General features: G+C 46.4%; 7 protein-coding genes across 13 annotated transcripts; 3 read left to right on the forward strand and 4 right to left on the reverse strand.

Moving 5' to 3' along the window:
- The first annotated feature begins 532 nt into the window (after positions 1 to 532).
- On the forward strand, positions 533 to 1632 carry SMIM22 (small integral membrane protein 22). The gene is made up of 3 exons (XM_054589143.1): positions 533 to 723; positions 812 to 897; positions 1597 to 1632. Exons 1-3 carry the CDS (start codon positions 603 to 605, stop codon positions 1630 to 1632), a joined length of 243 nt encoding a protein of 80 aa, XP_054445118.1. The 5' UTR covers positions 533 to 602.
- Positions 1442 to 7510, reverse strand: ROGDI (rogdi atypical leucine zipper). Its single transcript, XM_054589542.1, has 11 exons — positions 7400 to 7510; positions 7251 to 7322; positions 6401 to 6483; positions 6185 to 6239; positions 5409 to 5489; positions 4473 to 4568; positions 3143 to 3241; positions 2702 to 2815; positions 2555 to 2604; positions 2340 to 2466; positions 1442 to 2012 (listed from the first exon to the last, which is right to left on the reverse strand). Exons 1-11 carry the CDS (start codon positions 7442 to 7444, stop codon positions 1971 to 1973), a joined length of 864 nt encoding a protein of 287 aa, XP_054445517.1. The 5' UTR covers positions 7445 to 7510; the 3' UTR covers positions 1442 to 1970.
- Positions 7511 to 8034: 524 nt separating this feature from the next.
- Positions 8035 to 45939, reverse strand: GLYR1 (glyoxylate reductase 1 homolog). Of its 2 annotated transcripts, none has more exons than XM_054589543.1 (16): positions 45841 to 45939; positions 44776 to 44812; positions 43825 to 43904; positions 35245 to 35383; positions 34440 to 34682; positions 28953 to 29039; positions 27471 to 27527; positions 26670 to 26720; positions 26504 to 26577; positions 23626 to 23725; positions 16798 to 16908; positions 16018 to 16119; positions 15122 to 15284; positions 14651 to 14830; positions 14206 to 14330; positions 8035 to 10115 (listed from the first exon to the last, which is right to left on the reverse strand). In XM_054589543.1, exons 1-16 carry the CDS (start codon positions 45876 to 45878, stop codon positions 10041 to 10043), a joined length of 1662 nt encoding a protein of 553 aa, XP_054445518.1. In that variant the 5' UTR covers positions 45879 to 45939; the 3' UTR covers positions 8035 to 10040. The 2 variants fall into 2 exon arrangements, with proteins under 2 accessions (XP_054445518.1, XP_054445519.1); XM_054589544.1 differs by having other exon boundaries at positions 16798 to 16890; positions 45841 to 45897.
- Positions 45940 to 46098: 159 nt separating this feature from the next.
- UBN1 (ubinuclein 1) lies at positions 46099 to 109170 on the forward strand. 5 transcript variants are annotated; one of them, XM_054589549.1, is made up of 19 exons: positions 46099 to 46807; positions 47908 to 48010; positions 51068 to 51364; positions 54435 to 54521; positions 55343 to 55438; positions 55772 to 55906; positions 56595 to 56698; positions 57420 to 57858; positions 64211 to 64281; positions 65601 to 65730; positions 65947 to 66065; positions 66202 to 66336; positions 66508 to 66654; positions 100975 to 101025; positions 101121 to 101163; positions 102328 to 103548; positions 104605 to 104848; positions 105128 to 105217; positions 107199 to 109170. In XM_054589549.1, exons 3-19 carry the CDS (start codon positions 51116 to 51118, stop codon positions 107246 to 107248), a joined length of 3411 nt encoding a protein of 1136 aa, XP_054445524.1. In that variant the 5' UTR covers positions 46099 to 46807; positions 47908 to 48010; positions 51068 to 51115; the 3' UTR covers positions 107249 to 109170. The 5 variants fall into 5 exon arrangements, with proteins under 5 accessions (XP_054445524.1, XP_054445523.1, XP_054445526.1 ...); XM_054589548.1 differs by having other exon boundaries at positions 51156 to 51364; XM_054589551.1 differs by lacking the exon at positions 105128 to 105217.
- Positions 109171 to 109542: 372 nt separating this feature from the next.
- Positions 109543 to 155228, reverse strand: PPL (periplakin). Of its 2 annotated transcripts, none has more exons than XM_054589547.1 (22): positions 155013 to 155228; positions 133594 to 133693; positions 128578 to 128732; positions 127756 to 127876; positions 127055 to 127180; positions 126926 to 126967; positions 125391 to 125552; positions 125178 to 125285; positions 124129 to 124224; positions 122325 to 122447; positions 122032 to 122178; positions 121305 to 121456; positions 120299 to 120396; positions 119934 to 120091; positions 118846 to 119024; positions 118622 to 118760; positions 118144 to 118337; positions 116487 to 116637; positions 115680 to 115763; positions 114916 to 115032; positions 114321 to 114413; positions 109543 to 113056 (listed from the first exon to the last, which is right to left on the reverse strand). In XM_054589547.1, the coding sequence occupies exons 1-22, from the start codon at positions 155072 to 155074 to the stop codon at positions 110396 to 110398; spliced, it is 5268 nt and encodes a 1755-aa protein (XP_054445522.1). In that variant the 5' UTR covers positions 155075 to 155228; the 3' UTR covers positions 109543 to 110395. The 2 variants fall into 2 exon arrangements, with proteins under 2 accessions (XP_054445522.1, XP_054445521.1); XM_054589546.1 differs by having other exon boundaries at positions 109543 to 113059.
- Positions 155229 to 173170: 17942 nt separating this feature from the next.
- SEC14L5 (SEC14 like lipid binding 5) lies at positions 173171 to 218688 on the forward strand. The gene is made up of 16 exons (XM_054589553.1): positions 173171 to 173352; positions 174058 to 174172; positions 188042 to 188191; positions 188548 to 188679; positions 191207 to 191335; positions 191937 to 192129; positions 197406 to 197518; positions 199294 to 199483; positions 202279 to 202367; positions 202461 to 202531; positions 204018 to 204189; positions 207175 to 207309; positions 208272 to 208406; positions 208776 to 209003; positions 210030 to 210190; positions 217787 to 218688. The coding sequence occupies exons 2-16, from the start codon at positions 174110 to 174112 to the stop codon at positions 217893 to 217895; spliced, it is 2070 nt and encodes a 689-aa protein (XP_054445528.1). The 5' UTR covers positions 173171 to 173352; positions 174058 to 174109; the 3' UTR covers positions 217896 to 218688.
- A 6888-nt stretch (positions 218689 to 225576) lies between these two features.
- On the reverse strand, positions 225577 to 234108 carry NAGPA (N-acetylglucosamine-1-phosphodiester alpha-N-acetylglucosaminidase). Its single transcript, XM_054589224.1, has 11 exons — positions 234016 to 234108; positions 233461 to 233916; positions 232415 to 232554; positions 231423 to 231531; positions 230256 to 230384; positions 229566 to 229771; positions 229415 to 229462; positions 228246 to 228374; positions 227911 to 228042; positions 227761 to 227824; positions 225577 to 226305 (listed from the first exon to the last, which is right to left on the reverse strand). The coding sequence occupies exons 1-11, from the start codon at positions 234087 to 234089 to the stop codon at positions 226095 to 226097; spliced, it is 1698 nt and encodes a 565-aa protein (XP_054445199.1). The 5' UTR covers positions 234090 to 234108; the 3' UTR covers positions 225577 to 226094.
- Positions 234109 to 243382: the final 9274 nt, after the last annotated feature.

Consider the following 243382-nt stretch of genomic DNA (forward strand, 5'->3'; position numbering starts at 1 on the left):
TCCCTGTCTTTTCTTCATTCACAAAGTAAATAGCTGCCTAGTGCCCACTGCCTCAGTCTGCTTGTATGGTCTACTGAGAAAAAGGGAAAAAGCCCTGGAATGAGGAGGCTGGCAGACCTGTGGCCTCCTCCTGAGTCCTGCTGTATCAGCTGCTGTTGGGAGGCAGGAAGCACACCTGCTGGGACACAGGCCCCACCCTCCGGAGCTCTGGCAGCCCCTGGCGGGACCTGGGAGACTGGGGCTGGTTGCCAAGACCTCAGGTGTAGTGGATCCGGAAGCAGGAAGCAGCCTGTCTTCCAGGAGTTAGGACCTGCCTGGCTGGGGAGCTCAAGGCAAGTTGGGTCTAGGTATGGGACTGCTGGGGGGCGGAGTGGGGGAGTGGGAGGGGAAGGCGCTGCCCAGGCCAGGTTCAGAACCAAGAGAAGGGCTGAGAAAGAAGAGTTGAAGAATCTGGGGCAGGAATGGGGCCTAGAGGGATGGTGTGAAAGGGGCAGAGGCTGGACTGTGGGATGCCTGTATGTGCCCATCCCCATGGAGCCCATGGCTCTAAGGGGTCCCTCTGGGGGGCCGTGGCAGGTAGCACCCAGGACCCTCCAGCTGAGATGGACAACCTGGAGGTGCTGGAGTCCACAGCCGAGGAAGTGCTGGGGAAACTGAAGAGCCACAAACTGTTCCAGTCCATGTGGGACACGGCTGCCTTTGTTATCTTCCTCACCTTCCTGGGTAAGTGTGGTCTCTGCCTCCAGCTCATCAGCCTCACATGCCAGGCCCCAGGCAGAGGGCCATGTTTGGACACCTGTCCCCCCCCCAGGCACTGTGTTGCTCCTGCTGCTGCTTGCTCTCCTCCACTGCTGCTGCTGCCACTCCTCCAGATCCCAGAAGGTGCGAGCCAAGCAGGTGAGAGTCACGGGCCCCCAGCAGGCCAGAAATTGCACTGAGGTGAAGGAGGGATTTTAGACAGGCTGCTGGGCCTCCTCTAGATGGGGGCTGGCAGGGAACTGAAGCCCACCAAGCCCCCTCTGTGCCTCTCTTGTAGGAAAAGTCCATGGGAGTGAATAACTTGGCACTGGAACCTTAATGAGGCGAATCCTCCGGCCCCTCTGCTCATGTCCTGCTGGGCAACAGTAACAAGGTCTTGTTTGCCCAGAGCTTGAATCTGAAGTGTGTTCTGTTCCAACCTTCCATCAAGGGGCGGGCATTGCGGGCACCCACTGCTCCGTCTGGTGCCTACACGGTCCCTCAGCAACTACCGATGGGGAAGGAAGCCGGGCTCAAACCCCTAGGAAAAAGCCCTTGTCACTATTCCACTCAGCCCCTCAGCGGCCAAAAGGACCCTCTTAAAGGTGGTGTGAATAGGCCAGGGACTCAGTTATGGCTCCTGACAATCAGTGACCCCCGAATGTGGTCCCCCCTCAGACAAGACAGAGAAGTCCAGGCAAACTTGGATAATCTTTATTTCTTGGAGGCCTTGGTGGGGTTGCTGAATGAACAGTCAAGGGCACCCCAGCTCATGATAGGTGGCCTCTGCCTGCTTTTCCCCTCCTTATTCCTTCCCAACTCACAGCTTGGGGTCACCTCCTAACCCTCACCTTCCAGCAGGAGGGGGAGTACGGCTGCCCCTCACCGTCCTAGAGGCAGCTCACCAGGAAGGCAGCGAAACAGGAAGGAGAGCCCTGGGCTGGGCTCCACCTTGAGTCCAAAGGGCAGGGCATGGAATGTGGGCCACCTCTTGATCCCACCCTCCTGACCCACCCCCATCCAAAACAGAAGGCAAGTCAGCCTCCCTTCATCCCAGAGGTTCCAGTGTTCACTCCCACCTGTGCAAGTGTGATGGGCAGAACAGGCTGGGAGGGAAGTAAACTGCCCATAGCGCTCCCTCTGGCCCTCAATCCAAGGGGTGTGTGTAGTGGAAATGGGGACACTCTGGGTAGTAGCCACTTCTCAGGGGGACCAGCTCTTCGGTGCTCTGCTTAGAAAGGCCTGTAGCTCCAGTAGCTGGAGAACACGGAGATCTAGGAAGGGAGCAAGGTTGGGGGGACATGGTGAGTGGTGGTGCTGGGGGGCCTGCCCCTTGTTGCACCCTGTGACTCAAGTGAGATTTCAAGGTTACGCAAGGGCAATGTGTCAGGGAGAGGGTACTGTTGCCCAGCAGTGCCATGGCCCACCTGCCTGGTGTGTGCAGAGGGCACCAAAGACCTTAAGATTTGGAGGTCCTTTGGAGGTGAGACAAGAGGCCTTGGAATGCCCCCAAAATGAAAGAGCTTTGTACCCTGTTGCCTGGCTGGTCTCATCTGTCTGAGACTGGCCCAGCCCAGACCTTACCACTCCCATGTCCCCACCTTATCCTTGAGCTGCTGGCAGAGCTGCAGGGAGACAGTGAAGAAAACAAGGGCATCATTGAGCCACGGGATGACAGACTCCACTTTGTGCACGTGGCTCACTTCTAGACGCTGGGAGCCCCACTCACTGCAGGGAGAGGGGAAGAGTCCCTGAGCCCCCCAGCCTCTGAAGTGCAGAGGGTGCTCCAGGGCACCCCTCCCAACAGTGTACTTACAACATAGCCCCAGGGCTGTGGAGCACAGAGCCTCCAGCTGGGCGGAAGTTCTAGGCAGAAGTGTACCAGACCTGGTCAGGCCCTTGGGGCTACAGGGCATGGGCTGGTGGAGGTGAAGGGGTTGGAGGTTGGCAGGGTCCTGCTCACCTTGGTGGAATTGGGCTGCAGGGTGTGCAGCTGGTACACGGTGAGACAGAGCTTGTTAAGGTTGATGTAGACATTGACCAGCAAGTCGGAGGGCAGGGCAGGGGCAAACATACGCTGGAGGGGCAGGCAGGCAGGTGGGATGAGGGCAGGGCAGGCAGAGGTCCCCCCTAGAACCACCTGGGGGACCTCTGCCCTCATCTTACGCACTGGGGCATCCAGATTCTTCCCAGGTGCCCTGGGTAACTTCCTGCTCTGCCAGGCTTAGGAACTGCTGACTCAGACCAGGGGTGATATTATTTGTATTATTTGGGGGGAACACAGGATGAAAGCTGAGGACCCGGTCCCAGAAAACTGCACAGACACGCAACTCCTACTGATGACCATTTGGGGTACCCGTGTCCCTCTTCTAGGGGACCCACCCTCCTGGACAGAGGAACTGACCGTGAGGCCGCTGGCAGCGATCTCAGGCAGCGTCAGGGTGGCTGGGGTGGTGAGCCGGTTGCGAGCTCTGGTCAGCTGCAGCATCACGGCGTCCATCAGCTAGGGGGAAAGGGCTGGTCACAGCTGCTGCGAGGGCAGTGGGCCTGCTCTTGATCCCGTCCCGATCCCAGCATCAAGGAGCAACAAAGTTAGGGGTAGCTCTCAGCGTCTGCCCTGGTGGTCCTGGTCTCAGAGCTGGAACCCCCCATCCTCTGAAAGCAGGGGGCTTGTTAAAAATGCAGGTAATCGGGTTCCAGCTGGGGGAGGAGGGTAGGATGTCTATTGTGAACCACCCATACAGGAGCTTCTATTGCATGGGGTTCTAGGGGCAGGTCCAATGGGAAAAGAAATTCCAGGAGTTAAGTCCCAGGGGCATGAGGGCTTTGGTGATTGGGGGTGCAGGCAATGAAAGAGCTTAGAAGGGGCCCTAATCTCATTAGGGTAAAAGGGCAAGGGAGGGCTTCCTGGAGGAAGCAGTGAGACGCTAAGTTGATGCCTTAAGTCAGGTATCAACCCCATTTCCACAGGTGAAAAAACTGAGACTCTCAAGTGGTAAGGTCACACAGCTAGTGAACACTAGAAATATCTAGAACTTATCCCTTTCCTTTATCATGGAGCAAAGCCCTGGCTTGGACTCCTTAAGAGTCCCAGCTTCCACTGCTTCCAGCTGTTGCTGTGGGCTCCAGGATGACCTAGGCAAAACCGCTGGGTGGAGGCATAGAGGCTGCAGCTTATACCCCCCAGGGCAGTCACAGTTCTGGGAGGGACCTCAGTCCATCTAGTTCCAAGTTTCATATGAAGGATCAGAGGTCCAGAGAGGGGAGGTGAATCACCTGAGGACACACAGAAAGTCGGGGCATCCAGACTCGGTTCTTTCCTCCATGCTTTGTGAACTGACTGTTTCCCCACCTCTTGCTATTGCTAGTACTACTGCTAGCAGCTACTATTTACTGAGAACTTACTAGGGGCCGCTTTACCTGTGTTACCTCAGTTAATGGTCACTACATCTTGTCCCCCTTTTACAGGGGAGGATACTGTGGCACAGACTGGCTAAGTGACTTGAGGTTGAACAGCTTATAGTGGAGGCCCTGGAATAAGAACCCAGGTCTGATTCTGGAAGTTGGGCTGCGAGCCATTTGACTGTGGCTGGGCAGACATGTGTACACTGAGAGGTGAGGAATCAACTGTCAGCTGTACCTGAGGATGTGTGCGCAGAGTACTCCAGGGACCCAGTCAGAGGTCAGGGCTCGGTGTGGGGAACCTGGCTTCCCTGTCCCTGCAGGCAGCTCACCTTAAGGACCTCTGCTCCTGTTCTGAACTGGTAGCTCTCATCCCGGTTGCTGAGGAGGTAAATGGCTTGACTCACGTGGTTCCTGGCATCCTGGATCTGAAAACAGTGCCCACTCTTTGGTCAGTGGGCTGGGCCCCGGCGGGCAGATGTGCCAGATTCACAGCAGCCACGGTTAGGCAGCTCTAGCCCACAGGCCTGCACTCTGAAGGTTGGTCATCCTTGGAGGGGCGGGTGGGTTCTGCTTGCCTGACATCTTCCCCATAGCTGTGGGCTTCCTGACCTGGCTGGATGCTGGGCACAAGGCACAGACTAAGGAAAGCTTGGTTCCTGGCCTTCCGTAGCTCACCTTCTAAAGGAGGACAGATGGTAACAGAGTAAAAGTGCAAGATAACAGGCTGCATGCCTCGCACAAGGAAACAAACAGGATGATGGAGGAGGATCAGGGAGCCTCTTTAGATGGGGATCAGAGAAGGCCCCAGGGAAGTGACTCTTGAGTTGACATACATCACTCTTGTGATGAGAAAAGCTGGCAGAGGGAGGGACAAGAATGAGCAAAGGCCTGGAGGAGAAGACTGTTGGTGGCCAGTTGTGGGGGGAGCAAAAGCTGGGGCCCTGTCACTTCGGAGTTGATAGGGAGCTTGGAGTTTGCCCTCAAGAGCCATGGGAAGCCCCCTGGAGGCATAGGAAGGGAGTGACTTATTCAGGGGGAAATTCCTGTGGCTTTGGCTGGGGACTGGGGAGTACAGACAGTTTCACTTACCACAAGGCTAGTCTCTGGATCCCCAGGCCCCACCCACCTCAGCTTCGCTGCTAGGAAACACCGTACCAGGCTTGCTGTGGCAGCAAATCCTCAGTGTCCAGTCCCTTCGCACCACTGTGCAGGCCTGCCCCTGCCTGCCCTTGTGACCTGAGCCCTGGTCAGGAAAGGGCCTGTACCTGCTGCAACTTCCACTGCTTGTCCTCCCGGAAGGCAAAATGCAGCAACTGGTTGTTCCGTGGCATCTTTAGGTTAACGTCCTGATGGGTGAAAGTGGGATAAGCTGGGCAGAGAGATGCCCTTCAGCTTTTGGCCACTCTGAGCCTTTAAGCCAGGGGCTGAAACAGTGGTGGTTTAGGCCCCAGATACTGCTAGGAGGTAGGGGGAAGTATTCCAAACACCATGGCCATTTGGGAGTGAACCGGAAGGTCAGGAAACAGCAACTCAGGCCCAAGAGGAACCACAAAGAAATGAAAGGGAAAAGAGACTGAGAAAGGGGAAGGTGGCCTCAGCTGGGACGAGGTGTGTGACTGGGCAGACAAGAGAATGCACAGTCCTGCACAGGCCAATGGACTGAACACCTTCCCGTGAAGGAGAGGGACCTTCCCCCATGCCTTGGCACCTGGCACAGGGCTGGGTGCAGATGGAGCTCAGATGTTGGCTGGTTCCACTGTGATCTGGGGCCAGCCTAATCCTGCCAATGCCCATGCTTCACTGGGCCCAGACTCGGAGCTGGACCATTTACAAGGCATCCCCTTCCTGCACTTCTTACTGAAACCACACACCAATCTCATGAGAAGGCTGGGGGTTATTGTTATTTTACAAACGAGGAGACTGAAGCCCAGAATAGTCCAGAATCCTGCCCATCTGGTGGCAGAGCTAAGCAGGAGGCACCCACGCTCTTCCTCACTGGCTTCTCCAACAACATGGAAAGGGGAGAGGGGCCAGGACTCACCGCCTGGCTCAGCGCGTCCCCTTGCAGAGTCAGCACGCCTTTCACCTGGTCTGTGCTACAACACACAGGGGTCAGAGCAGAGCCCGAAGCTAATCCCGCCTACCACCCACCCATCCCAGCGGGCTGCTTTGGCTGTCTGTCACAGGATGTTCCAACCCAGGCACCCCACCCTCCTAAGGAGCCCATCCCAGGGGTTTCTGCCCAGCCAGGGCTTACCCATAGCTGCCCAGAATGAAGTTCTCTTGCTTGACAGGCCCCTCCGTGCCTGAGCCTGGCAGAGTGAAGCGGAGAGAGGCCTCCTAGGGGGCAGAAGGAAGTGAGGAAAAGTTCACTTTATCCAGCCCAGTGCTCCTTCCAGAAGCCCCACTCCCAGGTCGCCTAAAAGAGGAACACCTTACTCAAGCCTCCAGGGCACCTTTCCGCTACTCTGGCTCCTCCCCCATGGCCTGAGTTTCGGGTTCCACTGGAGGCATTACCTGCTCCTTCCCTATTTCCTGAGCACCTACAGTGTCCAACATGGGGATATAGAACAGGAATACTCTCCCAGGTCGGTTAAGGTGCTCGGGTGTGAGGAACGGGGTCAGGGAACCACAGCAGGCATGACAACCCAGAATTCTGGTTATACCAGGCAACGCTTGGACATTTGTGAACTGCCTGGCTTATCTTCACGACAGCACTGTGAGGCAGACAGTGTTACATCCTTTTTGCAAAGACGAAAGGGAGTCTCAGAGAAATTAAGTGCTTGGCTAATGTCACAATGCTGGGGTCTTTGATCTCAGATTAAATGTCACTGCCTCAAAGAAGGCCTACGCCGTCCGGACCCCGGGGCTCATCCCAGGTCCATGGCGCGCTCACACCTGTTTGAGGAATCGGGTAAGTGCCTTTTGGCGTCCCCGACTAGGCTCCAAGTCCACTGACGACAGAACCCCGTTTGAACACCGCGCGTCGAGACACACAACAGGAGCTAGGGAAGCTGGCACGGCCGGCCCGGGGAAGGAGCCGCGTCAGGGGAGGCTAGGGACGGTGGGAGCGCGCAAAGGTCCGTGGCCGCCCCTCGAGGCGTTACCTTTAGGATGTCCTGCAGCTGCCTCAGCACAGCGTGCACCTCGTCATGGAGCAGCCAGCGGAATTCCTCCTCCTGCCGGGACAGGCCGCTGTCAGCCGCCCGGAATCATCGTCCCAACCCTGCCCCGCCCAACCACCCTTGCGCCTCACCAGCACGGCACGCTCCACCGCTGTCGCTGCCATCGCGGCCGCCATTGCCGCCACTCGCCACCCAGCTACCCTACGGTCTCAGGTCAGCGGTCCGTGCCTGCCGCTAGGTCAGTACTCAGCCCCTGGGCCCACCCACACTGCCTATTGGCTAAGAGGGAATGAGTCCCGCCCCTTAAGAACCTTCTCGCTCCACTGATTGGCCAAGTGGATGCTCGCACTGCCCCTCAGCTGGAACCAGATTGGCTGCAGTAAGAACTCGTTCGCACCGGCTCGACCGGCACGCTGCCGGCCCACGCTGCGGGCGTCACGTCACTGCTGGTCTTCGACTAGAGCACCGCGGCCCTCGACCCGCCTCTTCCGGGTTCTGGTAGGGCACCCTTACCCACTTGTGCTCCATTGGCTGGGGGAATGGCTTGCTTTTGCCGCGCTCGGCGATTGGCCGAGAGGGTAACCTGCTCCGGCTGGGCCTAGAAGAGGCAGCTGCCCCGCCGAGTTAACCTCCGCCCTCCTCTTCCCTCCACTGCTGGGAGGTTGGTGTTTGGGCGCAGGCCACCGCCAACGTTGTCAGTCACAGCTGTGTTACCAAGAAACGTTTTATTCTGCTTGCAGTAGCCTTTTGTTAATTGCACAAATTTTTTTTTTTTTTTTGCCATTTAAACATCATCACACAATTCTATTCTGAAAGACATGTTCATTAAAAACAAAGCAAAAATAAAAATTCACAACCTTAATTACCAGATTTGTTGTTTAAAGGGGGAAAAAATAGGTGGCAGAGGGCCTTTCTTACAAGCTTTTTCACAAGTGTCACATTTTCTCTTTAAAAGGGAAGGATTTCAAAACAAACGTGAGATAGCTTAAACAGAAATATTAATAAAAAGGAACTTTACAGAATTGTCAACAATATTAAGACAACACTGACTAACCAGTTTCATTACAGCATCTTCCCCCAATCCCACCCCCGAGTATCCAGCTAGGACTATAACAGGCTTTGTGTTCAGACAGAATTCAAAATCCCAGTGAAATCAACTGTGCCCAAAACCCACAGGCATCTTCCCTGCCCTCCCCCCGTATCCTCTGAGATCCCATAACCTGGGTTCTGATCAGTGGAAAAGGGCCAAAGTTGTGAGGGGAAGGGACCCACACCAGTGTGGCCACCTCATTTTATTTATATAATTATATATTCACTATAAATGCTGACATTCTGGCAAAGTGTGACTTTGAAAAGAACCCATGCAGAGGCAGACAACATTGACATCCTTTAGGTGACTTCTCCTTGTTCTTTTGCCGCATTCCAAGCCCCTCTGGTCCCCTATCCAAGGAGAAATACTAGGTCCTCAAGGATGCCTTGGATCCACCTCTGAGGGTCAGTTAGTTCAGGTTCAGTCAGGCCCAGTTCTCCTTTTCCCTCCTGACAGACCCAAGGGCCCTGGAAGCACCGAAGACCAAGCTGCTGGCTGAAGTGAAGATATTCATTCCGTTTCAAGAGCTTAGCCTGAGAAATGGTCATCACTGGTCAGGCTGGGTCTGGGCCAAAGGACAGAAAGACAGACAGGAAGAAATACTGTCCACGGGAGGAAAATGGGAAAGGGAGACTAGAGAGGTGGGCATGCAGAGAACTTTTACAGGGGCTGGAGAAGGTGGGACCACTGTGAGGGTACCTGGGTCAGAGTGGCTCTTCAGAACCAGGTGAAGAGTCTGTGGCATCATAGACACAGGAAGGAGCCCTTCTTTCCCTTCCCTCTTCACTGGTGGCTCTCAAGAACCCCCCGCCTTCCCCACCCAAAGGGCTGGGATGTAAATCTAAATACTACAACAGCCTGTTGAGGAGGAGTGAGCTCTCCCTACACCAAAGCAAGGAAGTCTGATCCCAGCCCAGGACTCCACAGTGATGGCAACTTCTAGGACGAGTGCTGAAGAGCAGTGAGGGAGGGCAGGCTTCTATGAGCCTACCTACAGGCTGACTGCTGCTCTCCTTGGAAAGCCAGAGCCCTGTCTTTGCTTGACTTTGCCAATCTCTTTTCAGTTCACAAAGGCATTTCTGGAGAGTTGGTTGCACGTTGGTAACTTAAACATGACAATCCTCATCAGCTGGTCACCTGAGGTTGGAGGGCCCACAGGATCCTCCATTTAGTCTTGTGCTGGTTCATCTTGGCCCAGGGCCTCTCTCCGTAAGGGATGCATCCATTGGGGAATGTGGACACAACCACGCCTCTTCGCTGAGGGAAGCAGTGGGAAGGCTTCCAGTTCTCATTGCTGATTCTAGTTCCTTGACTGGAAGGGGTTTGAGATAAGACAAGCTTGAAAGAAGGGGGGGAAAAAAGCCAGGCAGCAGTTTCTGGGCGGCTTCTATCCTGGAATAAGAGCCAGTGTGGGGTATGTGTGTGTGTGTACACAGAGCCACCTGGTTTGGGGTTCAGAGCCCAGCTCAAGAGCTCTGCCACAGGCCAATCAATCCTGCTGACACCTCTCCCCTTCTCAAGACCTTCAGGGGAAGAGTAATGCTGTGTGCTGTGCTGATGGCAGGTCTCAAAGTCTGTATAAAAGGAGATGGAGACAGGTGGACTGGTCCAGAGTGAAGTGCCAGGACCTCAACCCCATGTGATGAAGAAGGGGTCAGAGGGAAGATTAGGGGAGTGGGGGCTTAGTGTATGTAGGCCCGGTACACGGCAGACATATCGTTGTCAGACTGGTCCAGTGCCTTGGCTCTTTTGTACACCTGAAAAAAAAATTAGATTAAATTAGGGCTCAGTCTCTGACCACACAGCTGGTTTAAAGACCTGGATCTGCTTTCTGGAGGTGGTTCTAGATGTGGTTAGATGGACAGGTTCTGGAATCTAGGCTGTCTGGGTATGACTCCTGGTTCCTTCACTGACTTGGACAAAGTGCCTCAGCCACTGCTTTTTAATATCTTGGAGAAGGTGACAGGGTTATGGTGAGGGTTAAATGGAATGAGGGATGTATAATGTTCAGAGTGTCACCACAGAGGCAGAGTTCAGTGTTGTTAGTATTATAACTATGTGCCTTCTTGCTGAAGGCCCTCCAAGGACTTCCCATGTTATTCCCTGGACTACTGTCCTTGCCCTTTCCTCTGCATAGGATGGCAAAGGATTTCCTCAGCATGGCTGGCTTCTTCCCAGAGTCTTTTCTGACCACCTCACCTAAAGCAGCGGCTGCAGCACTTTACCTTGGTCACCCCTTTGTCTACTAACCGTGTTCTACTTTATCCATTTTTCTGACCATCTGAAATTCTTACTTGTTTAAATACTTAGGTGCTTATTTTGTGCCTCCTTCCATTAAAATGTACACCATCCTGTCCCCAGAGCCTACTATAGTGCTTGGCAATTAACAGCTGCCCTGGAGATACTAGATGACTATCTAGATGTATGAAAAGAATTAAAAAGCCATTGCTCAACAAGGGTAGTATGGCATCCATTCACGTGGAAGAAATGCAGCCAGACACAAGGTTCCTCCCCGACATGGCTGGCTCCATTTTTAAAAAAATTTCTATTTATTGATTTTAGAGAAAGAGGAAGGGGGAGAGAAGGAGAAAGGGTAGGGGGGGGCGGTGGGCAAGCAATGATTTATTGTTCCACTTATATATGCATTTATTGGTTGCTTCTGGTATGTGTCCTGAACAGGGATCAAATCTGCAACTTTAGCATATTGAAACAACCTACTAACCAACTGAGCTACCTGGTCAGGGCTGCATTTTTTCCTTCTTTTTTTTCCTCCTTAGAAAAACAAAGAACAAAAAAAACATAGTCCAATTGGAGCCACCATAATTGAGTGTTCATTACAGCTCAGGTGAGGATGCAAGTCAGAACGAAGGCTAAAAAAAGACTTTTGCAGATAAAACCATTACCACCAGCAGACCTGCATTACAAGAAATGCTAAAAGTCAAGTTCTTCCAGCTGAAAGAAATTAGCACCAGAGAGAAATTTAATTCTTCAGAAAGGAATGGAGAGCACTTGAAATCGTAATGTACAAAAATTATAAAACTGTTCTTCCTCTTAATTTCTTTAAAATACATATAACTACTTAAAGTAAAACATTTCAACATTGTCTGATGGGTTTAAAACAAAGGCAGATATAACACAGGACATCTGTAACCTAAAGCAGGGGTTCTCAACCTGGGGGGATTTACCTTCCAGGGGATGCTGGTGATGTTTGGATATATTTCCTATGTGGGTGTTGCTGGCAGCTAGTGGGTAGAGGACAGGGATGCTGTTAACATCCCGAAATGCACAAGATAGTTCCTACAACAAAATGGTAATAGTACCCACCCAGATTGAGAAACCCTGCCTTAAAGGATGAGGAACAGAGAGGTAGATGGATCTATGTTTTTAATAAATATTAACTCTAAGTAGGTCATGAAGTTAAATGCGTATTGCAATCCTTAGAGCAAAAACAGAAGAAAAGTAATACATTCTTAAAAAGCCGACAGAGCCCTGGCTGGTGTGGCTCACTTGGTTGGAGCATTGTCCAGTAAATTGAAAGGGTCATGGGTTCGATTCCTGGTCAAGGCATGGAGAAGGTCAAACTGATAAATGTTTCTCTCACATCAATTTTTCTCTCCCTCTTTCTCTCTGTCCCTTCCCCTCTCTCTAAAAATCAATAAGCATGATCTCAGATGAGAATTAAAAAAGTCAATAGATATCTAAAATAGAATTCTAAAAAAAAAAAAAAAAACTGAACACAAAAGAAGGCATGAAAGGGGGAACAGACAAAAGCCAAAAGAGAGAAAAAGCAATAAAATAATAAACCAGTAGCTCTGAATCTAACCACACAACAGACTTCAAGATAGACTAAATGTTAATGGACTAGTTAACCTTAAGACCCAATGAGCAGAGCGCCTAAAGTTACACTATCCAAATAAATGGCCAGAGAATGCAACACTCCACTGAGAAATTAACCAAAATGTCTGTTTCCAAGCTAATGAATGATAGTGGGGGCAAGTTGGAAATCACCTTAGAGAGAAATGTTGCCAAGACAAGCCACACATAGAACAGTTCAGAAGCAACTACAGTTAAAGACAAACTCATCAAGAGATCAATCTATTGCCAAGAGAGAACCCAAAGGTGAAACAGGAGAAACCTGACACTGTACAGCAGCCTGAAAGAGTAAAGTAGTCGGAGATATTCATGCAATGAAGGAACAGAAGAGATAGAACTGAGGGACAGATGATTATAAACTATGAAAAGTTAGGTCTGAAAAGTGTGATATTTTGTTTTTGTTTTTTTAACTTTTCCTTTGCAGGAATAAGCCACATGAACCATGTAAGTATTTAACTTGAATGGAAATGTGTATCAGCTTATAGCACTTGAATCTATAGCTTCTAAAATAAGTGAATCTATGTGTTTCATAAAATGCTTTTTATTGTAACTCTATGGTAAAGACAAATACTGCTCAGCTTTTAATTTTTTAATTCATTGAATTTTTAAAAATTTTAATTAATTTATTTTTAGAGAGGGAAAGGGAGGAGGAGGAAGAGGGAGAGAAACATCATTCTGTGGCTGCCTCCCGTGTGCCCCCCACTGGGGACCTGGCCTGCAACCCAGGCATGAGCCCTAGACTGGGAATGGAACTGGTGACCTTTTGGTTTGCAGGCTGGCACTCAATCCATTGAGCCACACCAGCCAGGGTTTTGTTTTTGTTTTTGTTTTTAAAGATTACATTTCTATCAGGTTGAGATAAGAAAGCTGAACTTCTAAAAAACTTTTCAAAAAGTGCAGGTGTAGATGCTTAATAAGTGTCATTCAAAAAAAATGTTAATGATGGCCTTGGCGAGGAAGCTCAGTTGGTTAGAGTGTCATCCTGATATGCCAAGGTTGTGGGTCTTATCCCTGGTCAGGACACATACAAGAATCAGCCAGTGAACGCATAAATAAGTGGAACAACAAATTGACGTTTCTCTCCCCACTCCCACTTCCTCTCTCTCAAAAATCGATAAATAAAAATTTAAAAAAGTTAATGAACTCCAATTAATAGGCAGATCTTGTCAGAATGGATAAAAATTCAAGACCCAATTATAGCCTGTGTACAAAAGATACAATTTAAAGAAGCAGGCTGAAAGTAAATGGATAGAAAAGGATACACCATGAAAACAGTAAGCATGAGAAGGCCATAGTAGTGACATTAAAACCAGACAACAGATTTCAAGACTAAGATTAAGATATGTTTCATAATAATAATGAAAGGGCAAATTCATCAGGAAAACATAATAAGAGTATCAAAGGCATTAAGCAAAATCGATAGAATTAAAGAAACAGACAATTTTGCAATCATAGTTGGAGATTTTAATATCCCTTTCTCAGCAACCTGAAGAACCTAGAGAAAGGTCAGTAAAGATAATATGAAAAACACTACCATTCCCCTTAACCTAACTGATGGCTGCAGAACAAAGCATCCAACAACTGTAGACAACACAGTCTTCTTACGTGTACATGGCACACCCTGCAAGACAGACCATCTGCTGGGCCACAAAAAAAAGTCCAAATAAATTTAAAGAGTTAAAAATCATAAAGAACATATTCTTTGACTACAAAAGAGATCATCAGAAATCAGTAACCATTAGGACATCTAGGAAAACCCTAAATATTCGATAAACTTTTAAGTAATCTACAAGTAAAAGAAGAAATCACAAGCATGGCTCAGAAGGAGGTGCCAGCTTTTAATGCTCCTGTTAGAAAAGACAGGTCTAAAATCAATGACCTCAAGATTCGACCCTGAGAGGTTAGACTAGAGAGCAAAGAACAGCCAAAATAAGTAGAATAAAGGAAAAATAGAAGAAAAATAAAGAGAAGTACCTCATTGGCTGCAGCTGCCATAGGAGTTGGGTGGTTGACGGCATCGCCCAGCGCAATGGCTAAGCGAAGATCCTTCTGAATGTATTTCAGGTAGAAATCAGGCTTAAAGTTTCCTTGCAGAATATCTGAGGAGAGAAAGCCACTTATCATAAGAATCAGAAGGGCCTACGTAAGAAACCATCTGCAGTAACATCAGGGCTCAACAACTAGCATTTCTGCCCCCTTCAGATACCCAAGAAACAAGTTCCCAGCCTGTACCCTCAAATCCCATCCACTGTGTGCCTAGACCCTTTCTACCTGAGGGCATGGACTGACTTGAGGGAGCTCGTCTTTCACACCCAAGGGGTGAGCACCTGAAGAAGAGACTGTTCTGACAGCTGCCTGATGCAGTTCCTCAGCTCTAATCAAAAATGTAATGCAAGAAGAGAGGCCAAAGGCAACTTACTTTGGCACTTCTGGTCCAGAAAGATGCTGGCCAACTGTCCTTGATTGAGGATGTCCAACAGTGTCTGCTGGGACTGGCCTGTCACTTGGGCGAGGGTCAGCCCCTCAGCAATGGTGGCCATGAAACTCCCCTGAACCATGTTCACAATCAGCATCATCTTGGCTGCGTTGCCAACCTCACCTAGCCAGGGCGGAGAATCATGGTCACTTCCCAAGAATCCTGCAGGCAGGGATTTTCTGCCCACCCTCATCCCTGCTCGGACCCACCTCTACACCCAGGGAAGGCCCCATTCACCTGCCCCCGACAGAACTGGCTCTGACCCTTCTGGCTCTTCCTCCTTCCAGGCACTGACTGTGCAAGTCAAAGGAAACCTTCCCACGGGGGCCCCAGGCAGAGAGGCCGTGCGGGATTGACGTTGTCATCAGTGCAGTCTAGAGGGGATGTGGCCCGACAGGTGGGCAGATATGTTACCTAGAAAGAAGGAGGTCTTCCCCATTGCCTGGAAGCAGCTGCTGCAGTCCTCATATAAGCCCCTGTCTCCGGCTGCTAAGATCACCAACATCCCATCATTAGACAGCTGCTGGTTCCCTGAGACTGGGGCTTCCAGAAAGCGGCCCCCCCTGGACACAATCACCTGGAAAGGAAAGTCACAGCTTCTGGAGGCCTTGCCTATCCAAGGGGTCTTGGGCAGGGAACAAGGAGTGTCCTCAGGTGGGAGTACTTGGCCTTCCACACTGAGGCCCCAAAGCTGACATCTGCACCAAAGTGCTGGACCAATGGAAGGGCCAGCAGACTGTCCTCTAACAGATGCCTGACTCACATGCAGTAAGCAGAGAGGCAGGGCTCTTCTCATATGCTCTCAATTACTCTGAATTTCTTGTAAAGACCAAAGATTATAATCAAGCATGGCTGTGCCAACTGCCTGGCCAACCACACCTTCTATGGACACCACCCTTCCCTGACTTAAGCCACTCTCAGAACACACATGGGTCAGAAGTCACCACTATTTCACTTGGGCCCAGCAGCTCAGGCAGGAGGAATACTCTACTAGTGTCAACTACAGATAGATGTTTAAACCAAAAAGGCAATGCTGGCAGCCTGGATTGCTTCCCACTGTGAGGCTGGCAGCTATAGGACCTGATACCCATCCCACCTAGGCAGCACCTTTCCTCTCATGGCCACTTGTACTAGCTGCAGCTTTGAAGGTAGAGAGTGAAGATAGGCTAGTCCCAAGACTACTGGCCTCTCCTCTTCTCTCTGGCAGTAGCCCTAGAGTAACCACGTTACCCACACTTGGGCATGGTCAATCTGGGTCCTGGGCTCCAACCAAAAGGATGCTGAAGTGCCAGCCCGAACAAGGCCGCTACCTGGGCCAGCTCGGTGACTGTGTCAGCATCCACTGTTGACATGTCCACGTAGCACTTCCCGGGGCGGATCCCTTGCAGCACACCACTGGGGCCCAGCACCAGCTGTGGGGACACAAGGGAGAAGCAATAGCCCAGGCCCCCAGCCAGATACTCAGAAGTCTCTTAGACCTAAAGTCAGAATCCAGTTGCTTTTTTGGCTCATTTCCTGATTAGGAGCTAACAAATATTAAGGCTGAAATGGGAAAAGCAAATAAGTAAGCAAGGTTTAAAAAAAAGAATTTCTATTATGTTCCCATTTATTTTTTAAAAAAGAATGTTTCTTTTTATTAAAAATTTCCCATTTAAAAGATGGAACCTTAATGCTTAAGTTTTGGGGCTTCTTTGGATTTACTTGGATTAGACTAGTCACCAGTTTAACAAGATGACGACTGCACTTGAACTTTTAAAATATACAAATATAGTGATAGCTAAACACAGGAACTTGGCACATGGACCAAAAGCACACAGCCCCAAAGCTTTCAGCTCAACAAGAATACACCACAGACGATTTCAGCACAGATCTCAGGGATTCTAGTCATTTTCATTCTTTGTTCTGAATTAAAGGAAGTCTGTATTCAATTTATGCAAACACCCTTCACAATGGGAGACGGCCCCCAGATGGGAAATTCAACCCCCCACATGCAGACGACACTCACTCCGTGTGCAGGGGAGAAGGGGAGGAGGCCAGCCAGCTTTCCTGGCCACAATCTGAGACGCTGAGGGGAGGGAGGGGATCCTTACATCCTTGGCCGCCTTTGGATCCGACACACAGGCAAAGGTGATGTCACAAGTTGAAACAACTTCAGCGGGGGTTCTTCCTAGGCGGGCCCCCTCCTGGATGAACAAATCACACTGCAAAAGTCACAGATCCTAACGTGAGCTGCAGGCAGTACACAACAAACACGACAACCAGGCCAGAGACACAGCCCAGTCCTTTTGGCTGGCCTCCCAAGGCAGGAGACTGAAGCTGAGGCTGGGAGTCCGGGACACCAGAGCTGGTGGTCTGACTTCTTGAGTGAAGTAGTTGGGGCCTCTTAAGGACAGGCTTGTGTTTTTGCATACCTGGTGCCTAGAGTGATGTACCACGTTACAGTAAACATAAAACAAGTGTCTGATGAAGGATTCCTGTTTGAAGTCAGGATGTGAACAGTACCTGTTTACAGCCCTGTGTGGCTGTCTCGGCTGTGGCAAAACCACGCAGTGCCCTGAGTTTTCAGCATTGTGCTAGGGAGGCAGGGCTGGGGTTGGGAGGCTGCCATCCATTACTGAGATGTTTCTGGGGATCTAAAAACACTAAATTTTCTTTTCTGAGAATTAAGATCACCCAGAACATCTCATGAGAAAACACATCATTAATACTTTAGCACATTTCCTTTTTCCAAAGGCATTTAAAAAGTAATTAGAATAATCTGAACCTATTTTGTATCCAACTTTTAATATTTTCTAAGACATTTATCCATATTGTAGTCTCTTATAATCATCACTTACAATGGATGGCTGCAAAATATTCCATTAAGAAACATACCTGGATTTACTCAATGGCGCCTCTGCAGTTTGATATCTGGACTGCTTTTAATTATAAGTGACCCTAAGAAATTATATTTATGTATAATATTTCCCTTCTGTGTTTTGAATTTAGGACTCTAAGAATAAAACAGGCTCCAAATATTTTTCAAGCTCGTAATAAATGTAGACAAATGGCTTTCTAACGGGGCTGAGTAAATATACAAGAATCACCAGCAAGGTTTCAAATCACTAGCACTGAGTACATCATTAAAAAAACAAACAAACAAACAAGCATCCATAACTACTTTAAAATTTTATCCTACTCGTAATCAGCTAAAAATAGCAACATTTTGTGATATATTTTAATTACTTCCAATTATTAAACGTTTAAAAATAACTTTGATTTTTAATTGTGTCTTCTTCTGTGAGCTTGAGTTATCAAACTATGTATTTCACGAAATCAACATATTACTCTAATTCTGTCATATTTGCTATAAGCACTTTTAATTGGTATACTTTAAATTTTATGTTTTTGTTGTGGGGAGTATTACTGAAAACTTCACCTTTTGTATGGTGCCAAGTGTGTACTGGAAATATTGGGGGGAATACTTTGTAAAGTATACGATTATCTAACCACTATGCTGTATACTTGAAACTAATACAAAGTAATATTAAATGTAAACTGTAATGAAAAAAAGAAAAAAAACCCTATTCATCTTTTTCTTTAGTGATTTTGAGTGTGTGTATACGATTATCTAACCACTATGCTGTATACTTGAAACTAATACAAAGTAATATTAAATGTAAACTGTAATGAAAAAAAGGAAAAAAACCCTATTCATCTTTTTCTTTAGTGATTTTGAGTGTGTGTAGGCTTAGAAAGATCTATGTTAATATTTAATTTTATTCTGTTCTGGTTTTTCCTTTGGAAAAAATTCAGTAATATATCTAGAATATATTTTATTATACAGTAGGAAGAGAGATTAGTATTTCCTCAAATTTCTAACCAGTTGTTCTATACTTCTTTAATATCTCTCCTGGCATGTGACTCGGTTAAACAATGCCTCTTTCTTCACTTCTTGTTACCCCATGTTCTAGTTTTCATCTTGGGCTTTCTCTCAGCTCTAGACATCCTCTGCAGCTTCTCCACTTTGACCTGTTACCCTTTTAGTATTTTCAGTGTCTGGGGAATCACACCTGTAGCCACTTCTGCAACCTAGGCCTTGTACTTGGAGTTTCCCCTAATCCCTGATGGAATATGCACTTCTCACACTATCTGTCCCTGCCTGCTCTAAGTTATTTGACTCAAACATCAAAAATGTAATCGACTACCTTCCTCAGCAAAAGGCTCTCTTGTCCACTAAGTTTCAAGTCAAAGCTTAAAAATGCAATCTTGCTCTGGCTGGTGTGGCTCAGTGGATTGAGCGCCAGCCAGCCTGTGAGCTGAAAGGCTGTCAGTTTGATTCTCAGACAGGGCACGTGTGAGGGTTGCATGTCAGGTCCTCAGTTGGGGGGGTGTGAGAGGCAACTGATTGATGTCTCTATCGCACATTGATGTTTCACACTGATGTTTCTCTACCTCTCTTCCTTCCTTCCTCCCCCCTCTCTAAAGAGTAAATAAATAAAATCTTAAAAACAAAACAAAACACAATCTTTTCTCATTCACAGCTACCTGGGTAGTGCAAGTTTCCCCTATGATTCTAAAACATAAGGACTAATTCTCTTTCTGTTTCTTGGTGTTCTAGGACACACAGTAAACTGGAAGCTTCTGGGTTTTTAACATGGCAACTCACAGTCCTTCATTTTGGCCTTGAGACAAGGAGAATGTGAGATTGGTATTTCCTCAAATTTCTAACCAGTTGTCCTGAACAGAATTTACTGACCAACCCTTCTATCTCATTGATTTATAGCAAGCAACCTCTGTTAGAGGAAGTCCTAGGTTTTCTGGCTACCTGGTGGGTCTGTGTGTTTACTATGGCACAACAGCATTTTGTCCTTTTAGTATGTGGCTTTATGTTATGTTTTTACCTCTGCCTGGGAGAGACCTGCTCATTACTCTCCTTTTTCTGAAAATTTAAAAATGTTTCCCATTTTTCTAGAAGAAACACAGAATCACTCTTTATTAAGATTCTTTTATAAAATTTCCATGGAGATTGTCGTAAGAATTAAATGGCTTTTTAAAGGCAACATTTACTAAATAATTTGTGCCAGGTACTGTGCTGAGTACCTTACATCATCTCAATTAAGCTTCACGTCCCCATGAAGCAGGGGCTTTTGCTGTCATCATTTTATAGGCCTACAGAAATAAACTATCTTGCTGAAGAGGGCAAAGAGCAAAGTGTGACTTAGATTAGGTCTGCCCTATTCCAAACTCAAGTTCTACCACCTTTGTTCTACAGCCTTCCTATAAATTAATCTGGAAAGAATGGCCTTGTTTACAATATTTAGGCTGTGTAATCAAGAAAACAGAAAGGCTATTTCTGGCCAAGATGTAGGCGTAGATAGTTACACTTTTCCTCCTCGCACAACTGAAAAAGGGGCAACAAATTTAAAAACAAAAAATGAGAAACGCCAGAAAATCAAATTGTATGGAAGTCTGACAACCAAGGAATTAAAGAAGAAACTTTTATCCAGACTGCCAGGAGGAGTGGAGACAGGCAGCTGGGGCAGAGGGGACATGTGGCAAGGCAGTGGTTGGAGGGATGGGTAGGTGAATGGTGGCTGGCGGCCACAGATCTGCATGCAGATAAACTGGGAGGAACAAGAGGGGAGTGAGACAGACAGCACAACCCAGGGTTCCAGTGGGGTAAAGAGAAGCATCAAAATCCCTGGCTGTAAAAACCTCTGTGGGTTGCGACAGCAGGAGAAACTCCCAGACTCACAGGAGTGTTCATTGGAGAGACCCACAGGGTCCTAGAACGTACATAAGCCCACCCCACATGGAAATAAGCACCTGAAAGGGCACAATCTGCTTGTGGGAAGTGAGGGAAGTGATGGAAAGTGGGGTGAGAGCCAAGCAAGTGAGCAAGCAAGCAGCACTGTTCCCTCTTGGACCCTACGCCTCCCAAAACAGCGCCACAACACAGCAATGTGAGCTGCCCTACCCTGGCAAATATCTAGGGCTCTGCCCCTTACAATGTAACAGGAGAGCCAAGACAAAAAAAAAAAAAAAAAAAAAAAAAAGGCCCAAATGAAAAAACAGATCAATACTCTAAAAAAAGAACTAAGTGATGAAGAGATGGCCAACCTATCAGATGCACAGTTCAAACACTGGTAATCTGGATGCTCACAGAAATGGTTGAGTATGGTCGCAAAATAGTGAAAAAAGTGAAGGCTATGCAAAGTGAAATAAAGAAAAATATACAGGGAACCAACAGTGAAGGGAAGGAAATCAGGACTGAAATTCAACAATTTGGAACAGGAGGAAAAAATAAACATTCAATCAGAAGAGAATGAAGGAGCAAGAATTCAAAAAAATGAGGAGAGGCTTAGGGACCACCAGGACACCTTTGATGTTCCAACATCCAAATCATGGAGGTGCCAGAAGGAGAAGAGGAAGAGCAAGTAATTGAAAACTTATTTGAAAAAATAATGGAGGAGAGCTTCCCCCATCTGGTGAAGGAAAAAGACCTCCAGGAGATCCAAGAAGCTCAGAGAGTCCCAAAGAAGTTGGACCCAAGGAAGCACATACCAAGGCACATCATAATTAAGTCACCTAAGATTAAAGATAAGGAGAAGAGAATCTTAAAAGCAGCAAGAGGAAAGGAGACAGTTACCTACAAAGGAGTGCCCATTTAAAACTACCAACTTATTTCTCAAAAGAAACCTTGCAGACAAGAAGTTTTCAAAGTCACGGAAAGCAAGGACCTACATCCAAGATTCCTCTATCCAGCAAAGCTCTCATTTAGAATGGAACGGCAGATAAAGTGCTTCCCAGATAAGGTCAAGTTAAAGGAATTTATCACTAAGGCCTTATACGAAAGGTTAAAGGAACTTATCTAAGAAAAGATCAAAAACTATGAACAATAAAATGACAACAAATTCACAACTATCAACAACTGAATCTAAAAACAAAAACAAAAACAAAGCAAACAACTAGAACAGGAACAGAATTACAGAAATGGAGATCAGAGAGGAAGGTTATCAATGGGGAGGGGGAACAGGGGGAATCAGGGAAAAGGTATGGGGAATAAAAGGCATAAATGGTAGGTACAAAATAGGCAGGGGGAGGTTGAGAATAGCATAGGAAATGGAGAAGCCAAAGAACTTACATGTACGAACCATGAACATGAATGTGGGAGGGAATGGGGGTGGGACGGGGGTGCAAGGCAGAGGGGAATAAAGGGGAGAAAAAAAATAGGACAACCGTAACAGTATAATCAGTAAAATAAACTTAAAAAAAAGACAATAAAAAAAAAAGAGAGAGAGAAAAAAACCCCAAACAAACAGAAAGACCAGGGGCACTTTTATCAAAGGAGAATGAACTTATAAGCAAACACTCTGTTTTTCTAGTTTTCCTGACATTCTACCATTGTGCACCTCTAGATTTCCTGGGTATTCTAGCCTTGAATCATAAACTAGCCTGCTGATGGGACCTCTGTTACAGCAAAGTGAATTTTTTACTTTGTCTAGAACATTTTTGTTCATTCAAATCCATCAGCTCCACCACCTCCTTCAGCAATCGTACCTCAATTCAGCCTTCACCTCTGTTCATAAGGGGACATGCACCCAATCATTTCACAAATACATGTTCAGTTACACTTTGTTCCTCAATAAGCCAGTCCTTTCTCAACCTTTTCTTTGTTCCTGGCAGTGTTGATTTTCTAGTACTCAGACCACAGTTCTTCACCTTTTCTTGGATGACAATTTGATGGGACCCAGGACCTCTATTATAAAAGGTGCACATTCACAGCTTTGGAATTCTAAGTCATGGCATGCATAGACCGCTCGAAGATTTGGGCTGCCACCTTAGGTTAAGAACTTCTAAAACTATTCTGTCTAATACAGTAGCCACAAGCCAGAGGGGACTGTTTGAATTTAAATGAAAAAAAAAAATTAAAAATTCAATTCTTCCGTTGTACTAGCCTTGTTTCAAGCGTTCCATAGCCACATGTGGCTGGTAGCTACCGCACTGTACAACGCAGATACAGAACATCATCACTGCAGAATGCTGGACTGCACAGCTCTGTTAACACAATCTAAACAACTGAAAACAATACAGCCACTGAAAAGAAAGCAGATCTATCTATACGCATTCATTATCAGTGAATTCATAATACACACGCACTCTTATTTCCATGGGCTTGGAAGAGAGGATGTAAAAACCTAACCTGAGTTAGCTCATGTAATGGCAGGGAGAGAGGAATTTTCACTTAGTTTTAAATCTCTCTTTTTTTTAAATAATCATCATCTGAGGATATTTTTTTTTCAATAGATTTCGGAGGGAGGAAGAGAGCGAGGGAGGGAGAAAGAGACATATACAGTGAGAGAGAAACATCAATTTGTTGCCTCCTGTACATACCAACGGGGGTCAAACCTGCAACCCAGGTGTGTCCTGACCTGAACTGAACCCACAGCCTCTTGGTGTACGGCAGTGGCCCTCAACCCTTTTGGCATCAGGGACTGGTTTCATGGAAGACAATTTTTCCATGACCAGGGGTGGGGAGAATGGTTTTGGGATGATTCAAGCACAGTACATTCAAGCTCACCTCCTGCTGTGTGTGGCCTGGTTCCTAACAGGCCTTGGACTGGTACTGGTCCATGACCGTGGCTGGGGGGTTGGGGACCCCTAGTATATGGGATGACACACAAATCAACTGAGCCTGTCCAGGGCTACTACACGTGGGTATTTTTAAACGTTTAGTTTTTATACTAATACTCTACGCTTTTTTTTTATCTGCATCTACATCTCCACCTGCCTGAATAAGAGCTTGGCTTCTCCTACCCTATCATGTACAGAATGCTGAGTGAAGCATCAGGAAGACATTCCCATCCTCAGTTACCCAAACTCCATGCGTCAAGGAGTCCCACCCTGCTTGATAAGCACCACTCATTAATGCTTACTTTCTCAGCAGTCCGGTTCCAGACAGTCACTGTGTGACCCATTTTTAGCAAGTTGGAGACAATGCCACTTCCCATGAGGCCGAGGCCCAAAAATCCTATCCTGAAAAAGAGAGAAAATGGTAAGTTTGGGGTAGAGTGGAAAGGACAAGGTAAGGAGGTGTTCTGACCGCTGCAGACTCTGCTTCCTTGAAAACCTGGAGTGGAACTTCAGACCACCAGAAACACTGTTCAGCAGTGTCCTAACACCACAAGCACAGAGCCAGACGTGGTGTATGCAGATTGCGTCTTTTCTTATTTTGCCATTGTTTAAAAGTGTCCCTAAATTTAAACGGGCATTTCTAAACCCTTGACTGCCACGGAAAGAAATATGACACATATGGTTTAGGGCAAGAGTTCCAAATCATTTCCTTGCTGCTTTGGGAGAGGGTCTGAGCTTACAATTTCGTGATGAGAAAGATACCTGTTTTTAGCTTTGCAAGAGTTTCAAGTGGTAGGCCTTCAGATGCCACTTAAAAAACACATCATGATCCCTGAGTAACTGAAATATCTGTAAGAGCCAGCCACCTTCCTCAATGGCAGAAGTCAGGGTCCCAGTCTTCCCCTCTCTCTCTAGACTCCAACTATACCACCTTTGCATTCTTCTTGTTAGCAGACACAAGCCTTGTCCCTCTTCTTCAAAGCTTCACCTAAGCTTTGGAGCCAACCTTTCCCAGTGCGTGAGTTCTTTCCATGCTTGCCTTCTCCTGCACCTTTCCCCATTACTGCTGTCTGTTGGCCTATCCCTTTCCTGTTCCCTCCCTCGCCCTTCTGACTGCAGGCCCATTGTGATCCTTCTTACGCTCTGTTTACCCTCATTTCCTCCAGCCTACTCTGTCCTGCAACCCTGAGAATTTGGGGACTATTAGCTACTACTGCTTTTACAGATGATTATACCTTGCTCAAATATCTTTTTTTGGTTCCTATACTTCTTTAATATCTCTCCTGGTATGCGAGTTGGCTAAACAATGCCTCTTTCTTCACTGTTATTACACCATGTTCTAGTTTTCACCTTGGGCTTTCTCTCAGCTCTAGACATCCTCTGCAACTTTTCCACTTTGACCTGCATTACCCTTTCAGTATTTTCAGTGTCTGGGGAATCACATTTGGTAGCCACTTCTGCAAACTAGCTCTTGTACCTAAGAGTTTCCCCTAATCTCTGATGGAATATGCACTTCTCACACTATCTGTCCCCGCTTGCTCTAAGTTATTTGAATCAAATGTCAAAAATGTAATCGACCAACTTCCTTACCAAATGGCACCCTGTCCACTAAGTTTCAAGCCAAAGCTTAAAAACAATCTTTTGTCATTCACAGCTATCTGGTAGTTTTCCCTGTGATTCTAAAACATGAAGATTAACTCTCTTTCTGTTTCTTGGTGTCCTAGGACATGCAGCAGACCTGAAGCTTCTGGATTTTTAATATGGCAACTGATAGTCCTTCATGGGGGCCTTGAGATGAGATGGAGAATGTGGACTAAGTGGACTGAGAACAATACAGCTGGTTAGCTTTGCAGTTGGCATCACACTCAGGTTAAGAAAGTATTTCACTACTGGGGCATGATGGGCCTTGGGTGAAAGCACTGAACTCTGTCCTTAACTAGTCGTAGTTTTTTTAAACAAATTAAAATCAACATAATCTTCATCAAATGAATGGGTGACACTCATCTCAACACCCCCCTTTTAATCCTCACCACAGGGTATGTTTATTGATTTTAGAGAGAGAGGGATGGAGGGAGAAAGGGAGAGAGACATCAATGTAAGAAACATCACTCTGTTGCCTCCTATATGTGCCCAACTAGGGATCGAACCCACAACCTAGGTATGTGCCGTGACCAGGGATTGAACCTGCAACTTTCTGATGCATGGAAAAACATTCCAATCAATTGAGTTATCTGGCTAGGACCCATGTCCTTTTTTATTAGCATATAACATGCCTCTATCTCCTCCACTCTACAAAGCAAAGTTCACCTCAAATGACTGGTAGCATCAGTTATTTTGATAATACAAAAAAATTAAAAATGAAGTAAAAGATGCCTTGGTTTTAGCCTGAGAAAGCTGCTTTTGGAAGACACAGATAGGAAATTCAGACTTAGCTATCTTGCTCAGAAGAATGCTCCTTCTTAGCAAAGAACCTTTTTCATCATCATGACTCTGGAAACACAACTGGCCAACAGAGAAAGGGCAAAGGTGAGTGTGGGTGCAAGCTAAGGTTTGGGGATCTCAGACAAGGCTCTCCCACCTGCCTGAGCAGAACACAGAGCAACAGGCAGGTATATGAGAAGGACCGAGAGGTGACAGCAGGGAAAGCTAGGGAGGGCAGGAAGATAAGCTTTATTCTAAATGTCTTTATCTAATGTACCCCCCCAGTCAAATTCAGGGTTTTCATCACAATTCTACTAAGCTTGGGATTCTCAAAGTGTAGTCTCCTAACAGCAACAGCATACCTGCGAACTTGTCCAAAATACCAATTTTTGGACTCGACCTCAGACCTACTGAGAAAACCCCTGGGGTGGGCCTAATAATCAATGCTTTATCAGCAGCCTTCCAGGTGATTCTGAGGCACAGGAAAAGCCTGAGACACAGAATCAAGTGTTCCCTGCTTGCAGACCAACTGGTGACCTAGGAAGTCAACTTCACCATACATTTATGGACAACTTTTGTTTCCTGCAAGTCGATTTGCTCCTAGGCAAATCATTATCAGTAAGGATTACAACTCTCTTCCTTTCTTTACATTCAGTTCAAGCAATGGCTGTGGTAAAACCCTTAAAGAGCCCCCTTGGAGCCACCCCCAACCCCCTAGAAGGACCAGAGCCACAGGAAGCCTTTCGTTAAAGGTCCTACTTTTTGTCTGTGGGTGTGATGCTGCCATTCACGGCTGTGCTGTCTGCTGCCTGGATGGAGGTGGATCCAGTCTCCTAGGGAAAGGAAGCACAAATCATCAGGTCAATCTGCCCATGGCAAGGCCCCAGGGGATGATGAAAAATGAGGAGGTGTGGAGCCCACATACCTCTTCACATATTTTCAACTTCTTTGTGATTGCTTGGTAACAGACAGCTGGCTAATAAAGAGGGAGAAAAAAATCCAGTTATTAAACTGAACACTTAACAAGTCTTCATTTTAATTTGCCTAAAAAGTTAAGCCTAACACTGGATGTTACAATAAAATCTTACTTGGTGTTCAGTTTTACTGAACATTCCAGATGACACAGGCAGTTAACACACATTACCTCATTCAATTCTCCATGCAACTCTGTAAGGTCCTTTGGTTGACGACGACATTAAGAATCAGAGGTGTTAAGTTGTGCACCCAGAATTACAGAGCAGCTAGCTGGTCAGTGTAACTGGGCATGGAACCCAGCTCTGACCAACTCAGCAGATCTTATCAAGGCTCAGCCTAACCCATGGCCTTGTAGGACTTGTAGTCACTTCGGGAAATTTCCCTCCACACTTAGAGGGCTACGGAGGGTGTCCACCCAGTAGCATGGGCTACCCCACAGGTGGCTGACAGCTCACAAGGTCTGGTTTCTGCCCTAGATTCTGAAGGCAACCATAAACATCTCAAGCACACAGCTCATGAGTTTTAAAATCTTTTTTTTTTTTTTGGGGGGGGGGGGGGGGGGGTGTATTTTTAATCTTAACGACACCTGATTGAGAAGTGTGCCCCCATGCAACTTTTTAACTAGCTGCTCTGGGCAGTGATACAGGCAGAGTCTAACTTTTCAGACTAGTACGGTAAGGGTCTAATGGAGCAACACTTTCCTTTATGCTAGCCCCTGACCAAGGATCAAGAGCTTCAAAGAACAACTCACCTTCTCAGTTTGGCTGAGCAGGAAGTGATGGAAATGGGGGTCTGCATCTTTAACAGGCTGAAACAAGGAAAGTATTAAATAAAACAAGTCATCTTCCACTAAAGGTCACTTCCTTCTGTCTGGTAATTACTCTTCTTTGGATGAAACACCCCTGGTAGCTGGTCTTAATTTTATAATTTCCGGGAAACTCTTTTCCCGTTGTTGGTCTAAGCCTTTTGTAAACGACTTCTGTCCCAGCTAAAGGAAAACTTGCTTCAAGTATATGTATTTCTGCCAGCTTGGTATACAAATTATTGCAGTAACAGTATGGGAAAATATTTAAAAGGCATACTAGTAATTTTATTTTTCATTTATTAATTTGGGGGGAGACAGGCACACACATTAATTTGTTGTTCTACTTGTTTCTGTATTCTTTGGTTGATTCTCATATGTGTCCTGACCGGGGATTGAACCTGTAACTCTGGCATATCAGGACAGTACTCTAACCAACTGAGCTACCAGGCCAGGGGAGGCATATTACTATTTTTACAGCCCAGCATTCACTAGCCATGTTGGGTAACAGTTGACAAAGGCAAAACAATTTTGGGGACTTTAAATTTTAGGGTTTTTGCCTAGTTGTGTCTGGAACCAGACCCTTGAGTATTTTGTCCCACTGAGGATTGATGTTAATAGAAGTAAGGTGGCAGCAATTCCAGGACTTTCAAGGGCTTTTCACAATTAGGCCCAGTAACATGAAAAGGGTGCATCTACACCAAGGATGGAATACCATATGGCTACTAAATATCAAAGTTGTATATATAGACAGTGAAAGGGTGTTTATGAAGCATTAAATGAAAAAAATCTGCAGATGACCCCACAACCCCCGTCTCAACAACACAAACTACACATAGGTGTGCATATATGTGTGTTTGTGTGTGTATATATACATAAAATTAGTAAATGATGGCTTAGTGGGTATAACAAAGGGGCTGGAATGAGTTACATCTAACTTAACAATGAGCACGCCTGAGAGTGGAGACTTGCAGTCTTTACCTCATACTTCTTTGTACTGTGTGGCAATTTAAAAAAAAACCCTCGGTATGTGGGGGAGAGGTCAGAAAGAAAAGAAAAAGAAAAACCCTCATCCAGGCTTCTGTGGCTCAGTGGACTGAGCACCAGTTTGCGAACTGAAAGATTGCCAGTTCAATTCCCTGTCAGGGCACATGCCTGCAGTGCAGGCCAGGTCCCCAGTTGGGGGTGTGTGAGAGGCAACCCATCGATGTATCTTTCACACATCGAGTATCTTTCACACATCGATGTATCTCTCTGTCTCTTCCTCCCTGACTTCCCCTCTAGCTAAACATAAATAAATAAAATCTTAAAACAAACCAACCCCCAAAACCCTCACACACGAGAAGGAGAAAAAGGAAAAGTACAGTGCAGTCAGGCCAGGAACCCAGCTCGGAGGCCAGCCTTGTACTGGTCCGTGGGAACACTCCTTACCTCACTCACAGTCGGTTGCCATTTAAATGCAGCCATGGGTCCGGCCATCATCCCTTTCACAGTACTAGACTCAGGAATGGTGAGATCCTACAGAGGGAAAGGCATTATTGTCAAGACACTGTGGGGACCTCAGAAGCATATGTCTTACTGCTCCAAATTGGGTAGCACCTCGTCACTGCTCTGCTTCCTTTAGTCACATTCCATCCAAACTAAACCCCTAGCCAGCTCCATAGTCTCAGTGTCAGTCAAGCTTAAATCTCCAGCTATGGTTCTGATGACTGTCCATTGGGAGAAACAGGGCAAGTTTCATCAACAGAGAGTGGCCCTTTTTTCTGTTCTTGAAGTAATAAAATGTGTTCTTGTGTTTAATAAAGGAAAGCGCAACTATGGTCTTCAGTTTTGTTAGCAGGTCACAGAGAAAAATTCCTTATGGCGAATAACAAACATGAAGGAAACAGTAGTGGCTTCAGAAAGAATCCGCCAGGTCTCAAGAAAAGCTAAGAAAGCCACATGGTACCCATGGGGAAATCCGCCCAATATTTTCCAGATACTAAGTGACAAAGCCAGAGTTAGAACTCAGGGTGGTCTGGAGCCAACAGCCCTGTTCTCTCCCCAGATTGATGCAAGAAGGAGGCCAGCGCAATGAGGCTGGCTGCCCTTTTTCAAGGGTCTGATCCACTGTCCTGGGCAAAGAAGCACTGTTCCAGCTTTACGACTGGTCTGCTCGCGTCCCCTCCACCAATGACTTTACCTCCTACTCCCTTTCTCCATCTGCTATCTTCCAGCCACAGTGGACATCCCGACACTTCTACTTGGATATCCAATGGAATTCTCGACATACCCAACTGAATTCTGGATTTCCCTGCCCAAACAGCTCCTTCCACAGGCTCCCAACCTCAGAAAACAGCAACTCCATTCTACCAGGCCAAGGTCCTTGGAGTCCTTGATTCTACCCTGTTCTCTCCTCTAATCCATTGGCTTTACACATAGCAATGTGGGACCCGTTTTTCTGAGCACCCCCACCACTAACACCCAAGGCTCAGGCCACCATTGCCTGTTACTTGGACCAAAGCAAAAGGAATCTCTCTGCTTCTGCTCTGGACCCCTATCCCTTCAGTTGAGTATGTACACAGCAGCCAGAGTGAAACATGCCACTTCTCTGCCTAAAACTGGCTTCCTGTCTCACAGAGTCAAGCTAGAAGCTTTGTTATTGTGGCCCATGGGGTCCTAAATGTGCTGCAACCCCTACTCCAGGCTAATCTCCAACCTCATGTCCTGTTCTTTCTCTCCCTCACTATTCTCTGGCTCACCAGCACTCCCTTGGCCCTGCGTCCCCATTCCCCTGAAACACCAAACATGCAACTGCCTCAGTGTCTTTGCACTGCTGGGAACGCTCTTCTGACAGTTATCTATTTGGTTCATGTGCTTGTTTTAGGTCTCCATTGAAATCCCATTTTATCACAGTGCTTTCCCTGAGCTCTTCGTATCATCCCCCACTGGAATGTGATGCTAATGATGACCATAATGACAGCCAAAGCTTTTACAGGGCTTTAGCATGTGCCAGATATTAGCGCTCTGTTTTATATGTATATTCTCACATAATTGTCACAACCTCATGAAACAACTATTATCATCTTCATTTTACCGTGGAGGAAACTGAGACACAGAGAGCTTAAGTAACCTTGCCTAAGGTCACAGAGCTAATAATGTGTGGTAGATAAAATTTAAATCCAAGGAATTTGGCTTCAGGGTCTATGTTATTATAAGTAAGTTCTATGAATGTAAGAACATTGCCAATTTTGTTTACTTTATATCCCACACTGGGAACCATTCCTGGCACACAGTTGGTGTTCAATATTTATTAAAAAAATGGATATGACAAGGGTTTTGTCTATCTTTCATGTTGCTTTATCTCTAGACATCTGGGCTGTGGGAGAGATGCTCAATAAATATTTATTGAATACACAGGGTTGGGGATAAGAGGCCTAATGCAGTACTGCCAAAAAGAATTTTCTGCCATGATGAACATGCTCCATATCTGCACCAATACTATAGCCACTAGTCACAGGTCCACCGACGAGCACCAGGTATGTGGCTAGGGGACTGAGGAACTGCATTTTAAACTGTACTGAATTTAAATGTAAACAGTCACCTGTGACTAGGGGCAGCACAGCTTTAATGACTTGCCTCAGACCAAAATGACAGAACGAGTAAGGCAGAGAACACAGCTCTCCATTTAGCACTAACCAAAGGCCTTGACTCCCAAATCAGTGCTCTCTGTATTAGTCTGGATTTTAGGACAGCCACAGGACAGGCAGTCCTATTCTGCCTGGGTGCTTTGTGCCTAGAGTTGTAGTTCTCAGCTCAGGGCTTGGACGAATGTGTAGACACAAACCCAGCCTCTGTCTTCCTGCATGTAGTTGACACCTCTACCATCAAGGTCAGTCTTTTTTGTTAATCCTCATAGGACAGGAGAACACTAATCATCAGGGCTTTGCCCATTTATCAGCCGAGGCTACTGTTCTCTGTTGCAGAGAGGTGCTTCACAGCCAAGTGACAATTACTATGGCAACAAACATACTCTTTTTAGACCACAGGATATATCAAATCTTAAGATATAACATTCCAAACCCAAGCACAGATTACCTACATCCCTGAAGGTGCTTAATTAAGATCAACAGTCTGAACTGAAACTGTTGTCTCCCCAGCACTACTAGCCAGGCTCTTTCCTCTCCTGACAAACCCTTCATTAGAGGCCAGGTCAAGCATAGAGACCTTGTAGAAGGAAACCCCCTAAAGGTCAACAGCCAGTAGAGCTCCTGGATGGAGACCTGGCTCTGAGGACAGCAGTAGGAATGTTCCAACGCCCCCAATTAATAATTCAGATCAAAGGGTAAACTGCTTTGTACTGGGGGCTTGTGAGGAGTGCCTCACAGTGAGCTTGGCAGCAGCCTCTGGGGTTGCCCCAAAACACTGCCTTGACTGCACAATAGGCTACTACTGAAAAAATAAAACCACCCCACAAAGGTATGACATTCATCACATACTTAATACAATGTACTGCAGGAACTGTCCTAGGTGCTTTGCTTGTGTTACTCATTTACCCATATTTTGCCATGTATAATGAATATTTTTTTTGCCCACATTTTTGAGGGAAAAATAAGGATGTGCATTATACATGGGTATGATAATCCCATATATTTTGGTGTACATTATACACAGCAAAATCCAGTAATTCTCAAAACCAACCTAATAGGTAGGTATCTTTGTTATCTCCAATGATCAGACGAGGAAAAGAAGGCAACGGTAAGGTAATTGGTCAAAGTCACAAAGCTGTAGCAAGTCAGGGATTCAAACTCAAGGCCCTCCTGCTAACCTCTCCTTTGTACTTCCCTTTATCCGAAAAGAAGTAATTTCTCTAGGGCCAGCAGAGGAGTTGGTGAGATTCATTGCTTAAGACACCAGACAATATGAATTTGTAGAACTGTATAAAAACCTGATGGTCCAGATTCCTTTGGATCCCTGGAAATAAATTCAACTAGATCAAATGAGATCACACCTCCTGAAAAGTTTTCCACAGCCTGTAGTTCAGTTTTCTAAACCAGCTGTCTTTGGTTCCTGGTCACCTGAGGCTGTCCCCACCACTACAGTCACTCTCATCTCAGGTCATTTGACAGCATGAAGGGCCTTCTCTAACAGAGGCCACACAGTGGCAGCCCACAGGCTGAATCTAGCCTGAAGATGTTCCTTTGGAATAAGTGTCTCAAAATTTGAGTTAGCTCCTGACATTTAAAATTGGAACATTTCCCATAAAAATCTGTATTTCCAGCATCTCTTGAGCAAAACCAGACAGTCTGGCAAAAGTTAGCATGGACAGGGCATGATTTCCCCAGGCCACCAGCCACTGCCAACCTAATGCTCTCAGCACGGAAGCAGGGCAGGGTTGTGGAACCTCCAGCTTGAGCCATTTCTTCTTACATCAGTTGGCTCCACTCACTTCCACTACCTGTCTGGTCTTGCTGGTGTCTGAATTTGCAAATCTCGATTTGATGTCTAGCATTTCATCACGGCCTCATCACCCAACTGCTTCTGCCAGCCATCTGGCTTCTTACCCCTTGATCCTGCTCTCACAATTTCCTGTGTTAGACAGACTACCCACTACATCTCAAATTCTCTTCCCTTGGCATATAAGACTTCACAAAAATCTTTACAAGAAGGAGAGGGGTATGTTATTTCCGCTTTATTTCATTTCACTACACTCCTTCTCACCTTGAACTACAGACACTCTAAATGCAAAGCTGACTCTTGCCTTTCACTCTTCTCCCTCCTTTATTTCCCAAACACAAAACCCATCTAGTCTCATGGATCCAACATTCTTCCTACATATTCACTTCCTACACTTACTTTTCTGTTCTGGATTCCAAGCCTCCCTGGTAGTCTAGGCATCACCCCAAATGTATCACATTCAAAAGAGAACTGGTCTTCTTGCTCCAAGACCCAGCTCCTCCCCCGACTCCTGTTTTTTGTTTTTGTTTTTTTATTTTACTTATTGATTTTAGAGAGAAACAGAAAGGAAGAGAGAGACAGACATCAAGTTTGTTGTTCCTCCCATTCATTGGCTGATTTCTGCATGCACCCTGACTCGGGATCAAACCCACAACTGTGGTGTATGGGGACAGAGCTGTAGCCTACTTAAGTGCCTGGGCAGGAACTGACTCCTCTGTTTTTAAGCAAGTCACCACCATTTCCCTAGATACAAACTTGAATCATCTCTCCCTTTTCCCATTCATCCCCAACATAACCAGTTGCTGAGAAATCTCATAAACTCTTCCTCTGAAGTGCCTCTCAGTTCCTTTCAGTATTTGCTACCATCCCCTTAGGATAGCTCCTTATGAACACACACCTGGATTTAGCCTTCTAATTAGCTTTGAGCCTTTCTTCTATGCCCTCCTTGACTACTAACACACAGCTTGGAGCATCAATGACCCTTCCACACCCAGCTCAAACAACTTCATGGCACCCTACTGACTTCATGACAACACAACACTGCTTAAGTAGACCTCAACACTCTCCACAATCCAATGACAACCTACTTTTCTCTCTCTGCTCTCCTTCCTGTCCTCTCGCTGTACTGAGAATGTCCACAATGACACAAAGCCCCACATGAGCCATGCCTTCCACCTCTGGAATGCCTTTCCTTCTTTCTTGCTAAGCCATTTGCAGTGCCAGCCCCTGCATGCTGCTCAGGGGGACCATTCTCTTGACTCGAACATTTAGTTGAATGTATGATCCTTTGCTGTCTTGTGTTCTTACTTCACTCCTGTGCATCCGGGCTGTGTCCTTCCCCTGGTCTGCAGGATTCTTTGGGGCAGCACTTAGCACAGGACTCTACGTTCACTCAGTGCACTGAAGCAATACTGTAGAGCTCAACTCTGCCGCATACAAAAGGAAGTCACTAATCCCAGAAGCTGCAGAGATAAAACAAACCTTCTCATCCTTTGGGGGCCGACCCCGCTTCCGGGGACTCTGCTCTTGGGCTCTTTTCAGAGGGGACTTGGAACCTCTCTCTGAAGAGCCTGAAGACACCCTCTTCTTTCCTTCTCCCATGTTCTTCTTCACCTTCCCTTCAGACAGGCTAAGCTTGCGCTTCTCATCACCTGAGTTTGGCCTACTTCTCTCCTCACTGGAATTACGCCGATTCTTGTCATCAGCAGAATTGTGGGATGACGTCTGAAAGTTTAATAATAATAATGATAACCACCACAATAGCCGCTGCCATCGCCACCACCATTTACATGAGCTATGCTCTATGGTGAGCACTTTACATGCATTATCTGCACAACTACCCTATAAAGCAGGCTCTGCTGCCACCCCAACTTCTATTTGGGGAAGCAGATTAAAACAAAAATAACAATAAAAAAAGTCAAGTCACTTGCCCACAGTCCCAAAGCTAAGGCGTGGGATTTACACCCAGGCAGTGGATATATCCTAGAGGCTGCGCTCCTAATCTCTGACCTATAAAAGGAGAAATGACCTATGCTGTACTCAGATACTTCTCCTGGGTCCAAGTGACTTTTCTAAGAGTAGGAATCTATTCCAGAAAGGTCAGCTGCAACACAGAGTTTCAAGCTGATTACCAAAACACTGATACCTCAGAAATGAAGTGGCACTCTCTCTACTGGCATTTTGTAAGAATAGAGTTTTGAGTTTGGGTTATATTTAATCTATTAGTTACTACACAAAAATAACTGGTCTGGCATTGGCATAAAGCAAGAATCATGGAGTCTCTCACCTGGTCTTTCCCTTTGGCTCTCCTGAGGAACTCTTCCACAGCATCGACAGCTTGCTGGAATCGTTTTCCCTTGTTAATCTTTATCATTTCCTCCTTATGCGCATGATATGGCTTTAGCTGTTCCACTTTGATCCAGGCACTAGCAGAAAACACAAAGAAAGGGTATGATCCACACTGACTCTGCCAGAAAGTATCAAAGATCTCACCCTGGCAAAATGCAATGCAAATATCCATTTGTTGTAATTGGACTTTGAAACAAGCCTGCCTTTTTTAAAAAACATGCTACCACTCCAAACCCTTGAGCCTAAAAGTGTGTTTTTTTTGGACCAAAAAAGCCAAGCAGAACAACAAGCAAAAATCAGAATATCCTCCAAATGAAATCACTGTGTCACAGGTTATTTCCACTCCTATTCACCAGCCTCCCACGCTGAACCACACACACCATGCTACTTGCTCAGGACAGGGAAAACCTGGAGGTGCTCTCCCATTCTCACCACACAGTATAGGCGCTCTGCACATGGATCCCAGGGCACCTGGAGGCATTGCCGCCCAGCAACAACCTAAACCATATTGATGACTTGTCAATCAACTCAGAATCAGGGATACTATGAGGGCTAAAGAACTGCAACAACTAAAACCTTCTGCTCTTACAGATATTTGCAGCTGTAGAGCCTATATTAGTTCATAAATGATTGTATCCATGGCTACTAGAACACATAAAACATGTGACACATGGCTTGGAACAAGGGCTGCAGTCACAAGGGAGGTCTTTAAAAACAAGATTCTGCTTGTGACTAAAGGTAGAAAAACATACTCTTCTGATATTTAATTTTTAATTCCTACCGTCAGTACATAACACATGAAAGTGAAAAACCCCCTCAATTTTCGCCTCTGCAATATCTGACTGATCATACTTATCTGAACAAATCTGTGCCAGCTGACTTTTTGTGGTTTCCCTAAATGATATTCAGTTTCCCAGTATAAAGGAGAGAATTTTATAGGCTTAGCAAGGTAACGATTTATAGGTCTTATCTTGTAACACTCACAGGTTTCATAGTATAACCTTCTGAAAAAGTGGGTCAGGTTAAGGATATAGGAACTGGGCTATCACTAACCTGGGCTTTCTGTTCGAGAAAGCTAGAGAATATCCAATGATAATAGTAAAAGTGCTAACATCTGTACATAAAAATAGTGCTACCAACCCACCAACAGACATCTGTGCTTTAAGTGAGTGTTGTGACAAACACAACAGCCTGGGGGCCATCGCCTGCAAACGTGAGAACAAACCGGGACTAAGAATGTTATCCATGGGTAAACAAAACTTGCAACATGGACGACAAATGGGGACTCAGACGCTGTTCTCACTGCATTCAGCTTCCACTGGATGGTGGAGGCAGGTACGTTTTTCATGACCAATTCATTTTAAAGTTTGAAATTTGACACTAGAGAGCCAATGGGTCCAATCTATACGGAGGCACACTGGAATTAAATTTCAACCTCACATTGTCTGGCAAGTACACCATTGAACTGACCCTCTTGCCTTTCCTTGCATATATAGTGTTTCTAGGGACAGACCATCAGAGCAATCAGATACAAAGCCAGACACACCCTGAAAAGCAAGTTAAGCTGTCATCCTAACTGGTGGCTCAAATATGACACAAGTATCAGCATAAGCTTAAAGAGCCATGGTCCTCAAGACAGGCCTCTTCCTTTTCTGAACTTCAGTCAGAAGCTGAAACCTGCACAAGTTCCAGTATGAGATCAATGGCAAGGCTACCCTTGAGATGGGACAACACACTATAAGAATCCAAACTCCTACTCTACCTCATCCCCCCAATTAGTGGAAGGATATCTGGGCAGGAAGCACCAATAAACCCATGCCAGTTTTCACTGAAGCATTTTATTGATTTCTGCCAGGCAAACAGTCCAGTCAAAATTCCATTTAACTCGAAGACTGGCATTTTAGATACTAAAATGAAACTTTCCTCTACGATAATCTTTGAAAAGTGAAAATGGTTTGCTAAATAACTTTAAAACAATAGTATGACTTCAGAAGGATACATGTAAGAAATGTTAATCTACTTAAGAACTCAATCTGTTTTTGGAGAAGACTTCTGTCACATCAGAAAAACAATAAATAGCTCTGGCCAGGTAGCTCAGTTAGTTAAGAGCGTTCTCCTGATAAGCCAAGGTTGCAAGTTCAATCCCTGGTCAGGGCACACACAAGAATCAACCAATGAATGCATAAAAAAGTAGAACAAAGAAGAGATGTTTCTCTCTCTCTCTCCTGTCCTCTATCCCTTTAAAATAAAAACAAAAAAACTAATAAATAAAAAAACCAATAAATAAAAAGCCAGTAATTACCCCAGGATAATTACTTCTTGAAAGCAAACCAAACTGAAATCCCTATGGCTGTCTGAATTTTTTTCTCTAATAGCTATAGTATTGCAAAGCCCTCTCTGTTTCCTTAAAGATGGTATGCTTTTTAGCAGGAGCTTCAATAATGCACCACTCTCCTATTCATTGAGGCTCATCAGGCAGGCCTGGCATGCAACTGGTGCTCAATAAATAATTACAGGGTAAATGATGCCTTCTAGGCACATTCAGGATGACTCTGGGTTAAATGTTGTAAGGCTTTAGTGGCTTTTAGTGGTTGTTGCTGTTTGTATATTTTTTTTAGTGACTGCTGTTTCTTTTCTTGATATAGTTGTAACTTGTGATTTCCCTCACGTCATTCTCCCAATGACTAGAGAGAGGTGGACGTTTTCCGCCCAACTTGCTGTAGGCTGGGCGTCAGAAAAATCAAGCTTAGTCAAGTGGTGTCTGAAGTAGTCCCTTTGCTTTTATGTACAAGAAAGTTAATTACATATTGTTTGTAGAAGTAAACGCCTGAAACCAAAGTAACTAACAATCAGTGAGGTCATCACAAAGAATGAAATGGAAGGTCCCTTAAGATATTCAGCTACGGGGGAAAAAAAAAGCAAGATGCAGAGCAGTGTATATAGTGTGTTACCACTTGTGTAAAAATGAGGAAAAAGGAACAGGTAACTTTTTGATTATACACATAATATTTCTAGAGGGCTACGCCCTAAGAAATACTGGATGGAAGTGGGCAGGGAACTGGGTGGCTGAGGGACAGAGATGAATGGAACTCTTTCATAGTTTATAGCTTGAGTTTTCCATGGGGAACTATAAACATGTATTATCTTTAAAAAACATCAAATCAACAATAAAGATGTCTGCTGTAGAACAAGGACTATTCTGACTGCCCAGAGGGTTTTCCCCATTACTTCCTTGTTTATAAGGTTTGCTCAGGTGGGTAGCTACTGTGTGCCTGCAGGTTTATCTGCACCTGTATAGCATGGTCAAGAGCAGCTAATTTACCCTGGTATTCTGATACACTTCCTACAAAGTCTTTTCATTTGTGAATATACACCTTCCACTTAGCCAACCTCAGATTACCCACTTCACTCAAAAAGAATTTAAAAACCTCACATTTTCAAAAACGTCCATAATTCTGACCTGCTTTCCCCTTAAATTAAAATCATACTATGCTGCTATCATATTAAAGACAGCATTCTATGAATAATCTCAAACACCCTTGCTTATGTGTCTCAGACTTCACACAAACACAATGATCTGCGTGGGAGAGAGAATGAACACATGCAAGCATAGTCCAAATGTGAGGACAAGAACAGGGTCAGAAATTGGGTTCACTTCTCCATGTGGAATTGGTGAGTAGTACTTAGTAATAATTTCTAAGGTCCCCCACCCCAAACCACTGAAAAAGGCAAGTATTACTGAGGTGTTAGAGGTCCAAGTCTAAGCCACTCAGAAATCAAGACACCCAAAAACCAAAACCACCAAGAAACCACAAAGAAAATAATTTAGGATTCCTTGGTTAATTGCAAGCAATGATTACCATACAGATGTCAACAAAGACTTGCAGATTAAGATATAGATTTTGTTCCCAAAACTCGAAAACATTCCCAAATGCTGGATGAGGCTTTCAAGCTGCTGTCTACACCAACGCAGCCAGCTGCTTCTTTTTGTGCCAATTTCTGTAATTCTGGTGCATGACATCCACTCCTGGAGTCCACTGCCTCCATCACCAAAGGAGTCACCTGCAGGATGGCTGGTGCTGCTGGTGCTGGGAGAGGAGAATCTACTCAGTGCTATGATAGCTACTGTCTGTCCCTGGCAGAAGCACACTGCTGGTTCAGTCTGAAAGTCCAGAGCAGTGGTCCTCACTATCCACTTGGCTCAATTCTCCAACTATTACATGGCGTCAGATGTGGGGAAAGTGGGTCAATCCATTGCCAGGTGAAAAGAAAAAGGGATGCTCAGATGGTTCCAATCTGTTATGCTACGAGCCACAGATTTTTCTAGAAGTTACTTTAGTACTCATTCAGACACCTCACACCCAGCCTGTCCCACCTACAGTCTGTCTTGATGTAAAATTCAGACACCTCACACCCAGCCTGTCCCGCCTACTATCTGTCTTGATGTAAAAGTACCTCAGGCTGACATCTTATGACTTAAAATCGACAAATCTCCTGCTTCTCAGTTTCTATGTCTATCACTGTTTGCCTGAAGTATTCTCTGAACTGGTTTGTTTCTGGTGGTATTTACTTTTTTATTTTCAATCCTCACCTGAGGATATGTTTACTGTTTTAGAGACAGGGAAGGAGAGTGGGGGAAGAGAGAGATTGATGGGTTGCCTCCCGCACATGCCCTGACTGGGGACTGAACCTGCAACCTTTTTTGGTGTGTGGGATGATGCACCAACCAACTGAGCCACCTGGCCAGGCCAGCCAGGCCTGTTCCTGGTGGTTTTGAGCATCTATAAATTAAATGAACTGCCTCTATTCTGTCACCTGCAGTCATTGACCAAATTTTAAACTCTGAGCTCAGGTTTCTAAAAGAATGAAATAATTTTTTTAAAGGTTTTATTGTTTTCAGAGAAAGGGGAAGGGAGGGAGAAAGAGAGGGAGAGAAACATGGATGTGTGAGAGATACACCAACCTGTTGCCTTTTGCACGCCCCCAACCAGGGACCTGATCTGCAACCCAGGCATGTGCCCTGACTGGGAATTGAACTGGCAACCTTTTGGTTTGCAGGTCAGCACTCAATCCACTGAGCCACACCAGCCAGGGCAAAATCATTTATCTTAAGGAGCTACTCCTTTTACTCTTCAATAAAGTTCCCTGCTAATATAAAAACCCTATCTGTACATAATTTCTCTATTAAGTAGCATGTCAATTTTGAAAGTGAACACCTGTGACTGAATCTTACGTTCTTTAGGAGCTCAGGAAGAGCCCCACTGGGTCAGACCCTGTTCACTAAGGTCAGAGCCTAATTACCAGACAAGCCCCTACTCTAGGATGTGCCAAGGGCATGTGAAGTATTAAAGATGGACCCTGACTGGTGTGGCTCAGTGGACTGAATGCTGGCCTGCAAATCGAAGGTCTCTGGTTCAATTTCCAGGCAGGGCATGTGCCTGGGTTTGCCCTGGGTTGCAGGCTAGGTCCCCAGTTGGGGGCATGTGAGAGGCAACTGATTGATGTCTCTCTCACACTTCAATGTTTCCCTCCTTCTCCTTCTCTCTCCCCTCCTCCCTCTCTAAAAATAAATAAATATAACTCTTAAAAAAAAGTATTAAAGCTGAGGTAGAGTCCAGCTGCTTCTTTAGCCACTTACGGCTTTGCCCTTCACAAAGTAGTTCTCATCCCTGAAAAGTCCACTTGAATTCTGTCTAAACTACCTCTTAAATGTTTCTATTGTAATCATTATATATGTCCTAAACATAGTCACACAACATTTATTCTACTCACGGTGCTACTTGTCGAAACGTCTGGGAGTTTATGAACAAGTCAGTGTTTACCTCCGTAAGGCCATTTATTATTTCATCAATTTGGATTATACTTTTTTCAGCCTTTGCTTTTTCTCTTTCATTACTCCTACTCTTTCACCTGCCTTTGTCCCCTTTCCAGATCTTGACTAGCTCCTCTACCAGATTCTTCTGGGAGCATGGAATGGATTGTACACAGTACTGTTGGAAATGCACAGTATAGTTTTTACATAAAGGGGGAAGGATGTAAAAATAAGAAAAAGTGAAAAAAGGTGAAACAATGTATTGTATTTGTGTTTAAAGACTTTTTGATCAAAAGAGAAGACATGCTGACATCCTTAGGAATCTCCAACTTTCAGGTGCCTTTCTTTTCAAACACACATTCTCTCTCACGGGCAGAGTCTGTGTCTCACATTTTCCCTACTGAAAGCCAACTGCTTCTTACCGGTTTTTTCTCTGCCAACAGATCTATACCCTAACTTAATGTTTGTTAAACATCTGCTGTATACCAAACCACACTATAAATTAGTGATGCTACTTCTTAATAATTATAAGGTTGGAGTATTATTCTCACATGTTTATAAGGATGCACAGTCCTAGAAAGGTGCAAGAGCTTGCCCAAATCAGAGTAGGTAAAACTGGAACAGTATATGAATGCATGTTAGGCTGGTAACAAATCCAGAGCTCTTTCCCCAAAGTAATTCACTGCCACCCAACAATCTGGAGATTTCACCCATATATAATATAAAAACACTAAATAAAATCCGCCTTAACACTGATCACTAAGAACCCTCCTCCCTTCGGAGAAATTATGTAGATCCTTACCCTTTGTTTCCTTTCACTCAGTCAACTGCTTAGCCACAAAAAGATTACATGTTAGTCCTGCAGTGACTTAATTTTTAAATAGCTTTTTATGTGCAACTTTATCAAGAAGTTTAAAAGGCTTAAAAATATTAAATCCGTTTCCCTGTATCCACTTGCTATGAAACTCCTCAAAAAACTTTAGTAAGAAATCACATTACGCCCACCACTGAAACCATTTAGGTTGCTTTTGTGTTAAGTACTTCTTTTTCATTGGCTTCACCTGATTGCCTGGTTGAGCATGGAAATTCATTCAACTCCAATTTTCTGTGTCCTATATGTAGTATTTCTTATACACAGAGAATATACTTTATTTTTCTAACCTTTCAGACCTCAAAAAAAATTATAAAGACACAATAACTTTCAAGCCTGCTATCATCTGATTAAGTTCCCACTTTCTATGAGTTCCCATTTTTCTTTCATACTGGAATTAGCTAAACAAAGAAGAACACAAGTTAGGCCAACCATATTGCCTCTTGTTATTCCTAAGCAAAAGTTCTTTGCCATAGGCAGGGAGCCTCTCTCTGCTCGTACATCCAACTCAAAGCCAAGATGTTTATAGTATCCCCACTCCTTGCAATACCCTTACTGTTCCTGCCTATACAAATTCTATCCAACCCCAGAATCTGATTCAAATTCTATCTTTTATATCAGCCCCTGACCTGGCTATTCTCCACTGATTTCTATATAGTAATTACCTGTATTACTCATTCTGCACTTAATCTCATCTCAAATGTTTCTGTCTGTGTCACCTGAGTTCCTGGGAGATGGGCACTGCAACATTCGCTTTCCTGGCAAGTTCCCTTCCGTGTCAAGCAATGTGGAGTATAGTTGTACAATAAGTACTTGTTTTATGCATCAGGACAATTTTTCTGATGAATCCATGGCATACCAGAACATTCCCTTTTTCAGAGTGTCTCTGGCTCTCACAGTTTCAGGATAATGACTGACCCCTTTGAAATATCACCATCAAAAGGCTGTTAAGTTTGTTTGTAACAGAGGACTCGGGCTGGGTATATTGGTGTATCTGTATGATGCCAGGAAAACTCTAAACCAGGATGAGTAAGCACTGTGACAAATAAACTCCCGAGTGAATGAGGAACACTGTTTATAAGAGATTTTCCTGCATAATATCATTTATTACTTTCTAGAAATGTGTATTTTAATCATTAGTATTAAATTATCAGAAAAGTCACATTTTCCTAACCCAAAATTATATTTTCCTGTAAGAATCATAAACAGAAATACAACTACTTAAAGAAATAAAACCATCTAGCTAGACCTAGATAATCAACTTGATGTAATGATGAGAAAGCTAAACAAATCACTCAAGCAAGTACACATTCTTCCCCTCACTGTGATCACTTATATGGCCTATCAAAGAATCTCAAATTAATGGCTCTCACTTCAACTCTAAGGTCTGGTTAAAGTGCTTTACTGTTAGATATTTAGAGCGAGTCGTTTAGTCTACAAAAGAAAGCAGATTAAAAAATTATTTTCATTAAGATAAATAATAGTTTAATTTTCACTGTATACCTCATGCATGAGCCACAGTGATAAACAGCCATTAAATATCAACCAAATGTGGCCAGTCTACGGAACTGGATGAAGATATGTGAGGAACTATCTCAATGTGATTACTATATTTAGAAGGTGGTGAGCCCTGGTTCTCACCTGAATGACATTGTTATTAGCCCAGGACAATTTCTGTAAGAATAGCACCTTTTGCTTAGGTATGAGGCCAGAATGATTTACCGTCCTTATAGTCTAAGACTGAACTAGGGTTCCTAGGATATTCTCAAAGCAGCTCAGACTCAGGGCAACGCCTAACCAAAGGGAAAGCTAAAGTCTTGATGAGCACTACTCACTGATCCTCTGTTCCAAAAAACTTCACGAAGAAGCATTTCTTTCCACGCGGTTTTTTCAAATCCTTGGGTGGATTAACAATCTGGGGAATAAAAGGGAAAAAAAGATTTTTTCTACAACTTGAAGTTGGTAAGAGAAAAATGAAGGAATGTCTTAAAGATGCAGGGCCTAGACTTGGCACATCTCTACAGAATTTCCCTATATCTAACATGTAGCACAGTGTTCAACAGACACAATTTTACTGAAATGGCTGTTTTAAAAGAAATTAAAGCTAAGACCAACATCATTCTCCCCCAAAGTAACCCTGTTATCACTGGAGAAATGCAAAGGACACTTTTAAAAATACTTTAATGCAGGAAAAGTTCAGACGTGTTATAATGGCATCGAAAGACAACTGAGGCACTGAAAATGCCATACTGCAAAGAGACAGTGTATATCTTGGGCTCCTAGCAAGATATAAAAACAGAACATTTGGAAAGCTATGATGGATCGTCTCATGCAAAATTTGAAATGCCAACTTCTGCAAAGACTCACTAGAGCGGCACATATGGTAACATGGAAAGAAGATTTAAACTGAGTTGGGACAAAAATACTTTGACTTTTCACTAACCTACATTTAGATTTCGCTCTTCCTGGAGAATTTATTTTCTTCTCCTTTTGTTAGACTTAAGTATGAAGCTAAATTTAAGTTAGAACTGATTTCCAAGCATAAAAGACTCCACCAAAACCATCTCTGAATCAAGAAATAAGCAATTACTGCAGATTAAATGACCTGGTGTATATTACATTGCCTTTTCTAAACAAACTGATAACTAGGGAAAAAATTCTGAGCATTATTTACATAGGCATAGTTTAATTCAATGCTGGAAACTGAAGGTAATGCATCTTACATTCTTCACTTCTTCAAACCCAACTCCAGGTGTCTTCCTTCAGTTTAGTAGCAAGACACTCACCTTTCCTGGCCAAGGAGGATACCGGCCGAGTTTCCCCCTAGAAAAAACACAGAGAGTCAGCATATGCCCTGGAAAAGCCTGCCCACCACCTTCAAACCACTCAATATGCAATTTCCCCCCCTCTAATCTCCACTTGCACCCTCAAGTGCCAGAACAAAAGCCGGCCAAAAATTCTTAATCTGGCTTCCATGGATGGACTCAACAAGCCCAAAGCCCTCATAAATGGAATGCAAAATTGTATACGTAGGTACAGGAGGTATGTGCATTCTTCTGGTAACAAGGGATCCAAAACAACCACCAAGAGTCCCTTGTCCAGAGCCTCTCCCCGTGATGGGGACGGGGAACAGTTTGCTCAGTGAATACAGACTCCCCTTATACAGTCTGTTTTAATTCACCGCAAGACCAGCCAGCTTTGCCAAATACTAATGGAAGCCTTCCTCTGGGTCAAGAAACAAGCTACGTAGCTCGAGGGAGGCGGCGACCGTCAATCTTGGTGCAGGCGGTTGTCTGGGACACAGAAGCAGACTACGAGAGGTACCCAAGAAGACACTGGTCATTGCCAAGCCTAAAGGAGAAGTGTCCTCTCCATTTCTTCACGGAGCAGCGCCTTCAGTCCGGTTTCGATAGCCCCGGCAGAGGCGCCCGCACAGGTCGGTTTCATCGCAACGCGCGGGTTTTAACGGGCTTGTCCGAGCGAGATGGCCCCGCGGGCTTCACGGCTCTCCCGCTTTCCCGGGAACCCCAGCGAGACCCAGAGGGAACGGCGTCCGCGGCCGACGCCGGGGACGCCCTTCACAATAGCCGCCGGAGCCTGGCCTGGAGCTTAGCTCTCTCCCGGGCGGCCTCGCGCATCAGAGCGGGGCCCATCACAGCCACCCTCGGACTCAGTCCCTCCAAGCAAGGCTGCCCCTTCCGCCCGGCGTAGTTTCCAGCGTCGGCACATCATCTCGCCTTCTCAGCAGCCTGGAGCGCACAGAAAAGCAGCTCCTGGGCTGGCCGCGAACTCCGCGCCCAGGGGAGGAGTTCCCCGGCGTACCTCGCTTGGCCCTAGCCGCCTAAACTCACCACACCAAATCGCCGAGCCGCAGACTCACAGCCGCCATCTTACCACCCAACCACCACCGACGCACAGGCCGCCGGGAACCTTAGGTCGCCCTGGCGCCGCCCATTGGAGTGCACCCTGCCACGTGATGGGGACTGGCTGTCATCCGCCTAGCCACTGCTCTGACGTTACCGCGCCCGCCGGGAGTTATTGGCTGGGCGAGAGGCACGTGACCAGGGCGCCCGGGTCTCCGCGCGCCGGAGCCCCGAGATTCCGGGCTCCTTCCCCCTCCCTCTGGCTCGTGACAACGAAGCACCCGCGGTCTGAGGCGGCGGCAGCGGCTGCGGCGGCGACAACGACGACGACGACTGAGTTGCCAATCGAGCGCGCAAGAGAGCTGGCCCTGCGGCCCGCCCTGTCTCCGGACCCTGGCCTCTAGTCCCTTTTACCTCGGCGTTTCCGTTACATCCGTTAGTCCCTCGCGGGCCCGGGGCTGGTCGCGTCCCCACGCCGCCAGCTGCCCTGACGGACCTCGGCGAGGCCTGGAAGCCAGCCGCCACCCGCGCCGGGGGTCCCTTGCCCGGTCGGCTCTACGCGGCCACGCCTGGGTGGCGGCCCGGTTCTGCGGAGCGCGCTTTCTAACGGCTGCGTTCGGGGAGCGGCTCGGAACCCGAGCCCTTGGCTGCGCTGCAAGTTCTCCCCGGGAGTCAGTGCACCCCGCCCCGAGGTCCCGACTTGTTAGACCGACTTGGAGCCGGCGTCTCTTCACTTCCTCCTGGGCCGGCAGGCGGCACGGCTGGCGAGGCTCCCCCGGGCGCTCGGGGACCCGGCCATGGGCCGCGGCTCAGGCCGGCCGCCCGCCGGGAGGCATGGCTCGGGGGCCGGCCGCTAGCAGCGCCGCAACCCGGGCTCCCGGGCCGGCATGAGGACGGTCGCGGGGGGACGAATGCGGCCCGTGGGGCCGTAGCCTGCTTTGCGTCGGGGACAAAGGTGCGTGTCTTTGTTGGGACTGGGCTCTCCCGTAGGCAGAGTTCTAGTTTGACACTTTTGGAGAAGTTAGGAGCAGGTTGTTGTGACAGCAGCAAGGCAGGTGCTAGGCGTAGTTTCAGTACGTAAAAACTTAAACCGTTGAATGAGGAACTATGAACAGTGCAGTACAGCGACAGCCCAAACGTCAAATTCCAGATAGAAAATTAAAATTTTCAAAAGGTACCATTCCCAGTTGCAGACTCCAAAGATTCTAAGTCAAGTGTTGACTTAACTTAGAATCGGACTTTTCTTGGGTCGCTGTCTGCTTGTAGAGGTGGCGGGCCCACGCACATCTCCTGTAAGCGATTTTTTTTTTTTTTTTTAATACGGAGACTTCGGTGTAAGAGTGGTTTTTCATTGTAATTCAGTTTCCCTAAAGTACTGTCAGTTATAGGAACTGCCATTTACTTTTTGTTTTAAAGACAGAACGATAATTTAAAGCATATTTATAATTCCATGAAATAATTTCATAAAATTCAACATACGTTTCTAATTTTAAAACTCTTAATTTTGGAGGAATTGAAGGAGATATTAATGACTTGATAAAAATTATGAATTTTAAGTTAACATCGCACGGAGCCTAGAGGCATTCCCATTAGAGTCAGGAACATGGCAAACAATATATTGTTTAATATTATCTTGGATATTCTAGCCAATGCAATAAGATATGAAACAAAAATAAACATAATTTTTCAGAAAGAAGGCAAAATTCTCATTTCTGTGTATGACCAGATAGCCTATTTTGGAAAAAAGAGGAAAGCCATTAAAATAAATGAGTTCAGTAAAGAGACTAATTACAAAATCAGCCAGAAAAAATTGTTTTTCTATATTTCACCAATAACCAGTTTGAGAACAGAATTATGAGGATGTATAGCAAAAAAAAAAATACGTCATTCTTGGGAATAACCTGAGATGACAAAAGGAGGCTTGGATAATATCAATTGAAGGTTTTTAAGATGGATTTTTTTGTAGAGTACACAGAATTTTGTGTTTTTACTTAGAATAAGGTTTAACTCAGTAGAGGTGAGTACAAGCATACCTTGTTTTATTGCCCTTCACAGATGTTGCGTTTTTTACAAATTGAAGGCAAGACCCTCCACCAGCAAAAAGATTATGGCTCGCTGTACTGTGGTAGTCTGGAACTGAACCCTCAATATCTCCGAGGTATGCTTGTATAAGTAGCTTTTCTTAAGACTATACATTTTACCTATAAATCTTATTTTATTACAAATTTTAAAGTCTATAAAAAACAAAATACTTCAGCTGCAAAGCTTCAATTAAGACACCAGTTTAACAGATTAGATTTACCTAACCAATGAGCTCTTTTTACAAAGTTAAATTTCCTTAAGTATTTTAAATTGCATTTAAAGTTTTAATGCTTCTTTTCTCAAATACTTCAAACTTCTAAAACTGTGAAAACTTATAAACCTAATAGTAAAATCTTTCCAAGGATTTAAGTCTTGTAAGTCAAATATATGAATGTAAGGTTCTTTTAAATAAACATACACTTTCATACTTACTATATTTTCTTAAGGATTTCAGATTAACGTCTGACTCTCAAATATTTCAAATGACTTAGTAACAAGCAAAACCATGACTATAAAAATGCAAATTCTAAATGTTAACATGCTGTAGGTTTGATTTATTTTATTCTAATCTCCTATCTCTAACTTCTCAGGCCTGCAAAGTCAGGTAAGTAAGAAAATCGGTTTTACCATCCTCTCAGGCCTGCAAAATCACTTAAGTAACTAAGAGAAGCAGTTTTACCGTCTAGGTAGACTAAAGTTACAATGTCTAAAATTTGGGTCAGGATAAGGTTACATTTTTTAAATTAGTTGCCACTTGTGGGATGACCTTCCTGCATCCCATCAGTTAACTTGCAGATTCCCTTATAGTGAGACTTTGCCTGCTCGTATCAGTGGGGAACTTTTAAGCTTCAACCTTCAACTTAAATTTATTTCCACAACTCAGTGCATCACAAATGTCCTGTGGGCCTTGAAAGTATTTTTTAGAGGAATTTCTTTTAACATCTTAGTGCACTATGGTCTTCTGTACCACCAGCCTGTTCTGTTGCTAATGACTTTGTTGCCTAATTGGAATTATATTAACTCTCTATTTTTAGATATTTTATTTTCTTGTCTGATTTCATAGATCACAATTTTATGGGCATAGTAGAAATAATGAATATTGCATGTACTATTTAAGTATCCATATATATGGATATAATATATATAAATCTTCCTGAATTAATTCATATTTATGATTCATTTACAATCAAAATGCAGTGAGCTTTTTGGGGGGAACTTATCAAAATGATTTTAATATTGGTCTTAAATAATAAACAGTCGGGAATAGGCCAGGTATTACTCTAAAAGAATAATAAAGATGAACTTTAAATTCAAGATGTAGAAATGTACCGTAGAATTTCTCAAAACAGTGTGGTACTTGTTAAGGAGTCTTTGGTTACTAGATCAAAGTAACAGGATGGATTTCAGAAATAGTCCTTAAGATATCTAAGACGTTATATATGCCAGATCACCAGGGAAAAGAAGGATTATTTAGTGATTGATGCTGGGAGGAAACCAAGGTAGAGCCTCGAGTTTCACCTTATAGCATGGTAAATTCACCTTGGGTTAAAGCGTTCAGTGTGAAAATTACGTCTGTGAAAGACTGGATAAAGTCTTATATAAGAATTGCTGGTTGGAGAAGGACATCCTAGGCACAAAAGAAATGGAAGAATCCATAAGGGAAAAGAGCCTAGCTTTAACTGCATAAAAAGTTTACATTTCTTGCCCTGGCTGATGGCTCAGTTAGTTGGAGTGTTGTCCCGTACAACAAATGGTTGCCGGTTTGATCCCTGGTTGGGGGTGTGTGAAGGAGGCCACCGTTGTGTTTCTCTCTCTAGAATCAATGAATATATAATATACTCTAGCAAGGAAAAAAAAATGTTTAAATTTCTTTCATTGTACCTCACTCTAAGCAACGTTAAACAGTTAATGATGATGAAGGACAAGTGCAAGAGTTAAGACAGACACTATATAATACATATTATATATCTATAACATATCAACAACTCTTACAGGTTAACAAAAAGCTTTAATTTTTTCAATCATTCCCTCAATGCTGGACATTCAGATTTAGGTTGCTTTCATTATTTTTCTTATACAAACAAAGCTGCAATGACTGTCCATGTGGATGTCGTAAGAAGTTCACACTCAAATGTGAGTTTTAAAAAGCAGGACACAAATTATACATGAAGCACAAAATATATGTGTGAGTGTGTGTGGTGAATTTGTGTATTTATATTATGTAAATCCTTGGAATCTGGGGCTTCACAACGTACTCTGACCATTTTCAAGCAACTTTGAAGGTCTTTGACGTGTGATAATTTGGCAATTTCCCAAGGTCCAAGTTTGGGTGGTGAGAGGCTGGTGTCTTAGGAAGTGAGCCTAGCCACACCACTGTGGAGACACTGATTTCATACTTATTCCAGGGAAGGCATTACTCTGAGCTGATGAAAACTTTGTCATTGTGAAGAATGAAGAATGGCTCTAGCCCTGGCTGGTGTGACTCAGTGAGTTGAACTCCAGCCTGTGACCGGAAAGGTCGCCAGTTTGATTCCCGTTCAGGGCACATGCCTGCATTGTGGGCCAGTTCTGTGATTGGGGGGTGTGTGAAAGGCAGCCAGTCGTTTTTCTCTCTTCCTCCCTCCCTCCCTTTCTCTCTAAAAGTGAAAATAAAATAAAAAATCTTAAACAAAAACAACAAATTAGGAAAAAAAGAGAATGGCTCTAAATGAAAGTAAAATTGCTGGTGATGAAAATAAAGATGTCTTACAGAAGACATTATTTTTAGCCAGAAAAAAAAAGTTGGATAAATTAAGTAAAAAATAATATTCTCTAGGGTTCTGTGCAATTATGAGGATTCTTTAAGACTTTTTTAGCATGAGTTCCCTGATGTCAAGGATCTAGTGAATATGCATAGAAAAAAGACTGGAAGGAATTAGGCTAAACAGGTGATCTCTGAAGGATAAGAGTTGAGTGCTTTTCATATATGAGAAAAATTTTATATTTAAGATGAATAATATTTAAACAAAAAAGCAATAAACAGTAATTAAGATAATTTGAACAGTAGGTTCTTCTTGAAAATGAAGTTCTTTTAAACTTAAGTCTGTATAACTGAACAGGAAAAACCTTGGTTTGACCTGGCCCTTCTTTTCAGTGTTAACAGAAGCCATGCAGTGACATCCGCTAAGACTTTTTGGTAGCCATGTCGGAGCCCCACAGGGTCCAGTTCACCTCTCTCCCAGGTTCTCTGAATCCTGTGTTTTTGAAGAAGTCCCGGAAAGAGGAGGTTGGGGGAGCAGAGCAGCATCAGGACTCTGAGCCGGCTGCAGCAGCTGTGCGGATTACACTCACCCTCTTCGAGCCAGATCATAAACGTTGCCCAGAATTCTTCTACCCAGAGCTTGTGAAGAACATACGAGGGAAGGTGAAAGGCCTTCAACCTGGAGACAAGGTATCTCCCCAGTGGCCCCAGGCTCAGTCTGCAGATCTAATGTTCAGGGCACCATGTGCAAATGGGACTTCCAGAAGGTGAAAGCAAGACCAGGAAGGCTTTGGCTGCCCCAGGATCATAGCACCCATCCCAAAGCAAGCACTGGTTTGCTGGTTTTGCCCCTGAACATGAAGGTATAGAATTCTTTCTAGAATTAGTCTCCTGATTTATGCTAGAGAAAAACGTAAGGCACATCCAAAGCTAATTTGAATTATGGCTAATTAATGTAAATAAAAGACAAAAATTTTTTTCATGCAAAGGCTGTAAATATCACATGTACGTAAATGTGAGAATCCTTGGCTGTTCCAGTGCTGGATTTCATGTTGGACATTTTTCTTTTCCAATGGATTCTCTGCCTCATGCAGGGACAGATGAAAAAAAGACACATGCTATCATCTCCTCTCAACACAGTAATATAATTTACCTGTAGGGATAGAAACCTATTTTTCTAAGTTTTCTCTTGTACTTATTTTGGGTTGAGGGACAGACTTGGGTTGTAGCCTCTGGGGCTTTTGAGAATCAATTTGATTTCTTGAATATTTTTTTAAATGATCTATTTATTTTTCTGGCAGATTTGTTTTTCCTTTTCACTATAGAACTTTTCAAACTTTTTAGTATGGAACTTCTCAAAACACAGAGTAGAGAGAATAGTATAATAAGCCCCATGTGCCTGTCACCCAATTTCAAATATTACCAAAGTTTTGGCCATTCATTAACATTATAAAAAATTTTATAAACTTTTTAGTTGAATTATGCACTAAAGAAAAGTGCACGTATGATAACTGTATAACTTATTGGATTTCCACAGACAACATACCCATGTAACCTGCACCTTAGATCACAAAATATGACATTTTCCAGGACACCAGAAACCCTCCTCCTGCCTTCCCAAAATACTACCCTTCCCTCAAGGGTAACAACTGCCCTGATTTCCAACAGTTTAGATCAGTTTTGCCTGTTTTTGTATTTGATATAGATAGAATTATACTGTATGAGAAGGAACTAGGTGGATAGTATTTGTAAGTACTACTGTATGCCTGTGCACTATGTGAGGCTCTGAGGGTAGGTGGGTTAGTTGGGTCCCACACTGAAGCATTTTGTTCTTTAAAGTAGATCTTAGGCAATTGGAGATTATGTTAGTGCCTGGCTCACAGGGTGTCAGATCATTTTGGTGCGGTTTCCACCACAGTGCCTTAGTGGCCAGTGCTGCTTCAGTCTAATCATGGTTGTGCTCTTTGGGGTGCCTTTGGTCAGAAGGATTATCCAGTTTTATTTGCTCAGGTAGAAATATGTTTCCCTGATTAAGTTCTGATTGGCTGAATGGAAGCCAATTGAGTCTGTGCCAAGGGTCAATCTCTTGTATGAAGGCCAGTGGGCAGATGAAAAATAGTAATTTGAAATTCATTCACAACCCCTTTTTCAAAGTAGGAATAGTGTCCTCTTCTTTGAGAGGAAGAGGAAGTAGCATGGATTAATTAAGGTATTATGGGCTCAAACCCAGATCAGTAGGTGACCTGAAATTAGAACTCCTGTGCTCCAGTTTCATCTTTTTTGGGGGGTTCTAGATGTTCTTCATTGCAGAAAAATGCATGGAGCATACATGGAGAACACTGGATTCAGTTTCAGGGGATTCAGTCCTTGCATTCAGATTGAGAAGTCCTGAATCATTGTGTCTACTCTATAGTGCTCAGAGCACAGTGTAATCTGACATTCATGTATTCATTCATTTAGCGTATATTTCTTACCATGTGAAGACACTGTACTAGATTCTGAGGAAAACATAAAGGGGGGAAAGCTGCTCTCCCAGCCTCAGAGGAACTTGCAATCTTACAGGTGTTTAGGAGAATTATACCAACACAGATAACAGGGGTCACAGTGTGGTACTTGTTTAAATCTGGTACAAATACAGGCCCTGGAGGGCTTGGACAGAGGACAGCATCCTGGATGCTGTGTTTGGACAGAGTTGGACCTTCATATGTTCAAATAATAGTTGTTGGATGACTGTTGTTTGCAAGGCATTAAGGAGTACACAATAAATCCAACACTGACCCAAATAGGTGAGATTTCTTAAAATTATTTGAACCTCTTAAATTATATGTGATCATTGTAGAAAAATTAGAAGATACCAATAAGCACATGTTTTAGAGACTACCCAGTTGTGGTACATTCATTGTATGTGTATACTGTAATATTTCATTCTACATATATACCTACATAAATATTTCATTCTACATAAATTTTTTAACATTCTTTATGGGTGAGTGGGATTTCAGTAGGCAGAGATAAGAGGTGGGACCTAATCTTTAGTGTTTTTGGCCTACTCTGAAGTCTTTAGGTATTTAGTATGGGAGTTTTTTATTATTAAAATTAAGGTTCTTTGCCAAAGAAGCTAAAGGTTTAACTATGGAAAATTGATGAGAAAACTGCATGAAAATATTTGGAGTATTCAGATTGGGAGGAAAGAGATTACTGATCCTTCAAGATAGGTGTCCAAGGAAAGGGACTGCCATGAACTTGGGTTTGATTTTCCTTAGAAGTGAGAGAAAAGCAAATTCATACCATTCTTCTGACCAATAAGGCAGACTAACTCTTAATAAGTTGTTCTACATTCAATGGGTTCTTAACCTTTTTGAGCCACTAACTGCTTTGGAGGTGAACCCCTTAAGATTATGTTTTAAGTACATAAAAAAATTTTTAGGGTGACAAAAGAAACCAGCTATATTGAAACTCATGTCTATACGGGGCCCTGACTAAAGGTCCTTTGCTGTATTTGGACCTCTACAGGATCTACTGCTTTGGTGGGCAGTTACAGGCATTTAATTAAGTTTTGTTGAATTACATGAACGGAAAATTTTCTTAAACAATTAGGGTAAGCATTGATGGGAGGGTGGCATGTTTTCTACCTTGTCTTTTCTGAAAAACAGCTGTTTTTATTATGTAGTTTGTAGGTGTTGAGTAGTCAGAGGATGTACTGTGAATATGTAGTGGGGATTTTTTATAACTCTTGTTTTGTGGAATGGTTTCTTTACAGAAGAAAGATCTCTCGGATCCTTTTAATGATGAAGAAAAGGAAAAGCATAAAATGGAGGCCCTTGCCCGGAAATTTGAAGAAAAATATGTAAGATTTCTCTTTGGGCAACAAACCAACCTCATTGGGTGGGAGAGGTTTCTAGACATTTCCACTTTTATCTAGTGGAGTATCATCTAATCAACACTGATGTGTAAACAAGTTTAGGACTTGGAGAGAACAGAATGCAGTTATTAAATAAATGCATGAAGATACAGAAAATGCATGCCTCAGGACTAGCGTATGCAGCTAAATGGACAAATGACCAAGAAGGGCCTTTTACCCCTAGAATTTAATACTAGAATAAATGTTTTGTAAAAGACATATGAAGCTATTTAGTTCCTCCTTCTGCCTTAGGCCATTTTATGCAGATATAAATCTGTGGTATTTTAGATTTTTTTTTAAAGATTTCATTTATTTTTAGAGATAGAGGAAGGGAGGGAAAAAGAGAAGGAGAGAAACATCGATGTGTGAGATAAACATCGATCAGTTGCTTCTTGCACGTGTCCCAACTGGGGACTGGGCTTGCAAACCCAGGCATGTGCCCAGACCAGGAATCTAACCAGTGGCCTTTTGCTTTGCCAAAAGCAAACCTAATGGGCCACACTGGTCAGGACCTATCCTATTTAAAAGGTCTTTAGGGAAAAAAGTTTTTTGGGGCAGCGGTGTGAATGTGACTCTTCTAGTACCTTACAACCTTTAGTCACTAGCTGATGAAATTCAAGGCAATAATTAATTCTGTGTATTAAAAAAAGGCAAGTGACCGTGGACTTAAAAATTTGTTAGGAGGGTAGATCTCATGTTATATGTTCTTAGCACAATTACCAAAAAAAAAAAAAAAAAAAAAGCATGTGATCTATTTAAAATTTTAGGGTGGAAAGAAACGTAGAAAAGACCGAATACAGGACTTGATTGATATGGGGTATGGTTATGATGAATCCGATTCCTTCATCGATAATTCTGAGGCGGTAAGTACTTAATGAAAATGCCACATAGGAACTACCACATCCTTGCTTCTACTGGTAATGGCCCAGGTGCTGGGGGATGGCTCAGAGTGGGCCTGCGCTTACCATTAGGAAGGAGCTGTGTCGATGAGAGAGGAAGCGACACTCTCGATCTGGGCCTTGGCTCTTTACTGAAAAGGATACCAGCTCAGTCCAAAACACCTAGTAGAGACATTCATGATTGACCAGAAGCATGTGTGGGCATGTGGTCTGGAATGTGACAGGGAAACATCTGCTCTGCATCTTTGGACTATAGTACCAGCACTTGGAGCTGACTATTTGTTTTTCCCCTTTCAGTATGATGAGCTTGTTCCTGCTTCTTTGACTACAAAGTATGGAGGATTTTATATTAACTCTGGAACCCTGCAGTTTAGACAAGCATCAGAATCTGAGGATGACTTTATTAAAGAAAAGAAGAAAAAATCTCCAAAGGTTAGAACATTGCTCACTTATGGATTTCAGAAGTGCTTTTTTTAAATAAGCCTTGTGAGATCAGTGGGTGACTTGCCAGAATATGGGCTGTTTAAAGATGGCTTAGGGGATTGGCGGAAAGACGTGAGCTGTGTCGAGGTTAACAGTTACCTCTCACACCTGTTCTGTACAAGGTGCCATGAGTCCCAACAGGCTTGGCAGGGATTTCTTTTTTTTGAGGTTGTTTCAGGGTGGGGATGAGCGTAGTGAACGGTGTGAAGTGAAGGGAGTTTGCACCAGTATTGCTGTATCTTTTCTGTAGACACGTAGAGGTCTTCAGTTCCCAGGACAATCACCCCAAGGAAAACAAGTTAGCCTTAAGATAAGTTTATTTTGAAATCTATTACTGCCTGGATGTTTAAAATGAGAGATAGTGCCCACATGCAGCTCATTTGACTAGAAAGATTTCTGGCTGCACAATGGCTGCTGTGTCTCAGCCCTGGGTGCTTCCAGGAGACATTGTCAGTGGCAATGCTGTATTGACCTGCCACAGGTCTGTGGTCCAGGGACTCATCTGAAAGCTTTTGTTCATGAAGGAAATAGGACAGCTCTCAGGATGTGCCCTGAGCGGAGCAAGGCCAGTGCTGTGTCATGCACTTGCTCCCTGAGTGAGGGAGCTGTGTAACTGTGCCTTGTCTTTAATTCTCAGAAGCGGAAGTTGAAGGAAGGTGGTGAGAAGATAAAGAAGAAGAAAAAAGATGACACTTATGACAAGGAGAAGAAATCGAAAAAGTCCAAGTTTTCCAAAGCCGGGTGAGAGGCAGCAGCTTCTTTGCTAGGATAAAATCTGAACTGTTAGGGCAGGACACCTAGGAGCTGACTTGCCCTCCTTCTCTCAGCTTCAAAGGAGATAGCAGGGCCTGGTCTTCTGTTCCCTCTCACACCTCCCGCAGTGCCATTGTGGGCATAGTCAGTGCTCTCGCATCTCTGTTATTAGACATGCAGAGTTCTCTGTGTCCCACCACTAGTGTTGGTGGCTATTTCTGTCACTATATGATTACTGCTGTTTCTTGTTCTCTTGGGCACCCTTCCTCTGCCCCAGTTCTCCTTCTGTCTCTGCTATTTCCCTTTGTCTTCTCTGGTCCTGCTTTCTTTTGCCTCACTCAGTCTCACCCCAGCTGCCCTTCAAGTTGCTGCTGCTCTCTGCTGTTCCTGCTTTCTCCCTTTGAATACTTTTCTTGCTCAACCCTTTTTTGCAACCTTTTATTTCAGCCTGGCAGTGGTTTTTAAAAACCCATCGGATATGTAGCAAGGACTTTTTGACACAGTTTTGCTAACCTGTATTAAATCTCAAGCTTTGGTCCCAGCAAGAAGGAGCTCCATGTGCCAAGAGGAGGGAGGAGGAATAACAGGGTGGACTTGTGACTGAGGTTCCTGGAGACCATTTCGCTGGGAGCAAGGGTGAAGTCCCTCTGTGAATTTCCCTTTTGAGGTATACTGCAGCCTTAGTAACCGATTTCCCCCTTACTTGCAGCTTCACAGCCCTCAATGCCAGTAAGGAGAAGAAAAAAAAGAAATATTCTGGGGCTTTGAGCGTTAAAGAGATGCTAAAGAAATTTCAGAAGGAGAAAGAGGCTCAGAGAAAGAGGGACGAAGAGCATAAACCTGTAGCAGTCTCATCAGCAGAAGCTCAGGGCCTACGGGAATTGGAGGGCACCTCTGACCCCTTGCTATCTCTTTTTGGCTCCACTTCTGACAATGACTTGCTCCAGGCAGCCACTGCCATGGACTCGCTGACTGATTTGGACTTGGAGCATCTGCTCAGTGAGTCTCCAGAAGGAAGCCCCTTCCGTGATATGGATGATGAAAGCAATTCCCTTGGGGTGGGACTGGACCAGGAATTCAGGCAGCCCTCTTCCCTCCCTGAAGGCCTGCCTGCGCCCCTGGAGAAGCGCGTTAAGGAGCTGGCTCAGGTATGGTGACACAGAGTGGCCAGGCTTTCCTGGAAGCGGTTTGGGCAGATTGACACTGGTTCTACATCACCTGGAGCTCACTGCCCAGTTCAATCCTTAGTGATTTGGTAGTTTCAGTGTGAGCTCTTCCAGGCTCTCTTCTCATCCCAAGTGAGGAAACAGTGTAAGTTCTGCTTGTCAAATGTCATTTTTAGGCCTTTTGTGGTTCTTTCACTCTTAGGAAATTTACTTTCTTCCAGGGAGATTTTCTATTTTCTACCTGTGCATTCCTTTCCCACAGAGTACCTTTCCTTTTGTATGATAGACTAACACTAATGTTGGCAGTAGGCACCTGAGGCAGAGATCCATCTTTTCAGTAGTCTCTTGAAGATTTTGAACATAACCTTAGAACATAAAAGTTTGCGGACATGTTGCACATAGAGTATATGCTTAGTTGCCACTGGGTTTTAGCCGCTCCCTAGACTTGCATGTCATCAGTGTTAGGTATTGATTACAGGAATGCCTAAATGGTGATAAAGAGGAGCAGAACCTTAAATGCTGTCCAATTCCCTATTAAAAACAGCAACTGTCAGAATCAGGCAGCCATTGTGGTTTTTCCCTGACAACTGGGAACTGATACCTAGAGTACTAAGTAGTGTCAATTTAGTGACTTATTTCTACCTAAAAACTAAGCATGGGTTGTTAGTCTTTGTGGCATTTACCCTTTAATTAAAATAACCTTTTACCTTGGGCATAATGGCTTGTCACGCAGCTCTGGTGGCATTTCTGCTCTATAGCTGTAAGTTTTTTTTTTTTTCTTTTTAAAATTTTACATAGCTGTAAGTTTTAACCCAGTGATTCTCATAATGTTCTAGAATCACTGTATGTACACTATCCATTGTGTTTTAGGGCAGGGTAAATGTTACCTCTGCTACAAATTATTTTTTCACTTAAATATTTGAATACAACATATGAAATAAATCACACAACTTATTCAGATCTCTAGTTTATACTCATTAGCTCGTTTGAGGTGTTGGACATAAGTATTCTGAATGTAATGATTTAAATGAATTGTACCACATCAGAAATTCAGAGTATATCTTAATAGAATGTTAAGTTGCAAAGTAGTTGAATCTGAACTCGGCATGTTTGAGCATACCATTGTATATTTGCTCTCAGAATTTATGTTAAAGAACCATTATTCCTTGTTCTTTTCAATCCTCTGGTTTGTGATCAAATTGTTTGGTAGCATCTGAAAGTCTTGTTAAGTAAGCTGAGTATGTGGCAGTAGCTAGACATTTTTAGAGAAAAGTCAAAGCAATTCTTGGATGTGTCCCTACTCCAGCTATAGGTTGTGTTCTAGTTTAATAACTTACGCTATTTCCCTTTCTTGGGAAAGATGGACAAATTAAGTGGAAACAAAGTGGCATAACATGAAAGAGCATTGGGCTGTGATTCAAGAAAGCCTCACTTTCTGGATGCCCTGGGTGGACACTGAGCAAAATGTCCTTCCTCAGTGATTGCCAAGTCTTAGTTATTTTTTGGGCACGATGGAGACAGGGTTCAGGATTCCATAGATAAGGTAAGCTTGGGTCCTGGAGGGGTCGTGGTGACCAAGAGAGACTGATCTACTGGCTTGAAAATATAATGTTGAAATGTGAAATTGATACTTTAGTCATCCTCTGATCCTTCTATAACAGCATTAAGAAACTTTGGGAAATGAGATGGAAAGTGGGAATTACCCATCATCCTGACAATCTGAAAACTTTTTAATTTACATATTTTTTCTAGCCTCTGTGTATATGTTTTTATGCAGTTGTAATTATAGTTGTGAATGACTGTTTCCTGCTTTCTTCACTTAATAAATATTATAAACTCTCATCACATTTAATGGTTGCATGAAAAAGAAGGCTTATTTTCAAAAGTTACTTAATGCCACTCCTAAGGATTCCCAGGTTCTTTGTTCCCACCAGGGCCCTGCACTTAGGGCACTTGGAGTCTCCTGCATGTGTGCATGAGTGCTCCAGACTCAGACCCTCCTCAGAATCTGCTGAGAAAAATATTCTTCCCAGGGAAAAAAATGCCTATGCACACAAAAATTGCATATAATTTCAAAAGCCATACATGGGTATTTGGATCTTTAATAAGGAGCCCTGTCCTAGATCTTGAACTGGATATTGCATTTTTTGAGCTTAAATTAAACTTCATGTATATAACTATATAACATTAGCAGTGTTATGTATTTCTCAGTTTTCACTCCCTTTATTTTTTTCCTCTTACTGCCGTTACTTTTACAATAATTTGTTTAGATTTTAAATCTTGGCCCTAGATCATACATGTACTGGTTTCTACTGTTACCTAAAAAACTACCCCAAAACTTAGTGGCTTCAAACAGTGGTTCGTTTCTCCTGACTCTCTGGGTTGGCTGGGTGGTTTCTCTTGTCCTGCCTGGGTGCTCTTTTGTGCCTGCATTCAGCTGGCAAGATGGCTGGGGGCTGGGATGGTGGGCCCTCTCTCTCCTCTCCTCTTTCATCTTGGTCTTTTTTCAGTGCATGGCAGTCTCAGGGCAACATTTCAAGAAGGTTATAGTGGAAGTCATAAGGCCCTTAAGATCTAGTCTTAGAAGTTGTATGTACCACATCACTTTTGCCACCCTATATTAGTAAAGTGAATCACAAGTGCACACCAGATTGGAGGGTTGGGGAACTAGAGACCACCTCTCTCTGCAGGAATGCATGTTCCGGGAGGGGCGGAATCGGTTGTCCTGTTTGCAGTGTACCATGGAACATAAGCAGATTCTTATTGAATGTGTTCCCTTAGGGAAAATATTTTTTGTGGAAAGGAAGAATTAGATTTATCTTCCAGCTAGAGGTGATACTTAAAACTTTAAAAAAATATACTTGAAAACTGAAGTGTGTTAAGGAGGTCCTTCAAGAGGGTGAACTTGGTGGATGCCTAAGCAATGTTTACTCTTTCTTCTCACACCAGCCCATCTTTTATTTCTTACTCCCTTGTACTGTACATTTTAATGGGCCCCAGGGACTCCAGTGATTTGATTCAATGGTCTTAACCATTCTTTTCTTAATATGCGTTGATTTTGTGTTTTGTTTTGATTTTTGAAAAGCTAAGGAGTGTCACCCACCTTAGATTACTGTCTTTAGTTTGGCAGATACTCAGCCTGGTCCATACAGATGACCCAGGTCTGTTTTGGTCCTCTTCAGCCAAGCATAAAATGGTAACAATACTAAGAATAGAAAAGAAACAGAGACCCCACGTTACCCACCCTGCTGCTCTACCTGCTCACTGTTTACTATCCTGCTGAGTTAGATGCCCACAGTTCAAATCCAGGGAGACATGGATCCGAGGAGAATGAGGTTGGAAAAAACTAACCTGTTTGATCTTACTTAAAAAAGAAAATCATGCCAGATTTAATTCTGTTCAGCAAAAACAGGTACAGTATATAAGGTTCTGAACTAGATGCTGAAAGATTATAAGTGCCTTTTCTTACAATAAGTAAAACAGCTCATTAAAAGGTTGTTGGAACTATTGAGGATCAGCATGATCTGGCTTGTATAATTTTACTTCCTAGTTAATCTCAGATTGATCAGTTTATTCAGTTCTGATGACGAGGGTGACTCTTCTTAAGGTTGAGGGACCTAACATATTTCTGGAAGACTCTCAGATGTATATCCAGTTGCTCTTTTAATTAGATTTGTTTAAAAATGCAGCACTTGACTAACTTATCTTCAGTATAAAACCAGACCCTCAGAGATACTCTCTACAAACCAAAAGACATCAGGGAAAAAACTCTTTTTAAAAATTATTTAGCCAGTAAGCTTCTGAAGTATTGGAGAAATGGCTGATACCTAAAAATGAAATTTGATTGGAAACTTGACAAACAATGGGACATTTAAAATACATGTTGAAGTAATTACATTGAATTACTATGAAGTTGTTTCTGGATCTTATAGCTAGCAGTATATAAGCTTAAGCAAAAGAATGGCTCAATTTTGTTTTCTCTCAAACTAAAATCATACCTCTAGTACATTAGAAGTGCCAAATTAGAATTCCAGATCCTCTGAAAGTATAAGAAATTGGCAGATGAGTGGGTTAAAAATCATGCCCTTTTCTTCTCCCATTTTCATCCATCCATTTGACTCCTTTCATCTTAGGCTTCTGTGCTATCCTCTAGCCAAGGGATCTTGCAGAAGCTTCGGGTTATGTTTGGTTGTTCGATACTAAACTTTTCTTCTTCTAGTTTGCATTCTTTCAGTGATATCTGTTCATTTGTTCATTTATCCATCCACTCAGCTGGCATTTACTAAGCATCTAATATGTGATAGGCAGCTGTGGGAAATATATTGAATAAGATTCTCTTCTTGTTGTCCATGAGTTTGTTATATACATGGACCAGTAGACATATAAACAACTGACTGTTGGACAAAACAGAATGAAATAAGCCCTGTGATGTTTTGATGGCCAAGTAGATGGTCAGGTGGATACCTAGACTTAAGGAGATGTAGGAGAAACTCTGTGGGGCACATTGCACTCAGGCTGGAAGCACAGGCTTGGCCAGCCTCAAGGGAGAGATGGCTTGTTAGTAAGCCAGGGCGCAGAGCTGAGGATTGGCAAGTTGTTGGATGGTCGGGCCACCCTGGTTTGTGGTAGGAGTATGGCTGGGGCCAGATCCTGGAGAATCCTCAATGCTACATGAAGGAGTTTGGATTTGATTCTAGACTTGGAAAGAGCTGCCGAAGAGTTTTAAAGAACAGAATGGAAGGATTTAAGAATAGAGTGCTGTTATTAGAAGTAGAGAATATAAGACGAAGAGCAGAAACTAGTGGGTTTGGTTTTGGCAAGTTTGCATACCCAGAGGGTCATTTATTCATAGAAGTAATTGGAAATTCTGGTATAGAGCTTAGAAAAAAGGGTTAAGGATTACAGGTTTAGATTTGAGAGACCTACATGCATTTCTGTTGTTTTGAAGCTGTGAAGGGGGGGAAGGCATCATTGGGAGAAGTAGGTTCTAGATAGAACCTTGGGAGTCCATCTGTAATCAAAAAGCTAGTGGAGGAGACAGACGGAGTAGTCAAAGGTAGGAGGAGGACCCAGTGAGGAAGGCAGGTGGGGTGAAATGAAAGTGGAGGATGGTTATTAGTGCCTGCTGTTTCAGAGGGCTGGATCAGGATTGATCATTTTATTTTATTTTTTAAAAGATTTTTATTTATTTTTAGAGAGATGGGAAGGGAGGGAGAAAGAAAAGGAGAGAAACACTGATCGGTTGCCTCTCATACATGCCCTGACCAGGACTGAATCCACAACCCAGGCATGTGCCTTGACCAGGAATCAACCCTGTGGCCTTTCGCTTTGCAGGGTGATGCCCAACCAGCTGAGCCACACCAATCGGCAGGATTGGTCATTTCATTTTAGACAGTCACCTTATCCAATTTGCCATTGTTGTTATACTGTATATCAAGCCTAAAGTTTTACTTGCCTTTGAAAGCCTTCACCAGCAACTCTTGGGTTTAGATCAGTGACTCTCGATCCTCTCTGTTCCTCAGAGTAGCCAGAGTTCACTGTAAAGAGTACTGATGTTTGGGCCTTTCTTAATACAGTTTCATGGCTCTCCTTCCCAGAGATTCTGATGTGATTGGACCAGAGTGAGGAAAGCTGACAGGTGATTCCAGTGTGCAGCCAAGTATGACAACCAGTGGCAGAGTCTGCTTTCTTCACTTGTGCTTTTAGGACCGTGGCTGCTTGCTATGGTTGCTTCAGGGGTCTTCAAGAGTGCCATCCAGATGTTAACTGTGTTCTTACAGGAAGCAAAACACTATATAGTAATCTGCTATATCTGTGTTAATAGCTAGTACGGTATGTTAGTAATTCCAATTACGAATTTTCAAAGAGTTATAATGTCTTTAAATGCTAAAGTAGCACATTATTATTATTTTGGAAGATAAAAGCTTTCACATAGTATAAGTTTGTTAAAAATTCTTGATTGTTTTTTACTGTAGATGTACAGAAATCCCAGCTTGCAGTTTAGATGATAGAGTGCTAGGCACAAGAGTTAGCTAGCTGGACAAATCAAATGCATAATGATCACTTTGACTCTGTGATTTTTTTATGTGACTGTTTTTAAGTCCTGGACAGAAATGCTTCAGCAGCATTTGAAAAGATCTGGATATACCATTTCTAGAGCATATAGCGATCACAGGCATACTTAATTTAACCTTAGGGCTCAGTAAGGAAGGGCATGGTGAGGATTTGATCGATACGTGTTCTGTAGGGACTGACTGCTTTTGTGCCTGTGGGTGAGTGTGAGGGCCCTGTGGGGAAAGTACACTAATGGATGTTACTGTCTGCTGTGAACCAGGCTGCCAGAGCTGCTGAGGGAGAGAGCAGACAGAAGTTCTTCACCCAGGATATTAATGGCATCCTCTTAGAGTGAGTATCTTTTGTTTCTTTACTGTTACCATGCCTGGGTTGAGCAGGCCAGGGGAAATGGGAATATGCTTGAACTGCATGAAGGTGACCATCCATGAGATTTTTTAAAAATTGTTTTCCATTTTATTGTTCTTTATAAAGTGAGGGAAGGCGCACCAAATACATGTCTCTAGGAAATGATAGACCTTACTAAATCTTAGCAGGCATTATTAGAAAACTGTTATATATGTTACGTATAACCTAGTCATGGCCTGTTGGAAGTGGATTTTGGGGCAAATATGAAATGAGACAAGAGAGAAGGTGCTGCTTGCCTGTCTGTGGTAAAAGTAAGAGATGATTTGATACAGCCAGGGGACTGCTCTGCTGTGTCTGCTCCTCAGCATACCTGGTCATTCTCTTGTTGCTCTCACTTCTCCCCAGGTCAGTGTGCATCATCCTGTAACAGTTCTCCCAAATGGCCAAAACTGAGATGCCATACTGTATGAATTGAATTAAAAAGCAAAAAACAAAACAAAACAAAACCCAGCCTTCCTGCCCCATACACATATAAATCCAAACCAGATTCTTTGTATGTGGCTCTCCAACTCACCAGCTTCTCTCCTGGTTGCATTTTGCATTATGTAGCAGAGGAAACTTTCTGCTCAACGGCTAAAGATTTTTCACATGTAAGAACAATGGTCAGAACTTGGGAATATTCTAGCAAAGGACCTCGCCTCACCAGGATGGGGATTGGCCATTCGGGTCAGGAAGCTTGGGCTGTAGAGAGCACCCACGAATCAGCACAGATGAGAATTTTACATCCACAGTGCCTGCTAGATTATGCCAGACATGGAGAGCTCAAGTGATCAACTATTTGAAATAGTGTTCTGCTTATCTAAATGGGGACACTGGAGGAATGAGGATTTCCCTGACTTCCTAATCAGGGATAGAAGAGTAAGGGTTGCTGGGAAGTATTAGCCCCCAAGTAACTCAATTACTTTCCAGTTTGAAAGCTTTTATATCTTCTTTATTTATGAAACTCATTACTTCAGAGCATTTATGAAATCCATTACTTCAGAGCTTGTTCTGTTGGACTCTGATGACCTTTGACCTGACCTTGTCTTTGACCCACTTTACCTAGCCAAGTTCATCAGGTTTGGGAATTTTTGTTTGGTGACTGTTGGAGATCTGTTGCACTGGCTACTCGATTATATTGTGTGACTGACAAGATAAGGTTTGACCTTCTCTGGGCTCCTAGCTTTCCTGTCCGTGGTAGGGTGACCTAGTAATGCGAGAAGATTCTATGAGTGCGGCCCATTGATAACTGTTCTGTTCTTCAGCATAGAGGTGCAAACTCGGGAGCTGAGTAGCCAGGTTCGTTCTGGGGTATATGCCTACCTTGCTTCATTCCTGCCCTGCAGCAAGGACACCCTTGTCAAACGTGCTCGAAAACTTCACCTCTATGAACAGGTGGGTGACTCTGGAGTGGAGCCTGTTGGCTTTGGGGCCCAGAGGAGGGATGACTGAGTCTTCACAGATGCTACATGTGCTGCTGCACTGCCTCTGTGCAATTATTCCTGTAGCGTGTCCTCACTACAGGAGGTATAAGAAAGTATATCTCACTACTAGAGCTATAAGAAGAGATGTATAAAAAAACAGACTTATGATATAACCTGCTTTCTGCAGGGAGGGCGTCTGAAGGAGCCTCTCCAGAAGCTTAAGGAAGCCATTGGCAGGGCAATGCCAGAGCAGATGGCCAAGTACCAGGATGAATGCCAGGCACACACGCAAGCCAAGGTTGCTAAGTAAGTATGTTCCATTGCTCTCCTCAGCATTCCCACCTCCTTATCTTAGAAGTCCCTGGAGCAGGGACAAGGGGGAGGCAGTGCAGGAGAAAACAGTTCCCCTGTAGTGACCTGTTTAATTCTGTTCACCTGGTAGGATGCTGGAAGAGGAGAAAGACAAGGAGCAGAGAGAACGAGAACGGATTTGTTCTGATGAGGAAGAAGATGAAGAAAAAGGGGGCAGGAGAATAATGGGACCCCGGAAGAAATTTCAGTGGAATGATGAAATCAGGTGTGCCCAAACTGGGTCCGGGTTTGTGGGGCCAGTGTCTGAGCATGTTCCCGTATTTCTAAAGAAGGTTAGAATCATTTACTTTAATCAGGGCTGGTGAAAGCACATGATTAAAACCTTGAAGATACATTTGGGGTAGTTTAAAGTTTCTGACTTCTGCCTACTCCTCAGGGAGCTGCTCTGCCACGTGGTGAAGATAAAACTGGAGAGCTATGATCTGGAGAGGAACAACAAGGCCCATTCCTGGGAGGACTACGTGAAGGTGTTTCTGGATGCTGAGGTCAGACCTCTCTGGCCCAAAGGCTGGATGCAGGCCAGGTGAGGGCCCATGAACAGCCATTATGCTCAACGTGATGATGAGGTAGAACGTTATTGTAATAAATACTTGAGTACTTTGGTGCCAGGCCAACAGGGTCCCTTCCCTCCCTCCGAGAATCACTGTTTGGTTGGCTCAACTCTAATTTCACATGAGGAGTTGGGGACCATACTACTCTCTGTGAAGGGATCGTTTTGGTCCTCCCCAGAAGAAGGAAGTTGTCTGTGGGATTTGTCTTTGTTGTTCTTGGTACCATTTCAATTTAGAGTTGGCTGCATGCTCTTCCTATCTCAATCTGCCCTTTCCTGTGTTGAGATAATGGCTCCTACCAGAAGCTGAGAGATGGAAATATCTTAAAGTTCCAAACAGAAGTCTCATTTGCAAGTAGCAGGGCTGACTGCTTATTGGAGTTAAGTGCCAGACTTTTCTCATAGGCTGCTTTGTGTTATGTAGCTTCCCATGAATGGGCTGCATTTGTAATATCCAAAGTTAGCTGGAGCTAGTGTTCTTTTTTAAAAAAAGATTTTATTTTATTTTTAGAGAGAGGAGAAGGAAGAGAGAAAGAGAGGGAGAAAAACATCGATCAGTTGCCTTTAGCATGCCCCCCTCTGGGGACCTGACCCGCTACCCAGACATGTTTCTTCACTGGGAATCAATCCAGTGACTTTTTGCTTCACATGCTGGCACTTGGTCCACTGAGCCACACCGACTGGGGCTTGTGTTCTTTTTTTTAAAAAGTTTTATTGGGATAAAATATACTTAACAATAAAATTTATGATCGTAACCATTTTTAAGTGTGCAGTTGAGTGGTAGTATATACATTCACATTATTGGTAACCATCACCACCATCCATTTTCATAAATCTTTTCATCTTGTAAAACTGAAACTTTGTACCCATTAACTGATAAATTCATGTTTCCCTCTCCCTCTAGACACTTGGCAACCACCATTCTACGTTGTCTCTGTAAATTTGACTACTCTCAATACCTCATATATATACTTTATATATATATTATATAAAGAGTCATATAGTATTTGTCTTTTTGTGACCAGCTTACTTCTCTTAGCTAATTATCAAGATTCATCCACATTGTAGCATATTACCAAATTTCTTTCCTTTTTAAGGCTGAAAAACATTCTGTTGTATGTATATATTGCATTTTGCTTATCCATTCATTTGTCAATGCAAACTTATGTTGCTTCTACATTGTAGCTGTTGTGAATAATGCTTCCAATGAACGTGGATGTACAAATATCTCAAGACCCTGCTTTCAATTATCTTGGGTTTATATGTACCCAGAAGGGAAATTGTTAGATCATATGGTAATTCTATGCTTAATTTTTTGAGGAATTTTCCACAGTAGCTGTTATTTTACACTTTTCATCAACAGTCCACAGGGTTCTCCAGTTTCTCCACATCCTTGCCAATACTTGCTTATGTTTTTTTGTTGTTGTTTTTCTTTTTAAAGGTTTTATTTATTTTTAGCCAGAGGGGAAGGGAGGGAGAAAGGGAGAGAAACATCAGTGTGTGGTTGCCTCTCATGCACCCCCTACTGGGGACCTGGTCTGCAACCCAGGCACGTGCCCTGACTGGGAATCGAACCAGCGACCCTTTGGTTCACAGGCTGGCACTCATTCCACTGAGCCACACGAGTCAGGGCTGTTGTTTTCTAAAAATTGATTTTATTTTTATTTTAAAATTTATTTTAGAGGGAACGAGAGAGAGAGAGAGACTGATTTGTTGTTCCACTTGCTTTATGCATTTATTGGTTGTTTCTTGCATGCGTTCTGACTGGGGATCAAACCCACACTGTAGTGTATGGGGAGAACACTCTAACCAACAGAACTATCTGGCCAGAGCTTTATGGTTTTTTGACTGTAGCCATCCTAATGGGTTTGAGGGGGTATCTCATTGTAGTTTTGATTTGCATTTCCCTAATGATTAGGGATGTTGAGCATCTTATTAAATATTTGGCCTTTTGTGTCTTCTTTGGAGAAATGTCTGTTCAAGACGTTTGCACATTTTTAAATTGGTTTGCTTGTTTTTTAAATTATATATTTTATTGTTTATGCCATTACAGTTGTCCAAATTTTCCCTCTTTGACCCCCCATCCAGCCCCCCCCTTCAGGCAGTCCCTCCACCATTGTCCATGTCCATGGGTCCTGCATAGATGTTCTTTGGCTACTCTATTCCCTATGCTGTACTTTATATCCCCGTGACTATTCTCTACTACCAATTTGTACTTCTTAATCCCTTCACCTTTTTCACTGACCCCCCCAAAACTCCCTCTCATCTGGTAACCATTAAAACATTCTCTGTATCTAATTTTCTTTCTGTTCTGCTTATTATGTTTTTTTAGATTGAATTACTGATACATTATTTATTGCCATTTTATTGCTCATATTTTTTACTTTTTCTTCTTCTTAACGAAGACCCTTTAACATTTCATATAATACTGGTTAGGTGATAATGAACTCCTTTAGTTTTTTCTTGTCTGGGAAGCTCTTTATCTGTCCTTTGACAATCTTGGTTGTAGGTCCTTTCTTTTCAACACTTCGAATATTCCTTGCCAACCCTTTCTAGCCTGCAAACCTTCTTTTGAGAAATAAGCTGACAGTCTTATGGGGGCTCCCTTGTATATAACTAACTTCTTTTCTCTTGCTGCTTTTCAGATTCTCTCTTTGTGTTTGACCTTTGACATTTTAATATGATGTGTCTTGTAGTGAGTCTCTCTGAGTCCATCTTGTTTGGGACTCTCTGTGCTTCCTGGACTCTATTTCCTCCACCAAGTTAGGGAATTTTTTAAAATTATTTTTTTCAAATAGGTTTCCAAATTCTTGCTTTCTCCTCCTTCTGGTACCCCTATGATACAAATGTTGGTATGCTTGAACTTGTCCCAGAAAGCTCCTTACACTATCCTCATTTTTTTGGATTCTTTTTTCTTGTTCTGATTGGTGGTTTTTTGCTTTCTTCTGTTCCAGATCACTGATTTGGTTCTTGGCTTCATGCACTGTACTGTTGATTCCCTGTAAATTGTTTTTTTATTTCAATTAGTGTATCCTTTATTTCTCACTATATTTTTTTTATGCTGTTGAGGTCCTCACTAAGTTCCTTGAGCATCCCTATAACCAGTGTTTTGAACTCTGCATTTGATAGATTGCTTTTTTCCATTTTGTTTAGTTTTTTTTCTGGAGTTTTGTTCTGTTTCATTTGGACTATGTCTCTTTGTGTCCTGATTTTGGCAGCCTCCTTGTATTTGTTTTTATGTATAAGGTAGAGCTAGTACATCTCCTAGGCTTGATGGAGTGGGCTTAATGTAGTAGGTGTCCGGTAGAGTCCAGTGGCACAGCCTCCCCTATTATCCAAGCTGGGTACTCAGGGTGTGCCCACTGCATGCTCTGTGTACACTCACCTCTTATAGTTGAGCCTTGATTGCTGTTGGCTTGGCACATCCAAGGTCAGCCATTGCCTGTGTTCTTTCTGGGGTCACACAGTATTAGCTACCTTAGCAGATGACTGCTACTTGAGCTAGGCTTGGAGGTGACCAGGAGAGGACAAGCTGTGAACCAAGGCTGGCTGCTGCTAGCGCACGGCTTAGGGCAGCTTAGCAAGAGATACAGAGCTCACTGAGGCCAGACACTGCTTGTTTGAGAGAATTTAGGAAAATCTGAAGCATGGGCCAAGACAAGCCATTCATATGAAAAAGCCACTGGAAACAGCTTGGGTGGGCCTGAAAGTTGAATGAAGCCAGGCCTAAGGGAATCACCAGAGTGTGGCAAACTGTGAGCCAGGTTGATGGAGTCTCAGATATGGCACCTGCCTGCTCTGTGAGGGGAGGGCTCAGAAAAGAACAATGGGTTCTGCCAGAACTTCTGTCTGGGAGGAAGCTGCTGCCCATCTCTCATCCTGATGCCAGACAATTCAGTTCCTCCCCATGTATCTCTAATGCCTTTCAATCTGCTTTTCCAGCCCTGGAGCTCAGAGGGGGTGAGTCTGAGTAAGTCTGTGAATGGGCCCTTTAAGAGGAACTGCCTGGGATTTCAGCAGTTTCTCTCATTCACAGCCTTAATTCCTGCTGACTTTTACAGCAGGGAGTTTTGGGGACTTATCTTTCTGCATTGGAACCCTGGGCTGAGCAGCCTAGTGTGGAGCCTGGATCCCGCACTGCTGAGATATCCCTCCCAATTTTTATCTGCCACATGTGGGTGTGGGACCAACCCTTTCCACATCTCCACCCTTCCTACCAGTATCAATGTGGTTTCTTCTTTAATTCTGTAGTTGTAGGACTTTAATTCAGCTCAGTTTCTGAGGGTTCTGAATGACGGTAGTTCTATAGATCAGTTGTAATTTTAATGTGGTTGTGCGAGGAGTGAGCCATGTTTGCCTGTACTGCCATCTAGACTGGAAGTTCAGTTTGCTTTTTGTTGTTGAATTTTGGGAGTTCTCTATATATTCTGGCTATTAATCCCTTATCATATAAATAATTTACAAATATTTTCATCCATTCTGTGGGTTGTATTTTTACTCTATGGATAGTGTCTTTTGATGCAGGATGCAGATTTTTAGGTATTTGTATACTCCTAATTTGTCAGCATTTTGTCTTGTTGGCTGTGCCTTTGGAGTCATATCCAAGAAATAATTGCCACAGCTAGTGTCATGAAGCTTTTGTCCTGTTTTCTTCAAATAGTTTTAGTGTTTTAGGTCTTTCATTAAGGTCTTTACCTGTTTTGAATTAATTTTTGTGTATTTTTTATACAGGTAAGGGGCCAACTTCTTTTTTTTCTCCTGTTTTGTCCATGGATATCCAGCACCATTTGTTGAAAAGACTGTTATTCCCCTATGAATGGCCTTGGTTCTCTTATCAAATATCATTTGACCATATACATAATAGTTTATTTCTGGGCTCTCTATTCTATTCCATTGGTCTATATCAAATGATTTTCAACCTGTTTCAGCTCATGGCACACATAAACTAATTACTAAAATTCTGTGGCACACCCAAAAATACAATTTTTGGGAATCTGACAAAATTTGCAAAACTAGGTATTATTTTGATTCATTCAGACCAGATGGCTATTGCTGTGTTAGGTGTTGTCATTTTTTTAATTTGACAATCTAAGGGAAAAGTTGTCAGTGCCCCTGATTAAATAGTCAGGTATTGCATGTTTTAAAAATTCTCATGACACACAAGTTGAAAATCGCTTGTCTCTATGTCTGTCTTTACCCAATACCACACTATTTTGATTATTATAGCTTTGTAATGGTTTTGAACCAGAAGTGTGAGTCTTCCAGCTTTGTTCTTATTTTTAAGATTGTTTTAGATATTCAAGGTCTCCTGATATTCCACATGAATGTTAAAATGGGTTTCCTATTTTTGCAAAAAAATTGTCTTTGGAATTTTGATAGGGATTGCATTGAATCTGTAGAATACTTAGGGTAATACTGACATTTTCATAATATTAGGTATTTTAGTCTGTGAATGTGGCTTATGTTTCCATTTTTTTATGTTGTCTTTAATTTCTTTCAGCCATGTTTTATGGTTTTCATTGTGGAAGTCTTTCATGTCCTTGATTAATTTAATTTCTAGGGTTTTTAAAAAAATTATTGTGAATAGAATTTTTCATGTGTAGAAATGCAGCTAATTTTTGTGTGTTGACTTTGTACCCTGTTATTTAGCTGAATTCATTTATTAGTCTACAGTACTGTTTTTGGAATCTTTAGAGTTTTCTACATAATAGACCATATCATCTGCAAGCAGAGATCATTTTACTTCTTACTTTCCAATTTGAATGCTTCCCTTCCCTTTCCTTCCCTCCCCTGCCCTCCCCTCCCCTTCCTTTCCCCCGGTTCCCCCTCTCTCTTTCCTTCCCTTCCCCTCCCCTTCCCTTCTTTTCTTCTCTTTTCTTCCTTTTCCCCTCCCTTTCCTTTCCTTCTTTTCTTCTCTTTTCTTTCTTTTCCCCTCCCTCCCTTCCTCCTCCCTTTCTTCCTTTCGTTTCTTTCTTTTCTTTCTTTCTTCTTTTTCTCCTAATTGCTCTGGCTAGAACTTCAGTACTATGTTGAATAGAAGAGCTGACAGCAGGCATTCTTGCCTTGTTTCTGATCTTAGAAGAAACTGTTTCAGTATTTCACCATTGAGTATGATGTTCACTGTGTTTTTTTTACATACGGTTTTTATTATGTGGAGGTAGTTTCCTTCTATTCCTAGTTTGTTGAGTGTTCTTATCATGAGAGGGTGTTGAATTTTGTATTTTTTTTGCATCAGTTATGATGATCATGTGGGTTTCCCCCCCCCTCCATTCTGTTGATGTGTTTTACATTGATCGATTTTTGTACATTGAACCATACTTGCATTCCAGGAATAAATCTCACTTGTCATGCTATATAATACTTTTAATATGCGATTGAATTCTGTTTGCTAGGATTTTTGCATCACTGTTCTTTAGGGATATTGGTCTGTACTATTCTTGTAGTGTAGTTGTATGGCTTTGGAATCAGGGTTATACTGGCCACATAGAATGAGTTTGGAAGTGGTTCCTCCTCTTCGGTTTTTCTTTTTTTCTTTTATTTTGAAAAGTTTGAAAAGGACTGATATTCGTTTGTTTTTTTTTTTTAAGATTTTATTTATTTTCATAGAGAGGGGAAGGGAGGAAAAGAGGGAGAGAAACATCACTGTGTGGTTGCCTCTTGCGCGCCCCCTACTTGGAGACCTGGCCCACAACCCAGGCATGTGCCCTAACTGGGAATGGAGCCGGTGACACTTTGGTTTGCAGGTGGGTGCTCAATCCACTGAGCCACACCATCCAGGGCTTGATATTTGTTCTTTAAATATTTGGTAGAATTCACCAATGAAACCATTAGGTCCAGGGCTTTGTTGTTGGGAGATTTTAAACTTTAATTTTTATTTTTTAAATAGTTTTTAAAATTAACAATTGATGCATAATATTTTTAGTTTCAGGTGTACAACGTAGTAAATACACATTTATATACCTTATAAAGTGATCACCCTAGTAAGTATAGTACCCATCTAACACTATACATAGTTATTACAATATTATTGGCCATGCTTTCTATGCTGTATTTTATACCCCCATAACTATACTGTAACAACCAATTTGTACTTCTTCATCCCTTTAATTTTTTCCCTCATCCCTCAACCACTTTCCCTTCTGGCAACTGTCAAAGTGTTCTATATATCAGTGAGTCTGTTTCTTTTCTGTGGTTTGTTTTGTTTTTTAGAGTCTACATATAGGTGAAATCATCTGGCACTCATCTTTGACTAATTTCAATCAGCACAATACTGTCTGGGTCCATCATGTTGGGAGATTTTTGATTATTGATTCAATCTTTTTATTAGTTATAGGTCTGTTCAAATTTTCTTTTTCATCATAATTTAGTCTTGGTATACTTTTTGTTTCTAGGAATTTGTCCATTTCATTTAGATTATCTAATCTCTTGGCATACAGTTGTTGAGTACTTTAATATGTTACAATCCATTTTATTTTTGTAGAATTGGTAGTAATGCCCCCAATTTCTTTTTATTTTTTTAAATTTGTTTCATTTTTAATATCCCCACTTTAACTTCTGATTTTGGCAACTCGAGTCTTTTTTTCTTTTCTTTCCCCCCTTGACTTGAGCAGACTTTATGTTGCAGGCAAGTAGATGACATAGCGGTAATCATTTAACTGAGCTATCAGTGGTAAGGAGACTCTTGTCCAGAAGAAGGCTCAGGCAACTGGAATTTCAAGAGGTCGTCGTTTGTTTTTTTTTAATGACTGGGTAATAATCCATTGTACCTATGTGCCACATCTTCTTATCCATTTATCTATGGATGGACATTTGGGTTGCTTCCACATCTTGCCAATTGTAAATAATGCTGCGATGAATATAGGGGAGCATATCTCTTTTTGAATTAGTGTTTGGCTGTCTTTGGGAAAATACCCAGAAGTGAAAATGCCAGGTCATATGGTAGTTCTGTTTTTAATTTTTTGAGGAATCTTCATACTGTTTTCTATTGTGGCTGCTCCAATTTAGAATCCTACCAGTGGGCACTGGCCAGGTAGCTCAGTTGGTGAGAGCATCAATCTGGTATGCTAAAGTTGCAGGTTCAGTCTCAAGTTAGGGCACATACAAGAAGCCACCAATGAATGCATAAGTAAGCAGAACAACAGAAATTGATCTCTCTCTCTCTCCCCGTCTCTCTCTAAAAAGAAACAAAACTAATAAAGAAATTTAAAAAAAAAAACCCAAAACAACACTCCCACCAAATATATGAGAAGGGTTCTCTTTTCTCCACCTCCTTGCCAACACTTGTTTATGGATTCATTGATGATAGCCATTCGGACAGGTGTGAGGTAATATCTCATTGTGGTTTCAGTTTTCATTTCCCTGATGGTTAGTGACATTGAGTATCTTTTTATATGTCTACTTGCTATCTGTATGTCCTCTTCGGAGAAATGTTTCTTTGTGTGCTCTGCCAATTTTTTAATTTGATTGTTTTTCTGGTGTTAAGTTATATGAGTTCTTTATCAATTTTGGATACCAACCCCTCATCAGATGTGTCATTTGTGAATATTTTCTCTTATTCAGTAGGTTGTCTCTTGTTTTGTTGATGGTTTCCTTTCTGTGTAAAAACTGTTTAATTTGATGCAGTCCCATTTGTTTATTTTTGTTTTGTCCCCCTTGCTGGAGGAGACATGTCAAAAAAATATTACTAAGCAATGTCAAAGAGTTTACTGCTTATGTTTTCTTGTAGAAGTTTTATGGTTTGAAGTCTTACATTTAAGTCTTTAATCTGCTTTGAGTTTATTCTTGCGTATTGTATAAGAAAGTGGTCTAGTTTTGTTTTTTTAAAATATATATATCTGTCTGGTTTTCCAAGTACAATTTATTGAAGAGACTGTCTTTACCTCGTTGCCTCCGTTATCAGAGACTAACTAATTAATCTTATAAACATGGGTTTATTTCTAGGCTGTCTAGTCTGTTCCATTAACTGCGTATCTGTTTTTATGCCAGTTCAATGCTGTTTTTTTAAAAAAAGATTTTATTTATTGGGTTGGCAAAAAAAGTTCATTTCGTTTTTTTCATACAGTGACTATAGTAGGGCTTAGTTGTCCTTAACTTCATTAGAAACAGTTTTGTTAGATTGTATTGTGACAGCTATATCTCAGCGTACATTTAAAAAAAGCTTAAAAAAATTGGTGAATTTTTGTGTAGCCATTTTCATATTGAAGGTGGAAGAAAAATAGGCAACATTTTTGGTATATTATACTTCATTATTTCAAGAAAGGTAAAAACGCAACTGAAGCACAAAAAAAAATTAGTGCAGTGTATGGAGAAGGTGCTGTGACTGATGAAACGTGTCAGAAGTGGTTTGTGAAGTTTCTTGGTACAAATGACATTTTTGCCAAAAAAATTCTTTGCTGTGGGGCTGTCTCATGCACTGGAAGGTATTTAGGAGCACCTCTGGCCTCTACCCATCAGAAGCCAATAGCAGGAAATAGCCAACATACTCAAAATAGCTAAATCAATACAGTTATTGGTGAAAATGAAAAATGTGTCTTTTGTTTTACAGAAAAATCTAAATGGACTTTTTGGCTAACCCATTATTTATTTTTAGAGAGGAGGAACAGAGGGAGAAAGAGGAGAGAAACATTGATGTGGGAGAGAAACACTGATTTGTTGCCTGTCCTCTGCACCTCAATCTGGGCCCAAACCCACATCCCAGGCATGTTCCCTGACCAGGAATGAAACTGATGACCTTTTGCTTTGCAGGACTATGCCTAACCAACCAAGCCACACCAGTCAGGGCAGCCAGTTATGATAGACTTATATGTAGTTTGATATCAGGTTTGATACTTCTGACTTCATTTGTTTTTCTCAAGATTGTTGTGACTATTAGGCTCTCTTGTGGTTCCATATATATTTTATGATTATTCTAGTTCTGTGAAAAATGCCATTGGTATTTTGGTAGGGATTGCATTGAATTTGTAGATTGCTTTGTATAGTATGGGCATTTAACAATGTTAATTCTTCCTACCCGTGAGCATGGTATATCCTCAACTTGCTTGTATCTTCTTTAGTTTCTTTCTTCAATGTCTGTAGCTTTCCAAGTCTTTCACCACCTCAGTTAAAATTATTCCTGGCATTTTTATTCCATCTTGCTATTGTAAATGCGATTTTAAAAAAACTTCTCTTTATGATAATTTATGAGTATATAAAATACAACTGACTTCTGAATATTAATTTTATATCCTGCCACTTAACTGAATTCATTTATTAGTTCTAACAGTTTTTTGGTGGAATCTTTGGGATTCTTTCTGTACAACATCATGTGATCTACAAATAATTGCGCTTTTATGTCTTTTTAATTTGGATGCCTTTTATTTCTTGTCTGATTTCTGTGGCTAGGACTTCCAGTACTGTAATCAAAAAGTAGTGAAAGTGGACATCTCTCTCTTGTTTCTGATCTTAAAGACAAAGCTTTCAGCTTTTCACATTGAGTATTATGTTGGCTGTGGGTTTGCCACATACAGGCCTTATTTTTTTTTAAAAAAATTAATTAATTAATTATTTTTATTGTTAAGTACATTTGTCTCCATTTTCCTGCCACCACTTTCCCCTACCCCACCCACCACCACCTCCCACCCTCAATCCTTCCCCACTTTGGCCTCGTCCACAGGTCCTTTATACATTTTCCATGGCTTGACCCGTCCCCTTCTTTTCCCTGTTACTCCCCTCCTCAATCCCCTCTCGTTACTGTTGGCTTGTTTTTTCTTTCACTGTTGCTGGTTATATTTTTCTTGCTTGTTTGTTTTGTTCACTAAGTTCCACTTATAGGTGAGATCATATGGTATTTGTTTTTCACTGCCTGGCTTATTTTGCCTAGCATAAAGCTCTCCAGTTCCATTCATGCTGTCGCAAAGGATAGGAGTTCCTTCTTTCTTTCTGCTGCATAGTATTCCATTGTGTAAATGTACCATAGTTTTTTGATCTACTCATTTATTAATGGGCACCTAGGTTGCTTCCAACACTTGGCTATTGTAAATTGTGTTGCTATGAACATTGGGGTACATAGGTTCTTTTAAATTGGTGTTTTGGGATTCTTAGGGTATAACCCCAGCAGTGGAATCGCTGGGTCAAAGGGCAGTTCCATTTTAGCTTTTTGAGGAAATTCCAAACTCTCTTCCGCAGTGTCTGCACCAGTCTGCATTCCTACCAAGAGTGTACTAGGGTTCCCTTTTCTCCACAACCTTGCCAACACTTGTTTGTTGATTTGTTTATGATGGCCATTATGAACAGTGTGAAGGGGTATCTCATTGTGGCTTTAATTCGCATTTCTCTGATGGCTAATGATGCTGAGCATCGTTTCATATGTCTCTGGACCCTGTGTACGTCCTCCTTGAAGAAATGTCTGTTCAGGTCCTTTGCCCATTTTTTAACTGGATTGTTTGTCTTCCTGGAGTGGAGTTGTGTGAGTTCTTTATATATTCTGGAGATCAAACCCTTGTCTGAGGTATCATTGGTAAAAATATATCCCCATATGGTTGGTTCCCTTTTCATTTTGCTGATGTTTTCTTTAGCTGTGCAGAAGCTTATTATTTTGATGAAGTTCCCTCTTGTTTCTTCTTTCCCTTATGTCCCTTGCTCAAGGGGACATATTGATGAATATATTGCTGCGTGGAATATATGAGAGTTTCCTGCCTATGCTCTCCTCTAGGACTTTTATGGTGTCACAACTTATACTTAAGTCTTTTATTCATCTTGAGTTTATTTTTGTGTATGGTGTAAGTTGGTGGTCAAATTTCATTTTTTTGCATGAGGCTGTCCAGATTTCCCAACACCATTTGTTGAAGAGGCTGTTTTTACTCCCTTTTATGCTTCTGCCCCCTTTGTCGGATATTAATTGACCACAGAGACATGGGTTTATTTCTGGGCTCTATTCTGTTCCATTGATCTATGTGTCTGTTCTTATGCCAGTGCCATACTGTTTTGATTACATTGGCCTTGCAGTATAGTTTGAGGCCAGGTATTGTGATCCCTCCTACTTTGTTCTTCTTTCTCAAAATTGCTGCAGCTATTTGGGGTCATTTATGGTTCCACATACATTTTTGAAATGTTTGTTCTATATCTGTGAAATACGTCATTGGTATTTTAATAGGGGTTGTATTGAATCTCTAAAATGCTTTGGGTAGTAAGGACATTTTGATGATGTTAAGTTTTCCAATCTGTGAACACGGTATATGCTTCCATTTATTTGTGTCTTCCTTAATTTCTTTCTTCACTGTTGTGTAGTTTTCTGTGTACAGGTCTTTTACCTCCTTGGTTAAGTTTATTCCTAGGTACTTTATTTTTCTTGTTGCTATAGCAAATGGGATTTTTTTTTCTGATTTCTGATTCTGATATTTCGTTGTTGTACAAAAATGCCTTTGATTTCTGAATATTAACTTTGTATCCCACTGTTTTACCAAATTCACTTGTTAGGTCGAGTAGTTTTTTGGTGGAGTCTATGAGGTTTTCTATCTACACTATTATGCCATCTGCAAACAATGACAGTTTTATTTCCCCCTTTCCAATTCGGATGCCTTCTATTTCTTTTTCTTGTCTGATTGTTGTGGCTAGGACTTCCAATACTATGTTGAATAAAAGTGGTGAAAGAAGACAACCTTGTCTTGTTCCTGATCTTAGTGGAAAAGCTTTCAGTTTTTGCCTGTTGAGTATGATGTTGACTGTAGGTTTTTCATATATGGCCTTTCTTATTTTGAGGTGTGCCCCCTTTACTCCTACTTTGCTGAGTGTTTTTATCATAAATGGATGCTGTGCCTTATCAAATGCTTTTACTGCATCTGTTGATATGATCATGTGATTTTTGTCTTCCTTTTTGTTTATGTGGTGTATTATGTTTATTGATTTGTGAATATTGAACCACCTTTGCATCCCTGGGATGAATCACACTTGATCATGGTAGATGATCTTTTTAATGTATTGCTGGATGTGGTTTGCCAGTATTTTGTTGAGGATTTTAGTGTCTATGTTCATCAGCGATATTGGCCTGTAGTTTTCTTTCTTGGTTGTATCTTTATCTGGTTTTGGGATTAGGATGATGCTGGCCTCATAAAAAGAGTTCGGAAATCTTCCCTCTTCTTGGACTTTTTAGGAATAGTCTGAGAAGGACTGGATTTAGCTCTTCTTAAATGTTTTATAAAATTCTCCTGTGAAACTGTCTGGTCCAGAGCTTTTGTGTGCTGGGAGTTTTTTGATTACTGCTCCAATTTCACCAGCTGTTATTCGGTCTGTTCAGGCTTTCTGCTGCTTCTTCCTTCCATGCTGGAAGGTTATATTTTTCTAGAAATTTTTCCATTTCACCCATATTTTCAAATTTCTTGGCATATAATTGTTCACAGTAATTTCTTACAATCCTTTGTATTTCTGTGGTATCAGTTGTTATTTCTCCTCTTTCATTTCTGACATTATTTATTTGGGTCCTCTCTGTTTCTTGATGAGTCTGCTTAAAGGCTTCTCGATTTTGTTTATCTTTTCAAAGAACCAGCTCCTGGATTTATTGATCCTTTGAATTGTTCTTTTAGTTTCTATGTCATTCAGTTCTGCTCTGATCTTGATTATTTCCTTCCTTTTACTCATTCTGGGCTTTGTTGTTGTTTCTCCAGTTCCTGAAGAAGTAAGGTTAGATTGTTTATTTGAAATGTTTCAATCTTTTTACAGTAGGCCTGTATTGCTCTGAACTTCGCTCTCAGGACTGCCTTTGCTGTGTCCCATACATTTTGGACTGTTGTGTGTTCATTTCCATTTATTTCCAGAATGTTTTTGATTACTTCTTTGATCTCATTATTGAGCCATTCATTGTTTAATAGCATGCTATTCAATCTCCATGAGTTTGAATATTTTTGAGTTTTTTCCTTGAGGTTGGTTTTCAGTTTCAAGCCCTTGTGGTCCGAGAAAATGCTTGTTATGATTTCAGTTTTCTTGAATTTGTTGAGGCTTGTTTTGTGTCCTATCATGTGGTCTATCTTTGGAACTGTTCCATGTGCCTTTGCAAAGAATGTGTTATTTTCTTCTTTGGGATGAAGAAAATCTATATATATCAGTTAAGTCCATTTGATCTAATGCATCATTCAGTTCCACAATATCCTTGTTGATGTTTTGTTTGGAAGCTCTATCCATTGTTGACAATGGGGTGTTAAAATCCCCTTCTATCAGTGTGTTGCTGTCTATATCTTTCTTGAAGTTCTCCAAGATTTTTCTTATATATTTGGGTGCTCCTATGTTGGGTGCTTGTAGGTTTACAAACTCTCTTCCGCAGTGTCTGCACCAGTCTGCATTCCTACCAAGAGTGTACTAGGGTTCCCTTTTCTCCACAACCTTGCCAACACTTGTTTGTTGATTTGTTTATGATGGCCATTATGAACAGTGTGAAGGGGTATCTCATTGTGGCTTTAATTCGCATTTCTCTGGTGGCTGATGATGCTGAGCATCGTTTCATATGTCTCTGGACCCTGTGTACGTCCTCCTTGAAGAAATGTCTGTTCAGGTCCTTTGCCCATTTTTTAACTTGATGTATTTTTTCTTTTAAGTATTATGAAGTGTCCTTCTGGATCTCTTTTTATGGCCTTTGTTTTGAAATCTATTTTGTCTGATACAAGTACTGCTACACCAGCCTTTTTTTTTTTCCTGTCCATTTGCTTGGAATTTTTTTTTCCATCTGTTTACTTTCAGTCTGTGTAAGTCGTTTGTTCTGAGGTGGGTCTAATCTAATGACTTAATACACACAAACTTGATGGATCAAAAATGAACGTTAAAAAGCTCTGTAGTAAAGAAAATATTGCAAATCATGGAGAAGACCACAGTGGATTTTGTCTCAGTAGCATCTAGTATTTGCCGATGCTTTTTCTTTCTGGGTCTACCTCTTGGGATGTCAGATGTTGACCTGTCCAACTTTAGGCAGTCTGTTCGAGTCTTCCAGGAGTCTACTGTCTGTGGCTGTCTCATTCGATTGTTAATCTAGTCACTCTGCACTCAGCAGTCAGGCTTAGGCACCACAGGGTCGGGGGGAGTCTCTCCTGGGGGTGTGGCTATTATTTCCTCTAAACTGCTCCTGTTGCTCAGGGAAGTGGTCTGCCTGGGCAAGATGGCTGCTGCATGGGGGATGAGTCAGCACTGAGATCCTGCCGGCTACTCTCTCAGTTCCCTCCCCAAAGCCTCCTTCCCCAGTCTCTCCTCAGGCTTGTCCAGCCCACTCTGCCCCCACCTTTGCTGGAGCCCAGGGTAAGTGGCTGGAAATAAAAAGTTATGTATTGATCCTTTAAACGGCTCTTTGTATCTCCAGCTGCATGCCTCTGGCAAAGAGCAACCCTGCTGCTTTTTGCAACTGGTTGTTATCTATGTACTTTTTGGGCTCTGGTGCTGTAGGCTGGGGATCCATGCTTATGGTTTAGATTCTACTTTTCTCATGGGGATCCAATTGGCTCTTTAAATATCCCTTTGGCTCTGCTTCCTGTGGGCACCCAGCTAGCCCTCTCGAGTCTCCACCGCACTCTTTACCAGTCAGGTTATGCTAACTCTGATTCTTCTGTCTGTCTGAGGTTATCAGGCTTCTCTCTCACTATTGTTCAGTTGTTGGTTATAGGTTTAATTTAGTTGGAATTCTAGATTGGCCCTGGGAGGAGTTTGGTATGACTTCCATTCACTCCTCTGTCATTTTGTCAAGGATAATCTATTTTCTTCTTCTTGCCCTCAAGGATTGGGTCATTTCCTTCCTTATGGCCCCTAGTGGGCTTCCTACTGCTGACTCTCTGGCCACCAAGTATTGTTGGAGCCGCTGGAGCTGGCTGAGTTTCTGTTCCAGGTCAGCCTGTGTCTCCCTGTGCTTGGTCTGTAGTTGATAGAGTCTCTCCCTGAAGCATCCAGCTCTGTTGCCAGGCCCTCTCTCTCCTGCAGGAACTGGCTTTGAAGGCTCAGGATCTAATTTTTTTTTATTGTATTTTTTACCAATACCATTTATCCCCCTTATACCCTATTCCACTTCCACCTACCCCCGTCTCCCCTGAAGTGACCACACTTGTCAATGTCCATGAGTCCTTTTTCATATTTTATTGATCCCTCCACCCCAGAGCTGTCAGCCTGCTCTCTATCTATGAGTCTATCTCTATTTTGCTTGTTAGTTCAATTTGTTCATTAGATTCCACATATAAGTAAAATAATCTGGTATCTGTCTTTCTCTGACTGGCTTATTTCACTTAGCATAATGTTCTCCAAGTCCATCCATTCTGTCACAAAGGGTAAAATTTTCTTCTTTTTCACAGCTGAGTAGTATTCCACGTGTAAATGTCCCATAGTTGTTTTATCCACTCATCTACAGATGGACACTTAGGCTGCTTCTCGATCTTGGTGGTTGTTAATAACTCTGCAGTGAACATAGGGGTGCTTAAGGTCTTTGAAGTAATTGTATTGAATATATAGATTGCTTTGGGTAGAATGGAAATTTTAATGATGTTCATTCTTTCTATCCATGAGTACAGTATATGCTTCCACTTTTTTGTATTTTCTTTCTTCAGTGTCTTATAATTTTCCAAGTACAGATCTTTTACATCCCTGCTTAGATTTGTCCCTGTGTATTTTATTCTTTTTGAAGCAATTGTGAATTGGAGTAGTGTTTTCTTAATTTCCCTTTCTGATAGTTCATTTTTACCATATAAAAGTGGAACTGATTTCTGGATCTTAATTTTGTATCCTGCTACTTTCCTAAATTTATTTATTAGTTCTAATAGTTTCTTGGTGAAATCTACGGTTCTCTATGTAGAGTATCATGTCATCTGCAAATAATGAGTTTTACTTCTTCCTTTCCAACTTGGATGTCTCTTATTTCTTCTTCTTGTCTGATTGCTGTGACTAGGACTAGTACTATGTTTAAAAAGTGTGGTGAAAGCAGACATCTCTGTCTTGTTCCTGATCTTAAGGGGAATGCTTGTAGGTTTTGCCTGTTGAATATGATGCTGGCAGTGGGTTTGTCATATAAGGCCTTTATTATTTTGAGGTATGTTCCCTCTATTCCCACTTTGCTGAGAGTTTTTATAAATGGGCACTATATTTTATGAAATGCTTTTTCTGCATCTATTGATACGCTCTTGTGGTTTTTATCCTTCGTCCTGTTTATGTGGTGTATCACATTTAATGATTTGCACACATTGTACCAACCTTGCATCCCCAGAATAAATCCCACTTGATCACGTTGTATGAATTTTATGATGTATTGCTGTATTCAGTTTGCTAATATTTTGTTGAGGATTTTAGCATCTACATTCATCAGGGATGTTGGCCTATAATTTTCTTTTTCTGAAATGTTTATCTGGTTTTGGAATTAGGATAATGCTGGTTTTATAAAATGAGTTCCAGAGTCTTTCCTTCTCTTGAATTTTTTGTAATAGTTTGTGAAGGAAAGGTGTTAGATATTCTCAGGATGTTTGGTAAAATTCTCTCTGTGAAAAGTCCAGAGCTTTTGTGTGTTGGGAGTTTTATGATAACTGCTTCAATTTCATGAGGTGTAATCTGTCTATTCATATTCTCTGACTCTTCTTGATTTAGTTTTGGAAGATTGTACATTTCTAGGAATTTATCCATTTTGTCCAGGTTGTCCGGTTTGTTGACAGACAGTTGTTCATAATATTTTCTTACATCTTTTGTATTTCTTTGGTGTCAGTTATTGCTCCTCTTTCATTTCTGATTTTATTTATTTGGATTCTCTCTCTTTTTCTCGATGAGTCTGGTTAAAGGTTTCTCAATCTTTTCTACGTTTACAAAGAACCAACTCTTGAATTCATTCATCTTTTGTATAATTATTTTAGATTCTATTTCATGTATTTCTGCTCTGATGTTTACTATTTCCTTTCCTTCTATTCACTTTGGGCTCTGTTTATTTTTCTATTTCCAGTTCCTTTATGTGTAAAGTTAGATGATTTATTTGAGCTTTATTTTTTTTGTTTCTTGAGATAGGCCTGTAATGCTGTGAATTTCCCTTTTAGGATTTCTTTCCCCTGTGTGCCAGATTATGGGTTCTTGTGTTCTCATTTTGATTTGTTACAAAGTATCCTTTTAAAGAAAAGATTTTATTTATTTGTTTTTAGAGAGGGAAGGGAGAGAGAGAGGGCAAATAATATCAATATGTAGTTGTCTCTCACACGCCCTCCTACTGGGGACCTGGCCTGCAACCCAGGCATGTGCCCTGACTAGGAATCAAACCAGCAACCCTTTGGTTCACAGGGAGGCACTCAATCCACTGAGCCACATCAGTCAGGGATGTTACAAAGCATCTTTTGATTTCTTCCTTGATCTCACTGTTGACCCACTCATTGTTTAATAACATTATTTAGCTTCCATGTTTTTGTGTATTTTTTAGTTTTCCTGTTGTAATTGAATTTTAATTTCATAATATTATGGTCAGAGAAGGCACTTGATATGTGTGATGTGATTTCTTAAATGTATTGAGACTTGCTTTGTGTCCTAACATGTCTATCCTAGAAAACGTTCTGTGTGCACTTGAACATATATTCTGCTGCTTTGGGTTGAAGTGCCCCGAAGATACCAATTAAATCCATTTGATCTAGTGTGCCATTCAAGTCCTCTGTCTCCTTGTTGATTTTCTTTCTGGAAAATCTGTCCATCGAAGTCGATGGGGTGTTAAAATTCCCCACTTTGATTGTATTTCTGTTGATCTCTCCCTTTATATCCATCAAGATTTGCTTTACATACTTAGTTGCTCCTGTGTTTGATGCATAAATGTTTACTAGGGTTATACCTTCTTGTTGGATTGTTCCCTCTATCATTATGTAGTTAGTGTCCTTCTTTGTCTCTTACTGTAGCCTTGGTTTTAAAGTTTATTTTATTGGGTATAAGTATTGCTACCTCAGCTTTATTTCACCTTTCCATTTGCATGAAATACCTTTTTCCATCCCTTTAATTTTAGTCTGTGTGTATCTTTTGTTCTGAGGTGGGTCTTGGAGACAGCATATATTTGGGTCTTGTTTTCTTATCCATTCCTCTACCCTGTGTCCTTTTATTGGAGCATTTAATCCATTTATATTTAAAGTGGTTAATGACAGATACATATGCATTGCCATTTATTTTTTAACGTATTTTGCTCTGTATAATGTGCTCCTTTATATAATGCGCACCCAGATTTTTGTGCACATTATACACAGGATTATTATACCATTATGCCTATGGTATGTAATCATTATACCGATGTACAACGTGCATTCTTATTTTCCCCTCAAAAATTTGGGCAAAAAAAGTGTACATTATACATGGCAAAATATAGTATTTCCCTTTGTTTTTTATTCTTTCACTTTTTCTTTTTAAAGCAAGCCTTTTATAACATTTCTTGCAGTACTGTTGAAGGAGTACTTGCAGAGTCCTTTAGATTTTTCTTGTCTGGGAGGCAATTTTAAATGATGGCCTTGCTGGATAAAGTAGACTTGGTTGTAGGTCCTTGGTTTTCATCACCTTGCATATTTCATGCCAATCCCTTTAGGCCTGAAATGTTCCTGCTGAGAAATCAGATAGGCAGTCTAATTGGGAGCTCCTTGTTTGTACAAAATTAACTGCTTTTCTCTTATGGCTTTTAAGATTCTCTCCTTGTCTTTAAGCTTTGCCATTTTAATTATACTGTGTCCTGGTGTGGGTGTCTTTGGGTCCATATTGTTTAGGATTGTGTGCTTCCTTGACTTCTGTGTCTTTTTCCTTCACCAAGTTAGGGGAAAAGGTTCATAATTTCCTCAAATAGGTTCTCAATCCCTTGCTCATTCTTTTCTCTTGGTGGTATCCTCATGATGTGAATGTTGTTATACTTCATGTTGTCCCAAAGAATTCTTAAACTCTCCTCAGTTTTTAAAATTCTTTTTTCTTTTTGTTGCTCTGCTTGGGTGTTCTTTTCTACCTTGTCTTCCGAATTCCTAATTTGATATTCTGCTTCATGTAACCTACTGTTTATTCCTTCCAGTGTATTATTTATTTCAGATACTGCATCCTTTATTTCTGACTGGCCCTTTTTTATAGTTTCTCTGTCTTTTTTCATGCTGTTGAGCATCCTTATAAACATTACTCTGAACTCTGTATCTGGTAAATTGCTTGCCTCTATTTCATTTTGTTCTTCTTTTAGAGAATTCTCTTGTTCTTTCATCTGGGACCTGTTTCTTTGTCTTCCCATTTTTGCTGCCTCTTTGTGTTTGTTTCTGTGTATTAGGTAGATCTGCAAAGAGTGGTGCAGTCTTATGTCGCATGCTCCCTGTGACTGGCCCTGGGCAACCTATATGGAGCTATCAGTGATTCACAGCCTGAGGCTCCCTCAACTCTCCAGGATGCTTGCAGAAAGAACCAAACTGCACAGCTATGCCAGCTTTTACTAGTACTGGGCCTGGGGGAGGGTCAGCTAAAGTCTGAAAGCTCTGAGAGATCTGCCTTTGCCTGCACACTTTCTGTTAGGCTTAATTAGTGAATGTCTTCCAGCTGTACTCCTCAGCAGCCTGGCTTAGCTTCACAGGATGGGGCTCTTGCTCCCCCTTAGGCTGAAGCCAGAAAGAGGAGAGTGCTTTGCCAGAGAAAGGTGGCTTCTGCAGTATGGGGAATGACTGAGTACAGGGATCCTGGCAGCTAACCCTTCAGTGCTCTTCCCAGAGCTCCCAACCCTAGACTGTACTCATGTGGCTCCAGTCTGTTTTGTCCTTTCTCTGCTGGAGCCCCGGGTAAGTGACTACAAACAAAACTTTGTGTGGTTTGCCTTTTAAGAGTGTATCTGCATCTCTAGCCATCTTTCCCTGGCAGACAGAAACCCCACTACTTTTCACAGCCACATATTATTTGGATTCCTTTCCTGGGTCTGGTATTCTAGGATGGGGAGTCCAGCATGAGTTTTAGACCCCACACTTCTCAGGGGGTACCTGTCTGGCCACTGAAATATCCCTTTGGAACTTCAGCTGCTGCCAGTGAGAGCCCAGCCAGCCCTCTTGCACCTCTGCACTTGCTGCCAATTTCTTTCGTGTGGTGATGTGGTTTTTGCCCTAAGTCCTTGGTTATAAAACTTTACTCCAGCTACTCTTCATTTGGTTATTCAGGATGATTTTTCTATAATTTAAGTGTAATTCTAGTTAGGTCCTGGGACTCCTCCCAGGTTACTGTAGCTTCCATCTACTCTACTCCCATTTTGGATCCTCCACATACAGTCTTTATTCTGTTGTGGTATGTTCCTTTAATTCCCCCCCCACCCCCCACCCCTTGCTGAGAATTGTTAATTGTGTTGGGTTAGCCAAAAAGCCTCTTTAGTTTTTGTTTTTTTTAAATCAAAGACACATTTTTCATTTTTACCAATAACTTTATTGATTTGGATCTATTGAGTATGTCGGCTACCTCCAACATGGTATAATGTTGATTGTTCTCAATTAATGTCTTGATTTGATTGCTATCAACTTCAGCTGGTCTACCAGTGCATGGAGCATTGTCTAGTGGGAAATTTCCAGCACAAAACTTTGCAAAACACTTTTAACATGTTTGATCTCTCACAGCACCTTCTCCATACACTGTACAAATCGTTTCTTGTGTTTCAGTTGTGTTTTTACCTTTCTTGAAATAATAAAGCATAATATGCTGAAAATGTTGCTTATTTTATTCCATCTTCAATATTAAAATGGCTGTACAAAAAATCACCAATTTTAATGTTTTTTTAAAATGTACACTGAGATGACAGTGTCACAATACACTCTAACAAAATTGTTTCAAATGAAGTTAAAGACAACTAAGTGCTACTAGAGCCATCTTACAGAAAGAACCAAAAGAACTTTTTGGCCAACCCAGTATTTCCTTCCTTCTACTCACTTTGGACTTTATTTGCTCTTTTTATAGTTCTTTTAGATGTAAAAGTAGATTGTTTATTTGAGTTTTTTTCTTTTTCTTGAGTTTGGCCTGTATTTGTATGAATTTCCCTCATAGAGCTGTTTTGACTGTGTCCTATTGATTTTGGATCATTGTGTTTTTATTTTCATTTTTCTCACGGTATCTTTTGGTATCTTCCTTAATCTCATCATTAACCCATTCATTGTTCAGTAGCATGTTATTTAGCTTCTATGTGTTGTATGTTCTTTAGTTTTCTTATAATTGATTTCTAGTTTATACCATTGTGATCAGAGAAGATGCTTAATTTGATTTCAGTGTTTTTAAACTTACTGAGATTTGTTTTGTAGCCTAATGTGCTTTATCCTGGGAAATGTTTCAATGTGTGCTTGAAAAGAATTTTATATTCTGCTGCTTTTGAGTGAAATAGTCTAAATATATCAAGTCCATCTTTTCTAATGTGTCATTTAAGGCCTCTTTTCCTTTCAGATTTTCTATCTGGATAGCTTATCCATTGATGTCAATGGAGTGTTAAAGTCCCCTACTGTTACTGTATTATTGGTGATCTCTACCTTATGTCTGATAATATTTCCTTTGCTCTTATGTTGGGTGGATAGATGTTTACCAGAGTTATATCCTCTTGTTGGATTGATCTCTTTATCTTTATGAAATGCCCTCTTTGTCTCTTGTGACTGTCTTAAAGTCTATTTTGCCTGATACAAGTATTGCTATGCCAGCTTTTACTTTGTTTCTGTTTACATGAAATATACTTTTCTATCTCAACTTTCAGCCTATATGTGTCTTTGATCTCAATTGGGTCTCTTATAGGCAGCATGTATGTTCAGGCCTTGTGTTTTTAATCCATTCAGCCACTCTGTGTCTTTTTATTGGAGCACTTAGTCCATTTACATTTAAGTAATTATTAATAGATGTAATTTGCCATTTTATTGATTGTATTATAGTTGTTTTTGTAGTTCTTTCTTTCTTGTTCTCTGCTCTCTTCTGGTATATGTTGATAAATTTCTATAGCATTATATTTGGTTTCTTTTATCTATATTTCTTGTAAGTCTCATATTTTTGTTTTGTGGTTACCATGTAGGTGATGGTCACTTAAGTTGGAACACATTTTAAAATCACTGCAATTTGTACTCACCCATTCCATGTTTGTTTTTCTCATTTTTAAATTTCTTTTATGTGTATTCCTTAATTTATTATTGTAATTTTACATGCTTTTTTTTGCCTTTTAAAATTTATACTAACTGTATTGTTAGATGAGCAACTGCTTTTACTATTTGTGTTTGTCAATGAGCATTTAATCCCTCTATTTCTTATACATATTTTTAAGTATATTTTATTGATTGTGCTATGACAGTTGTCCCATTTTTTTTCTCTCCTTTATTCCCTTGTGCCCCCGCCTCCCACCAGCATTTCCCCCACCCCCCACGGCTTAGTTCATGTCCATGGGTCATACACATAAGTTTTCTGGCTTCTCCATTTCCTATACTGTTCTTAACCTCCCCCTGTCTATTTTGTACGTACCATTTATGCTTCTTATTCTCTGTACCTTTTCCCTCATTCTCCTCCCTCCCCCTCCCCACTGATAACCCTCCATGTGATCTCCATTTGTGTGATTCTGTTGTGTTCTAGTTGTTTGCTTAGTTTTTGTTTTTGTTCTTAGATTCAGCTGTTTATAGTCATGAGTTTGTTGTCAGTTTACTGTTCATAGTTTTTGATCTTTTTCTTAGATAAGTCCCTTTAACATTTCATATAATAAGGCCTTGGTGATGATGAACTCCTTTAACTTGACCTTATCTGGGAAGCACTGTATCTGCCCTTCCATTCTAAATGGGAGCTTTGCTGGGTAGAGGAATCTTGGGTGAAGGTCCTTGCTTTCCATGACTTTGAAAACTTCTTGCCTGCAAGGTTTCTTTTGAGAAATCAGCTGATAGTCTTATGGGCACTCCTTCGTAGGTAACTGTCTCCTTTCCTCTTGCTGCTTTTAAGATTCTCTCCTCATCTTTAATCTTGGGTAATGTAATTATGATGTGCCTTGGTGTGTGCTTCCTTGAGTCCAGCTTGTTTGGGACTCTCTGAGCTTCCTGGATCTCCTGGAAGTCTATTTCCTTGGCCAGATTGGGGAAGTTCTTCATTATTTTTTCAAATAAGTTTTCAATTTCTTGCTCTTCCTCTTCTGGCACCCCTATGATTTGGATGTTGGAACATTTAAAGTTGTCCTGGAGGTTCCTAAGCCTCCTCATTTTTCTGAATAGTTTTTTCTTTATTCTATTCTGGCTGAATGTTTCTCTCTTTCTTCTGCTCCAAATCATTGATTTGAGTCCTGGTTTCCTTCCCTTCACTCTTGGCTCCCTGTATATTTTTCTTTATTTCATTCTGCATAGTCTTCACTTTTTCCTCCATTTTGCAACTATACTCACCCATTTCTGTGAGCATGCTGATTACCAGTGTTTTGAACTGTGCATCTGATAGGTTGTCTCTCTGTTCATCGCTTAGTTCTATTCGTGGAGTTTTGATCTGTTCTTTTATTTGGGCCATATTTCTTTGTGTTGGGGCTTCTGTTATGTTGTAAGGGGCGGAGACTTAGGAATTCACCAGGCTGGGCAACCCTGATTACACTCTGTCTGTGGGGGAGGGGTCAGAGAGGGAACAATGCTGTTTGCTCAGCTCTTGGTTGGCTTTCAGTCACTTTCCCTCTATCCATGAGCAAATCAGACCCTTCTGGTGCTGATTCCTGGGTGAGTGGACTTGTGTACATTCTAGGAGCCTGTGGATCCCCCCAGTGACTCTTCTGCAATGCCCACAGGTTTTTACAGCCAGAGGTTTTGAGGCTTTCTTTTCCCCCTCTGGAACCCTGGGTTGTGCTGTCTATCTCGCTCCCCTGTTTTTCCTCCTGGTTTATCCATATGCAAGTGAGGGACCTACAGCCCCCATCTCGCCTGCCCAGTCCTCCAGCCATCGCCTCGCCGCACCTCCTCTCCACTCCAACTGCCTGTCTCCATCCCTTCTACCGGTCTGGATGAATGTTTCTTCATTAGCTCTTTGGTTGTCAGACTTCCATACAGTTCCTTTTTCTGGCAGTTCTGATTATTTTTTGTTTTTAAATTTGTCCTTTGGTTGTGTGAGGAGTCAAAATGTATCTTTCTTATACATATTTTTTATTTTTTTTCTACTTAAATCCCTGGAATATTTCTTGTAATACTAGTTTAGTGGTGCTGAACTCCTTCGGCTTTTTCTTGTTTGGGAAATTCTATATGTCTTACTTGATTGTAAGCGATAGCCTTTTGAGGTAGAGTAATCTTGGCTGTAGGTCTTTGTCTATAATCACTTTGAACATTTTGTGCCATTGCCCTCTGGCCTGCAACGTGTCTGTTGAGAAATCAGCCAACAGTCTGATGAGAGCTCCCTTGAATACGACAACTGCTTTGCTCTTGCTACTTTTAGGATTCTCTCGTTTACTTAACATTTGGTGTTTTAATTATGATGTGGTTTGCATGGCACTCTCAGTTCATCTTGTTTGGGATTCTCTATGCTTCCTGAACTTATGTGTGTATTTTCTTTGCCAGGTTAGGTAAATTTTCAGTCATTGTTTTTTCAAATAGGTTTTCAATTCCTTGCTCACTCTCTTCTTCTGATACCCCTGTGATATGAATATTGGTACATTTGATATTATCCCAGAAGTCTTTTAAGCTATTCTCATTTATTTGATTGTTTTTTCTTTTTGCTGTTCTATTTGGGTGTTTTCTGCTACCTTCCAAATCACTGATTTGATTCTCTGCTTTATCTAATCTGCTGTTTAGTCTCTCTGGTGTACTTTTCATTTTAGTTGTTGTATTCTTTATTTCTGACTGGTTCTTTTTCCTTCCCTTGTGATTTGTATTCCTTTCTTTTTTTTTTTTTTTTTTTACAATTTTATGTATTTTTTTTTTTTTTTTTAGAGATGGGAAGGGAACAAGAAAGAGAAGGAAGCATCAGTGTGTGATTTCCTCTTGAGCACCCTTACTGGGGACCTGGCCCACAACCCAGGCATGTGCTTGGACTGGGGATTGAACCAGCGACCCTCTGGTTTGGAGGCTGGCACTCAGTCCACTGAGCCACACCAGCAAGGGTTGTATTTCTTTATTGAAGTTCTCACTGAGTTTATTTAATCTTTCCCTAAGTTAATTGTGTATCTTTATAACCAGTGTTTTGAACTCTGAATCTGGTAGATTGCTTGTCTCAAATTTGTTAATTCTTTTTTTCTTTTTTAATTTTTTAAAATTAATTTATTTTTCCAAATACATTTGTCTCTGCCTTCCTCCCACCACTATCCCCTGCCCTCCTTACCCCCCTCAGTCCTTCCCCACTTTAGCTTTGTCCATGAGTCTTTGCTATATGTTCTTTGACTTGCCCCTTCCTCAAATTTATTAATTCTTTTACTGGAGTTCTGTTCTTTTCGTTTGGGACATGTTTCTTTGTTTCCTCATTTTGTCTCTTCGTATTAGGTAGATCTACTATGACATCCTGACTTGTTAGGTTGGCTTTATGATGAAGCTGTCTTACTGGTGATGAAGAAGGTGAAGAGTCACAATCTTCCATATCACCTAGTTTCTTGCTCCAGAAATGTTTCTTGTGGGTTATGTGCACTCTCCTATTGTAGTTGAGTTGAATGCTGTTGGCTCTTTCGTGGGTGGAGTTAACCCTTCAGGCTGGGCAACTATAAGCGTAAACCTTGATCACCATGTATGAGATGCCGTGTAGGGACTGCCCCTCAAAACAGAGTTGTTCCCAGCAGGGTCTGGTGCCTTCCAGAATGCCTCTTTGGGTGTGTTGCTTGAGTGGCTAGTTGGGTCGAGCTCTGGTATGATCTGAAGCCCACCACTGGCTGTGTTGGTCTGGGTCCACTTGGATGGGGTTCACTTACAGGTTGATGTTAGATGTTGTTTGTAACTGACCTTGAGCTACCTGTCTGGTGTTACCACACTGTTCATTGATGGTGGCTGTGTCTACTGGACCTGGGTGTGCATGGGAGGGGACAATCTGTGTGTAAGGTATAGTTTCCTCCAGTTTAGAGCTGACAGCAGATCGGTCTCTGTGTGGCTGCTTCTGTAAATCCTTGGTTATAATATTTCTGTTCAGTTAGCCTTTAGTCGGTTACTCAGGTTGATTGCTCTATAAGTTAGCTGTAAATTTGGTTTGGGGCTTGGAGGATGTGAGTGTAACTTCCACCTACTCTGCAGCAATCTTGGAATGTAGCCTCTTTTTTTTTTTCCTTTTTAATGTAAGCATTTTTAGCAATTAATTTACCCCTTAGCACTACTTATGCTATGTCCCGTAAGTTTGTTTTTATTTTGATTCTTTTTTAACTGTTTTTTAATTTCCCTTGTGATTTCTTCTTTGATCCATTGATTGTTTAAAAATATAGTGTTTATAATTTCCACAACTTGGTTAGTTTATCCAATTTTCCTTTTATTACTCATTTCTAACTTCATCCCATTGTGGTCAGAAAAGATACTTTGTGTATTACCTATCTCATTAAGTCTATTGAGACGTAATTTGTGGCCTAACATGTAGTCTATCCTGGAAAATGTCCCATGTGCACTTGAGAAGAATGTATATTCTGTTGTTGGATGGAATGTTCTATATATTACCTGACAATGAGGAAGTATACTGTGTTAACTTCTCTATTTCTTTATCTCCTGTCTGGTGGTTCTATCCATTTTTGTGAGAGAGTATTAAAGTCTCCAACTATTTTTGTAGAGCTGTTTGTCCCTTCAATTTAGTCAGATTTTTGCTTCATATATTTTGATGGTCTGTCTGTTGCAGGAATGTTTATAATTCTTATATCTTCTTGCTATCAAACCTTTTATGAATATAATTTTTCTCTTGTAATCTTTCTTGATTTAAAGTCTTTCATCTGATATCAGTATAGCCACCCCTTCTCTCTTTTGGTTACTATTTGCAGGAAATATACTTTTCCATCCTTTCACTTTCAGTCTGTTTTGTTATTGTATCTCAGATGAGTCTCTTATAGATAGCATATGGTTTGATTATGTGGTTTTTTCCATTCTGCCAATCTGTGTCTTTTGATTGAAGAGTTGACTTCATTTACATTTAAGGTATTACTGATAAGGAAGGACTTACTTCAGTAAGTTCAATAACATAAGAAAATCGTGCTCCCTTACAGCTCAGTCCATACCCCTTTTAGTTGTTGATGTCACAGAATTACATTTTTATACATTGTGTGCCCAAAATCATAAACTAATAATTTTTGAAACTATGTTAGTGTTTTAAATTATGCAGAAAACAAGGTTTATAGTTACAAACCAAAGTTACAGTACTAGTAGCTTTTATATGAATTGCTTTTTTTCCCATGAAGTGTGTTAATCTTAAATTTTGTAGAAAACAAAAAAGTGTAGTTACAAACCATTGTTAGAATAATTGTAATATTTTTAGCTTATATATTTACCTTTATTTCTCCATATGATTTGAATTACTGTCTGATGTCTTTTCATTTCACCTTACAGGACTCTCTTGAGCATTTCTTGCTGGGCAGGAGTTTTAGTTATGAATTCCTTTAGCTTTTGTCTGTCTAGGAATATCTCCTTTACTTTCAAAGGACAGTTTTGCCAGATACAGGATTGTCAGTTGACAATATTTTTTTTAGTACTTTCAATATATCAGCTCACTGTCCTCTGGCCTTCAAAGTTTCTGGTGAGAAATCTGGTAATTTTATTTTTAAAAAAATATTTATTTACTTTCAGAGAAAGAGGAAAGGAAGGAGAAAGAGAGGGAGAGAAACACTGATGTGAAAGAGAAACATTGGTTGGTTACCTCTCACGTGTGCCCTGTCCAGGCGTCAAACCTGCAATCCAGGCTTGTGTCCTGACTAGGAATTGCAGGATGCTCCCCAACCATTTAAGCCACACTGGTCAGGGTTGCTGATAATTTTATTGAAGAGCCATTGTATGTGACAATTTGCTTCTCTGTTGATGGTTTCAAGATTCTCTCTTTGTTTCTGATTTTAGAAGTTTGATTATAATGTCTTGGCATGCATCTCTTTGATTTCATCTTTCCTGAAGTTCTTTGAGCTTTTTGGATTTTCTTCAATTGCAGTTGACATATAGTATTACAGTAATTTCAAGTGTACAACAGTGTTTAGACATTTATAACTTATGAAGTGATCACCTGTATAAATCTAGTACTTATATGACAGCATATAAATAGTTATTACATTACTGACTATATTATGCTATACTTTACATCCCCAGGACTATTTTGTTAACCAGCAATTTTTATCTCTTAATTTCTTACTCTTTTTAACCCATCTGCACAATCCCCCTCCCATCTGGTAACCATCAAAATTCTCTGTATCGGTGAGCTTCTGTTTTGTTTGTTCACTTATTTTTTTTTACTCCACACATAAGTGAAATCATATAGTATTTGCCTTTTTCTGCCTGACTCATTAGCACAATACCCTGTTTGTCCGTCCATGTTGTTGCAGAAGGCAAGATTTCATTATTTTTTATAGCTGAGTATTTGTCCATTGAATATGTGTATTGCTACTTTTTTATTCATATTTTGATGGACACTCGGGTTGCTTTCATATATTGGCTGTTGTAAATAATGCTGCAGTGAACATATGGATATATGTGTCTTTTCAATTTAGTGTTTTGGGTTTCTTTGGATAAATACCCAGAAGTAGAATTGCGGTGTCCTCCTTTTTCTCTTGTTATAGCCTTTGCTTGAAAGTCTGTTTTTTCTTGTATGCTACTCCTCCTTTTTTGTTGCCATTTTCATGAAATATCTTTTTCCATCCCTTTTCGTTCAGTCTGTGAGTCTTTTGATCTGAAGTGAGTCTCCAGTAGGCAGCATATGTAAGGGTCTTGTTTTCTTCTTCATTCAGTCATCATATGTCTTTTGATGGGAGCATTTAGTCTATTTACATTAAAAGTAATTGTTGATAGATATGTAGTTATTGTAATTTTCACATTTTTTATTTTTTTTCCCCTTTTTCATCTTAAAGGAGTCCCTTTACCACTTCTTACAATACTGGCTTAGTAGTGATAAACTGCTTTAGCTTTTTCTTGTCTGGGAAGTTCTTTATCTGTCCTTCAATTCTAAATGATAGTCTTGCTGGGTAGAGTAATCTTGGTTGTAGGTCTTTGTTTTTCATCACTTTGAATAGTTCATGCCAGTCCCTTCTGGCTACAAAGTTTCTGTTGAGGAATCTGCTGACGGTCTTAGGGTAGGTCCCTTGTAGGCAGCTAACTGCTTTTGTGTTGCTGTTTTTAAGATTCTCTCTTTGTCTTTAACCTTTAGCATTTTAATAAAAGATGAAAGTTTATATGATCTGAAGAGAAACCAGAGTATAACTTTTAGCATTTTAATTACAATATATCTTGGTGTGGACCTCTTTGGGTTCATCTTGTTTGGGATGCTATGCTTTCTGGGCTTGTATGTCTATTTCTTTTGCTAGGTTATGGAAGTTTTCAGTCATTATTTCTTCAAATAGGTTTTCAATCCCTTGCTCCCTTTCTTCCACTTCTGCCACCCTTATGATGTGAATGTTGGTATGCTTGATGTTGTCCCAGTGGCTCTTTAAACTGTCCTTATTTCTTGTGATTTTTTTTCTTTTTGTTGTTCTATTTGGGTGTTTTTTGCTACCTTATCTTCCAAAGCACTGATTTGATCATCTCCTTCATCTAATCTATGTTGGTTCCTGCTAATGTATTTCTCATTTCAGTTATTGTATTCTTCCTTTCTGACTGGCTCTGTTTTTCTGTTTCTGTCGCCACTTTTATGTTTTTATCTCTTTGTTGAAGTTCTCACTGAGATCAGTGAGCATCCTCATGCCAGTGTTTTGAACTCTAGTAAAATGCTTGTCTCCATTTTGTTCAGTTCTTTTTTTCTGGAGTTTTGTTCTATTCTTTTATTTGAGACTTCTTTTTATGTCTCCTCATTTTGGCTGCCTTATTGTGTTTGTTTCTATGTATTGGGTAGAGTTGTAACATCTCCCAGTCTTGGTAGAGTGCCCTTATATAGTAGGTATCTTGTGGGGCCCAGTGGTACAGTCTCCCAGTCACCTGAGTCAGGTGTTTCAGGTGTGTCCCTTGTGAGGGTTGTGTGTTCCTCCTGTTGTAGTTGAGCCTTGATTGCTGTTGGCACATCAGTGAGAGGGACCGACCCTCAGGCAGTTTGGTTTTAAGTACTGGCTATGAGTATAGTGGAGGAGCTATTATACAAGGAGTGACCCTGTGGAGTAGGGTTTGCTTTAGTATAGCCCTGGTGCCTAATGGGACTACCCTTTGAGTGTGTTGTTAGTGGGAGTGGTTGGGTGACGCTCTGGTGTGGTCTGAAATTGGCACCAGATGTGTTGGTTTTGGGCCTCTTGGGAGGTGCAGGCCAAGGTCAGTCACTGCTTGTGCCCAGCTAGAGGCTGTCTGGTATGAGCTACAAAGTGGTCTCTACAGATAGTGTCCGCTATGCTAACTTTGGATGTGTCTGAGAGGCAAAGCTGAGAACTGAGGTTGGCTGTGGTAGTGTATGGCTTGGGGCTGCTTAACAAGAGGTGGGCACACAGAAACCAGATACTGCTGCTTTTGGGTTTGTGAACCTTTGAGAGGTTTTAGGAAAAGTCCACAGCATGAATCAAGACAGGCCATTTGTATGGAAAATGAAGCGGTGGGTTCATAATTTGGGTGGGCTAGTTCTAACTTGAATCACTAGGGTGGGAAGAACAGTGTTAGCTAAATTGATAGAGACTCAGATATGGTGCCCTCCTGCCTGAGAAGGGCTCAGCAAAGGTACAATTCCTTCTGCTAACACTTCTGAGAGAAAGCTGCCCCTCTAGGCCTTGCCCTGAGGCCAGACAATTCTTTACCTCTCCATATGTCCCAGGCATCTTTCAAGCTGCTGCCCCAGCCCTGGACTCTTGAGTGAGTGAAACCATTGGTGAGTAAGTCTGTGTCTGTTCTTTAGAGGAACACCTGGGACTCCATCTGCCCTCTGTCTGGCTTAGCTCCAAATCTGCTGGTTTTCACAGCCAGAAGTTTGGGGGCTTCCATCCAAGCATTGGAACTCTGTGCTGGGGAGCTTAGTACAGGGCTGGACTCCTTGCTTTTTAGGAGAGACTACTGTAGCAAAGATATCCCTCCATATTTTTTTTTTAACTTGATTTTAAAATCATGTTTATTCTGTTACAGTTGTCCCAGTTTTTCCCCCTTTGCCCTCCTCCACCCATCCCACCCCGCCCCCCGCTCCCACAGTCCATTCCCACTCTGCTGTCCATGTCCACGGGTCATTCATACATGTTCTTTGTTTAGTTCCTTCTCCTTCTTTCCACCAGTGTCCTCCTTCCCCATCTCTTCTGGTCACTTTCAGTCTGCTCCATGTTTCCTTGCCTGTGGTATATTTTGTTCATTTATTTTGTTGAATAGATTCCACTTATAGGTGATATCATATGGTGTTTGTCTTTCACTGGCCTATTTCACTCAGCATAATATTCTTCAGTTCCATCAATGTTATCGAAAAAGGCAGGAGGAGTTCCTTCTTTCTTTTTTAAATGCAAATTGATTTTATTTATTTATTTATTTTAAATGTCAAGATTCATTATAAAATATTTTAAAAATTAAATCCATTATAAAGTCTCGGCAGTCATGACACCTGCACAGAAATAATCAAGTAGCTCAATGAAATAAAATGAACATTCTAGAAACAAACATATATCTAACAATGTATTATATTATTAAATTTATATTTCAAATCAATGGATAAAATGTGACCCTTTGGTTCGCAGCCTGGCGTTCAGTCCACTGAGCCACACTTTTCATTCTTCCATCTACAAGTTCACTGTGTCTTTTTTCTGCCTGCTCAGTTATGCCTTTGAAACCCTCTTGTGAATTTTTCATTGCAGTTTATTGTAGTTTTCAGCTCCAGAATTTCTTTTTGGTTTTTTTTTATGTTTTCTATCTCTTCACTGATATTTTCATTTTATTCACACAACATTTTCTTGATTTTCTCCACATCTTCCTTTAGTTCTTGGAGCTCCTTTAAGACAGACATTTTGAAGTCTTTGTCTAATTTAGCTGCCATTTGGTCTTTCTCAGGGACAGTTTCTGTTAATTTTATTTATTTTTCTTTGGGCTCTACTTTTCCGTTTCTTTGTGTTCCTGGTGATTATTTTTTTTTGTGGAACACTAGACAGTTAAATCTAATAATGTGGTAACTCTGGAAATTAAATCTCCCTCTCCCCAGGGATTTCTTCTGTTGTTATTTTGTTTTATTTTTTTATTGTTGGCTGTCATGTGCTGAGGATCTGCCTGAGGCTTAAATTTAATGTTTTCATAGGTCTTTTCTGAGACGTTCCTTGGACATGCATAGTCACTTCCTAATTTTACCATGTATGCAGTTGTTTTGAACGTCCTAGTCTTTAATGTTTGGCTTCCAAAAGAAGAATATTGAAAAATGTGGTAGTTAATGAAAGGGCACTAGCCCTTAAAATATCCTAGGAGTCACTTTAACCAGAGGGGCAGGGGTTTGCAGCAATGGCAGGAAGAGAAACAACAATGACTGCCCTCTGGGATGAGAAGAAGCAATCAATAATTAGAGCACAGGTTCCAGATTTTTGTTCTTTTGCCCACTCTATTCCCACAAGCTGTGTGAAAGCCACTTCTGGAAATTGGTGCACAGCTGACTACTATGGGGTTAGGGGATGGGTAACTGCTGATATGCTACGAGCTGAAATTGCCTGAAATTAACCCACAATTTACCCATCCAAGTATTCCCCTGGAAGTTGCAAGCTGAACAGTCTGTAGAGTTCCAAAATAGTTACATCAGAGAGATTTTGCCAAAACAGTTGTTGTCCTGATGGGGGGAGGATTAATTCTGGTACGTCCTGCTCTGCCATCTTCCCAGAATCCTCCGCTGGAGCCAGTATTCTTGACTGGGCTTGATTCTTCTGTAGGTTGGACAAATCATGGATCCTTTTTTGTTTCATTATTCCATCTGTAAATGGAATTGATCTTCTCTCCTTACAGCTTGGACTCTTAAAGGTATGAAGGAAAGGGCATAAAGATAATTTTTTTGTTTCTCTGGAAAGAGACATGCTGTGGGTCAGTACACATTTTACCCCTGGAAGGAACAAGAATTGGCAATAAGGAAAGCACTCTTGCCTTTCATGATTTTTCATAGAGAAAAGTCACTATGGGAAGTTTGGGTGCAGAGCCATAGTTTTTTTGGTAAATCCTAGACTCTTGGCGTTCAGGCAGCCAGCACCACCACTTTTGATCCTCTCACCAGCAATGAAGTCAGTAGTGCTCTGACATTTAATGAGTAATAGGTACTGAGTACCAGGGATGGTAGGAAGCTCTAGAAGCAGAGTCCCTGCTTTCACAGAGTTTATGCAAACTGTCCAGTGTTCTGTGTTTGTTTCAGGACTCTGTTTAAGGAGAGCAGACGAGGCCATGGGCACCTGACATCAATCCTGTGAGTGTTTCTTTGTTTTTATTTCTCAAGACTACTGTCATTTTTATCTCCTTGGTGGATCTCCTCTAAACCTGTACTATGTTCATTTTGTACAGGGCCAAGAAGAAAGTAATAGGTCCTTCCAAAATCAAGGTGAAGGTGAGTCATCTTGCTCAGATCATGTGCCATTTGTTCTCCTCTTTCTCCAGCCATGCTCATGAAACCTCTTGAATGACCATGGCAGCTCATTGAGCTTTGCTGGTCTGGGTGAGAGCTCTTCAGGATGGCACTCTTGAGGTTGTACCAAGAGGCAGGCCAGGCCCACCAGAGGGGCCTTGGGTTGCTGGTAGGGCAGAGACCTGAGCCAGGCCACTTATTACCTTCCATCTTCAGTTCTAGGAAGCAGTACCCACTGGGCCTGTTTCCAAGGCCATTGTGGGATTAAAAGAGGTCTTCTCTCCAGGCTTCTGAGGAATGAAAAGCCCCAGCTTATGTTAGGGTATTATACTGTGATGACCTTTTTATGGAAGAACACACTCCTAGCATAGTTCAGGTTAGCCTGTAACTATAGAAGAAAGGACAGATGGCTTTGTTGAGTTTACCTAGCAGAAATGAAAGAAAGTACATGGTTAAAGAGTAGAGACTGAAAATGATCGTAGGTATTTCAGAAACCACTCGATGTAGTAGAAATTGCTGTTTTACTAAATTTTTATCAATTCATGAGGGTTTGTAATGCCTTTAACCATACGAGAAGAGCCTGGGAGAATAAGCTGTGCAAATTGTTTATTCCTAAGTATCTGTTGAGCTTCTACAATGTCTCAGACATACTGCATTTAGCACTTGGGTGTAGGAGTGATGAGATAGATCCCATTCCTGCTCCCATGAAATGACTTTTCTTTTGAACCCCTTGACAAGACAGGTGGTGGGAAAAACCAAGGAGGAAAAGGAAACTAATTCAAGGCAGCTTTCCTGTTGTGCATCATTTTCTGATTACAGCTAAGGAACATTCTGAGAAGTGTGAGTGCCACTAGGGACAGTGTCTCTGCTCAAGTCTTGCATTTTTTCAGAAACAGAAAAAAGAAGAGTTTCCCTGTGGGTGTGTGTACTTAGCAATGGAACATGCTTGCGTAAGCCCAGCCCCAGCCAGCTGGACATGTTTAAGTCCACATAGGTCTGTCACCTACTCTCTTTCCCCTTGTTTGTAATTGTATAAGAGGGCCTAATTTGGGACCTTGCGGTGTTCTCCTGCTTGCATTCTCACAACAGGGCCAGTGTTGACAACTTTGGTCATTTCTAAACATCAGCATTTCTGCTTTCCTTTAGGAATCATCTATTAAGCCTGATAAAAAGGTTTCCATCCCATCAGGCCAGATTGGCGGTCCCCTGGCTTTGCCTTTAGAACACCCGGGAGGAGGCCTGAGCACTGGAGCCGCAAACAGGGAGCTGTCATCCCAGGCACTGGGCAGCCTTGCAAATCCTGCTTCTGTCAGCCTGGAGGACTCATTGGATGGAGACTTGATCCATAATTCAGCCTCCTCATTGGAGGCTGTGTCCAAGGAACTGACTGTGCTGAACAGCAGAGCAAGTGGGAGCTCCGAGTTCACATTGCCTGCACCCTTGAAAGCGCCTGCAGAGAAAGTTGCAGGTGTTTTATGTACAGAAGAAAAAAGGAACTTCCCGAAGGCCAGCCCTTCAGCCCCACCATCCTCTAGCTCTCTGCAGTCACCCCTCAATTTTCTGGCTGAACAGGCTTTGGCACTGGGGCAGTCCTCTCAGGAGAAAAAACCAGAGAGTTCTGGCTACAAAGAGCTTTCCTGTCAGGCTTCCCTGAGCAAGGGCCTGCCAGAAGGGCACCAGTCCAAAGCAAAACATCATGGTTTGCCACGGACGTCTCATGCACCCCAGGCAACAGCTCCCCTGCCTGGCCCCCAAGTAAAAGTCTTTCATGCAGGCACTCAACAGCAAAAGAGTTTCACCCCTCCATCTCCGTTTGTCAATAAGCTCCAGGGCCCAAAGCCTTCCTCCCCACAGTGTCATCGTTCCCTCCTTCAGCTTGTGAAGACGGCAGCCAAGGGCCAGAGCTTCCATTCCTCCACACCAGCCTCTTCAGGAGGCACGCCAGCCTCTAGCAGCAGTTCTCATAAGGCCCCAACCTTGTCCTCTGCTGCCCTGAGCCATCCAGCAAAACAGCACTCAGCCAGCTCTTCAGGGCCATCTTACAAGAATAGCCCCTTTGCCGGCTCTATCTCTAAACACGGGATTTCTTCTGGCAGCTCTCCCTCTGGAGGAACACCAATCCCGAGCTCCACTTCTGGGAATCTGCTCCCCAGTGCACAGCCTCCGTCCACAGGACAGACTGCCAGCCGGCCTGTCCCAGGCTCTGCAGTGAAAAAAACGCCTGTTTCCCAGAAGCTGACCCTGGTGGCCCCTCCTGGTGGTCCAAATGGAGATTCTAGTGGTGGGACCCAGGGAGTGGCCAAGTTACTGACCTCCTCCCTAAAGCCCAGTCCAGTTAGCAGCGTGACATCTTCTACCTCCTTGCCAGTGAGTGTCTTTGTACAGCAGCTACCCTTATAGATCTTGTAGACAAGGCCGCCTGCCTTGCCCTGGTCAGGCAGTGAGAACTGATAGTGAAGGTCTGGTAGGAACAGTAAGCCCAGAAATAGGAGCAGGACTGGGCTTCTTGTTTTCTGTTCTTACCTTTCCTTTTGGCAAGAATCCCAAGAGAGCCTGAAACTTCTTAGGAGGATGACTGGAGAGAGGACTGGTCAGCACTGTGTTTGCAGGGAGGCTGTGAATCTGGAGGGTATGGAAACAGCCACAGAACTTTCCTTTCATAGCCTCCTACCTATCCATCTCTCGAAACAAGTCAGTAAAAACAAGACTACGTATCAGATCATTAATTATGTGGAGATGTTCATGCCATAGGAGGATGAGTACCTTCTGAAAGTTATTCCCTTGAGTGGATTTTGAAGGACTCTGCAGTTCAGACAAAGGTGGTCTAATGGAGTCCAGTGGTTAGTGAGTGTTTCCTATGGGGATTACAGAACTTTGGATGTAGGTTGGGGAAATGGGAGAGGGTATTTTTTTCATTTTTCAATATATAAAACGACTATGTGGTTGCAAAGATAAAATTATAGAAAGGTATGTTCAGTGAGGTTTCCCCTGCTTCTGTCCTGTTCCTATCACCCAGCAAGGGTTTTTCTCTGTTTCTTTCTAAAAAATACATACATACATTACATACATAGATTAATACATACAAAGGTGTGTGTGTATGTTTTATGTGTATAAATATACGTATACACATATTTCTATGTATCTGCATTTGTGGATTTCTATATATGATGCTCTTCCCTTTCTTTGTTGCATAAAGGAAGCATATTTAATATTCTACTTTTTAAAGTGAACACTGTCCTGGAAGACATACCAGGCCAGTTTAGAGACTTATCTTTCTTATTTGGGGCTGCAGACTAGGGTGCCTGTGGATTGGGCAGCCCAATATCTGTGTGCATGTCTGCACCCTGTGCATTAATAGGTTTGTTTTGGGAGCAGGCCATGGACAGGCTGGAGTTCTGACCCTTTTGTGTGTTTACTTCCCAGAAAGGAACGAGTGGGGCTGTGCTGCTGACCAGCTCATCGCCCTTAAATCTGCTGTCCTCATCCTACAAGACAGGCAGCCCAAAGCTGCCCGCGGCCGTGAACTCGAACTCCCTGGGGATCATTTCCCCATTTCCTCTCCGTGTGCTGTCCTTTAGCGCCGACTCCTCTGCCAAAGCAGGGGTCTCCAAGGATGCCATCGTCACAGGCCCTGCCCCTGGAACATTTCATCATGGCCTCAGCCACAGTAAGTGCTTGTCCCCTTCTCCTCGTGCTGGAGGCACAGAAGGTGCCCCAGGACTTCTGCTGTGATCAGTGAGTTCTGTTGTCGTGTACCAGGTTTCTGTGTGTGTCTGGTGTGTGGCAATGGGCTACATTCTTGGGGACTGTGCTGAGCCCCTCTTTGGGGGCTTTTACCCAGGGCTGGCTAGTAGGCCGTCTGGGGCTCTGAACCGCCAAGGCTGCTTTTCTGTTCTGTCTTCAATGTGTGTGTTTTGTTCTTTTCTCCCCTCCTGTTTTCTCTCAGGTCTCCTGGCTGGTTTGCACTCCAGCCCGCCCCATGCAGCACCTCTCCCACACGCTGCCGTGTCCACCCACGTCCCACAGAGTCTGCCAGGTAATTGCCAGGTCATCGGAGTGCTATGCGCACTGTGCGCCATTCCCCTCTCTACCCTGTAGATGCCTTGTCTGCTGCCAAAGATTCCAGTGTCTTCACCTCATTGTCACTGTGTTGTCTTGGTTTGTCCTTTGAGGCTCTGGCTATGTGAGTACTCAGAATGACACAGGCTTCCACTTTGTGATTTCCCCTGGTCCCCTGTCACTGGGTCAGCCTTATCCCATGCTATCACAGAGGAAGTCATGGTGACCTGTGTGTGAGGCGGAGGAATCCCCAGCCCGTGGCTACTTGGGGTGCTACAGGCCTTTAAATTCAAGCTGCTATACCTTCCAGTTGGTATCAGTTAACAGAAGGCTTTGTGAACTTTAGATGAAAAGGGGATGTCTAAGTAGTAGTGAAGTCACAATGGCAGGGTTTTCAGGAGGACCTGTACCTCTGATGTATCCAAGGGAAGAGCACTGTCAATTCAGATATAAAAGAGAGTTGGGGGAACAACAGGAGTTGGGGCAGTGTTCCCTTTTTTTCTTCCTGCTTTTCCCCTCTGAGAGCAGTGGCTCTCAGAAAGGGACCCTCTACACGCCCTAGGTTTATAGCTGTGAGAAGCTGGCACCTTTGTCATCAGCGACTGGCCTCACCTTGTCCTGGGACCTGATTCTTAAACATAGCTAATGGAATGCTGGTATAGAGCCTCAGGACTCTTGGCTTTGGACTATTGCTCTTACTACTCTAGACCTGCTCCAGAAATGACTAGGGGCCACATTGGTCAGGGAGAGCCACTCTTCAGGAAGCTGAGCCTGGAGCCACCCTGGCAGGCTGGTACCTGGAGGAAGTAAGATGGGGAACCCTCCAGCTGGGCATGCCCGAGACCTGCTGTACTGAGAACACTGGCTCTGACATTGCTCTGGTTTGTCCCTTCCAGATTTGCTGTGGGTTCCTGGCCCCCATGTCCCTAGGCAGATGCATTTGTAGTGAATGCTAGAGGCCATCTGAGTGCAAGAGTGGTTTGTAAATCTCCAATATGGAATTGCTGCTTTTCAGAGAATAACTGAGGGCAAAGCCTGTATCAGTAGTTGCTCCATTTCCCCCTGGAGAAACAGTAAAATGTAGTGGACTCACTCCAGAAACTGGTGGCTGCTGCTGTAGCTGAGATTATAATATAGGGGTTGCAGAGCTTCCTGGGTGAGAGCTTGTGGTTTTTCAAAAAGAGATTGCACTGTCTCTGCTCGCTTTCAGGTATGTTACCCTTTCAAACAGAAACAATAATTAAAGAGCCATTGGAAAGATGACTGTTGAGTCTGTGGTATTTTCAACAAAAAATGAAAAAATGATTTCTTTACCATTTCTTTCCTGTTTTTCCTCCAGATATTAAGAGGCTATCAGAAAAGCATATATGCTAAAATATGCTGAGTAGGTTCTTTAGACATTCTCTCCTTTAGACATTCTCCAGGCTGTAGGATTCCATTGAGTAGTTGTAAATAAGAAGCTCTCTGGGCATTTTAATTGTGTGACTTGTTTCTGCTTTGCTTGCTTTCTTACGTGGACTCACAATGCTAGTGCTTTTGAACTTTTCTTTATAGAAACGGAGGGGCTTTTCATGGTGAGAATGCTGATGGCTCCTTGAGTTCAGTGTGACTTTCAAATCTCATCATGGAACCCGTTTGCCACAGGATGGTAGCTGTAGCCAAGTTCTTGGCTATCTAGTCGTAGGCCCACATTGCATAGCAGAGGTGCCATCTGTGAGCACAGCACTCAGCAGCTGCCTTCATGGTGCACCGAGGGTCAGGTATGCTGCAGGCTGCTTGGTACAAATAACAACATACTCAAATCACCTTTGTCAAGTGTTTTTGGCTCGTTTGAACCTCAGAATACTCAATATACAGATGCTTTTGCTGTTTAAGGTGATCTCTTTGAGTTTTGGTTACTGCTGCCTTAAGGGAATTGGAGATTGAAAGATTTGTTGTTTTTGCTTATTCTTTTCCAGATGCTTCTCAGCTTCATGGGAAAGGGCCCAGTGTTCCACGGAAATTGTGACCTCTTCAGAGGAAAGGCTGGAAGCTGAACTAGTAGGTCTCTGAAATTGGATAATCAATATGCTTTTTCTGCCGATTGATTTTCTTCTGGAGAAGGCGTGAGTGCTAAGTGGAACGTCTCTTGGCACTTGTGACGTGCCTTCAGTTAGGGGAGCATCCTCGTGCTTCTCCAGAGGTACTGACTGGCCTGGTGATCTGGGCCTCGTGGCTTTGTTGTGGACAATCGTTGGAGGGGCGGCTCTAGGTTGGGGAGTGTACTGGGTCATGTTTGGAGCTCTGGTGGCAGGACTGAGCAGTTGGCACACCTGTGTTGTAAATCTGCCCAATCCACTGGCATTTGGTCAGAGTACCTCATGGCGCCCTACTTACTCGTCAGGGGCTCCTTTTGGGCACACTAGGATCCCTGGGTAGTGACGGTGTCCTTCCCATCCTCAGGCTGTGTGTTCAGTGAACAAAAACCCAAGATAATGCCACAGCTGAGAGATTTACCTTGTCTCTTTGAAAATTACTCAGAATACCTAGTGTGTGCTCATCGTGGGGGCCAGTTTATCCTCTAAACATGACAATGAAGCTCTTTTAGAGAAAAGACCTTTATAGATTCAACAATTGTGATAGGATTTTTAAAGACACTTATTTTTAGCTCAGTTTTCATCATTACCATTAAATGCATTGGATAGAATGGGGACTGTTCTTCGCACGTCATATTTTCGCATGTCATATGGAAGACATAATTCCAGTGCCTTTATGGTGGAGCAGAATTAGACACATGTACATTTGGCCCTCTGAGTGGATCTCAGATGAAGACCTTTTAAAAAGATGTCTGTACTTAGGACATAGCTAGTTTTATTTGAGGTTTTTATTGTTGCTCATCATAATCTGCGCCATCCTGACTTAAAGGTCACCTGGGACTCAAAATCCTAGGTCCCAATTCAGCCAGGGCCCCTGTTTTGTTTTTTCCAGAGTTCATACAGGTGGACCACAGAGCCCAAGGCATCCTTTATCTCTTTGAGGTTGAGGATATGAGGGGTTCCAAGTTACAGACATTCCAGTTTATTTTACTTAAAAATCATTCTCAGGCAGAGCTGCAGCTATGGGCCTTTGTGAAGCATCTGCCATGTAAACAGGCCTTGAAGTCCTAGGGCTCTCCAGGCAGTGGCACTGTGCCTGACTTAAGGGTGATGCACCACTGGACCTGGAGAGTATGTCAGAGACAGAGTAAGGCAACCCTGGAGCTCCCAAGTCATTCCGCTGTTCCCGTTGAACCACTGGCTGCTTCACGAGGAGTTTTAGGGTATTTGCCAGTCCTGTGAAGTGTGTGCCATAAGGCAAGTCTGAACTGACTGCTCCAGCTCAGTGATTTCAAATATCTTGAGAGTAAAGAGCCTCCTCAGAATGCATAGCTACATGGAGACACGGGCAGCTCTTTTAGTTCCTGATGCCCAGGGTCCAGTGCCCAGTGCTTCATGCTGAAGTTAGCCTGGTGTCTGGGGAGCAAGGCCTCTGCTCTGACTTACTACATAAGAACCAACATATGTTTCTCATGGGGCTACATGGGTTCCTTATCCTTAATTATATATACGTTTTGCAACGTGGATTTCCAGTTTGTTTACAGGATAGTCTTAGGAAGTAGCAAAAGAGCCAAAGAAGAGATTTGTATTGCTGAGCTCAGAGCAGTGCAGAGACCGCCCATGAGCTCCTTTTCTGCCCGAGACACCCGGTTCCCCCTTGCAGTGCCCCTTCTTCCCCACATACCATTGAGTGTGCAGCTGGAGCAGAATACCCTCATTTGTAGGAATCTAGTGATGCCTCTTGCCTCAGGGAAATGTTTCTTTGATGGGGAGATTTCTTTTTCTTGTTTATGCTTTATTTGTGGTAATGAAAGAGTGAATGACTTAGCCACGGCAAGGCAGATCTACAGGCAGAGCGGGCTCCGGGCCTGGGGGCTGCGGTGCTGCAGGGCTTTCCTTGGTGCAGCCGTTTCTTAGGTGTGAAAGGGGCTGTGGCTTTGGTGCAGCCACTGGGTTGGTGTTAGGGGGTGGTGTGGAAATTGTTAATCTTGTATAAAGCAACTTAATAAATTGTTTCAAGGTTTCCAATACTTTGTTTCTCATTCTTTTCTTTTTACCCTATTTGCTAACAGTTCTCTCTCCCATAGAAACTGGTAAGTGATTAGAACTGGTAAATACCCACATGGGATATCCATTTTGGCTGAAAGGCAAGAGGGAGTAGTGGCAATAAACCACACCTACAAAAGAGGAAGAAACACACTTAGCATGAAATTAGAGTCAAGCCACCGGGTGTTTATTTTTGCACTATAAGTGGAGTTCCCTATTACTTTCCATATTCTTAGGTAATACGGGAGATGCAGAGAACCCGAAATTCGTTTGGTAAAAAATCAACTACGCAGCACACCTTAAGTACCAGTTAAGAGAATAAGCAAGATTTGTAAGGCACTGAAGCTAAGGCTAACAGCAACACAGTCCACTATGAAAGCACTTTAAATTTCAGAACCAGAAAACAGTCTCTAATGGTGCGTTTTCCTGGGACAATCTGGCTAACAGAGGGCCAGACACTGTGCTGATTTCTTTGCGTCTTTTCTGGCACAGATCCCAGATCTGTCTCACCATTAGAAGTCTGATGGAAAGTAGGCTCTCAGCCAGACTCTTGGAGGGGCGTGAGTGCGGGTCAGCAGCCCCAGGGGGCCCAGTCCTTTGATGAATGTAAGGGTGTGTGGAAAGGAGGCCTTTCTGCCCTAGAGTTTCCCCATATGGTGTGTGAAGGCCAGTGCTGCATGAAGTGGCTCGTCTGCCTCGGTTCTCTTGTGCTTTAGTACTGTTCCAATTGCTTCCAGGTGCTACACAAAGAGTCTGTTGATGGGAGTGTGTAGGAAGAGGGAGAAAAAGGGGCTTCATGATTTTGAATCATTAAGAGGACGAAGCCGGCCTCTCATCTGGGTTGAGTGATGGTGCAGCCGGTGCCCATTCCATTTGTATGTGAACTGCACGCTTAGTAGCTTGGCAGAGAAGGCACGTTCAGCCCCTCATGGACTAGGAGCCTGCGCAGGGCCAGGGAGAAGACACTAGGGGTAGGTTATAGGGTAGGAGAGAGCCAGTGTCAGCTTTCAAGAAGACTGAGGGCAAGGCTGTGCCTACTTCTGTCCAGACACCAGGACAGCCAGCTCCTGGATGGACATATCCTTGTTGACATAGCGGTCATACTGAGCAGGGGTCAGCCTTCCATGCTGTAGGGCCTCTTCAATGGAGAACTTCTTGCCAGACTTCCTATCATGGATCACGGAGGACTCCCCATTGGGGCCCTTGACTGATATTTCCTCCCAGTCGCACTCCTGACTTCTGAGTTTCACAAACATGTTCCAGTCTATGAGGCCAGCCCGATGGGCTTCCTCTGGGGACAGCTCCCGGCCTGTGTCAGGGTCGATGACCACAATGGAGCGCCGCAGATGGTTCTCCCTCTGCTCCCTCTTGACGGCCACAGAGCCCAGGCGCTTCTGCAGTTCATCAATCTCAAGATCTTTGTCTTTGGAGAGTCTCTTGAGGTCTTCCAGTTCTCTCTCCAAGGACCACAGTTTGGAGTCGAGGTTTGTCCCAGAGTCCACTGTGGTCATGTTTCTTAGGTCTCGTGTTTCCACTGCTGCCATTTCAATTTCCGATTGTAACCTTCGGGTCTCCAGCTCCAGGTTTTGCCGCTCCAGCTGTAGTTTGTGGTTTTCTTCCCTAAGAAAGTCCAGCTCCTTGGATGACTTGGAGTTGTGGAACTCCAACTCTGACAGCTTGGCTTCCAGCCGGCTCACCTCTGCATCCAGTTCCCTCTTACCTCGGCTCTCTTCCTCCAAACTGCTCTTAAGCTTCTGAATTTCTTGTTCAGTGTCACCTTTCTCCACCTGGATGCTTTCAGAGAAGACCACCTTTTCCTTGACCTCCATCTTCTCCAGGTTGATGAGCTGCTTCTTCAGGGTCTCAAGCTCACTCTCTAGGACCTGCCGCCTGTGCCTTTCCTCCTCCAGCTGGAGTTTAAGCAGGGAGTGTTCCCGGGCCTGCTGGGGGTCCTGCTGCAGCACCACTTTCTGCTTGAGGGTCACCTTCTCTCGGGCTTCCCCCTCTTCCTTCTCCAGGTCAGCCAGCCTCTGCTTCAGCCGCTGCACCTCCAGCTCTGCCTCCCTGCGCGCCTGCCGCTCACGCTCCAGCTCCTCCAGCTGGCGCTCCAGCTCGGCCCGCCTGCGCTGTAGCCGCCGCAGCTCCCCGCGAAGGTGGTCAATCTGTCGGAGCTCCACGTCAATGCTCTCAGTGAAGGCGTCAACCTCAGCTCGCAAGCCTGGTTCTTCCTCATACCTGACTACCTCCTGTTGGACTACCTTTTCTTTTACCTGGGAAAGCTCCTCCTCCTTCTGTTTGATTTTCTCCTCCTGAGAAGCCCTCTCCCTTTCCAGATCCACTTGCTTTTTCTGTTCCTCTGATAGTCTGGCCCTCAAAGATTCTACTTCCTCTTTGGTTTGGGGGTCTTCCTGGAACTGGAGGATCTCCTGGACTACCTCCTTGGTCTGTACCTGGGGTTTAGTGTCTTTCAGGGACTGAATTTCTTGCTTGAGCTGGTAGATCTCTAAATCACACCTTTCAATGAGTCTGGTCTTGTCCACAATCTCCTCCCGGAGCCTCTGGAGCTCTTTCTCCATCTCAGGGTCAGTCTTATACTTAATGACTTCTTTTGTCACTTCTTTGACTTCAACCTGGGGACCCCGCCTCCTCAGTGCCTCCAGCTCACCCTGGTAGCTCTTCAGCTGTTCCTCGGCACCCCGGTACTTGCGCTCCTGCTCAACAAGCTCCAGGCGGAGGTTGGCCACTTCACTCTCTGCCTTGGGGTCTGGCCGGACGATCTCCCGCACCTTCTCCTGTACCACCACCTTGGCGTTTTCCTCTTCCAGAGCCCAAATCTTTCGGAGCAGTTCACTCTTCTCCCTCTGGTGGGTGCGAGCCTTGGCAGCCTCATCTTCATACTGGCGTTTTAGGTCACCGGCCTCCCTCTCAGCTGCCATGTCCTTTTCCACCTTGAGCACCTCCTTGACTGTGACCTTCCCCTCAGCCATGGCCCTCTCCTTCTCCAGTCTCTTCAGCTTGTCCTGCAGGAAGCTCAGCTCCTCCTCCTGCTTCTCCCTGCGCTTGCTCTCCCTCTTCTGGTCCTCCTGCAGCTGCCGATATTCAGCCTCCAGCTGGGGGTCGTTCTGCAGTTTCACCACCTCCTTCTCAGTCACCTTCTCCTGTGCCCGGTTCTTCTCCTCAGCCAGGGCTGCAATGCGCTGTTGCAGGAGGACCGCCTCCGCTTCCCGGGTGCCCTTCTGCCGCCTCAACTCCTCCAACTCCTCCCTCAGCCTCAGAACCTCATCGGCCTGGGATCTGTCTGGCTCGATGCGCAGGACCTCCTTGACTATGTACTCCTGCCCCCCATTCCTGGTCTCCTGCTCCAAGGCACGTAGCCGCAGCTGCAGTGCCTCTAGCTCCTCCTGAAGCAGCTGGTTTTTGTGCTGCTCCTCCATCAGTGTCTGCTGCATCTGCTGGAAGCTCTCCTCAAGTGCAGGGTCCGGAACCTTCTTTAGCACTTCTTTCTTCACCACTGCTTCCTGGGGGTTCTTATTCCGCAGAATCTGGATTTCTTCCTGGGCACTCTTGACCTCATTCTCCAGCTGCTGCCTCCGCTCAGTCTCCTCGTCCAGTTCCTTCTTTATCTTCCACGTCTCTTCTGCTCTAGAGCCCAGCTTGTTCCCTTGCTGGGTCTCATGCATCACTCCTATCTCTGGCTGCTGGGAAGGAGAAGACAGTGCATGGTTAAAGCCAGATTCTCCTCACAGACTGTTGCCACCTGGTCACTTGTGAACAGGTCAGACTGGTTGTCCTGTAATCTGCAAGGGACCCAAAATGCTGGGTTTGCAGGAGTTCTAGAGTTACTTTTAAAAATGGTAAAACATCCCTGGCTGGTGTGGCTTGGTGGATTGAGTGCTGGCATGTGAACAAAAGGGTCGCTGGTTTGATTCCCAGTCAGGGCACATGCCTGGGTGCTGGCCAGGTCCCCAGTAGCAGGTATGTGAGGGGCAACCACACATTGATGTTTCCCTTTTCTCTCTCCCTTCCCCTCTCTAAAAATAAATAAATAAAACCTTAAAAAAAATAAACTTAATAAAAAATGAAAATGGACTACAGCCCTGGCCAGGTGGCTCACTTGGTTGGAGCACTGTCCTGTACACCAAAGGGTCATGGATTTGATCCCTGGTCAGGGCACATACCTAGGTTGCAGGTTTGATTCCTGACTGGGGCGCATTGATGTGTTTCTCACATCAGTGATTCCCCCCGCCCCCCCACACACATTTTCTCTCTGAAATCAATAAACATATCCTCAGGTGAGGATTTAAAAAAAAAAAAGTAAAACAATTCAGGGTGTTTTTTTGTTTTTTGTTTTTTTTTACAGGCATCTGGTAATATATTTTAAAACCATATAAGAGTGTGAAGCGAAATCATAGTCTTCCACCTCTGGTCCTGTACTATTGCTAGAAGGGTATCTGTCATCTTACACGAAGTATATTTTTAGTCTGTGCCATGTTTATTTTTCTTTGCAAGTGGTAGGTCCCCTTTTCTGCACCCTGCTTGTTGCACTTAATGTATATACATATACAGAGACAGCATTCCACAGCAGTATAGAGAGCTCTACTTCACTGTTTAATACCTATATATGGACAGATCATCATTAAATTAGCCATTGCTAATGAATATTGAGTTGCTTCCAGTTTCTTGTTATTACGGTTCTGTCATAAATGTTACGGACTTTTAAAAATGTTACCTTTTACTGGATACTCAGCAAATGTCTGTCAGATGGAATACCTCAGTTATACTCAAGTCAGCAGAGTCATTGGCTTGGGCCAGTATTTGCACTCGTGCTGCCGAGCCATGTTTGCAAGGGGGACATTCCCACTAGCTTACAGGCTGTTTTCTTTGAGGCTTAGTGAGTCTTGTTTCTCACGTGTTGGGACAGTTTTGAGTAGGATGTTGTGTTACACTAAGATTCATTACCTGTTTCAGCAGATTCAGAGCAAACTCCAGGTTCTGCAGCCTCTGTCTGTTGATGGCACTAACTTCAGTGAACTTGGCGGCAAGAGCCGCTTCCTACAGGAGAGCATACAGCAAACAGGAGTCAACAGGCTAAGCGAGAAAGAGCCAGGAGACGTTTTGAAAAGCCTGGCATTTGGGGATAGAGGAGCTTCTTGCCCCGTCCTACCTGGCATTCTACAACAGTCTTATTCAGTAGAGAGAAAAATGGATTTAGTCGGAGGTCTAAATTCTCAGTGGCTTAGAGCAGATCTGTTTGAGCATTAATGTTGTGTAGAGGAAATAACCTCAGCCTCCTATGTACCTACTGGGTGCTGGGAGCAAAGTGGGAACCTCTCTAATCCACGGCTCTGACCCAAATACCTCCAACAGGCTGTCTTTCTAGGTATAGCAATGCCACTGCCCCAGAACAAGTTCATTCTTCTCTTACCAAACCTGTGTGCACCCAGGACAGCTCTCGGCCCAGTTTCCCTATTGCATGTACATCATCTCCGAGGTGTGCATGCCGTGCTCCCTGGAAGGCTGGGCAACTCCGAGAATGCCTAGCCACAGAGCTCACCTCTTCCCTTACTTTGGCAGCTGGGGACTGGAGCCTGGCTCTCTTGCTCACGTGGCTGCTCCTTCCATTCTCCAAGTCAAGAAGGGACCTCAGTTTCTCTGCTTCTAACTCATAGTCCTGGTGGAGAGACATGGCAGAGGGTAGACACGGTCAGTTGGGATTGGAATGTTCTCACAGTCCTTCAGCTGACTGCAGGGGTCTTCCACTCAGCTGCACCCTGCACTGACTGTCTGGAGTTTTTTAGAATCCTCAATACATAACAGTACATCCCTGAACAACATGTGAGACACGAAAAAGTATGCCCACAGTTCCCCTCCACCCCAGAGAGCTTCCTTTGGGCCTTCTCTGAATGCCTAGAGAGTGATGCTTTCTTCATTTAACTCACGTTACCACCTCCTAAATCATCTGGCTTATCAGTTTGATGACTTTATAATCCAGCAAGTGGATGGATGATGATTTACCTAGCCATTCCTCTGCTACTGAACACTTAGGTTATTTCTCGTTTGTCTAGTTTGCCGTTCTAAATAATGCTGTTAAAATGATTTTGTTTATGCTATACTGTTATTCTTCTGTATTTTTTTCCTTTAGGATAAATTCTCCCCAGTTTACTGCTTCAAACAGAAGAAACCCCTTTTCTGGCACTTGCTGCTTAGTACCATGTTATTTTCGCGTAGGGCTGTGCCAGTTTGCAGGGCTGCCAGGCCCAGTGCTTCTCTTCCCAGAGGCCCTGATGTTTTACATTCTGGGTGGATTTCACTTCTCACCTTGACAGCTTGCTGGTACTGCTGGGAATGAGTGCAGACTTTCTGTACTTCCTGTTCCCTTCTTGCTATTTCATCTAGCAGGTTCTGTAAAACAACAGAGACTTTAAAAATCAAAAGTAAATAAAAAAGAACACCTTGACCCGGGGTGGGGGGGGGCCTTTATAAATTTACTGGATTCCTTAAATCTGAAACTGTTCCTCCATAGTACAAAGTACAGTGAATGGTTTCCTTGTATGCATGTGTTTGTTACAAAGGTAGTTCTAAAGCCCTGTGAAGAAGGGCCAAGAAGATAATTATCTTTGCCTGGAAAAGAGTGTTTACTGCATGCTTCAACATGTCAGTCACTGTTTTAATATCTAACTTAGATTATTTCATTTAATCTTCCAACAATCCTGTGAGGTAAGCACCATCATTATGCAGTGTATGAGTGAGGAAACTGAGATACAGTGAGGTTCAATGACTTGCCCAAGAGATACGGGATTTTGGAAATGGGATTCTTCCCCATGCGGGAACCTCTTGTATTTCTGTAGCCATTTGCTCATTCAGCCAGCCTGCACTGAGTGTCACTTGGCCAGGACCCCTGCTGGGCATTGTGGAGGGAAAGGTTAGCATGGCTGTTCTTTTTCTCAGAGAGTTAGGTGCTAGGAACCAGGCAGGGCCAAGGTGCCATGAGATCATAGCTCTGCCAGGGCAAGTGGCAGCCACTGCCTGGCTCCCCTCCACCAAAGGGCTGGCTGACTCTGATCACTCCCTGCCCGCCGCCCCCGCCGATGACTATGCCTATGAATGCAGAAGCAGTTGTCTTACTTTCTGATTCCTTAGCTTGGTCTCCATCTGGCTGAGGCTGTCTGTTTCCTGTGGCTCGTAGCTCGGGATGTTGGTCAAGAACTGGAGCATGTGGTTGTAGCCACTGCAGTAGTCATCATAAGCAGCCCTGGCACTCCGCAGGCTCTGGGCCCTACAGAGCACAGCTGGTCAGGCCTCTGTCACTGCTAGCAGAAGCCTCACTAAAAGCTTCCCCTGTCCCTTTTTAAAGCAGTCACCTGTGTTCTTTTTGTGTATGTTCAAAGTCTGTGGGGTGAGGGGTTGGGCGGTGGGGTGAGGACCAAATGTAGTTTAACTGGAAATAATCTAAACATTCACTAGAAAGGGAGGGAATAGGTAAGCAAACTATGGAACATTAAGTTCCCACATCTCTCTGAGGAACAGGCAGATAGGTGCATGTGTAGTGAGGTGCAGGGATACTTTGTAGTACAAGACCTAAATAACACACAGGTTAGGAAATCTTTTTTTTTTTTTAATGTTTTTTAATCCTCACCAGTGGATGTTTATTGATTTGAGAGAGAGAAACATTGATCAGTTGCCTCCCTTATGCGCCCTCACTGGGAATCAAACCCACAACCTTTTGGTGTGCGGGATGATGCCCCAACTAACTGAGCCACCTGGCCAGGGCTAGGAAAATTTGGAACTCACCAGAAGTAAAAACATATCAAAATGTGTGGGACACAGTGCTGAAAGAAATATGTGGAATTAAATGTTTATGTTAGAAAAGAATGCTTCCAAATCAACAATCTAAGCTTCCACCTTAAGATATAAAAGGAGCAAATTAAATCCAATGTAAGCAGCAATAAGGAAATAATAAGCAGATATCAATGCAACAGGAAACAAGAAACTAAGAGAAAGATCATCAAAACCGTAACTAGGTTCTTTGAAATGGTCAGTACATTGATAAACCTCAGAATGAATGATCAGGGAAAAAAACCAGAATATACAAAAACAAAAAATAAGATTTAACATCAGGAACGAGAGGATATTGCCTCAGAACCTGCCAGCAGTAAAAGGATAAGACAACATTAGGAAAAACTTTATGCCAATAAATGCAACAACGTGACAAGACGGACAAATTCCTTGAAAGGCACAGACTACTGAAGTTGACTCCAAGAATGAGATGAACCAAACAGTACCTATTTAAAGAGACTGAATTTATAGTTTAAGTCCTTCACACACATACAAAATAAACTGCAGGCCTACAGAGCCACACTGGTGAGTTCTCCCAAGCATTTAAGGTAGTAATATCCATTCTATACAAACTCTTTCAGAAGACAGAAGAGGAGAAGGGAAAACTTACTGATTCATGAGGCTGGCAAAATATATGACAGGAAAAATAGCAAGATACAGTGTACGTGATATGTTGTCTTCTGTGTGTTATCCGCCTACCCCAGCTTGTACAGAAAAGGTTGTACACCTTTTTGGAAGGATTCTAAGAAACTGGTAAAGGTGCTTATCTTGAGGGAAGGGGCTGGTCATCATAGTCACTTTGAGCGTTTTCCTTTGTATATGTATTGCTTTTTTTCAAAAAGCAGAAATTATTTAGAAAACAGCCTTTGGTGGTGTCAGTGAAGATCCCACTCTTGTGGCCTCAAGGCAGACTAGCTCAGCCAAGGCCACTCTTGGCCCCACTCACCTTAGCTCAGCCTGCTGGCGGAGGTTGTCGAAGCGCTGGCCCAACTTGTGCACCTCGGCCTCCTGGCGCTCCAGGTCAGGGCAGTGCTCCTGGAAGCGGCTGGCCAGGGAGCTGGAGCACTGCTTGGCTGCCTGCAGGTTCTGCTCCACCTCCCTGAGAAGGGACTTCTGGGCCTGGAGCTCAGAGGCAATGGCCTGCAGGGTAGAAAGGCCAACGGTGAGTGCTGTGGTCAGAGCTCCCGCGGGCAGCTGCCAAGACAGCACTGCCCCAGGCGCTTTAAGGTGCCTGCTTTGGTGGGGGTAAGCCTGGGCCTAGGAAGGGACTAGGGCCTTGCCTCTGAGTTTCTCCTCAAATCTGGTAGCCATTTCTGCAATGTTCCATTTTGTTACAGTGAACACAACCAGGAAAACTAACCTACAAACTCAGTGGTTGGCAGCATGTACCCTGTGATCCCAAAGCCCAGGGTCCCCATACTCACCGCCAGCTCTTGCCTCTTGCTGTCCAGGGCGCGGCCACTCTCAGGCACTGTGTCATCCTGGGTCAGCCGGTTCTCATATGTGGCTAGCACCTCCCAGCCCTGCTGCAGACTCTTCTCCAAGCGGTTGGCAATGTTGACCCTGAGGATACAGGTCAGGAGTGAGGGGGGTGCCTGCCTGGTTCCTTGACCCCGTGAGACCTCCCTGCCGCCCACCTACAACCCACTTCTCCTGGGCTGAGTCCAGCAGCTGCACCAGGCGCTCATATCTGCGGTTGGTGTCCTCCACCCGGGTCCTTAGCAAGGGTGCGCTGCCACTGCCTGGGAGGGCCTGCACGAAGGCCTCACACTCGGCTGTGCTGCGTGCCTTCTCAGGCTCAATCCGCAGCAGCTCATTGGTGATGTTCTGTGGAGACAAGAGGCCCTCCTGTTGGCCACAGTTGGGCAGCCCCAGTGTCTTGCAAGCTTCAGAGTGCAGGGGAAGCTGCTGGGGGCAGCTCTGATTGCAATGCAGAGGCCACCACAGCCCTCCCTGAGCCTCGTGGGGGTAGGGGGGGGAGGTTCTGGAGTCTGCATTTGTACTGAGCACCCCAGGGATTCTGAAGCAGGAGATTGCTTCACAAGGGTGTGAAATTAACAAGTAATTACCAGAGTAAACACTCAAGTTCCAAGCACCATGCACTATCATTTCATTCATCTTTGGGGGCAACCCTAGGATATAGGTACTTTTTCTCTCCCTTCTCATAGCTGGGGACCCAACAACTCCAAACTGCCTAGGAAGGGACGTGGGGAGGTCCAGACTCTGCTCCCACGCCTTCACCAGGCATCCTCTAGGCCTTAACTTGGCCTCTACCAGCTGTGATGTGAGGGCACATCAAAGGTCACTGCACTTCTTGGAGCCCCGTACCTCCTCTGTAGACCCAAGAGTGATCACCCCTGCCACAGAGGGTGCCTGAGGGCTAGGGAGACTGTGTGTGAAAGAGTGGAGCAGTGGATGCTGTTGGCACCCGACCACCTGGCACTGCAGGTCTCTTGCTTGGCTTGGTGCTGAGCTGCTCAGGCGATGAACTGTGCAGAGGCAGGACAAGCCTCACCAGGCCTCTCTTCTGGGGCCGTGATCAAAGCAGAGCGCCAGGGCTCGAGCACCTCCTTGATCCCTGGCTTTGCACAGCCCCCTTCCCCCACACCTCAGGAATTCTTGTTACACATGGCAGGTGGTCCCCATTAAACACCCACACCCCTGGGGAGATAAGGCCTTGAGCAGGGACCCCAGAGAGCCTGGGGCCTAGCCTATGCCCCCAGCCTGGTGTGGCACCTTAAGGTCCTTGGCCCGCTCAGCACTGTCCTGAACAGCCCGGCCTTGTTCCAGCGGTGGCCGCAGGATCCCCGTGATAGCCTTCTCCTGCCGGTCTAAGTCGCTGGCCACCTTGTCCAAACTGGCCAGCAGCTGCCGCCCTTGCAAGTCAGAGGCATCTGCCGGAGGGAAATCAGAGTCAGGTGGCAGATGGGGGCATGAGTACCAGGGAGGGGACCTAGGAGGTCAGTTGAGTCCTCCAAGGCTGGCCCAGCCCCCCATCCTTGCCGCACCCAACCTGTGCTGTCCCATCTGCAGTACAGAACACGTGTTCAGTGCTTCCTCCCTGTGCCCGCACAGACTTGGGCAGTGGCCTTGGCACCCACCTCCAGGGTTCTCTGCCTTCAGCACCTCATGCCGCTGCTGGAGCGCACTCCTTGTCCCAGCTGCCTTCTGCCGCACGCTTCGGTACTGGCTGCTCAGGCTGTGAGAGCAAAAATGGGCTGGGGACCCAGGGCAGCCTCCTGCCCCTCCGGCCAGATGCAAGACCCTGGACTTTGGATGGGCAAACACCCGACTTCCATCTGACTCCTTTGGGCTTTGAAAAGTTAAATCACAATACATATAAAGGGTTTGCTGAAACACTGCTCTGTCTTTCCTCATGGGTTCAGATGGACCCTTTCCTTCCTTCCCTCTTTTCTGTCTTCACAGCAAGTCTTATTACCTAAAGTGATAAACCTAAAGTGATAAACACACCTAAAGGTGTGTTCCTTTGTCTTCCCTACCAAGATGTTACCCCTCAGGGAGTACACAGGTGCTCAGTAAATACTTGGCTGAATTAATACATTTTTAAGGCATTCCTAGAATCACTCATTCAACAAAGTTATTGGGCCCTTACTGTGCACCAGGTACTGAACAAGGCCCTGGAAACAGTAGATCTCAAGGAGCCCCTGCCCATGAGACCAGCACATACATAAAGCACCCAGATGAAGAGCAGGACGTGCAGTGGGAGGGAGGAGGTGCTTGGGAGCTGAGAGGCAGCAGCACTTCTGGAACCAGGGGGGAAGGCAAGAGGACAGTCAAGGGAGGCTTCACAGAAGAGGTGACCCCAGAGCTGAGGCCAAATCTTGAGCCAGTCAGGCAGTAAGTAGGTGTCCAGGTGAAGGGAACAGCATGTGCAAAGGCCCAGAGGCACTCTCAGAGAAACTGCTCACTGAACTGTGCCCACAGCTGGACATTCACACACAGCAAGTCAGCCTGGCTGACAGGATCTGCTTCTGTCCCATGCCTCCAAGAGGGTGCAGGTGTAGGGGTGTTACCCAGGGCTGTGAACAGGGTCTGAGGGGCCCAGGGGCGGAGCCAGTCCATCCTGGCTCCCTCCTTTGCCTGTACCTGTCGGCCAGAGCCAGGGCCTCGGGGTCAGTGGGGGGGATCATGAAGCAGACGGCGGGGGCAGTCAGCTTGTTTCCCGTGCTGTCAGTGAGGTCCCAGCTCTCCCCATTGTTCCTCTGCAGGGTGTAGCTGTAGCCCCTTGAGATCAGGCCCTGGTGGGGGCAGGCCAAACAGTGAGAAGGCACAGACAGACTGCCTCAGCCAGTGGCTTAGGAGCCCAGAAGCCATCTTGCCCCTACGCCCCTGCCCCGCCCCATTTCTGGCATCTAAAGTCAACCCACCTCTCAGATCTTCCCAAGATGTTGTGCCATAGTTGGGAAGGACTGAGGATATCCACCCCATTCCTAGTCCGTGTGGTCTCTCCCTTCTTCCTTCCCAGGCCTTTACCACTCAGGCCTGGCCAATGAGAGAATGACATTGCCCCCCACCCCCACTACCACAGTGATTGGTTTAGGCTGGTACAACTCAAACTGGGCCAGTGAGAAGCCTCCCTGGGACCCCTCTGGAGTGGCTGGGGTTGATAAGCTGACAGCACAGAAGGCCAGGGCAGCTAGGGACTGGTTGTAGGAGAGACTGGCAGAGAGTGACCCCCAGTAACAGAAATGAGCACAGGTTCCTGAAAATGTTTGAGGCCCTGTATTCAGTCATGTCACCCCTAAGACCTTTCAGTGACACAAAGAGGCAAATTTGGACCTGGCCTGCCTGGGGCACCTGGGCAGCAGCTCACCTGGTCACACTCAAAGTCACAGAGTGCCTCCACGGGGATGGGCTTGAGTGGCGTCTCCCGGCGGTACTTGAGGGGCACCACCTGCTGCCCTCGCTTCTGCAGGCCCTGCACCACATGCTCGTACTTGTCCAGAGCCTTCTCCTGGTCCTGAACACAGGGATGCCCTGGTGAGACCGTGCAGCCTCCCCCGGGGCAGGGGGGAGGTGATGTGCAGCAGGTGGGAGCTGTGGAAGAGCCTGCTCAGGGCTGAGGGCAGGGAGGGGACATGGAGAGTCACTGGGACCATCACTCACATCCAGCTCCCGCAGCAGCAGCTCAATCTGGTATTGATCCTTGAAGTCAGGGCTGTATTTCTGGTTCAGGTCTGAATCCACCTTGCGTAGCAGCTCCTGAGCATCCTTCACATCTTTGTGGAACTAGGGAAGACCGGTTGGCCCAATCACAAACATGAAATCACTAAGACCCCATGGGGCTAATCCTGGCTGTGGCTTCACGTCCAATCCCAGTCAGGGCTGGGCCTCTGTGGCTTGGGGACACCCCCAGCCCTCCACTGCCTGGCTTCCTGGAGGGCCTCCCCGGGAACAAGCCAAGTCCCTTCCCACCACTCCAGTTGACATCACTGCTATGACGTACTAACCTTCATGTACACACTAGTAAGCACTTGGTTCTCTTAAGTTCCATTCTTCTTTGTGTCAGGGACACCATGACAATGCTACCTATACTTCCATTTTTGTTACACAGAGGACACGCCTCCCCACTTTGTTCTAGAATATTCTCTTGCCCATTCTTCAATCCATCAGTTCTGGAACCATCATTCCCTGTCAGCTGTCCCCTGGGCTGCAGCCATGAATGGCATTAGGGATCCCTATGAAGCTCACAGCCCAGCAGTTACAGCAGAAGACACCGAACCATGAGTTACAAAAGTGTCGTCTGAGTTCAGGTGTCCCCAAACCACTCAATCATAAGAGTCACCTGCAGCTCTTGTTAAAAAAAAAAACACATTCCTGCCCTGGCTGGTGTGGCTCAGTGGACTGGGCACTGGCCTGCGAACCGAAAGGTCACCAGTTTGATTCCCAGTCAGGGCACGTGCCTGGGTTGTGGGCCAGGTCCCCAGTTGGGGCACATGAGAGGCAACTGACAAATGTTGCTCTCAAATATCAATGTTCCTCTTTCCTCTCTTTCTCCCTGCCTTTCTCTCTAAAAATAAATAAATAAAACCTTAAAAACAAAACAAAGACAAGACATTCCTGGCCCTGGCTGTGTGGCTCAGTTGGTTAGAGCATTGTTCCAATACACCAAGATTGTGAGTCTGATCACTGATCAGGGCACATACAAGAAGCAACCAGTGAGTGCATAAATAAATGGAGCAACAAACTGATGTTTCTCTCCATTAAAAGTCAATAAAATACTTTTAAATTTTTCTATGAAATAATCAGTACCCATCAACAGATAACTGGATAAACACGATGTGTCTATCCATGCAATGGAATATTATTTGGCCATAAAAAGGAATGGTGTTTCGATTCATGCTATAACGTGGATGAACCTTGAAAACATGTTCAAGTGAAAGAAGCCACCAAAGGCCACATATCTTTTGATTCCACTTACATGAAATACAGAGAATAGGCAAATCCAAAGAGACAGAAATAGATCACAGATTACCAGGGGCTGGGGGACAGAGGAATGGGGAGTAATTATTTAGTGGGTTCAGAGTTCCTATTTGGGGCGATGAAAAAGGTTTGGAAAGAAAGTGGTTTGTTGCCACACTGTGAATTTAATGACTGCCACTGGATTGTATGCTTGAAAATGGCTAAAATAGCAAATTTCATATTACATGTATTTTACCAAAATGAAAACCCACACATCATTTGTGGGCCTCCCATTGACCTGGTGAACTCACACTCTCCAGCCCTGGCCCCCAGGGAAGACTGACAAGGGCCAGGCAAGCTCAAGGCACAGCCATGTACTCCAGCGTGGGCAGTGGGAGGCCCAGGAAGGCCGCTCTGCAGGCTCCTGGAGGGAGCAGCACCGAGGCCAAAAGTAAGCCAAGTAGGCGCTGCGTGCTGCCACCAATGGGGCCCCAGGGCCGGCAGGTACCTGATGGTAGTCTTCCATGTACTTCAGGTGGCTCTCCTCGCAGATAAGTAGGTTCAGATACTCCTTCCAATCTGCATGCACGGCCTCCATGTGAGCCTGCCAGGAGAAGAGGATGGTCACTGCTGGGCAGGTGCCTGGGACACCAAAAGGCATAGTGGGATTCCAGACCAGAGAATGGCGGGGGAGACAGCATCTGGCATCCCACATCCGTGCAGCTCCCACAAAGGAAGCCAGCCTCTACGCAGGGGTAAGAGGAAAGAGGGGACCTGTCAGGGAGCCAAGGAGGGCTGCATGGTCAGGTGCTTGTGTTGCACACTGCACAGGGGACAAGTAGGGGCTGTGCCCGCCTAGACAAAGTGGTGCTTTTTAAAAATTTTCACAAAGGCACTGTAGAGAGTTGAATGGTATCTCCACCCCAAATTCATGTCCCCCAAGCACTCTGAACGTGACTTTATTAGAAAACTGGGTCTTTGCAGATACAATTGGTTAAGAATCTCTGGATTTAGGATTAGCCTTAAATCCAATGACTGGTGTTCTTATAAGAGGAGAAACACAGGGCAGCAACCATGTGAAGATAGAGACGTAGAGAGAAGGGATGCAACCCCCAAGCCAAGGGATGCCGAGGATTGCCGACAGCCATCAGAAGTAGGAGGGGACAAGGCAGAATCCTCCCCTAGAGCCTTCAGAGGGAACAAGCCTGCCAACACCTTATGTTTACACTTCTGGCCTCCAGAACTATGAGAGAATAAATTTGTGTTGTTTAAAGCCACCCAGTTTGTGATCATTGTTACAGCAGCCCCAGGATACTGAAACAGGTACCATACAGGCTTCAGAAGTCCGGGGGCCAAGAGCAGGATGAGGCAAAGGATCAAGACAATGAGAGAAGACAGGGTCAGACCGAGACGAGAGGGCAAAATAGACAGACAGGCAGGCGGACATAGGACATAGGACTCCCCTCTACCTTGGGGGCTGCCCAAGTCCAGGTGGCCCACAGCAGAGGTTGTCCTCGGGCCTCCGGGAGGAGGCATCCCTTCCCAGCGCACACACACCTCAATGGAGTTCTTCCCAGGGTGCTCAGCAGCCAGGAGCTGGTCTCCCTCGCTGTGCAGCTTATTGATCCTCTCCTCTTTGACCTCCAGGTTCCGGTTGATGAAATTCTGCAGTAGAGGGGCGAGGGACATCAGAGGGGCTCAGCACCCAGCCCGGCATCCCTGTGCCCCCTCCTGGGCCTTTGCCCCCATCCGTCAGGTCCCAGCGCCCACCTCATACTGACGCCGGCGGCTGGGGTAGTCGAGGTTGCGGTCACTCCAGTCGTACTGCATGCGGCCCTTGGCCTGCTGGTCCAGCCAGTACAGCTCGTTGGTGCAGCGCTGCATGTAGTCCTGCAACGAGCTTAGGTGCTGCTGCCGTGCCTGCGATGCTGCCTGTGGGGCAGGGGAGAGCCACCTGAAGTACAGGGCTGAGGTTTCCCGCCACACCTGCAGTGTCTGGCTCTAGCCCTGCTGAACCCTCCACCTTGAATAAGTCACTGACCCTCCAAAACCCATTGATTCATTCATTCGGCAAACATTTACTCAGCACTAAGTGCAGGGCATTGCTCCAGGCACGGGGGATACAGCAGTGAACAAAACAGACACAACCCTCACGGAAGTGACATTTTTGTGGAGCCTCAAGTTTACTCATCTGCACAATGGGGATGATGACAGCATTGATCTCATAGGGCACAAAGTCCAGCATATAGTTGGTGCTCAATAAACATTAGCAACTGTGGCTTCCACTTTTATCTGTCAGGTAACTGCATAGGTGGCTAGAAGAACAGTAGCAAACTGATAGGACTTTACATCTGAGAAGGGAGGGGGGTGTGGGCAGAGAAGATGGGGGAGGAGGAGGGATGTCTGCATTTTGCTCTGCAAATAAGAATAGCAGCTAACACATACATGGGGTCACCATGAGCCCAAACTGTGCTATGGTCTCCTCCAACATTAACTAATGCTATGAGCGAAGCAATCCCCAAAACACTGGTACTCGCAGTAACTCCACTGTATGGAAGAGGAAACTGAGGCTCTCAGGCTAAGTAGCCCGTTGAAGGTCTCCCTAGCAACCAGCTCTGGAGGCTGTCTGGCTCCAGAGCCTGCTAATGGCTGTGCTCTACCTCCCGTCACTCCCACATCTGAGGTGCCTCAAACGTCTGCAACAAGATAGCATTTATGCATCACTTGTGCAGTTTTAAAAGAATGCATTCTAGCCCTGGCCAGTGTGGTTCAGCTGGTTGGAGAGTCATCCCATAAACTGAAAGGTCACGGGTTCAGTTCCTTGTCAGGGCACATGCCTAGGTTGCAGGTTCAGTCCCTGGTTGGGGTCAGGATTCATGCGAGAGGCAACTGATTGACATTTCTCACATCAATGTTCCTTTGTCTTTTAGTCTCTGTCTCCCCCGCCCTCCCTTTCTCTCTAAAATCAATAAGCATGTCATGGGTTGAGGATTAAAGAAAAACAACAACGCATTCTTTAAAGGTTTTAAAAAGGAAAGGAGAAAATTTTTGCTTATAAAGCATATGGCATCGTAGTTGGCACACAGAAGGTACTTAATAAAGAAAAAAGAAACAAACTGTAGGACAGGCTGTATCCCAAGAGACAGATTGGGATCCGCTGGGGTTTTCCAAGAGCACAGGGCAAAATGGGGCCCCTCTCAGGCAGGGGCTCGAGGTACCATCTCTTTCCACCTCATCTCCCTCCATTCTGTTTGAAATATTACTGCACACATTTCCTGTCCCAGCCCCTCCCATGCGGTTCTCACCAGCAGTTTCTGGTACTTGGCTTGAAGTTCACTGTTCTGCTCCTGAGAACAGAGCCAAGGACATGGGTTAGGGTGGGGTGCAGGTGTGAGCCCCCTCCTTCCCCAGTCAGCTCTACCACCATCGCCTACCTTGCCCCCGTCCTTGGTCAGGTGGGGCCCGATGGCTTTGACCTCATTGTGGAAGATGTTGTGCTGCTCTACCTGGTGGTCCACCAGCGGCAGGTCTGTCCCGAAGCTCTGGCTGCTCAGCTGGTCCTGGGAGGGGAGGACAAAGACAATGCATGCAGGGGGTGGGCCAGGGCTGGGGACTCCTCCTCCCAGGGCCATCCAAGGAGTGAGCGAAGTGGCCCCGTGAAGGACGCAGCAAGAGGTTGTCACCTTTATCTATGTGTCACTTAATCTCACAGCAATCTCAGAGGCCCACAGGGTTACCGTGGCCATTTCACAGGTGGCTCAGCCAGAGGGAGTCCCTTGCCCAGTGTCACACGAGTAAGAGAGGACTCTGGGCTCCAGTGGTGGCACCTCTCCACGGTGGAGATGGGCTGGTGAGGGCGCAGGAAGAACTGGCTGGCTGGAAAGCTGCCAGCCGGCCAGGACCCCAATGAGCCAGGGTCGGAGGGGGATCCCAGGAGGGTCCCCGCCCCTATCACTTCTGCTGTGTGACTCTGGGCTAGGCACTGCACCTCTGTGAGCCTCGCTCTTCTCACTGACACAGACATCAGAAAACATCGGGAACACAAGTCCCTCCCAGTGTGACTGTGGTGGCATTAAATGGCGGGGTTCTCTCCCGACACACCCGGCCCCCTCCCCAGCGGAAGCCTGAGCTGTACCAGCTTTTCGTCCACCAGCGCTGCCCAGTTGACCTGTGGGTCCACCTCCTTCACCATCACGTTGTAGATCTGCTTGTGTTTCCCACGGAGGTTAGTCACGCGCTCCTTCAGCTGACGGATGCTGAGTGGGGAGAGTGGCCACCCTGGTTAGCAGGCTGGCTGTCAGGGGCACTGCCTGAGCACCCGCCCCCCACCCTTCTGCACAATGTGTCCTGGAAGGACAGGATGACAGGGGCCTTGGGTTCCATACAAACGTTGCATCCTCCTCCTGTCCACGTTCCTTCCTCCTTCCCCCTTCCATCAATGCTTCTCCAAGGCCTACTGTGTGCCCCAAACTGTAGAATGTTCTAGAGGAAACAGGAAGGTCCACTGCTCTCTAGAGCTCACCATCCATGAAGGACCACAGGGGTAGTGTGGGTCATGACAAGGACAGGCACAGGTTGTTGTGGGGCACTGAGAGGCCCTTGCACCTGCTGTCTTGGGTACCAATTTACCCACATCAGAGCAAAGGCAAGAGCCATGAGCACGGGAAGCCAGATGAGCATCAGCAGCGGGAAAGTGTGCTCGAAGGCATGGTGTCAAGAAGCTGTGGTCACATTATGACCAGAACAGGGAACACCAGTACTCTTGAGTTGTCTCCCCGACTGCAAAATGGGTTGTCGTGAGAAAAACATAAGGTGTTTGGCATGAGCCTGGCATGTGCCTGGCATCTGCTTAGCCCTCAATAAACCCTAACACAGTTCCTGAATGCTGAGTGAGCTGCGACCCTCCTGCCTTGGCCCAGAGCAGCTCCCTCAGAACCTGAAGCAGTAAGGGACCTACTCCTCAGCGATCATGTCCCCCTGGGGATGCTTCATGTGCTTGGCGATGGCTGCATCCGCCTCCAGCACGTACAGCAGCTTCTCTGAGTCGGACACTTTCTGCAGGGCCACGTCCCGGTGCTCGGGCTGCCGGCCCTCCTGCAGCCGGGCCAGATCCTATGGGAGTCAAAGGGTGGGGGGCGGGCATCAGACAGGGATTCAGTGGGCGCTGCAGGGATGGGAAGGACGGGAAGAGAGGGGCTAGCAAGGGACTCCCCGGCCCTGCCTATCCTCTCCTCCAGCCACCCAGCAAACAGAGCCCAAATGTCTGCTTGTGTGGGGCTTTGGGATACAGTCCAGTGGGAGGACCACAGGAAGGCATGCCAACAGATAAGCCTCACAAAGGTGATTGCAAGTTTTTTGGAGTCAGCGTTTACCAAGGAAACACCCCAGAGGTGGAATGAGGGGGACCTGCTTTAGCTCCAGTGGTCATGAGGCCCCTCTGAGGTGGTAACACAAGGTAAGAATGAAGGCTGAAAGAGAAGAGTGTTTTAGGCAGAGGGAACAGCCTCTGCAAAGGTCCTGAGGCAGGAAAGGCAAGCTGTGACTGAACCACCAGGGCTGAAGGGTGAGATGAGGGAGGGAGCAGGAGAGGTGGGCAGGACAGGCCAGAGCACGGAACGACCCGTGGGCTGTGGGGCGCGGGCCAGAGCATGGAACGGCTCTATGGAGGGAAATGGCACGGCCCCGCCTTTCCTTAAAAGCGGTGCCTGTTGGGGCTCTGCAGCGAGAAGGTATCAGCACAAGGTGAGAGGGCCGGCAGCAGATGTGACAGCACCCAAGTGAGAGCTGAGGGTGTCCCACATCGGGACGTGGCAAGAATGAACAGAGTGTGTGGACATCTGGAAGGAACAATCAATAGGTCGCTGAGTCCAGGGTCTTGCTTGTGTAAGGGAAGAACAATGAATTGGCAGTGGGGGTAGCAGGATTCTAAACATATCCCATTAATTCACTTAATCAGCACTCATGAAGACTGGAGAGGCACTGTGCCAGGCCCTGGGGACTCCAAGCCAGCAGGGGAGGCGGTGACAAATCAGTGACAGGGCTGAGGACAGGTCAGGTGTGTAACACAGGGTCCTCTAGGGGGCCAGTTCCCCTCCCCTCACTGGGTCTGAGTCCCCATCTCTGCAGTGGCAATAAGAAAAACACCTGCTTCAGAAGAGACATCACAGTGAACTAAGGACTCTCACGCAGCAGGACCAAGATGGAATCACTGATATACTGCCATGGAAGAGCCTCGAAAACTAAGCAGAGTGAGAAAAGCCAGACACACAAAAGACCACATCATGTAGGATGCCATTTATGTGAGCTGTCCCAAGTCGACGAATCCACAGAGACAGAAATAAGGTGAGTGGCTGCAGGGGCTGGACGGAAACAGAATCAAAGTTAAATGGTCACAAGAGACCTTACTAGGGGACAAAAATGGTTGGAAACCAATTTATGGAAATGGCTGTGCCACTCAGTGACGTTGCTCAAAATTACTGCATTGTACACTTGAAGTGGGAGCAATTTCTGATAATCTACAATAAGCCTTGAAAAAGCTATTCAAAAAAGGGAAAAGGGTCCTGGCTGATGTGGCTCAGTGGATTGGGCGCCGGCCTGTCCAGAGGGTCGCTGGTTCTGTTCCCGGTCAGGGCACATGCCTGGGTTGTGGGTCAGGTCCCCAGTAGGGGGTACGCAAGAGGCAAACACATATTGATGTTTCTCTCCCTCCCTTCCCCTCTCTAAAAATAAATAAATAAAATCTTTAAAAAAAAAAGGGGAAAGAAAGAAAGGAAGAAAGGCCAATGAAAAAAGGAGTGAATGGAGGTGATGATACTAAGTAAAGACATGACTTTCTTTCAGAGGAAGAAAAGGTGTCCAAGCCATCTTTCCCAGCCACTGCAGGAGAGCCAGGGGTAAACGGGTCTTGGAGGTGAGGCCCATGTGTCTGAAGGCTGGTGGCACTGGGCCATCTCTTCCACCCCGGGGTGAGTCTAGTCAGTTAAAAAGCTACAAAAAAACATCATGGTTCTTGGCTTGGATGGAATTTTATCTGCTTCCTCATCACCAGCTGATCTAAAGCTCTCCTGGGCAGTTAAAGTATCTAAGATTAATTTTGCAAAAGGAGGAAGTAAATTAATCATGCAAGCCTTCTCAAAACATGCTGGCCAAGACGAGAAAGGAACATGTAGCTGACAGATGCCCCATAGGTGTTCAAGAGGTCAGCCAGGCAGAATTGATCGATAGTGAGAGAGTCAGATGGTGGCTACCTCAAGGGGGTAGTGATTGGAGAGGTCGAAAGGGAGCTTTCTGGGAAACGGTCTCTGTGATTAGCGGTGATTCCATGGGTACCTACTGATGGAAAAACTAATGGGGCTGAACTCTTTAAATCTGGATGCTTTCTACATACCTTATAGAAGCTACAACTCAATAAAAAAGGCTTTTAGCCCTGACCAGTGTGGCTCAGTTTGTTGAGCATCATCCCACACAACGAGAAGTTGCCAGTTCTATTCCTGGTCAGGGTACATGCCTAGGTTGTGGGCCCGGTCCCTGGTCAGGAAGTGTACAAGAGGCAACCAGTGGATGTTTCTCTCTCACACTGATGTTCCTCTCTTTCTCTTTCTCCCTCCTTTCCCCTTTCTCTAAAAATAAACACAAAACTCTTTTTAAAAGGTTTTTAAAGAGTAAAAAAATATCATAGGGACCAAGTTAATATATGACACATATAGTGGTGGCCAAGCGAGTGACAGAGCAAAACCAGCAGATGTCACTGGTGAAATCTGACTGGCAGGGATCTGGCTGTATTCTGTGTAGTCTTTCAACTTTTCTGCACATTTAAAGTTTTGGATAAACACGAAAGTTGACATGTCATATGATTCCATGTATAAGTATAGCAGATTTGGGACTGCCGGGGCTGGGAGGAGGAGTGGCTGCTCCTGAGTGTGGGACTTCCCTTTGGGTGAAAAAAAGGCCCTGCACCTCACAGGAGTGGCGGTCGCGTGGCGCTGCGCATGTACTCGATGCCACTGGGTCATTCACTTTCAGTGGTTATTTTATGTTATGCCAATCTCCTATTTCGATTAAAAAAAAAATAGGAACATTCTACAGAACTTTGGGGTAATAAAATCAATAATATTGTTCTGAAAAAAAGAAGGAAATGAAAAGAAAAAAAGATTAGTCTTCATGTAGTCTTCAAAGCGTGGTCTCCTTTTTTGAGTTTGTTCACTCAAAATTAAAAAACAGTTCAAAATTATCTGCCAAATACATCCCTGTTAGTTTTGAATCATTACTCTAAGCAAATAAACCAAGAGAGTGAGACCCTATTTACACGTACATGAGAAAAGGTCAGATACACCCAAATGCTAACAGCTGAGAGGTCTCTTTAGGGGTGGAATTATGCACGACTTTAATTTGCTTCTTTATACTTGTTTATCAGTCCTGAAATGTCCATAAAGAACACATACTACTTTCATTAGGAGAAAAAAGGACACACCCAAAAAGCTGTTTTCATTTAGGAAAGAACACACCATCACAGCAACATGACTGGGAGAGTAAAAAGCCACAAGAGGAGCTGGCGATGTGGAGAGGGGGCAGAGGGAACAGGGGCTGGCAGGGTGCGCGCAGCTGAGCCGGAACGGCGGGAGGTGGCCGAGCAGCTGAGGGCAAGGAAGGAGCGAGCAGCTGAGGGCAAGGAAGGAGCGGAGGGGAGGGCACCTGGCAGGGAGCAGACTTCCCACTTGTCTTTCCTGCCCGTTTCTCACCACCAGCTGTGCCATCCCCAACCCATCCAGTTCCTCAGGTCTCTGGGCTCGGGTTCGTGGACCCCTGGGTGGTCAGAGGGAGGGGCAGCCACGGCTGGCCCTGGGGATAACACTGGGAACAGCACTGGGAACAGCCAGACCTGCCCTCCTGCAATACCCACTCCTCTTAGTCACCTCCCGGGTAGGGAGGCAGATGAAATGCTGACTGCCCAGTTAAATTTGAATTTCAGATAAACAGTGGATAGTTTTTCCCAAATAGTACCTGCAACATACTTATACCAAACACAATTTTTATTTGTATTCTGAAATTCAAATTTAACTGCATAGCCTGTATTTTTATTGAATATTGGCTAAATCATCCCAGCTTTGGGATGCTTCTGGGGCCAGCTGTCACTGACTAGTTTCCCTAGCCCTTTCTGAACCTCAGTTTCTCCAGCTACAAAATGGGCATATGCTCAACTGCACCGAGCTGGTGGAGTTTCCATCTTGGCAGTCCACAGCTGAGCGCAGCTCCAGTGTCCCGCATGCGACAGAATCCTTAGAGAACCTACAGCTCGGGACTGTAGTTAACCCCATGTTCCACAGAGGAAAAGGAAACTGAGGCACAGAGAGGGAAAGTGACTTTCGCAGCTACTCTCTCTCTCTCCTCTGACAAAGGGGGAGGATCATGTGAGTCTGAGCAGTGGCAGTGGCCGTACGAGAAGAGTGATGACACAGATAAACATTATTGAGCCCTGCCCTGCACCTGCATAATAATCTCATCGACTTCTTACAGCAGCTTGGGCAATAGGGACGATCACAGAGGTAAGGAGAGTTGCCCAAGGTCACACAGTAAGCAGCAAAGAGGATCCTAACCTGGGATCCTCCTGAGCCTCTGGTTCTCTTCCAGGGCCCATGTGCTGCAGGAACTTAGTACCCTGGGGTGAGGGGCTGGTGTTAACAGCCATAATGAGGCTCCTCCTCAGTTTTTCCACCTTGGCACTGTTGACATTTGAGGTTGAATCATTCGGTGGGGGTGGGGGGGGGTGCCCTGCGCACTGTAGTGTGTTTAGTAGCATCCTACTGGATCCCCAGCCACTGCACTCACTCAGTTGTGACAGCCAGAATGTCTCCAAATGTGGCTACATGTCCCCTGGGGGCAGAATGACCCTAGCTGGGAACCTCTGGGTCAGACAAGACCCTGGTCCTGAGAGGGGCTGGAGGCTCAGGGGGGCACCGGGTGGGGGCGCACTCACACTCTGCATCTTGGCCTCCGTGTCCACGATGTTCTTCTCCACCTGGTCGGCATTCTTCTGCAGCTGATCGATCAGCTCTGACAGCTCCTTGTTGGAGATGCTGCAGGCAGGAGAGAAGAAGGTGAGCCGAAGAGCTGGAGGGCAAGGGCCATGGCCCTACCAGGTCCCTGGCCACCCAGGTTGTCCCCAGGCCCAAGCTCTGAGCCGCAGCTGCCCAGTGAGCCTCAGGTGGACCTTGGCTGTGTCTCGGGGTGACGTCACTAAAGCCACAGAAACAAGACAGCATCTGGGTGAGGGGAACCAGCCCACTCTGGTCATTCACTCTAATGCTTCTATTTTGCCGTGCTCCATTTTTCCACGTTTTTTTGGAAATATTCACACACTATAAAATCTACCCCTTTAAAGTACATAATTCAGCGCTTTTTAGTATGGTCATGAGGTTATAGAGCCATCATCACTATCTAATTCCAGAATATTTCCATCGCCCCAAGAAGAAACCCTGTGCCATTTTTAGGGCTGACTAACGCTCCACTGCACAGAGAGCACACATTCTGTTTATTCATTCACCAGTTAATGGACATCTGGGTTGTTTCTACCTTTGGCCAGTACAAATCATGCTGCTGTGAACATTCGTGTACAAGATTCTGTGCAAGCACCCTTATTGTTAAATACCTGTTACATTTCTTTCAATCTACAGGCTCTTTACATTTATATAAATTTGCTACAAAGGTGAACTTGAGTTCCCTATTGTAAACAGAAAACTAGAAACCCTTGCAATAAGTGGAAGTCACCACCAAATTAAGTTCCATGGAAAAAGAAACACAGCATTAGGTTCTAGCTGGCTGCTTGGTGGCCCGCTTGCATCAAGACCAAGCCCTGCCTGCTCCTGCTTAACAGCAGAGCTTGGCGACTATCGCAGCTGAGTCAGAGCTGTGTTAGCACCAAGCCGAGACTTTCTCTTGGATGCTCTCAGAGCGTCTGAGAGGCTTGAAATCAGAACAGCTTTCTTACGTGGCATTTCTGTGTTCTCACCTGTTACAGAAATCCTGAAATCTCATCACATACCACGCTGGCAAACACTACTGGGGTAGTGAAGACCTTAGCCCTGGTATCAGATGTGGCTTCTGGCAACATGACTTGGCCAAGCTGCCGTACCACTCTGTGCCTCCATTTTCACTGTCAGATGGAATAACCTTACCTGTCCTGGTGGGGTGTTATGAATGTGAGTGAGGTTATACAGGCAAAGAGCTGGCTTGTGATTATTGTTGATCAGGGGCCTTACTGGTCGTTGTTCAGCCCCACCCCACCATTGCGCGTTTGCTTTGAACAAAGGAAGAAACCAATACCAGGGAGGGAAAGCAATGGGTCGATGTCGCCAGTCAGTCAGATGGTCAGTTAGTCCCTCATCTCCATCAAAAACCCTTTTGTACAAATTCCACGCTGAGGCCTGAACAGCCAAGCACCCAGAAGTTTCATTCCACCTGCACTCTTTAAGCACCTACTGTGTGCCAGGCCCAGCACTGCACACAGACACAACCTTAACCTTCTGAGAATTCACCCCCTAGACAGGGAGGAAATCAGCGTTTACAGAGACAGTCACGAGACTGAGGCAGGCAGGTGGCTGGGGATGACCAGAGGGGCCTCCCAACCAGCTGGGCGGGGAGGGGGTGATCAGTGAAGGCTTCCTGGAGGAGATGGTGGTGGCTGGGTTCTAAAGGACAAGGAAGAGCTGGGTTCATCGGCAGAAGGCGCCAATGAGAGGCCATGGAAGAGGTCCTGACAGTGTCCCTTCAGCTGGGTCAGGGCAGGGCTTTGACCCTCAAGCAAAAAGGGCTACCAGCATTTCAGAGTGGAATTTCACAAATCAAGGCCTGGGACCCACTACTGTGGCACGAAACTGCAAACTCCCAGGCACAACCCAGACTTTCTGAACATGGATCTCCAGAACTGGGCCCAGGAAGCTGTATTGTTGCTGCTGTTGTTTCTACAGGTTCCCCAGGGGACCCTGATACCCTCCAGAGTTTGAGGTCCAACAGTGCAGGTACCCCGGGGATGGAGGGACGTCGGGACGCAGAAATGGGTGCAGAAAACAGAAGCTGTGAGTTTGTCCATCCATGTCCCAAACCTTGTCTGAGGGCCTGCTCTGTGCCAGGCCTGGACACACAGAAACTGGCGGAGCAGGAGGTGGGGAGAGGATGACAAGACCCAGGCCACACCGAAGAGGCAGCCTTTCCCAAAGTGGGGTCCCAGGAATCCCAGTCCTTTAAGTCACTCTCAGAATGAAGCCTTTGTCAGTCAAGGCAGTTAGGAGAACCCAACCCCCTCCATAAGTTCATGAGTCAGTAAAGGCCCTGAGAAGTCCTGTAGAAGAGAAAGCTGGTATTCAGTGGAGTGGCTGGAAAGACTCAGCAGAGGGGACTGTGGGTAGAGGATCTGGGTAAGGAGGGGTAAAGGCTGGCCTGCTGGGTCATGGGCCAACCCCCACTGCTCCCAGCCCCTGGCTGGGGAATGTGAGCACTTCCAGGCCCCTCAGCCCGCCCCAGCCAGCCCCAGCCATTGGCCCTCCACCTGACCTGTTGAGAGGTACCTGACCTGTTGAGAGTCAGCGAATCTCAACACAAATATTTAACCCCTGACTGTGTGGGCCACTGTCAGAAACCCGCAGTGTGGGATCAGTGGGGGCCTTTGTCTCTCTCAGGCCTGGGCCCAGCCCCAGCTCCAGCCCCAGTCCAGCTCCCAAAACAGCCCCTTCAATGGCCGGTGCAGGTGTGAAGAAAGCACGTCCTGGATCCACTCTGGCTGGCCCATTATTCTAGGTAAAGTCCAGCACCGGAAGCGGACATGGGGCAGAGGGGATGTAGACAGCCAGCCCCAGGGACCTGGGCTCCTAGTGGAGAACAAAGGAGGATTCAGTGGGAGCTTTCGGTCACAAAGGCGTGGGCTCCCAGTCTTTTTGGGCTGTTTATTGTTTGAACCATCTCAGGCAAGCACTTTACCCTTAACATGCCTCAGTTTCTCCATCTGTGTCATGGTAGTTTGACAGCTACAGACATCAGATGGGTTTGAAGGCACCGCCCCAATAATATCCTCACCCCAGGTTCCCAGGAGAGGTTTGTATGCCCCTTTACAGGTGAGAAAGCCAAGGCTCAGAGATGTCAAGGCACTTGCCCAGGGTCACACAGCTTGTGAACATGGAGCCAGGACTCTCTCCTAGGGCAGTCTTGCTCTAGAGGCCACACGATCAAACAGTGGGCTAACAGTTACTCATGGGAAAAATCACAGGAGCCAACATATAGCAACGACCATCATCACCATAATAGTATGACCTCAGATTTACTTTGTGCACGCCAGGCTCCCCACCCACCTCTTCCTTAATTTTCATTATAACCCCATGAGGTAGGTGTTGGCCCACTGGGTAATCATTATTTACCATCCCCACTTTACAGATATGAAAACCAAAGACCAGAGAGGTTTAGCAACTTTCCCCAAATCACACAGTAATTAACTGTTGGAGCTAGAATTCCAACCCAGGCAGGCCCCTTGTCCAGGCCATCAACAGTCCCATGCGACAATCCTGTAAGGGCTCTTAGCACATGGTAGGCACTTAACGGATTAATTGAAAAATGCCAAGTGCCCCAAACCACAATTGGATACCACTTCTCACCCACTTAGGATGGCAACCATCAAAAAGCCAGGGAGTATCAGTTGTCAACAAGGATGTGGAAAAACCAGGACTGCCACATATTGCTGGTGGGGGTGCAAAATGGTGCAGCTACTTTATAAAATAGTCTAGAAGTTCCTTAAAAAGTTAAATATAAAGTTGCCATATGACCCAGCAATTCCACTCCTTGCTACCTACCCAAGAGTAGTGAAAACATAGATCCACAGTAAAACTTGAACACAAAGGTTCCTAGAGCACTATTTACAATAGCCCAAAAAAGCAGAAACAACCCAAATGGTCATCAACTGATGAATAACAAAATGTGGTGTAGCCCTGGTCACCATGGTTCAGTTGGTTGGAACGTCATCCCATAAACCAGAAGGTCAAGTGTTCAATTCCTGGTCAGGGCACATGCCTCGGTTGTGGGTTCTGTCCTCAGTTGGGAGGCATATGAAAGGCAACCGATTAAATGTTTCACTCTTGCATCAATGTTTCTCTCCCTTTCTCCCTCTCTAAAAAAAATAAAAAATAAAAAATAAATTAATAAGCATGTCCTCAGGTGAGCGGGGGAAAAGAAATGTGGTCTAACCACACATGGAATACAATTCAGCCAAAAAAGTAATGAAGTGCTAATACCTGCCACAATATTGAGAAACCCTGAAAACATTCTGCCAGACACAAAAGGTCTCATATTGTATGATTCCATTTATCTGAAATATCTAGAACAGGCAAATCCATATAAGCAAAAAGTGGATGAGTGGTTGGCAGGGGCTGAGGAGGGGGACTGACTGCTAAAGGGTGAGGGGTTTCTTTCTGAGGTGATGAAAATGTTCTAAAATTGAATGGTGATGATTGTATAATTCTGTGACTACACTAAAAACCGTTGAATTGCTTATTTTAAATGAGGGAATTGTATGGTATATGAGTTATATTTCAACATGACTGTTTCCAAAAAAATTGGCAGATGTCATTTATAAGTGATAGGGTTTTTTTTGTTTTTTTTTTTCCTTTTTCCCTCAGCCTTTCAAGTCAATCCCTTTTATGCTGTTTTGCACGGAGGCTGGGCCAGCTCCAGAGTACACCTCGCTGCCTGGATGATGCTTATTAACACTCAACAGAGGGTTGACAATGTGCCTGCCTGAATGCTAAGCAAGTCACATATAGATGAGCTCATTTAATCCTGTCACCACCTGAAGTAGCACTTTCTCAGATGGGGAAACTGAGGTATGGTGTGATTAAATAACTTGGCCATAGTCCCTCCACCAGAAAGCAGGGCAGAGCTGAGATTAGAACTCAGACCTCTGGAGTATGGTCCCAACACTTTCACCCTTTGGGTTTGGGGTCCTGCATTCCTCCTGCCATCAAGCTGGCCATGGATCCAACATGTCCCCGTGACAGCTCCGGAGCCCCACGCCAGGAGTGCAGGAACGTGGGCAGTTAGGGAACCCACAGGGAACTGGCTAGGCAGGTCCAGCTTTTCATCTCACTAATAAGCCACAAGGGGCAGCCAGACACGGCACCTGGGGACCGGTGGCCCAGCTGATGGAGGTCAAGATACAGCCCTTCCCCATCGTCCTTGTCCCAGCCACGCATTCACCTGGCACTTTGACCTACTCAGGCAGGGAGCCAGATCTAAGTGACACACTGGGAGGAGGACAGGCCTAGCCCTCCCTCTACTTACTCAGAAGCTTAGCATGGACACGGGTGATGCAGGTAGTGGCCACAGGCCCTGGAAGCTGCCTCGGAAGTCATCCAGCCCCACCTGCTCATTACACCGATGAGCAAACTGAGGCCCTCAGAATCAAAGGCACCTGCCCAAGGTCACACAGCGGGCAGCAGTGTCTGGAGCCAGACAGGTTCAAATCCTGACTGTACCAACCATCAGTGTAACCTTGGAGGAGGGGCTATCGATATTTCTGAGCCTCAGTTTCATCATCTGTAAAATGGGGCTGGCACCTCCTCCCTAGTTCCATGAGACCAGTAGGGGAGGGTCAGGGTCACTTCTGGAAACAACAGAACCAACTTTCAAAGGCCACTCTGGGGTTTGAGGACTGAGCTTGAGGTTCAGAGCTGCGTCTGAGGGTCCCAAAAAAGGTTTGAGATTTAAACTCACAAGTGGAGTGTCGCTGCTGCTTCACTGGCACCTAAACAGTGTCTGGTTCACCAAAGGTGCCAAGTAAAGGAACACAAATCACCTGGCACAACGTAGGGGCTCCAAAATGGTGATAATGACACTTGTTCATGCAACGTATATTTGTTGTGCTTTTATTCCCCACAGGGGTTGCCATTCGCAACAAGACAAAGCCCTTACGTTGCTCCCTGAACTGGGCATGGCGTCCTTCCCTGGGACCCGTTTCCCTCCTGGGGATCCCCACTTACTTCCTTCTGAAAAACTGTAACTTTGCCGTGAAGACAGTAAGGTTAATATCACCAGGGAGAAAGTGCATCGACGCGGTGGGACTCCTGACACCGGGCACCGAGGGGCACACGGGATCACATCCACAGAACCCTTCCCAGAAAGCACGCCCTCCATCCCGCTGCCAGTAGCCGCAGACAAACCCAAATGGAGGACTGGTGTACAAAACAGCTCTCTAAACGCATCAGGGTCACAAAAGACTGGGGAGCAGTCAGACTGGAGAAGACTATAGGAGACGTGACAACTGAATGGGACACAGGACCCTAGAACAGAAAATGGACATGAGGGAAAACAAGGGAATTAGAAAAAAGTTTATAGTTTTTGTTTTTTTTTTTAAAGATTCTTTCTAGATTTCTGGATTTTCCAGCAAACCCTTAGAGGAGCAGATGCTTCTGGGTGATGGGGCCTCTAGGATGCCCACCTGTGGACAGGCACGGAGGAGGTGCGGTACTACGGCCTATGACACCAACTGATAAAAGCTGACGTGATTCCGACGCAACTGTCCCCAGAAATGGTCCCCTCAGCCCTGCGCAACCCAGGCTGCGGTCAAGGACTGTAGGTGGGTTTCACAAGCCCGGTGAAGGCATCGCACCGGCAAATTGGGGTCATTTCTCCAGGGAACCAACCCTGGTCTTCTCCTCCCATGCTGAGGAAGCCGGAGTCTGGCACGAGTCCAGGAGGGCCGAGGTCCTGTCCCAGGCGCGAAAGGCAGCCCCGTTTACTAGGTCTGGGCTGTGTATGAGGCTCCAGACACAAGGAGGGAAAAACAGGGTGCAGGCTGGCCGGGGGTGCCGCCTGGCACTGCCTCAAAGCCCTGGGGCCGGGTTTGAGGACACACTCAGCCATAAACAAGGGCTTTTGGGGCCTGAATCCACAGGTGCCAGCCCAGAACAGGCACCTCTTTGTGTCCCAGGATGTACTGAGAACGCTGGAACTGCAGGGAGAGAGCCTGGGAGCCTCACATGGCATCAGGTAGCCCCGCTCTGTCCCTGGGAGTGAGAAATTCAGTAACCACAGTCCGACCTGCTTTACAGGTCGCCACTCACAGCTGAAGAGGTCAGTTGCAAAAGTGGGGAGCTGAGACTGAACCCAGGGCCGTCTGGCCACTGAACCCTCAGGAATGTGGGGACAGAGATGGCACCAGAGGTCACTATGGATGCTTCACATGGACAAAGAAAGAGGACACAGGTGTCTCAAAGGACCCTTTAGTGTCCTCTTCTTGTGCTAGTTTTCCGCGATGCCCTGGCCTTTTTCCTCAGTATAGCTATATGCAGTTATAACCTGGTGGTTAAGCATCCAGACTAAAGGCAGACATCCTGGATTTGAATCCTGACTCAGTCCTTTTAAGCTCTAAATTACACAGCCTCCCTGAACCTCAGTTTCCCTATTTGTCAATGGGGGCCAGGGCAGCATGCGCACCACAGGGCTGGGGTGGGGGATGAGAGAATAAAGTACTGCCTTGGGGGAAGCCAGGCTCCCTGCTTCCACCTGGGGTCACCGTTCAGGGATTTGGGCTCCTTTGCAGGAGCTAATAAAACCCAGCAGCTGAGGCTTGACGTCAGAACGCAGTGGCACTGAGGAGCTAAAAAAAAGACCCCAGGCCACCCACACCATTCACACTGATGTTCGTGCAAGGCCAGACATGCTCTGGGGTGTGGGGAATTCACAAGCAACCTCGGTATTTGGAAATGTCTCCTCCAACCCCTGCAGGGAGAGGCTGGTGCACAAATAGGGATAATGAGGCTGCTGGCAGGACGCAGACCCCAGGCCTGGCCCAGCTGAACCATCTTCAGTTTGGGCTAAAGACTGCCTCTGTAGGTTTGGAGGTTGGAGGGGTACAGGGTATTTCCATGATGGGGTTTCTGCTGCTCTGAGATGGCACCCTGTCTGCAGGAGGGAACCGCGGAAGGGAGGGTAGGGAGGGTGGGGAGGGCCTGTCTACCCAGTTGTTCAAGCAGAACCTCAAGAACCGCCTGATCCCCACCCTGCCCTCCCCTGGTTCCACCTGGTTACAGCTCTCTGTGCTTCCATCCTCCTTCTACCCCTGTGGTTTCCACCTGATCAAGGTCGCCATCTTTCAGCGGGACCAGTGCAACGGCCACCCCAACCATCCCCCTGCACCCCGACTCTCACCTCCCTGAGCCAACCTCTGCACATTTGTCAGAGAGATCTTTCAACAAGACAACCAATCACACCACTGTCTGGCTTCAAATTTGCCAGTGCTCCCAAATGCTCTCAGAATAGAGCTTGCATCCTGCCCAGGCCCACAAGGCCTCCGGGACCAGCCCCTCCCACCCCAGCCCTCATCCCTGAGCCTGGCCTCACTGCCTCAGTGCGTGGAGCTCGTCCTTGCCTCAGGGCCTTTGCACTGGCCACGGCCTCTGTGGATCTCTGCTCGTGGGTCACCTCAGGATCACCCTGGCTGAGACTTAGTCTCCTGACCACAAGCCCAGTTGTGCCACTTGGTCTCTCCACCTCCTCCCTGGACTCTGCAGCCAGCAGAAGTGCCTGCTTCCCAGTCCCTGCCCCCAGGAGAGACCCAGGCCCTCCAAGGGCACCACGAATGGCCAGCTCTCCAGCCCACAGCAGAGCCACCTCTGATGGCTGCCTTCGGCTCGCCCTGTCCAAGCCACGCTGCACCAACTGGTCCATTCTCTCTACCTGCCTGCGGGGAGGGAAGCTTAGTCAGCCGGGCATGTAGGCTCAGGCAGGCTCCTTAGCTTCTCCGTGCCTCACTTTTCTCATCTGTAACATGGGGATAAGAATCGATCCCACCCTAAAGGATTGAGACAGTTCAAGATGATCCTTGTAAAACACCTAGGACGCGACTATCACATCATAAAGGCTCAGGATTGCTGGGGCTTTTGTCCATTTCGTTCACTGCCATGTCCACAGCGCCCAGCACAGAGCTTGTCCCAGCAACAGTCAAATGAACTGCTGGTGTCTGGAGTAACAACGCATGTTATTTTACCTGCCTGGCCTTAATATCCTCGTCCATACAGCAGGGTTATGGCATCAGCTGGCCGAGTAGCAAACAGAAAGACACATTCAACAGGTGGGAAATGTGCCAGGGCAGTGGGTACTATATCACTTTGAGTTCAAGGCCACCACTGTCTAATAGATAGAATGTGCCACATTTGTGATTTAACTTTCCAGGAGCCTCATGAAAAAAAAGTCCAAAGAAACAGGTACATTTAGCTTTTAAAAGATATTTTATTCAACCTAACATATCTAAATAGTATATTGACAGATAGCCAATAGAAAATCATTGAGATATTTCATTTTACTTTTTTTCTAATTGAACATTATTTAATATTTATTAAGCACCTACTATTTGCTATGACCCATACTAAATCCCACAGACACAATAAATGATGAACGAGTCATATTATAATATCTGACCTCATGGAGCTAACAATCCAGAGGAGTAATGAGATATTTTAGATTCCTTTTTTCATACTAAGTCTTCAAAGCCAGGCAGCACACCTATTGTGTTCTAAGCACATCTCACATGGCTAGTGGTTACTTTATAGAACAGTGCAGCTCAAATGATTCCGAGGCCTCTGGACCACTTAGCTCTAAGCCCATAGCAAGCAACTATCAGTTTTGTCCTAATGAAGTTGATGCATGCTCAGAGCATCTACCTGCCTCACTCAGCACCTGATACCCAAGGGCATGTAATAAATGGTCATTCCTTTTGCTTCCTGCCACCTCCCTCCAGACCCACAGAGGCTGACCAGATACCTGCCCAAGGCCAGCTTTCAGCTGCCTGACTTCAAAACAATCCAACACTCCTATTTTGCCCAATGGAGCATGGTGCCGGGGTGTGGTGTGCCAGGGCAGAGAGAGTGCAGCCGAAAGCCCAACACCCTTTCCCAGACGCGCAGGGCTGCAGCATCCTTACCCACAGGCCATGGGGCAGAACTGGGGGCACTCAGCTTGCTCTCCAGCATCCCCCTCTGCAGCCTGGAAGAATGGCCACTTTCCTGCACTGCCACTCTGGGCAACAGATCACACCCCAGCGACTGCCCCAGCCGTTCCTTCCTGCCCAAAACTGGTCTGTTTTCCATCAGTCACAGCTCAACTTGCTCTTGCCTTGCATGTGTAGAGATGGGAACTGGTGGGGACAGGGCATGTCTGGTGGGGACAGAGCTCCCTCCCTAGCCAAGGCCACCTTAACTTTCAGGCCTGAGTCAGTCCCCATGTTCTCGCCTTTGGTCAAGTCTCCAGTTCCTCCCTCCTGGGGTTAATTCTGCCTCAGTGGGTGTGCTCCCAAGCAGGCGGCTTCAGTCCTGGAATGTTTGGAATGTAAAGGAGCGCACACCTCTCCCAAACAGACCTTGCCCCTCCCAGGCCCCAGAGACGGGTCATGGCCTCCTGCTGGCCACCATCACCCTCTTCTGGGTCCTGCCTGCCTCCAGGGCCAGCCAAGGCCTGAGTGGCTCCCTAGAAACCTCCAGACCTGACCCCAGTCTCCACCTTCTTTAAACACAACCTGGCTGAAAGCAAAGCCTTGTCACTCCCAGACATCGCCCTGTCCCCGACTCAGAGGCCCGCACAGGAAGCACTCAGGAAATGACTGTGAATAAGAACAACTAAACACTAAGAGCACCTACTAGGTGCCTATCAACCGCGCAGTTCTTTCATGCATCACACGTTGAAATCACAGGTCCAGGAGGCAGGCACCCTACAGTCAGGCACTGGGCACTGTCTTAATCCTGCCCATTAGGCTATAAACCTGTTGACAATAAGGACATTCTCATCTTTTGGGGGCCCCTCTGTAGCCCTTAATTCCAGCCCTTGAATAGGGGCTTGGGGCTCAATAACTAGGTGTTGAATTGGGCAGACGTTTTATAGACGTCAACAACTCCTGTCTCCACATTTCCCAGATGACGATAACCACGGCTGGGAGGGTTAAGAAACTGCCCGAGGTCACACAGCTGGGAAGTAGTGGTGCCAGGATCTTTTTTTACAAGCTCCACATTCACCTCCTCAGAAGAGGGAACATCAATACAGATCCACAGAGGGGGAGACGCTGGGGAGACACGGGGAGGAGGACGGTGCAGCAAGGTGTTCACCACCACCCAGGGGAGACAAGAGACTCACATCTTGTTGATATCTTCATTAGTGCAATTAATCCCAGAGGCTGGGTAACACTCGGTGGTGGTAACTGAGGCTGAGTCATTTTCCTAAGAAGATACCAGGCCCCCGCCCTGTCCCTCCGATCTGGTCTTCGCGGGGGCAGGAAGGGGCCAGCACGGAGGGAACACCTCCCTGGGCCACGCCCTACCCAGCGCCTGACACAGGTTCATGCACTGATCCTCATAACTACCCATGGGTACTATTAGTGTCCCGCTGCAGACGCAGAAACCGAGCCCAGGGAGGAGGGGCGACTTGCCCAGGGCCACAGTTAGTTAAGTGTCTATGCTTCTGACTGCTGCTACCCCAGATGGTTTTCTAAATAGTCAATATTTTTAAATATTCAATTATTGCTGAGTAAATTTTCACCCCCCACCCACCAACTCCCTCTCGTACCTGTCTGCCCTTCCTACAGGCTCTGGGACAGGCCTTTCTCCACTACCAAACCCATGCCAACAGGGGTTATTGAAGATGTGCTATAAATTATCTGTTTAACTTAATATCTACTTATTGAGCCCCAAGCCTAGGCAAGGCCTAGAATTAAGGGCTACAGAAGGGCTCTCCCAAAAGATGAGTAATTACGTCCTTATTGTCCAGAGCTTTATAGCCTCACAGGTCGGACTAAGAAAAGGATCCCAATAACTATAATTACAAAGATTCAGAACACCTGGGTCAGGGTATTTTTCATTTGTTCTGTCCTTTCAGGCCTTATGTCCTAATTTTAATTGTGAAAATATAGTTCAATCCACTAAAGGGCAAGAAAAGAGCACAAAGAAAACAAAGGGGAAGCATAATAAAAAGGAATATGAAACAATATGGCCGGAGTAGGTCCAAACACATCGGTCATTACAATAACAGCAAATGAGATAAACTTGCCTGTTAAAAGATAAAGACTCTCAGGTTAGCATATAAAAATAAAACAAAAGCCAGCTCTAGGCCATTTTGTAAGACATGCCTGAAATAAAGTGGTACAGGAAGGTTGAGAATAAAAGAATAGAGTGAGACAGACTGGACAACTGCTACTGAAAGAAAACAAGGTGCGCGTCACTCGAAGACGAGATGGAGCAAGGAAATCAGTGTGAATACTGCGTTGGCCAAAAAGTCCATTACATTTTCCCCCCCATAAGATGGCTCTAGTAGGGCTTAGCTGTCTTTAACTTCATCTGAAACAATTTTGTTAGATTGTATTGTGACAGCTGTCATCTCAGGGTGCATTTTAAAAAGAAATGAAAATTGGTCATTTTATGTGCAGCCATTTTAATATTGAAGATGGAAGAAATTATGCAACATCAGCGTATTATGCTTTAATATTTCCAGAAAGGTAAAAATGCAACTGAAGTGCAAAAAAAGATCTGTGCAGTGTGTGGAGAAGGTGCTGTGACTGATCGAACGTGTCAAAGGTGGTTTGCAAAGTTTCTTGATACTATTGACATTTTGGCCAAAAAATTCTTTGCTGTGGGGCTGTCTCATGCATTGGAAGGTATTTAGCAGCACCCCTGGCCTCTACTCACTACAAGCCAATAGTGAGAGATAGCCAACATACTGAAAATATCCAAATCAATAAAGTAATTGGTGAAAATGAAAAATGTGTATTTTATTCTACAGAAAAAAACACAATGGACTTTTTGGCCAACTGAGTATATGGTTTACCTCTCTGGCTGCTCATCAAAAGACTGAAGTCTGGGCCCTACCCCCAGAGATTCTGACTCAACTGGTCTTCACCACGGCGTGGTCAGTCATTGCTTTTTAAAGCTGCTCAGAGGACTCTCATGTGCAACCAGGGTAGTCATGAGAAAACGACCCACAGCAACATGTTATAGGACGAGAGGGGCCGATGGAGGAAGAATCCTCGTTTCCACAGGAAGGAAGTCTTCTGAGAAAGCAGTACACAGGAAGCACCCAATAAATACCATATTGATTGGTCAATTGACTGATACTCTCCCTACTAGAAACTTTCATGGTAATTAGGCAATAAATTTCTCCACACCCAGCTATTAGATCTGAGGAAGTAGAGCCTAAATTGAGAGGGCTCTTGGTGTAGTAAATACGGCCCTGCGTCCTGGCCTAGTCTTTCTCTGCCCAAGGAAGGCCGCCCCACCTCTGGCCCACATCAGGCGTGTGCTTTTGGGCTCTTGTTACGGTCACACACAGACATTCAAGCCACTTTTGGTAACATCAAGGCATGTCCTGAAGATTTCTGCAAGGCTTAAATGGGGCTCACTCTGATCTCAGCAGCCCTGGGTGTTAGGACAGCACTTCTGGTTCAAGGCCACTGGGCGAGGAGTAGAGGTCTCCATTAATTAAGTACCTACTACATGCTTGATGCTTTACACACACCACCTCCAGTCTCCTCCACAATGCCACATGCCTCCAAATTGCAGATTAGAAACAGACCTTCCGCCACTGTTTAGTCAGCGCCCACTATGTGCCAGGCTCCATTCGGGGGGTTCGGAAGCGACTACACAGCTAGCAAAGTCCCTGCCTTCATGAGGCTTGTACTCCAGTAATGAAGGACGAAGTCCAGAGGGGGACAGGAATGGGGCCACGGCACAGCTGACAAGGGGCACAGCTGGGCCTGGAAGGCAGGTTCTTGGCGCCCAAACCCAGGCTTTTCCAACTCTGCCCTCCTTGCCCACCCCCGTCCTTGCCCATGGTGCTCGCTACCATGGGGGTTTGGTTGCTCATTTTATAGTTGAGAAGAGTCAAGCTACCTTTCAAGAGCAACAAAACTGGAGCCCTCTATATTCTTAGTGGAAGAGACTCAGAATCCTTCCTCATCCTTCAATGGGAACCAAAGTCCCCATGCCCTGGATGGAGAAAACCTTAAAAAATGTGGGTGTGCAGTCTGAGCCCAGGCATCTGGAGCAACAAAGAGTTCTGCACATCACCGGTTCCTGCAGTCTGCAGCCTTCCTGGGTCAGCAGGCGGTGGGTGGAGCTGCTGGTTACTGCACTGGGTGTGCGTTTATCTCCCAAAACCTGACAAAATTCCTCCGCCCAGGGAAGGATGGACCAGCAGCCCGCTGGGACACCCCACCAGCTGGCTTTCCTGCTCCCAGCTCGAAATGCCCAGGTCAGAGCAGCTGAGAGTCCCTGGGCAGGTTACTGAAACTCTGAACCCCACCTGGAGAGATGGGGGTAGTATAATCTACCCCCAATGATAATTTAGGGCAGGTTTACCAAGCTAGGACTCAACCTAGCTTGGTAAAGACTCCTGTATATTCACACCCTTCCAAGTTCCCCTCCCCACCCCCCAAATTTCCATTGTCTCCCCATCGGAACCTTCCTGCTTACCTTCCATTCTTGCTCCCCATGCCTTGGGCCCCCCACCAGCCTGAGGCCACTTCCTCCTCCTACCACCCCTTCCCCCGGGTCCTTCCCCTTCCTGTTGACTGGACGCTGAGATGCAGGACACTGGGCTCCCCCCTGGGTCTCGCCCATGCTGTTCCCCCTACCAGTTCTTCTTGTGCATCCCACCCCTCACCACAAAAAACCTGAAAACCCAGTGACCTAACTCAAACATGCAGAAAAGTCCTGAAAAGAATCCTACCACCACAATTTAGTTGATATTCCCATGTTGCCAGATTCGCTTCAGATTTATTATTTTTTTAAAATGTCATTTATTTATTTCTAGAGAAGGGGAGGAAGGGAGAAAAAGAGGGAGAGAAACATGAATGTGTGGCTGCCCCTCATGCGCCCCTCACTGGGAACCTGGCCCACAACCCAGGCATGTGCCCTGACTGGGAATCGAACTGGCGACCCTCTGGTTCGCAGGCTGACACTCAATCCACTGAGCCACACCAGCCAGGGCCAGAGTTTGTTTAAAAAGAAATAAAATGTTACTGTTCATTATCCCTTAGCTCCCTCCTCAAGCATAGTATAATTTTGGAGCTTCTGGTTGCTTCCTAAGCCTGTTTTACACTTTCAATACATACCTGTGTCTGTGTCTAGAAACACTGTATGGAAATGTGTTGTATGTATGTTTTTAAAAATGTACACAAACATATTCTTTGCATCCCCATCAACTTGCTTTGGTCTTACAACATGATGCCTTTTCAGGTTTATGCACATGCATGCACACCTCACCGTCTGGTGCTCCTCGGTGCTTTCTCTTCGGGTCCTAGATGGCCCCTCCCCTGGGAGCTCACCAGCCTGTCTCAGGGCCCCTTTACCCCCCCATCTCAGCTTTTCACCCTCCATTGTTGCTGTTTACTAAGCTCCCAGAGGTGACTGGATGGGGACTGAGGTCAGTAGGCACTCACTGCTCTGGCCCTCGAACTTCCATCCACAGATAAAACCCTGCCCCACCTTGGTCGGGGGGGGAGTGGGGGTGTGTGTGCACATGTTGAGTGCACTCCAGTGTTTGTTCCTGTGAGATGTGTAAGGAGGGAGAGATCTTAGCTCACCCTCATTCATTCATACAGCATGTGGACTGCACCAGCTGGTCTCTGGGGGAGAAAGACATTCTTCTCCATCTGGACACCAGAGTCCAAAGGCCACAGAGATAAGAGCCACAAAGGAGATGGCAAGACAATAGAGGAGGTGGGTCTGCCCCAGCAGAGAGGTTAGGAGGGCTTCCCTGAGGAACAGCGGAGAACCTTGGAAGAAGGAGACAAGTAAGAAGGGAAGATGGGTGGGAAGAGCATTCCAGGCAGGGGAACAGCACGGGCGAAGGCCTAATGGCTGGATGCAGTGTGGAAAGGTGAGTGTGAACAGTCCGCATTCATGTTGCACAGGGCGGCAGCTGCCAGGGCCTGAGAGTAAAGGGAAGCCTGGGCAGGGGTTAAAGCAGCAGGGGGACAGAATCAGATTTGCATCTTACAAAGAGCTCGTTGGGTGCCTCAGGGAGAAGGGACGGGGGTGCTGGGATGGAAGCAGGAGCTGGGAAGAGACTAGCACAGTGCCCAGGCAAGAGGGGCTGGTGGCCCAACCTGGGCTGCTACCTCCTGGAGGCAGGGGGGCAGGGAGGCAGGGGACAGGGAGGAGAGGGAGAAAGGGCAGGGCTCAACCTGCAGACAGTTCGGGCCTTCTGGAGACAGAGAGTGGCACCAGGGGCCTCCCTCCCCAGGCTCAGGAGGCTGCAACACAGACGACCAACCAAAAGCAGAGAGAACAAGACCAGAGGCTATTTCCCTCTTCCAGCTGCCTACGCAGGCTGAGACAGGCTGGGACAGGCAGGCTGGAACATGGCAGGTGGCAGTAGCAAGAAGAGAATCCTGGGTCCCTCCTCCCTTGACAAGGGACCTTGGAAATGCTTTCGAGGCAGCTTTTCCCTGCCCCCAGGACCCTCCTGATGCCCTCCCTCTCCTCAGGGTGTTGCCTAAGTGGTATGAATTGAGCTAAGTCTCTCCCCCAAAACTCCCTTGTCCCCAGATGATTGCCCCTAACAATGCCTGCAATGCCACCATTATAATGCAGCCATCCTTAGATGTTCAGCTGGTTCTGTTCTGAATCTAACTTATCAGGTCTCATTCCCTCTGCCAAGAGAAGGACTGGGCAAGTGAGGGCAAAGCCAGAGAGGTGAGAGGAGGAAAGGGTTGCTGGGGCGGAGTTATCGAATACAAAAGCCAGTGGCTGGCCCAGGGCCAACCCTGCGCAGCTGCCTCCAGGTCCTGGGGGAGAGACCTAGTTTCCTTACCCAGGGACCCCTGAGCCCCCAGCATCAGCCACTGTGAGCTGTGAACCCAAGGTGAGTGCCTTTACTCTCGGCCTCCGTGTAACCAACTGTGAAATAGGCTATCACCACCAATGGCAGGCACAGTGTCAGGATGAGACGCTATAACATCCACGGCCATGCCAGGCATACAGTAGGTGCTTGAGTAATGGCTGGGCAGATGACTGCAGTCCAATCACCCGTACGGTTGGAGGTGGGCTTTGCTGACAGGGAAACCCTCCCTGTCAAATCGTTCAGGCCTCCAGCAGTCACTAATAAATGTGTGCGTGTGTGTGTGTGTGTGTGTTTCCATGTGTCTGCCTAAGCGGGGCGGGGGGGAACGGGATGGTGTGTGAAAGGGTCCACATGAATGTTTGGGTGAGAGTCAGCTGACCCCATGTCCTACCCAGGCTCCAGCCTCCACAGTTGCAAGACCAGCTGCCTGGTTAACGCTGGGCTGAGCACAATCTTTACCCTTAAGAGCAGTGTGTGATTACTAACATTGGCTGCTAATGTTACTGAGTACTCACTGTGAGCCAGGCCTGGGGCTGGGCCTATCACACACATTTGACCTCACCAGCTGAGGGGCTGCTATCATCGCTCCCATTTCACAGGTGAGAAAATGGAGACTCAGAGATGTTAAGTGACTTGCCCAAAGTCACACAGCTGAGGAGAGTTTTGAACTCACACCTGGCTACCAAACTCTGTGCTTTTAACCACCAAGAAGCTCCAGGTACCCCAGCTGGCTTTTGGGAGGGCACAGGTCTCTTTCACCAGCCTACGAAGCCCTGCTTCCAACTCAGGCTCCCCACGTTGCACTGAGCCATTCTCACAGCAACCTGCCCAGGTGAGGTCAGGGAAACAGGCCATGCTGCGCGGTGCTTACTGGGACCCAGGTCTGGGTAGAAGAACAAGATTAGTCCCACTTTACAAATGAGAAATCTGACGTTCAGCAAGGTCAAATTTCTTTGCCAAAATCAATCAGACAAAATTCAGTCTAACTCCAGAGCTGGATCTTAACCAATCCACCCCCTCCATGACAGGCTGGGCACCGTCCCTGGAGGTCGTCCCTGGCCTCCACGGTCTCTGCTCTGACAGAGCTCACTTCAGACCAGTCAGGGAGTACCAGAGCCACGGGGCTAGAAAGGGCTGTCTAGCTGTACGTCTGGCTGGGGATAACCGTCCCTGCTGGGCTCCCACTGTCCTCAAAACCCAGTCCTGCAACCATACTCATAGTTAAACAACTCCCTCAAATGCAGGGAGATTGTCAATGTTTCTTCCACATCATCCTCCCCACCCCGCGAATGGCACCCCTGGAACTGTGCAGTGCATACCCTGTCCAGTTCAGGCGCACAGTAGGTGCCTTACCTGCATTTGCTCAATAGCTATATTCATTATAGCTGCCATGGATTGAGGCCTCCTATGATTCTTAACTCTTTCCTAAATTATTTCATTTAATCCTCATGCCGGCCACATCATCAGGAAGGTAGTATGCTTGTGCCCATTCTCTAGGTAAGAACAGAGAGGCACAGAGAGGCCAAGCAGCCAGCCCCAGATTGCACAGCCAGGAAGTAAGCAAGGGCTGGCCGGGACTGCACTCTTAGCCACAGAGCAGGAAGGTGGGAGCAGATTTCCTCCTGCCCCTCCCTACTGGGTTGGACACTGTCCTTGGTGACCTGCACCATCAGCCTGACCCTGTCATTAGCTCAGGTGTGACCATCAGCTCCCACACCTGTCATTAGGAACCTGGGTGACAGGAGCAGCAGAGTTGTTCACACCCTGTCCCAGCCCTCCCCAGTTTCAGCTGCTTAAAAGGCTGATGAACAGGGAGGTGCTGTTTTCTCCATGGAGGTACTCTGTTCACTAGTTCGCACTTGGGCAGTTCAAAGCCGCGACTGCCTGTGTGTGAGGGTCACAACTCCTGGCTCCTGGGGCCTCTCAGCTGGGGCGGTGATGCCGTCCCACTGTCTGGGCACCTTCTATGTGCTAGGAGCATTCCCTTTGTTGTCACATTTGCTCCGCCTAGTAACCCCACGTAGGAGATATTAGCACCATTTCTGCTTTGCAGACGAGGAGATTGAGGCTCTGAGAGATTCCTTGACTTGCCCACAGCAGATGTGGCAAAGCCAGGATCAGAAGAAGCGAGGCATTCTGCCCCAAGGCCAAAGCTCCTACCCACCATGCCATGCTGAACCTCACTGGCAAACCCACCTTCCTCCAGGCAATGGAGAAGAACCCCAGAAACTCGGGTAAAAGAATCACTTGGGGGCCAGTGCCCCATCACCTGTGACCACATCTTAGAGCAACAAGTACAGGGCTAAGCACTGGATAACACCCAAAAAGATCCTTGTTGAGTGAACGGGACACAAGGCTGTCCCCCACACCACAACCCAGTCCATGAACTTGACCCCATGCAGAGGAAGGGGTAGAGGGGGGCACTGGGCTGGTGAGACCACTTGGAGAAGCACCTGGCACCTACTCAGGGCTGTGACTGTGCAAGGCCATGAGAGCTCAAAGGAAGTCTTTCACACCATCCTGGGGAGATAATCAGGAAGGCTTCCTGCAGAAAGACTCCTGTAAGCTGAGATCTGAGATCAATCAGATCAGTCAGCCAAGGCAGAGGGTGGCTGCCTTGGACTAAGACTATGATGAGGGGCCGGACCCAGTGTCCTTGCCACCCCAGGCCCTCAGAGTCCCCCACAGCTATAAAGGATGGAAATCCTTTCCTCCTACCCTCTGCTGGAAAGGGCAAGTCCGTCTCAGCTTGTCAGGTCCAAGCCCAGGCCTTGGGGGACTGGATGCAGGGTAAGGCCTGGCCCACCTCCTGGTGTGTGGGTGTGTGCATGTGTGAAGGACTGGAGGGGCTGTAGTCTTGGGGGGGGGGTAGAACAGTACAGTCCTCCAGGGCTGGCACAGAGCATGCAATTGTGCAATGCCTGAGAGAGAACAGCTCAGGGACTGGACAGGACCCCAGCTGAGTTGAGAGCCAGCTGGACCCAGCCACGGAGGAACAGTGTGCAGGGCCCTGCCCCGTCTCTGGAATTGTGAAAGAGCAAGGAGGCCAGAGTTGGGGGAGCCTCGGAGGGGAGGGGAACAGATGCCTCTGAGCTTGAAACAACGCAAAGGCGAGGTGTTGGGGGGAGGGCAGGTAGGATCCCTGCGTAGTGGAGTTTCTGAAAGGGCTGTGCCCACACGCCCTGCACCAGCACTTGTCAAACAGGTCTGCCTGGGCTGGACCACAGGGGCAGGGTGGGAGCCCTGGCCAGAGTCTCCTTACCTTTCTTCATCTGGGGCCTGGGAGGGAGTTAGGAGCTGCTCAGGGACCAGGAGAGGTGGGGCTCAGGATGAGCGCATCTAGGGGAGGATACCCAGGCAGGTGGGCTGTGCAATTCTGAGTCCCCCACCTGCCTGAAGCCCCTTGTAAGAAGCAATTTGGTAAAGCGCTCTTTCTTAAAGTGTCCCCCTCCCTAGAGCGTACAGGCAGACGTGGAAGCCCTGTCCCCTCCCTCAATCTCAGCATCTCCACGAAGTCTCCTCTAAACCGGTTATTAAACGAATACATTAGGCTTATCAAAACGGACGTGGGCTGCCATCTCAACGCAAACACATCAAGACATGTCATTCCCTTCCCAAGCCGCCCTGGGAACCCCAGGCTCAGCGACGCCGCCAGTTTCGGGGCTGGTGGGGGGAGGGCCACGCCCCTGGCAAATCAGGCAGCCAGAAGGAGGTCCCGACTTCGCCCAGGCGACACCGCCCAGCCGCAGCGCAGAACCCCGCAGGGCTGCTGCTGGGGGCCGGGAACAGAGGGTGCTTTCAGCCTGCGCCCCTCACCCAAGAGACCCTACACCCACCGGTCACTCTTGTCGAGGCTCGAACGCAGGCTGGCAGGTGCCGGGAAGTATTGCCGCGGGTGGCACTCCCCAACCAGTGAGCCTTCCCTCCTTCTAGCCTTCCCAACGCCAGAAGCACCTGCGCGCTCTCCAAGAAGCACAGGGCAACGCCCCCTCCCACACCCCAGCTCAATTTTCTCGCCCCCGTGCGCTCCTAGACAGTGTTTCCTAGGTCGCCTCTGCCCACCTTCCACCCCGGCTTTGGGTGTAGCGTCCTCAGACTACACCGCTCCCCACCAGAGCGGTGCTTCCCGGCCCAGGAGGACCCCTTCCGCAAGGACGACCCTGGGACGTGGACGTCCCCAATACCTCCAGCTCAGTTCCCCGCCCTCTAGGCGCTAAGTCAGTGCTCTCTGGGTTCCTATAGAACTCCCTGGTGCCAGTTACAGCGTTTTCCCTCGGGCGCCCGTAGCCCATCCTCCTCGCGGCCGGGCTTCCCAGCTCTAGGGTGGTCCTCGGGCCCCGCGTTCCAGCGTGCCTCGCACTCCTGGCTCGGTTCCCCACCCCCTGGGACTCCCAGGATCGCGCTTCCTGGGCTCCCTGCAGCGCTCAGGACCCGGCAGTTCGCCCGCGCCCCGGGCGGCCCGTCTCGACTCAGTGCGCCCCTCAGCGCGCAGGTTTCGCGAGGGTGTCTGGGAACGGCGTGCAGACGCCTCCTCACCTCCGGGTCTGCACCGTGGGGCTGTATTTGCCTTTGTTTCTCTTCTTAAAGAGCGAGTTCATGGTGGCGCTCGGGGTGCGCTGGCGGGCAGCGGGTCGCGGCGCGGGACTGGGTACTGGGCGGCGGGCGGGCCCTGCGCGCACTGAGGGGCGGCAGCGGGCGCAGGTGAGCGAGAGACAGCGCGGGAGCCCGAGTGCAGCGCGACTACGGCAAGGGGTCACTACTCGCTGGGGGCGGAGCGCCCGCGGGCCGCAGGCTCTCCCGACTGCTCCCGGGAAGGTGGTGCTTACCTTCCCGAAGGCGGGGCCACCGGACGGGCGGGGCTTCCAGACTCGTCGAGCGAGGGCCTTTGGCCGCGGGGGAGCAAGTGGGAAGCCTGGCTTGGGCTTGGGCTTGGGCTTGGGTGTCGGGACGCGGGGTCTTTTCCGGATACCCCCAGCCCCACCCCTGGCAATGGCTGGGTAGGCGGGCGGGGTCGCACAGGCGGCTTTCCGGAGCACCCTGAGTCCCACCCTCACCACCCCCCGCCCCGCCCCCGCTCTGGCCTGGCGCGCCCCCTGGGTAAGGGCCTTCACCAAGCTCTCCGCTGCCTCTCTCGTTGGTTAACACCCAGATGGGCCCACCAGACAGGTGTGTCAGAAATCTGGACGGATCTGTGCCCTGGATAGGTAGTGAATTACACTCAGGTGGTAGAGCGTCGATGGCAAATGAGAAAAGGGCGATCTGGAGTGCGCCTGCCGGAGTTCAGATCCTGCAGCCACAAATGGTCAGCTGCTCCCAGCCTCAGTTTCCTTGTTTGTCAAACAGTTGATAACCACACAATCCCAAAACCTTATGAAAAGATCCTTGTTGATAATTCACACAAAGCACTTAGCACAGTGCCTGGCCCAAATGTGCAGGAAGCTTCGCCATCATTATCATCGAGCTATTTAGGGAGGACAAAAAATCCTTTGAAACTTGATAACTGCAGGCCCTGGCAGGACAGAACTACTTCATGGCTGGTCATAAAAAAAACTGCTGGATTCTGGTCCAGAATAGCCACATTGCACAATTCTGCCAACATGTGCCCCGGTACACTACATGCAATGGAAAAGGCTGCATCTGGACAGACAGTAAACCCGCTCTGGTGGTGAACCTGAAGGAGGCCGCGAGAGCTGGGAGGGTTCAGGGCCACTCTGGGGGGAACCGGGGGCTCTGAGCCTAGCTGGGAAGGAGGAGCACACAGTCTCCAGGGCAGATTCCAGAAGGCAGCAAGATAAGTCATGGCCGAAGGGCTATAAGGGCTTGAATGGGAGCAATGAGGTCTGCAGGGGAGGGAGGCAGGAACCTGCACTGGGCATCCACCCCGCCTGTTTTTATTATTGATACAATAAGGATGTTGGTAGGGAAGTGGGTTCCAAATGGCTTACCCTGCCCCAGACCCAGCAGCCTTTGAGTACACCTAGTGCCCTTTGGGCCTTCTCTTCTGCCACCAAAGGACTGTGTGGTTCCAGTGCTACAGAGACTCTAGAAAACCTTATTCTTAAGGGGACATCTATGGATGGGCTTAAGGGGGTTTGTGAATCCCCCTACACTTGCTTTCTTTCCTTTTTTAAAAAATCCTCACCCAAGGATATTTTTTTCATTGCTTTTAAAGGGAGAAGAGAGAGAGAGAGAGAATGAGATAGAGAGGGAGAGATGTGAGAGAGAAACATCGATTGGTTGCCTTCTCATTTCCACCCTGACTGGGAATCAAACCTGCAAACTTTTGGTCAATAGGAAGATGCTCCATCCAACTGAGCCACATGACCCAGGACCCCCTACTCTTGCTTTTAAAATGTGTGTCCATATGTGCATTTTTCTGGGGAAGGGTCTATCACTTTCAATAGAGTCACACATTCAATCACTAACAGATATTAACACCCTCCCAGCCTTGGCTGCCTGGTTCTTCTACATTGAGGAGAAAACAGAAAAGGGAAAAACGAAACAAAACAAACCAGCAAAGGGCCTTTCTCTCAGGAGAGGGGAGAAGATACGTACATACTAATAATTTTCAAAAATTGATGACCCTTAAATAAACTTTTCAGAAGAGTCTGGGAACTTAAAAAGTCCTGCAAGAGGCAATGGCTCCGAAGGTGTGCATCAGAATCCCCATGGGAGTCTGTAAAAATGCAGATTCCAGGGCTTTGAGCACTTGAGCTCTTGACGGGAGTGTGGGGAGGGGTCCAAGAATCTAAACTTTTGGCAGGTCCCCCGGTGAGAAGCCAGGAGCAAGGGATCTTGTCTGCAGCCCCCCAGCTGCTCAGGTGGGGAACCCTGAAGAGACCAACTCTAACCCTGTCATTTCTCCCATGAACTTGGCTCTGCCTGGCTCCTGTCTCAGGCACCCTCCCCCCACCCCCTGGTGGGACGTTCCTCACTGGGCAGCTAAGGATTTGAGCAATTCCCTTTGCCTGGAAGTGAATTCCTTCCAGGGTCTGAGGTTAAGACAGGGCCTGGAGGGCACCTAGGAACTCACCCCCAGCCAGCCTGTGATGCCAGCAGGTGTCAGGGAGGAGACGAGGGGTCAAGGCTTTAGAACACAGGTGGGGGCCCACCTGGGACCTGCGGAAACCTCAACTCGGCACAGAGCTTGGTCACCCAGGACCCCTTCCATACAACCCACGTGGGTCACAGGCAGGGGCCCAGAAGGTAATCACGTTGGTCCCTCTGCTTTTGCCCATGTCACAACTCTGCCTGGAAACCCTTTCCTTACTCCCCAGCCCTGTTACCTTTCACTGCAGGGGGCTCTCACATGGGGGCTGAGCATGCCTCAGGGGGTGTTGGGGGCAGCTCCGGTGCTGGGGAGGAAGCCATCACAGGGTCTTTGGGAGGGGGTGGTTGAACAATCCAGTGTGTTCACATCAGGAAAGACCCTGTCCCTGGAAAAGAATGAAAAGCCATGTGGAGTACTGCTGAGACTCGTAGAGTCAGGTGCCAGAAGCAAAGTGCAAGGGAGAGGGTGAGGGAGAGAATGTGCACGTGTGCCTGCGCAGAAAACTTCTGGAAGAATCCACAGGCAACTTAGCCATGAGTCCCCTCGGGAGGGACTAGAGAGAAATCTGAATTTTCATTGTATACCCTTTTCTGGTATTTGGATATTTATTTATTTTAGATCCTCACCTGGGGATATTTCCATTGGTTATAGAGACAAAGGGAGGGAGGGAGAGAGACAGAGACAGGGAGACAGAGAGAGAAACAGAGATCTGCGCCTTCCCATATGACTACATGGCTCTACTGGGGATCAAAGCAGCAACTTTTTGTACAGGGGCAACCTGGCCAGGACTTGAAGTATTTTTGAATTTAGAATATTTTAAAATAATTTTTTGTATGTGTTTGAATTGTTTTTTCAATTGCTTTTTCCAGTTAGTTTGGTTTTTTTTTTTAAGATTTTATTTATTTTTAGACAGAGGGAAAGGGAAGGAGAAAGAGAGGGAGAGAAACATCAATGTGTGGTTGCCTCTCGGAGGCCCTCAACTGGGGACCTGGCCCACAACCCAGGCATGTGCCCTGACTGGGAATCGAACTGGTAACCCTTTGGTTCGCAGGCCCACACTCAATCCATGGAGCCACACCAGCCAGGACGGCCAGTTAATTTTTAAAAACTTGTTTAAAAATGGCCATAGTCTGTCATTCCCTCTTCCCAGAGCCTTTCCTCTGTTCTCTCCCCTGTCTCCCAACGCCATGCCCCACCACACTCTATGGTTCTAACCTCCTTCCTTGTTGAAAGAGCACTGAGAGATGTTGGTGGATAAGGATTATGAAAGATATGAAATTTGGGGAAAAGAGAACCCATGCTGAGGAAGGTAGCCACTGTGCTGTTCAGTTGCTGAGGGCCTAATCGCCGAGACAAGGATGCAAACGAGTACAGAGCCCGCCAGAACGAGTCTGCAAAGAGCCTTGCCAGGCTCCAGAGATGGGGACGGGGGGAGCAGCCTGGGGAGACGTGGGTTGGCATCCTCGCTCAGTCCTGTTCAGCTACGTGAATGCGACAAGTCATTTCCCTCTCTGGGCCTCCATTCCCCTCATGTGTGAAATGGGTACATCTGTAGCATCCCCGTCACAGGGTGAGTTCCCCTGTATTAAGCACTTAGTATGCCCCCTGGCCATTAGCGAAAGCTCAGCAAATGGCGGGCTACATCTGTATGCGGAGGCTCGATGCTAGTGAGGCTGAGAGGTACAAGCAATTATAAGAACCTCAAACTGTCTCCAAACTCTAGACTTCTCCCAACTTCCAAATCTCCTGTCCCCATACCTCCTAGGAAAGTAAAAAGTCCACTTAGGGGAGGGGACTAGACTAGGGACCTCCAAGCAAACAGGCTTGTAACTCAGACGCTGAGTAACAGCTATGACGTCGATGATATTAATGCCATTTCTCATTTATTGAGGGCGATTCAGTACTAAGCAACCTGACATATGCCTGTCATGCCCGAGTGGATTGATTGTCTCTAAGAAACTGCTCCCCCACCACACTCCAGGGTAAAGCAGACCAGCCCTTCCCAGCTGGGAGGAAGCTCTCATCACATGTTCCAGGGAAGGGCACTGAGGTCCTGAGAGATCTGGAGCTCTTGGACCCTGCACTCCCTCCACCTGCCCAGGCTCCTGCAGGGCCCCTCCCAGGACCTTCAGAGAGAATTAGCAGGTTTAGGGAGGAATTTGAGTTGTGCCTCACGGTTCCTCCTCCCTCGTTTTCTAAAAGCTGGGCTCTGTGTTGGTGTGGCTGTGTGTGCATGCACGTGTGTACACACGTGTGCACACCACTGGTCTCTGGGCAGGCCGGATGGGGTGGGAGCTGCGTCCTGGCTCTGTGCATCCTCCTCTGGGCAGATGGGATTTGTTTGGTTCTCCTCTTATGCCAAGTGACTCATTCCTCTGCCATGAGGGATGGTGGTTCTTCGGGGAGGGTGTTTGCTTTCCTGGCATTTGCTTGATGGTTAACCCCATGGAGATGGCACCTGCAGGGCCATCGAGTTCCCTGGCAACCAGGCCATCCTCAGCCCCTGAACCCTGTCCCCTCTCTGGAGCTGGGCCTGACTGCTGGCTCCCAGGAGGCCACCACTTTCCTGAAGGTTCAGGAAGCAGTGTCTTTGTTTGCTGTCATTATTTCCCCAGCAGCTGGATAGTTGCTCACTCACTCGCTCTCTGGCTTGGGGTGTTTCTGCGAACCAGTTTGAAACAAGAAGGGCAGCATTCCCCTAGCTCCAGAGAGACGGGGGTGTGTAGGACAGATCAGCCTGTTTCTTACCGAAGCACCTCTTCCCAGGGCGGAGGCCCGGCCTACCCTCCCAGAGACAGCCATTCTTCCATCTCCAACAGTACAGCCTCGCCCTGACCTGAGGAGCACTTACAAATGCAGATTCCAGGGTCCCCCCTCTGAGATTACGCTATGGTGGGTCTAGGCAGGGCCCAGAAATCTGCATATTAACAAACACCCCCAACCCTGAGAAGCCATCTGTGAACAAGAAGAGAAGCAGCCCAAGTTCAGGCCCAGTTTGCAACCCCCTGGGAAGAGCCCACAGGTTGTGTAGCTTGAAGCCAACCTGGGTTTAACTCCTGGGTCTGCCACAAGTACAGCTGTGTGACCTTGCATAGGTGGCTTAACCTCTCTGAACCTTAGTTTTCCTATCTGGAAAATGGAGAAGAGCCAGTGTACCTGGCATTGAGGCCCCTCTCTTTCCCTGCCTACCAAAGGGACAGGAGGGGGCTGGCCTAGCTTCACCCTGTGTTTTGTAACACATATTTACTTTTCCAGCAGAACAATGCAAGGCATGGAAAATTATGCTGGCCCTCCAGCCAAGATGGGCTGACTCACACTCGGTCCTGGGGGCCTGGTGAGCTACCCACAGCCCGGACTGGGGCCAGAGGGGAGGCTGGGGCCTGGCAACAGGGACAGGATGGGGTCCGTGATGAGTCACCATTCTGCCTGCCCCTGAGTCATTCCCCAAGAATGTGCCTTGGGCTCACCCTCTGGGGACACCCCTGCCAGACAGCCATACCCTGCTGCCCTCGCCCCCAGGGAGCCGCTGCTTGGATGACCCCCTGGCAGCTCTCCCTGGATATGCTGTGTGCCTGACAGCTCTATCTGTTATCAAAATATTGAAATGGCTCCCCTCCAATGGTTATTTAACTGCTGCTTTGAGCCTTAGGCACCCTTGGCAACCCTGGTCCTCCCCCCAGGACCCAGTCCCTGGTGGATTAACCCTTGGCTCAGCAGGGGGCCTCTCCAGCCCTGCCCCACCCACAGGCTGCTGCCCATTCTGATCCAGCCCTACCGCCCCATCAGTCAGTCCATCTTACAGATCCAGGCCTCACTGTGAACGCTGGACCGCTTTCCAGCACAACCCGTCCTACATCTCTGGACACCTCATTTCAAGCCCGTCCCTGGGCCTCTCAGACCAGGCAGTGAGGACCTCCCAGGAAAGGGGTCACGCTGTCAGGGCAGCGAGTGGATGGAGCTGGGTGGGGCCAGACGGGCTCTGCCAGGCCTGGGATCCCCGCAGGACCGGCTGCCCAACCCCAAAACTCCCGTCAGTCCTCACCTCAACGCCTAAGCCGACTTCCTCTCCAAGCCTACTTCCTCCCGCCCCGCCTGCCTCACAGGGCCCTGCCAGGGCTCACGTCTGCCCAGACCAGCGCGGCTGCATTTCTGGGGCCAGTGTCCTGGATGTGAAAGCTCCTGGGGATGGCCCAGGTCAGGAGGTTAGGACTCCATTTCTTCTTGAGCCTGGGGTCCTGAGTGAGCAACAGACCAGGTCACAAGGGACGGAACACAAAATCAAATCAAGTTTTAGCTTTAAGCCAACCTGGTTTTGAATCCTGACTCTGCCGTACATCCAACTGTGCGATCTTAGGCAGGTGGCTTAACCTTTTTAAAATTCAGTTTCTCCTGTAAAATGAAGGAGAGCCAAAAAGCTTAAATGTCAAGTCCAGCTCTTCTATTTCCCAGCTGTATCATCCTGGGGACATGTCCTCACCTCTCTGAACCAGTTTTCTCCGTCTGCCAAAGGGGGACACTGACACCTGCACCGTAGGGTCTTGAAAGGATTCAGTGAAGTCAGAGAGGCAATAATGACTTCAAACACTTTTGTTGAACATTTACTGTGTGCCAGGCCCTGTCTAAGTGCTTGTCTTGGAGAATTGGTACTATATTTACCAGCTGTATTGAGGTATGATGAGCATACACTAAAGAACATATATTTAAAGTGTGTCATCTGTCATGGCTGGTGTGCCTCCATTGGTTGGAGTGTTGTCCTATAAACCAAAAGATCATGGGTTTGATTCCTGGTCAGGGCATATGCCTAGGCTGCGGGTTTGGTCCCAGGTTGGGGGGTGTTTGAGAGGCAACTGGTCACTGTCTCTATCACATCATTTTTTCTCTTCCTCTCTCTCTCCCTACCTCCCTTCCCCTCTCTCTAAAATCAATAAGCATGTCCTCAGGTGAGGATAAAATAAAATAATAATAAAATAAAAATAAAGTGTGTCATCTGATGAGTTTTGACATAAGCACCCAACGAGGAAACCATCGCCACAATGGAGATGAAGAAGTGGCCCTCTTCCTCCCCCTAGTTTGTAGACATGGAAACTGAAGCTCCAAGACATCACATGCCTCCTCAAGTTGTCCAGGAGAAGACGCAGGGTTTAAACCCTACAGTCTGAGCCAGCGCTCTTGTCCCTGCCTTCACCACCATCCAGCAGGGCACCAGGCACAGAGTAGATACTCAATGTCACTGTTAAATGAATGAATGAGTAAACACATGAACAAGAGGGTCAGTGTACAGTGGTGGTCGCAGGGAAGGTCCCAGAGGAGAACCAACCAAGCGTGAGCAAGTCCTGAATCAGAACTACGGTAGGAGAGAAATGAATACTCATTCATTCATTCATTAAATATTTATTGAGCACCTACTATGTGACAGATCCTATGCTAGGCACTCAGGATACAGGTCAAGCACAACAGACACAGGTTCCTGCCCTCAGAGAGTTTGCTGCAGAGGACTAGGACCAGGTTAGTGATGGGGGACAGTATATGTTTGAGACTGTCTGTGGGTAGAAGATGGCCCCTGTCCTGTGTCCCCAGTGACAGAGCAGCCCAGGCAGGCAAAATTGTGGAGCAGGGACCTGGGGACACTGTGAGGAAAGCCTCCAGGCCACAGACTGAGGGCAGACGGGTGAGGAGGGAGGGACCCCCAATTCCCTCATCATCTTCCCTTCTGCACATAACTGACATTTCCATGGGAATCAGGCTCCTTCCCCACCCCAGGGAGGATCTCCACCTCTTTTCCTCAGTGTCCCACGCATGTACTTATCTGTTTATGAAGCGCCTACTGTATCCCTAGCCCTGGGGTAACAGCAGCTAACAAGATACAGCCCTCATATTCCCAGTCTGGGAAGAGAAAGGGAGGAAAAAGCAAGCAGATAACCACATTTTTAAGAAACGAAATAACCTAAGTGCCCATCAGTGGGGGGGTAGCTCATACTGATGAAACTGCAATAGTCTGGAAGGGTGGCCAGGGGTTGGGAATGCGGTGAGCATATAGCCTCACAAGGAAGGAAGCTTGGGTATAGTAAGTGAAAAAAAGGAAGTGGGCCACCGGTGGGTGTTGCATTTTTGCCATTCGTGCTTTAAAAGAGAGCTGCCCTGGCTGGTGTGGCTCAGTAGACTGAGCACTGGCCTGTGAAGCAAAGGGTCACCGGTTCCATTTCCAGTCAGGGCACATGCCTGGGTTGTAGGCCAGGGGGGCACTTGAGAGGCAACCACACATTGATGTTTCTCTCCCTCTCTTTCTCCCTTCCTTCCCCTCTGTCTAAAAATAAAATAAATAGAGACTTCCAGCCAAGATGGAGGCATCAATAGATACACTTTGCCTCCTTGCAAAACCAAAAGGACAACAACAAATTTAAAAACAAAACATAACCAGAACTGCCAGAAAGTTGAACTGTATGGAAGTCTGACAACCAAGGAGTTAAAGAAGAAACATTCATCTAGACCGGTAGGAGGGGCGGAGACGGGCAGCTGGGGAGGAGAGGACATGTAGTAAGGTGGCAGCTGGAGGACGAGGCAGGCCCCACATTTGCATGCAGATAAACTGGAAGGAACAGCTGGGGAGAGAGACAGACCTTGCAATCCAGGGTTCCAGTGCAGGAAAAGAAAGCTTCAAAATCCCTCGAGGTAAAAACCTGAGGGGGTTGTGGCAGCAGGAGAAACTCCCAGCCTCACAAGAGAGCCTGTAGGAGAGACCCACAGGGTTCTAGAGTGTACACAAACCCACCCACCCAAGAATCAGAACTAGAAGGGCCCAATTTGCTTGTGGGTAGTGGGGCAGGTGACTGAAAGCTGGCTGAGAGATGAGCAAAACTCATTGTTCCCTCTTAGATCCCTCCCCCACACACAGCGTCACAGCACAGTAACCTGGGTTGCCCTGCCCTGACGAATACCTAAGGCTCTGCCCTGTCAAATGTAACAGACACCCCCCACCCCCAACAAAGAAATATGGCCCAAATGAAAGAACAGATCAAAGCTCCAAAAACAGAACTAAGCGATGAACGGATAGCCAACCTATCAGATGCACAGTTCAAAACACTGGTAATCTGGATGCTCACTCAGTTGGTTGAGTATGGTTGCAAAATGGAGGAAAAAGCGAAGGCTATGCAAAGTGAACGAGAGAAATATACAGAAAACCAACACTGAAGGAAAGGAAACCGGGACTCAAATCAACGATTGGAAGCAGAAGGAAGAGATAAACGTTTAACCAGAACAGAATAAAGAAACAAGAAATCAAAAAAATGAGGAGAGGCTTAGGGACTACCAGGACAACTTTAAATGTTCCAACATCTGGATCATAGGGGTGCCAGAAGGAGAAGAGGAAGAGCAAGAAATTGAAAACTTATTTGAAAAAATAATAAAGGAGAACTTCCCCAATCTGGTGAAGGAAATAGACTTCCAGGAGATCCAGGAAGCCCAGAGGGTCCCAAAGAAATTGGACCCAAGAAACCACACACCAAGGCACATCATAATTAAGTTACCCAAGATTAAAGATAAGGAGAGAATCTTAAAAGCAGCAAGAGAAAAGGAGACAGTTACCTACAAAGGAGTTCCCATAAGACTATCAGCTGATTTCTCAAAAGAAACCTTGCAGGCAAGAAGGAGCTGGAAAGAAGTATTCAAAGTCATGAAAGGCAAGGACCTACGTCCAAGATTACTCTGTCCAGCAAAGCTCTCATTTAGAACGGAAGGGCAGATACAGTGCTTCCCAGGTAAGGTCAAGTTAAAGGAGTTTATCATCACCAAGGCCTTATTATATGAAATGTTAAAGGAACTTATCTAAGAAAAAGAAGGTCAAAAACTATGAATAGTAAAACAGAGCGGAGGGGGAGGAGGAAGAATGGGGAAAAAGGTACAGGGAATAGCAGCATAAATAGTAAATACAAAATAGGCAGGTGGAGGTTGAGAATAGTATAGGAAATGGAGAAGCCAAAGAACTTACATGTAGGACCCATGGACATGAGCTAAGCGGTGGTGGGGGGGTGGAATGCTGTGGGTGGGGCGGTGTAGGGTGGAGGGCAATAAAGGGGAGGAAAAAAGTGGGACAACTGTAATAGCATAATCAATAAATATATATAGTAAAAAAATAAAAATAAATAAAAATCTTAAAAAGATAAAAATTTTAAAAAGAGCTGCCCCATATCTGGGTGACTGCCCTCCTACCTGCCTGCCTCAGTCTGGGTCTGCCTGGGCGCTTTGCCCGCTCTCTCTGCTGAGGTCGAACATTCCTGCCCATGACCTGGGCGGCTAGGCCCCCATGGGCTGTCCTCCCAGACCACTTTCTGCTCAGGGGCTCAGGCTTAATCCCTTGCCTGGCCCGGGCCTCCAGGACTGATGAGTCAACACAAGCCAGCTCTGAACAAACACCCCCTCCTCCTGGCCCGGGATCCCTCCTCCACCTCCACCCAGCCCAATCTGTCCTGTTCCCCATAAAGAGCTCATCCTCTGCTGGTCTGGGTGACTCTATAACTGCCCTGTCCAATGGAACTTCCGGCAGCGATGGAAATAGTCCACATATATATGGGAGGCGTTAGCCACATATTGCTACTGAGCACTTGAAATATGACTAGTGCAACTGAATTTTTAATTTTATTGTTTATATTTGCTATTATTTATATAAATAAATATTCATACTCAATTAATTTAAATAGCCACATGTGGCTGGTTGCTATTGTACTAGAGGATTCAGAGAGTCAACCTAGGATCAGGCATGAAGGAGAAGTGGACATTCTGGGACCCTGACCTCTGCCCCAGGTAGTCAACTTGGAGGTCTGATTGAACAGCTAGGGCCTCAGGGACTGACTCGGGGGGGTCCCTTGGGGATCTGCTCTGTTGACAGGACTGAGTTTAGCTATGGGTGCCTGTGGCCACCCCCTACCTGCCTTGCCCGTTGATCTGCCACCAGCTTCATGGGCAGCATCATGGCCTGAGCTGACCTCTTCCTGTTAGAGTGCCAGGCTCCACACAGTGTCTAGTCTTCGTTCTCCTAGACCTCTGACTGATTGCAGCACAGCCCTGCCTCTCCTTCTGCTGGTTCCCATCTCTGTTCCCATCTCCAAGCAGCTTCCAGAGGACCTGATCTGGGATGGGGTTTGGTGTCACATCTAGTCTGCTAAAAGGCACCGGCGACACATCCCCCTTCCAACCAGGGGGACTCGGTCTACATCTGGCCTGGCCTGGCCTCCCCAATGTGCTCAGCGATAAAGGCTTTGCTTTTGAAGTAACCGCAGTGCACAGGATCAGGGCCTGAGGAAGGGCTTTTGGGCTGGGAGGGTCATGGGGAAGGTAAGGGGAGTAGGGTGCTAACCAATCCAGGGTACAGTGGCAAGGTGGGCTCTGCGGTGGGCGGATGGTGTGAATCCTAACCCCCTACAACCTGGGAATGTGGCCTTGTTTGGAAAAAGATTCTTTGCAGATGTAATTAAGTTAAGGATCTCACGGTAAGATCATCCTGGATTGAGGGTGCACCCTGCATCCAATGGCAGATGTCCTTATAAAAGAAAGGCAGAGGGAGATTTGAGACACAGAGGCATATGGAAAAGAGAATAAGGCTATATGACCACTGACTGAAGTAGAGATTAGAGTGACGTGAATTGAGGATGGAGAAGAGGCCTTTGCCAAGGAATGACTGCAGCATTCAGTGATTATATTGAAAACCATGGACTTGTACCCTGTACATGAGTGGATTGTATGGTGTGAGAATTACGCTCAATAAAGCCGAGTTATCGTTTTCCTACATTGCGCCGTCTCACATGCCAATCCCTCAACAGGATCCCATGGGAGACTGTCCCTCCCTCCAAGTTGACACTACCCCTATTTTTCAAAATTTTCAATGTGGTTTTTTAATATTATTGTAGTACGTTATACATAACAGAAAACTTAACCACTTTAAGTGAGCAGTTCAGTGGTGTTAAGTACATTCACAGTTTGTGCAACCATCACTACTATTCATCCTTATAACTTTATCTTGCATAACTGAAACTCCACACCTATTAAATATTAACTCCCCATTTCCCCTCTTCCCGTTCCTGGCAACCACCATTCTACTTTCTGTCCCTATGAATTTGACAACTCTAGGGATCTCACATAAATGAAACCATACAAATAACTATCCTTTCGTTTCTGGCTTCTTTCACTTAGCATAATGTCCTCAAGATCCATCTGTGTTGTAGCATCTGTCAGAATTTCCTTTCTTTTTGCCCTGGTGGGATATCTCAGTTAGTTAGAGTGTCATCCTGATACACCAAGGTTGCAGGTTGATCTCCAGTCAGGGCACATATAAGAAACAACCAATGAGTGCATAAATAAGTGGAACAACAAATCGAAGCTTTTCTCTCTCCTTTCCTCTCTCTCTCTAAAAATCAACAAATAAAACTTTTTTAGCCCTGGCTGGTGTGGCTCAGTGGATTGAGCGCCAGCCTGCAAACCAAAAGGTCCGGTTCAGTTCTCAATCAGGGCACATGCCTGGGTTGCGGACCAGGTGTCCGGTTGGGGGCATGTGAGAGGCAACAACACATTCATATTTCTCTCCCTCCTTTTCTCCCTTCTTTCCCCTCTGTCTAAAAATAAATAAAATCTTTAAAAATTTTTTTAAAAAAGAGTTTTCTTCTTTTTTAAGGCTGAATAATTTCCATGTCACCCCCATTTTAAAGGAGGGGATATCGTAGCTCTGACCGGTGTGGCTCAGTTGGTGTGGTGTCATCCTGCAGAATGACGAGTACGCAGTTCGATGTTCGATTTCCAGTCAGGACACGTGCCTGGGTTGTAGGTTTGTCCCTGGATGGGGCACGTGTGAGAGGTAACTGATCAATGATTCTCTTTCACATCAATGTTTCTCTCCCTCTCTTTCTCCCTTCCCCTCTCTGTAAAAATAAACAAATAAAATCTTTTTAAAAAAGCAACAAGAAGAGGAGGAGATATTGTGGCCACATACACTACAGAGATACTGGAAGGTGGCAGGGCCAGAACCCACACCCAGGCAACCCTGACTCCAGCACCCACTGCTCACCACCCTGCAACCCAGCCCCTTCCCAAGCACCACCGGATTCCCCTGCGCCCCCCCCCCCCTCTTCCTACCTCTTTCCTTCCCCACTGAGAGCTCCTAGGGCTTAGAAGGCCTTTTACTCAACTTTGGACCCTGACTGCACATACAGCTCCAGGTGGAGTTTAGAAGCAGTGAATCAGCATTTATAGAAATGACTGAACTTGGAGGTGGGTTGGGGTTCAAAGTGGGTGGGGGTTGGCTGTACAGCCCCTTGGGCTCCGCCAGAGTCTGCCTCTTGCTCAATCAAAGCTGCGCAGTGAGCAGGACCTTTGCATTGCGTTGTGCAGGCTACAACTCGCACACCTGTCCACACCTGTCCACACCTCTCTTGCCAATGACCTCTAAGACCCTCCAGGTTTCCAAAGCCAAGAGACCTCTGAGCTCCGCTCTGAGGAGGAAGAAGGAACCTAGAAGCAGCCCTGGGACAAAGGAGATTGGTGCAGAAAGCAGATTGGGGGTTTCCAGGGGTTGGGGGAGGGAGTAAGGAGTGACTGTTTGATGGGATCGAGTTTCCTGCTGGGATGACGAACATGCTCTGAAACTGGTGGTGCTGGTTGTATACCTTGTGTATTGTATACTGAAAATTGGTTAAATGGCTCTGATTGGTGAGGTCCAGTGGGTTGGGTGTTGCCCCACAAAGTGAGAGGTCGCCAGTTTGATTCCCCGGTCAGGGCAGACGCATGGGTTGTGGAGTGCATACAAGAGACAAATGATTGATGTTTTTCTCCTCCCTCTCCTCCCCTCTTTCTAAAAATAAATAAGATCTTTTAAAAATTGGTTAAATGGTAACTTTATGTTATGTGTTTTTTATACAATTAAAAAAAAAAAAAAAAGCCCTGCTCTCTTCAGCGTCAGCACTGTTCCTGGCCCGTACGTGTTCCAGGGCCCAGATCTAGGACCACTTGTGTCCCGCAAGGGTCTGGACCCTGGACCCTCTCACTTCATCCTCTCTTCATCCCACCTGCTCCTGGTGTCACACTGAGCTATCCAACTAAGAACATTCCCCCGCAGGACACCTTTCCGGGACCTCTGTGCTAGGATTGGGCCCAGTGTTTTATTCAAATAAGCACATCACTAATGGTTGAATTTCCTGTGGCAGTGGCCTGTGTTCAGGGGAGGTATTCAAAGACGTGGTTTCTGGAGTCTTCAAAACACACTTCACCTAAGGGCAGTTTTGACTTGGTCATTCCCGCTGGGTAAGTAGGATGCAGCAAGTAGGAAGAGGTTGGAGGTCCAGCCCCTGGGACTGACTTCATGCTCCCGCCATTCCCTCAATCACTCCATCCTTCTGACACCTCCTCAGTCCAGGGCCAGGATGCCTGCTATCTGCTCAGCTCAGGCTGGGAAATCACATTCTGTACTTTAGTTCTAGCCCCGAGGAAAGAAGGCTGTGGAGAACGAAAGTCCTGCCTTTGACTTCCTTACTAGCTGCATGACTTTGAGCAAGTTACTCATCCCTCTCTGTGCCTTAGTTTCCTTGTTTTTATTTTTATTTATTTTTAAAGTTGGAATTTAAAAAATATTTTTACTGACTTTTAGATGGAGAGAAAGAGAGAGAGAAGGAGAGAGAGAGATGGGAGAGATAAACATTGATGGGCTGCCTCCCACAGTGCTCCGATCAGACAGAACTGCAACCTAGGTCTGGGGATCAAACCCACAACTTTTCAGTGCATGGGATGACATTCCAACCAACTGAACCACACCAGCCAGGGCAATTTCCTTATCTTTAAAATGAAGAATAACATAATTGTGACGTGAAAAAGTTTTTTTTAAAAATTTAGGTGAAAGTCATATAACATAAAATTAACCATTTTGATGTGTACAATTTGGTGGCATTTAGTGCATTCACAATGTGGGACAGCACCTCTATGGAGTTCCAAAATATTTTCATCACTACGGGGGTTGCTTTGGGGATTCAATATGTGAATGCTTGTAAAACCTAGAATAACGCCTGGTACAGCAAGTGCCAGTGAGTACTCAATAGATGGCAGGAATAATCGGTAGAACAGTGGTCATAACAGATAACACATGGTGGGTGGTGGGGTTATGTCACTCCCCTTGAGCTGCAGGAGGAGTTTTGCTCTCACTCCCCACTGGGCCCCAGCTTTCACTTTGAGCTCTCTGTACCCACCCACTGTCACACCCCATCCCTCTTTTGGAATCATGCCCTCATTGACTGGGGTGAGAGAGGCAGGTGCTGATAGATCTAGGAAACTTGGAGCCTTTTCTACAATATCAGAAGCTCTCCTTGGCTCCTTTTGGCTCTTCTTGGCCACTGGCTTTATCTCTCACACCTGCCGTTGCTCCCCCAAGTGGTCACCTTTTGTGGCAAAGAAGACACAGGTGGGTTGGGGTGGCCAGGAAGATTCAGCCTGGGTGGATACGAATGAATGGGAATGGAAGCACGTCCACATCTGGGAGGAGCTCTTATGAGCTCCTCACTTAGGAGAGCACCACCTCCTTCCCCAGGGTCGGCTTTTACTCTGAGTATCCTGGGATCCCCTGCATCCAGCAGATCCCGGGAATTTGCATATTTATACATACACTGCTGTAGGGAGTCTTAGAAGCTGGAAAGTTTGGTACAGACTTGTCGCCTCATCCTTCCAGAAGTACGTAAACATCTAGCTCTGTAGTTACTTTCCTGACAATTTAATGCCTTTCGATAGCCAAGTGTTAATGCTCACTACGTATCTGCACTGACATCCAGGAAAAGCACGCGAGTTTCCTTGATGAAGCCGGGGTACAGCAAAACATCGCCGGACCCATCTCCGGAGTTCTTAACGCAGGGAGACCCAGGAACCATAGACTGTTGCTTGCTGCCACCTTGTGGCAGGCATGGGAACTTTGTGCTCCATTTCCATCCTCGATAACCCTAACCAAGAAGACACAATCAAGCCCTACTGTGTGCCAGGTCCCCAGTAAGATCCTGAGGACCTAAGCCAGATAGAAAAAGATAAATACCATACGATTTCACTATTATGTTGAATCTAAAGAACAAAATAAATGAACAAACAGACGCAGATACAGAGAACTAATGGAGAATTACTAGATGGGAAAGGGGTTTGGGGGCTGGGTGAAAAAAGTGAAAGGATCGAAAAGTACAAACTGGTAGTTACAAAATAGTCACTGTGATGTTAAGTACAGCATAGGCAATATAGTCAATAACATTGTATTAACTATGTGGGTACTAGAATTATCGGGGGAATCACTTCATAAATTATGTAATTGCCTAATCACTGTTGCTGTACACCTGAAACTAATATAAAATAATATTGAATGCCAACTGTAGTTAAAAAAAAAAAGGTCCTGCCGACCTGGGAGCAGATAACAAGACAGACATGGTCCTTGACATTGCAAAGCCCCCAATTCTTCCAGAAGAGACAGTCAATAACCCACAAATAAATAAAATGAATGAGTAATTAAGATGATTACAGAATGTGATACTAGCTAGGAAGAAAACAGGGGATGGGTATCATAGGGTGAAAAGGTATATTTGATAAACCGAGTGTGTGTTTCCTCCCTGCACAAACACTTCCAGTCCAGGACTTTGGGTTATGCAAGGGCATGTGTGTCTGTCTGGCTCCCCCTTGTGAATGAATGAAGTCTCCGAGTGCTGGCACGTAATAAAGTGTTCCGTAAATGCCTAATGAATGCATGATGACAACACTGTCCAGAGCCAGCTTCTAGGTTCCTCCAGGCTGGACAGATGGGGAGAGGAAAGAGGGGCTTAAGGAAGGGAGGCTGGGTCCCCGGGGGGTCCTGGGAGGGGCTGTGAGAGTTTGGATGAGGATGATGGACAGATGTCACCCTCCCACGGAGGCATCCTGTTTTAAATTGTACCTTCTCTCCACTTGCTTCTTGAACCCCTCCTTTGCTTATTTTTTCAGTTCGGCATTTTTTGCCATCTCACATACTATATATCTGCCTTATTTATTTAATGTAAACTCTACCATGGCAAGGATTTTTGTTTATTTTGTTCATTGATGACTCTCCAGAGCCTGGAAATGCCTGACACTTAGTAGGTGCTCTTTGAATGTTTGCAGAGTGAATGAATGATACATGGGCGGGATCTGAGGCCAGGGTCATAAGGGCTCTGGGGTGAGGCCAGTGGGACCGGCGGGGCTCAGAGCCCAAGCAGCAGGTTGACCTGAATTAAGAGGCCCAGAGTAAATTATACTAGGATGGGCGGGGTTGGGCGGGGTTGGGCGGGGCAAGAGTTCGCCTAGGGGCAGGGCTAGCCTGGGGGTGGAGCCTTGGGACTCGGTCTTCCTGGGGTTGGGCCATTCGCGAGATAGTGTGCTTTAAGGGCAAGACCAGTATCGGGGCGGGGCGCAGCCGAGGAGAGGCCAATTTGGAGGAAGACTTGGGCTGGGGGCGTGGTCAAACAAAAGACATAAAATAAGGGGAGGGGCTGAGACTGGGGCGTGGCCAGGGCAGGGAGCCTGGGGAGTCTGGGCGGGCAGTGACAGGGCGTGGGCGGGGCCATTCCGGGGCGGGGCCAGTCCAGGGGCGGGACCGGCCCAGGATCTCTGCTGTCCCGGGTCCTGGAGCGCTCCCTCGGGGCAGGTCTCCAGACCCGCAGGTCCCCCTTGACCGGCCAGGATAGACTCCTCAGGCTTGGCGGCTGTAGTCCGGCCTTGCCCCAGGCGCTGCGCTCTGAGCCAGGCGGCTACGGATCGCTGTCGGGCTGAGCTCCTCACTACCTCGGGACTGCGTCCCCGAAGACTCCAAGGGCGAGGGTGAGCTGGCCTGTGTGTACATGCGTGTGTGCATGCCTGTATTTGGTTGTGCATGTGCGCATTGGTGTATGAGTGCATGTGTGTGGGCGTCTGTGTGCTCCAAAGGAATTGTGTGTGTGTGTGTGGCATTGGTTAGGTGCATACTCCAGGAGCTGAGTGTGTGTGCAAAGTTAAGTGCGTGTGCAACGGTGGTTCCATGTGGGAGGAGAATCGTGCATGAGTGTGTGTGAGACAGAGACAGTGCATGTGAAGTTTGGTAAAGACTGTGTGTGTATCAAGGTATCTTGGAGGAAATGGGAGAGAAGGTACAGTGATTCTTGGGGGACATCTGTGACGAGCTGTGGGGTGTGTGGGTGGTGAATTGTGGGAGTATGAGAATTGCCAATATGTGTGTTTCCATGTAAGTAGCAATGAGGGGTGTTTCTGGGAGCCTCCATGTGAAGGGGTGGGGGCAAAGGAATGTTTGGGGGTACTGATTTCTCTTGGATGGTGAGCGTGATCTGGGACAGTGGGTAATGTATCCGGCAAGTGTTGAGGCCTGGCAGAGAGTAACTTGGGGATTACATCAGTACCTTGCTTTGAGGGCTGGGGAGATTTGTGGATGGGGCCACAGAGGGTTGTCCTACCTTTGCATGAGGGAGCAGTGCATAGGGTTCTTGCTTCATGCGGAGGGAGCTGCTACCTCACCAGTCACCTGTCACCCAGGCTTTCCGCTCACTGCTACCTGAGTGGCTTCTGTTGGTGCTTCCGTGGGAACATGGTGCAGAAGTACCAGTCTCCTGTTCGTGTCTACAAGTACCCATTTGAGCTGGTCATGGCGGTGAGTGGCCCCTGATTCTCTGGACCCTGTGTGATGGTTGGAGGGATACAGGAGGTCAGTCATGATGGGTAGGAAAGAGAGCCCCTCAATCCCTTGATCAGAAGGAATTATTGAGCTACTTGGTTGATGTGGTGGGTCTAGCTTCTAACCAGTGACCCCTCAGCCTGAACATCCTACCTTTTAAAACAACTTCTGGAATCCTTGCCCACTGAGCAAAACACAGGGTCTTTATTTTCCTGTTGATGTTTACCTGTTCTTTTGTCTCAGGATCCTCTGACAGAAAACAAAGATGTCAGGAGCTAAGCCACTGCTGTCATTTTATGTAATGATAGTAACAGTAATGACAATGATGACGGCAGCCATTCACTGAGGGTGTACAGTAAATACAAAGAATATATGTAAGTCTTTACATATATTCTGCCATTTAATCCTTTAATTCTGGTCAGGTAGCTAAGTTGTTTAGAACGTTGTCCCGATATGCCAAGGTTGTGGGTTTGATCCCTGGTCAGGGCACATATAAGAATCAACCAATGAATGTATAAATACATGGAACAACAAAAATCAATGTTTCTCCCTCTCTCTCTCTCTCAAATCAATACCTAAAAATTAAAAATTCCCAGCAGCTCACATTATTCTCATTTTAGCTTCACTTAACTGAAGGTAGACAGGTAACAGGATGATCCTAAGTTCCATGGCTAGAAAGAGGTAGAGCTGGGGCTCAGGTCTACGTAGGGGGTACTCCGGAGTCATGATCTTAGCCACAACACCCCACCCCCCATGCCCTCCTTCCATTTGCACACCCTCTGTGTGTGTCCTGCCTGATTTTATTCTATGATTCTATTTACATATATGTTTATAGTCACATAAAGGATTAAAAAATATCACTAGAGTCTTCCATACATGTTGTGCTGTTCTGTGTAGATGGTTCCAGGTCAGAAATGAAGCAGGGTGCATACTGACTAGCTGGGTGACCTTGGCCAAGTTACTTAGCCTCTCTGAGCCTTCATTCCTCATCTCCAAAATAAGGATTCCATAGTTTCTAAATCCGGGTATCCTGCTGAAGATTAAATGAGTCAATGTATGTAAAGATTTTTATGCAGGGTCCAGCACAGATCAAATGCTATTACTGTTTTTATTACTGTTTTTGTTGTTGCCTATGGCTGTGTGACTTTTCTTCATTTGTAATTGGGATGGGACACCAGTGGGTGATAAAGAGACCTGGAACATGCAATCAGAAGCCCTGGATCCCTGTCGCTGCTCTGCAGTGCTCTGACTGTGTGTCTTCAGGGAATCACTGAATTTCTCTGAACCTTGGTTTCTTAATTGTGCAATGTGAATGGTTATATGCACCTCATAAGGTTGTCATGAGGACTAAAGATATGTGTGTGTGTGTGTACAACCCAGTGCAGGGCCTGGTCCATACGGAGCAGACAATAAATGGCAGCTAAATAGAAGCAATTGTCCTCTAAGGCTCCAGGCAGCTCCTATATTGTGTGTCCCCACCCTTTTGGGACAGTGCAGACACCTGCTTTTCTCTGCCATAAAGCGGAGGCATAAAACAATAACAGGGACAACTAATAATTTTGTATTACTGCATGTGCTTAATAAATATAATTTAACATGTTTAAGATTCTCAAAAATATTTACAATCGTTGCACTTTAAAATAAAACACGTCTGCAGCACTTAAGACCATATTAATAGGACTAGTAATGTACTCGTGTCACCTTTCTTGGACTTTGTTACAAATATTTTGTAGGCTTTGTGGTCCCTGAATGAAGGCAGGTCTTGGTTTATTCCCTTCACTGTTAACAGTCTCTAGGTGCTGATGTATAGATGCTGTGGGTACAGTAGGAAACAAAGGTTTTCAGATATTTGTTATCTAGATCTACTCTAACTTAAGTTAGTCATATTTTTCAAATACCATGTCACTTTATCTTCCGTACAGTTTTTGTCAGTGAAAGGGCTCGAAACTGCTGTGACATCCCTGACAAAGCCACTTTGCCGACTGTTTACAAAACATCATTGTCCCCAAAATAGCTGCATAACTCAACATAACTTGTGTGCTGTGTGGGTACAAAAGGGGTTTTCTGCACTTAATGTCTGTCTTTGTTTCTCAGCTGAACACTTGCCCTCAGTTTGGGTCAGATGCCAGGGAAGTTTTGGGTGAACTCAGCTGTTTTTACCACTTCCGAGTAACCAGACCAACTGGCCCTTTTGGTTTTTCTGTTTAACAAAACTGACTTAGAATCAAAGTCACCCTCACTTCTTTAAAAGCCCCCCAGTGATGACATAAAAGACTGAAATTGGGTTCATGGAATTGGTTATAAAATAGCACTGGGGCAACTTGTCAAGACCCAGTTTAAAAATTTTTTAAAAAATATTTTTCTCTTTGATTTCAAAAATTTAACTAATCCAACGAATAGGTGTCTCTTTCCTTGGGCCAAATACCTTGCCATGAGTTCTGTTTCTGAGGGGTGGGATTTCAGGGGAATGTTGCTTTCGTCTTTCTCGATAGCCCTCTATATTGTTTGGTTCAAAACAATGAGCTTAGATGATGCTGGCAAGCAGAGGAGAGTAAATATCCAAGGTTGGAGAGGGCCCTCGCTCCCTCTGAATGTGGGTACCAGCAAGTGTGCGCGTGTGGGTCTTTGTGGGGATCCCTGTGTGCAGAACACAAAGGCCTTGTCTTGGGCTGGGGACTGTGGTCACTTAAGTCCTGAAGGCCACTGTGGTTAGCCTACAGCCGTCGGGAATGGATTCTAGGTTATCTTCGGTTTCTCACCTGGAAAAAGGAGATAATGAAGGTCTGGCTCCTCAGAGAGTTGAAGTGACAATTCGGTGAAGGGACATGGGTGCCCAGACAGGGCCTGGCATGTTGTTAATGCTTGTGAAACATTAATTAGATTTGCTATTATTATTTATTGTTTCAACACCTTTATTGAGCTTTTACTCATATACCACACCATTCACCCATTTAAACGGTAAAAGTTAGTGGTTTTTAGTACATTTATACAGTTGTGCAACCATTGTCACTGTCAGTTTTAGAATGTTTTCATTATCCCCCGAAGAAACCTTGTATTCTTTAGTCCTCATTTCCCAATTTCCCCTGTTCTGTCCAGTCCTAGATAACCACTAATCTATTTTTTCTCTCTGTAAATTTGGCTATTTTGGACATTTCATATAAAAGGAATTATAAAATATGTGGCCTTTTGTGACTGGCATAATATTTTCAAGGTTCATTCACACTGTAGCATGATTCAGAACTTTATTCCTTTTTATGGCTGAATAATATTCCATTGTATGGATGGACATGTTTGTTTATCCATTCATCAGTGATGGACATTTAGATTGTTTCCAATTTTGGGCTAATGTGAATAACATTGCTATGAACATTCATGTATAAGTTTTTGTGTGGACACATTTCTTCCAAAGAAATCCCTGGTGTGAATAGTGGTGGTTACTTGGTGGGTTTAGGAAGATTCTATTTTAAATTTCATTTAACAGACACATACACAGTGCTTCCCAGGTCCCAGGCACTGTTCTGAGGCCATTCAAATATTAATTCACGAGCTTCTCATAACCACCCCATAAGATAGGTTCAGTGGGTAGCCCCATGCTACAGGTGAGGAAACTGAGGCACAGAATGAATGAATGAATGAATGACCCAAAGCTACATAGGGAACACAGGGCAGGTGGGAATTTAACTGCAGGCAGTTGGCTCCAGAACTTGCTTTCCCAACCATGAACTCTGTTCTTTGTCAGAGCTGAGGATCTGAAGCTACGGGGGTGTCATCTGGGCTGAGTGAGTGGTTCCACGGGGACAGTTACCATGAGGACTGTGTCCAGAATGCCTGTACCCCATCAGGAACCTGCAAAAGGGAGCACAGCCAAGTGCTGCAGTCCTTGGCCTCTCGGTGGGCAGCTGATACCTACAGAGCCTGGGAGCATTTACTGAGCCCTCTGTGCCCCCAGCCTTTTAGGCCAGCTCAGAGGAAGGCACTATTATAGCAGCCTTAGCTGCAGCCGAAGAGGAAACTGCAGCTCAGAGAGGTTAAGGAGACTGTCCCTTAGTCAGTGTCTTCCTTTGCTTGGGCTGTGTAACAAAGTACTACACTGGATAGCTTAGGACAACAGAAAGTTAGTGTCTCACCGTCCCACAGTCCTACAGGACAGGAATCCAAGGTCAAGGTGCCAGCTGTGCTGTGCTTCCTTTGAAGGATCCAGGAAGGAAGACCCCTCTCCTAGCTTCTGGTAGTTTCTTGAATGTGGCAGCATGACTCCCTCTTCACATGGCGTATTCCCTGTGTGTGTGCTCTTGTGTCCAAATTTCCCTCTTCATAAGGATACCAGTCACATTGGATTTATAAGGACACCCTAATGACCTCATTGTAACGTGATTGCCTCTGTTAAGGGTTCTATTTTCAAGTAAGATCAGATTCTGAGGTACTTGGGGGAACCTTTTTTGGGGGGCCGCAATTCAGTCCATAATGTTTAGTAAATGGCATCACCAGTCAATGGCAGAGGTTTGAACTCAGAGAATCTGACTCCATAGCCTGAGCTCACAGCGAGACATTCTGGATCCTGGCTTGATAATCAGTAAACATCTGTGTACCAGTCACCTCTGCGGCTTCAGGAATGACCAGGACACAGTTTTGTTGTTTTTTTTTTTCTTTTTTTCCTGCCCAGAGGTCCCAGTGGGGCTCAAAAACCCTATGGCTTCAAGTCCCCTCAGATTCTGCAAACCTAAAGACGGAAGATGGCATGGAGTAGAATTTCCTAAGCAGGAAGCTTTTCACTTGGAGGAAGGGCTGAGGTGAGGGTTGTAGTCAGCAATTAAGTGTTAAAATATTTAAAGACCTGGCTTTTTGTGATGATAAACAGCTTGTAATTTAGCAAATGTGTTATTAATAAGGAGAAATCTCTGAAGGTAAATCCTTGCAGTCCAGGCCATGGGCAGTTACAGTTGAAATTGTTGTTATGGATGTAGTTTTAATAAAGCAGCAGGGGCCTTATTCAAGTGAGTTTAAATTAGTTCCCTGGAGCCTGTTGTCATCTGATCTGTTGCTAACAGATTAAGAGAAGCAATATTTTCCACCCTGGATTGCTTACAGGGCTCTGTGGTGCTCTGATTTGGGCTGGGAGAACAGAGGCGATCCACTGTCCAGAAAGGTGATCTTCTGATTGCAGGGGGCCCTGAAGTAAACTAGGTCCTTATTCATTAGTTTATGCATTCATTTATTCATGAACACATACATGTAAGTATCCCACAAATATTTGAGTTTCCACTGTGTGCCAAGTGCAGGGCTAGATGCAGAGGCTATGAAAGAGTTGATTCCTAGTACTTTTTGAATGTATCATTATTCTGAAAGTTTATGTAAAATTTGCCTGTTTACTCATTTGTATGGGTCTTTTTCATTAAAGTAAGCTTCAGGAAGGTGGGGACCATGTCTGTCTTCCGGTTTTGTTTTGACATGATCCCTTTTTGCCCACACAGAGCTTGCACTGTAGTGTGTGTGTGTGTGTGTGTGTGTGTGTGTGTGTGTGTGTGTGTGTGAGAGAGAGAGAGAGAGAGAGAGAGAGAGAGAGAGAGAGAGAGAGACACTTGCCAGGCAAATGCTATGAAGGATGACTTGTAATGGGGGAAGAACAAGTCACCAGCCAAGGGTCCTTAGGGCAGCCAGGTAGAGCCTGGCTGAGGGGAGGAGGGCCAGCTGTGCTCAGGCTCAGGGGGCTGAACTTGTCCCTCTGAAGAAATGGATGTGGTAAGGTTGGGTCCCAGTGAGAGTCAGAAAGTGACTGGTGCATCAATTTATCTCTCCAAGTACTTTGGGAGTTTGGAAGGTTTTAAGCAGGGGAGGAACACGATCAGATCTGGGGTTTAGGAGGATCCCCTGGCTGCCAGAAAGTGCATTGATGGGGGTTTCTATCTCAGGTCATGGGGAAACATAGGTGGCAGTAGTCAGGCGCATTCCTGAGACACTTGGGAAATCTAAAATAGCATTTCCCTCTCATCAAGATCCTGACATACCGCTAAATGTCAAGACTCCCTGGGCTGGCCTCACTCCCGCCTCATCCCCCTAGGAGCCATCAGGGGTACCAGCTGATCTTGGAAGTTCATGAGCAGGGAGAGTGTCAGAGGAGGAGGGTTCCCCTGCCCCGCTCCCCACCACGGGTGAAATCCACAGCAGGATTTCTTGCAGCTTCTGGGCTCGGCAGCCAGGCTGTGGACTCCCCCAGTGCCTGAGAGGCTAGGCATTCTGATGGCGTGACCTCATGAGAACACAAGGTGCCAGCCAGGCAAAGGGAGGACCCGTCTTGCGAGGAGCAGACAGAAGCAGAAACGAATAGTCACTAGGCTGTGCTGGCTGTGCTAGCTGTGCCCATGCTGCTGTGCCCATGCTGCAGCCTCAGGACCGGGAACCTGTGAAAAACAGGCAACACTGTTCATCTGCGTCTTGTTCAGGATAATTCATTGGCCAATAGCTGCAGAGGCACTGTTGTCAGGACCAGAGGGGAGCTGCAGGCATTTATTCACTTGTGCATGAAGCAGCTTCCAGAACTTAGCTCTCTGTGGTAGACAAGGCACAGCAGTGCCCAGGCATAGGTTACCCTCTGGGCTGTGTGCCTGCCGCCGTGCACCTGCAGGTGTAGACAGAAACCCAGTCGTGCTCAGATGGGGGCACCTGTACTGCTTGAGCTGCTCTTCTAGGTATATGTGTGATGAGAGGTCCAACTTCCTGCTTTTTCCGCAGCACCTGCTCTCTTTCTCTCTCTCTCCCTTCCTTTCCCTCCCTCCCTCCCTTCCTTTCCCTCCCTCCCTCCCTTCCCCTCCCTCCCTCCCTCCCTCCCTCCCTTCCTTCCTTCGTTCCTTCCTTCCTTCCTTCCTTCCTTCCATGCATCCATCCACAAATATTGGCTGGATGTCTCCAGCGTCCCATGTTGCATGAGGGCACTGGGGAATCTAGTGGTGAAGAAGACAGACATAGAGACAGAGGCTTTGACTATAAACAAATAAACACAGACAGGCTATCCTATCCCAAATCATGATCAATGCTTCTGGCAGGGCTATAATCCACCTAGGAGATGGTTTATTCTCTTTTTAAAAAAAATTATGGTAAAATATGCATAACACAAAATTTCCTATTACAATCATTTTTAAGTGTACAGTTCAGTGGTATGAACTACATTCACAATGTTGTGTAGGCATCATCACTGCCCATCTCCACAAGTCCTTCATCCTCCCCAAATGAAATCCTGCACCCATTCAACACTAACTCCCTGTTTCTCTCTCCCCCAACCCAGCCCCTGGTAACCGCCATTCTACTTTCTCTCTCTATGAAGCTGACTACTCTAAGTAGTTCATGTAAGTGAAATCATACATTATTTGTCCTTTCATGTCTGGCTTATTTCACTTAGCATCATTTCTTTTAATGGCTGAATACCCCATTGTATGGAAAGACCACATTTTTTTTATCCATTTATCCATCAATAGGCATTTGGTTCTTTTCTACTTTTTAGCTGTTGTGAATATTGCTGCTATGAACGCAGAAGTACAAATACCCATGTGCCAAAAAAAAGCCCCTGTTGATTTATTGCCCTAAAAAAATTTCTACTACATCCATTAAAAAATCTACTACGTGGTGTTTGTTGTTGTAATAATACCTTACACATATTATCTCCTTTTAATATTTAGAGCAATCCTTATGAAGTTGGTATCGTCATCCTTATTATCCTTTTTTTCTGAGGAAACTGAGTCTCGGAGAGGTTGAGTTGAGGTCACCCAGCTGGTGAGTGGCAGAGCCGGCATCTAAATCCTGTGCTTAGTCTCTGTCACTCTATCACACCCTAGACTTGTCCCTCACTGTGCCTGGGTACCCTGGCCACAGGGTCCTTTGACCATCTGTATTTGTCCTTTCTGACTCCTGAGCAGGCTGTGACTAGAATAGCAGTGGGTTTCTCAGCTACAGGGCCATCTGGGTATAGCTGTTTATATAGACCGTATGTGGCAGTGACTGCAGAAGCCTGACAGAAGAGTGGCACCATGGTTCTGCCATGCCCACTTCCCTTTATCAGCTGGGTCGGCGCTGCTGCCATCGGGTGGCCGATGGCTCATTCCCAAGCTCTGATGAAGCACCTTGGTCAAGAGTTGGTATCCAGACATGACTCAGCCATGAAAAAGAATGAAGCGCTCACATGTGATACAACATGGATGAACCTCCATAACATGATGCTCAGTGAAAGAAGCTTGTCACAAAAGACCACATATTGTATGATTCCAATTATATGAAATGTCCAGAGAAAGCAAATTCAAAGAGATAGAAAGCAGAGTAGTGGTTGCCTAGCGCTGGGGTGGGTAGATTGGGGAGTGACTGCCAAGGGTATGGAGTTTCTTTTTGGGTGATCAAATGTTCTGGAATTAGATAGTAGTGATTGTTGCATAACTTTGCGAAAGTCCTAAAACCCACTGTATTGTACACTTTAAAAGGGTACATTTTATGGTATGAGAATTCCATCTCAATTAAAAAAGAAGAGTTGGGAGGGCTAGAGCACTGATGCTTGTCTGTCCTGCGGTCTCCCAGGCTTGCAGGCGAATCTGGTGGGCGGACAAGGAAGGCTCTTGAGGTGGTCACGTGGTGGTCAGGGCCCCGACTCCAGCTTGCAGCACGGAGAGGAAAGGTGGCATATTGGGCTAGAATATCTTAGTGTGGTTTGGCTATTCTTTCCACATTTGCAGTGGAAGGTTTAGGCTACTGGTTCCAGCTTCCTTTGAATTTGCATGAGGAAGAACAGGAAGGAAGGAGGGAGAGGGGGAGGGAGCAGCTGTCAAGTGATTAGCAGAAATAGCTTTCCTGTACTTTATAGAATCTCACCCTTTTAAAAAATTTAAATTTATTTAACAAATGCTTATGTAGAACAAACCACGTGCCAGGCTCTGTTCTCAGCACTTTACTAAAACAGACTCCTTTATTTGCCTGGACAGCTCAGCAAGGTAGATACTTTTCTATTCTCCTTTTAACAAGTGAATGAATTAAGGCACTGAGAGCTTGATGATTTGTTCATGTGGCCACAGAGCTGGTCACAGGCTGAGCAGAGATTTGAACCCAAGCCCCAGATTCCATGCCCTTAACAACTCTGCTAAGCTGTCATTCACTCATTCATCATGTAAATGTCTATTGAGTACCAACTATGAGCTAGGCACTTTTCAAAGCACCAGGGATCTGGAGGTGAGCAAACACACTGACAGGGTCTGATGACTTCTTACTTCAGCAGTTGTGACTCACAAAGGAAGGAAACAGGTACAAGTGAGTGCTAATTGGGAGGATCTATAATTATTCCACTTTATAGATGGGCCTGCTGTGCTCAGTTACCCAGCTGAGCTAGGAGTACAGGGCTACCTAACACTGGCCCCCCCATCTCCACATGCTAAGGTGTGTCTTTGCAGATTTTTTGTGGGATGTGGGGCATATGCGAGGCATTCAGCGGAGGTTTTCACCAGCCTCTGCCTGCCCCGGCCGAGGCTCTGCAAGGGCAGGTGCTAGACCTTGGACCAGCTTCCCTTCTGAGTCTGCAGGCTTGGGTGTCCCTTCCCAACCGCCTGGCAGAAGGGCTGTAACTCAATCCTTCTATTGCCTTGTGTCCCTTAGGAGGCCAAACCATGTGTTTGTCCATCAGGAGAAACTCGCCTGATTTGTGGGGACAGCAGTCAGCACCTGAGCCTCTTAGGAAGGGATAAAACTAGCTGTGTGAGCTGGTTTCCAACACAAGTTGTGTCCTGTGAACCCTTTCATTCTGAAAGGCGCTGTGATGTGCAGAAGGCAAAGGGCCCTTGATTTGTGGGTTTAGGCCAGGGGGACTCAGCTTCTCCAGACCATTGACACTTGTTTTTTTTTTTAAATTGTCACCTAAGGATATTTTTTAAAAAATTGATTTTAAAGACAGGGGACGGGGTGGTGGGGGGGGTTGGGGGGGGGCGGTGGGGAGAGAGAAGCATTGATGTGAGAGAGAAACAGCTATCTGTTGCCTCCTATACATGCCCTGCCCGGGGCTAGAAGCCCTTTGGGTGGCAACCTTTTGGTATATGTACAGACAATGCTCCAACCAGGTGAGTTACATGGCCAGGGCCAACCATCAACACTTGTGATATAGCCCATGACCCCCAAGAAGCAGGACAGGGTGGTTCCAGGCTGGGGTCTGGGTCAGCCAGGCCTGGCTTCAATTCTGCCACTTACAGCAGTCACGTAATGTCTTCCCAAGCCTCAAATTGCTCAGCTGTAAAATGGGAAAACACTAGTTCCCATCTCATCAGGGCATGCTGAGGATGAAATGATGCAGTTAGCATTTTGTAAATGTCAGTGACAACAGTGTCAAACAACAGTGTCAGACCTCAAAACCCGAGGGAATCTCCAGCTGATAGTCCTCTGACATTGGAGAACCGGCACGGCGCCGGTCTCCTTACTTTGGGGCCCCTGCCTTCCAGATGGAGCCTGAGCTCTTGGGCCCCCCAACACCTGGGTGGCTCTGTTGTTGGAGCAGCCACTGCTCACTTGAGAAGGCAGCGCCTTCCCTTGCACAGGCAGGGTAACTTGTGCCCATTCATATGTCTGCTGCTGATCAGCCCCCATGCCTCTCCCCTGTTATCTGGGGGCTCCAGATGGGGCTCTTCTAACAAGGTTTGTTATGACAGGAAGTTGGCCAGTGAAGCTCAGTGCTCTCAGCTGGCTGCATTGGCTGAACCACGGCCTGTTGTTCCCCTCCAACACCTTCTTGGGGCTATTTGGGACTTTAGCAAGATTATTTTATTTCTTTCTGTGCTCGTTGGCATTTCTTTATGAGCCCCTAGTGTGTGCCAAGAACTGAGATGGATGCAGGTGTGAGGTTAGTGCTGCTAAAAAGCATGCAGCCTAGGCCCTTAGCGCACCACATACAAGCACGTAAGTATGCATGGTTAAAAGGTGCCATAGTGCTATCAAGTAAATGAACTGGCTACAGGATGGAGAACGGGGAGGAGGCAGCCTTGCAGGGGAAGTGGGGGAGGGCGTCCCAGGAAGAGGGACCAGCAGAGACAGAAAAATCCCTGAAGAGTAGACCCTCATCCTTGTCTTCTACCTTCAGGGAGCCTCAGTGATTCCTACCCCCTCCCCCATCACTGTCAAGTGAATCGATCAGTTTTCCAAACAGAGGAAACAGCTAGTACAAAGGCCCTGGGCAGGAACAAACTTGGTGGGTGGATTTCCTGTTTCCTGTGGCTAACATGATGAAGTACGGGGGGCTTAAACAGCAGAAATGTTTAATCTCACGATCTGGAGGCTAGAAACCCAAGATTAAGGTGTTGGCAGAGTTGGTTCCTTCAGAGGGATGAGCTGTTCCAGACCTCTCCCCTAGCTTCTGGTGTTGCCAGTAATCCCTGGGGTTTCCTGGCTTGCAGTGGAATCATCCCGATCAGTGCCTTCATCTTCATGTGGCATTCTGTGTGTGTGCTTGTGTCCACATTTTCCCTTTTATAAGGACATCTGTCATATTGGATTAGGGCCCACCCGATTCTAGTATGACCTCATCTTAATTAACTACATCTGCAACAACCTGCTTCCAAATAAGGTCACATTCAGAAGTCCTGGGGGTTAGGACTTCAACACTTCAGTTTTGCTGGAGGTGGGGGGTTCAGTTCAACTCATAACAGTGTGTTCTAGAAACAGTGAGGCTGGCATGGCTAGGGCAGAGTGATGAAGGCTGGGGTGGGAGGAGGGCTAGTGGGACAGATCCCCCAGGGCTATAATGCAGAGTGTGGGGTTTGTCCTGTGTATACAGGTCTGTTCTAAGTACATCCTTTCATTTGGGCAGCAGGAGAGAGACTGATGAATAGTCAGTGGAAGTGGAGAAGCTCAGGGGTAGTGTGGCCACTGCCTGGCAAGAGTTGAAGGACTTAGAGTAGAGAAAGGAGAAATTGTGACCACATAGCCCCAGAGGACAAAACCTGGCTCTGTTTTCGAGCTACCTGGCAGAACAAGACTTGCTGCTCAGCAAGGGGTTCCTGAGGGAACGGGGCAGAGGCAACTTGGGATTCAAATCCAGATTCACCATTTTGCACTGTGTGACCTTGAGTAAGTTACTTAGCTTCTCTGGGCCCCGGTTTCCTCATTGTCAAATGAGGAAGCCATGCAGAGGGTTAAATGGAACAACATACACAACTGGAAGAGCAGAGTCAAGGCTTGATGAGTACCAACTACTCTGAGACACAATCTGGTGATGTCCTCACATTACAGATGAGGAAATGGAGTCTCAGCGAGGGCAACTGACTTGCCCGAGGTCATCCAATGAGAAAGTAGCAGAGACTCGAACTGAGCCTGACCACTCCTGAAACATGCACCCCTTTCCCTCTTTATACTTTCAAAACATGTCAGCATCGATCTGTCCATCACAGAGGAGGGACCCAAATTGGCTCCTCTGGTTCCCTCCTGTATCGAGGCCAGCAGAGTGCTCGGGAAGGGGCGGGAAGGGGTGGGAAGGGGCTGGGAAGGGGCTGGGAAGGGGCTGGGAAGGGGCTGGGAAGGGGCTGTGTTCCGCTCTTGCAAACCTGTAGGGCGCCACCATTTGAGTCCTGTTGCCTGGAGAGGGAAGATGCTGAGTGCCTGCGATGTGCCACACTCTGTATGAGATATTCGACCTGGCTTTGTCTTCTGGGGGACAAATTGGGTGTACACCCATTTTTCCAGATGATAAAACAGACTGAGAGTAAGGAAGGGACCTGTCCCTCTGCTGGGAGGAGGTGGAGCTCCATCCAGCGCTCAATCACTTTGCCGTGAGGCCCCCTCCTCAGAGGGGAAACGCCTTCCTTTGAAAGAGGGTTCAGCGCCCTCCCTTGCCAGTCCTTAGAACCCAGACCCCTGTCTGGGAGCTCCACGGTGCCCTTTCCCTCAGGGACCAGCATGCCCTGTTCTAAAGCTGGTGTGTTTGTATGAAGCAACCAGTTTTGACATATGGCAAGGAGGCAGTCCTTATCCTCCTGACCCTGGCGGAGGACGCGCTGGGCTGGCCTTGTGGGGCTGGGATAACACCAAGGGCAACAGGCACGGTTTCATTTCTTCCCCTCCCCTCCCCTACCTCTGTCAGTCTGAGCTGGGTGGGTGCCGCCTCTCCGCGGGGAGGGTTGGGGTGGCAGTGTGTGTCCTCAGATGCCGAGGCTATATTTGGAACTCGCTTTGATCCTGATTCCCTGGCGTGTGGGCCGTGACCGGCGCAGGAGCAGACCCTGCTTGAATGCCGCCAGCCACGGACGCTCGCGCGCCCCCCAGTGGTCCCGACCCCGGTACTTCTGGAAGTAGGCACAGACTGGTTTTCCAGTCTGGATGCCTTTTCCTTCTTAGTTGCCTGCCTGCTCTGGCTAGAACCTCCAGGATGTTGAATAAGCAGATAACCTCGCCTTGTTCCTGCTCTGGGGGAAGAAGTGTTCAGTCTGTCACCATCGAGTGTGAGGTTCGCTGTGGCTTTCTGTAGATGCCCTTTATCAGGCTGAGAAAATTCTCTTCTCTCCTTGTTTGTTGAATTTTTATCATGAAGAGGTGTTGAATTTTGTTAAAAATTTTTTTCCCCCCTGAAAGATGCTTTCTTTTAAAATATCCCGGGCAAGCCCACTCTTTCTTCTGAGACCGAAAGCTCAAAGGTGAGGCCAAAAGGTGATCTGCCAGGTCACCGCACAGGCAAACGACGGTCTTGTTAGTACAGCAGCAGTGGTCACTGCGCTCCTCAGGGGCCAGAAATGCTCTTCTCACTCTCCACACCCCGTAAGGAGAGGACACTGCAGCTCGGGGAGGAGCCGCGCTGTGCCGGTGGGCCTTGGCCTCCCCCTCGCACTCCCTCCCCTTGACCCCCAGGCCTACGAGAAGCGCTTCCCCACCTGCCCGCAGATTCCTGTCTTCCTGGGCAGCGAGATACTGTGCGAGTCCCGCAGCGAGGATGGCGCGGTGCACGTGGTGGAGCGGAGCTGCCGGCTGCGCGTGGAAGCCCCGCGGCTGCTGCGGAAGGTGGGAGCCCAGGGCGCCGGGGAGCAGAGGAGGAGATCGGACAGGGTGGTGGCCGGTCAGCACTGGAGGAGTGCCTGGGGGCCAGGCTGCGGGGCGAGCGTGTGAATGTTGGTGCTGGAAGAGGGTTATGCGGTAGGGTCTGGTCGGAGGGCCAGCTAGGTCCGGAGGGCCAAGGGCCAGGAGGCTGGGCCGGGACTGGGCCGGGTGTTGGGGTACGAGGACCGAACGGGGTCCCGGAATGGGGGCTGGGGAGAGGGAGTCGGAGATCCTGGCCCAGATGGGTGGGCAGGCATGGGGCATGGGACCCCGGGGTTACAGGGGCTAGTCCTCGGGGTGAGCTGCCCCTTCCCTTGCAGATCGCTGGTGTGGAGCACGTGGTTTTCGTGCAGAAAAACGTCTTGAACTGGAAGGAGAGGACTCTCCACATCGAAGCACACAACGAGACCTTCGCGAGCCGCGTGGTGGTCCACGAGAACTGCAGCTACACGGTGAGCGCCGGCTGGGCGGCCGGCCCCTCCGCCCAGGCCCTGAGTCCCTGCGTCCTGGCCACTTCCTTCCCGCCCAGAGTCTGTCAGAGAAGAAGCAGGACGCTCCTTACATCTGCAGTTCAGATACAGGCTGATACTTTTTTTCCTTTTTACAAGTTTAAGCAGTCTCGAATATTGCTTGGGACATCCTTACTAAAATATTTTTCGTCATTTATCTTAAATTCAAATACCACCGGGCATCCTGCACTTTATTGGCTAAACCTGGCAACTTGCCTTCTTCCTCCAGTTTTCTCTCTCCCCTTTCCTGCCTTCAAGAAACTGGGCCTCATTTATCTGCCTGTATGATGGGGTTAATGATGGTACCTACCACATAGGCTGTGGTGAGGGTTAGAGGAAGTAAAATATCCACACCCCTTACGCGAGTACCTCATGTATTAAGTTCTGTATATGTGTTACTTTTTAATATAATTAAGGATAATTATTATTATTCTCTAGTACATAGTGATTAAGCAGCTACTCTGTGTCAGGCACGCTGACTGGGCATCCAGGGGTGAACCAATTGGCCTGACCATTGCCCTCATAGAACTTCCATTCCAGTGGGAAACACAGGCTGGGGGAGGGAATGACAGATCAGTATAGACTGATAACTTTGTCCAGAAAAACAACAACAAGAAAAAAAACACACGCAAATCAGTATAGACTTAAAACTTTGTCCAGAAAAAACCCAACAAATCAGTATAGACATAATTTTGTCACATGCGCTGAGAAGAGATGGAGCAGACAGGATTACAGAAAATAAGAGGAGGGGCCCTGTCTTAGGTAACAGTGTTCCCTGAGGAAGTGCCACAGAAGCTGGGAGCTGGGGGAGGAGAGGGCTGGGAAATGAGTTCTGGAGGAGGGAACAGCAGATGGGAGAAGGGGGTCAGAATGAGGGCTGCAGGGGTCCCGCTGGCCTCGGGGATGGAGTGAGGCCTCTGGAGGCATTTGGAACCCAGTTTTGCCACTTTCTTTTTTGTTTTTAGCTTCATCTGAGGACATTTTTCATTGCTTTTAGAGAGAGGGGAAGGGAAAGAGCAACATTGATGTAAGAGAGAAACATTGACTGGTTGCCTTCTCCTATGCACCCTGACCAGGAATTGAACCCAAAACCTGGGCGTGCGCCCTGACTGGGAATCAAACCCTTGACTTTTCTCTCTACTGGATGATGCTTCAACCACCTGAGCCACACTGGCCACAGCTTTGCCACTTTCTTGCTGACTGACGTTGGACACGTTGCTTTCCCTTTCCTGAGCCACCTTTCCATATCAGTGAAAGGGGACCTCAGCAGAACCTGCCTCATCCAGGGCTGGAGGAGCAAATGAGACAATGAAGCTGTGCTAGATCCCAAATGGTATTTGTGTGGCAACTAAGTCACATTACAGGCGTGGTTGATATATCTTCGCCTAGCCTCCCCCACGTGCAGGGAGACCGTGCTTCCTTGATTTGTCCTGTGGTGCCTCATATACACAGCAGGTGTCCAGGAAATGCTTTATCCTTTGCATACCTCCAGCTTTTTGGGGGGCCTTCTGGAAACTGGGCCTATGATGTTCAGATGTTTACATCTGGGGAGGTGTGGGTGGGGGTTTATAAATCCCATTTAGTGTAGTGGTTCTCAGAGTGAGTTCCACTGACAGCGGAATCAGCATCACTCAGGCTGCTTGTGACAAGCAGATTCCTGGGCCCCACCCTGGGTCTATTCCACCCAGGCTCATGCATATTTAGTAGGCTCCCTGGTAATGCTTCTGCCTGTGGAAGTTTGAGAGGCTCTAAGCTTGGGTTTGTGTGGTAGCTCTGTCAATGAAGTTTATCTTTGCTTACACATATAAATATTTATTATATATTATATATAAACACATAACACACATTTTAAAAATATATATCTAAAATGTATATTTGGCCCTGACTGGTATGGCTCAGTGGGTTGGGTATCATCCCATAAACTGAAATGTCGCCAGTTCGATTCCTGGTCAGGGCATATGCCTGGGTTGTGGGCCAGGTCCCTGGTTGGGGGTGTGCAGGAGGCAGTTCATTGATGTTTCCCTTGTGCATTAATGTCTCTCTTCCTCTCTTTCTCCTTCCCTTTCTCTAAAAATAAATAAATGAAATTTTTAAAAAATAAAATAAAGTGTATACTTGTGTATACTTTATTTATATATATGATATATTATATTAAATATATTACCTATTTATGTATCATTATACACCTATAATTTTTAAGGGACAGGAATGCAGATATCATATCCACTTTCTTCGAGCCCCTCCTGAAAAGGTTCTTTGTTCTCTAACACTTTAGACCTTGTTTTGCTTTCTGGGTGGGGACTCTTGGCCCTGCTGGATCCCTTGGGTGTCGCCTGCTGTGACAATGCTGTCCACTGCATGCTCTGTCTGGGCCCAGGTCACCAGGAGAGCCCAAGGGGAGGGGATGGTATCTCCCACCCTCCCAGTGTTATCACCCCTGACTGTGTTATCACCCCTGACTTGCTTTCAGGTCCACCCTGAGAATGAGGAGTGGACTTGTTTTGAGCAATCTGCCTCACTCGACATCCGGTCCTTTTTTGGCTTTGAAAGTGCCTTGGAAAAGATTGCAATGAAGCAGTACACAGCCAACGTCAAGAGGGTAAGAGAGGGGTTCCATCTGTCACAAGGAGGATAGTGCATAGAACTTGGGGGCTGCCAGTCCTGGTTCAAACCCTCCTCTGCCACCTGACAACCCATGTGACATCAGGCAAGATCCTTAACCTTCCTCATCCATAAAATGGGTATTCTAACCATGGCCATATTACAGGAGATGATGGATGGACAGCAAGCCCGTAATGGGGGCATCACAATCACTGTCCTGATTGTTCCCAGGCTGTTGTGTGAACTCTGTGGACACAGTAGGGACATTGTGTGGTGCTTTTTCCTGGTTAAAATTGCACCTGCTTGGTTTAAAGATATAACCCCATCACCGAGTAGATGAAATTCATTTTAAGAATATATATTGTGTCCAATATGTTATTGATATAAACCTTACATTCTTTGTTTGGAGCCAAGTCTTGCAAATTTGGTGTGTGTTTAACATTCACAGCACATTTCCATTTGGCTCAGCCACATTTCAACTGCTTAATAGCTACATGTCAGGGCTGGGACCAGAGCAGGTGGGGTGACTCCCAGGCTGGTGCTGGTCCCCTCGCTGTCCTGCGCGGTGCTGATGTGTCTTGGTTCTCTCTGGCTTCCAGGGGAAGGAGGTGATTGAGCATTACCTGAATGAGCTCATCTCTCAGGGCACCTCTCACATTCCCCGGTGGACGCCTGCCCCAGTCCGAGAGAAGGACACCCGCTCCCAGGCTGGGCTGGGAGATGCCAGCTCCCGGGAGGTTGATGGGCCCAGAAGCACCCAGGGCCCTGATTCAGAGATGGTTGGGACTGACGGTAGGTGACTGTGGCTGAAGCCTGAAGTTCTAGGAAGTCTGCGTGGGGTCAGCTCGCTCTGTGGGGGGAGAACTGCCATGGGTCCCCTGGGCGTGGGCCTGGGTCCTGGGATGACTCAGCCTCCCCCCTCCCACAGCTGCTTTGCCCTCTCTCCCTTCCAACCCAAGAGCCAGAACTGGTTTATTTTTAGATCAGGAATTGACCTGATCTGATGCCTGAGGGCTCCCCTTTTCTCTGGTTTTATTATTATTTTAAATTATATGAGTAATGCACGATCATCGTGAAAAAAATTCCAATTGCTCAGAAGATGTCAAGTAGGAAGCAAGACTCCTTTGCTCTCCTTGGAGGCAACAGTATTTTTGTGTTTAGGAAACTATCTAGGCATCTATACATAAAATGTACAAACATATACATACATACCTGCATACGTACATACATGTATAACCTAGGTTGAACAAATGAGAACATATGATACATTCTATTTGCTACTTTGTTTTTTTCACTTGCTGATGTTTCTTGAATAGCTTTCTATATCAGTGCATGTGTCTTAGCAATTTGACATATTTCATGGTGTGACTACACCACAACTTATTTATTAATAAACCTTTATTGATTATTTTTAATTAGTGTAGTTAGCTAGTCCTCTACGGATGGATATTTAGGTTGTTTCTGTTTTTTTTAGAAAACTTTTTTTTAAAAACAAATTTTATTTATTAAGTTTAAAGAAAGAGAGGAAGGGAGGGAGGCAGGCAGGAGGGAGAGACATCAGTTCATTGTTCCACTTATCTATGCCTTCATTGGTTGATTCTTGTACGCACCTTGACCATGGGTTGAACCTACAACCTTGGCATATTGGAACGACGCTGTAACCAACTGAGCTACCCGGCCAGGGCATGTTTTCATTTTTAAAAAAATACAAATAATGTGGTATATTTTTGGTTTTAAAAATATTTGCATGAGTATGTACATAGCATATAATTTAACAAGTTGAATTGATGAGTCAAGGTTGTGTGCAACTAAAATTCTGGTAGATTTACCAATTAGGCCTGCAAAGAAGTTGTACTAGGCAATGTTCCTATCAAAAGTGTATGTATAGCTGTGTCTATTCCTGAGTTTACCTCGGCTCTTCACAAGACAGTTAGTAAACATTTTAAACTTCTGAAAGGTAAAAAGTGAACATTAGTAGATTAGTGATTACTTCTTATGAGTGAGCTCAAGCATTCTTTTTCATGTTTAATGACTTCACCTTATTTATGAATCCCTCTTTTTGTTCTTTGTCCATTTTCCTATTTGCCCGTTAATTTCTAACTATTTTGTGAGAGCTCTTTGCATATATATATCAAGGCAATTAGCCCTTTGTCACATTTCAGACTTTTATTGATATGGAATATGTTCACAATGTGGTGTTAAAGGAAAAAAACCTAGGACACAAAGCTACACACACGGCTGTGCATCCAGCTTTAACCATGCGTGCTTGTGCCCACGACACTTCAGTTTCTCTTTAGGGAACATGGAAGTGTAGGGCTTGCCTGACTTAGCGATAGACCATGTCACCAAAACCACATCAGGGAATGTGGTTTAGGAAGAACAAAATTCATTTGTTTAACAGTGATTTATTCTGCACCAACCGTGTGCACTAGCTGCCTGCTATTGTACATACATTTTTAAAATGCTAAAAATTTTTTTTACATTCCTGGCTGGTATGGCTCAGTGGGTTGAATGCTGGCCTGTGAACCGAAAGGTCACTAGTTTGATTCCCGGTTGCGGCCAGGTCCCCAGTTGGGGGTGTGGGAGAGGCAACTGGTTTTCTCTCACACATAGATGTGTCTCTCCCTCTTTCTCCCACCCTTCCCCCTCTCTAAAAAAATAAATAAAATCTTAAAAAAAAGATGTTTTTATAGCACCGCAGTTCTTCCCCTTCTTGTGCACACTTTCTGCGGGTCATGTCCTGTGCCCTTCCCGTTTCACACAGGCCTTTCCTCCCTTCTCTGTCTGTGCTGTCCAAAGCAGGGCTGGTACTCAGGAAGGCTAGTGGGAGGCACAAGTCATGCCCCTGCCATCCTGCTCTGAATCACTGAGCCTTTGTGTTCTGGAGAAAGAGGCCTTCACAGCCGCTGGGAGGCTAGAAGAATGATGGGATCTCCTGCCTCCCTTGTGTTTTTTCACCTCAGCCCTTCCTTGCCCCCCATAAGTCCTTCCTCACCCTCTAGCATCTCTGCTTCTGATCTCTCTGTGAGTGTTTCAGGGTCTGGACAGTTACCCCCTCCCAGCATCCCTTCTGCCTCTGGTTACCCAGATGCCTCCTAGAGCAGATGGCATGACCCCCAGACCCAGGCTTTGTTTTGGAAGGAAACATTGGATCTTGCTCCTGGGTGTGCAGACGTGCCATTTGTTTTCTTATTGTGCTGTCTGCACAAAAAATGAGCTATGCCCACAGGGCCACTCTTTGTAGAGTGTCTCCATCCATTGCTGAGAGGCTAACACCCCAAGATGCCTCTCCATGCCAGCATATACCACCCCAACAGTTAAGAGTGGGCAACAGGACTTCAGGTTGGAGCACAGCCTCTAAAGGTCAGCACGGTGGACCCCAGACAGCCCAATTGTGTAAGATGGGGTTGAACCGTGGAAATGATCTGTGCAGCTATGGGCTGTATTTTGGGGTCAGGGCTCTGTCTACCCAAAGCCTCACAGCCCACAAGGGGTCTGGGGTGGTGTGAAGGCAAAAGAAACTGGTATTTATCAACCGCCTGTTATGCTAAGTGCACTACATGCATTTACTCATTTGAGTTTACGTAACCTCTCAGTCATAGTTTTGTCTTCTCTAAATTGGGAACACCTCATAGGATAGTTGGGAGAACTTACTGAGATGATGCACAATGCATGTCATATTGTTACATCAATAACAAATGATCAGGAGGAGAAATTAAGAAAACAAATAAATTTAACCAAAGAGATGAAAGACCTGTACTCTATAAGAAAACTCTGAGATATTGAAGAAAGAGACTGAAGATACAAATAAATGGAAGGCTATATGCCCTGCTCATGGATTGGAAGAATTAATATTGTTAAAATATCCTTTCTATCAAGACTGATCTACAGATTCAGTGCATTCCCTATTAAAATATAAGTGGCATTCTTCTCAGAATTAGAACAAGTAATCCTAAAATTTACCACAAAGTAGCCGCATAAATTTTGAGGAAGAACAAAGTGGGAGGTATCATGCTTCCTGATATCAAACTATACCATAAAGTTACAATAACCAAAACAGTATGGCACTTTCATAAAAACAGATGTATAGATCAACGGAATAGAATGGAGAGCCCAGAAGTAAATCCTTGCTTATATGGTCAATTAATCTACAACAAAGGAGGGAAAGATATACAATGGGGTAAAGACAGTCTCTTCAATAAATGGTGTTGGAAAAACTGTACAGATACAGACAAAAAATGAAACTAGACCACTTTCTTACACCATATACAAAATAAACTAAAAATGGATCAATAACTTATCTGTAAGGCTTGAAACCATAAATCTCCTAGAAGAAAACAGGCAGTAAACTCTTTAACATCACTCTTAGCAATATTTTTTTGGATATGCATTTGTATCTCCTTGGGTGAAGGGAAACAAAAGAAAAAACAAACACATGGGACTTATATCAAATTAAAATGTTTTTGCACAGCAAAGGAAACCATTGACAACACAAAAGACAACCTAATGAATGGGAGAAAATATTCCTAGATGATACATCCAACGCAGGGTTAATATCCCAAAATAGAAGAAACTCGTACAATTTAACACCCCAAAACAAAGAAACCAATTTAAAAAATTGGCAGAGGACTTGAATAGACAGTTCTCAAAAGAAGACATTATAGACAGCCAACAGATACATGAAAAAATGCTCAACATCGTTCATTCTCAGGAAAATGCAAATTATAATCACGATGAACCCTGACCAGTTGTGGCTCAGTGGGTTGGTAATCGTCCCGCAAACAGAAAGGTTGCCAATTCGATTCCCAGTCAGGGCACATGCCTAGGCTGTGAGCCAGGTTCTTGGCTGGGGGTGTGAGAGACGCAACGGATTGATGTTTCTCTTCCACGTTGATGTTACTCTTCCACTCTTTCTCCCTCCCTTCCCCCTCTCTAAAAATAAATAAATAGCCCTGGCTGGTGTGGTTCAGTGGACTGAGCTTCAGCCTAGGAACTGAAAGGTCATGGGTTTGATTTTCACTCAGGACACATGCCTGGTTTGTGGGCCAGATCCCCAGTTGGGGGCATTTAAGAGGCAACCAGTCGATGTTTCTCTCCCTTTCTTTCTCCCTCCCTCTCCTCTCTCTAAAAATAAATAAATAAAATCTTTAAAAAAGCCCACGATGAGATGTCACTTCATATCTGTCAAATGACTATCATCAATAAATTAATACACAACAAGCGTTGACAAGGACATGGAGAAAAAGGAATCCTCATGCACTCTTGGTGGGAGTGTAGACTGGTGCAGCTACTGGGAAAAACAGTATGGAGTTTCTTCAAAAAATAAAAAAATAGAGCAGCCATATCATTCAGCAATTCCACTTCTTGGTATTTATCTGGAGGAAAAAAAACACACTAATTTAAAAATATATTTGCACCCCCATGTTCATTGCAGCATTACTGGTAATGGCCAAGATATGGAAGCAAACTAAGAGTCTATGAATAGGCAAATGAAGAAGATGTGGTACATATATACAATGGAATATTATTCAGCAATAAAAAAGAATGAAATCTTGCCATTTGCGGCAACATGGATGGACCCAGAGGGTATTATTATTCTAAGTGAAGTAAGTCAGAGAAAGACAAATATGATTTCACTTATATGTGGAATCTAAAAAAAAACCAAAACAAATGAGTAAACAAAATGAAATAGATCAGACCCATAGATATAGAGAACAAGCTAGTGCTTGCCAAAAGGGGGGTGTGTGGAAAAAATATTCAGAGGGTGGGAGATCTCTAGAAAATGGGGATTATTTCCATTTCTAAAGGTCAAAGGGCACATATCACTTGCCACTGTGAGATCCAGGCTTGTCCCAGCATGAGTTTTCAGAACCACCCTGCATATGGATTGGAAAGACTAGCGGATCTGGAGCCCATAGGGCTGTCACCTGGTGGAAGGGCTACCATATAGCTTGGAACTACATTTCAAATCAAAGGTGGCCAGTGAGGTATGGGTTCCAGAAAGTATAGACATGGTAGTGGAGAGATACTGCATCTCTTTTCCTGAAGCTCCCCTTCTTCTCTTCCAGGGGACAAGCTGGACATAGACTACATTGAAAGGTGCCTGGGTCACCTCACGCCCATGCAGGAGAGCTGCCTGATTCAGCTCCGGCACTGGCTGCAGGAGACACACAAAGGCAAGGTAGGTGCAGGGCTGGGGCTTGCCGGGCCAGGCGCATATTTAGCTATTGCTGCCCAGCCTCAGGCACTGGGGAGGAAGGGTCAGGGAAATAAGTTTGTGTAATTAGCAATGCTGGATACTTGGATTTTGCCTTCTTTTCATTGTATACTGTTTCATTTATATATAATGCATGCTGCGCATTATCACTGATAATGCACTATTGACATTTGAGGGTGGACAATTTTTCTTTTTTATCTTCACCCAAGGACATGCTTATTGATTTTAGAGAGAGGGGAAGGGGTGGGGGAGAGAAAGAGGGAGAGACATCGATGTCAGAGAGAAACATCGATTGGCTGCCTCTCGTACATGCCCCGACCAGGTACCAAACCCTCAGCCTTTTGGTGTACAGGGCAGTGCTCAACCAACTGAGCCACCTGGCCAGGGCAAGGCCAGACAATTCTGGTGGGGGCTATCGTGTGGACAGTAGGGTTTTGAGCAACACCCCTGATCTCTACCTACTTGATGCCATGAGCTCTTCTCACCCCCCGTTGTGACAACCAAAAATGGTTCCAGCCATCACCAAATGTCCCCTGTGGGGCACAGTTACCTCCAATTGACAACCACTACTGTTCACAAAACCATGCACACTGTTCTTTTAAAAAGAGTTGTAATGGCCCTGACCGGTGTGGCTCAGCTGGTTGGAGCATTGTCCCACAAACCAAAAGGTCACCAGTATGATTCCCAGTCAGGGCACATGCCTGGGTTGTAGGGTTTGGTCCCTGCTCAGGGCATGTATGAGAGGCAACTGATCGATGTTTCTCTCTCACATCGATGATTCTCTCCCTCTCTTTCTCCCTCCCTTCCACTCTCTAAAAATAAATAAATAAAATCTTAAAAGATAAATAAATAAAAGAGACTTAGTGACTTGCAAGAGTTGATTTTTGACTGCATGTGGATTTTGCAATTTTGAATCTAAGACTCATCACACAAAGGTCCACAATGCATTTGGGTCCCTACCATGGACTTGACCTTCCACTCTGTTGAATGAGAACTTCCTGCTTAGTCATGAGTTGCTGGCCTTCCCTCCCAGCACCCCCTCCCCACTTTGGGGAGCAGAAAAGGGAATTAGTGTTGGGCTGTGATGTAACCTGTCTGCCTCTGTTTCCTCATCTGTAAAATGGGAATAACATTAGTATTCACCTCCCAGAGTGAATGGGAATCTATGTAAAGTGCTTAGAGTCATGTCTAGTTCAGAATGAGCACCCAGTAAAGGGTGCTTTTGTTTGGGGTTGGTTTTCCATTGATTGTTGATATTTGCCCTAGGGAAGGAAGAAGAGCTGGTGCGGTATTAGTTTCTCACCTCAGCTATTAGGCTTTTTGCATTATATGTGGCAGGAATGCAGGTTGAACACAAGGCACAAAAAAGGGGGGTATTATTTATCAGCTCATATAACAAACTGTTAAGAAGGGTGTATTAATTTCCTGGGGCTGCTGAAACAAAATGCCACAAATTGGGTGGCTTAAAATAACAGAAATTTATTCTTTCCCAGTCCTGGAGGCCAGAGATCTGAGCTCAAGGTGAGAGCAGGGTTGGCTCCTTCTGGAAGTTCTGGGGGAGAATCTGTTCTGTCTCTCTCCTGGCTTCTGGTAGCTGCTAGCAGTCCTTGGCTTGTGGATGCACATGGTTCATTCCCCAACTACGTATTTTTAGATGAGCCAAGAGATTCATTTCCCATAATTTTATCTACTGGGTTAAGAAATACCATTCTATGGGTTGCTCCTCCTTCTTCTCTCAGATTCCCAAAGATCAGCACATCCTTCGGTTCCTGCGGGCTCGCGACTTCCACCTAGACAAGGCCCGGGAGATGTTGTGCCAGTCCTTGAGCTGGCGAAAGCAGCACCAGGTGGATCTCCTCCTTCAGACCTGGCACCCCCCTGCCCTCCTGGAGGAGTTCTATGCGGGAGGCTGGCACTACCAGGACATAGGTGTGTTCCTAGACTTACATAATGGATAATGCACATTTTGGTTACTGCCAAATGCACTTTGAACCCCACTTTTCATGCTTCTTATTATTTCTTTTGACTCTTCTGGACATCTGGAGATGACAACCCAGCCATGAAGATGGCAGAGCTGGGCTTGAGGCAAATAGTTTCCTGGGGCAGCCATCGCAGTGGCCCCAAACTGGGTGGTTTAAAAAAAAAAGTTTATTCCCTCTTAGTTCTGGAAGCCAGAAGTCTGAAATTGAGGTGCCAGCAAGGCTGTGATCCCTCTGCAGGCACTCGGGGAGAATCCTTCCTTATCACAGAACTTCTGGTGGCCCCAGATGTTCCTTAGCTTGGCAGCATCACTCCAGTCTCTGCCTTTGTCTTCACACAACCTTCCTCTTTCTGTACCTCTCTGTGTCCTCCCCTTTTCTTCTTCTTTTTTTTAAAAAAAGTGTTTGATTTATTTATTTCTAGAGAGAGGAGAAGGGAGGGAGAAAGAGAGAGAGAGAGAAACATCAATGTGTGGTTGCCTCTCATGCGCCCCCAGCTGGGGACCTGGCCTGTGACCCAGGCCTGTGACCTGACTGGGAATAGAACCAGTGATCCTTTTGTTTGCAGGCCGGTGCTCAATCCACTGAGCACACCAGCCAGGGCTGGCCTCTCCTCTCTTTTTATAAAGACCTCCGTCATTGGATGTAGGGCCTGCAGTGATCCAGTATGATTTCATCTCGAGATCCTTAACTACTGCAGAGACCCCATTTTCAAATAAGGCCACGTTCTGAGTGGACATGAATTTTGGGTGGATATTATTCAACCCGCTATAAATATCTTTGACTTTTTGTCACAGTAAAGTTTATTATGAAAACAGGCTGGTGTGGGGACAGGGGACAGACAAGTACATATATGTTGGGTGGCTCAGGTGAAATAGTGTGACTTCTTCACATTTATGCCATCCATACTCGCTGAGGGCAGGGGTCAAGTCTTCCATGGTTAGAGCGTACTTGCAATTCTTGCTCTTTTTCCATTGAAGCCTGTGCCTATTATGACTTTCAGTGTTCCTTATATAAAAATTCATGTACAGTTGATCCTTGAACAATGCAGGGGTTAGAGATGCTGACCCCTCTCATGCAGTTGAAAATCCACGTATATTTTTAAAGATTTTTATTTATTTGTTTTTAGAGAGAGGGAAAGGGGAAAGAGAAGGAGAAAAACATTGGTGTGACAGAGAAACATCGATTGGCTGCTTCTTGTATGTGCCCCAACCAACCAGGGACCAAACCTGCAACCCAGGCATGTGACCTGACCAGCAACCCTTCATTTTGGGAGATAACGCCTAACCAACTGAGCCACACTGGTCGGGGCTCCACATGTAACTTGACTTCCCCCCAAACTAAACAACAGTCATCCTTTGGTATCCACAGGAGCTTGGTTCCAGGAACCCTTGAGGATACTAAACTCGGCAGATGCCCATGTCCCTTGCACACAGTTGGCCCTCTGCATCCATGGATTCCCAACAGCGAACCATTGATCTGCTGTTGGTTGAATCCATGGATATTAAACCCAGGGATATTGAGGGATAACGGTATGTTGATTGAAAAAATTCCACTTATAAATGGACCCGCGCTGTTCAAACCCATGTTGTTTAAGGGTCATTGGAGTAAATGCTCAAGTCTCCTGAAGAACTGGCTGGGACACTTTCTTTTCATACACAGTCAATCCTCATTATTCATGTATTGCACAGTTGTGAATTTGCCTACTCACTAAAATTTATTTATAGCCTCCAAATCAATACACAGGAAGGTTTTGTGGTCATTCGCAGACATGTGCAGAGCGGCAAAAAAATCTGAGTTGCCCGACCTGCGCGTCTCCAGCTGAGGCACTGGACGTCTTTCTGCCTTCCTGTTTCAGCTCTCATACTATAAACAAGTGTCCTTTCTGCTGTCTACTTAGTGCCACATATTTTGCATTTTTGTACTTTGGGTTGGTGATTTTGCTGTTTACAATGGCCCCAAGCATAGTGTGGAAGTGCTGTCTCATGTTTCTAAGAGCAAGAAGTCCGTGATGTACCTTACAGAGAAAATGTACGTGTAAGATCAGATTCATTCAGACATGTATTATAGTGCTACTGGATATGAGTTTACTGTTACTGATTCAACAATATATACTGAATAAGGTGTCCTTAAATAGAAACACAGAAAACAAAGCTACGTATTGATCAGTTGACAAAAATGTTATGACTAGAGGCTTGCAGGAACCTAATCCTGTGTTTTTCTTAGAAGCAGTGGTTCTGTATTTATTAATTCAGCGTTCAAGGTGACTTTATAGAACAACTAACATGAATAACAAGAATTGACTGTACATAATTCCTTATTTTTCCTCTTTTGCTTTGGCTGACAGAAAGCTAAGAGCCAGCTTTTATCTGTTCTCTCCATGCTCCTTCATTACATGGCTCATATCTTCTTTTTTAAAAACGCTTTTAAACTAAACTTCTAATGTTAGAACAGTTTTGGGTTTTCGAAATAGTTGAAAGATCATACAGAGAGTTCCCGTATGCCCCTCACCCAGTTTCCTTTGTGGTGTAAACCGGTGTGTTTTAACACTTGCATTGTTTCTTTCACCATAAGTAATATCAGCCCCTCTAAGGAGCAGGCAGGATATTATTAAATAGTGGATGGACTGGGCTGCGGTGAGCCACAACCTGGCCCCTTCATCTCTAAGGAGGGAAAGTTCTCATCATGGCTTTGACCTGCCCTCTCACCCACATTCCTTGAACAACGTCCTCTCTTTCTGCAAAGATGGCCGCCCCCTGTACATCCTGCGCCTGGGCCACATGGACACCAAAGGCTTGATGAAGGCCGTGGGGGAAGAGGCACTGCTGCAGCATGTAAGTCAGGGTTCCCACTTCCTGGAGCCCCTGGGGGCTGCCTGCGGTGGAGCAGCCACATGAATCTTGGCCAGAACATTTTCTACCTTCCAGATTCTTTCCGTCAATGAGGAAGGACAGAAGAGGTGCGAAGGGAACACCAAACAGTTTGGCCGCCCCATCAGGCAAGAACCCCACGAGAGACAAATTCCCCTGAGTAGTGAAAACAGCCAAGGTTCACAAAACATGGCACTTCACAGAAATATCCTCACTTACTTCTCACAATGAGCCTCTGAGGCAGGGACTGTGTCGTCCCTGTTCTTTGTGGAGGGGGAAACTGAGGCTCAGAGTAGTGATACTCTTCCAAGATTGCTAAGCTGGTAAGTGGCAGAGCTGGGATTTGAGCCTGTTCCTGTCTGGCTCAGGCTCAAGGACTTTATCTGCCATGCCATACAACTCCTGGCCTTTGCTTTTTGGGACCCCGTTCCCACCCCGAGTGCCACCTTCATTCTGTCTCCCAGGCATGCAGACTTGCAGCTTTCCCGGCACCTCCAGTAACCCGCTGTTCCTCTCTGCCTTCCCCACCTTCTATGCCTGAACTCAGTTTCTCACACCTGTACTCACCATGAGATTGCCCCCAAAGGCACTGAACCTTTCCCCTTCTGTAAAGTGGGAATAGCATCACTAGTTCTAGGGTGTCTTTATCGAAAAAGATACCCTTTTATCAAAAATTGGTCAAAATCAATAACTGTTCAGAGACAGTGCAAACATACACAGAGCTTACGATGTAGCAGGTCCTCTTCCGAGCACCCTGATTGATGTCATCCTTATCACTGCCCTAGGAAGGAGGAACAGGAAGGACCTGCTACTGAAGCTTTTATCCCAAATTATCCCAATCTTTGTGAAAGTTATGTTCCTTTGCTCTTTGGTGCTTTCCTGAGGGGACCTATACTGGGGCGGGGAATCCATCAATCAGGGTCCTGGCCAGAAGCAGAATTCATCCCAGATGGCTCAGATGACAGGGTGTCACAAGGGGGCTCCTTACAGTGGTATGGCAGGGGAAAGGGAATGAAGCTGGGATGGAGAGCTCCCAGAGACTAGCACAGTAGTAAAATGGTCATTTCCTGATGAATTCGTACTAATAAAATGGAGGCACAGAGAGGTTAAGTAACTTGGTCAAGACCACACAGCAGGTGGCAAAGCTGGGATTTGAACTCAGCTCTAAGCATTTATGCTCTATCTCATTATCAGCATCTTTTCAACAATCAGTAGTAATAACTAGTTCTTACTGAGTGAGTACTATGTGCCTGCCCTTGCAGAGACCTATACATATACCGTCTCATTTAATCCTAGCAACAGGTGCTTGAGCTGGGGACTGTCACTGTCACTGTCACTGTCCTGATGAGGCGGACGTTGCCCAGTGTGAGGGTGACACTTGAATCCCAGCGCTCAGCCTCGGGGTCTACACTCTGAGCCTCTTTGCCACGTGGCCTCCCATGGTGGCAGGATCCAGGAGTGTCCTGTGGCCCCTGCCCCTTCTGTTCCCAGCTCTGTCTCACTGAGCCTCTCTGTCCATCCCTGTCTGTCAGCCCCTGGGTCCTCGCAGAGGGTATTGGGGGCCCTGAGAGGTGGCAGAGCAAGGTGGAGTAAGAGGGCTCATGTCTGCTGCAGCTCCTGGACCTGCCTGGTGGACCTGGAAGGGCTCAACATGCGGCACCTGTGGCGGCCGGGGGTGAAGGCCCTTCTGCGGATAATTGAGGTGGTCGAGGACAACTACCCGGAGACCCTGGGCAGGCTGCTCATCGTGCGCGCCCCTCGCGTCTTCCCTGTGCTCTGGACGCTGGTAAGAGCGAGAGCCTGAATGGGAGGGGGCCCCCTCTGTGAGCTGCCCTGCCTGCTTGTCCTGTGTCATTTTGTCTAACTCATACACCATAAAGTTCACCCCTTTAAAGCGCACAATTCAGTGATTTTTAGTATATTCACAGAGTTGTGTAACTATATCCACTACCCAATTCTACAATATTTTCATCACCCCAAAAGGAAACCCATTAGCAGTAACCCCCTTCCCTCTGCCCCCCCAGCTCTTGGCAACCATGAACCTACTTTGTGTCTCTATGGATTTATGCATTATAGGTATTTCATATAAATGGACTCAAACATGTTGACATTTTTTGCCTCTGGTTTCTCTCACTTAGCATAATGATTTCCACACTGTAGCATATCTCAGCACTTCATTTTTTTGGTCTGAATAATATTCCACTATATGGATAGAGCACATTTTATGTATCCTTTGTCCCGCTTTGTGGACACTAGAGTCACACTCAGAATTGTGCAAGCTTCCCGGGATTCCTGTGAGCTGGTTCTGAGGAGTGCTGGGATTCTGTGCTATAGGGATATTAAAACATTTTGCGCCTGGCTGGTGTGGCTCAGTGGATTGAGCACCAGCCTGTGAACCAAAAGGTCGCTGGTTTGATTCCTGGTCAGGGTACATGCCTGGGTTGTGGGCCAGGTCCCCAGCTGGGGGCGTGCGAAAGGCAGCCTATGGATATATCTCTCGCACATTGATGTGTCTCTCCCTCTCTTTCTCCCTCCTTTTCTCTAAAAATAAATAAATAAAAATCTTTAAAATCAATAAACATATCCTTGGGTGAGGATTAGAAAAATATATATATTAAAACATTTTGCTCCTGACCCACAGTACGAAATACACTTTATGTTGCAACCTCTTATGTGTGTGTGTACACACACACACGCACCATTAGGCTAGTCATAATGTACTACATTGAATTCACAGCCACTGACAGATCGTCTCCTGCAGTTGAAAACTACTGCCCTGAGGCCTTGCTGCTGGTCCGCAGGCTAGTGCAATGTCAGGCCTTGCTCAATCCTACAGACTCAGTCAGCATCTTACCTCGTGCCAGGATGTGCCAGGATGTGTGCGCGCGTGTGTCTAGTGTTCACAAAAGCCTGAGAAGTACAGCTGTAAGTAGAGGCTGGATCAGGATAGAGATTCAAGAGTTGAAAGTTAAATGGACTCAATGGTTTATTAAGCACCTACTATGTGCCAGGCACTTTTCCAGGCCCTGGGGATTCAGAGTGCACAAGCCAGCCACTGTTTCCGTGCCCCCCTAATGTCATGGGGTAGGGAGAGATGAGCCAGATAACCTCACACAAGTAAGAGCTTCATGGTTTCCTGCGACAGGGGCATGAGGACATTCAGGGTTCTGGGAGAGACCAAGCAAGCCAGGCAAGGGTTGATGCAGGCAGACAATTTAGTTTGGGGAACTGAGGAAGGTCCTGTTGAGAAGTGAACTTGGGGGTGAGGCCTGAGGAAGGGGCAGGAGTTATGCAGGGAAGGGCAGAGCGAAGGGTGCAGCAGGCAGTCTGCACAGCACGGGCAAAGGTCCAGAGGCAGGACTGGGCTTTGGAGGAACTGAAAAACCAGTCCCACGGGCTGAAGGAAAAAGGGGCAAAAAGGCCGGCTGCCCTGAGGCGGCCGGGAAGAGAGATGCTCAGGAACCAGTGCCTGCTGAGTCCAGGCTGCGGTGATGATGGGACCTTGTCCTGGGGCAGTAGGCTGACCTAGAGGGTTGACAGCAGGAGACTGTGAGCAGATTTCTGGGGCAGAAAGTTATCTGGATTCTGTAAGTCAAAACCGAGCTGGGGAGCAGGAGCCGTGGGAGGGACAGGCAGGACCTGCTACTTAAAGCTTTTCATCCTGAACCATTCTGATCTTTGTAAAAATTACATTCCGTTTGCTGTGTGGAGATTTCCTAAGAGGATGTACATTGGGTGGAGTGGAAGGCGGTCAGCTGGGGTCCTGGCTGGAAGGTGGATTCACCTGCAAGTGGAGGGGTGGGCTGACAGGAAAGAACAGCTTGCAAAGGTGTGGGCAGGATGGAGAGGCCCCTGGGGACTAGGGTAAGCCCTGACCACCCCCAGGGCTGGAGGGACGAGAGGAGAGGATAGTCTTGTTACCAGAGCCTGTGCAGGCGGAACCAGGGGTGAGGGCGGAGGCTGCCAGTGGGAGCTGTGGCTTCCAGGGACACTGAGGTGGGGCGGGGTGGGAGAAGTACCGACCTCCCATCTCCTACTGCTGCCTGCCTCCGCTGGCCACACCAGATGGAGCCGGGGACCGCCTCCCAGGGTGGGGGCTGAAGGAGAGTGACCACCCAGGTGGGATCCCAGTCCCAACCGGTCTTTTGCCTGTAACATTGTTCCTTGCAGATCTGGCTTGTGTTCTGCCATATTCAGTGCCTTAGTCCTTTCTTGTTTCCTTCCTTCCTTCCTTCCCTTCCTCCCTCCTTCCCCACGTATTTATTGAGTCAGATACCACACCAAAATTGAGGGTGTTGTGGAAAACCTGATGGATATGCAGCTTGGAGCTTGAAATTCCATCTGGGATAAATAAAACATGGTCATTCACGCAGCCAAACAGTATTCAGCCATAAAAAGGAAGCACTGACAATGCTACACATGGATGTACCCTGAAAACACGCTAAATAAAAGAAGCCAGACATAAAAGGCCTCCTATCATATCCACTTATACCAGATGTCCAGAATAGGCAAAACCATAGAGACAGAAAGTAGATTGGTGTTTTCAGGGGCTGGGGGGAGAGGGGAGGAGGAGTGACTGCTAATGGGTGTGGGGTTTCATTTTTGGGGGGATGAAAATGTCTTAGAATTAGACAGAGGTGACAGTTGCACAACATAGTGAATGAACTAAAATCCACAGCCTTGTTCCCTTTAATATGGTTAATTCTCTGGTATGTGAATTACACCTCAATAAAAAAACAACCTTCCACCTTGCCTCATCTCCTTACTGCAGATCAGCCCCTTCATCAACGAGAACACTAGGCAGAAGTTCCTCATCTACAGTGGCAGCAATTACCAGGGCCCCGGAGGCCTCGTCGACTACCTGGATAAGGAAGTGATCCCCGACTTCCTCGGGGGAGAGTGCGTGGTGAGGCTGCTGGGGACCCTGGCCTCGAGGAGGGGGCAGGGTGTGGCCTCGGAGCACCTGGGGACTGCAGGGGCAGGGCCTGTTTTAGAAGCTGCCCAAAGACAGGTGACTCCTCTCTGAAGGAGGCTGGCCTTATCTTGGTTCTTTCATACATAATGAGGGAGGCAGTTTCCAAAAGTCCAGAGGCCAAACCAGCCAAATCCTTACCCATCCGGTATTCCCCCTCCAAATCTCGGTTGCTTGGATACAGCCAGAGTTTATCTTTTGCATCTTCTGCTGCAGGAGAATGTGACTCAAATGTCGCAGAGGCTTGGACCCCAGAGCCAGTGTACCCAAAGGGATTTATCCCTAACTCACAACCACAGGGCATGGAATGATGGGCAACTGCTTCCAGGAGGGGTGACCCTAGCCCCTTTTTGTTGCCCCCCGGGGGGTGAGATGATAGTCAGGGGTGACCCTGGTCACAGCTGTCTTGTCACTTGTGGCTGTGGGAAGGCAGGCCCCTAGCCCTTCTCTAATAGAAATACCAAAAAGCATGTTTGCATGATTCTGGGGTTAAAAACCAAAACAAAACAGATTTCCTAGGAATTTTTGCGAAGCTTGCTTGTTTTGTCTACTTGTTCTGATATGTATGCATGACATATTTAGCAAATGGGCTGGCAAGACCAGCATAGTGGTAAGGAACGTGCACCTGGGAGCCTGGTAACGTGGGTTTGCCCTGGCTCAGCCACTTCCTGCTGTGTGATGTCTGCTGCCTTACCTCTTTGAGCCTCTGCTTTCCTGCTCTCTGAAATGGGAAGGGTACTAGTTCCTACTGCATTGTGGTTCTGGGGGTTAAATGGGGTCAAGGAAGCCCAGTGCTGAGCTCACTAAGAGATTGCTGTTATAAGTGTGGTTTCGGGGGTCACTGAGCACCCTTCTGTGCCGGGCCCTGACCTGCCACCTGTGCCTTTGTCGCCCAGTGTAACGTCCCTGAAGGAGGGCTGGTCCCGAAGACCCTCTATCTGACGGAAGAGGAACAGGAGCATGCAGATCAGCTGCACCAGTGGAGAGAGACCTACCAGTCAGCCAGTGTGCTCCGCGGGGTCCCCCATGAGGTGCTGGGGTCCTGGCCTGGGAGGGCCCACTGGGTTGGGGTGTCATTATAGGTCAGGGTCCCCCAGAGCAGAGCCTGAAATGAGGATTCTCGTGCTGGTGATTTGCTGAGGGTAGGCTCTCAGGAGAAACCTGTGAAGAGGAGTGTGGGCAGGATAGATGTGGGCAAGAATCTAAGCTAGGAGGCTGTTTCAGCCCCAGTCTATCCCTCCTGGACCCGTGGGGAGCGCTGGATGCGCAGAGCCCGAAAGAATGGCCCTGCCAGCCTCTTGTATCCTCTTGTCTGTCCGTCAGTGGCTGTGGGTCAGCCCCAAGGAAGGGTGGGACCTTGCAGATGTTTCTATTCTCAGACCTTGCCTGTCCCCACGCAGGTTGTGGTGGAGATTCTGGAGGGGGAGTCAGTTATCACCTGGGATTTCGACATCTTACGAGGGGACGTGGTGTTCAGCCTATACTACGCCAAGCAGGCACCCAAGCTGGGCCCCTGCGAACCTGCAGCCAGGGCCAGCGGGCAGCTGATGGACAAAGGCTGGGCCCTGGGTACAGATTACAGCTGCGTGGAGGCCCCCCTCATCTGCCGGGAAGGAGAGAGCATCCAGGTTCAAATTCCTTCGTTCATTTATTCATTCATCATGCAGGATTGAGTGTTCACTGTGTGCCAAGGTTCTGGGAGCACAGCATCAGACAAACAGGACCTGGTCCTCCGCCTCAGAGACCCTGTTGGGTGGTTGGGGAGAAAGACAGATCCTAGCAAGTCTAGGACCTGGAACTCAGGACCCCAGCCCCAGAATCCCCTGGGACTCTAGTTAAAGAGGCAGGTTTCCAGGTAGGGTGACTCAGAACCTCTGGGTGCGGGGCCTGGGATCTGCACCCCTCACACTCTCCTGGTGATCTCTGATGCACAGTCAAGTTCCAGAACGAGCACAGCACAAAAACTGTAGGTCTGTGAAAAGCATGCAGATGTGGCACAGAACACGAGCCACCCCTGCTGACCTCACATCCTCCATGATACCAGTGCTTGTGGGTCGAACATCACAGGCCCCCAAACACACACTCACATGCACATACATGCACTCACACACACACATGCTCACATACATGCACATGCACATACTCATGCATACAAGCACTGATGAGCATGGCAGATCTTACTGAAGGTTCCATGGGGGAGTCTAGCGCACCAGCAGCCCCTGGGGTCCCACTGAATATACCAGCCCTTCTCTGAAGTTGCTCCTCTTACAAGAGCCAACAGTCCCCTTTCTTGTTCTTTCCCGGTTCTCAAAAAACTCTAACCACCTGTGAGCTCCCCCCAGCCTGGCCCCAAATCCCTCTCCAGAACTCCTCAGTGAGCAAAGCTTGCTCAACAGAGTAAAAGCCCAACCAAATCTAGGAGGTTAACCAAACCATACCTCTGCTGTCCTGCAGCCACACCCCTCAGGCCTTGATCCCCTCCCCCAAATTCAAAGGGGGACTCTCAGCTGCCAGGGATAAGGGGGTAACAGTGAAGGGGGAGCAGCAATGACGGCTTTGGGAGGCTCTTAGAGGAGGGACTCACTGGTGGGCTGGTTTAGAAGGGGGCTCTGTCCCCAGGAGGACCAGAGCCTGAGGCATGGTTACTATTTCAGGGCTCCCATGTGACGCGGTGGCCTGGCATCTACCTGCTCCGGTGGCAAATGCATGCCCCCCCTGGCAATGTGGTGGAGGACGTCCTGACCGCCCTGCACAGCCCCGGTCCCAGGTGCAAACTCCTCTACTACTATGAGGTGCTGGCATCTGAGGACTTCAGGTAGGAGGGCCTGGGAGAGGGGGCCTGGACAGAAAGAGCGCCCAAACTCCCCTCCAGGACGTGCTGGGGGCACTGCATTTACTTCCCCTGCTTGCTTCGGAACTTCTCCGAACTGGAATTGTTAAAACTTTCCAGTGGTTTGGCACCTTAATGTGAGAAATTGAACACTATGTTCAAACTCTGCCTCAGCTGCAGAACCTTCCCCTAAAATGAAACCGTGGACAGAAGCCCAACCTACTAGATTGATTGTTGGGGGGAGTCTGAGGTCCTGCTATTTGGATTTCCCTTCACATGTAGAATTCCAAAAAACAGGGTTTGGACTGTTCCACAACAGTCTAGAACAGTGCCTCACAGACAACCCTTCCCAAGTGATGCTTTCAGAGAGACAGGGACATATAATAGTTAAGACCTCCAGCACTTCCTGGTTGCTGTGTGACCTGACGGGAGTCACTGTACCTCTCTGAGCCTCAGGCTTTCTCTCTGTTAAATGGGGACCACTGGAGGCCCAGTGCTGTAGGTTGTCATGAGGGTGAAATGGTTGGAGGAAGCCTGCCTTTCACCTGAATATTCAGTAAACACTCAATAGCAGAAATAAAGCAGAGGGTGAGGTGATGGAGCAGGCGGCTCCTTTAAAGCCTTGCATTTTATCTTTTAAAAATGAATATGATTTTGTATTCTGCTTCATAAAGTATCTGTTAGTATCTGTCTAAAAATAATGCTTTAGAGGCTGGTCCAAGATGATTGTGTAGGAGGACACTGTACTTGCCACCTCCCATGAACACCCTGGAAAATCACCTATATTTAAAGCAATTCCTCCTGAGAGACAACTGAGTGCAGATTGAACAGCTTCCATACAACAAAAGAGAGGGAGAGTGACCCTGTTGGGGAATCATGACAGCTCTCTGGGATCTGAGGGAACTTGGTCAGTTTGGAGATGCTGGTGAGTGCCATTGTTTACATTCCCCTTTACCTAGATAGTGCAGGCTAGCACAGGTCAGAGCTCTGCCCCAGGTGTTTTAGCCTACCTGCAAAGCAAGGGCGCTGGAGTGCATTTCCAGCCACTGTGCTCTGGAGCTCCCTCCAGTAGGAACAACTGGGTGCTATGGCACATATGCACAACTGGATCAACATGGCACTGCCACACACACACTGGCCACGTCACCTGGAGCAGCTCATGCAGGACCAGCATGATGCTGTGATGTACATGCAGTGGGCTACCCAGCCCAGACCCCTCTCCGACCGCAGACAACTGGATCAACAGGGTTCCACCATGCACACATGTGCACACTGGGCACCCATCTGGAGCACATTGTAGTAGTTCCCACAGGGTACTTTGGTGCATATGCACTAAGCTGCCCAGCCTGGGCCTTACTGCTGCCATGAACCAGAACAGCAGGTCATCATCCCATCCGGAGCTTGCCTGGTGGGACCAAAAGGGAAGAGTGGCACATGCACAGGGTTTCCCCACTTGGACCCTATTCCAGCTGCAGGCAGTCAGACCAAAGGGAGCCACCATACACACATGCACACAACAGGCCATCCTGCCTGGCCTGCTCCTCCCAGCCAGCACCACAGGCCCTGCATGCACCTGCCTTGACTCCAACTGGCCTGCCAAACCCACCCAGCACACAGACCACATAGAGGTCATTTATATCCAAGACCACTTTTTCAAGATTGGGAGAGATAGCTACCTCATCTAATTCATAGGAACAAGCACAAAAACTCAAACAAAATGAGAAGACAGAGGAACATGTTACAAATGAAGGAACAAGGGAAAAACCCTAATGAAGCAGAGATAAATAATTTGCCTGATAAGTCAAGGAAATGGTCATAAGGATGCTCACCAAACTTGACAGTAAAATAGAGGAACTCAGAGAGAAGTTTAACAAAGAGATAGGAAATAAAATGAAGAACCAATCAGAGCTGAAGAATACAATAACTGACATTTAAAATCCATTGGAATAAATCAACAGCAGATAATACAGATAATCAGCAGATAATAGCAGATTTTTCTGTATTAGATAATACAGAAAAATGATTTAATGAAGATAGAAGAGTGGAAATAACCCAATCAGAATGGCAAAAAGGAAAAGAATAACAGAGACAAAGATGATTAAAAGGACCTCTGGGACAACATCAAAAACATTAAAATTCACCATGTAGGAAATCCCAGAAGTAAAATAGAGAGAGAGGGAAAGGAAGGGGCAGATATTTTATTTGAAGAAATAACGACAGAAAACTTTCCTGATCTGGGGAAGGAAACAGATATCTAGGTCCAGGAAGCACAGAGAGTTCCGAACAAGATGAACCTAAGAAGGCCCTCACCAAAGACATATTGTAATTAAAAGGGCAAAAGGTAAAGATAAGAAACAATCTTGAAGGCAGCAAGAGGTAAACAACTATTCATATACAAGGAAAACCCCATAAGGCTATGAGCCAATTTCTCAGCAGAAACTTTGAAGGCCAAAAGGAAGTGGCAGGATATATTTAAGGTGCTGAAATAAAGGAACCTACCACCTAGAATACTCCACCTGGCAAGGTGATAACTCAGTATTCAAGAAGGCATAGTTTCCTAGGCAAAAACTAAAGGAGTTCATCGCCACTAAACCAGCTTTACAAGAAATGTTAAAGTATCTTCTTTAAGCAGAAAATAAAAGGCCATAACCAGAAATAAAAAATACATGAAAGAAAAAAATCTCACAGGTAATGGCAGATATATAATAAACAAAGCAAATCAGCCACTTAAAAAGTTAGTATGAGGACGAAAAGACAAAAGTAGCAAAATTAACTCTAATTACAATAGATGGGAATACTTGTCATATACAAAACAAAAAGATCTCTAATATCACGTCAAAAACAAAGTGTAGAGTGGGGAGTAAAAATGCAGTATTTTTAGAGTGATATAGATGGAGTGGATATAGATGGTAGATATATATATATATATATATATATATATCTACCTTACAGTAACCACATACCAAAAATCTATTAAAAATACACAAAAAAATAAAGAGAAAGGAACCCAAACAAAACACTAAAAAACCCCAGCCAACCAAAAAGAAAGAGGTCAAGAGAAGAAGAAAGGAATAGAGAGGAACTACAAAAACCACCAAAAAACAATGAACAAAATGGCAATAAAAACATAGCTATCAACAATTACTTTAAATGTAAATGCTCTAATCCAAAGGCAAAGGGTGGCAGAATGGGTTAAAAAAACAAGACTCATCTATATGTTGCTTAACAAGAGGCCAACTTCAGATCAAAACACTTATATAGGCTGAAAGTGAAGGGATAGAAAAAAGATATTCCATGCAAAAAGATATTAAAAGAAAGCTGGGGTAGCAGTGCTCATATCAGACAAAATAGACTTAAAAATGAAGACTAAAAGTAGACAAAGATGGGCATTACATAATGATAAAGGGGTCAATCGAAGAAGACGCTATAACCATAATAATAAATTTACCCACCCAACATAGGAGCACCTAAATATATAAGGCAAATATTAACAGACATAAAGGGAGAAATTGACAGTGATACAGTAATAGTCGGGAACTTTAATACCCCTTTTACATCAATAGATCATTCAGACAGAAAATCAATAAGGAAACAATTGCCATAAACATCAGACTAGAGTGACTTAATCAATAATCATAGAACATTTCATACAAACACTGCAGAATAAACATGGTTTTCAAGTGCAAATGGAACAGTCACCAAGACTGATCACATATTAGGCCATAAAATAAGTCTCAATAAGTTAAAGATTAAAATCATATCAAGCATCTTTTCTGACCACAATAGTATGCAACTAGAAATTAACTACAAGAAGAAAACTGGAAAAAACAGAAACATGTGGGAACTAAACAACATGCTACTAAACAATCAATGGGTCAAGGAGGAAATCAAACAGGAAATAAAAACAATATCTGGACACAAAAGAGAGTGAAAACACAACTTTCCATAACCTATGGGATGCATCACAAATAGTTCTAACAGGGAAATTTGTAGCTATACAGACCTACCTCAAGAAACAAGAAAAATCCCAGGTAAACTGCCTAACTTTACACCTAAGGGAACTAGAAAAAGGACAAATAAAATTTAAAGTTAAGTAGAAGGAAGGAAATAATAAAGATCAGAGTAGAAATAAACCAAATAGAAACAAAAATAAAAAAAATAATGGAAAAGATCAATGAAAGAGCTGGGTCTTTGAAAAGATATATGAAATTTAAAAAAACTTTAGCCAGATTCATCAAGAAAAAAGGAGAGCCCAAATAAATAAAACCATAAAAGTTACATCCAACCCCACAGAAATACAAAGGCTCATTTAAGAATATTATGAACAATTATATGACAACAAATTGGACAACTTAGAATAAATGGATAAATTTCTAGAAACATACAACCTTCCAAGACTGAACCAGGGATAAACAGAAAATCTGAGTAGACCAATTACTAGCAACAAAATTTAAGCAGTAATGAAAAACACTCCCCAAAAACAGAAGTCCAAGACCAGATGGCTTCACAGGTGAATTCTATCAAACATTTAAAGAGGCAATACCTATCCTTCTCAAACTCTTTCAAAAAATTGGAGAGGAAGGCCAGCATTACCTTGATACCAAAATCAGACAAAGACACCACCAAAAAGAAAATTATAAGATGATATTTCTGGTGAACATAGATGCAAAAACTCTTAACAAAATATTAGCAAACCAAATTCAACAATACATTAAAAGGATCATATACTGTGATCAAGTAGGATTTATTCCAGGGATGCAAGGATGGTTCAATATCCACAAACCAAGCAACTTGATACAACACATCAATAAAACTGAGAATAAAAATCATAATGATCACTTCAATAGATGCAGAAAAAGTATTTGTGAAAATTCAACCTCTATTTATGATATAAACTCTCAACAAAGTGAATATAGAGGGGATAGACCCCAACATAATAAAGGCTATATATGACAAACCCACAGCCTATGTCATATTAAATGGTGAAAAGCAGAAAGCCTTTCCTCTAAGCTCATAAACAAGACAAGGATGCCCCACTCTCACCACTTTTATTCAATATAGTATTGTAAGTCCTAGCCATATGAAGACAAGATAGAGAAATAAAAGGCATCTTATTAAAGTAAATTAAAAATTTAAAAGAATTAAAAAGTAAAACTGTCACTATTTGCAGATGACATGATACTATATATAAAATACCATAACGATTTCACACAGACAAAAAACCTATTAGAAATAATAAATGAATTCAGTAAAGTTGCAGGATACAAATTTAACACACAAAAATCTATGTATTTCTATACATGATAATGAATAATCAGAAGAAGAAATGAAGAAAATAACACCATTTACAATTGCATCAAAGAGCATAAAATACCTAGGACTAAATTTAACCAAGGAGGTGAAAGACCTGTACTCTGAAAACCATAAGACACTGAAAAAAACTGAAGAATACACAAATAAATGAAAGGGTATATCATGCTCATGGATTGGGTATAATATTGTTAAAATATCCATATTAACTAAAGCAATCTTTATTCATATTCAAGGCAAACCCCATCAAAATACCAAAGGCATTCTTCTCATAACTTGAATAATCCTGAAATTTATATGGAACCACAAAAGACCCCCAAATAGCCAAAGCAATCTTGAGAAAGAGGAACAAAGTTGGAGGTATCATTCTCCCTGATTTCAAACTATACTAAAGGCTATAATAATCAAAACAGTATGGTACTGGCACAAAAATAGACACATAGAACAATGGAACAGAATATAGACATTAACCCTTGCTTATACAGTCAAGTGATCTATGACAAAGGAGGTAAGAACATACAATGAAGAAATGACAGTCCCTTCAATGAGTGATATTGGGAAACTGGACAGACACATGCAAAAAAGTGAAATGGGAATGCTCTCTTACACTATAAACAAACCCCCCCCCCCACAAAACCCACTCAAAATGAATTAAAAACTTAAATGTAAGATCTGAGATCATAAAACTAGAAGAAAATGTAGGTAGTAAACTCTGACATTGGTCTTAACAGTATCTTTTTGGATACGTCCCCTCCATCAAGAAAAACAAAAGCAAAAAGAAACTAATGGGAGTACATCAAACTAAAAATAATGTTTACATTCCTTATCGTGGGAGTTAAATTGAGGCTCCAAGAAGGTGTTGCACCTGGATGCACCAGGCATTGCTCCAAGGATCCTAGGGCCACGAGCAGCCTAGTGTGAGAAATACTGGGCCAGCCTCTTTCCTCTAAATAGAGTCTCCGTGGTGTGGCAGAGGGCTGGTGATTCCCTCTTTGGGAGGTTGCCTGCTTTGGCCAGAGCAACTCTGACTTGTAGACACAGGTATCTAGGGGCTGCTGCCTCTAGAAGGGTAGGTGTGGGTGGAGGAGTGGGCTGGACACTGCTCACCAGCCTGTCTGGTCAGTGTGGGGGAACCTAGATGCCCTGCCCCTCATTATCCTCATGAGAGAACCAGTTCAAGGGCTGTTTCCTGGGCAACCTCAGTGGGCAGGTGCTGGGCTGGGCCCTGAGGGGTGGGGGACGAGACAGACAAGGTCTGCTGTCATGGAGCAGGAGACCACATAATCATACCTGTGTGTAATTATGAGGAGCGACGCACACCATGAAGGTATTCCAGCCTGGTGTCCTTATTCAAGGTCCCACAGCCAAAAGATGCTAGGGCTCCTTACACAGGGTTCTGTCATAGCACGGAGCAAGGGGCCTGGCACAGGGTGGGGAGGGGTTGTGGGCGGTGTCTGGAAAGTGACACTGGAGTTGAGATCTAGGTGGTGTGCCCACAAATCATATGTGGGACTTGTCAAAGTGCAGCCCAAGAATGTGTGCCCTAACAAGCTGCAGAAAACGGTGGTGCAGTGCCGTTCCCTGGACCGCGCTGGAGCCAGGCCCTAAAGCTGCACTGTCCAACCCAACAGCTTCTAGCCACAGAAAGCACTTTAAACTTAGCTATTTGAATTTCATAAATTCAAAACTCAGTTCCTCAGTCTCAATAGCCACATTTGGAGTGCCCAGTAGCCCCATGTGGCTGCTGTGATGGACGGAGCAGATAGGTGTCCGTCACCACAGAAATGTCTGGACGGTTCTACCCTGAAATTTGTGATGGGAATTAACTAGATAGAGTGGGCAGGAGAGAAAGGCTTCTGGCGGGGGGGCACAGAAATGAAAATGCTCAAGATGGGGGGAGGTGCGTGCTGGAGGAACTGAAAGGAGATGGGGGGCGAGGCTGGAGATGGGGCTGGCGGCGCTCTAGGCTGTGGGGCACCCTGTGGGCCATGCCAGGTCCCGCGTTCAGGGAAGCCCCTGCACAGTTTGCGGCAGGTTGGGCTCTGCCTGGGGATATGGGGTGCAGGGAAATGGGTGGAGCTTCATTTCTCATCTTGGCCTTGCTTTCTTTTCCCTCTGCCTTTTCCCTTTGAGCCTGGGGTGTTTACCAGCCTGGTAGAAAGAGCCCTGGGGCCTCATTTGCAAGGTCACCAGCTTTTCCACCATGCGTGTGAGCCCCAGGGCTGTGTCTCCACCAGAAGGTAATATTTATGCTATCGCTTTCCTCCCCAGGGGCTCCATGTCCAGCTTGGAATCCTGCACCAGCCATTTCTCCCAGCTCAGTGCCGCTACCTCCTCCTTCTCTGGCCAGTCCCACAGCAGCTCCGTGGTCTCCAGATAGCCAGACCGGGCCCGGCGGGGAAGCCCACTCGCTTACCACGTCCTACAGCCAGCGTCTACAGCCAGAAGCCAGCATGCTGCATGACCAGGGACCATGGCCACTGCAGCCCTGGTCTGGATGCTGCCAAAGTTGGGATGTCTGGAGCTGACAGAAATGATTCAGCTCATGGCCTGTGTGTGGTGGGAGCCTCTAAGTCAGAACCACCTCCTTTGGACTTTGTGTAACAAAAAGCGAAGGAGTGGGTAGACCACCTTCAGATCTGCCTGGTCTGGGGGTTCAGGGATGTCATGAGGCTCAGCCCCTTCCTTTACTTCTGCCTCTGCTTTCCCTGGGATGGCCTCCTTCTCAGGTGCCTTTCCTACTGCCACAAGGTTCCTTCCCTCTTTCCTCCCAGCTCAGCTCCAGAAGAGAACTTCCTTTTCCCAAAGTTCTTCTAACCTCCCAGAAATCAATCTAATCAGCCTGCCTGAGTCCTGTGCTCGTCCCTGAACAGATCACAGTTGCCTGGGAAATGGAGAACACTGATTGGCCAGCAGGGTCTTATGTCCAATCTGGACTAATTACTGTGTGGGAGGGTAGTGCAGTGATTGTCCAGCATGGACCACATGGTTGTCCCTGGAGCTGACAACATGGCCCAAAAAGCACAAGGGGCCTCTAGGAATATTGGGGTCCCCCAAGAATAATTGGGAAAGAATACTATGCAGGCAGAAGTAACAAATGTTTGTCATAGCATCTGAGTCCATAGCTTTGCTTTCTGTCCCAAGGAGGCTATGGTGAGCAGTTATATGAGTTACAGACTTTGCTTTCTGTGGGAAGTAGCCCACCCTGGACTTGAAGTCCATTTTCCTAGAGCTTGGCTGGGAAGGCCTGAGCCTGACCATCCCTAAGTTGAAGAGGGTGGGAAGGCACAGGGTTTCTGCTAAGCTTCAGACAGGGATGAAGTGGCTCTAGCTGTTTTCATACTCCTCAGGGGCTCCCTTTCTGTCCTGGGTGCCTCTTCAACTTAAATTGAAGTAGACAAAGCACACTCCCAGGTGCTTTTTAAATTCTAAGTTATAGAGACCCACATAAAAAGCGTCCAGGAGGGCTTGCTTTGCATATGGTTGGATCCAGGGTCTCAACCTGTCATCAGGACTCCCCTGTGGAATGGAGGCTGTGACTTTGGAGTGTCTGCACTGGGTCACCTGTGAGCCCTGGAAGCAGCTCCAATGTTGACAAACTCCCGGAGTTCCTGCGTGGGAGATTCATGTGTATCCTTGGGGCCTGAGGACATTTCTCTTTCCCTTTCCTGGGTCTCCAAAAGAGGCAACAGGTCAGAGGTTACCAAGTGGCAGCCTGCTGCCTGATCTGGCCTGCCTTTAGTGGGTTTTTTTTTTTGCCTATAGAGTGATTTAAAAATTGGGGCATTTCACCCAGAAATCAGGATTGCTGGCTTCCCTTAGGCATTTGGGAGTATTGGCAAAATAGGCCACTATTGTCACATAAAAGCAACACACACAGTTGTTATACCCTGGGTGGGGCCATGCCAGTTCCCACCCCCTCTATAGACTCACCCCTAGCCCACGTCACTCACTTGCATTGTCTGCGTGGGACAGACCTCCCTGAAATGGCTTGGCAGGTAGCCTGGCCTCCAGTCTGCGGCCTAGAGGATCAGCGATGTTGTTACCTTGTAACCTTGCTTACAGTTGGAGGTGGTCTCTGGCCAACATCCAGAGTCACTGGGCCTTGCCCAATAAATGGATTTACAACCCTAGGGATCGTTGCTTCCCTGTAGACTTGGCATGATGGACAAAAAGAGCAAGCTTACTTCCATAGCAACCTCAACCCCTCATGTGGAGCCGAGGGAAGGAGACATACTTCCTCCTCCATGGAGGGCGCCTCATCCACCTCTGTAGGTTTCCATTTGTTTCTCAGGTATAGGAACAAAATCCAAAACTGCACCCTGCATCAAGGTGTGTGTGTGCACATGTGAGGGAGAGAGAGAGAGAGGGAGACTGGAGACATTCTCAAAAGGAATTTCTCCTATGTGACCAGCCATTTATCATTGAGAACAATTTGCGATACTGTCAACTATCTTTAGATGAATTTCTAGCTTGCTTCTAAAAACTATGTGCTATTCTGGAAGCCTTTTGGGGTAACCTGCCCTAGCACTCCCTACACACTTATTGTCTAAGACTAGCACTCAGTGAAGGAGGGAACCTCTGATAACTGGAACCTGGATCTGCCGATTACAGAGACAAGGGTCTGCCATCAGCACTCCAGCTTTTACTGGAGGAACAAGGGGCCTCGGCCCAGTCAGTTCCTCCCTTCTGAGCCCCTCCTTCCCTCTCAGCTTCGCCCAGGCCCCTTGGCTCTGCCTCTCTTTGCACACTGGGCTCACCCTCTCCTCTATCTGATCGGAAGTGGCTGCCAGCATCCTCTAGCCTATAACCACAAGGCTCACCATTGCTAAGGCTGAGAGAGGCACTTTTTCTATTTTAAATCCCACAGAGAGCTTGGACTGGCCCTGCGTGAGTTGCATGCTCACTCCTGTGGATCTACTGGCCAAACGGGTGGAGGCTCTGTGATGGACACTCCCTCCAGAAGTGACAGTGGGATGGGGGAGGACCAGTCACCAAGGACAAGGGGAGCTGGGCCAGAGAAGCAACAGGTGGCCGTGGTGGTGTCTACCATAGTTCTCCTGTGCTGAAGGTCTCTAGGGCGCATACTGGAACATACCAATCAATATGCCATCTTTTTACCTTGGAGAGGCTTGGAATTAAAAATCCAAGGAAGGGCTGCTAAGCTCTTGGCTTCTAAGTTTCCCTGGACCCCAGGGCTGGAAGCTCCTTGGCTTGGCTTTTTTCTCTAGCTTGTTCATTAACCTGCTGTGACCAGGACAGAAACAACTCACTCACAGCAGGACCTGCCCAGGCCCTGGGTTTAGGAGCCTGGGTCTTAACATTTAGACAGGGTGGGGTTCAAACCTAGCTGTGTAACCTCTTTGTGCCTCAGTTCCTTCATCTTTGAAATGGGGACAGCAGTGCCTACCTCTTTCATTGGGTCATAGTGGGATGAAATGTAAAAGAGTGGGCTGTGAAGTCCACGACCCAGCACGCAGTTCATAGAAAAGTCTGGCTATTCTGGTTACTTAATGCTCCTTGTCCAAAGACTGCAGACTCCTTCCTGAGGATGCCTGTCGCTGTTTTTCGTGGGACAGAAGGCTCAGTGCTGGGTGCATCCGAGAAAAGTGGGTGTCAAGATATTATTTCCCTCTGGCTTTCCCTTTCAGAAACTGCTTGTGTTTTCTGGGCGAACCCACTCGCCTGGAACAGCACCAGCTGGAGTGGTGCCTCCCTCAACCAGCTAGTGCCTGTTCTCTCCACAGGTGGAAATAAGGGGAGTGTGGGACTTTTTTCCTACCCTGTGCTCCCTGGGATTTCTTCCCCTGTAACATGAATTGTTCAATGAGAATAGTGTAATCCTTTTCCACATAGTCTGTTTCAGCCAATAAAGTGTGGGGTTTCTTGTTGCCCTGATCATTTGCTCCAACCAGAAGCATTAAATGTTTTAGATTTGTACATACTACTACTGTCTACTTCCTAAAACCCTGCAGGTTTCTCTTGGCTCCTTCAAGAATTACCCAGCTGCTGTTTCTAAGACTCTAGAGCCTTCTGAACAGGGGTTATATCACGCTCAGGGGTTGCAAATTACTTTTTGGGGGAGAGGGGCACATTTTTAATATATAAAGCACAGCTGTATTAGTCTCCTGGGGATGCCATAATGAATTACCACAAACTAGGTGGCTTAAAAACAACAGAAATTGATTCTCTTCCTGTTCTGGAGGCCAAAAGTCTGAAATCAAAGTGTCAGCAGGCTCCAGGAGAGGATCCTGCCAGCCTCGTCCAGCTTCTGGTGGCTCCTGTTGTTCCTGGGCTGATGGTCACATCACTCCTACCTCTGCCTCTACCTTCCCGTGACCCTCCCCCTTGTGTCTGCACTTCCTGTTAGGACACCAGTCATGGAACGTAAGGCCCCCTTAATCCAGTATGATTTCATCTTGAGGTCCTTAACTAATTATATGTGCAAAGATCCTACTTCCAAGTAAGGCCACATTAGTAGGTTCTGGGTCGACGTGGATTTGGGGGGACACACTGTTCAACCCACTGCATATGAATATAGCATATAAACAGATACATGTGCAGTTTATTCATGGTCTTAAATGCAGATCCCTGGAGCCCACTCACCGCTGCTGACTTGGAATTTTGGGGTTAGGTTCCTGGATTCTACCTGCCGGGGTGCAGGTGAAGGTAAGGGCCCTTCTGCCCTTCCCCTGGGGTTTTACCCAAGTCCCAGCATTGCATCTGAGGATGGCCACAGTCCTGAGGTCAGGAGGGGTTCCATTGTTTTGAAGCAGGAGGCCAAGGACTATCACTTGGGGAGCAGAGAAGGTGGGGTTCCTTTGCATGACAGCATTAGGGCCACCTGTTTACAGCAGCTTCTGTTACTCAGCCCTGCCCAGCACATCTGAGGGAGAGGAAGTGGCCTTTGCCGGCCCCAGTAGAGTGCATTCACTCGTTCCCTGTGACCTTTCCGTGGATTTCTCTGGGACTGTGTGTGAGGACTCTCAAAGGAACAGTCAGCTGACTCATGGGTGTGCCAGACGTTGATAAAGACGCAGCTCCCTGGTGCAGATTATCCGGTCACTGCTGACGTCTGTCTCCACAGAATCACCTCCCCAGAGCCTCCTGGGATTTGGGTCTGGAGAGAACAGAACATGCCAGGGCTCCCTGTGGCTCAGAAACTGCCTCTGGGACAATTCTTCCTCCAAGGCCAGGGCTTGCGTCCAAGGCAGACCTCTGGGGCCTCTGTGGAGGAGAGTCTCAGGGCGCTGGTGTGGGAGTTTGGGCAGGGCCTGGAAGGAGCTGGAAAGAGCTGGAAGGAAAGGTGCTGGGTAGCCCTCAGGGATGTCAGAGGTGACTGTGGATTTCAAACTTCTCCCCTCCCCAGCCCTCTCTCCCTCCCCTCCCTTCAGTGCCTCCCCCAACACAAAGCACTCCTGAGGACTGTGGGCCCCCAGAAAGCATGATTTGAAACCTCTGAATTAAGAGTTTCCTGGAACCATAACTTTTCGGAGATGGACCCCTTTGAGAACCTGTTGAGAGCTGTGGCATCGTACTTGAATTCTGTTTCCATTGCCCACCCATTGGCTCCGGAATTGGAACTCTTCTCTAGGGTCTTTCCTGATGCTAAAGTTTTATAGAGAATGCCAACACCTGAGACATATGCCACCATGATAACGGCCCAGCTCACAGAGCTCTCAGGGCTCCAAGCCAGGCCATCAGGACTTCTGGTCCACACTCCACCCCGGCCGTGAGGTGGGGAGGGGGTCCTTGTACTGCCTCAACTGCATCATGTTACTCCCCAGCCTGCAGTCCTGAAGATTCATGACTTTACTTCTTGTACGTATGTGTCACATGTGTCCCTCCACCACCAGATGTAGGTAAGGTATTGGAATCTTGGACATTTTCTTGACTTTCCCTGGACCATGTCCCATCTAAGCCCTGCAAATGTCCAAGTCCAAAGTGTGCCTCTTCTGGAATGGCACGTTATGAGTGTCAGACTCTTTGGGTTGCCAGAAACCCAAAAATCTAACACAGTCTGCCTCATGCAAAAAATGGGTATTTATTGGTCTGCATAATCGGGAACTCCAAGAATGATACTGGCTTCAGGTATAGCTGAATCTAGGGGCTGAAACGATACGCCCTTTCTTTCTTGGTTCAGTTCTCCATGTCGACTTCACTTTCCTCCTCCCTGTGGCCCATACCCTGGAAGCTGGATAATCCCAGTGGAGTTTCTTCCCCCTGGTTCCAGAAGTTCAGGGTGGGCTCTGATTAGCCAACTGGGACATATGTCTATCTCTGAACCATTTGCTGATGCCACCTGGACTTGGGGGGAGGCACGGTGCCAGCCAAACCACAAGGATGGACAATGGGGAAGAGGTAGTGCCCCAACGCATCTTGACGGAGGCCTGTGGTTATGGCTCTTGATGCCCTGCCCACCTCCCCTGGATGATCATTACCACAAAGGGTATTATCTTAGATCTGGATGCAAGAAACTTCAATTTTCTCTTCACTGGCTACCTCAAGTATGCTTGGCTCCTGTGTAGAGCAGGCTGCAGTGCCAGGGAGTTAACCCCCAGGGGCAGCCCTCAACCCATGATGCATATTGGCTGATGGACACGCCAGCGTTCTCCGTCCTTCGCCTGTGGGTGGCACAGGTGTCCTCTACTCTCCTAGAGGCCCCAGTGGGGTGAGCCTGGCTGCCCACAGTGGGAAGCTGCTTACTAAGGTAGCACGAAGGCTGCCTTACCTTCTCCCCTCACTCCCTTGTCGTCCATCCAGGGATTCTTGGGGTCACCTCCCAAATACACTACCAGCCCTCATGTCCTCACCTCAGGTTCTGCTGCTGGGAGGGCCCGGCCTGAGACGGGGCAGTTACTGAAAGAGGGACTGGATGACAGGCAAAGAAGATGGCTACTCCTAGGACACAAGGAAGGTGAACGTGACCCAGATGCTGAACCGGGGACCCCTGTGGCACTCCACGGCAAGCCCTCCTCAGGTACTTCCCCGAGCCTGAAATCCAGCAAGTCCATGCACAGAACTGCAAAACTGCAGTTTTCCAACCCAGCTGCCAGCACTGCCAAGGATGGGTAGAGAGGCCCTCTGCAGAGGCTGGAGCTTTCAGGACAACTTTCTACAGCCTGTTGCCTCAGAGCCTCTGGGGTGCTCCCTGTAGATTCCTGGACCCCTCTCCTTCTGACACTGACTCAGTGGGCCTGGCATGGGGTCCAGAAGTCTGGAATCCTAGAACGTTCCTGGGGAAAACATTCTGACCTGCAGCCAGGCTCGGAAACTGTGCCTTAGGAATATGCCACAATGTTCCTAAGGTGCCTGGGAACTTGGCTGAGCTCTTGCCACTGTGTCTTACCCCGGAACATCAGATCAGACCGAGGCTGCTTGATGCATTAAAAGAAAGCAAAATACAAAATGAACCTTCTAGGTAGGGTTGAAAAACAAGCTGCTAAGCAGTGTGATACATATTCATGGGGCGGCTGCCAGGCAAGTCTTGAAGACCCCTAATAGCCACAAGTTACAAACTCTGATACTCACAAGGCCAGGAGGTAACAGGTGAGGGGAGCTGGCTGCTGGGGCTGCATGAACTGGCAGGAGCTGCAGATCCTCAGCTCTGGCAAGCCCTTGCCTTGTCAGGGCACCAGCTGGGGTCCCTACCTCTCTCTCTTTTAAAGAAAAAACAGAAACCTGAAGTTGTTAATCTCTTTTAAACACTGGTAACTAATTTAAATTCTATTAAAATACAGTGTGCACTAAACCTTTTCCATTCAAAGTGTGATTAGGGCAGGCTTGGTACCACCTGGGAGCTTGTTAAGACTTAAACTCTTAGCCCCAGGCTAGAATCTGCATTTTAATAAGATCTTCAGGTGACTCATGTACACATTAAAGTGAGAAGCCCTGAATTAAACAGAACATAGGGAGCTGGAAGTGCTCTGGGCTGCCTGTTCAAGACTCCTGACTCAGGTAAGGCAACCCCACCTGTTAAGACCCAGGAGTGCCCTGAAGTCCAGAATTCAGAATTCAGCCTTTAATTTGATCAATTTATTCAAGTAGTATAAAAACCCTCTCGGTGGTAGGACGAAAAAATAAAAAGCCTGTAAACATGATTTCATCCCCCATCCCATCTAAGGAGCTTCCTGTGATAGGAAACAGAATCCTGGTTGGCAAATGCAGTGATGTGGCCATCGTCTCTTTAATCCACCCCAGTCCAGGGGGGCTGGTTGGACCCTGCCACCTGGTCACGATGCGGTGAGTGTCATCCGCTAGCGGCCCCTGCCCCAGGAGGCTGGAGGTTCTTCGGCAGAGGCCCCTGCGGGACTGGCCTCATGGCAGCAGACACAGGCAGGCGAGGAAGGAGGAAGTCTCTCTCCAAGGAACATTGTACTGCTCAGGTTGCTCGTGCCATGGCAGACATCCAGGTGAGAGCCAAGGGCCAGGGAGGGGCTGAGGCACAGGTGCTATCAGAAGCCTGGCTAGGCACTAGGGCTGAGACCATCCAGAGTTAGTGGCCTTGGACTTTGCCCTGCAGAAGCCAGACTGCTTGAAACGAGTCTCCAAAACAGGCCATGATGGACAGCTGGAGGTTTCAGTCCTTGAAGGAGTTGCAGGCATCACCTGGCTGATCTTTCTCGGCAGGTGAGAGCTCCCCGTTCATTTCCTGAAGCGGGTGGTAGACATAGGACCCGTCCAAGTGCCGACTCCGCTCTCCTCTGGAGCCGAGGAACAAAGACACGTTCACCACCATGCTGATCAGCAGAAGAAACACCAGGGCCAGGGTGAGGGCCAGACAGGTGGTCCTGGGGCAGGAGAGAAATCCCGCGGATTGAGGGCTGCGGCAGCACTGGAGGGTCATTCCTCCCTCTCACTTTGCTCTTCCACCCAGAACAAGGGCATAGAGCTGGGGCCTCCAAAAACCAGAGTGACTGTCAAGGAGCAAACTGAGCCTTGTGGGGCTGAGGCACAACTCCAGACACATGTCTGGAGAGCAGCGGGAACAGCTGTGATGTGGGATGCACCCAGTGCTGCCGTATCTCCTGATGTTTCAAGAGAAACCATTAAAATAAAAGGGTTTTATGTAAATGCTACTGATTTTCAGATGTTAGTAAATCTTTTAAAAACATTAAATTGTGAAGACCAACTCAAATGACCTAATCCAGCCCTGGGAAGCACCAGTTTGCATCCTGTGCTCCACAGGATGCTGACAGCAGACAGAGGCTGGACTCTGTTCCAGGGTCCTCACAGCAGACAGAACAGGGAGAACTGACACCCCTTCCTTCCAGGCAGGAGACGGTGGGCACAGGGCGGTGTCTTTCAACAGGGCGGTGTCTTTCAACGATCTTTTTTCCTTCCTACGAATCTTCGGCTGAAGCCCTCAAGGCAGAAGAGAACGCCGGCAGACTGCTGGGCGCAGGACCTGCAGCCACACCCGCCAGCCCCCAAGGTTCCCTTTCCCTCGCTGGTGGCTGCTAATGGATTCTAGGTCTCGGGTGGGGTTCCTCAGAGTCTCACACCTGAGAAGCCTCAGCTTAAGGCCAGGGGTTGGAGCACCTGTCCCTGCCCTGGTGCATTTCGAAAGCACATTTTCAGTTTTCTCCAGGTCCTACCCCACCAGACTCTGGGTCAGGATTCCCCAGGAGGGACCTGGCATCTGCTCCCAGGTGCTGCCCTGCAACAACACTGGGAAGCTCTTCATTCATACCCACACCTGGTTTCCACCTCCAGAGGGGGCTGGGCAAAGTGGTTCAGGCCAGGCACCCAGGGAGGTGAAAACCATGAGAAGCAAGGTTCTCGAAGCAGGTCCGGGGACCGTCTCAGCATCACCTGGAGTGCAGATGCTCGGGCTCCTCCCCAGACCTACTGAGGCAGAAACTCTGGGGATGGGGCCCAGCACTCTCTTAATACACCCTCCTCCCTGAGGTCAGGTTTGAAAATAAAGCCTCAACACATGGCCTGAGTGCAAATAGATGCCTGAGAAATAATGCTGGTTCCTTGGGGCTCGGTGCTCCTGTACCGGGGGCTGAGAACAAGTTGAGTGTCATGGCCAAGGACAGTAAGCCCATGTCCAGACCCCTCAACTCCCATGGGGGTGGTGACCAGGGTCCTTCTCACCATATCCCTTTGGGCATCAGCTGTGACTCCCTGCGCTCATGTCAGAGAAATGTCACCTGGGTGCCTATTAGCCTTGCCCAGTCCTTTGAAGGTAGAGGGGGTCTCCTCCCACCCCCTGCCCCAGGTCCCACCAAAGCACTTACCCAGTGGGAAGCGAGAATTCTTTTGTCTGCAGGGTGACCTCGGATGGCTGGAGACACTGCTTCACTGTAAGACACCAGGGTGAGGCTGAGGGTCTGGGAGGGTCCGAGTCTGCCTTCTCCTGCCCCCGGGGGCCTTGGGAGGGGCTGTACCTCGGGAGAGAATGCTGTTCAGGGCGGATGTCTGAGTGAGGTTGCAGCTGCCAGTCTGGGGGTCGCAGGGACACTGGTACTCACACTCACAAGGCTTCTGGCAGCCTGGCCCATGCCAGCCCAAGGGACACTCTGCAGTGAGGAGACAGGGACACAGAAATGGAGGCACTACTGGCAGAGCCTCTATCTGAACTGACAGAATAGGCCCAAGGTGTGTATAGGGCCAGGCTAAAGGAGAGGTGCACCCATCTACACACATACTCCCTCAGGCCAGACCCCGGAGGTGCCCTGGGTGGTGCTCCCCCCTGGCTGACTCAGAGGCCCGTCTGGCTTACCCTGAACACAGTTGTCACCAGTGAAGCCAGGGGGACAGGTGCAGGTCCCCCTGGCTGGGTCACAGGCAGCTCCATTCTGGCACTGGCACTTCTTGGCACAGTCCTCTCCGAAGGAGCCATTGCTGCAAGCTGGGATGGGGGAAGGAAGGTCTTTGCAAAATCTGGCCCTGTCCCTCCCAGGCTGGGATCGACAGGGTTGCAAATGGACCTCAGTCACTCTGAGTGGTATTTAGGCTCATATGTATTCTCCCAATAGAGTCACTGAAAATGTGCCAGGCCCTGAGACTATGCACTCACGGAGCTTCCAGTCTAGAAGGGCAGGTAGCCAGCAAGCTAGAAAGCAAATGTCAAAGCACAAGTGAGGAGAAGTACTGCGGGACATGACCTCTTGGCAGCAGCAAACCACTGAAGGGTGTGGTGGTGGGGAGGCCTCTGAGGACCTGACATTAGGCTGAGACTTAGGAGGAACAGAATGGGCACACCAAGCAGGGAGGGGCTGGAGTGCCCAGGGCCTGGCAGGTCACACTGAACAGTTTGAGTTTTTCACTAAGTGTGAAAGAAAGCCTATGAAGGGCTTCCGCTGTGTATGGTTGTAGTGGATTGAATTGCTCCTCTCCCCAACCCCTACCAAAATATGTCCTAGTTCCTAGAAACTGTAAATGGGAACTTACTCGGAAATAGGGTCTTTACAGATACATGTAAGTTAAAGACCTTGAGATGAGATCATTTTAGATTTAGGGCAAGCCCTAAATCCAGTGACCAGAGGTCCTCAGTAAGATAACAGAGAGGGAGACTGATCACACAGGAAGGTCATGTGAAGACAGAGGCAGAGATTGGAGTGATGTGGCCACAAGCCAAGGAATGCTGGAAGCCAAGAGCTGGAAGAAGCAGGAAGGATCCTCCCCTAGACCTTTCAGAGGGAGCATGACTCTGACGACACCTTGTGTGCCAGAGGATCCATTTCTGTTGTTTTAAGCTGCCTAACTTGTAGAATTTGTCGCAGCAGCCCCAGGACACTAATGCGGTGATTTACATGTGAGGCGAGAGCAAGAGACAAGAGGCAAGCGACGTGCAGACCAAGAGGCAAGGATGAAGGCAGCTGCCACAATTACCATACCCTCTCCCCGTGTGCCTGGGGGCGGGGGAGGGGCTGGCCTGGTGGCTTTTACCTTCACTGCAGTTGGACCCTGTCCATCCAGCTTCGCAGCGGCAGCCGGCTGCCAAGACAAGACCAAGAAGGTCAGGTGAGGGCCCAGGCAGAGCTGGGCAGGGAGAGCTGGGAGCCTGGGTTAGAGCTGCCTCCCCCGAGCCCCCACTCACTCTCTGTGCAGAGCCCGTGCTGGCTGCAGTTGGCGGGGCCACAGTCCAGCTTGTTGCAGGCGTCACCCCGCCAGAAGTGTCCCGTGCACTGGCAGTGCCCCTCCACACAGGTCCCATGGCCGTTGCAGTCAGGTGGCTGGCAGCGGGGCTTGTGCACACACACCACAGTGGACACACTTCGAGGACAGCGCCACATGTTGTCCTGGCTGCAAGGGGACACTGTGTTTGAAGAGGGGCTGCAGCGCCGGCCATCCCCAGCCGGCCCCTCCGACGGCCTAACTCCAGTCCATGAGAGCTGCCTTTCTCCATTGCCCCACCTCCAAACTTGTTACAGGTTCTTCATAACCCCCCCAGTCCCCTCACCCTAGGGCCTTTGCACATGCTGTTTTTTCTTCCCAGAAGGCTCTTCCACCCCATCTACCTACCTACCTCCTCTTCTTGCAGATCTCAGCTCATGCTTCATTATCCTCAAAGTTTTTTTCCTGACTAATCAATCCCCTTTCACCAGCTCAGGCAGTGCTGGTACACTAAGTATACTTCCTGTAAGCAGTGAGAGGCAGGGATCCTGGCTCTTCCTGCTCGTTGCTGAATCCCAGGGCCTGGCACCTAGGTACCCAATATTTGTTGGCTGAGACAGTCAAGAACAGGGCTTGGACATGGACCTCAAGAAGGGGACTCTGGTGCGTTTACCAGTGATCCGATGGGTAACTGGCCAAGGTCCCGTTGAGCACGAAGGTAGCGGAGCCCCCGCCGTCCAGGTTGATGGCATTGACCACATCCTGTTTCAGCAGGAACTCTGCCATCTCCCACAGGTTAATGCTGCAGCACAAGGGCAGCACTGTTGACAGCACCCACCACCATTTCTGGTTTAATTCCTCTTACTTTCCATGGTAGATGGTATCGGGTCCACGTTGGCAGGAAAATTTCTACATGGCCCCCAAAAGATGTCCCCTCCTAATCCCCAGAAGCTGTGAATATAATGAGAGATCACTCCCATGATTATGTTACGCTACATGGCACAGCTGTCCACAAATGGGGTCACTGTCCTGGATTATCTGGGTGGGCCCGATGGAATCACAAGAGCCCTTTCAGAGAACTTTCTCTGGCTAGTGGTGGAAGAGGAAGTGAGAGAGACTGGAAATCCAAGGGGATCAGAGGGATCTGACACATCTTCTGGCTTGAAGACAGAGGGTATACACACGCGAGGCATGTGGGTGGTGTGGGAGCCGAGGCCCTGGCTGGCAGCCAAGAAGGACACAAAGACCGCAGTCCTACAACTGCAAGGAACTGCATTCTGCCAACAACCTAAATGAGCTGGGGAGAGGGTTCCCCCCGACCCAGGAGCTCCAGATACGTGCCCTGCGTGGCCAACAGCTTGACTCTGTCATGGAATGCCCTGAACACAGAGCCCAGTGAGCCCTCTGGACTCCTGACTCACGGAACTATAATGTAACAAATGGGTGCTCATTTGTTACACAGCAATAACACAGTGATACACTCTATTTACAGAGCAGAGAACTGTGGCTCAGAGGGGTTGAGTGACTGTTTATGGCCACAGAGCTAGCAGATAGCCAAGCTGGGACTGTAACTGAGGTCTTCTCCCTGCTAACTCTGTGATCATTTCCTTTCACCCCAAATGAGGCTCAGGAGGGAGGAGGCCTACAATGAGGAGACGGAGAAGAAGGTTGTGGGGGATGATGTGTTCTTGGAAGTGGTACAGACTATGGGAGGGCAGGGGACAGATGGGTATGAACACCCCCAGGGAACAGCTGGAGGGCAGAGGCGAGCCACTGGTGGGTTCAAGTTCCTCAAAACGGGACTCAGCCCAGACCAGAGGCTCTGGTTCCTGGCACTCACCCTCGCTGTTCTGTTTGCCCATCTGCATGGAACAGCACCAGCTGCCCCTTCCGGTCATGACCCACAGCTGTCCTGGCTGATATCACATTCACAAATTTGCTGAAGGAACCTGAAAGAAAAGCAGCTGGGCTGATCACTGGCCCTTTGGGAGGCCTTCTCGGCTCTGTCTAGTACTTCCTGCCAGCCCAGCGCCACCTGCCGGTCCACGTCATCGAGTATTTCACTGCTTCCCCACTGCCCCATTCCAGACAGTCTCACATGGGAGCCAAAGGGCCCTTCCTAAAATGTAAATCAAGTAATGACAGCCCCCAAGTGAAAACCCTCTTATGGCTTCCATCGTTCTTAGAGCAATATCCAAATACCTTTCCAAGGCCCAGCATGACCATTCTGGCCTGTTCTACCTTATCACCCTGCGCCACTTTCTGTTCCCTCTGGCTGGACTGCACTTCTCCCCAGCTCTTCCCATGGCTTGCTCCTTCTGATCTAAGTCACCTCCCCCATGAGGCCGTCCCTGACTGCCCATTCTAAAACAGCCCAATTCCACGTTAGGGCCATGATCTCCCCTTCCCTGCCCCAGCATTCCACATCTCAGTGATTTTCAAACTTTGAGTGTCCATCAAAATCACCCAGGGGCAATTGTTAAAACACACAAGCTTGGGCCTCGCCCCTAGGGATTCTGATCCTGTAGGTTAGAGGTAGGTCTGAAGTTCTGAATTTATAACAAGCTCTTGGGTGACACAGATGCTGCTGCTCCACGAGCATTTTAGTAGCACTTTTCTATTCCCTTGCCAGTAGCCCCTTTCTCGCAACTTAATTTTTCTTTCTTAGCACTTACCACTTCTTTTTAGCAAATTATAGTTTTCTCCCTTATATATTGAGCAAGCACCTTATCTGTCTTAAGCCCTGATCCCCAGCACCTAGAATAGTACTTACTGAAAGACTCCCCCCACGACCCCACTGGTCTGGGAGTGCTGTTGCCTCCCCCACCCCACCTGTCTCCTGTGTCTCATCGCACTCAGCCGCCTGGCTCTCGTTGATGTAGATGCTTCCATTCCGAATCAGCCACACGACCCCACTCAGCAGCTGCACAAATGGATTCTCAGTGTCCAGCACCTCCGCTTCAGACAGGTACCTGAACACAGGGAAGGTGTGAGGTTCACTTACAGACAGGAGCAGCTGTGGGTGGTGGGGCTCCTTCCTCCTCACCCCACCCCTAAAAGCCTGGCTGCCCCAGGAACCTGCCTGGTCCTGATCCCCAAAGTAGCCTTATAAACAGTCTACACAGTCCAGGCTACATGTCATCTAATAGAAACAACCTTTAATTTCCCAGGCTGGCATCCTGGCCAAACTATCACCTAATGTCTGTACACTCTTAACTGGCCTCCTTGTTTCTACTATGGCCCTCCCAGCCTAGTCTCCAGCCGGGGTCAGAGAAAGCTTTTAAATAATCACAGTGAGTCCTATCATCCATCCTCTGATACTGGGCCCTTCCTTCAGTCCTTCATACACGCCAAGCTCCTATGCACCTCTGAGTCTTTGTGCTTGCTGTTTCTTCTGACTGCAATGCTTTCCCCCTTGTTGTGACCCTGGCTAACCTGTGATTAATCTTCAGGCCTCAACTCAGATGTTACATTCTCAAACAAGTCTTTCCTGATCATCCTCCCTAAAACAAACATTATAATCGGTTCGTCGTGTTCATTGCTTCACTGCACATACACAACCTGAATTCATCTCAATTATCTCCCTGGCTTTTGTTTATTTTTCTTAATAATGTGAGAGGTCCGTGAAGGCAAAGGCTGTTTGTGCTTGTTCACTGCTACACATATCTCCAGCACATAGCACATTACCTGACACAAAACAAGGGCTCAATGATAGTGAGTGAGGAATAAGCCCTGCAACGTGGGTATCACTACCCCCATTCTGCAGATGAGGAAACAGAGGCTCAGCCTGGCTAGGTGGGTAGAATACAGCAGTACGGGTACAACTCAAATCTCAGGCCCTGTACCCACGACAGTCACGGGGCTCCATGCTTCCTCACCCGGTGACCAGGGTCCCGTCGCGGCGTATCCCGAACTGCGCGTTCTGTATGCCCCCGGCGCTGCTCACCCGCTGCCCGTCGCTCACCACGTTCCCCAGGCACTCGCCGGTGTCCATGCGGAAGAAGCCGCCGTTCTGGGCGACACTGCAGCCGGCCTCCCGCACAGTCTCTTCCACCGTGGCGCGGCGCCTCGACGCGCACCCGCCGGGCCCGCCGGGCTCCAGCACCGAGAAGGTGCGCAGGGGCTGCGCGGCCCGGGTCAGGTGGCCTGTCACAGCGCGGTCCGCGAAATGCGAAACGAAAGTGCGCACAGACGGACCGCGGGCGCCGGTGGTCGCGGGGGAAGGCTGCCAGCTCTCGTGCTCGCGGCCGCCGACGCGCACCCTGGCGCAGTCCCGGGCTGAGCGCGCGCGCACGCGGGGGTAGGGCAGCAGCAAGTCGTCGTCCAGGGAGGCCCTGCGCAACAGGGACGGCCGCGAGCTTAAGGGGCTGCGGCCGGGCAGGGGCTACCCCAGACCTGGCTCTTCCCGGACCACCCCCGAGAGTTGTACTCACCCCCAACTGAAGCGGCCCGACACCGTCCAGAGGAGCATAAATAATAGAAGCCGGCGACCCATGGAGGCCGCCATGTTGGACTCGGGCCTCCGCTCACGTGGGCCCTACCCACGTTACTCTAGACCTCTGGCGGCAGCTTTCAGCTCGGACAGAATTGGTGCCTTCCTTCGGACGTGGGTGTGTGGGGAATCTAGTCCTGTAATTCCCTGTGCTTCTTGGGAGGGGCGTGGTGCTGGGGTGGTGGCGGGAACTTTGAATGTTGATGTAATTTCAACCCTCCAGAAGTTGCAAGAGCGGTATAAAGAACTCCGGTATAGGGGAAAAATTGGGACAACTGTAACAGAATAACAATTAAAAAACCAAAAAATTCCAGTATACCTTTTACTTATCTTTACCAACTTTTAACGTTTGCCCCATTTGCTTCAGTATTTGTATTTTATTCATATGCATTTCTTTTTAAACCATTTGCAGCCAAGTTGCAGACATCATGATCCTTCATTTCAATAATAAACTATGGATCGTATACCAACAAGGACATTTTCTTGTATAACCACAGGCCAAATAAAATCCAGACATTTCATACTGGTAGAGTTCTATTAACTATTCATAGTTCATATTAGGATTTCGTTAATTATCCTTATAATGTCCCATTAAAAAAGAAGCAACGAGCCCCAAATGGAGTAACTTGTGCTAAGCCCCACATCGCCAAACAGAAGCTTAATACCTAAACTAATTGCAATTTCAGCCCCTCTCAGGAAGGTAATCTTAACCTGTCAGTCTGGATTTTCCTGGTCAGCACTATAGAGGCAATGTGTGTAGACAAAAAAGTGGTTCTATGAAAAGTGACCTCACAGGGTAACCCCACAAGTTCTTAACCTGAGCAGGTCATGTCCCAGTCATATAACTTCTGTAGTGAAAGGGTTATCTTTGCTTTACGCAAGCCAGGTCCATTGTTTCTGTGCATCTAGGTTAACACACTTTTGAAATCGCCCCCTCCCTTTTAGGCCCCTCTTTCTAAAGCAAGAGAGCACACATTTTAACTATCTATATTCCAATCCCTGCTTTGCTTTCTCCCACCTCCCTGTAATCTTCCTTATACCCCCTCCTTAATCTCAAATGGATCAAAGAAACTGTTATTCTCTGAAAGATTTTTCTCAATCTGTTAAGATCTTGCTTCCAGGCATGTCCTGTGTTTAGCTCAAATAAATTATTGTAAAAATTCTCTACAGGATTGGACGTTCTTATACCAACATGTGCCTGATAGACTCCTTTTGTCTCTTGAAGGAAGTGATCTTGCCTTAAACAATCCACTTTTTCTCCTTCTGCGTATAAAAGCCTTCCATTTTATACGTCTCCTTGAGCTCCTTTCTAATTGCTAAGTTGGATACTGCCTGACTCATGAAACATTTAACAAAGCCAATTAGGCCCTCACATTTATGAAGTTGAATTTTTTTTAATAGTCCTTTGTAGCTAATTTCCTCACAATCCAGAATCCAACCCAGGAGTTGCATTTAATTGTCATGTGTCTTTGGTCTCCCCGAATCTGGAACAAGTCCTCAGCCTTTCTTTGTCTTTAATGATCTTGACATTTTGGAAGAGGATGGGCAGGTCATTACATAATTTGCAGGGATCCTTGTTAAAATATTAAGAATTTCAGGACATCGAGAGCAGAGTGTGAAAGCAAGCTTGGGACCCCTCGGTGCACAGGCCCTGATACCTGCACAGGCCGGAAGCCCATGAAGTTGGCCTGTCATTTTGTAGCATGTATTTCAATAATCCTTTGACAGGACACTTCTTTTCAGGCCTCTGTTCCAGGGCAGTGTCCAGGGTTAGGTGGCACCTGTTGGTGCCAGTGCAATGCATGGGCCACCTGGGAGCCAGCACAAGTCTAGCTGGCCTTTGAGGCCACGGGTGCTCAGGGCCAAGCCATACCCTTTCTGTCTACAATCAGTACAATCAGTGCTTAAATCTAGACCCTTCTTTAAGCCTCTGCTCCTAAGGGCCTTTCAGGGTGAGTGTACTGGGTTGGATTGTGTGTCTACACCACCCCCCGCCCCCCCGCCCCCCGGCCCTGCTGAAACATAGAACGTGAACTTCTAGGCAAGTAGGATCTTTGCCGATGTGATTAGTTAAGATGAGATGATACCGGAGTAGGATGGGCCCTAAATCCAGTCTGACCAGTGTGCTTATAAGAGACACACACACAGAGACACACAGAGAGAAGGTGGCCATGTGAAGACAAGCAGAGACTGGAGTGAGGTAGCTATAAGGAAGGCATTCCGAGGAGTGCTGGCATCCCTTGGGAACTAGGAGAGTGGGGTGGAACAGACTCTTTCTTCAAGGCTTCAGAGACCTGCTGATGCCTTAATTTCTAAACTAAGAGTCAGTGACCTCAAATGGGCCCCAAAGAGCATCTCTGAAGCCTGTGGAAGAACCAAATTTGGTTGACATCAGTTAACCATATTCAAAATGACTGCTCCTCTTGGGGATGAAATGATCTGTCCTGATGCAGATATATTGATGTGGAGGGATTAGTTCTTTCTGTTTCAGGCTGCCCAAACCATCAGCAAACAAGCAAAGGCCTGCCACCAACTTCCCTGCTTCTGTAGTCCTCTTTTCTCTGTATCAATTGAGAGTTGGCAAGTGGCGGGCATTCTCCGGCCAGTTCTGACCTTTGGTCTTTTCCCTACTTTGATGTTTGCTACTCCTTTGCCAAGTTGCTCTAAGCACAAGTGCCACAGAAATCCTCCGTTTGAACTGAGCAGGCTGTTACATTAATTAAATAAGGAGGCTATTAGACTGATGTCACTCTAATGCCATGGCTGTCTGCAAAGTAACCCAAAACTTAAACCTGTAAATGCCTCAGGGTTATGAAATCAAACTGCTAAGGACACCCATAAACAGTAAACTAGGCTTTAAGCTATAGCCCATCAGTTTCCTTCTGTTGCTTCCCTGCTTTCTCCATAGGAGTCTTCCCCTGGCTCCTGGGGCCAAGTTGACCAAAACACTTCCAGTTTGGTGCTCCCTGATTTGAACTGATTTTTGCTCAGATAAACTCTTAAAATTTTAAATGTGCCTCAGTTAATCTTTTAAGAAGCCCAGACCCACAATTCTAGCCAAATCAGCTAGCTGACTCAGGGCCTTCTCCTTTGCTCACATCTATTTTTCACTTGGAATATCTCAGTCTCCTCTTAGTATCCTCATCTGGGTTCCACTGAGGCAGGATAAATGAGAAGCTAGGGAAATTCCTTGACAAGTGGAATAATGGAAACCAAGACAAAATAATTAAACAGGCCAAATACTTTGAGCAATTTATGGTCAACTAATGAATCACAAGGTTTTATCTTCCACAACCAAGGACCCTTAGGAGCAAATGGTTTACACATTCCAGACCTTCCTGGGGCAGACCAGTTTTGGTCCTGGTCCCTGGTCCCTTTTTGATAACATGCTTTAAAGATAAAACTAACCAGAAAAGTAACCTTGATCCCTTTATATACACATTTTAATGAATCAACATATTGAGGGAGACACCTGAAAAGCTAATAATTCTGTTAAGACTCTCCCCTGAGACCTCCCCTAGGATTCTGGCCAGCAGCCAAAGAAAGATAAAAAGCCTTAAGAAAAAGAATCCAGGGCGCCTTCTCCCTTGCAGGAGCACGCCAGCCCCTTTCCCTTCCCATACTTCTTCCCCCATAGGCACTGTTCTCAGCTTTAACGAACATGCTCAATACATTGCATGCTTTCACTAGAGCACACCCAGGCCTTCTATCTCTGCTGTTTTTTCCCCTAAACTCTATGGTACCCCCAGACTTGCAACCAGGGGAACAGTGGGCAGAAGCAGCCGGTCCTAGGCTAACCCCCGAACCTGTCTCCAAGGTCCTCTTTTCCTCTTTCTCCTGTCGCCTCTTCTACCTTGTCCTTCCTTTGTTTTGCTGTCCTTAGCTTTAATAAACATACTCTCAAAATCACCTGGACTCGTGTTGTGAAATTTTTCCTACACAAAGTCAATACTCCCATACTCCTGTTGGGCCAGAGGCAGACTTGCTTCAGGCCCAGACTCTGCCTGGTAACACCACCATCATTTGTGGATTCAACAGACTGAGTACCCCTAAGTGCTAGATGCTGATGAAACAGACACTGGCCCTGCCTTCCTGGATCTTAGATTTGAATGGGGAAACAGACGTTAAATGATGCAAGCGTGGTGAGAGCTGGGAAGAGGCGAGATGGAGAGAGAACAGTGCCCCCGGGGTGACGGGGAAGGTCTCTGTGAGCCCATTTAGACAGAGATGTAAAGGATAGGAAAGAAGGGACAGTTGTGGAGAGTTGGGGGCTAGAGTCTTGCAGGCAGAAGGCACTGCAGAGCCTGGAAGTAGTGCAGAGCTTGGCGAGAGGAGGAGGAAGGTCAGCCAACAAGGAGAGCAGGGCAAGGGCAGGGTTGAGGTGGGAGGGCCAGGTCAACCCAGATCCCACAGGGCTCGAGGCAAGTGAGTTTGGATTTTATCCCAAGTAAAATAGGAAGCCACTGACAGTTGTTTTTTTTTTTTTTTTTTTAAAGTTTTACTGAGGTATAATTTACACGTCATGAAATTTATCTGTTTCAGGTGTTAAATGTATAGTGCTATATCAGTATCACCTTAATTAATGCATTTTAGGACATTTTAATCACTCCCCCCCCCAAAGTTTTGTCGAGTGGTTTTATTTGTATTAAATTTCAGATAAAAACGCAAATCTGCAGACAGAAGACAGAAAGCAGATTAGTGGTTGCCTGGAGCTGGGGGTGGGAACAGGAAGTGATTGCAAACCTCTGGAGGGTTTTAAGCCTGAGTCTGACAGGACAGGCGTTGAGTGCTGCGGACTCCTTCTTGAGCCCTCAGTCCACAGGCTTGCTTTCCTCTCTGAGTTCAGCACCCTGTTCAGTGGTGGGGCACACATTTCCTGAAGGGGCTTCTTCTGTGGCTGTTTAGCTTTTCTGTGCATTCATCATTTCTGACTGAACATATAACAAAGCGTGTATCTTTGTGTTTCCTTTACTAACCTAGAACATGAACAACATTTATGCATTGGTATATGATTATAAATTGAGGGAAAGAATAAAATGTTTAAGCAGTGCACCCCGTCTTTCCCTACCATAAGCTCAACCTGCTTAATTAAAACTGTTTCCTAATATCCATCTCCTGCTTTGACTGTTGTCTCTACAAGGGCAGAGGCCACCGCTTTCTTTGCAGAGTGCCTGGCACACAGTAGGTGTTTCATGGGTATTTCTTGAATAAATGGATGGGAATAGAGTCATTGTTTGTGTTCTCAGTTGCATGTCCTGTGCCCAGGCTGTTCTAGTAGAGTGAGTGGCCAGAGGGGATACCAAGGCAGGGAGGAGAGGGAGAGATGTCTCACCCACTAACCCGGCTGTCCTGAGCCCAAAGTCCCCAAAGATTTGGGTTCCTATTACTTTAAAGGGGGGATGTTAGCCTAGAATCAGTGGCCAGAAGGGCAAAAAAGACAGGGATACATGCCCCACACACATTGACTCAGCAGTCCTTGAAATTCTATATATCTTTTCCATTATCTGGGAAAGAAAGCCTTTGAAACTGTGCTTTCATCCCAAGGCCTGAAGGCCCAGAAAAGGCCCATAGTGCCTCTAGGAAGAAGCCCATTAATACCTTTGGGTATTCACGCCCCTCCTGGAAAGCTAGCACCACCTTTACCTGTCAATCAATATGTAACTTCTTCACCCTTCCCCATCCCACCAACTATATAAGTCATCAGAACAAAGGATCTCTCTCTTGATCTTGCTCTCTTGTGCTCTTGCTCCTGTTGCTCTTGCTTTCTTGATCTTGCCCTTTTGCTCTTGCCCTTGCCTCCCCTGTGCTCACCACCCTGACCTTTGGCCACCCTTACCCTGCTTTACCCTGAACCTTTGCCTTTCATTCCCACCTTAGCTAGGCCTGTTCTCTTACATGAGAATGGATCACCAGTAAACCCTGCTTACATACTAATAGACTCGCTGATCTGTAATTCTTCACTGCATTGGCAGGAAGAACCGAGTTTCTTGGAGTGTCTCCTGTAACAAGACCATAGTGTGGCACACAGCAAGCTCTCAGTCAATATTTATTGAGTGAATGGATGGGGATGACACCATTTGCTAGTAAATAATAGGTGACTGATAAAATCCTGGAGGTGGTGTGAATGCTAGATTTTATTTAAAAAACTCACAGTTGACAGCCCCTTGAGCTCATCTAAACCTCAGGTTCTATGCAAGGGGCTTGCCCTGCACCATTTTATTGGATGCCCTTATGAATCCTGGAATATGGGTGTTATTAAGTTATCCTTTACACAGAAAAGGAAATGGATACACAGAGAGGGCAGGCTCTGGCCCACGGTCACACAGCTGTAAGAAGTTGAGGCGAACGGTTTTGAAGCACTGTTTTTGGACAGGGTCTGGGCCTGTAGTGGGTCTGCCTCACGTCCACTGGTAGAGTGTAGGTTCTTGCCTTTGTTTAGGAAAGATTTCAAAGTATGAATCCAGGTGACTGAGTACTGTGGGAAAAAAGAGGCCACATATTAACATGACAAGCTCAGGGAAGGCCTGTGAGGCAGCCTTACAAACTCAGGGACCAAAAGTAACCAAAAAGGATGGTCTAAAATTAAAACTTATTAACTAAAAGCTGTTCATGGTAGGTAGTCTTATCCTAGGCTAGTATTTTTCCCTAACAAAGGTCAATCTTTACCTTAACTGAGCCTGTCTATTGTCTTTTTGCATTTATGGTAACAGACCTTTGGAATGTCAAGGTAACTCCCCCTGCCCCCCCCCCCAAACCCCTTGGGCACAAGCTGAGACCACAAATCCCCTCATTGTTATTGTTATCATGCTAATTGTTGATCATTAACTACCCCTCACCCACCTATTTAAAAGAAGTATGTGTCTATCATTTTAACTTTGATCCAATCCCAGAGTTTCCTCTGCTTTGCTTTCTCTTGCCTCCCCTAACCTATCACCAATGGACTTCATGTAACCCCCTTAGGGCTCCTCCTTCGAGTCTAACGTATGAAATAAGGCACTAAAATGTCATTTTCTGGAGCATTTCTCAATCCATTGAGATGTTGCTTCCCAGCAATTGTCATCAGTTTGGCTCAAATAAACTCACCAAAAATTCTCTACAGGTTTGAATGTTTCTTATGTTGACAGTAAATTTATTAAGGCTGGGGACAGTGAAGCAAAGAGAGGACTTTGGGCAGAAAAAGCAACAGGAGAGATCCTCGGTGGGGCTGCTTTGCCTCTCTAAGAAATAGAAGTCACAGTAAAAGAAGTCAGCCCACTGGGGAGTCCAGAAAAAGGGGGCCTTGGAGACAAGTTCAGGTAGTTAGCCTGGGATGGGCTGCTGCTGCCCTCTGCTCCCCTGGTTGCAAGTCTTGTGGGGTCCCTTAGAGTTTAGGAGTTGTGGGCCTGTGAGGGAAGAAGAGACAGAAAGGAGAAGTATGGAGCAGATGGATGTGGAGCGTGCTCCTGGGAGGGAGAACATGCCCTGGATTATTTTTCTTGAGGCTTTCTATCTATCTTTCTATCTGGAATCCTAGGGGAGGTTCTCAGGGGAGGGTTTTAAACAGAATATTCATTAGCTTTTCAGGTGTCTTCTTCAATATGTTGATTCATCAAAATATGTGTTTAAAGGGATCAGGGTTATTTTTCTGGTTAGTTTTATTTCTTTAAAAGATTTTAGGGGGTGGGGAAAAAAAGATTTTATTTACCTTATAGAGACAGGAAGAGAGAGAGAAAGAGAAAAACCTCGATGTGTGAGGGAAACATCAATCAGCTGTTTCTCACACACCCCCAGTTGGTGATCTGGATTGCAACCCATACCGGAAATCAAACCAGCGAACTTCCCGTTTGCTGGACGACACCCAACCCACTGAGCCACACCAGTAAGGGCCTAGTTAGTTTTATTTTTAAAGAATGTTATTGAAGAGGAACTGGGACTGAGGCCTGTCTGCACTGGGATAGCCTAGAATGTGTAAACCATTTGCTTCTGTGCCCTTGGTTATGGAAGATAAAACCTTGTGATTCATTAGCTGACTGTAAATTGCTCAAATTATTTGGCCTTGTTTAATTATTTTGTCTCAGTTTCCCTTAGTCCACTTGTCAAGGAATTTCCCTAACTTCTTACTATCTTGCTTCAAAGTGAGCTCATAGCCCTCTGTTCTCCTGCCTAGAAGCAAGTTCTTTCTCATGTGGGGATACATGCTTGTTTTGGAGTCTGGAAAACCAAAGCTGCTTTTTATTTTTATTTTTTAAAGATTTTACTTATTTACTTTTTAGAGAGAGGGAGAGGGAAGGAGAAAGAGAGGGAGAGAAACATCAATGTGTGAGAGACGCATTGATCAGGTACCTCTCACAGGCCCCCAACTGGGGAACCCAGACTACACCCCAGGCATGTGCCCTGACTGGGAATCGAACCAGCAACCTGAACTGGAGACCTTTCAGTTCACAGGCCGGCACCCAATCCACTGAACCACATTGGCTAGGGCCCAAAGCTGCTTTTTATAAAAGCTTTTTAAGTATTATAAACTGAGATCATTTTCTTATGTTTGTGTTGTGTTCTGTATCTATTATATAAATCTTATGAGGGTATTTACAATATCCTAGTACCAGCTTTCAAGTTTTGAGAGGCAGGAGGTTCTGTCATTTGCTCCATGTCTTGTGTGGGGAGGTGGATGACATTAGGGATCCCCTAATCCTGCATGGACTTGTAGGCGCCAGTTTCTCCTAGAGTCATTTTCCACCCTGGTTTGGTAACCTAAGCCTTCTAAAAACAATTGGTGTCAGGCTCCAGTGACTGACCCATCTGAATTCAGGAAGGATGGGGAGGTAAGGCATCATTCTCCCCTAATCTGGTTGTGTATCTGTCTTGGTAAACTTCTGTTTCCAAGGCAATGTGAAAGACATCCTGATGCATACAGAGTGTCAAGTGGGTATTAAATTCTGGCCCCTGGTTCCCCACGAAAACGACAACCCAAAAGCAAGTCAAGCCCTGACTGGTGTGGCTCAATGTGTTGGGCATTGTCCCACAAACAGAAAGGCCGCTGGTTCAATTCCCAGTCAGGGCACATGCCTGGGTTATGGGCCAGGTCCCCAGCTGGGGGCTGTAAGCGGCAACAGATCAATGAATTTCTCATGCATTGATGTTTCTCTCCCTCTCTTAAAATAAATAAAATATTTTTTACAAATGTAAAAAACAAAACAGCAAATAAAACTCATCAACAGAATCCAGGAATGTTCCTGTGGGCCTGACAGCTTATAAGCAATTTCGGGAAAGCTTCCAAGGGGGGCAAAAAAGAGGGGTAGAGAGAGAATAATTCTCAAAGGAAGACGTCC

This window comes from Pteronotus mesoamericanus, unplaced genomic scaffold (assembly GCF_021234165.1).
Source record: "Pteronotus mesoamericanus isolate MK-2021 breed Mesoamerican mustached bat unplaced genomic scaffold, CSHL_Meso_final scaffold_167, whole genome shotgun sequence".
NCBI classification, from domain to species: domain Eukaryota; kingdom Metazoa; phylum Chordata; class Mammalia; order Chiroptera; family Mormoopidae; genus Pteronotus; species Pteronotus mesoamericanus.

Coding starts and splice junctions, on each gene's coding strand:
- GLYR1 (XM_054589543.1), bottom strand. CDS start 45,878: ATGGCGGCTGTGAGTCTGCGGCTCGGCGATTTGGTGTG. Junction 29,040..34,439: donor GGCCCCCAAAGGATGAGAAG/GTTTGTTTTATC, acceptor TTCCCTCTGTAG/GATCTCACCATTCCTGAGTC. Junction 26,578..26,669: donor AGTTGAAAATATGTGAAGAG/GTATGTGGGCTC, acceptor TCCTTTCCCTAG/GAGACTGGATCCACCTCCAT.
- SEC14L5 (XM_054589553.1), top strand. CDS start 174,110: ATGGTGCAGAAGTACCAGTCTCCTGTTCGTGTCTACAAGTACCCATTT. Junction 204,190..207,174: donor TCCCTGTGCTCTGGACGCTG/GTAAGAGCGAGA, acceptor TCCTTACTGCAG/ATCAGCCCCTTCATCAACGA. Junction 210,191..217,786: donor CTGGCATCTGAGGACTTCAG/GTAGGAGGGCCT, acceptor TTTCCTCCCCAG/GGGCTCCATGTCCAGCTTGG.
- PPL (XM_054589546.1), bottom strand. CDS start 155,074: ATGAACTCGCTCTTTAAGAAGAGAAACAAAGGCAAATACAGCCCCACG. Junction 120,397..121,304: donor GCCCTGGCTCTGGCCGACAG/GTACAGGCAAAG, acceptor TTGCTCTCACAG/CCTGAGCAGCCAGTACCGAA. Junction 116,638..118,143: donor CGCCAGCAGGCTGAGCTAAG/GTGAGTGGGGCC, acceptor TGTGCTCTGTAG/GGCCCAGAGCCTGCGGAGTG.
- UBN1 (XM_054589548.1), top strand. CDS start 47,908: ATGTTGCGTTTTTTACAAATTGAAGGCAAGACCCTCCACCAGCAAAAA. Junction 64,282..65,600: donor ATTAATGGCATCCTCTTAGA/GTGAGTATCTTT, acceptor TCTGTTCTTCAG/CATAGAGGTGCAAACTCGGG. Junction 66,066..66,201: donor ACGCAAGCCAAGGTTGCTAA/GTAAGTATGTTC, acceptor TTCACCTGGTAG/GATGCTGGAAGAGGAGAAAG.
- ROGDI (XM_054589542.1), bottom strand. CDS start 7,444: ATGGCGGCCGCGATGGCAGCGACAGCGGTGGAGCGTGCCGTGCTG. Junction 6,484..7,250: donor AGCTGCAGGACATCCTAAAG/GTAACGCCTCGA, acceptor TCTGCCCCCTAG/GAGGCCTCTCTCCGCTTCAC. Junction 2,013..2,339: donor GCCAGCAGCTCAAGGATAAG/GTGGGGACATGG, acceptor CTCCCTTCCTAG/ATCTCCGTGTTCTCCAGCTA.
- SMIM22 (XM_054589143.1), top strand. CDS start 603: ATGGACAACCTGGAGGTGCTGGAGTCCACAGCCGAGGAAGTGCTGGGG. Junction 724..811: donor TATCTTCCTCACCTTCCTGG/GTAAGTGTGGTC, acceptor TCCCCCCCCCAG/GCACTGTGTTGCTCCTGCTG. Junction 898..1,596: donor AGAAGGTGCGAGCCAAGCAG/GTGAGAGTCACG, acceptor CTCACCTTCCAG/CAGGAGGGGGAGTACGGCTG.
- NAGPA (XM_054589224.1), bottom strand. CDS start 234,089: ATGGCGGCCTCCATGGGTCGCCGGCTTCTATTATTTATGCTCCTCTGG. Junction 229,463..229,565: donor GCACGGGCTCTGCACAGAGA/GTGAGTGGGGGC, acceptor TTGTCTTGGCAG/CCGGCTGCCGCTGCGAAGCT. Junction 227,825..227,910: donor GAACAGCATTCTCTCCCGAG/GTACAGCCCCTC, acceptor GGTGTCTTACAG/TGAAGCAGTGTCTCCAGCCA.